The 282,556-nt window shown below is 43.0% G+C and overlaps 2 protein-coding genes across 2 annotated transcripts; both read left to right on the forward strand.

Annotated features, from left to right (window-relative positions):
* The first annotated feature begins 47,486 nt into the window (after window positions 1-47,486).
* CCDC60 (coiled-coil domain containing 60) lies at window positions 47,487-200,154 on the forward strand. The gene is made up of 14 exons (XM_072722964.1): window positions 47,487-48,027; window positions 112,045-112,124; window positions 147,814-147,984; window positions 156,959-157,066; window positions 164,888-164,995; window positions 173,708-173,798; window positions 178,399-178,627; window positions 185,930-186,014; window positions 189,301-189,372; window positions 191,888-191,944; window positions 192,619-192,741; window positions 194,652-194,783; window positions 196,713-196,902; window positions 198,713-200,154. Exons 1-14 carry the CDS (start codon window positions 47,947-47,949, stop codon window positions 198,791-198,793), a joined length of 1,608 nt encoding a protein of 535 aa, XP_072579065.1. The 5' UTR covers window positions 47,487-47,946; the 3' UTR covers window positions 198,794-200,154.
* A 45,001-nt stretch (window positions 200,155-245,155) lies between these two features.
* TMEM233 (transmembrane protein 233) lies at window positions 245,156-280,877 on the forward strand. Its single transcript, XM_026015895.2, has 3 exons — window positions 245,156-245,446; window positions 270,720-270,856; window positions 278,839-280,877. Exons 1-3 carry the CDS (start codon window positions 245,261-245,263, stop codon window positions 278,843-278,845), a joined length of 330 nt encoding a protein of 109 aa, XP_025871680.2. The 5' UTR covers window positions 245,156-245,260; the 3' UTR covers window positions 278,846-280,877.
* Window positions 280,878-282,556: the final 1,679 nt, after the last annotated feature.

A 282,556-nucleotide genomic window follows, 5' to 3' on the forward strand; every position in this document is an offset into this window, starting at 1 on the left:
TGCCAGACTACTACTATTGGGCACCTCTCCGTTCTCCAAGGATGGACAGAGAGAGAGACAGACAGACAGACCCAAGACACTCAAAGAGCTGATTCCACTGAAGGGCTTTTACTCAATCAGTCTGGACAAAAGCCTGCCCCATCATTCTTCCTTCCACCCTCTCACCTTTCCTTCCCACTTTCCAGAAAAACTTGATTAATCCATTAGGTTTAACCTCTCTTTAACTTCCTGATTAGTTACATTTATAAACTCCATTTGTTTTTGCTTTCTCATCAAGCCAAACCAACATCCCTAGAAAAAAAAATAGGCCAATTTTCAGTGCCACTGATTTACTGCAATTTCTGAAAATCAGACCGAACTGAGGAGAGACACGACTGGAATTTCAATTCCTTCTGTTCACATTGCAGGGATCTTTGCCGAATGCAAGGGAAGAAGAGTAACAAAAGAAAGCTCAGGAATGGCAGGATCCCTGATTTGACCAAGGCAGCAAAGTACCAAGCCTGTTCATAAAACAGATTAATAAATGATGTCATTTCCACCTGTGCCTGAGTGACAAACCCAAAAAGCACAATAACAGCAACAACAACTAAAGGTGAGTGATTCTATGTTTTTACTGGTAAAGTGAAAGACTCAAAGTGATGGTTCAAGGGTTGGTTTCTCTGCCTCTATTTCCCTCCCTGCAGCCAGTGGTCCCCACAGCAGCTGGAGGGGATATTTAAAAATCAAGTTGATTTTTATTTTAACAAAAATAATGCATGTGCATAAAGACCAATTTATAACAAAATTGATGACAAACTTCCAGAAGTCCCTTCTACTTCCTCACACACTTCTGCATTCTGCTCCACCAAGGCACCTACCTTCAATACTTTGGGCTGTCTTTTCGAGTACTTATCTCCATATTTTAAGTAACATACCAATACTGCTATTTATTGGGTTGTCAATTAGAAGCATTAGCTATTATATTTCTATTATGGAATATGAGAATTTAAGTATCTTATGTCATGACGACAGCCCCCACATCTCTCTCGATATATAATATTTATATATATATAATGCCTTTATATATATCACACTTTAAGGCACTGATGGATTTATTTCAGTCTTCCAATATTACTGTTAGCTAACCGATGCCATTCAGATTCTTGCATGTAACCTGTACTTTAATTTTTTTTTCCCTCTGGATGCTTTTATGATATTCCTTTTCTCCCTTCTGTTTTAAAACAGCACAGTGGTATGGCTTAATGTGGATATATTTTCCTCTTCCTGATGGAGATAATTCAAAAGACCCTCTTAATCTGGAATCTCATATCCTATGGCTCTGGGGCATTTTCTTGTACTGTTTATTTAATGATCTTACTTACTCAGTTTTTAAAATATTCTCTTTCTAGAACTCCTTTTATTCTCATTTTGAACCTCTTACACCAAATCCCTAATGTCCTTACTTCTTCCTTCCTAATTTTTAGGTCTCCATCTCTTGGCCCACCTTACAGTAGATTTTTTCAACTTTTCCTCATACACTCTGTATTGAAATTTTTTAGCAGTATTATTTATTTTATTCTACGTTTAATCTTTTTCAGTTGTAAAATACAATATACATACTGAAAAGTGCATAAAACGAAGATATACCCTCAGCGATTTATCATAAAACATCCATGTTCTTTTAAATTATTTAGTAACTCATTCTTAACTCTTACTGTCCCTTTTGGTAGTACCCTTTTCTTGTTTCATGGATGCAACAGCTTCTCTGATCTCAAAAAGGATATTATGTATTTCTTTTATTTTTGTTTTACTTTAGTTTTCTTTTCCTCTTCCATCTGTTTTCATCCAGTTTTTGATTTCTGTGTGTTAACTTTGTATATTCATGTTAGAGATTTTTCTTTTTTCTTTTTTTTTTTTTTTGGTCGGGTATATTTATTTTTTATTTATTTTTATTTTTTTAATTTAAATTCAATTTGCCAATGTATAGTTTAACACTCAGTGCTCATCCCATCAAGTGCCCTCCTCAGTGCTCGTCACCCAGCTACCCCATCCCCCCAACCCACCCCCTTCTGCAACCCTTTGTTTCCCAGAGTTAGGAGTCTCTCATGGTTTGTCTCTCTATATAATTTTTCCTACTCAGTTCCCTTCCTTTCCCTTATAATCCCTTTCACTTAAAATCACTTTCAGCCATCAGAAAAGACGAATACCCACCATTTGCTTTGATGTAGATGGAACTGGAGGGCATTATGCTGAGTGAAATAAGTCAATCAGAGAAGGACAATCATCATATGGTTTCAATCATACGTGGAATATAAGAAATAGTGATAGAGATTTTTCTTTTTTCTTTTTAAGATTTTATTTTATTTATTCATGAGAGATACAGAAAGAGAGAGGTAGAGACACAGGTAGAGGGAAAAGCAGGCTCCATGCAGGGAGCCCGATGTTGGACTCAGTCCCAGGACTCCAGGATCATGCCCTGGGCTGAAGGCAGGCACTAAACTGCTGAGCCACCCAGCGATCCCCGATAGAGATTTTTCTTAAAAATCATCAGGCCAATCATTGTATGTCCTGACATGTAATGCCATGTAACATATTTGTCAGTTAAAAAAACTAGATAGCCAATTGGAATTTTTTCTTGTTCACAGGATTTTTCAACCAGTGGACTTTATAAAAGGTGATCAGATAGGAATCTATCCCATTTTCTCAATGTGTGTGTGGTGCGGGAGTGGGAGTGTCACCCAATCAGCACCAAAGGGCCTGGTACATAGTTGATTCTCAACATTTACTTGTTGAGTGACTAATATTAATTCCTGTATGATTTATATTAGGGAAAATTGGAAATTTAAGGCCTCTTTTCTAACTTTTTATTATGGGAATTTCAAAGGTAAATTAAAAAAGAGTATCATGAATCCCATGTACTCATCATATTTTGGCCAATTTTTTTTCATCTATATTCCACTCTCCAGAGGGTTTCCAAGGAAACACCTGACATCAGATTATTTCATCTGGAAATAGGAAGCCCTTTTTGACACATTGCCTTTGCACATGGGTGGAATCTCTCTGGTTGGAACTCAGGATTGTGAGGATTGTCATTTTCCAGTTACCCCTGGTTTCAAAAGTAGCTCAGTCTTCCTCTATAATGTGGGACCAACCCTACAATGCCTTTGGGCTCAATCCAAGGAACAATCTTTACAACACTGGCCCTGAGGAAATAATAATTATTTTAGCATAACCAAGACCTGTCCTTACTGGGTCTTGTTCTTTGAGGAATGAAGACAAAGGAAATCTTGCTAGCAGAACTTTTGGAAGTTTTATTGTCCTTGAGAAAGCCTATGGTATTATGGCAGCAGCAATGAGATGTTTAAATCTAAATTCCACAAGGAAAGTTAAGCCAAGTTTTGTGAAGTTTAATCTGCAATGCCACCTTGCACAATCCCTTTTACCTCTCCTGTCACTATAGAAACTCATAATAAGTAGTAAAGACATCATCAAAATTGATAAAAGAAGCTAGCCTGGGATGCCTGGGTGGCTCAGTGGTTGAATGTCTAACTTCAGCTCAGGGCAAGGTCCTGGAGACCCAGGATTGTGTCCCATGTCGGGCTCCACTGGAGGAGACTACCTCTCCCTCTATGTCTCTGCCTTTCTCTGTGTGTCTCTCATGGATAAATAAATAATATCTTTAAAAAAAAAAAAAAGAAAGGAGCTTGCCTGAAAATCCAGACTTCATTTTCAATCATTCTCAATTCCTTGATGCTTTCTTCCTGTAGGTCTTTGGCATCTTGTGATCCACAATACCTACCTATCGGTGTCTGGAAACAGCTCCAGATGAGTTAGGATGCTCATAACATCTTGGCATCAGGCTCACTCAAACCCAAATTTCACAATATCTTACATCTATTAGTATTACATGAATCTAGGAGTTTCAACTCAGACTTTCCAACCTGGTAATGGAATAGTCAACCCATAAGGCACAGTTTCTAAACCAATGCTTCTCAAGTTATTGTGAAAGATTAATTCATTTTCCCAATCTTTCGTAAGTTAAGACTTGTGGTCTATATTCTGTTCAACAAGAGGCATCTACTTATCACACACTTGGATATTGTAAAAAATGTTAAATTGCTCTATAAGTTTCTTAACGCTTCGCCTTGATTTCTGTGTTTATCTTGTCATGGCAAATAACAAAGAGATCATGAACCAGTGTACCCTCTGTCAGTGTGTTCTACCTTTCATGGATGGAATGGGCATCTATCATGTGGCCATGCTGTCGGAGCATCCGTTTCTTCCTCCCACTTCTTTCCAACAGCTCTTAATTCTTATTTGGGGACCCATGTTTCTCTGGGGAAGATGACACCATTCCTGGCTATAGGCATGGGACAAGTGACCTAAGAGAGGCCAAGCAGGGAATTCCACCCCTCTGGCCTCAGAGATTGATTCCAGGGTTGATGTGTGACCCCAAATGGTCCAACTGGCCAAATGGAGTGAATCTCAAAACATTTCCTTGGAATGTTGGAGGAAAGACAATCCCTTCCTCCGGATTTGTGGTCTGTGGGTATGAGATCTGGGGCACCTTACTTTGCTGTAATAAGGCAAGCCTTCCTGAGCACAAGGACATAGAGGATGGCAGATCTGAGAAGATTATAGAGAAATGAAGTTAGAGTCTGGATTACACCTTGAACCTGTGGACCAAAACATGTCACAGCCCACCTTGTTTCTGGACACTTCTCTTTTTTTTAGTTTTTTTGGGGGTTTTTTTGTTGTTGTTGTTAAACCAGACTGAGGTGGATTTTCTGTCCTTAGTAACTGAAAGCTTCATTTTTGATTGCATGCATTTTTTTTTCTAATAGGCACCTATTAAGCATGTACTGTGTGCCAAGTACTATGTAAGGTCTAGAAAAAGTACTTCCCACAAAAAAGACTGTGAATGAGTCCAGTGAGGGGTGAGTGGCTAATAAAGCTAGAAGCATTCATGGATAGCATCTGCTCACTTCAAGAGTCCTATGCAATTTTAAGATAATATTTAAAGCACAGGTGTTTGCATTTTATTTGCAAATTATTAACTTCAAAATTAAAAACCAGAGCAATTTTAAGGTCATCCCTAGAAGGATAGCCTGACTTCCTTATATTACAATATCTGCTAATTTTATAATCTTTTCCATTTTTGCATACCATATATTCATTTTTATTTTAATATTTTTAAATTGATTCACTCACAGAACTTGAATAAATGTATTTGAACAGGAAATTTCTATAATCCTCTATAAATGGGAAACCAGTACCACTTTACATGAATAGAAGGTAAGCATAAGATGAATACAATGAAATTATAGAATGTTAATAAATTCTGAGTATTGGAATTTGACCAATGTCCTGACTCTGTGGACTCCTCTGTCTTTCATGAAAGGAAAAATTAGCAAGAGTTCAAAAGATGTTAAAGACATGTGAGCACTAAGGCTGAGACTTTTTCCTGGTTGTGTTTAGATGGATTGAAAGGAAATTGAAAAAAAGGGGATTAATTTCAAGCAATTCATTGTTATTTAACACTGCTTCTGCATATAACCACAAATTCTCTCCTCTGCATAAAATGTTTTATCCTTACCACTTTTCAGGAAACACCATTCTGGCCAAATCCCATTTTATAGATGTGCAAACTGAAGCCCAGAATGGCAACGGGACTCTCTCAATCTCTCAAGGCTTTCTGATTCCTAGGCTGCTCGTCTCACCAATATTCAATGATATTTGATGACTCTCATTCAATTCATATTGCGATTACCTTCTAATCATGACAAGTGAAACTGTTTTTTTTTTTTTTTTTAATTTATGGTCATGATATCACATTTCCACTTATAATAAGCTTTGGTTGCTGTTAAAGCTTCCCACAGTTGAGGCCAACTTGAAACAAGGCCCTTAATAATGCTGCCAGGTCTCTGTCCACCCCACCCCCACCATCATCATCACTCCCCCATGTGAGCAGACACAGGATTTTCACCATCCTCTACTGCCCCTTGCTGGCATCCCCAGAAATGCCCCATGATTTCAGTCCTCTCCCCAAGCCTGTGTGGAAAACTAGAAGCTGAGAGATGCAGAGGTTCCTCTAAAGCAGGGTCTCTCACTATTTACATTTGGGACTGGATAATCCTTTGTTACGGAGCCTGTCCTGTGCATTACAGGATGGTTAGCAGCATCCTTGGCCTCTACCCACTAGGTGCCAGCGGCACTTTCATCTGATTGTGCCACCAAAAATGTCCCCAGACATTGCCAAATGTCCCCTGGGAGCAAAATCATCCCTCCTCGAACCATGGGTTACTCTAGATGGATGAGTGACACATTCTTATCCAAGCCTTACAGATTTTCCCAATAAACTTGAAGTACAGAGCATCCCTTTGCCTTGAGCACTGGGGCAACTGAAGTCATATATTTTTTTAAGGCTGGGGTATTTTCTAAGGAAAAAAGGGGAAGTAATATCAACTACCCATAAAGTTCACTCCCTTTAGACAGTTCATCTGTGTCCTCCCAAGCAAAGGAAGCATAAGCAGTGACACCTCCAACAGGTGCTTATGCTACCTCCAGCTCCCCCTGGGGCCTCCTGGAGTGGGTATTTATTTCCTCGAACCATGTGCATCTTGACTTTCAAAATTTAAAACCAGGGACATTTCTGGGCCTCATCCTATCATTTGGGGTCTGTTCATGGCGATCCTGTTAATGAAAAAAATGCTGTATCTGAGAAAGTTCTAGAAGATCTTAGTGTCCCAGAGAGCTGTGTATTCTTCTTAGAGAATACAGCTTAGATGTTAAAATATAGGTACCATGGTAAAATATGATTGACTGACTGAATGCATGAACATACATGGATATTTTTCCATTCATTATAAAATAGCATTGTCTAATTTTGGGTTCCTCTAAAAAGACCCTGAGATGAGAATGTGGGTACAAGGAGCTCATTTGTGAGGGATCCCAGGAGATGCAATGAGCCAGAGAAGGGAAGACATCCAATACGGAGTACACTAATGAGCTGGTTCCCACTGTGGGCTGCTCAGTCCCACTGGGGACTTCTAGGAGGCAGGGGAGAACCTGCTCCACCACTGAGGGGCATGGTATTTGCCCATCTCTTCCTGTTCCTCACTGTTTGAGGGACACTCCTGAAATGTATCTTCTCTGGCTTTCCCTGCCTCCTCCGAGGGATACCCAACACATTGCCGTAGCCGGAGAACACCCTGAGTCTGAGAGATGTCAGAGCAAACAAAAACTGCACAGTCTGGGGGGTAGGCCTAGGCAATACAGGTGAATCCCAACAGCATCTGCCAGGAGAATGCACAAGAGGCTGCAAAGCTTGGAGGAGGCTCTTGCAGCTGGCCCACCACCGCCATCCAGGCCATGGTCTCTGGGATTATTTTAACAACCTCCTTATTCTCATGTCTCCATTTATACACTCTCCATCAGGCAACCAGTGTGATCTTCCTAAAACACATGTGTGGTTATTCACCCCTCCCCCTTAAAACTCCTCAGGGGCTTTAAGGAGAGCCTGGGGTGGCTCAGTGGGTTAAGTGTCCAAGCCTTGCATCAAACTCTGCACAGAGCCTGCTTAAGATTCTCTCTCTCCCTCTCCCTGCCCTTCCTCCTGTCTCATCTAAAAAAACACAAACAAACAAAAACCCTCAAAAGCTCTTCAGGGGCTTTAAGATGAAGCTCAAACCTTTCAACAATCCAATCTCACTTACCTCTGTGGACTACACCTTCTCAGCTGAACTCCTTGAAGTACCCAAACAGAATACCTATTAATCCTCAGAACTGAACCAAGCACTGGAGATGCAGGAGACAGTAAAGTCCACTCCGTGTCCTCAATGATATCATGAGGTCTATGGAACAGTCTAGCAAGGTGGTGGGAGCCAGGGAGACCAAGATGGAAACAAGGAATTCTAACATCGTGTATGCCCGAGGAAGCTACTCTAGCAAGATCGCATCACCTAGGTGTAATGCACAAGCAGGGGGTTCACTTATTTTAGGATTAACCCTTTCCCCTTCAGCGTTACCTAACAGAAAGTCAGAAGAGGGGGACACAGGACCGCTATGTTTGAAAAGAGAGTCTCTCCTGATGGGTGCAATAGGTGGCACATGAGCCCAGGAAGCAAAGGCATAGTGGCTGCACTGGACAGAACCAAGAGGGAGAAACAGTGGGTGTGGAGTTTTGCCTCTTTATTAGCAGTCTCCATGGCCCCAGGTGACAGCTCCTCCAAGTGAGTGTCTCTTAGGATCCCCAGAGCTCAGCAGCCCTGCGGACCTTCAACTGATTAGCCTCAGAGGTGGCTGGGCAGCTCCAGGAAGCTAGAAGCAGAGCAAATGGGGGAGTGTGGGAGGGTGGATGGGTCTAATTATGCAGGAACCATTTTCTGTTTACATAAAATATCTCAAGTAATCAGCAGTGATGAGCAAGAGGAGGAAAGAGCCTGCCTGAGAGTCTGAGGATGTTATGATCAATTAAATACCATCTTTGCAAGCATTTGCAGAGGGAAATTTTAAGGTGGAACCGACTTTAATTTGGCAAAGAAGATTTGAAGTGCTTTTCCTTGGGGCTTCGAAATACATGCATATCTGCCTAGCCTATGTTGCTAGTTTCATAAAGGCATATATGCCCTGTGTTGTTATCACTCCTACAGTTTTAGGATGAGTAAGAAAAAAATCTATAAATTCTGAGTGCCTACTCTGGGCCAGGTGTTTTGCAGGTTATTATTTCTGAACTCGTGAAAACCCCCATAGAGACGAGCATTAGGACTCCACCTTACAGGTCAAGAAACTGAGGCTTTAGGGGGTAAAGTAATGATTCTGTGGTGACCCAACCAAGTAGAGAAGTAAGGTCCATTTTTACAGTTATGCAAAGTTGGTATTACTACCACGTCGCCATTTCCAAAGTCAAAGACAGGGCTGGAGAGCTGCAAATGTACCCCTGTCCCAGAAGATAGAAGCTGGGCTCAGCATGAGGATACTAAGATCTCACACCACACTCTTCCTCTGACTTCACTGTACAACAAGGCTGGACTTGATGAGAACCAGGCCCTACCAAACTCTTAGAGCCTCTGCTTGTCAGTGGGTTTGGCCATGGCCTTGTTGCCAAGGAGATACAAGTATTCTGAGAAATAGAGCAAGGTGGAGTGCATTTTAGAGGCAGACAGGCTCCACTTGCAAGCTGGGTGATCTCGAAGAAGTTACTCAACCCCTCTGGGCTTCAAGTTTTATATACATGAGTGGGACATAAAATTTACTCTGAGTAATCAGTGCAAGATTCAATGTAATGATGTATACATTAAGTGCCTGGCACAGAGCAGGTGTTTGTTAAAGTCAGGCACCTTCCTGTCCCTTCTGCATCATCCTTCTAGGCCAGCCCCCTGCTTGAGGTCTTTATCCCCTCATGCAGTAATACCTGTGCTATGTTCAGAATGCGTCAGTTCTGTGAGCTTCACACATCCACACGCAGAGAGCTCATAGTAAGAGCACAATGATAAGAATTATTGTATCATAAGCACCTTTAATAATTATTGTTTACAAGTGTACCCCTATCATCCAAAGATAACCCCTATTCACATTTTCACATATACACTTGCAGATACATAGAGTGTAAAAGAGCACGCCACACATACTCTTAGTCCTGAATCGTCCACCTAACTTCTATATTGTCAACCTCTTTTCAAGTCTATAAATATCCATCTGCACGGTTACTTTAAAAAACTGTAGAGTATTCCAGTGTATTTATGAACCTAAACCCTTGCACAACAACCCTCGTTGTTGGACATTTAACTTTACATTCTTTTTGCTCTTAAAACCGCAGTAAACACCACTTTAGCTAAGCCATCATACACGTGCTTACTTCTATTCATCACAGTTTTAAAGCCCAGAATGCAGGCATGTCATAAATTATATGATCTATTCATTTATTTAAACCAATGTCCTACAGCTGGATATTACATGCAATTTTTCAGCTTCTATAGGTAATATTGATACAAATGTCTGCATTTCACATCTTCATATCTTATCTGATTATTTCCTTGGGATAAATGCTTAAGAAGGGGGAATGAATGATGCCAGAGGGAATTTGTATTTTTAAGGCATTGTAAACACTCAGCAAAACTGCCCTCAGAAAGGCTTCCAGGAGCATGTTCACCCACCATCTTACTCAAGGGCTTGCATTCATTCAACAAACATTTGCTTTGTTGGGAGGAGCTCCTAACCTATGCGTCCTTCTCAGTAATTCTCTGCTGCAACGGAGATCCAGCTAGATGTGCACTGGAGACTTGGCTCTGCCCCTCTCTTGGCCTGCGTGATACTAGACAGGTCGTTTCCCTTCCCTGAGCCCACCTCCCCACACGTCCACCATCTCACCAACCTGCAGGTTCATTGGGATGATCACGTGAGAAGCAGGTCTTTGAAAGAACTTTGGGGACTGAACAAATTGACTGGACGTATTGCTAACACAAAGGGACTTCCTTGTGCAGAATTCTCATTATTGTGTTTTTGCACAGAAACTTTGCCGGGAGACTCCTTATTAGGTTTTCTTAACTCTCCCCTGCTGTGGTTACCGAGACACAGATGGAATATAATTTCTGACGGAGAAAACAGGCCCAGAGAGACTCGTGGTTTTCTTGAGACCACATCAGCCTCAGGATTGCTACCCCAACTTATCGTCAGCCTGCTCTCTGAGCTGTATTTCCTTTTTCTAGATTAGCAGCATAAAAATGGCTATTACCCCCAGAAGATGCACTTGTATTCATAGTGAATCTGATGGTGCCAGCAATTTAAAATGGAAAGGCAATTTACCATTTAGTGCTTTGTAGCCAAATAAAGTGCAGTGACCCTTTCTTTCTTTTTCTAGAAGAGTTGGAATTGTGTCTGGGGGTTAGAAGGGAGGTGAAAGAGATTAGAAGACTGTGCAGGTTCCTTGAGCATTGAGTTTGCTACTTATTTCTGTGTTTACCATGGCATCTGAGCATGGCCCTAAACCCCCATCAGAGGTGTCTGTTGTGCCAAAGAATAAGCATTCGTCTCAATGCCTAAAACCTACAGTCTAAATGGCTTTGCCACTTACTAGCTAATCAATCAATCAACTGATATATCAGTTGCCTGCTTCTGTGTCAGAACTGCCCTTGGTGCTGTGTAGCTTTGAACAAGTTCATTCACTTCTCTGAAACTTTGTTTACATTTCTAGATACTGAAAATAATTTCTGCCCAATATGAGAATAAAAAGAAAAGATCTAGAGAAAGTCTTGATCACATGGTGGAGGTTCAATGACAAGCCTGAATAAGACTCTGAGAATGCTCAAATGACACAGTGGCTCTTCTTCGTGTAAATATGTAATTGCACCCAGGACGTACACACCCCAAAACTTTGACAAAGGGAAATGTTACTCCCTTCTAGGGTACACCTTCAAGGCGTATAAATGATGCAGGGTCAGTAATAACATGGTATACATAACTATTTTCTCCAGCCATTGCCCACAGCAGACATTACTAATCAAACACATTGATCTTCGCTGAGATCCTTCTCAAATAAGGGGTTCCAGCCAGGTACAACCAACAGAACAGAGTTGACTAGTGTAATGAAACCTAGCCAATCCCGGATTTAATTGATCAGAGCACAATTATCTTAAATGATCCCACTCGAAGGGTTTTCTTCTTGTGGTTGCTAAAACCCTTTAAAGAACATTTCCTCTGCACTGAACATCATCACAGTACCCCTTTCAAGAGGGTTCAGACCTCATAAGTGGACCACAACAGTAGCTTCTTATGAATGCGAGGAATGCCAGAGACCCCTCAAGCCAGAAGCCATCCAAGCTCAGGCTTATGAAAGACTGGGGTTTGGTGCCAGCTCTGAGCAGCTCCAAGCTCTGCCCTCCCGCTCCTTCTCCAGAAAATGTGCCCAGTCCAAAGACGCACTAGCCTTCCTACTAGATGTTTAGCCTTGGATAAGTTATGTGATCTCTTTGTCTCTCCATTTGCTCAACTGTAAGATGGGACAATTAACAGTATCTACCTCATAGATTTGATAAGAACATTAAATGAGATGATGCGTTTAAAGCCGTGGCATATGGTATATGCTCGGTAAGCTTTACTTATTATTAGCTATTATTATTAAGCACTTACCAAGTGCTAGGCATCATTGAGCATTATCTTAATTGCATCTTGAAAACAATCGTATAAGGCAGGTTTCATGTTGTTACATTTTTAAAAAAACTAATTGTTGATTGATTTGCACAAGCATATGGTGTTTGTTGATATAAAGCATTTAATGATGAGTGTGTTGAGTTTTATGCCCACACGTTCCTGGGAGTCCTCACCACTGCTGCAGGAACACCATGCAGGAGATAGGACTACCTGAATTTTACATGGCTTCAACCAAATGATGGCGCCATTATGTGATAGGGCTCAAGACTTGAACCCAGGTCATGTTGGTTCTGTGATGCCATGAGGCTCCTTCTGGTTCCCTACCACCCCTTTTTTCATATGCACTTTAACAGAAAACAAAGACACAAAAATAAACAACAACATCAGAAACTTAACATTTGTGCTCTTATTGGGTACCAGGTCATTTCCGACATGTTTATCCTTGCTGCTTTATGTCATTGTCACAAGAGCAACCCTTGAAAATAGTGTTCTTGCCTTTGGCCCCTCCCACCACTTACCTAGCTATGGGGAGCTTGGGTCAGTCCTGGATCCCCCATTTCTTAAGTCTTTTATTTTTTTTAAGATTTCATTTATTCATTCATGAGAGACATAGAGAGAGAGGCAGAGACACAGGCAGAGGGCAAAGCGGGCTCCATGCAAGGAGCCCGACAGAGGACTCCATCCCAGGTCTCCAGGATCACTCCCTGGGCTGAAGGCAGGAGCTAAACCACTGAGCCACCCAGGGATCTACTTCTTAGTCTTTTAGAGATGGGAGTAATTACCTCTACCCCAAAGACTGTCATTCATTTGTCTGCTAAACATGTATTGAGCATCTAATGTCAGGAATTGTGTTACATGCTTGGTACCTACTAAAGGAAACGAAATGGGCATCATCTCTGACCTCAGGGGGCTTCCTGTCCAGGATTAAATGAGATTATTTATATAAAACTCTTAGCACAGAGCCTGCCAAAGGAAACTTGCTCCACAAAAAGTTAATATCACTGTTACTATCGTGGTCCGGTCAGGATGTGAACATATTTTTGGCTCTAAAAACCTTTCTATAAAATAGGGTTTTGTAGGGTGACAGAAGGAGGCAAGAAGAGAAGGGAATGTGGGGATGTCCAGTGAAGACTTCAGATGGCAGATTTTTAACATGTACAATCACAGAGTGCATTCCTTACACCTTCCAGGCATTTTTTTAGGTATTCTCACTCTCTTTCTCATCATCCATCCCAGCCAGATGTATCCATCTTTACATTTCCATAAACACACCCCTCTCTGTGGGAATAAATGCATTTTCCCTTCAGTGTGGACCCCGTGTGTTTGATTTGCCTGGAAAGGTGTGGAAGCCACCCAGATACGGTGCTAATGGGATTTGACAGAACTCGCAGCTTCCCCGGGCCTGGAAGGAAGAATGTTGACGAAGGGGAGCTTAATGAGCTTCCACCCACATTTCAATTATCCTAACAAGCTGCCAAAGGAAGCCCTGTTTGCAGTACTGTGTTCTGGAAAGTTTTGACAAGCCCAGGAGGAATCTATCTGGGCCGAAGCTGAGTATGTCTAAGGAAGGAAACAGTCTTCCTCTGGGAGGAATGTATACAGATGACAAGGCCCAGCTGGCAGTCAGCTCTGTCACCTGGTACTTGGGAGGACACTTCTCAAACACAGCTCCCTTATTAGCTCGCTGTGGACACTGTATCTGCTATCTACTGCCACTGGAATGCCACATAACAACCACAAAACCTCAGTGGCATATATCCTAACAATTTCCAATCACATGTCAGTGGGTCAACTGGCCATTTCCGATCACCTGAGTTGAGTACCACGGAGTTCACACATATCCCTGTGGTCAGCTGGGTGGCTTTGCTGGTCTTGGTTGGGCTGTCTCACTTGTCGGGGACAACTGGGCTGACTCAGCATTTCTCCACACAATCTCTCATCTTACCCACAAGTTTGTTTGGCAGGGCAGTGGGAGGGTTCCAAGAGAAAAGCCAACAACACGTAGGGTCTCTTGATCCCAGGCATGGAAAAGGTATCATGTCTGCCATGTTTTGTTGGTCAAAGCCAAAACAAGCTTAGCTGAAATTCAAGGTTTGGGAAATAAGAGTCCATCCCTTGATGCGAGGAACTACAAAGTCACATGGCAGAGTGTAGATGCAGAAAGAACGTTGATTGTGTCCATCTGTGTAGTCAGCCTCCCACAACAACATAAAAAAATAACAGACACTATCATTGAACACCAACTGTTTCCCGTGTGAAAGAGGATATTAAATGGGACGTTTTGGGTCTTAGTTTCAGCTGAAGGCAAGAGTAAAATAAGGTGTTCAAAAACCTGACATTTCAGAGCAAGATGCTGGCCTTACAAACATTCCAGGTAAAAATAGTTTTGTACCCCTTGATCCAACACCACCTCCAGGGCCTCAAAAGGTTGAGTTGAAAACCAGGGAGAGGATTTTTGGAGGGAGTTGTCCAGTGTGCAGTGAATCTCCACCCCCACCCACCTCCCAGAGCCCCCAGTTGTTAAAAAGTAAATCTCAGATATCACATTATTTCATCCTTAGGAATTCAACACCAAACTCCACAAACATATTTACCATGACACCATTAACAAGAATCCCCTCATATCATCTACAAATTCAGTCAGTCTTCAAATTTCTCCAATGTGTCCAATTTCAGAAGTATCTATTTTACAGTTGGTTTGTGTGGGAAAAAGCTTTGACCCAGATTTTTAAACCATTACTTAAGAGTGGGCATTTTAATTACCGAGATGGAACTATTCTGTGAGTGGAAATGACTGCAAGGCATTTTATTATGCAGGAGGAACCAGTGAAGTAAGTGATGGAGGTTGCTCAAGATTTTACCCAGCGGCGGAGAAAGCTTAGCTCACCATGGCCTTGTCAATGCACAAGGTGGAAAAGAAGGCTACGTCTTTTTTGATACCCTATTGTGTACCACTTGCTCGTTGGGATGGTGACACATAGGTTATCTCAGATGCTCACTGGAGTCCCTCCAGCTGGGTGTTCTAACACACACTTTCACACATGAGAAAATATAGATGCAGGAGGATGAGCTTGCCTCAAGTCACACTGCTCTTAATTGATAGAGCCAGTGCCCCAAATCAAGTCTCTCTGACCTCCCCAGGGGACTCTGGGAGCAGATTATCACACTGTCATAGCTCCTAAGACATGGAAATGCTGTGAATGCCTTGTTACTTGACCATATCTCTTCCTCTTGAAAGCCTTTCTACCTGACCAACATTGGCAAGTACCAAACCATATCTGCTCTTCACTTTTGTTTCCTAGTACTCAGAACAGAACTGAGTATATCGTAGGTGCCTAATAAATGTAGCTCATATAAAGTCTGGCTGGCTTGTTCCAGTCCTGAAGCTACCGCAACACAGAACCCCATGCAAAGAAACCCTCGTTCTGACGACCAGACAGCCGGCCTGAGGAGTGATTTAATGCCACTGCCCCAGCCCTGTCAGCTTTATCTCCCTGACCATGGGGGCAGCTCATGGAAGGAGCCTCAGAGGGGGCAGTGAGATAGATTCATGCCCCCACTATAGAAATTTACCTAGAACATTCCATTTTCTTTGCTTTCTGGAAGCTAGGTGTTGGGAAGATTCTTGTAGAGGAGTTCCCAGCATTGTTTCTTTCCATGGGGCAGCTATGGCCAAGTGAATGAAAGTCTTCCATCCCATGAAGCTTTCTCGAAAGCTTGAGTCTGAAAACCAGCCACACATCCCACCCCCTCTCTTTGCCTAACAAATTGCAATTCCTTCAGGGTTCAGCATAAATCATATTTGCTCAAAGAAGCCTTCTCTGTCTTTCCAAATGAAGTGTCACCCCCTCTGGTGTACCCATCATGTACTAGTCTGTCTTTCCCTCAGAACTAGAAGCCTGATAAGGCAAAGACTGCATCTGTCATACCTGGAATATAGTACATACTCCGTAAGTATTTGTTGACTGATCGTTTCATTTTATTTTTTAAGTCTTTGTTATTTAAGTAATCTCCACACCCAACATGGGGCTCAAACTCACAATCCTGAGATCAAGAGTCTCCCTCTCTCTCCTGAGCCAGCCAGGCACCCCTCTTTTTACTTAAAAAGAAAAAACTCCACAGTTTGAATGATGCATTTACTGAAGTCTCTTAAAAAACACCACAGAGCCCAGATACATTTTCTCCAGAAAACAAGGCAAAACTTGAAATTTACTTTCTTCTCCCCATTGCTGTTCCCATAGTTCACTCCACAAAATTCTATTTTGTCAAGCCCCTAAACTCTCCAAACCAGCTGTTTGAGTTCTCTAGCCTTCTCTTTTGATGCTGCCTTTTCTCCTATAATTAACTTGGCCCTCTCTCTCTTTTAACCCTTTCACCCATTCATTCTCTAGATACCAGAAAGCAAAGAAGGCCCTGAAAGTGAAAATACTCTTACCTCCTTAGAAGGTGAAAGAGGATAATAAACTGTTAAAGACATGGGTTTTTGCCCATTTTATTACCTGCTTGAGCTGTCGGTGCTTGGGATCGTGCTTATCACATAGTTGGTGCTCAGTCAAAATGGATCGGTTGGGGGATATATTTTCTTTTAAAACTCATCACATCTTTCTGCTGTTGTTAAATGAACAGATGATAAATAACAGATGTTTCATGAAAGAAGAGAAGCAAGGGAAAGATGAACAACAACAAAACCAGCAATGTTCCCCACTCTATTTGGAGGACTAAGACGGGATGTTTGCCTGAAGAACCAAGTAGCCATAGCAAGTAGGACACAGCCCCTGGTCATTCTCAGACTCGAAGGGCCGTCTGCTGCTGAATCAGCAGGAAAACAGCACTGGGGACACAGGCTAGGTGCAGCTTGGCAATGTGGCAGCAATTTAGCTGACAATTTCCTTCTATGTTTCAGCATAATTGAATTAGCATCCATGGAGACTGTCTCCCAGACATCGGCAAATGCAATACTGTGGAGCAGGCGCCGCAATTCATCTGGCATTATGAGGCATTGAATTGCCATCCAATCCCGCACCTCTTCTCGTTGCTTTGTGTGTGCTCGTTAGAGGAAATTAGGTGGATGAGATGAGCCTGGGAACAATTAAAGTCTTCCCACTTAGGCGAGTCCCAGCAGTGGTACCCAACTCCTCTTGAAAAGCACTTGGGTTTGCTCAGCTAGCGTGCGTGCACGACTTTCTGGATGTGTTTTCTAATTTTGAGCAATGGATGATAATCCATTTTGCTCCTGCCAAGGTTATGGACTGGTAGGGCATGGAGAAAAGAGGATTTACAGAGATAGCCATGATATGAACCAACCAGAACAGCATCCATAATGGACAGTGCCATGGCCAGGAGTTGTGGGGCTCAGTCCAATACTGGGAAGAGTGTTGCTCAAGATGAGTCTAAGCAATGGGGCTTGATCCTGGACCACAGGCCAGAAAGACAGCACCCAGCACAGCATGTTAAGACTAGAAGTTGGGAGGATAAGAGTGGGATGAAATGGGGAGTGAAGTGTGGCTTTTGAGCACATGGTTCAGAACCAAGTTGTGGACATTAAGAGCATGCTAGATTGAATGGACTTTGAGGCTAAGGGTGGCCACTTAAAGGACCATGTTTTACTGGCTAGAGGGAATGGCTGACAGTGGCCGGGGAGCAGAGCGGTATAGAGAATGAACAAATTTTTGGAGAAATATGGATTTGAGACTGAATACCAGTCCTACCATGCTTGATGTTAAACCACTTCACCCCTAGGATCTTCTGCTTCTTCGATGGAGAAAAGAAAACTTCTATCTTGAAAGGCTTGGAGAGGCTCAGGGTTGTGCTAAGCGATACTGGAGGTGTCATGTGTAATAGGACTTTGTATTGTTTTGTTCCACCAGAAAGGGACCTTGAGATAAGGAACAGAAGGACTTGAGTGCAAGCAGTTTATTTGGGACATGATGGAAGGGAAGTGGGAGAATGAGGTGGGGAGAGAAAGAAGCCAAGTAAGGATTTATGATCATGCCAGCGACAATTGTGGGCACCAGAACTCATCCCATGGGCAACTCTGGGAAATCACACAGAACACAGGTCTCAGTATTGGCTTAGTGAGGGATCTGGGAATTGTATACACTGACTCCCATCAGTCATTTGCCGAGGGCTGCTCCTGGGGGCTGTTCACTGTCTAGCACTTCTGGTCTGCCTTGGGAGTGGCAGACTGCCTTCTCCATCTTCTGAGAAGGCCCCCAGGCACACAGATGCTGATACTAGCAGAGGGAAGTTGGCCTGATGTGGGCAGTCCCCAAGGGGTACTGACAACTTCTGCTGGTGGGTGACACATTGTCCCAGCTTGGCCTGGGTCCCCTAAGTCAACCAAGAACGAAACAGTACGTGTCAAGTGTTCTCACATTCCAAAGAGAGGCACAAGACCCTCAAGAGGATGGGCAAACTATTTCATGACCCTGGGCTTCTCATCAAATTCGAGGAGAGTAGGCAATTGGAAGGAGGATTTTTTTTTAGAGGGAGTGGGATAGAGCAACGTTGTTTTCTCCCCAACCCCACAGGGGAGAGAAGAGCTATGCTCCCCTTACCTGAAGCCTAGTGGAGGGAGCTCAGAGGGAACACACGAGAGCATGATTTGTGTCCTCAGAAGATTGGAGTCCCTGTGGCTGGAGTCTGACTTGTGCCTGAGAAATCTGAGAGATGCAAAGCAGGCTGAAGAGATGCAAAGGAGTCTGACAAGCAGCTGCTCTCCCACCAAAGTGTTTCCTTGGGGAAAGAGAGAGAGAGAGAGAGAGAGAGAGAGAGAGAGAGAGAGAAAGAAAGTGCTGATCCAGAGTATTTGAATGACGCTTCACCTAATAAGGCCCTCTGGAGGAATGATGAGCCCCCACTCCATGGACACGGACCATGAACAACCAAAGCCAGATGGAATGTCATTACTGGACAGTTAGAGCATTTCTAATGCGAGACAGCCACAGGTGAGAGATGTGTGTCCAGGGTCTCCCCACAGACAGATGTGCACTCCGTGCACTGAACAAGGTGCTAGCTCAAGAGGGTGTGTGTTGCAGAAATCCAGCCATGCTCTGCTCTCGGGGCGTGCACACCGATGTGGGCTTGCAAACACCTAGCGGAAGGGGAAGGCTTTTCCTAACTTGCAAAAGACAGCATCCATGAACCAAACTGAGCACCCACAAGGCTGTAAATGAAGGCAGGGCAGATTTTTTTTTCTAATTCCCACAAAGGTTTTGTTGTGTTTCAGAGCCAATGGAGACAGAGGTTCAAAGTTCACCCAAGCAGCCCAGGGGAGAGCAGTAGCCTGCAGAGCCCAGCCCATGGTAGTCCAGTCGGGGGTGGGGGGCTTCTTCTCTTATCTCCCTGCTGCACCCTCACCCATCTCAGAGAGGCAGGGCAGCCTGGCTGGGGTCAGAGTTGGAGGGCAGGATTACCTCTCACTTAAGGGAAACACAAAAAGCTGACTGGTCCCTTTTGCTCGGTAGCTTCTGTGTGCAGCAAGCCTGAGCAAATGAAACCAACGGGTTTGTCCCTTGCACCAGATTGGACACAGGAATCACTGAACAGCCAAAGGCATTTTTATAACCCACCAATAAGCAGATGAGCTAAAGGAGCAGTCCGACATTCATTCAGAGGCAGAGAGCATCAGTCCCATGATTGCACAACTGGGGGAACAACAGAAGTAGCTTGATGATTGTACCCCATAAGTCCTGCTCTTTCACTATACAGGTTATTTAGAGAAAGCATCCCACAGGTGTTACATATAGGAAGCATCTAAAGTTTATCAATAAACAGCAGCTCTTGTCATCATGAGCCAATTGTTCAGGTGAAGGTTAAACCAGCATTTTCGGACCATCAGAGCTAACTCCCAGCATGTTGGAACTTGCTGATCAGCCCTGGGCTGTGCGAGCTCCCAGCCCAGTGGGAGGAAATAAATGACAGAGAACATGGTCTGTGTCACCAAGCAGAACGTGAAGGTCCCCTGCACCCCACCACTGGTGTGGGGCACCAGGACCAGGAAGGCTATGTTTGCTGTGCTCATGGTGCTGGCCCCTAGGAGGGAATCTCCTTTGTTCCCACGTGACTGCAACTGTAGAAGGAGACTTGCTCATTATTCTTCCTGAAGCTAAACCTCAGGATGGGTTGAGGACAGCAGTGGTGGTGGCAGGCAGGACGGTGTGCTGCCTATAGCAGCATCAGAGCACAGCAAACTGCTCACCCCAAGCTCAGATCCCAGGCAGGTGCTGACAAAATCAGAACTGAGACAAAGGCATTTCTACACACATCCTGTGCACTCACTGCCTTCTTTTCATACTGGAAAGGGATGGATATGGGCTGCTTTCTATCTACACATGATTCATCGTTCAGCGCGGAACTCTAACTGAGCTAGCATTTTGTTCTGCAGGACAGGAGCTCCTTGAGGGCAGGGGCTGTGACTCAGTTCATTTTTGTGTCAGCCAAGAAGAGGCTGTGAAACAACCACAAGCACTTATTTGGGGCCCTTGGGATTGCAGCTCAGGAGTCAAAGTTGACAGATCTTGCAAGTGGGGAGTGAAGGATTATAAAAGCAAAAGCCATATAACTTGTTTTGAGAGAACTATGCTTGGTATTGACAGAGTTAAACTGACTTTCTACTACAGAATTGTCTATTTAGTCAACAGATGCTGTATTATCTCTATCGTAGTCGTCCCAAGTAGAAAGATGTGTTCTAGGAGGTGGTGGAGATGCAATCTGGAAGACGCAACTGACGAAAGGCAATTCAAAATCAAACTGTCCTGGTAGTCCAAGAGTTGAAACAGGAGAGTTCATAGGACCTGCTTCCTCCACATCCTCCACATCCTCCCAGGGGACTCTCCTAGCAAAGTTTATTTCACTTTAGAATCTGCTTTCACATATGAATCCCAGAGACCTGGCCCAGGCTAGCTATAAAAGGAGAGTGCGCTTTAAATTCACACAAATCATGGTTTGAATCCTAACTCTGCCATTTAGTAGCCCTGTGACCTCAGATAGGTCACTTCACCTCTCTGAAGGTCGGCTTCAACATCTGAAACATGAAAATAAAAATACCTACCTCCCAGTTTGGAGGAAACATAACCATATGTAATACACTGATTCTAGTGATGGGCCCCATCATTTCCTATGGACATCCTCTCATTTCCTCACAGTTGTGTCCAGACAATTCTGGTTCTCTTACAGAATTCAGTGAAGAAATGGCTGGATCATTCATCTACTCAAGACACTTCCCATTTTTGGTAAAAATCTATAGACACTGTCAGAGCTGAAAATACTTTCTCATTATCAGATAAGAAGATCCCTTCTGTAGTCGCCTCATGCTCTAATTTTGCCTCCAGTTGGTCCTGAGGGAAAGTAATCTTGCATGACACTTCAGCTTCAGAGCTAAAATCAAATTTAGCATCCCAGTTCCCAATGGGACAACCCCAACATTTTCACACACTTCTCACATGTCAAAGAGAATAGATGTATCTTTTGCTTCAAGCCACTGGCCTCCTAGTCAGTTTTCTACTTAGTAATTTATCTGAGCCTCTGCTGTTCCATCTGTGAAATGGAACCAGTGATATACCATCCTCTCTCATAGGGTTGCACTGAGGATGGATGAGTGACCAGAGAACTCAGGCTAGTCACATTGTTGCTTCCATAGACCCCTGCTGCATCAGTGGAGGCGATCTGTGTGGCTCTTGTCCATTATGGCTGTCAGCCAACATTATGTCCAGGCTGAATTGGATTCAATTTGCTCTGTTCAGCAAAATGGATCAACTAGGACACTTTTTGTGAATTCTGATCAAATATCTTCATCCAGTATGGCTGCCAGGGCCTGTTTGGTTTTTGCTGTTGTTAAACTTAAAAATCAAACTGTCAGTTAATTTACCAGCAAAAAAAGGGGGAGGGGGGTATTCAGGAATAGAAGAAAATTGCAATTGAGGACAAACAAGCTACAGCAAAACCACATGCAAGTACCCAGAGTAAAGGAGAGGAACTCTCCATTATAGAGGACAGGGGGGCAGTTGGGAGGCTGTTGTAAACAAAAAGCCCATTGGAAGAAACTGGGAGCTTGAAGTGTAGAGGCTTCTCATTGGCTGAGTTCTGGTTGTCTCTTATTGGCTGGGCTGTTGCCGGGGCAGGGAAGAACTTTTCTTCCTTCTGCTGGGGTAGTAGAGTAATATGTAGTATGACTTAACTTGCAAGGTGTGTCTCTTCCTATAGGGTCTGCAATTGACTGCAATTGACTGTAGGGCATGAGCGCTCCCCCTGTTGGTCTCTGACTACATTTTATTTATTTTTATTTATTTATTATCTAATTAATGAAGGTGGGTTTTTACATTTTTTTTTAATTTTTATTTATTTATGATAGTCACAGAGAGAGAGAGAGGCAGAGACACAGGCGGAGGGAGAAGCAGGCTCCATGCACCGGGAGCCTGATATGGGACTCGATCCCGGGTCTCCAGGATCGCGCCCTGGGCCAAAGACAGGCGCCAAACCGCTGCGCCACCCAGGGATCCCCATTTTTTTAAATTTAAATTCAATTTGCCAGCATATAACACCCAGTGCTCATCTCATCATGTGCCCTCCTTAATGCTCATCTGGACTCTATTTTTTTTTTTTAAGATTTTATTTCTTTATTCATGAGAGACCCAGAGAGAGAGAGAGAGAGGTAGAGACACAGGCAGAGAGAGAACCAGGCTCCATGCAGGGAGCCTGATAGGTGGGACTCGATCCGGGGACTCCAGGATCAGGCCCCCAGCAGAAAACAGACGCTCAACTGCTGAGCCACCCAGGCGTCCCTGGACTCCATCTTAAAGAGGTTTCCTTTTAGTACTTTTCATATTATTGAGCCATTTCAAGAACCTTAATGTATAGAAAGAACGTGGAAGGGAGGCAGAGTGCTTCAGGGGAGTGGACAGGCCAGGCCACAGGGTGTGTGGGCAGGAGTGCTTAGGGACAAAGCTAAAAGGAAACAGGACAGGACCTTGAAGGTGAAGCAGCTGGCTGCCAAGTGGAAGTGCCAGAATATTCTTCCCTAAGCATCAGAGAGTGATGAGAACAGAATAGAGTGAGCCTCTCTCATGCAACTCGACCAAGTGACCCCACGTGGAAAAGTGTGCATTTCTGGAGTGGGAATTCCCCCTGGAGGGCCAAAGGAGAGGTCAGAGGAAGTAACAATTGCAGCCACCCCTGACAGGTGGCTGTGCCTGCACCTAATATATGGCATACACGCACCCCTCCTGATAACCCAGTGAGGTGGGTATTATTGTCCTCATGACACCGAGGTGGTCATCAAGCTTGAAGTGATTTCTCAACATTTCCCACTCTTTCTATCTGCCAGGCCTTTCATGTTTCCATCTTTTATTCAATCTTCAACAATTATTTACTGAATGTCAGGCCCCATGTCAGGCACTAGACAGGTAAGGATCAGGAAAGCAGGGAAAAGAGAGGGTTTCAAATGAAGGGTTCTGGGTGAACAGAAGAAGCCCAAAGCCAGAACCAGGTTTTGTTTTTTCCAAAGCGCCTGGAACAGTGGTGCCAAGCAGCCCGTGCCCAGAGGCAATCAGAAACTAAAGTAGAGCCACAGCCCCTGGCAGGGAGGGGACGTTTCCTCATCTGATCATCCAAGAGACCTAACTGTCCTTGAATCAAAGGCTTCCTGGAAGCACTCAGAGTAACAACAATCCGTAACACTTATTGAGCAATTTGCTTTGTGCTGAGCATTTATAGGCTCACTTCACCGATACCAGCCCATTTTACCATCATGATGACCCAATGAGGCAAGCAGGATAATGGTCCCCATTTAACAGACGTGCTGAGACCCAGAGAGGTGAAATCACTTGCCCAAGGACACATAGATTGGAAGTAGGAGGAGTGGAGACTCAAATCCAGATCTCCCAGTTCTTTTTTTTTTAAGAGTTTATTTATTTATTCATTATATATATATATATATATATATATATATATATATATATAGAGAGAGAGAGAGAGAGAGAGAGAGGCAGAGACACAGGCAGAGGGAGAAGCAGGCTCCATGCAGGGAGCCTGATGTGGGACTCGATCCCTGGTCTCCAGGATCAGCCCTGGGCCAAAGGCAGGCACTGAACCCCTGAGCCACCCAGGGATCCCCAGATCTCCCAGTTCTAAAGGCTGTGTTCTGACGTTCCCCGTGACACCATCCCTCCCACAGCCCTGTGGCCATGGACTCAGCCCACTTCCCTGTGGACAAGGGCTGACCACTTCTAGGAGGGCTATAGTACGTGAGGCCTGAGGGGCCAGGGGCCACAGCACCATAGCTGTGCCACTTAGCTTTGTGACCTTGGGCAAGCACCTTCACCTCCTGCAGCCTCAGTCCGCTCATCTGTAGAATGGGAACTGTATCACAGAGGAACTGTGAGGACTTCACACAGGACCTCATCCCCAGGAAATGGGCACCCTGTCTGTGCTCCACCCATCTCATGGGGCTCCCGGCCCATCCTCACTGCCCCACAGGAAAAACGAAGATAGAAGTCCACAGAATGGCAAAGAAAAGGTGACAACTCTTCTGTTACCACTAGGCTGTGGCACCTAGGGGCCAGGGAGGGGTCTCATCTGTTTTTCCCATAGGGCTGGTCACATGACAGGGAGACAATGAATGTTTCTTCTAAACACACACACACACACACACACACACCCCACAGGAAGGAAATACATCAGCATGTTCTCCCCACTTATCTCTGAGTTATGGCACCTTATCTTGCTTTTTTGCTTATCTGCATTTTCTGACTTTCCTATAATAACAAATATTATTTGTGGCATTACCTAAGATCTTGAAAGACATACACCCAACTAGTACTATAGTTTACCTCTGGGAAATAGAGATGGGAAGGCCTAGTTAATTAGGAGGGCTTTTTTCTTTCCTTTTTTTTTTTACTTTATGTACATCCCTACTTTTTGCGTTACTTTTGTAATTTTTTTAGAGAAAAATATAAGCCATGTTGCACGTGATGGCAGAAATAGCAAGAACGTCAGTATGAGAAACACTTGTCTTTAAATGCTGGCTCATCGGTTACGAAGTAACCGCTCTGAATCTCAGTTTCTCCATCTGTAAAACAGGGGTAAAAATGCTGCTTTGTCAAGTTTGTTGTAAGGACTAAAAGATAATTTGTGCAAAAAAACAAAAAACAAAAAAAAACAAAAACAAAAAACCCACACCTCAGCATACAGTAAGTGATCAGTAATTGAAAGCAGTTATTAAGGGTTTATTTGGGGGTAATTTGGTCTGTGGGTTTATTCTGATGGGGGAACAGAGGAGTAGCTGAGGACAAAGCACAAGCCCAGGGCAGCACATTGACAAGCCCTTGAAACAGGCAGAGTGACATCGCTTTAGGAACTCAATTGCCTCGATGTTAATACTTTGCTAAGGGCAAAAGGCAATCTTAGTTCAACCCCCAGGATTCTGTATATCTACTTTAACATATAAAAATTCCTTGAATAGACAGAACATGAGAGACTCCTAACTCTGGGAAGAGAACAAGGGGTGGTGGAAAGAGAGGTGGGCGGGAGGGTGGGGGTGACTAGGTGATGGGCACTGAGGGGGGCACTTGATGGGATGAGCACTGGGTGTTATGCCATACGTTGGCAAATTGAACTCCAATAAAAAAATTTTAAAACAAAACAAAACAAACAAACAAAAAAATTCCTTGGAAACTTCCTTTATCTTTACCACCTCCCCCAGGATACAGGCTGGCAATCATCCCCCAAGCACATGGCCCATGGATACACATCTGAAGGGTCTCATGACTAAGGTTTTATTACACAGTACTAAGTGACCTTTTCCCAACAACAGCTAGCCCCCTCAAGGTCCTGGAAACCTTGCTTCCAAAATTCCTAAGAGAGTATGCTATCCTCAAACCCCTCCTGACTCCCAGGTATATAATTAGCCACCCCTCACGGGCCTGGGGCAGCAGCTCTTCCTGCCCACGGGTCCTGTCCCTGGGCTTTAATAAAACCACCATCTTCCACCAAAGACATCTCAAGAATTCTTTCCTGGCTCCAGACCTCACTCCACCAAACCTCACCTATATTCCAAAACTTCATCAATTCTACATAAACAGGTGCATCTCCAGGGACCAATATGGAAAAAAAAGAAACCCATACTAAGCACCCAATAAAACTCTACATTACAGGGGTAATGTGCTACAGGGGAAGCACATTAGAAAGTAAGGTGTGTTTGAAATAAAACATCGATGTACATTCTCCAGTATCAAATGTGACCCCTTTGGCTCCCCTAGATTAAGCAGTCAGTGACAGATCTTGGACTTCTCTAAGCTAGGCAGAAAAATCTGGAGTGTTTTGTTCAAATTTATTTGGTTCTTTTTTCTGTTCCATCACAAAGCCTTTCTCTGGCTGGAAAATTCACCAAGAAACCCTCCCCCACACCCAAAAGACCACCAGGAAGTGAGATTTACCCTGGACAAAATGCTGGGTTTGGGGGAAGGCAGAGCTAATCTTTTCTTTTGTCTTTGGGAATTCACTTGCCTGTTGACCCAGATGCCCTACACATGCTCACAAAAACCTTCTGCCAAACATCATTAGCCATTTAGGCTTCTGTGGTGTTATTCTGAGCCCCTTACTTTCTGGCATTAATTTAAAGCAACATTTTCTCACCTTCACTGGCATTCTTCCATGAGTTAAAGGCTTAAAAAATGAATTGAAATGGATTTTGTCACAAATTGCCTAAAATCAAAATGTTTGGTTTCATTTCCTATTTCATTTCCAAATGATAAGCAGTAGCTGCCTGTAGCACCTGTTAGTAGGACTCAGAGACCATTCCCAGGCAAGCAAAAGAACAAAACAACAACAACAACAAAACCAAAACCAAATAATCAACAACAACCAAAAGCCTAAAATCCAAAAATTAAAAAAATCCAAAAAATAAAATCCAAAAACCAAATTGCCTAAAATCAAAATGTTTGGTTTCATCTCCTATTTCATTTCCAAATGATTAGCAGTAGCTGCCTGTAGCACCTGTTAGTAGGACTCAGAGACCATTCCCAGGCAAGCAAAAGAACAAAACAACAACAACAAAAAAAAAAACAAAACCAAAACCAAATAATCAACAACAACCAAAAGCCACCTTATCAATTAATGTTTTTCATTAATAAGTTACTGATATCTGTCATGAACATGAGATCAAGGACTGGTGACAATATCTGACATTCCCCAATTATAACAAAGCATTTTTTTCTATTTCACTCCAAAGAAGCACACTGGTTAGGTGTGATAGTAAGAACAACCATTATTTATGGAGTGCCACTGTAAGCTAAGATTTTTTTCCGTTACATGATCCCTCTTATAACAACTCCTCAATTATCAGGACAGTCTTGGTAGCAAGTGTCAGACAACCAAGTCACACTAGCTGAAGCAAAAATGACATTGTTTGGATTCATGTAAACTAAGAGGAGAACTGAGCTCGTGCTTAGAATCACAGGAAGAGTTGCAGGAAACAGCCTCAACAACATGCTCCAGAAACTTCCTCTCTCATGTCCCATTTTTTACTTCTCTCTCTTTGTCTTTGCCTGTTGACCACATTTCCTCCTACTACAGACAGGCCTATTCTATCTGAAAGGGACCATGGCTGCCAAGTTCCCAAAGGTTATAAAATGCTACTTTCTCCCAATATGTGTATATTGATCCCAAGGAAAAACTTTGATTGGACTGCCTGGGTCACATGCCTATCCCTTGGACCAATCACTGTGTGTGGTCAGATGATTTGGCCAGAACTGGGTTATATTCTCATCCTTTTGCAGGTTGCATACTGTACAAGGCTGCCAGCAGAAGAAATAAAATCCTGCCTGTGCTCTGCCCAGCCAGCCACACACCCTGGCTCCAGGTAAATCTGCTAGAAGGATGCCTTTTTCTAATTTATGCAAAGATATCATAGCAGCTGCTTTAGATAAAAACATTTACTGCAGGCCACTGTGCATGCCAACATTTACTGCAGCTCTAGGAAGTAAATCATGATTACCTCATTTTTAAGATAAGAAAATGGAGGCCTACACAGGTAAAGTGACTCACCCTAGGCTACATAGCTGAAAACAGTAGATTCAGGATTTGAATCCAGGTCTCTGGCTCCAAAGCCCACACTTTCCGGGTGATGACTCACTCAGCCACCTGCGGGGGGGCGTGGGGCTCATCAGGCTCCTAATAGCATGAGGAAGAAGTGAGATAAATGGATTCTTTGTGTTTCTCTGAAAACCCAGCTATCCCCATGAGGATAATTTAAGCAAGAAAACCAAGCCAAGCCCAAGACAAGGCACTTCACAAAAACTGTTTGCAAACAGCTTGGAAGTCACGGTGTTTCCCTTCAAAAGGTAATTTCTTGCTTGGAACAGTGAGAAATTAGATGCAATCTGTTTTGATTTCTTCCCAATTTAGGACACGCTTTGGTGACCAATCTGAAGACATGCCAGCAGCCTGTCTCAAGGATATGTTAGCTTCGTTTATGTCCTGTTCATAAAGGACATCTAAATCATCCCACAGGAAAGGCGGCCCAGAATTGGTACAGCAGACATGGAGACAGACTGAGCTGCCTCTTTCTGGGCATTAATAATAATAATAATAATAATAATAATAATAATAATTTCCATTCACTGGACATTTACTGTGTGTCATGCCTGATGCTAAAGACATCCATCATGGTGCAGCCCTATTAGAAAGTCAAGGCAAGGTGAGGTTATTTTGGCTACTCAGCATCTGAGCACCCTTTCTGTTGGGGGAAAATCCTCCACTGGGTGATTCTCAGTGGAAGCTTGACCTGTTTCCTCCATGAAACAAGAAGAGATCAGAGCTCTGTGAGCTCCCCCAAATCCTTCCAGAACATTCCAATTTTGCTGAAATTAACCAATATCTGTTTCTGTTGTTTGCATCCAAGCACCCTGCTACATAAAAGTGTTCTTATCCCCATTTTACAGATAAGACTGAGACTCAGAGAGACTATGAGAATTATCAAAGAGTTAAAAGAAAAAAACCTATGGAAGGGCAGAGCATAGCTCCCTGAAGACATGAGGGAGGCATAATGTGGTCAACGTAAGCAGAGCTTTGTAGTCAGGTTGACTTGGAGATGAATGCCAGCTTCATCTTCTGGGGGACCCCCAGCAAGTTATTTGACCTCTCTCTGTGTCCCAATGTCTTTATCTAAAAAGTGCAGATGGTTGTGCCAATAGCATGGAATTCTTGGGAGCATTAAGAGAAACCATCAAAAGAAAAGAAAAAAATGACATGTATTGCTGTCAACATCATGTCTGGCACACAGAAAGTGCACAACACATGTTAGCTGTTGTATCTGTTATGATGATCTGTGCTCATTAACCCCTTTCGAACATGTCATAAGTGTGGCTTATCTGGCCATCCAGTAGGATTGTTTGCTTTATCTTGTCATCCCTTCCACCACCACCCCCAAGATATGTTTAAAGGAAAGTGGAGGGTGAGTAACAAGTCCACCAGGAATTATATTGTACCTCTTGGCATGGGGGTGACTTCTGAAACCAGATATTCACTCTAGTTTTCTCTGTGTCAGAACCCTGGCACGGGGGATCCCTGAGTGGCTCAGCGGTTTGGCCCCTGCCTTTGGCCCAGGGCACGATCCTGGAGTACCGGGATCGAGTCCCGCGTCGGGCTCCCGGCATGGAGCCTGCTTCTGTCTGTCTGTCTCTCTCTCTCTCTCTCTCATAAATAAATAAATAAATCTTTAAAAAGAAAGAAAGAAAGAAAGAAAGAAAGAAAGAAAGAAAGAAAGAAAGAAAAAACCCTGGCACAGCCCGGCAGAGACTCAGCCTGTGCTCATCGATCACACTAATGACGATGGATTTCCACCCCTTTGCCACTTGATCACCAGATGCCCAAGTTTTATCACCATTTCCCAGGGCAAAGCAGGCTACCCCCAACTCCGGCCCACAAGGGCCTTTTTTTCTTACTCTGTGTCACCCAGAACAGAGCCAATTAAAGAACTCACTCATGTCTCCACCCTCCACCCCTTTAATTACAAATAGCGCTGAGAGTTGAATAACACAGAACAAAAGACAGATTTATTTACCCCAGGATATAAACAAGATTATCAGAAACAAGCATTCAGAAGCCCTTAGCTCCTGGGAGAATTTTAATTTGCTGACCCCCTGCCTTACAGAAATCTCAGTTTTTTTCACATAATTATAAAACCCCAAGAGTTCCGCCCGCTTGAGTTATTTGTTGGCACACATTCACCACCCTGGCTCCTTGCTCTCATTGGCCGTCTAAGTATCTCCACTGGGGCTTTAAACCAGGCTCTTTTGAGACAACGCAGGAAGCCTGAAAGAAATTCTCTTTTCCTGGTGAAATGTTCCTATTGCAGGCTACCTGGAATGCCCAAGGTATACAAACAGGAGCAGGGAGGAGGCAACGTTACATTGGCTTTCGGTTACAAATCATTTAACCTCACATCGGAATGGCATGAGGCCCAAAAAGGGAATGTATTGGCTCCTGTAAGTGAAAAGTCAACCATAAAGCCACGTTCAGGCATAGCTCAGTTCAGGGGCTTTACGCATTGCACTGGGCTCAGGCTCCTCTACACCTCTCCCGTTTTTCTCTGTTCGTTTCTTTCTCATGGGAAAGAAGGTCCCCAGAACTCTCAAGCTTCCTAGAATTGAGTGGCATTGGATCAGCTTGGGTCATGTGCCCACACTTGAACCAATCCCTGTGACCAAAGAGAGAAATACACTGATTGGCTCAATCTGGGTCAGATGCCCAGTGCTATACCTGGAGGATGAGGCCAGTTCTGTTGGAATCCGGCAGACTGAGGATGACAGGTGGGTGAATCCCCAAAGAAAAATCTGGGTGTTCTATGCAGAAGAGGGGAGACGGATGCTGGGCAGGTGAAAACAGTGGACCTTCAGAGTATTCCCTGGGGTAGGGGCTGTAGAACACCCACAGTCTTTCCTGAGCAGCTTGGAAGTGGTCCTTCAACAACTGTTAGGGGTTAAATTGTGTTATCTTCCTCCTCCCCAGTTTATATGTTGACATCATCATAACCTCCGGTACCTCAGAATGTGACCTTATTTAGAAACACGGTCTTTACAGAGATAATCACCTCTGTAAAGGGCCTCATTAGGGTTTTAGAGATCATTAAGGTGGATCCTAATCCAATATGACAGGTATCCTAATACGATGGAGAAATTTGGACCCAGACACATATACAGGGAGGATGCCACGTGAACATGAGGATAATCATCTATAAGCCAAAGAGAGAAGCATGGAATGGATTCTCCCCATGACCCTCAGAAGAAACCAACCCTACAGACACCCTAACCTTGAATTTCTAGCTTCCAGAACTATGACACTTTAAGTTTCTGTTATTTAAGCCACTTAGCTATGGTAGGGTTTCTGTTTTTTGCAACAACCCTAGAAACTAATAGAGCATCCTTGGAGGAAGATGTCAAGCCAGGTGGTTGGCTCATGACTAACTTCAATCCCTAAGAGACTCCTAAACTCCACCCAGATTTTTGCACATTCCTGGGGCTTATGCCACCATGGTCACTCTTCATTTAGGGTATTTGTTTCCAGACGGGTTTCTCTGCTCAATACAGGATTGATGCTGATGTGAAACTCAGCCCATACTTGCCACACAGAAAAAGAATCCACTCACTCAAGACATGTCTGTACACTTTGCTAAAGTCCTGGGGTAAGGAGGAGGAGATTAAAATTGCAAATTCATACAAGCTTGAAGCAAGCTTCAAACCTGAACAGAAAGAATTCATGTTCTTTGTTCGTTCATCAAAAAAATTTTTGGAAGTCTATTTTGTGCCAGACTCTGAAGTATGAGAAGACGCAAGATAGACAAGACCCTGTACTCATGGAATTTATACTTTAGCTGGGAAAACATGACAAACAAATAAGCAAGAGACTTTCATTAGGAAATGTCGTGAAGAGAATAGCAGGGTTCGGTGAGCACTTTGGAGATGACATTTTTAGCAGAATGAAATCTTTTCTTTCTTTAAAGATTTTATTTATTTATTTATGTATTTATGTATTTATTTATTTAGCATGCACAGGAGCCATGGACAGAAGCAGAGGGAAAGGGAGAGAGTACCTCAAGTAGACTCGGTGCTCAGTGCAGAGCCCAACATAGGACTGGATCCCACAACCAAAGATCACAACCTGAGCCTGGAAACCAAGAGTCAGATGCTCAACCAACTGAGTCACCCAGATGCCCCTAGCAAGATGACATTTTTAGCATGATTTGGGGTGTCAGGAAATACCTCTCAGAGGAGATGAAAGTGGGAGGGGCTAACCCTAGACAGAAAGAGAAGAGATGAGCCATATGAAGGCCAAAGGCAGAGAGGAGGGGAGTGCGTTCCCAGTATTGAGACAATTGAGAGGGTTAGGGCAGGACCCCGGTGCCAGGGTGACATTAAGAAAGTGGCCCCAGATCTCTGGAGCTTCCTGACTCTTAGCAAATTCCCTCCCTTTCCTAGTTTTGTTATTCAGAGGCTTATTCATCTGTAAACTGGTGAATATGCCCCAAGATCTGCTCTGAGTACTTCTGGGCAGAGGGAAAGGGACAACAGGGTTGTCTGGTACAAATATAACACTATTCACATATGCATTTTTAGATTTTCTAGGAGCCATTTTTAAAAAAGGGGGAACTGGTGAAATTAATTTTAGTAAGATATGCTATTTCATTTAATATACAAAAATATTGTCTTTTAGCACATAAGCAATATGGAAATTGTTGAGATATTTTGGCATCCTATTTTTTAGTACTATCTTTGAAACATGTGTATGTTTCTTTTTTTTTTAAGATTTTATTTATTTATTCATGAGAGACACACAGAGAGAGGCAGAGACATATGCAGAGAGAGAAGCAGGCTCCACGCAGGGAGCCCAACATAGGACTCGATCCCGGGACTCCAGGATAAAACCCTGGGCCGAAGGCAAGAGCTAAACCACTGAGCCACTCACACCCAGGGATCACCCATGTATATGTTTCATACTGACAGCATGTCTTAATTTGGCTCACCACATTTCAGATGCTCAGTAGCCACATGAAGTTATGGCTACTACTGCCTTGGACAAATTCATCTCTAATCATACAACGGGGGGAGGAAAGTGAACCTTGGGGAAATTCCTTTCAAGAGTGTAGTATGGGGGCACCTGGGTGGCTCAGTGGTTGAGCATCTGCCTTTGGCTCAGGTCATGATTCCGGCGTCCAGGGATCAAGTCCCACATTGGGCTTCCCACAGGGAGCCTACTTCTCCCTCTGCCTGTGTCTCTGCCTCTCTCTGTGTGTCTCTCATGAATAAATAAATTAAATCTTAAAAAAAAAAAAAAAGAATATAGTCTGAGTGCAATTCTGCAGATGCACATGGGCTAGAGTGTGGGACTGTCATCCTGACTTCTCATTTCTCTTAACCTCAGTCTAGGAGAAAAAGGTATAATAACACTATTCAAAGTGTCCAGCAGAGAGCCCTAGGGCACATCACCTGCCTGGTTGTGGGGCCTGCTTAAAGGAGTGAAAATTTCCCCCGACAGACATCCTGGAACAAGGTCAGGTGATAAGGAGGCAGAAAGGCGGGTCTTAGGCTGGGCAGCAGGCAGTGTGAACTCCCAGGCAGGCAATGCCATGAGCACTGCAGGTGCTCACAGGGTAGGGGATGCTCTGTAAATGTCTCTGGGGTTGGATCCTGGGCTCCGAACATGTTACCTCCGGGAGGTATCTGGAACATTCAATCCTAGAACATCCAGTAGAGTCAGCATAAAATTTGCAGCCTGTTCTTCCTGCCACCATGGGCAGCAAGGTCTGTCCTGTGCTCAGGGGGAGGTGCACAGGGCAGAGCAGCAGCAGCTGGAGGCAGAATGAAGGGAGCTGAAGCAGAGAGAGCAGAGCCTCGTGGGAAATGTGAAGCAGTGGTCCAGAGAGTAGCGGCTGGCTGAAGTGACAAACAAGATGAATTTGTGAAACATGCACATGTCCCCCAGGAATGGAAGAGAAACCTGATTTTACAAAGGAAAATAAAAAGGAAAAAGGGGAAAAATAGAGAGGAAGAAAGAGAAACTGGAAAGGAGAGAAGCCTCTAGAAATGGAGTGGGATGAGAGCTTGAGCATCACAATAAAGGCCTTAAGAGAAAGAAGAGCACCACATACTGGTAAAATCTGGGTTCTGCTTGTGAATGAATGAATGAATAAATGAATGAATGAATGACAACTGTGTGTCCAGTTGCTGGTGTGAGCCCTTTCCATGGCTCATTTAATTACTCCTCACAACAGCAGTGAGGCCCGTATGATTAGCTCACTTTATGGATGAAGATACTGAGCCTTGAGAGGTTAAATAATTACTTAAGGTCACACAGCTAAAAACTCACACAGTCAAGAATTGAACTTGATTCTGCTCTTAATTGCTACACTCAAGCTTCTTAAGAGGCGTTCTGCAGAACACCATATGCACAGGTCTCTGTTAAAACACACACACACACACACACACACACACACACACACACACATATAACACAAAACAGGGGGAGAGGGAAGGAGGTTGGGAAGTTTGACCAAATAAAACTGGAAAATGTAGCATATTATCACCCACTTGGAAAGTCACAGTACACAAGCAGAAGTTTGTCACAGGCTGTTCCAATTATCTATGGCTGCATAACCAATAGCCAAAAATGATTGATTTTATGTGCCAACTTGGCTAGGCCACAGTATTCAGGTGTTTGGTCAAACACTAGTCTACATGTTGCCATGAAGGTGTTTTTTAGATGAGATTAACACTTAAATCAGTAGACTTTGAGTAAAGCAAATAAATCTTCCCTAACGTGGGTGGGCCTCACCCAATCAGTTGAAGGTCTTATGAGGGAAAAAAAAAAAGACCAACCTCCCAAAAGTAAGGGAATTTTGCCCACAGACTGCCTTGAGACTCAAGCCACAGCTTCAATCCTTTCATATGTCTCCAGTTCCCAGTCTATCAACCCACCCTGCAGATTTTGAACACCATATATATACCTTATTGGTTGTATTTACCTAAACCATCCAGACTAATACTATATCTATATATATAAGATATTCTTATATATATAGATATATATATATCTTATATAAAACTTACATCTTGTAATACTAATATTTTATATATGTAAAGGTATATAAAATGTGTATGTATATTTGTATGTATTTATATACAGCAGAGACCATTCATCTCTATTCCACTGTGGCTAGGATTTCAACTCTGATGCCTCCTCTAACAGCTGGAACTATTAAAGCCACAGCCAAAAGACATAACTCCCAGGTATCTTTGCACTCACCTGTCTGGCACCATGGTGGGATGATGCCCGGAGGATGTGCTCAGCTGGGGCTGCTGGCTGGAGAGTATACCTGTGTGCCTCAGAACAGGGAAGCCTGATATTCCAGGGTTGAAGTGGTGTGTCCTTTTAGGATCTACCCTCGAATGTCATATAGTGTCATTTCCACTGCACTCTGTAGGTCTCAGATTCCAGGGGAGGGGATGAAGACCCCACCTCTCAATAGGAGGGCTGTGAGAGATTTTGCAGCTAAGTTGTAAAAGCTTGTAAATGCTCTACAGAGGCCTCAAAGTAAAGACATCCATTTAATCTTGCTTAGCTCCACTTTTCTCAAGATGCCATTTATCAGTCGTCACAGGGGAAACTGTGTGTCCAAAATTCAGATGTTGGTCTTAACCCCCAATGTCTCAGAATGTGACCCCATTTGGAAATAGGGGCAGAGCAGATGCCATCAGTTAGGTTTAGATGAGGTCATACTCGAGTGCAGTGGGCCCCTAATCCAGTATGCCTGGGTCCCTATAAAAGGGGGAAACTTGGACCCAGACAGACATGCACTAGGGAGAAGGACACGAGAAGATGAAGGCAGAGGTCGGGTTTATGCATCAGGATTGTCCACCAGCCATCAGATGCCAGGAGAGAGGCATGGAGCAGGTTCTTACAGCCCTGAGAAGGAACCAATCCCTGTCAACACCCAGATGTTGCACTCTAGCCTCCAGAACCAGAACCGTGTGGGAATACATGTCTGTTGTTTAAGCCACCTAGTTCCTGCTACTTTGTTATAGCAGCCCGAGCTGACTAATGCAAGTGTAAACTCCATGGATGCATTTACTCACTCATTCGGTCATATTCAAGACCCTTCCCAGCATGGTCCCTGCTGACTGCCATTCTCAACTCCAGTTCCCCTCGCTCCAGTTCCCTGAAACTAAAACTTTTATGAAGATAAAATAAAATAATGTACTAAAATATCTAATAAATAGAAAGTGGGGCATAAACGGCATCCCCTTTCTGCATCCTGAGCCTCTCTTTCAGACTCCTAAGCTGACAATCTCTTAAAGAGACTGGAGCCTGGCTCCTACACAGGCTCCTTCTTCAGACTCCATGCAGAGGTCCAAGGCAGCCCCAAGGAATGGGTGGGGGGCTCACAAGGGCATGCAATGTGGGGGCAAGAGTTTTGGGACATCTCTAGGTTTCTGTGGAAAAGAGGGAGTGTTGCACGAGCAGGCCATATTGCTGAGTCTCAGCAGGAGATGGTGCTCAATCTGGGCTCTAATAAAAATTAGCTTTGTGACTTTGGGGAGATCTCTGAGCCTCTCTGGGACTTGGTTTCCCAGTTCATGCAAACCAGGTATCCTTAAGGATCCTCTTTCCTTTGTAATCTAGACAAGATTGATACAGCTATCTTTATACAAATTGTAGAAAATCTGATCTCCTTCCCAAGATTTCTGTGTACCCCCCAAGGATGCTTTTGTTTTGTTCTTAGTTCTATTTAAGGATAATCTGGATGTGCCACTCATGGGGTCCCTCTGACACTGGGGCAGGCAGATGAGTTCACCTCCTACCCCAATCCCCACCAAGCTGACTGCTCACATGAAGCATGTATATAGCATATTTGATCACCTCTGATTCTCCCATGAGAACCCAATTTTCTGGAAACCACTCTTCACCTACCTCAAACCAAATAAGTATGGATGTGAGGCTGTCTCTGGCTCTGAGGGTTAGCTTGTGATCCAGTCCTGGCCAATCAGAGCATCCCATTGCCATGGCCACAATGATTAAGACGGCCATATCATCAATCAAACATGGCCATATCATCCTAGTCAATCCAAAGAGAATTAGCCCTGGCTCTTTTTGTAAAAAAAAAAAACCTACTAGGAACCAATACCTGAAATGAACTATTGGCCTAAAAATTAAAACTGCTGGTTAATTTAGCATAAAACAAAACAAAACAAAACAAAAAACAAAAAACAAAAAAAGCGTTTATTGGGAAATAGAGGATTACAATACAAAACAAGCAACCTACTGCAAAACCAGAGGCAAGTCCTCAGAACTAAGGAGAGGAACCCTCTTTTATAGAAGACCGTGGGAATTGGGAATGCTGTAATAAGCAAAAAAAATCCATTGGAGTAAACTGGGAGTTTGAAGTAGAGTGGCTTCTCATTGGCTGACTTGGGACAGTCTCTCATTGGCTGGGCTGTTGCCAGGGCTGGAGGAAAGCCTTACTCCCTCTGCTAGGAAAATAAAGTAGTATCCACCTGCGAGGTCCCTCTCTCCCGTTGGGTCTGGTCTGCATGAGAGCTCCCCCTGCTGGCCTCCCAACGCCATCCTAAAGGAGGTTTCCTTTTCTTAATTTTCACCGATCCAAAAAAGAGAAGAAATACAAAGAGACACTAAGTATCAATAACGTTATGTAAGGCCCTGGACCCAGGGGGAGCCTGGTGTATTCAATTTCATAAGCAAATAAACTACTCCTGGCTTGTTTTTTCTTGATCCAATCTGATTTTTTATCTCCATCACTTGCTCCCAAAGACATCTGATAATAAACCTGACTGAAAACTTGAGAGGGTAGATGAATTTACGGCATAGCAATGCAAAGAATACAAATTCAATATCAGGTAGTCTTGTTCCTAGAAATTCTTTGTTTTGCTAACTAAGCGTCTGCCCACCTCTGCCACAGGGCTCACTGATTTCCATTCCAAATTCATGTTTATTCCCACCCTTCCCCTCTACAAACTGTTAAAGAAGTATTTCCTTAAACAAAGAAAATTCTCTCCCTGAGGGAAATTCCCGTACTAGCTACTGAGAAAATAAAATTTTCACTCCCCTGCCTATTCAGTGAAGCGGCCGGACATGACTTCCTTTTGATTCCATGCAACTTAAAAACTCTGTAGTTCAAAATACAATAAAGCCATTAAAATTATGGCCTAGGAGAATGTTTTTCAAAATGTAAGTCATAACCCATTAGTGGGTCTTGGAATCAATTTACTGGGTCATAACCAGCATTTTTTAAAAATGAAAAAGAATAAAATAGGAAAATAACCAGAGTACATCATACATAATAGAGGTGAGTAGTGGTTCATGAAACTTTTATTTCAATTAGAAATTGAGAGGTGCTGTACACACACTGAACTAGATCATAGTTTCAAATGTATTTCTCATCATGGTACAAAAGGTATGAAAGCTAATGGTGTAAATCAGTACTTGCTGACATGAAAGATATCAGTAAGTTAAAAAAAATTAGTATATGTAGTGTGATCTAATTTTGTCAAAGTAAACAACAGAAGAGACAAGATATGGATGTAGTTGTGGCTATATCTGGAAAATATAGAGAATTATGCATATCAAAAGATTAAATTATTATCCCTGGATGGCGGGGCAGATTATGGTGTTTTTCATTTTCCTGTGTATACTTTTTAAATCGTGTTTTTAAAAAGACGTGTTATGGGGAACCTGGGTGGCTCAGTCTGTAAACCTGTCTGACTTCAGCTCAGGTCATGATCAGCTCAGGTCAGAGTCCTGGGATTGAGACCTGTATTGGGCTCCCTGCTCAGTGAGGAGCTTGCTTCTCCCTCTCTCTCTGACCCTCCTCGTGTTCTCTCTCTCTTCCTTCCCTCTCTCTTTCTGTCAAATAAATAAATAAAATCTTTAAAAAAAATTAAAAAACATGTTAGTTCTATAGTAAATTTAAATTTAATTTGCTCCTACAGTAAATTTTAAAATTTAGAGCCTATTTTTATTTTGAAAGGTAAGTAGACTCTTAAAAACCTTCCAAGAAGACCATCTGGAAGAAAAATACACTCAAATATTAACAGAGCTTTTCTTTTCTTCTTCTTCTTCTTCTTCTTCTTCTTCTTCTTCTTCTTCTTCTTCTTCTTCTTCTTCTTGTTCTTCTTCTTGTTCTTCTTCTTGTTCTTCTTGTTCTTCTTGTTCTTCTTCTTCTTGTTCTTCTTGTTCTTGTTCTTCTTCTTCTTCTTCTTCTTCTTCTTCTTCTTCTTCTTCTTCTTCTTCTTTCTATTTGGTTAACTCTTTGTTTTAAATGTCCCTGGCACCGACAGGTGTTATTGGAAAAATAAGAGGGAAAGGATTTGTCTTAATTTCAGGATTCTTTAGTGGGAGAAAGAAGTTTACAGACAAAACTGGGAAAACCAGAACCTAGTAAAGGGGTAGGGTGGAGTGTATGTGTGGGGGGGGGGGAATATATGCAAATCCTTTGAATGGATTTTCCACATCAGTGAGCATCCTTTCTTCTTTTAGCTACTGTCTGATGAAGGTGTATATTCGAATGCCGCTATTATATATTCCAAATGTCATATTTCTCAGCACCTGTTTGAAAGAGCATATTTTATTGAGAAGGAACTGTCACTGAAGCTAAGAGAAAGAGAGACAGTTTCTACCCAAGTGCCAGAAGTCGGGGGCGGGGGGGGGGGAGCGGGGGGGACTGCCAGACAAGAAACAGGTGTGTACTTGTAAGGTTGTCCTTGACCAGAATGCAGCCGGCAGCAGAGGACAACCCCAAAGAGGGGAGGCAGAGAGAGTCTCTTCAAGGAAGGTATTGTCAGGAAATTGAAAAATTGGGCCACCCCATTCAGACTGTCTAAACAATGATGCCTGAAAGAAAGTAAGAGCGGGAAAATTGCCTCCCAAATGGTTAGTTGAATTGTGAGTTCAAAATTATAAGTTATAAAAGGAAATTACAGGAGAAAAAAATGGGAGGGAGGGAGGAGAGGAAGGAGGAAGAGGGTTAAAGGGAACAATAGTGGTAGTCGAAATTCTTACCTGTCACTTTTCAGGAGAAGGGGCGGGGGCGCGGGTGGGGGTGGGGATGCAGCCCAGGGAAGAGATGCATTTGGGGTCAGAGAAACACAGATATGGACGTTTCAGCCTTGTCTTGCTAACTGTCAGGCAGCAGCCTCATCTGGAATGCTCAGCACTCTGGGCTCCCGGGAAGACGCTGTTGTGCCCAAGCTCTGTGCCTGGAGTGGGAAGCCATTGGTTCTTCCCTCTTCTTTTCAGAGGATAATATTTTTCTCTTCTGTGTGCAAAACGGGGAAAGGAAGTGAGAGTTACTTTTATTTGTGTTTTTAAAGTGATGCATGCACGTGGCTTAGGGAAATTTCAAAGAGTACAAAAGGCCATCCAGTGTAAAGGAAGTTATGCTTTATGCATACATATTCTGCTTGGCCCTGCCACACCACCCTCAAGTGGAAGATTCACTTTCCACCTGTGTGATACCAACTGGCTCCTGTGCTCTCTGGCTGGTGGGTGGGTTGAGCCAATGGGAGCCACTGGCAGGAGATCTGAGGAAAGGATCAGGGGGTGTTTGGGGCATCCTCCCTGGGAATTTGCTTCAGACTGGCTGTGCCTCTCACCTACACATGGATCACCACTCCTCCCAAGGCCTCCTCTCCATTATCTCTGCCCTTCAAGGGCTGGTAATCATTCCCTCCCCTTGTCCCATACAGATGGCCACAGCTTCACAGATTGTAGCCTTCAGGAACGGCACATTGTCCTGTGTACCCCTACACCCCTACTCATGTAGGTGACCATGTGGTAGATAATCCTGCCTCATATCCCCTTGACTCTACCATCTGTGTCCTGCTGGGCCCTGACCTCTCTCTCTCCATCTCTCTCGCTCTTTCTCTCTCCTAAAAGCTAGCATATGATACACTTTGTTTTCCTCTCTTTTGTTTTTGAAACCTAACATATCTTGAAGATTGTGCTGGATGTTTTCTATTTGCACAACTTCTGCCTCAATGGGCTCCTTTGCCCTGTGGCATCAAATTGGGCCCTGCTGTTGGGGGGCCAATTATAGATCAGGAGTGTCTGCAAGAGGAGAGTGAGCTTTGGGTGTTTATGCCTCTGCACCCTCCCTGCCAAGTTGCTGTGGTTGGCTGTTTCCCTCTTCAGAAGGCCACAGCTCCTCCACCAGCACAGCATTCTTCTCTGAAAAAAATTATATAAATATTTTGAGGCTTTGAATAATGTCACTCTTCAGAGAGGGATAGTTTTGATTTCTAGCAGTTAGAAGAGGGAAGACCACCTAAATCTAGCCAGAGAGTTGATTTAAAGTTGATTTTTGGCCTTTGCAAAGGAAAGTCCTTTTCCTGTTTTACTGTCATTCTTTTTTTTTTAAGATTTATTTATTTATGATAGACAGACAGACAGAGAGAGAGAGAGAGAGAGAGAGAGGCAGAGAGACAGGAGGAGGGAGAAGCAGGCTCCACGCAGGAGCCCGAGGCAGGACTCGATCCCTGGTCTTCAGGATCTTGCTCCGAGTTGCAGGCAGCGCTAAACCACTGCGCCACTGGGGCTGCCCTTTATTGTCATTCTTATAGTATAGACCATCAGTGGATTCTAACTAGAAGGAAGAAAGGAGGGAAAGAGGGAGGGAGGGTGGAGGGAAAAAGAGAGGGAGAACAGAAGGAGGGAAGGAAGGAAGGAAAGATGGAAGAGAAGAAGGAAGGAAGGAAGGAAGGAAGGAAGGAAGGAAGGAAGAAGGGAGGGAGGGAGGGAGGAAGGAAGGAAATTAGTTCAGTTTTCCAGGACAAAGAGCTAATTATGTCAGCCAGAATTTATTTTGTGCCTATTATGTGTTATGTTTCTTAGCCAGCATATGTATTAACATATGTTTTGTATCTAATATATGTAGACGATAGGAAAATATAGGCAGAGAGATCGATAATTATGTCATTTAACCCGCTAAAGGCCCTCTAAGTTCAGTGATTTGGTTTTTATTCTTCATCATAAGGCAATGGAAGCTTATATAAGTTAAGAAACTTGCCCAGGGTCACACAGCCAACATACAGGATTAAAAATCCAGACTGAAACTCAGTTCTATTTAGCTTAAATGAATGTTTCTATCTTATGTAAAACAGCAGCTTACCAACAGGATGTGTGGCAGGGGTTCCTACCCCTACCTGTGTGTTAGAATCATCTGGGAACTTTATTTTTATTTAATTGAAAATTCAGCGATGCTTACTATTTAATTTTAAGTCACTAACTCTGCCGAGCTGTGCTGAGCCTCCTTCTTATTATCCTAAGCCGTTGGTGCAATCCTGCTATATCCAGGTCCTGCAAAGTCACATTTTGAGGCCATAAATAAATTGGGGTGAAGAGGGACGTGAAACCCAAGGAAGATTCGTGGTGTACTTGTTTCATGAGGCCTGCTGGAACAAATCATCACAAAATGAGTGTATTAAAACAACAGAAACTTATTCTCTTGTGGTTCTGGAGCTGGAAGTCCAGAATCCAGGTATTGGCAAGGATGGGTTTCCTCCAAAGGCTCTAGGGCAAGACCCTGCCTCGTCTCTCTCCTAGCTTCTGGTTGTTCCTGGCAATCCATGGTGTTCCTTGGCATGTAGAGGCATCACCACAGTTTCTGCCTTCATTGTCACAGGGCATTCGGCCTGCGTGTCTTCTGTCTCTACATTCAAATTTCTTCCCACTTATAAGGACACCAGTCATGGCATCCTAATATTTCACCACCCTAATCCAGTAGGACCTCATGGTACCTTGATTATACTTGCAAAGACTCTGATTCCAAATAAGGTTGCATTGACAGGTATCAAGATTTAGAACCTAAAACATCTTTTGAGAGGGACACAATGCCATCCACACAGGTAGGAGGCACATACTGAACAGGAAATTGTGGGCTACTTGAAAATCCATGGGAATACCGGGCAGGGGACTGTTTTCCTACCTGGGATGGGGGTGGGATTCTGTGGATGTGAAATAAAATAAGGCTTCCCCCCAAAAAGCTAGAGAGTTGGCAGAGTTTGCAGATATGACTGCAGGTTGTTCTGCTGAGATACACACACACACACACACACACACACACACACACACCCTTTAAATGAAAGAGCATCAAGACCATGTGACAGAGTGCTGAAGTCAATCATTGAATCCACAATCATAAAACCTGGGTTTGTCTCAGACAATCCGCACCACTAAGAAAGTGCGAAATCCCAAGTACTTCAATTTCTGCTTTTGTAAAATGGGATTAATTATCCCATACCTCCAACCTGTCCCCAGCCCAGGATGCTGGGAGATAAAGCATGTCCAAAAGGAGAGCATTATTCATGGAGGTAGCTTGGGCCACATCCTAGAATCCAGTGTGGGAAATTCACTAAGAATATTCCTGGAGACCACAACCACAACCCCGCAACCACACCTGGTATACCAAAGCAGAGGAGGAAAGAGGAGAGAGAAGATCATAAACACTGAATTTTCTTCTCCTCATTTACAAAGATCCACCCTTCTTAGAGTGCAGTTGGGAAGATAAGGTAGGAATGGGTTCTGACCCCCCCCCAAGGGTCAATGTAGCCGGCAGAAAGTCTTCTTCAATCTAATGAAATACGGAAGTCCTCGGAGGTGGTGCAAATACCCATTAGGCAGTGGTATTTCGTCCTGGCAGCAATTCATGGATAGATTGCCAGCTACCAGGTGTCAAGGGAGCCCCGAGTTTTACTTTTGCCTTGGGCCCCATAATTTGTAAATCCAGTGCTGGCATTTCAGTAAAAACACCCAGAAGGAGTTCTCTGGGTGCTAGCTGCAACACAGAAAAGTATATTAAAGATATTCAGAAAACGATGACTTCTCCAATAGGTTTTTAATGCCAAACATATGTACTCCTCGCCGAAATTCGAGTGTTTAGCAGATTCTGAGATTTCACTTCAACTACCCCAGCTGGCGTCCGACACATTCCACAATTTTTCTTCTGCTTGATACGTCTATTTTTAATCCCTTCAGATGCCTTTCTTTTTGGCAAATTGGGAGGAGAGAGTGCCTGTCGCCCCGCGTCTTTCAGTTCATATTTTGCATAAATCAACCAGGAATTAAGAATTAAACAATCACTTCATATCTTAGTTGTCAAATATTTCACTGTTGGGAGATGCATTTGCATATCTGGAAACATGCTGGCCTCTCGGTACATCAGGGATGTGGAGAATATAAAGAAACTCTTTGGGATACCCATAAGAACAACAGCAGGAAAGGGATTTGGAGCAAGGTCGTCAAAAAAGGTGGCAAGTCCACCTTCTAACTAGGTAAGGAGGAGGGCCCAACCTACGTCAGGTTGCCCAGAAGCAGACCCAGAACAAGAGTTTGGATAGAAGTGGTTTCCTTGGGGCCCATCCAAGCAGTACCTTCAAGGGAGTGGGGAAGTAAAATGGAAAAAGAAGAAGCCAATGCTGGGTCATTCATCCATGAACAGACAATTGCTATAGGCGAGTCAGTCCTGAATGAGACCTTTGGGGGAGTATAGGGCACATGCCAGAGATGTCTTACCCAAGGGGGAGTCATTACTTTCGGGCTACCCTTGTGGGTGTTAACTTCTTGCACATCCAGGCTGCTCAGTTCAAAAGGAAGACAAGCTTATGGCCCTGTGGTTCCCAAACTATGCACCAAGGCACCCTAGGGTGCCACAGAAAATTCACAGGAGTGAATAGGGATATTTTAAATATTTGAAGGAAACAAAGTGACATCTATCCAACACTGTATGAGCTATTGGCCTATTGATTTATGTCCCCTCTCCTGTCTCCCCCTCAATTTCATATATTGAAGTCTTAACCCCCAGTACTATAGAATGTGACCTTATTTTGTTGAATACCTTTCTTGCTGGGGAACTCATTCTTTCCCTATGGAATATACCACTTCTTAAACATAAAAGAGAAATAGCATGCTAAAGGCCTAGCTGGGTACCAGGCTCTATACATTCATTATTTTACTTAGTGCTTCCAACGGCCTCAAGTGGGCATAATCATCACTATTTACATATGTGGTGAAATTGGAACTGGGAGAGATAAAAATCCCTTGACCAGGAGCGCATTACCAATCAATGGCAGAGCCAAGATTTGAACACATGTCTTTTCAATTCCACACCTTTTCTACTTGCAATTATTACATGGCTCTGACGGCTGGGTATTAATCACAAAAGAAATAAGAGCTCGCATTTACTGAGCACTTCCTTTTTGCTAGGCATGGTGCTTCCCAGGGACTATCTGTTTGGTTTTCCTCAGAGTCCTTTAAGATTATCACTGAGGCAGCTCAGTGGCCAAGTCAGTCTGGTTCCAGAGCCTATGCCTTTTATTTCTTTATAAATATTTTTATTTATTTTAGAGAGAGAGAACGTGTGCATGAGTGAGCAAGGAGCGGGAGGGCAGAGGGAGAGAATCCAGAACAGACTCTGCACTGAGCACATGGAGCCCGACATGTGGCTCGATCCTATGACCTGAGCTGAAATCAACTGACTGAGCCACCCAGGTACCTGGAGTATGCCTTTTAAATGGTACTCTGTTGTGTATTTCTTTATGTTGAGCCCAAACCCTCTTCCTATTCTTTGGATGCGTAACAGGGCTAGCTGAGTCCTTCTTTATCAAGCCTGCCCTTTAAAGCTGTATGAAGATAGCCCTGTGTCTTCCTGTTCAGAGCTGAACACTTTCCACACCATCTCGCTTTCTCATCCTATCTCCTCCCGAACCCTATCTACTGAACACAGTTCAGTTTATCTGCAACTTTCTGGTTCCTTTGTGAAGCCCACAAAGGAAGCAGGAGGGCCAAAACTCCCTGTGAAAGGGAAGGTGAGACTCAGTCTTCAGGCAATGGTGAGAAACTGATGACTTCTGAGCATCAGCATCTGGAGCTGTGTGGTGGGGCATTTTGTACTTGGTGGAGGGTCATCTTGCAGCAGGTGCCTTCTGAAGAGAAACTGAGGAGGTCATCACATGGCCATGATGACATCATAATCCTCAGCAGCTCCAGGTTTAGAGATAAAACATGAATCAGATTGATTCCATGTGAAATAATGCCAAGGATAACACATGCAAATCAGAACATGTGCAATAAATCTTCTGCAAGCTGAGGACCGGCCCCATAGGGTTACTGGAAGAATTACATAAATTAATGTATGGAAAGTGCTTAGTAGAGCACCTGGCATGGAGTGAATGATCAATAAATAAATATTAGTATTAATGTCAGCTGTGAAATGAACACTGCATGTAAAAATGAGTAATTCTTTCTGAGGATGGGATGTCAGGAAATAATAATAGTTGCCACTAGGATTCCTCATGTGCTCAGCCTTTACATATATTATCTGTTTTAATCCCTGACAACCTGTGGAAAAGTTATTTTTCCTATTTTAAAGATAGGGAAGCCAAAGCCTAGCAAAATTAGGCACCTTATCCTGGGTCATGCAGCTAAGTGGTTAAGAACTTGGGTTTTAGATTCAAATAGGTCTGGCTTTTTTTTTTTTTTTAAGATTTATTTATTTATTTTGGAAAGAGAGCCTGAGCACAGAGGGGTGGGGCAGAGGCAGAGGGAGAGAGAATCTCAAGGAGACTCCCCACCCAGCAGTGAGCACATAGCCATGGGGCTCCATGTGGAACTCGATCCCACCACCCAGAGATTAGGACCTGGGCCATATCAAGAGTCAGATACTCAACTGACTGAGCCACCCAGGTGCCCCAAACAGATCTGGTTTTGAATCCCAGTTCAGGAGATTTCTGTGTGACCTGAAGCATATCATTCAATTTCTCTGTGCCTCGGTTTCCTAGTCTGTTAAATAGGGTAATAAGAAACTTTCCTTGAAGATGTGTTGCAGGGAGGGAGTCAATATATGTAAAATGCTCAGAGCAGTGTCTAGCACATTCTAAATACTCATTAGATGTATACATGTATATGTGTGTGTGTATATATATACACATACATATATATGGGGGCTTTGAAGTATGCATAGGAGTTTGTCGTGTGGAAAGAGAAGAAATATGCATCTCAAGTTAAAGTAATTGCACTACCAACCTAAGGCACAAGAAATCACTAGCAGGTTAGTAGCAGGACAGAGCAGAGTTTGGAAGGAAGGAGTTGCTTGTAGTTAGGTGGAGAGAAAAGGTCAAGGTCCTCAGGTGTAAGAGAAGAAACGGGAGTTTGGAGAATGTGGCTCCCTGGTGATTGCCAGCTCCTGGCCACCATCCCCGCTGCTCCGGGGACTTCGCGACCCCGCCCCCACCAATCCCAGCCAATGAGGAAGCCCTCCACAGCGTCTCGTTGCCAAGCAACTGTGTTGGCTCCTGTCTGGCAGTTAGCCAGCTTTCTCTCCCTAAGAGTAGGAAAACTTGAGCCTCATGTCCGGGACACCTTAGGGTAGGGGTCTGGCGGCCCCTCGGTGGGCCTTCTTCAGATTTTGTCGGTGGCGTTTTATTTTTTTAGTTCATGTTTTATTTTCGTTTATATTAGAGAAATTTAACACCTTCCAAAGAGGGGGGAAGCTCCTGAAAGTTTGTAGCTTTCTAAAAACCTGAGTAATTCCGGGCTTGCTTGATTCCACCCCTTCTGGACTTCCTTATCCTGTTTGTGGGAAACCCAGATGACTTGCTTTCTTTACTCCTGGGTCAGAGCCTCTTTGGAGTCTGTGTAATTGGCTTTGGGAATCAGGAAGAAATTGCTAGAGCCTTTTTCACCAGTGGCTGCTGAAGTAGAAGATTCTGGGGGAAAAACCCTCTTTGGGGGGGCCCAGGTTCTGCCTGAGAGATTTCCAAGATGACCAAGATACCACCCATCAAGATGCACAGTATACCCAACGGAGCGGCCCCCTTTTATGCCTCAGAACATCTAACACAGGTAGGCCTCCCCTATCTGCCGAAACCAATCATGTTTTCAAGACCAAGTGAAATAGAAATTAGCCTTCAGGCCAACAAGGGACAGGGGAAGAGAGGAGTCATGGTGTAATTAAATTGTCGAGACACATCCTTGTTGCTATCAATGGTTGGTTTCTCGTAAAGAATGAAAACGCCAGCCAGAACACTGAGCTGGGCCATCCTATTAGGCAGTAATTCCAAAATGATAGAATAAATCGGCAGTGACACTGTAGAACATCAGAAAAAAATTAAGATGAATTGTAGGTTTGCCATTGCAGAAATTATTTTCAGAGATCCACTGGGCTCGAGGTATGGCACATCCTCTTTCTATGGAAAGACTGCAGAGTCAAACTTTTGGTTTTGAAGTCTGACTTTGTTACTCGCCAACTATTGATATAAGACAAGATGCTGGGGATCCCTGGGTGGCACAGGCGTTTGGCACCTGCCTTTGGCCCAGGGCACGATCCTGGAGACCCGGGATCGAGTCCCACATTGGGCTCCTGGTGCACGGAGCCTGCTTCTCCCTCTGCCTGTGTCTCTGCCTCTCTCTCTCTCTCTCTCTCTCTCTCAACTATCACAAATAAATAAATTAAAAAAAAAAAAAAGACAAGATGCTGTGCATCCCTGAGCCCTTATTACCTCATGTCTGCAAAGTGAGAACAAGGACATCAACTAGGCAGAAACAATGTTAGGACTAAGGAAGCTGTGGAAATTGGTTAACACCATGCCAACACTTGATAGTGTTCTCATGTGACATAAAATTACATGTTGTTTATGTGATATATGACATGATATAAAGTTATATGTGATATAAAATATTGTTATTGATTTTTGAGATATAAAATATTGTTATTGTTACTGATTTTTTTTTAGAAAAATCATTAATATGTATTTAATGACCACAGTCAGGTGTTCCTGTGTTCAAATGATCATAACTGGGTAGGCTAGTTCTGTCTGTTATTGTATCTGCACACCTGTATATCACCACTGATTGGCCAAGGTAGGTGAAGAGTGGGAGAGAGGGTCACAGGTAACCCCGGCCCACTGTGGCATATCTTACAGCTCAGAGTTCTATCCCAGAAAGGAGGGCCTGGGGAGAAGTTGGTGCACAATGCAGAGCTTAAAACTCACCCATGCTTCTCTGGTAGTCCAAAGTGTTCCTAAGCTTCTACCTTCTAAGAATTAGCACATCTGTACTCACTCCTCATTGTTCAGCTCTCTTAGTGAGCTCACTCTGCAAGATGCAGTCTTCATGTATCTCCTTTCATCTCAAAATGCTGCACAGAAGTGAGTTCCATCTGGAGCAGTCCCCTCTGGGACTGAACTTCCTTAGCAGTAGCGGGAGAGGATGAGGAGCGAGGTGGGCTTTTTAGAAGCAGAGGGGAGTGTGAGAGCATGCACAGTGGACCTAAACAGCCTGGGTTTGAATCCTGGATCTGCCCCTTAGCAGCCCCGTGATCTTGGGCAATTTACAGAATGTCTCTGCTGCAGTGTTACCATCTGTCAAAGGGGGATCTCATTGTACCTTCTCTTGACACATAGCGAACACTCCCTAGAATTTAGTTACATGGTTATTTCCTCCATTTGGCAAACATTCATTGAACCCCTGTTACATGCTAAACATTTGCTCTTGTAAGAATGGGACTTGCCTTTAAAAATTTCATGATCTAGAGAGTCGAAGAAGGTAGAGGAAGGTACAGAGGGTGACCACATCTTTCTTGGGAAGAGGTTGGTGGAACTCAGGAAGGTCAAGAAAAGGAAAAGAGGTTTCCAGGGAACTTGGATAAACCAAGACTTCAGACACGAAAGCTTCATTGAAATCCCGCTGCCCCTGCCCCACTTTCTAGGAAATAATGAAGACTCTAGGGTGTCACTGGCTCACATCTGAATTATCATGCTTGTAGAAATTGCAACTTTTTAGAGTTGCTGTAAAGCATTGGTTAACCTAAACAAGGCTAACTAGAAAGTGACAAACCACAAGAAAATCCATACAGATTAGGATCACCTTCTGGTGTCAAACTGGTAACAATTACAGCACAGTTGTAGCAATGGGAATAGTTGGCATATCTTGAGTATTTACCACCTGCCAGATTTTGACCTAGAGCTTTCAGTGCCATCTACACTTCAGGATGAGCTGCTACCTCCTCACTAGATAGATGGAGGCCCAGGGAGAAGAGATCCCTTATCCAAGGGCACTGGCCAGCAGGGAATGGATTTGAACTTGGGTCTCTCTGTCTCCAGGGATCAAGCGCTCCTGCCTTCCCATGCTAAATCAGGCAGTGATAGAGAGATTAGCATGCACAACAGGGGGTTACAAAAAGAAGGTGTAAGTGCAGTCACTGGCTTCAGATAGCTGAAAGCTATTATTTGGGGGCAGGGTGTGCCACATAGAGAATAACAAATGCCAGGCAGCCAGGTAAGTGTCCACTGAAGAGTAACTGGATTCTCAGAGGAGGAAGTGAGGCCACACTGGGCTGCATGGTAATACCACCGAATTATAGATCCACTGTGCTCTAGTGTAATGACACCCCCAAAAGGGACCTGAATTTCTCCGAAGCTAGACATTTTCCTTCTCACAGGATGGAAGGTGCTACATCATAACGAATGTTGCAATGGCACCCTGCCTTGCACAATGCTTTCATGTAGTTTTTAAAAACATGAATAATATATGCAAATCCTCTGCTTGAATGTCTTTTGTTGAGGAAACCTTGTAGCTCGCCCTAATATTGGGCTCCCTAATCTTTTAGGGAGTTCCTTTTCCCTTTGTTTCCCAAGGAAGCCGAAAGAGAAAGCTAATGGGATTAGCCATGGGGAAGGGAGGAGGAGCGGGGAGGGTGCAGATTACCAGAGACTGTACATTTTCTTCCTTGAAAGGGGCTAAAAAAAGAGACACACTTAGCACACCACCCCCCTCCACGTTTCAGAATGGAAATGCAGGAATGGCATTTGGCCAAAACTATAAAGCTGTGGAATCCTTTAGACAGGCTCTGTCTCTTGGTGCCTGAAGTTTCCACTTCGCTGTCATTAAACACCCAGAGAGAAAAGACATGTCCCAAATTTGGGCAGATCCTGAGATCAACCAGGAATCACACTCAGCACTCTGCTCATATCCAGGCTTAGTGTTTTAAAGAGAAGATTCTGCAGCAAACCACGTGAGTTCAAACCCCAACTTTGCTACTTACCAGGCTGTAGGGCCTTAAGCACAAGAGTTACCTGAGCCTCAGTTTCCATGTCTGTGAAACGGGCATATCACATTTTATCTAATCTGTCTTCCATTTCAAGATGCATCATACTTTTTTTTTGTGCCACTGAGAAAAAAAAAATCTACTGATTAAACTATAACCTACTTTCAATGATAAGATGTGCCCCAGTTTCAGAGATGCTAAATGTGGAAAGGAAACGTGCATCTCAGAATAGATGAAACAGCTAAAAGTGCTCTCCTGTCATAGGGTGTTATGGGGATTAGATGAACTGATATGGGTAAAAAAGCTCTTAGAAAAGAGCCTGGCACAGAGTAAATACCATGCGCTGTTAGCCATTATGGCTTTGTTTAATCCTCTCTCAGATTGTTGTTATTAACTGCCTTTAGGACCTGGGTAGACTGAGGCTGGAAGAGCCCCAGGGTTTAGTTCTCTGCTAGGAAGGAAGAAGGGGGCAAAATAAACAGAATCCCAGGTATAGAGAAGACCTTGGCCTGAGCATCCTGCTCCCCCACCCCCTGTGATGAGAACAGAATTGCCTAGAGGAGGTCTCAGGAGTCCAGCCAGTGTTCACGGAGTCAGGCTGCCTTGAATCAGAAAAGGAGAAATAACGTATTTTAGAAAGAGACACCCCCCCAACAAGAGAAACCTGGACTCTTAGCATAAGACATTTCTAGCTGCAAACATAAAATGATTTTCCTCCTTATCCAGATAGCAGAAATTGTGGCCTGAAGAGGTAAGTGGTGAGTTACCACCCGTCTTTGTTGGAAGTGGGCTAAGCACTGGGTGATTTCTCCGGCCTCTAATCACAGACACCACGCCCCCTGCCCCGAATCACTGATTATGCTGGGGTGGGGGTGGAGGGGGCCAGGAAAGAATAAAAGCTCTCCTGACCACTTGAGATTCAATTCTGAAGAATCCTGCCAGCTGCACCTTCATTTTTATCCGACTCATGACTTAGGCCAGGGAAATAGCAGCCAGTCCTTTTCTTTCTCCAAGGGATTCTTCTGGCTCCATTGTTAACTGCATGAGACAATTGCAGAATTCAAGTTGCTTTGTTTTGTTGTTTTTCTTTCTGCCCTGATGCTTTGGACTGGTAATGCCTGCCTTGGTGAATCTTGCTGTGTCTAATTGCAGGTCCATGTGACAGCGAGCTCCCCTTCATGATAAATTGTGGGGAAGGTGCATGTTCATTACCTCCTGACACAGGAAGAGGGATAGGCACTTTCTTTATGCTGGACAAAATGAAGCCAGCTCTTTGTCTGGGCTGCAAACAGGCAGCTGCTCCGCATAGGGAGGTGGTGGGGGCGGTAGAAGAAACACATCAAAGAGTGTAGTTGATGTGATCTAAGCTTAGTGAGGAGGTAGGAGCTTTGCTTTTGAGGTTATACAAAGGTGCGCTCAAATCCCCTCTCTGACAGTCTTTGGTAGGAGGTTCTGTGAAATGGGTCAAATTATAATAGGGTCCACTGCATCCATGTTTTGGAAGGATTAAATAAAATAACACATGTGAAATACTGAGCACAGTCTCAGGACACACTTAGCATCCTCACCTCCAGCCCATTAAGTGATGGCAGTAATTATTACTGGTGTTCCTTGTTCTCCGACAAGACAAGAGTGTCACTGCCCACCACTTTGAGGACGTGTGAGCCCCGATATGAAATCTGGAAGAGGCTGAGTGTTAACTGCAAAGTCCCACAGTGGGGCTCATCATTAGGGAGGCCAAGTCCCAGCATAAGGGTATAAAGGAAGAAGTGGGTCAAGACTAGAAGTGCATGAAGGATGAGGTGCCTTGCAGGAGAAAGTTCATTCTGGTGGCAGAAATGCTTGATCCAGTTAAAAACCTTGTTGTAGAAAAGGGGGTGCCCCTATCATAATTTGAGTTTCTTGGATTTAACTCTCTGCCCAGTCCCATCAACTCATGTTTGAATCCCATGGAGAACCAGGAGGAAGTGAGAAAAAAGGAAAACTCTCTGTATCAATTAGGATCATTTTTTGGCTATAAGTAAGAGAAACACTGAAAAGCAGTGATATAGACAAACATGAATTTATATTCCTCATATAAGAAATCTGGAGGTGAATGCCTGCTGGTATCACTTCAGAACCTCGCTGATATACGAATGGGCAGGTCTTTTTCCCTTATGGTCATAGAATGGCCGCCCCAGCTCCAGGCATCACATCCATATCCCAGCACCAAGAGAAAGTGGAGAGTGTGAGCTATGTCTGTCCGTTTTATGAGGCAAACAAAGGTTTTCCAGGAACTTTTCCTATTTCCTCTTATGTTTCATTTTGCCAGAATAGTGTTGCCTGCCTTTTCTAACTACAAGACAGCCTGGGAAAGGGTGTATCTAGCATGAGTGTGGAAAACAAGGAAAAAGGAAAGATGAAAGTATGGGAGATAGGTACTGGATGGAGTAATCAGAAGTTAATGTGACTCACAAGTGATTTCTCCAAAACTCAGATACTGAGGGGTCCCAAGCAACCCAGTGACAGTGGGACTCTGGGGCCAGGGAAAGGGTGTAGGCCTTCAGTGGAAGCATTCATTCCTTCAATGAATAGTTGTATGTGCCAACCATGATGCTAGGTGTTGGGGGTACAGAGGTGAAAAAAGACATGTGGTTTTTTTTCCTCATGTGGTTACATGAGACACCTTTCTAGAAACTCTGAAAAAGTATATACTTAGAGGGATAATAGGACAAGAGAGAGAGCTGAGACAGTGGAATGTGCGCCATCTTTATTCCTATGACTCCCATCTGGTTCCACCGTTTGGGGGCAGGGAGCTTGAAGAAACTTGGTTAGTTAGACAAGCCCTTGCACAACTGTGGAAGGAGCCCTCTCCCCAACCCCCTTTCAGCATCTTCCTACCCTCCAAATACCCAGCTGTGAGCTGTGAAATTCAGAAGCTGCAGAATCCATGTGGGGTTCGGTGGCGAGTAAGCACCCACACAAAAATATGAGAGAAGCCAATTAAACCATTCTTGGACTGAGTAAACCAACACATTTTTCTCGGAGCTCTTTCTGACAGCTAAATGCAAAATCATAATTGTTGGTAATGGGATACCTTCTCTCATGAGATGGTGGCATTTTTCCCTTCTGAATTCCTGTGTTCAAACTCTGCTGAGAAAATTTCTTGTGAGGGTTCAATTTTGATCGAGTATATCTCTGCCTAAATTGGAATTTATGCAATTGGTAGTTTTATTTAATAACTCAAAAATTAGCCACGTCTGGCCACCAACTTGCAAGCCTGGAAGTGCCTCGGGGTTTCTGGATTTCACAAAGTGAGAAGAGTATACTGCTGGGATGGTTCCTGGGATGGGTTCAGCGTTGTTGGGGCTTCAAAGGGTCCATGGTGGGCTCTAGAACAGACAGAGAAATATGACAGAATGGACAGAAAAAAGACAGAGAATAATGTCCCATAGTAGTCTGGGACACGGGCAAGGTCACCTTCTGAGGTGTATATTTAACACCCACCATAACAGATTTTGCGGGTGAGGGGGGTCAGGCATCTTCTCTCAAGGCACCCACAATTCCATTGAATAACAAATTCAGAAATATCCATGAATCAAGACAGCAAATAAGAAGCACCAAAAAGAAAAGCAAAAAACATATAGAAGTTTGGAGGTAGAAATAAGTTCTGTCACGGGAAGAAATACACAGTGAAGCCATCTGGTCTGAATCCTCAGCATTGGCTAGGTGGAGATTGAGGTGATACAAGACATTGAACCAAAGCTAAAACTTATTTTCTAATACAGGAGGGAGGGGAGGCAGAGGACTACCAGGCTCCCCCAAGGAGCACGTTCTTTCCTGGAAAAATGACAAAATGCTGCCCCACAGAGCTCCAGTAGATAAACCATTCCATACTCTCCCGCTTCATACACAAAATTACCCAGGTTTCTATCCCAGGGGGTTGTCACATTAGAGAGGATTTTACCCCATGGGTTCTCAGAAAAGCTTTCAATAATCAGAAAGGTCCAGTGTGTTATTTCTTTCAAGGCTTTGCATTTCAGCAGAGCTGGGTTTCTCGATCTTGGCACTGTTGACATGTTGGGCCGATGAGCTGTCCTGTGCTTTGGAGAATGTTGAGCAGCATCTCTGACCTCTGTCCATTAGACATCAGTAGCACCCCCTTCCCCAACTTGTGACAATGAAACCCGTGTTCAGATCTTGCTGAATGTCCCCTAGGAGGCAAGATCATCCCTGGTAGAGAACCTGGCAGTGGAGGACTACCACAGTCCCAAATCCATTGCTCCAGTTGATGGTGAGGCATTCCCCTCACTTAAATACATGATGCTATCGTGTACCCAATTGTTCAAGCAGAAACCCAAACTTCCTCTTTGACCCTTCCCTCCCCATCAACACTTATGTACAACCAGCTGCCCAGGGCAGGTGTTTTACACAACACTGCCTCCTTCCCCGAGGTCACTATCTGGTAGCACTGTCTGTAGCCTGGACTATTCTACTGGCCCCAACTGCCTTCATTACCTTCAATTTGACCTTCCAACCCATTCTCTTTCAGTGCAAGTAGGATATTGTCATTACCCTGAATAGAACAATTAAATGGCCCTCCGATGCCCTCAAAAATGAAGATGAATGTTTTTAATGAGGTTTAAAAGGCTCTGCAGGATCAGGTCCCTGCCAACTTCCCCTGCCTCATCTGTCATTACTTGGCCCCTCCTCGGAAGCCAGACTGGTTTTTGAGTATGTCGTGCTCTCCATCTTCTTCCTCCTTCTAAAATATCCCCTGCCCCTTTTCCTCTGATTTTCCATGACAAGATGTTTCCAGAGCTCTGGACAGTTTCCAGAGTTCTGGACAGGGATGGCTGGCTTCCAATCCCAGCTCTCCCACTACCTAGTCAAATCATTTAACCTTTCTCGATTTCTTCATGTTCATCTGCAGAACCTAAGGAAATCTAAGTTCACAGTTTTGGGGTTCGTTCCTTGCCATGTGACTCTAGGGAGCAAATAATGGCTGTCATTTACTGAGCATCTGTTGTGCATGAGGTGCTTTGTGTACACTATTAAAATAACCCCTCATGACATGGGCAGGTGTTATCATTACCTCTATTTGCAGAGAGAAGGAAAGTGAGGTATGGAGAGATTTTGTAACTTCCCGAGAAACCCAGATAAGAAGGTGGTGGAGTTAGGATTTGAACCCAGGACTGATTAACTGGAGAGACCCAGTACCCTTAAGATAAGCCTGTTTACTGCAGTAACAGTGGGCAGTAAGTAGACAAATATCTCTCCAAATGGGGCATCTGTTGGTTCGATTTTTAAAGCATATATTCAGAAGTATCTGGCAGGAAAAAGGAAAGTGCCAATTTTAGCTGTAGGCAATGCAAACAAGAATGTGACTGTGCCCGTGACCACAGACAAGGACATTTGCATTTTCTTGAGGTCTTGCTAAAATATGCTAGTGAGCTTTTCTGGAAGAGAAACACAGCTAAGGATGGAGTGGGGGGAACCCTGGATGTGGCTTAGACTCATCTTTCTAAATAATGCTCACTTCAATGAAGATTTATAAGCCATTTCTAATTAAAGCCACATTTCTAAGAAAGGCATATTTTGATCCTGGGTCAATATGCTGCCAAGACCTGCTAGATAAAATGGAATGGAAGACAGGCCCAGCTAATGAGGAATGAGGTTCTGGGGTGTATGTGGCTGAGATGTTGATAATCATAAACAGCTTAATTAGGTTGAATAATTTGGGCAAATATCTAGTTAAATGGATTCAGTCTGAATCCAAGGTCTGACCCACTGAATTTTTTATTTTCTACCAAAAAAAAAAAAAATTCTGCATCATAACTGCCTGTTTATTTGTTCCACCCCACCATTTGGAGCTTTTTGAGGGAAAGGACCATGCCTTGCTCACAGTTCTATCTCCAGAGACTAGTGCAATGCCTGGCAATGGATAGAAGTTCAATATTCTTTTTTTTTAAGATTTTATTTATTTATTTATCCACTCATTCATTCATTCATTAGAGACAGAGAGAGAGAGGCAGAGGGAGAAGCAGGCTCCACGCAGGGAGCCTGATGTGGGCCTCGATCCCAGGTCTCCGGGATCACGCCCTGGACTGAAGATGGCGCTAAACCACTGAGCCACCGGGGCTGCCCAAAGTTCAATATTCCTTAGCATCTCTTCTAGGATCAAGGATAATTTCGGATACCAACTAAGGCAGCACATCACTCAGATAACTGTAAATCCATCTGGACAAGGGCTATAAGTATTTTGTTCACAGGTCCTCCCCAGCATATGCTGGGTGCTCCACAAACATGGATACCATTCTAGTACGTGCTATGTGTGTGACCTTGGACAAGTTATGCTCTGATGCCTCAATTTTCTTGTCCCACATATGGAAAATTATAACAGTCCCTGTTTTATAGGGTTATTGGGAGCATCAATGAGATGATGTTCAGAAAAGCCCCTGGCTATGAGTATTCCCTTTACTATATAGTAAGTGCTTATTAAATGCTATCTTTTCATATTCCCACTTAGAGATCAAAGCCACGGGCTCCCAAATATCAAGCATTAAAACATTTAAATACTGACATTTCCAAAGACGATGACTCTCATGCTGATCATTTTTATGCATGCAGGGAAAGGCAGCCAAAAGAGTAACGGGACGAAAATGTTGCATTTCCGAGAGCCCTTGAAGAAAATGCCCAAAAGGCAATTAGTACATGACTTGCCTGTGTTGTTATTGCTTATTAGCTGATCCCATCTTCTACTAATCAAATTGCTTCTTTGATATTTTTAGACCTTTTAAAAGAGGCCTTTCAAAACTCAGGAAGCCAAGCTTGTTGACAGGTACCAAGGAATTTGAGCTACGAATCTGGCATCCTTGTAAGGATGGAAATGGAATGGAAAAATGGCAGGCCTGGGGAACATTCTCTGCAGGGTCCATGGGAACTACCAAGGGAGCCCGGATGCCTTAACTAGCCATCCTCACCTGTCCCTCCCTACCTCAAATCAACAAATCACCTTCCTTGTCTTCCTTTCCTGCAGCTCCAGGGCTTGCAATTTAAATTATCTCAGTAAAAGGCAATTTCTGAGTTTCCTCGGCTGACCAGACAAACTCATGTCTTAGTGTGATTGTGTTAGGACGAGAGCCATGGAATCACCCAAGCTTTGAGTTCTGGTTCTGCTGCTGTTTGCCACCTGCTCTGTGACCTTAGGCTATCTGCTTCACCTCTCTGATGCTGCACTTTCTCAAATGTGATTAAATCTTGTGAAGATTCAAGATAATGTCCATAAAGACTGGATCCAGAATAATAACCGAGATTGATTTATGATTAATACCCTTTTACCTCTTCGTGTTTATGTACATCCCAACTGCCCCATGTTCTTTTGTGTGTAATGCCATTTTTTTTGTGTAATGCCAGTTTTTTTTTGTCATGAAAGATATCATATTGAGAAAGAAATCTATCTTCTCATGAATCATCATTCTTTCAAAGTTGTCCTGGGGATAGCAAAGTGAAGTATGCTTTTGTATCCACCATGGGATTCAAAATGACACTGATGTTTCAAAATTAAATAAGGTATTAGATGGTTGTGATGATGATACTAGCAATAACTGATATTATTGGTAGAGTACTTCCCATGTGCCATGCCAAGTTCTTATGTGAATTACCAAATTTCATCCACTTGACAATGCTAAGAGGTGGGCACTAGTTATCCCATTTTGCAGGTGAGCCAACTGAGGCTGAGAGATAACTTGACCAGAGTCCCACAGCTAGTTAGGGGCCCATCTGGCCTTCAAACCCAAGTTGGGTCAGACTGCAAAGTTCCCATCCTTAAACATTATGTATATATTACTTTGCAAAGTAAGCCTGACCAGTTCTGAGGGTGAGTGGGTAGAGGGCAAATATGTCTCTACTCTTGAAAGAAGAGCATGAGGAAGGAAAACCACCTACTAGAATAGGCTTTGGGAAAGTAGAAGAAATACTGACTACATCTCATAGATCATTCACTTCTAACTTGTCCTCACTGGCCAAGGTGAAAGTTCAGGGGGGTGTTTCAAGGATACTCCAGTCACCGCAGAAGTCCCTGAAGTCAGCAGCTGGCAATCATTGCACAGGACTCTCATTTCTCTCTAGCCCATTGCCAAAAATCGCATGAAACCTCCATCCCATCTTTTATAATACCAGCATTACAAAAGCAGCCTTTCTGTTGAATGAAGCCCAGGATCTAATCAAAACACAAATTAAAAAAAAAATTATGTATTTTTTTGCCTCCCCTGTTCCCTTCAATGATTTTCACTAGGGGAAGCTTTTCTTGCGCCCCCAGCATATGGATGAGGTGTCTGGGACTTTTCTGCTTGCCCTTGGGTGGTAGCCAGCCTCGCGGTTTCTCCAAGTCACAAGGCACAGTCACGATTCAGAAATTAAAAGCATTGATTCTGGGTATTAATATATTAAGCAACACTTCAACCTTCCTTCAGGGCAAACAGTGTGCTTCCTCTCCTACCTGTGGAGGACAGCTTAGGATGGCCTCCTGCAGGCCACCTGCCACTAGGGAGGGCGGTGTGGGGCATGCCCCTTCCTTTACCCACAGAGGTGCCCCTGCTCCCTTTAGCTTTCTGTGTTGGCTGGAAGGGACAATAGGGAGAACAGATAAGTTCTCAGCGGTATTGCCATAAGAGATCTGTATTCTTTTAGGGCCTCGCAGGTGTCTAAAGCTCGCTTTTTTTTTTTTGTGCCCAAGATTGCAAATCCGAGAAACCACCAAGGAGCCGACACCGATGCAAACACATGAGGGTTTATTTACAAGCTCGAGCTTGGGTCCAAGTATACCTGACACAGCAGAGCAGAGACTTGGACCCCGAGGTGGGTTTTAGCTTAGTTTTAAGGGCTGGTCTAGGGGACCTCCAGAAGGGGTGGAGGAATTCCTCAAGTTCTGTTTACATTTTGATATGGGGCCTTCAAGGGCATTGAGCTCTGTTCTTATTCTAATATAGGGCTTCCTGCCACTGGCTTGGGCTCTGTTCTCATTCTAATAGGGGGCTTTCTAGGATGTCAAGATGTAAGCTCATGTAACTGAAGGGATGTAAAGTTCAGCTCTTCTTCACAGGGGCCTGGGATGGCTGTACTTGTGCTAACGCTGAACTTAAAGTGGAATGGCCTTAATTTTTTCGGCCTCCACACTTTTCTCCAGTAGGCACTTCTGTTGGCCCTTTGGAAGTCCTCTCTGGCAGCCTTCCAAATGATTCCAGCTTTCTGCATGTTGTCAATCAGGTAAACCAGATTCTGGTTTACCAGTAGTCTGCTCCACCCAGACTCTTGACCTTAGAGTCTCCTGGGCTTCTGGTGGGAGCTACTGTGGGCAGAACCCCAGGGTGATATTCCCGCCTGTCGTGTCCCATCTAGTGCCCAACTTTTACATCTGCTTGACATGCCATCATTTGAAGACAGGCACCACTTCCTAACCCAGCCCTAGCCCCAGCCCTAGGAGCACTCCCTAGCCTGTCCTCTGTCTTCTGAATTTGCCAGGAGAGGGTCAGGGACCAGCTCAGCAGTCCCCCAGCCCCTCTTCAGCAGTGCCAACGAAGCCTTTCTGTCATTCCATTTGAAGTGAAGGACTCCTCCCTTTGGGGTCAGGATTCAAAGCCTCCCAGCAGGTGTCATCGAAGAAATCCCTCCAGAATTCCCTCTCTCCCTTTCCACTCTCTATTCTCAAAGTGACTAAGGATTGAGGGGTCCATTCTGCTACGGCTACCTCGAAGATTCCTTCAAGGTGTTCTTTCTCTCTTGTTTGGAGCATGATGCCTGGGTAGATTAGCTCCCCAATCTATACCATCCTACCTGTTAGCGCACCTTGCTATCCTGCCATGTCCTGAGGGCTCACGATGTGCCCAGTGATTTACAAACATTATCTTGAAGACTGTGAGGGAGGTGTTACCACCTCCATTTTATAGGTAAGAGAAATGAAGTTCAGACACAAAAGGTGACTTGGGTGATGGAGAAGCCAAGACTCAAACCCAGGCCAGTATGGCTCCAAGGTCCTGTTTTGTCCTCTCCGCTCCATGGCCAGAGCTATTAATATTCACTTAGGATGGGGACCTGGCTTCATCCTCAAGTCTCCAAATTCAGTTCCAGACAACGCTGCTGCTACAGCCAAATCCTTCTTGTCACCAAAGCCTTTCTGAGCTCATCAGAAGTTACAGGAGCATCCTGGGGGAGAATGTCACACTGTCCACAGAAGTCACATCAAATGCAGCTGTCTCATGGTTACTCACAAAACAGTGTCCTTTTTCTTCCTTTTGGTATTAGAACATGGTCCTACCACAAATTGACTTGAAAGGAAGCCAGACTCTATTGTTCCTTGTCTACCTGTGAGGGATGATCGCCACTTCTGGCACCTAAAGGACCTGAATTTAATGTAAGGGTAGGGCCCTTAATGAAGGGATGGAGATGTTGGCCAGAGGTCAGACACTCCCCTGAAGCAGCCAGGCCCGATTCAGGGAAAATAAAAAACCACCACTCCTCAGAAAGCAGCTTTTATTTCACTGCAGGTTTGGAAGCTGTGCATCTCTGTCTCTGTTTCTGTCTCTACCACCACTGCCCCACTTCTCTTGCCTTTGTATCATAATGCTTTAACAATATTTGTTAGCTGACAAATGCTACGCTTCCTTTTAGCTTCGTTAATTCTTGTAACATTTTCATGTGTTTAAAAAGAGAAAAAGAAAAGCCCCAGACAGCGTGGCTGTTTGGATGCCAGGGGAAGGCAGCATTTCAGACCAATTGCTAAACCATCCAATCCCACAGACCCACGGTTTCATTAATGTTCTTTCGTCTGCCCTGGATTGTAATGGAGCTCCTTCCGTAATTGTGTACTTTAGGTAAATAGATCGTTGGATAAGATTGATAACAGGGTGGCCCAGGTAATGTTTTACATCAAAGGCAGAAGAGTATGAGGGTGTCTCCAGCTGTAAATGACAGGACCACAATTCATGCTGTGTCGGTTAAGGGTGTGGAGGGCTCTCTCAGCATAAATCAACGTTTTCTGAAGCTTGGCTTTCCTGCTTTAACAAAGAAAAAGGAGCTTTCTTTCCACCTAGACCCAGAGCACAGGGCTTCAGGCAAATGGGGGGTTTGTTTTGATAATGAACTTGATAGCCAGTTACAACTCATTAATACAGACCATGCGATGTCATTGCAGCTAATTCCTTCATTTTACAAAGCCTGGATTGCAACAAAGCATATTATTGGCCCCAAGTGAATTTTTAAAAATGATTAGATGCCACAAAGGCCCAGCGGGTTCAAGGCAGAAATGGTACAGTCGTGTGGAAAGCGCAAATATACCAGTGTGCCTGTGCCGTTGCTGCTGATTCAATCAGGGTCACCAAGCATTCAGACATCCTCTTTTTTTTCACATAGAGATAGACTTCAGGCCAACAGAACCCAAGCCAAAGAATTCTTCCCAGAGGTTCAGGAGGCAGAACAATCCAGACCAACAGATTCCCCAGTTCTGAGAAATGCTGAAGATGAGGAGCCGTCACCCAGAACCCTAGAGTCCTAGAGGGCATCTATCCAGCTGTCTAGCCAAAGCAGAAGCATGTGATGATAATGTGGGTGGCTCTGGAGCCCACCTGGCAGAGGATGAACCCTGCGCTGCTATTTCCCAGCTGTAGAACCCTGACAAATCACCTCTTGCTCCAATCCTCAGTTCCCTTATCAGCAAAATAGGGATAAAGGTGGTTCCTACTTTTAGGATCCTTATAACTTAGGTAACCAGAGTATCTGGTCTCAAAGGGGGCTGACCAGAGGTGGGTGCAGTACTTAGATGTGATCTGATCTATATTTTCTTCCTGGGTTTTGATAAAAATGCTGACCTGGTCCAGAGAGGTATTCAGGGCTTATTGTAACAAGACAGAGTAGGAGCTTCTTTTCTTCAAGAAGCTTTCTCAGGCTCTCTCCTTTGTCTCCTCCCTCCCCAGCTCTGTAGGGTTCCATAGTCTAGGTCCCATCACACACCTGCTCATGGGTCTTGTGTCCCCACCAACAGAAAACGTCACTGAAGCAGGGACTTCCATTAATGCTCTTTGAATTCATCGATTCATTCAACAACTATTTGCAGTACATCTATTACGTGCCAGCCTCGGGGAAGACAATAAATATTTGTTGACTAAATTATTTCAAGATCTTCCTCAAAGAGTGGACCTATTATCTCCTTATACATTTGCTGGCTCTGAACAATAAAAATCCCATTTAAAATGTATTACTCTTGGGACATATTCTTTTAAGTTACCACTTCTCCTTGCCTTTAGGTTTTCTGGCAATATTCTAGAAGCCTGTTCACTTCTGGGAACATGCCCTCCTTGCCATCTTTGGTGAAATTTCTTTGACTATCTCAGGTCACTAGTGCTTTATAGAAGACTAGATTTCCTTAAATGCTGCTCCCGCCCCCCACCTTTGCTTTGTTATCAGAACTTTGCTCACTCAGTCTTTTCATGTCCTTCACATTCATTCATTCTCCATTTAATTCATTTCGTTCAAAATTTCATTTTCCAGAGTCCCTACCCATCCAGTACCATGTTTCTTTCTAGAGCCTTTGGCCATGAGTTCATATCAACCTTTCCACCAGATTTTTTTAGAACATCTCTCTCTCAAGTCTAGTCACAATACAATACCAAGCCCCAGATACATATGCTGTGGTCAGCTTGCCCAAAATTTCTCTCCTTTGTTGCTTCCCGATTCCTTTTTCACTTCATTCCTATTTCTGTCCAGAGATTAGATTCCTGGCAATGCAAATGAGAGATATATAAGATGCTTCACTTTGGGTTTGTAACAAAGACCTGAAGAATTGGCCTCTCATCATTGCAATATCTTGTGTCAGGACTGATTTTGGAGTTTCTAGCATTTCCTGTGTGTTCTGAAGTCTTTTCCCACTATTAGATTTTTCCCAAATCATTTTATTCTCACATGGATACTTAGAAAAAAAACAACAAAGAATACTTTTTTTATTGAAGCATAACATATACAGAGAAAAAGTATGCAAATATAAGTGTACAGTTTGATGAAATTTTACAGTGAAAAGAATCTATGCAACTTCTTCACCAAAGTCAAGGTATAGAGTTTTACCAGAGCCCAGAAACCCCATCAAACTAATCCCCGGACATAAGCCCTTCTTTCCAGTGGTAATCACCTTCCTGATTTTGATTACCATCAGTGTGGTTTACCTTTTTTTTTTTATATATAAGATTTTATTTATTTATCTGAGAGAACACAAGCAAGAGAGCACAAGAGGGGGAAGGGCAGAGAGAGAGGGTCAAGCCGACTCCTCTCTGAGCAAGGAGCCCAACATAGGGCCTGATTTCAGGACCTCCGGATCATGACCTGAACTAATGGCAGATGTTTGACTGACTGAGCCACCAAGGTGCCCCTGGGTCGCCTGTTTTTAAAATGTCATTGAAATGGAATCATAAGTATTTACTTTTTTGGATCTGGCTTCATTTGTATTATGTTTATAAGATTCATTTATGTTTTCATGTGTAATTATCAGATGTGCATTCTTATTGCTGTATATCTACTGTCTTAATTACCACAATTTATCCATTTACCTGGTGAAGGACTTTTGAGTTGTGTTGTTTTGGGGGGAGGAAAGAAGGGATGAGACTATTACAAAAATGCTGACATTTGTACGTGTCCTATAATGAAAAAAATGTGCAGACTTCTGTTAGGTATGTGCACATGGGTGGAATCGCTGGCCACAGGGTATGTATATATTTTCAGCTTTAGTAGAAACCACCAATGCAGCTATCCACAGTAGCTGTAGCCATTTACATCCACACCAGCAGTGTATTAGAGTTCTAGCTGTATCACATCCTCAATAATCTTGGTATCTTGAGTCTCTTTTTTTTTTCCAAGTAGGATTCATGCCAGCATGAAGCCCAACGTGGGGCTTGAACTCACATCCCTGAGATCAAGACCTGAGCTGAGATTAAGAGTCAGACATTTAACCGACTGAGCCACTCAAGCACCACCCCCCATTAATTGAAGTATGGGGTCATAATTAGTTTCAGGTGTACAACACAGTGATTTGACAATTCTATACATCACTCAGTGCTCATCACGAATGAGTGTTGTCACCATCTGTCTCCATATGATATCATTATCATTACAACATTGTTGACTATCTTCCCTATGCTGTACTTTTCATCCCCGTGACTTGTTATTTTATAACTGGATGTTAGTCCTTTTTAATTTTAGTTATCTGAGTGGGTGTTTAGTGGTATCACCTTGTGGTTTTAATTTGCATTTCCCTAATGCCAAATGAGGTTCACATCTTTTTGTAGGTTTATTGGCCATTTGGATACACTCTTCTGTGAAGTGTCTGTCCAACTCTCTTGCTCACTTTCTCATTGTCACATACATCTAAGATCCCCTGCCAAGTGTGGGGAAACTGGCACTTTCGAACAGTGCAGGTCGGAGGTGAAAATCTGTACATTTTTGGAACATGGTTTCAAATATATTAAGATTCTTTATCCAGTCATTTCACTTTTGTTATTGATTTACAATAATGTTTCTATAGTATTATGCTGAGTGAAATAAGACAATTAGAGAAAGACAATTTTCAATATGATTTCACTCATATGAGAAATATAAGAAACGGCACAGAGGATCATAGGGGAAGGGAGGGAAAAACAGAATGGGAAGAAATCAGAGAGAAAGACAAGCCATGAGAGACTCTAAACTATGGGGAAAAAACTTAGAGTTACTGACGGGGAGGTGGGTGGGGGGATGGAGTAACTGGGTGATGAGCATTAAGGAGGGCATGTGATGTGATGAGCACTGGGTGTTATATGCGACTGATGAATTACTGAACATCTGAAACTAATGATATTCTATATGTTGGCTAATCGAATCTAGATAAAAAAATAATGTTCCAATAATTACTGTTCTCAGAATATATGTGTATATATTCAAAATATACATATATTGTTGGATATATATATATATACACATATGTTCTTGAGTATACACACACGCACACAGAAGGATGCTTATCATAGTTAGCTTTTGTCAGAAATCTTTTAGTTGGCCAGTGACAAAACCCTCCTCAAACTCGCACAAGCAAATAAAAAGGTGAGGAAGTGTTAAGACTCACGTTACAGAAAACTCCAGGGGATATGGCTTCCATTATACCAGGATCCAGTTTACACAAAGTCATCAGGAATCTGCCTACCTATATTCACTGTCCTCACTTTCATCCCTGCTGATTTTATTCTAATGCAAAAACTCTCCATTGTGTCTCAAAATGACCATCAGTAGCTCCAGGCTCAAATTCTTCTGGTGTAATAACATTAGGGAAAAAAAGCATCTCTTTCCCAAATGAATCATCAAGAGTTCCATCCATTTGGATATTGCCCATCCCTGGGGTCGACAGACTGGGGTGGGGCGGGGGGTGGTGGTGGTGTCACCCACACCTGTATTGAGGGTGGGGGAAGGGTAAATTCTTGAGAAGAAAATTCAGATGCTTTGATCCAAAGAAGGCAACCCAAATGCTGTAAAGGCAAAAATAGAAAATATCTACTCCAACAGTATCAATATTATTTTTAAAACTGGAAACAACCTGAAATCTACATCAATAGGAGAGTCAAATACACACATACTACAGAATAGTTTGCAGCCTCTAAAATAAATAAAGGAGATCCATATGTATAGACATGAAAAGATGGCCATTATGTATATAGTTGGGGGGGGGTGATTGCTATATGTACATTATAATGAGTGTGACCATGTGATTTCTTGTCCAAACTGGACACTTAACAGGGTGAAGGATATAATTAATTACGCTGGGACAACATATATAATTGGAGATTGCCCTGGGAAAATACATATGAACAGTGGCCAAAATTATAATCCCATGTTTATTCGAATTTCTATATAGCTATGTCTGTAATCTATCTACCCATCTGTGTGTGTGTGTATATATATATATATATATATATATATATATATATATATATATACTTGTCTTTATTTAGTAAGACTTGAAAGTTGAGTGCCTGTCTGGCTCAGCTGGTAGAGAATGCAACTTTTGATCTCAGAGTCATGAGTTTAAGCCCCACATTAGGTCTGAAGCTTACTAAAAAAAAAAAGACCTGAAGATTGACTGTAGGAAGTATGAGAAGAGGGAAAAGGGGGTATATTTTACTTTATTTTATTTTATTTTGTTTTATTTTATTTTATTTTATTTATTTGTTGAGGCATAAGTACATGTAGTAAACTATTTAAATCTTAAGTTGCACCTCAATTAAATTTTACATATCTGTATACCTTGCAACCACCACTTCAATCAAGATAGGAAACATGCATGCTAATCGTCCCAGAAGATTCTCTCAAGTCTCTTCCTTATCAATACTGTCCTCACTCAGAAGTAATGGTTCTTCTAGCTTCTTTCACCAGAAATTGGTTTTTCTCATTCTTGGACTTCATATCATGAAATCGTAAAGCATGTTCTCTCTTATATCTGACTTCTTTTGCTACCATTACATCTATGCAACTTATCAGTGGTCCATCCTTTGTTATTGATGGGTAGTGTTGCATGGCTTGCATACTATGGTTTATTTATACACTGTTCCATCGATGGATATATAGGATGGTTCCAGTTTGGGAGTATTATGAACAAAGCTGCTTGGACATTCTTTTATGTCTTTTGTGTGAACATATATATGCACAATTGTTTTAAGAATTGTTGGGTCACAGAATAGGGGTATGCTTAGTTTTATCAGAAATCACCAACATTCCAAAGTGTCAGCCATGTTTGAGAGTTCCAGTTGCTCTTCATCCTCATCAAAACAGCCTTTTAAGCTTTAGCCATTCTGGTAGATGGGTAGGGAGAGCTGATTGTGACATTAATTTGCATTTTCCTAATGAGTAATGATGTTGAACATCTTTTCCAATGTTGATTGGTCATGTGGAGTCCTCTTTTGTGACGTATCTGAGTCTTCTCTTTTTTCATTTGGGTTATTTGTCTTTTTATTATTGATTTGTAGGAATTATTTATATATTCTAGATATGAGTCCTTTGCCACATGTATATATATATATATATTCATCCAGGCTCTTCTTTTTTTTATAATAAATTTATTTTTTATTGGTGTTCAATTTACCAACATACAGAATAACACCCAGTGCTCATCCCGTCAAGTGCCCCCCTCAGTGCCCGTCACCCATTCACACCCACCCCCTGCCCTCCTCCCCTTCCATCACCCCTAGTTCGTTTCCCAGAGTTAGGAGTCTTTATGTTCTGTCTCCCTTCCTGATATTTCCCAACATTTCTTTTCCCTTCCTTTATATTCCCTTTCACTATTATTCATATTCCCCAAATGAATGAGAACATACACTGTTTGTCCTTCTCCGATTGACTTATTTCACTCAGCATAATACCCTCCAGTTCCATCCACGTTGAAGCAAATGGTGGGTATTTGTCGTTTCTAATTGCTGAGTAATATTCCATTGTATACATAAACCACATCTTCTTTATCCATTCATCTTTCGATGGACACCGAGGCTCCTTCCACAGTTTGGCTCTTGTGGACATTGCTGCTACAAACATCGGGGTGCAGGTGTCCGGGCGTTTCATTACATCTGAATCTTTGGGGTAAATCCCCAACAGTGCAATTGCTGGGTCATAGGGCAGGTCTATTTTTAACTCTTTGAGGAACCTCCACACAGTTTTCCAGAGTGGCTGCACCAGTTCACATTCCCACCTACAGTGCAAGAGGGTTCCCCTTTTCTCCGCATCCTCTCCAACATTTGTTGTTTCCTGCCTTGTTAATTTTCCCCATTCTCACTGGTGTGAGGTGGTATCTCATTGTGGTTTTGATTTGTATTTCCCTGATGGCAAGTGATGCAGAGCATTTTCTCATGTGCATGTTGGCCATGTCCATGTCTTCCTCTGTGAGATTTCTCTTCATGTCTTTTGCCCATTTCATGATTGGATTGTTTGTTTCTTTGATGTTGAGTTTAATAAGTTCTTTATAGATCTTGGAAACTAGCCCTTTATCTGAGAGGTCATTTGCAAATATCTTCTCCCATTCTGTAGGTTGTCTTTTAGTTTTGTTGACTGTATCCTTTGCTGTGCAAAAGCTTCTTATCTTGATGAAGTCCCAATAGTTCATTTTTGTTTTTGTTTCTTTTGCCTTCGTGGATGTATCTTGCAAGAAGTTACTGTGGCCAAGTTCAAAAAGGGTGTTGCCTGTGTTCTCCTCTAGGATTTTGATGGAATCTTGTCTCACATTTAGATCTTTCATCCATTTTGAGTTTATCTTTGTGTATGGTGCAAGAGAGTGGTCCAGTTTCATTCTTCTGCATGTGGATGTCCAATTTTCCCAGCACCATTTATTGAAGAGACTGTCTTTCTTCCGATGGATAGTCTTTCCTCCTTTATCGAATATTAGTTGACCATAAAGTTCAGGGTCCACTTCTGGGTTCTCTATTCTGTTCCATTGATCTATGGGTCTGTTTTTGTGCCAGTACCACACTGTCTTGATGACCACAGCTTTGTAGTACAACCTGAAATCTGGCATTGTGATGCCCCAGATATGGCCCTCCTTTTTAAAATTCCCCAGGCTATTCGGGGTCCCCTCTGATTCCACACAAATCCCAAAATAATTTGTTCTAACTCTCCGAAGAAAGTCCATGGTATTTTGATAGGGATTTCATTAAATTGCCCTGGGTAACATTGACATTTTCACAATATTCTGCCAATCCATGAGCACGAAACATTCCTCCATCTCTTTGTGTCTTCCTCAATTTCTTTCAGAAGTGTTCTATAGTTTTTAGGGTATAGATCCTTTACCTCTTTGGTTAGGTTTATTCCTAGGTATCTTATGCTTTTGGGTGCAATTGTAAATGGGATTGACTCCTTAATCTCTCTTTCTTCAGTCTCATTGTTAGTGTATAGAAATGCCACTGATTTCTGGGTATTGATTTTGTATCCTGCCACGCTACCAAATTGCTGTATGAGTTCTAGCAATCTTGGGGTGGAGGCTTTTGGGTTTTCTATGTAGAGTATCATGTCATTGGTGAAGAGGGAGAGTTTGACTTCTTCTTTGCCAATTTGAATGCATCCAGGCTCTTCTTATTCCTTTAATGGTGCCCAACTGATGAGCCATAGTTGTTAATGAAGTTGAAGTCAGATTTGTCAATGCTTTTTTATTACAGTTAGTGGTTTTCTTCCTATGTTTATGTAAAGCCATAAGACATAGTTACTAGTATTGCTTTAAACAGTCAATTTTCTAACACTGTGAATGCACATTTACTCTTTCTGGTCTCTATTATTTCTCGTGGATCCCTATTTCCATTTGGGATCAACTTCTTCCAGCTAGGAGACTTGCTTTAGTTATTTCTTGTGATGTAGGATTGCTGGTGACAAATTCGCTCAGCTTTTGTGTGTCTGTAATGTCTTTATTTTGCTGTCATTTTTGAAGGATATTTTTATTGGCTACAGAACTAGAGGTGGGCAGGATTTTTGTTTTGCTTTTTAGTGCTTGGAGACATTATTCTATTGTCTGTTGGCTTTTATAATTTCTAGAAAGGACTTTTCCCTCTATGGAATTTTAGTCCATCTACTCTTATTTCCATGGCTTTTCAGTGTCTTTGAAAAATATTATTTTTGTCATTTATCTTTTTATCTTCTTGTGGCAATGAGAAAAGTGGTTTCCACTAACTGCCACATTAACTCAGAAACTGAAGTCAACCTCTGACTAGGGAGAATTCAAGCTTGCTGCCCCTTTTCCTTTACCTAATTTTTCATTTGTTTGTTCGTTCTCTCCTTTCTTTTTCCCCTTCTTTAATTGTGCTTTTATTTTGTTTTAATTTTTTAAAGATTATTTATTTATTTATTCATGAGAGACAGAGAGAGAGGAGCCTGATGTGGGACTCGATCCCTGGACTCCGGGATCATACCCTGGGCTGAAGGCAGGCGCTAAACCGCTGAGCCACCCAGGGATCCCCTCATTTGTTTATTTTTTAATCAACTTTTTGAAATATCATTTACATATAATAAAATGCAAACATTTTAAGTCTACAGATTAATGAGATTTGACAAATGTATGCACCCACATAACCACTCACCACCCTAATTAAAAAAGAGAATAGTTCCAGCATCTGAAAAAGTTCCCTCCTGCCCCTCTGGAGTCGATTCCTTCCTCCCACCCCAGCCCAAGGCAGCCACTGATACACTTTTGATCACTCTAGGTGAGTCTGGCCTGCTCTTAAATTTCCTATAAATTGAATCCTACAATACATTCTCTTCTGTCTCTTGCTTTTTTCCATTCAACATGTCTTTAAGACTCATCCCCGTTGTCAGATAATCCCAGTAGTTTGCCCCTTGTTATTGCTGAATTGTATTCCACTGTGAATGTATCAGAGTTTATCCATTCTCTTGTTATGGACATTTGAGTTGGTTCATTTTTCTTCCTTTTTAAAATCTGCAATGCTATAAGAAATTTGGTAGTGCATCTCATAATTGCTGCACATCCTAGTGAACCTGGCCCTTGTGTAAGTTTCAGTCTAGAGGTCAGATCCAGGTTGGATGAATAATCTCAAGCATGATGAGTGTTGCAGAAAGGCAAACACAGGTTGCCACAGAGCAAACAGCAAGAACACCTAATTTAGTCCAGGACTTAAGGAAAAGCTCCCTGGAGAAGCATTTGAGATGAAAATCAAGGATGACAGGGAGGGAACATGGCGAAGTTTGAGGCAGGGTCTGGGGTGTAAAAGAAAATTCAGTAGACGTGGAAGGCAGATGGGATTAGTGTATCATTGAACATCTGATACACAGTGACAGAGACACTATGACTGGCATTTTCAAAAAAATATTTCATCTAATCCTCAAAACATCTAAGCTCCATTTCACCAACAAGGAGGCTGAGATCCAGGGAAATGAGATAGCTTGTCAGGTAACACCATCAGTGGTAAACCAGGATTCGAACCCAGCTCTGTCTGGCTCCAATATCCATGCTTCCCTCCTGACCTAAGGCCAACCCTGGTTCAGTTGAGTGCAGGGGAGATGGAAAGATAGGAATGGATTGGAGAAAGATCAGTGGACACTAAAACAAAACAAAACAAAACCCCCGGAAACATATTTATTAAGTGAATAAATATCTAAGAAAAAACCCTTAGCATATTTCCTCATTTGTATTTACCTAATTGCTTAAAAACAAAAACAGGTATCACTGCCACATTTACCAAATCCTGTCCATTCTGCCCCACAATGTCATGTTATGTAAGTGTAGACTTTGGTGGCAGTGGTAGGGTGTGTATGTGTGTGTGTGTGTGCGTGTGTGCATGTATTATGTGATCAGAGGCAAAAACTAGAAGAAAGTGGGATCAGAAAAATACCAAGAGGTGTTTACAAACTAAAGAGCAGAGAGATCTATCTATCAGTTAGCCAAAGTGAGATAAATAGTACTGCCAATTAATTTATATTCTCAGAAGCAGTGAGCAGAGAACGCTGCCTGAACAATGAAAGCGTCGCTGGGAGTTTTCATATTTGGTGGCGTCTGCATGTAATTTGCCCCCTTTTCACATAGAAATGTGTGGTATTAACTGAGGGATGTGATTAGAATACCATCGGATGCTGACTTTGATGGGAAATACACAGGCGGGTGCCTAACAGCCGATGGAGATCAGAGACGGTTTCTCTCCAGTAAACTCACAAATTGCAGTCTGCTTAATAAGGGAAGGGCATTGGGGCCGAAATTGCAATACATAAAAGACTTGTGCCTCCCACCTGGCTTCCCGTCTTTCTAGTAATAGTAATCTGAGATGCACTGACTGCTTACCTGGTACATGCAGACTGCACTGAGGTGCTTTGCATGCACTTATTCATTTCATCTCCAATCATAGAAAGGAGATGATCTAATTAACCCCATTTTAGAGGGAAGAAAACTAAGGATGAAGCTGAGGGTATGGAACCAGCAGTCCCTTCTGCTTTCACCAAAGCCTTTCATTTTAAACCTTAGCTTTATGGGGCATGGGGTGACAGATGCTCCCTGCTAGAAGGCCTGAGCAAACCCCACTCCCATGGAGATAGAGAAATTATGCTGTGGGGATGGAAGGGGAAAGAAGATGCTCCATGAAGACACCCAGGCAGTCAGAAAGAATTGTAACATTACCAGAATGCATGTGCCCATCCTCCTAATTTGATGGATGGGAAGACAGGTCCAGAGCAAGGCCTTGTCATTGTTTCTCACAGGAAATACAGCCTTCAGGGACCTGCCCTTGTGTCCTGGTAGGATCAAGGTGAGCCACTCCAGACGGCGTCTCCTAGGTAAAAATAGAAGTAATAGCAAGCACTTTGATTATACGCCCTATGTGCCAGGCACTGTTCTAACTACTTTCACAAAGATTAACTCATTTAGTTTCCATATGACCCTAAAGGGTAGGCACTGTTATCATCCCCCTGTTTTATAGAAGAGGAAACTGAAGCACAGAGAGGTCAAGAGGCTTCTCTGAGGTTACTTGGGACCACATTCCCACCCTCTGGATTAATTCCACCCCCCACTTTCACACAATAGCCTTATACCTCTCCAGAAAGGGCCATGAAGGCTTCCCCTTGTTCCTCTGTGGCCACTCATGGCTTTCCTTCCCCACATGGTATTCTTGAATACTGTGTTCCCTGAGTTACCCCCAACTCTGCATCTGATGGAGAGGAGCATCATATCTTTCCTCAGTAACATGGAATGAGCACTCCGTGTTGGTGTTGCATGCAGGAGCTCAGGAGGCAGACCTGGACCTGAGTCCCAGGGTTGCCCTTCACTGTGACCTTCTCTAAGCTTATATGATGTACAGATAACACATGAGATCTGTCCAAATGTCCATCAGCCGATGGTGGATGAACAAGACAGGGCGTACCCATACAGTGGAATATTACCTGATCACAAACAAGGAACAAAGTACTGATATGTGCAACAACGTGGAGGAGCCTTGGAAACGTGATCTTGAGTGAGAGAAGCTGGATGCAAAAAGACTCAGAATATCACCCATTCATATGAAATTTCAGGAAAGGAAAACCGATAGAGACAGAAAATAGGTCTGGGGTTTCCAGGGGCTAGGGAGACTGGGGGGATAATGGAGTGATGATACCTAAAGAGTTTCTTTTGAGCTGATGAAAATGGTCTAAAATTGACTATCATGATGGTTGCACAGATGTGTGCGTATACTAATACCATGGAAATGTACACCGTAAATGGGTGAATTGGATGGTGTGTGAATTATATCTCAATAAAGCTGTTGAAGAAGAAGAAATGAGCAGGAAAAGGAGGAGGAAAGGAGGAAGAGGAAACTCTGGAGCAAGACTGATTGGGTTCAGATGCCACATCTGCCACTCTATAGCTGTGCAACCTCCTGCCAGTTGCCTGAGCCTCCCTTTTCTTGTCTAATAATAGCTGAGGATGATGGCAAATGATATGAAAATGTTTGGCAATCAGCATGCAAGGACTCTGGACGAGCTCTAAGCCCTTTGGCAACTGGATCATGAGGGGCTCCAGGGGGTGGTGCAGGAGATGGTCCAGGGTGGCCAGGGGGGCACAGAGCCAACCAGCAAAGAATTACACACTTCTGAGCTTAGAGTTTGTAACCACGAGAGAAACCACTGGAAATTCGGTTTGTCATTAGCAGCCACCAAAGCCCCGTGACTTGCAGGAATACATCAGGGTGTCTGGAGCACATCTCCTGCCCTTTAGGAGCACCGTCTTCCAGCGCAGAGATTTCCATATAATTAACGCAGGTTCATAAATGTGCCCAGCTTGGGTTTCCATGGAGACTCCCTGAGCTTAATTAACGTGGCCAGGGTTGCACCACTGCTCCTCCGTTCAGGCTAACCTCCGCTTACTCGCCATTTTATTTTTAATACCCCAAATTTAATAGGCTCTAATTATTTCTCCTCCTCCAGTGATGTCAACTTGATAACTTTGCAGTGCTTTTTCCTCTTTCTTCTTCTTTCTTGCTTTTCCTAATTAATATCTCTGGAGAAGGGAGAAAAGAGGGGAGGAAAAACAAAACCGGTTCTCTTGGGCGAGAGAGGAGGGACCCATGCAAAGGTAAATCTCACACTGGAGCACATGGTGACATCTTGGCTGATAGAACTCAGGGCTGTGGAACTAGGGACACGGGCATGAAAACCAGCAGGCAGGTTTGTACAAGGAGATGCAAACAACACAGGCGTGACCTTATATGGGGCTTTCCTCGCCTCTGCTGGGGGAACGGACAATGAATCCAGGCTGCTGAGGTCACTATATTTGGAGAGGAAGATGCTCGCAGTGTAGTTTTAAAATGATTTACAATGTACAATGCTCCCAGGCTTATCTCTGACCAGTCTTTCTTGAAGTCCAGAAAGGGGTGAAGATCGCAAAGCCAAGGCCTGACAAATGGCACTCCTCGGGGGAGGGAGAAGCTTTCTGGTTGCACTGGATTAAAAACAACAACAACACTTGCATCACATGGCCTTCCTCAAACGTGCAGATTGGGTGAGAGTCAGAGAGCAGCAGGAGTTTAAAGCCAGACAAATTATTGAAAGCTAATGTAAGGTCCCCAGAAATTATTCTTGCCTGAGAATCAGTAATGTGTTAAGAATATGGCTTTAGCAGCTGTGCAACCATCGTAAGTTACTTCACCTCTCTGAGCCTTAGCATCCCCATCTGTAAAATGAGGACAACAGTAATACTTACCCTGAGGGTTTGTTATGAGGATAAACGGGTCATGTGTTGAAGCAGCGTCTGGCAAATTAAGTAATCCTCACCGAGTGTTAATTACCATTGTCCGCTGCCCTGGCACCAGCACAGGGCCTGGCATAGAGTAGCTACCAGTTAACAATTGTCAAATGAATGAATGTGATTGAATGGGGGTCCAGAGGCCTGCCAAGGGAATCGGTAAGTGCCTCTGTTACCCACACTTTTGTTTCTTAATCCACTTCCTAAAAGCAAGGATTTCTCATTTAAATGCCCCCGCTGGCTAGGCAAGAAATAAAAATGAGCAACTAGGCTTGCAGATGAGGACACGTATCTCTTTTTCAAATACGGGGGAAGTCCTGGCCAGATCCAGCCTTGAGACCCGGTCAGAAACAGTGTTCCCTTGACCTATCCAAACCTGCCCAATGTCTGATTCAGTCCCAGCCCCATCCCCGCACTCAAGATGATTCCAAACAACACAATCCACTTTTAAAGTTCAGTTTCTCCAAACCACAGTATCCATAATGAATTAAGGAAAGCATATCAAACACAATCACGCATTGTTGCTAAATTCTTGGCAAAGTTGCCCATGTCAGGCAGTTGGCACATCCATTGTGCAGTCCATGTCTGGGACTGTGGCTTAAGTTGTCATAATAATGAATTGCCATGCTCACTTAGGCTTGGGAACTGATCCAAGACATCATGTTGGGTTGAGAAAAGAAGTACCTCGCAAAGGTGACACCTTGTACCTCATTTACAAGGCAACAATCCCAAGCATCACAGTTGGATGGATGAGAGAAGCTTCTTTTCAACACAGCTCCTTAAACGTGTACTTGAGGGTCTGAAATCTGTTTGAAGGGGTCTCACCGGTAGAGCATTCTGCTCCTCCCTGTCAATCTCAGCTTCATCTCTGCCATCCTCTCATTAGCCTAGGACTTAAAGGTGAAAATGCATATACTGGGTAATAACATGGGCCTGGAAGTGGTAGGGGCATTCGTCAAAAACCCTTGTGCTCCATCTGTTGGGTTGAAAATATGTGAGCAGGTTTGTAATCAGCTTGAGCCCTAGGACCTAGCCACCTCAGCTCTTGGGGGCTTTTGCTCTCCCTACCTGATTCTGTATCTTAAAACATCCTCGTATTTCTTCATTAAGCAACCATCACTGGGGAATTGATTCCTTCTATAAGAGATCGAGATCGTGAGATTGTGTCTACACCAGTAAATAGATAATTGAGATAATCAACAAAAAAAATGCAGGACCCCCAGGTGATATCTGCATCTAGTGGGGGCTGAAAGTAGGGGAGTTTAAATCCAGAAAATTTCAGGCGTTTGACTCCAGTGCCCCAATCTCAAACATTTCCAAGGCCTCGAAAGAGCAATGGCTTAATAAACAGTTGTGGAATGAACGATCAACCCAGTGGCCTGTGTGTCAGGAAATACAACTACCTTTATAGTCAGGACAGGGTTAGGGGGTGCCTGGGTGGATCAGTTGGTTTAGTGTCTGCCTCAGCTCAGGTCATGATCCTGGAGTCCTGGGATTGAAACCTGCACTGGGCTCCCTGCTCAGCGGGAGGAGTCTGCTTCTCCCTCTGCACCCCCCTCCTGCTCCTACTCTCTCTCTCTCAAATAAATAAAATCTTAAAAAAAAAAAAAAGAAGAAGAACTAGATTAGAATCCCAGATCTGCCACTTATATGCTGTAAAATCATGGTCAAGACACTACTCGTCTGAGCCTCATTTTTCCTACTGTCAGAATCTCAGAAGCTGCCCTAAAGCTGCCGTTTAGATTTTTTAAAGCAAAGCCCAGCATCCACCCATTTCTCCAAGCAGCTGTGGTTTCTTACCCTACAGGTTGTGTTCTTCCGTAGGCTCTCCTCCAGACCTCAAGAAAAACACTGCCTCAGAAAGCTCTTCTCCCTCCCGCAGAACCTGGCCAAGAACCCTGTCTCTCTCTCTCCGCTGGAGATACCAACAGCAGCAGCCTTCAATCCACTATTGATAGGATTGACTTCCTGTGGTGATGATCCCACCTAGTGACCCTCCTAAATCTGCTGGTCTCAGATGGGGGTGGACAAGTGCCAGCATGACAGCTGAGAGCATAATATTTAAGAGTCTGGGTTTGGGGCCTGGGCCTGGATGGTATAGTCGGTTGAGCATCCAACTCTTGATTTCGATTCAGATTGTGATCTTGGGGTCATAGTATCAAGCATCTCATCAGGCTCCAGGCCTCTCCCTCTGCCCACTCCCTCTCTAACATAGATAACTAAATCCTTGAAAAAAAAAAAAAGAGTCTGGGTTTTGAAGTTAGGCTGACCTGGGCTTGAAGCAGGGCTCCTCTGCTTGCTAGCTGTGCCACTTTGCCTCTGAGTCCTCATCTGGAAAGTGGGGGCATAATGGGAATCTTACAAGGGACTGTAAGCTTTAAGAGTTGATACATAAGAAACATGATAGCTGAGAGCCATCCTCCGAGCCACGAACCTTGGGGTCCCAGGGTAACAAAAATCAAGACCAAGACCGTCATCTGGCAAAACCTTAGAGGTCTGATGCACATGTGAGGAACACCCCACACCATGGAAGTCAGGCAGTGTCTTGCTCCTAACCTTCTTCTTGAAAGTGCTTCCCTGTTCAGCACCCACCAAAGAATCCCCACGCAGGAAACATCTTGGTGCTTGGGCAGGCCACCTTGTCAGCAGGCGTGACATAGATTTCACACAACACCCAGACCATGCTGCCCAGAGGTTGCTATACAAGCCACCAGTGGTAAGCAAGATGACTTTGTATGTTGCAGCCACTTTTAATCTTAATAATTGTGTGTTAATTTTGACGGTGCATCAGGAAAACTCTAATAAGCACTTGAAAAGCATAGCATCACGGATATTATTGCTGAGGAGAAAAGTAAAGTAGACACTTTGGGGTTTTGTTGTTGTTGTTTTTTAATGTTAAAGACGAATATGAATAGTAAAAGTGGTGCATGGACACCACAATGGATTATGATGACTCTAGGTGGGAATCTGGATGATGAAAACTGTGGGATCAGACTGAAGAGGGGGGAAATGACGAGTTTAATCTGCAGAACAGGTGGTGTTGTCTTTATTAAGTCCTGAAATGCAGGTCAGGTCCCAGCCCAAGGACAATGTTAACTCCCTGAGGCTAAAAAGGAGTGTTCCAATTCCTGTCCAGTCCTGAAATGCCTAGCACATAATACACACTCAGATAATCATGGTCCTCATCCTGGTGCTTAAGCAGAGGCACCAATCTCACCCCTCCCCACCAACGGCTTTGTGACCCTAAGCAAGGTGCCTAAGTCTTAGTTCCTTAACCCGCAAATGGTGATTTTTCACCAGATCAGCTCTGCTTGTTAGAGGTAAGGCACTTGCATGAGAAGTTTATTCCCACACTACATGCTTATTCATGTGGGCCTGTAGGCCTGGCACCGTGCCAGACCATTCCGTCCAACCCTGAACAGTGGAATGGGTTTGAAACCACACCAGTTAGACTCTCTAGCCCCACGCTGCCACCCAAACTCCATGTTACCTCAGGCAAGGAATTTCCCCTCTGAGGGCGTTCCTGCGTCTGTTAAATGGAGGAGGGTCCCCATTCATTCCTCCAAGTTCTCATTAAAAGAGAAGCTTGGCTTGGTCCCTTTTCCAGCCATCCAGATGTTTCTGAAGTATACCAGTTCTGACACTGCAAAGACCAAACATGTGGGTGATGGACTACATTTTTCACATTTCATTTGTCATCTCGACAGGCTTTAAGTACGTGGATAATGAACTCCGAATTCCAAATGAACTTAAACCAATTCCTTTCTCACTCTCTCTTTGGGGTGAGAAGGGTTTCTTTGAAGGGAATGAGAGCTTCATCCTTTTTTTTTTTCCTGCTCCTGGCAGATCGCCAGGGCTTGCCTGAGACTGTGTGGTGGGAAGCTGGCCTGCCCAAAGGAGAAGGCCTACACCACAGAGGGAGTTCAGTGCGATGGCTTAGACACACGACTTTGGGATCCCAAAAGCCCCAGGTTCCAATCCCATCTTTGCTTGTGAGACTTCCGTCCAGTTACTTGAAATCTTGAGGCCTTCCCCTTTCTCATGTGGATGATGATATCTATGCCACCAGATTATTGTAAAGACTAGATGTATTAAGATGTTAAACATATATGAGGCTCCTGTGGCTCAGGCCATTAAGCGTCTGACTCTTGAGTTCAGATCAGGCCTTGGTCTCAGCAGGGTCATGAGTTCAAGCCCTGTGTCAGGCTCCATGCTGGGCATGAAGCCTACTTTTAAAAAAATTACGGAGGCACAGAGAGGTTAACTAACTAGTCCAGCATCAGAGGTAGTGAGCAGTAGAACCAGGAAAGGAAACATCATGGAAATAGTAAACACAGAGACGATTACAATTGGGAAAGAGAGTTTGATAAGAAATGCTATTAAGGCATTAAGGTTTAGGGAAAAATGTCTCTCAGGAATGGGTCTTTACTGACAGAAATGTTTGCCCCACTGATGTTCTCTAGAAAAACAACAAACAAGCAACCCCTAGTTTGTAGTGTTTGCCAATTTCTGTCATGTAAATACCCCCACTGTGGCCGATTTTGCTCCACCAAGATGGCCGAGTTGGGAAGGAGACCCACACAGTCAGCTCACACCAAGTCACCTTCACAAACTAGCGCAGCATTTTTTTTTTTGTCCCCACCTGACTTCCAATAATTTCCTTGGAAAGGCTCCCTTGGCTGTCTTTTCTGGGCCACATCACAGAATGTGCTGGTGCAGATGAAATGTGTGCATAAGGCCCAGGATTAGCTCGCTGTGGGTAGCTCACCAAAGGTGGTGTTTGATTGGATCAGTCCATAATGGGGTGTGGGTTCGGGGAGTAGGGGAACAATGTCCTTCCTCACCCTCAATGGCTCCCTGCACACAACAATGACACCTTTCAGCAAAATGGACAGCATGGAGCTGTGGAGAGGGAAGTGGCTCTGTTGTCATTAAAATTTCATGTATTTCTGGTGCACGCAAAAATGTAATGTGGGAGGCTGCCCTGAAGGCCCTGGAGCCCGTTTCCAAAATGAATCAAGTCTGTGGCTCCTTCCTGCGATGGTCACCCCCTCCCTCCGGAGCTCTTAATGTAAAGCCTGACAAATGTAGAGCCGCCTAATTAACTTGACTATTGTCTCCTAAAAATACCTCTTCTCCTGGCTTTCCTTTGGCGAAAAGAGCAGACTGGTAATCAGACGGAAAGGTCACATTATACCAGGAAATGGGACTGTGTTGGAAAGGGGCCTGCACACCCACTCTCCCGTGCAGATTCGTGTGTTGGACACGTTTCCTCTCTGTACTTCATTAATAACTAAGAAAGCGTGGCCGCCCTCAGAGGAACCTACTTGCTGCCACCCCTAGTGAATCTGAGCTCTCTCCACCTGAGCAGCGATTCAGGAATCCCTCTCTGGGCCGATGATTGGGGTTTTGCAAACTGCCTTACACCATAAGACTCTTCCTCCACCACCATGCTTCCTCCTGTGCTGCCTTTCTGCAAATACACGCGGGTGTCCAATTAACCAGAAGGAAGAAGCTGACTCACTGTGGCCAGAGGAGCATAGACACTTGTGTAAGTTCAGGTCCTTTAGAAAACAAGTACCAAGACAAGAATTAGAAGAGCAAGAGGTAATGTTGGGGGAATGCATGTGATGGCTAAAGTGGAGAGGGAACAGGATTGAGCAGGGTAAAGCATTCAGACTGGAAGAAGAGAAGGTAGGAGAAGGGGTATTGAGTAGGAAGAGTGTCAGATTGCAGTGGAGCTTCTAGAGTCTTGGCCAAACCCATGGAGAGTTCCAGAACAAAGACTGCCTCTTGGAGAAGCCCCACATTGCACAGAAATGGCCAAGCCTTAGGACTCTCATGGTGCTCTGTTACTGGCTAAGGCTGTCCAGGCAATGAGTGTCCTCAGCTCCAAGCCTTTTCTTTTAAATGACTCAGCGGGTTGACCTGAGTGCAAGGCAGGATGTTGGCTTTGTTCTGTTTGTTCTCGATTCTCATATAGATTCCTATTCTTTAAGCCATTTGTCCTGTATATTCCCAACATTGGGGCCACGCTGAGATAATGGGGTATTGGTAACTGGGAGTGGGGGTCACTTCCCCATTTCAGAATATTGGTGGAGGGGAGTTGTTCTGTGTCTGCAAGGACTCTGGGCTGGACAAGAGAGGATTTGCAGGTTCCAAAGTCTTTCCATTTTTACCTCTACACATTTTCTCCCACAACCATGTATAACTACCTCTTGAACACAGGCTCTGTGAGCACAGGCTCTCAAATGCTTTGCCAAGAAGTAGGAAGAAGGGCTGACCACGTGCCAGGCACGGTGCTAGGTACCCCAATTAGTCTTTACGTCAATCCCATGAAGGCTGGTGTTATGGATCCTATTTTATTGACGCATAAACCGAGACTCAGAAAGGTTGTTACTGGTCATAGTGAGTGTCAGAGATGGGATCTGAACCCAGGTCTGTCCATGTTCTTGACAACTATGGCACCTACCTCCCAGGACACAACTGAAATTTGGTCTCCCTCCCTACAAGTGGCAAGTGCATTGCTGAAATTGCTTTCTTTTGCCAAATTCCTCAAGACACAACCCTAGATGACATCATGGGAAAAGCCCTGTGCCCAGGCCAGACCTGACCCAAGCTTGTCAACACCCCAGGCAGAGGGACTGTCGGATGTGTGCAGACACCAGACCCAATGACAGAATCCTCCCTCCATACATGATGGTGAGCCACTAATGCTAACAGTTGATACTCAGCCCAACATGTTCTGGCAATTCTGGGATTGTGGGGCACAGTCATTGGATGACCGGCTTTGTCTTGCCTTTCTTCACTTAACATGGAAACTCCCCAGCTTGGCCTGGTGAGGTCATACCAGACAGTGGCCAATTCTGACATTGAAGGGGGAGGAAGAAAAAAAAAACCATGACAGGGGGTTGTGCCAAATTTTTGTTAGGAAGCTAAAAATAGCCGTTGCTGCGGATGGCCACAGATCATGAAACACATATGCCAACATAATAGCCCTGTGTAAAATCGTCCCATGTGGGGTGTCCTCCAAGCCACTCACAATTAAGCTTAAGTGATGATATATAGAACATCATTTTCCAGGTGGAGGACACTCAAATGCTTTGTGGTCTGGGTATCCAGGAGGTATTGGGAGGGCCAGACTGAAGAATGGCCAGGGCTTGCATCTGGAGCTCTTGGCAGCCCTATTGCCATCAGTGAGTGTTGATGGGGGGGCCCATGAGGGCACCATTCTGGGCTTTGTTAGGGAACACGAATAAAGAGAAAGCATGGCATAGCGTGGTAGAGGTGGGTTAGCATATGATTTGATCTTTGCCACCCTTCTGTGAAATAGACTCATTTCATAATCACAAAATGCCTGGCACATAGTGCGCCCTCAGTGAAATGTTCATTTAGACCCAATCCTTCCTTGAAAGTATTTACAGTGAAATGTGCAAACAGATCGGGTGAAGATTTAATTGCAATAATAATGCACAATAATTCACCTGCATCTAAATTCTAGATGCAGACAGGAATTGGTATGTGGGAGATGCTAGCCCTTGAAAGGTGGCAGCTGGTGTGAAGTGACCTGGAGAAGCAACTGGAGGGGGTGATAACCCTCGTGTTGTGGTTTCACAGTTAAGCAGGCAGGCGTCTGAACACCTTGCTGGGATATAGGGAAAGCTATAGTTGAGCATCTACGGCAGGTGAAATGCAAATGTGAATTAAATACAGTTGTGAAGAAAGTAGACAAAGTCAAGCCCAGCTCTAGTGGTTACCAAATTATCTGTCTGGGGATGCATGAAACAAGGGTCTCGGTGTTCCTGAAATGGGCACAGATGGAATCTGACTGTGAAGTTGGGATTGCAAGAGTCTTCTAGCTCATTTCTCCACATGCTCATGCATTAGGAGATGGCCAAAGGTCTCAGTGGTATTTTGGATATTTCAAAGTACTGGATCTAAGTCTCTTCAATGCAGTTTTATTTTATATCCTTAAGAGGACAACCACAGTTGGGTGGTGACAGTCCTGTGCTAGCGCCAGCCCAGGCTGTTTCCCAAGAACCCACTGTTCTCGTGTCTCCCCAGTTCTGCCTTCACTGACACCATGTTGATATGATAACCTGAAGTCAGCCATGGTGGGAGTATTGACACCATTGGAATGGACAAACATTGTAAATCAGGGCTGGGTTGTTTTTGCTTTTTTTTTTTTTTTTTTTTTTTTTTGTCTCTGCTGGAGAGCAGGTTGTTCAACATTTATCAGAATTTACTGTGTGGGAAATTCATATCAAGAAAGTATATCCTGGGGTCATAAAATCTCCCGGAACGGATTTTAGATCCTTACCTAGTCTCAGGTTTGGCACTGGAATTCTCCTAGAGGTTTCCCTGACAAGGAGACAGGCACCACTAGCAGACAGCGAGATGATTTTTTTGGTGTTATACTGACGGTAACATGAAATCGCATCTTGGAAGAGGTAATCATTTTTCAATTCTCTCCTGTCCGTTTTTATTATGCAAAGGAGAAAGTCTCAGTTTGGTGCTAGTTCAGTCTTTAATGCCTCTCTAACACTTGTAACTCTCCCTGTTAACAAAGAGAGGTCCGGCCCCAGCTCAGAGCCTCTGTGCGGGCAACCCCACCTTGCTGTAACTGCAAACACTGTTTTGCTTTATCGTATTTGCATTTATAGTTACATGCCATTGCAATAATGGATTTCTATCTACAGTAGTGGCATCCAGTTTTCTTTTTACCGTGTTTTCAAGTGGGCCAATTTAAAGACAAATATGAAGCGATTGATAATACAGATGGTACCGAGAAATGATGAATTTCCTGAAGATGGTTTGCAAGTATGGGGAACACAGATGTATCCTGAGTCAGGAAGGCTTCCCTTGAATAGATCCAGCCACAGGGAAGTCACCTTCTCAAAGAATCCCTTCTGTTAACCATAATCAGTGAAATGTCAAATCAAAAAGGCTTGGGGTGCCTGGCATGGTAGAGCACAAGACTCTCAGGGTTCTGAGTTCAAGCCCCACACTGGGCATGGAGCCCACTAGAAGAAGAAGAGGAAGAGGAAGGAGAAGAAGATTAAAAACTACAAAAGGCTTACTTTGTCTTCCTCTCCACCAGACCACCACCATTTTCAAACTAAGTGTATTTTCTGTATTAGTCCCCTCTTGAACTAAAAACCCATAGTCCCCAAGCTTTCTAATTTCCTTTCTTGGTTTGTCCTTGGTTCAAAATCCCCATTCATTGTCATGGATTTTGGGGACTTTGTGGCAAACTAAGCCATAATGTTCCTGAAGATCTAGTTCTGCCTTTGGCTTGTCAACGCTTCTCCCATAGAAGCAGCTCTGCCTTTATAGGAGGAATCAAGCAAAAGTGGCAGGGTAATTTATTTTGAAGCATAATAGCTCTAGAATTACATCCACTGGCTCCCTCTCTATATCCTTTGACTAACCAGAGCCTCCATGTGATGTCCCAATGTTGAGACTCAATGGTAGCTGATGACTCCATATTGCAGCCTCTTGTGCACTGGATACCACGCTGAGAGCTCCACATGCAGTGTCTCATTGTCTCCCCTGCAGCTCACCATGGCTCTGCAATTCTCTCCTGTCACTACTCCATTCTACAGATAGGTAGCTGTAGCTCAGAGACATGAAGTCACTCACCCAAGGTCACCCAGCCAATGAGCAGCTGGGCCTGGACTCCTAGGCAGACCTGTAAGCCTCCAAAGTCAGTGCTCTTAGCTTATGACAAGGATTTCTGGCCTCAGACCTTCAAACCCGCCATGGGAAGCTAAAGCTGGTGACAAGGTGGAGATGTCCACGCTATGACCAGAGACCCTTTAAGGAAAGGTCTTGTTTTCTAAAGTCAGAAGAATGTGCAGTAAGAGAACACACAGCAGGCTGGCTCTCTGTAGGCATTTGTCACCTTACTGTGATCATCCCAATTTATCACGGTGACTGTAGGGTGGGAGAAGGAGAGAGAGAAGAGAGGTTCTACTTGACCCTCACCTGGGCAAATTCATATTTCTCTACCCCCCCCCCCCCCCCACTCCAGCAATTGAAGAGCCAATTTTCAGGTGCTTTAACCATCATTATTTTCCTTTTGCCAATAGTCATTAACACTTCTTTAAAAATTTGTGAATGGGCTCAATTGCAGTCTGTCACATTTGGCTATGAAGCAGGGATGTCTCTTCCAGCCTTTTTCAACACTTGCCCATTCAGCAGACATTACCTGGTGCCATAGTGTGTGCCAGGCACACTTTGGGTACAAGGGAAGTAGGGCGGGCATCACTTCTGCCCTCTGTGGACATCCTAACAAGCATGCCACTGTGATGGGTGTGGCAGAGGAGGGGACAGAGTGTACAGAGTGCTGTGGTGGCACTTAATGGTTCAGGGGCAGAGGGAAAAGTGTTCCTGGTAGGGGTCCAATGTCTGCTGCTGCTGTTTCTCCTTCTTTTTTCCGATTCTGCTTCTTAATAAAAGAAAGAAGCACAGCTCAGGCTGTATCCCTCACCATGGCTTTCCTACTAATAAAAGCAGCCAGGCAATGGGCTTCCGCACCCAGCGAGTCCCAGTTCATTTTACGCCCCTCTGTTGGCTGCAGTGTAAGACAGCTCGGGAAGAAATTAATACTCAGAGTTGGTGTCAGCCCCGCTGACAGCAGATCAAGGCTGAAAGACAAATTGCTCATTACAGTTCAGGGAGCTGGAGCCGGGAGGAGACAGCCAGGCCATCCCCTGCCAGCTCTGGGAGGTGACTGACTCCCATCGGTGACTGACTTCAGCGGGGGACCCGCCCTGGCTTCTACCTGCCTGTGGGGTTTGCAGGGGCTGCTGGGGGTGCTGGTTGTGGGTGAGCAATTTCTTTGGCCACCTCAGTGCCCCTCATCAGCCATGTTTGTATCATGTTACCAGTGGGACCAAACCTAAAGCTCTGAGAAAGGTGCTTGTGTGGGTCACTTGCCCATCCTGGAGTCATGGTGGTGGCCCTCAGTGGCAGCAGAGCTAATAGGAAGGCAGAGGGCCTTGGACCAATGAGGAATCAAACACGGCCAGTAGCCCCACTGTCTTCCTTTGCCTTGTATTCTCTACCACTGTCCTCTGATCTTTTTACGTAGCTATCTCGCTATCTACTTGACAGTTAAGGATATCATGTTTTGTGAGAGGAGCCCCACACAAGGGCCTAGACCCACAGGGCAAATGTAGGTTGATATCCAGCTGAGCTGCATTCACTAATCACTAATCACTCTGGTGCAGGGCTGCATATCTTTGGAGAGAGGGTGGCTTTTCCTAATTTGCATAAAGGTGCTGCTTGGATGAGTCAAAGTCCCGGCAACATTGTATTTGAGAGCCCTTGGCTTATTCATTGTCTGTCTCTGCCAAGTAAAATATAAGCTCCGTCAGGGCAGTGACTGTGCTGCCTCTCCAGGTCCCCTTGTCACCCTCCTCCTCCCTGCTCCATGCCTGGAGAGGATGACCTCCATGGCCTCTTCAGTGAGCTCCCTTCCTTTTAGGCTTCTGGTTGGATTCAGCTAATAGGAGGCACCACTAGAAAGATCAAAAGGTAGGAGGAGAGAGAGGTCAGAGTATTGCTCCTTTGTCCTTTCTGCCTTTTTGGTGTGGTGGGTCAAGACTCTACTGAGGGCCACAGCTTCTAGCCCGGGTCTCCATACAGCTACCCTGTTTGGCTCTGCTCCCCGGCTTTGCCCCTTCCCAGGCATAAGAGTGGGGATGGCTCCTTGCTGTTGCTAGCCCCGGAGAAGTACAACATCATCCCCTATAGGCTCCTCTATACCCTGCCCACACCTTTGTAAATAGTGTCTTGCTTCAACTGTCCTTGAATTTTTGGTTTGTGTGCACCATTTCTTTCCTAGTGGGAGCCCAGCTAGGATGCAGGAAGTTTGCCTGGTTCGTGACTCTATCCTCGGGGCCCAGAACCCAGAAGAGTGCCCGGCAAGGAACCACCACCAGAATTTGTTGAATGAATGAATTCTGATCCCCCAAAGTGAGGACAGGCCCTTGGCTTGTTGGTGCTTTGCCAAAAGCTGACCAATATCCTCTTTATTCAGCTGCAGCTCGGCTGCTGGAAATTGGTCACCAGAACTGTTCCTCCCACCACCTCCCATCTGTGTTCAGCAGACCCCCAAATCTCACCATTCTCAACCATGGACTTCAGATGACAGCTGGACCCTGTCTGGAAATTTTTGCTTTTCTGTCTCATTGAGGGAGACAAAAAAAAAAAAATCAGTATTACACTTAGAGAATTATCTTTTTTGATTTCCAGAAAAATATTTCTTCTGACATTCTTTTCTTTGCATCCATTTGCCAGACCTCTTCTCTTAAATTAGTGCTGGTGGGTGCTTCTTCACCAGGATAATTCTACTCTGAAAAAGGGTGGGGGTAACACCAGACACAACAGAGCCATTCAGTCTTGGGAGACACTGCCATCACAACAAAGGCATGAGTCTTTGGAGCAGCCATGCGAGGGCTCTTGGGCATAATGACCAGGTGGCGGCATTCTTGTCTTAGGGACTGCACAGTATTCTCCCTCCAGAAACAGCACTGTCAGAAAAAACAATGATTTAATGGCAGCATGACAGGAACCTTGAGACTAATGGTACCCAACCCAGAAATCAGAGCCAGGCAAATGTAGGAGACAACTGGAAGGCAATTATCACACAGTCCATGCCTACAACTCTGTCATTACCATCTGAGCATTGCAAGAAGCCCTTCCCCTCTGGGAGGTCAAATCCAGATGGTGCTAAGTAGTTGAAAGAAAAGAGCTGGTAACTGGGGGAAAACAGGGCAGATCTTTCAATGGAGAATTTTCCAGAATTATATACAGAGCACCTTATGAATCTGCTCTGTTTCTCTCTCTCTCTTCTCTCTCCTTTTCTCTGTCTCTCATACACACACACACACACACACACTTCAGTCCCCGTGATACAGCTCTTCTATTTTCCAAACCTAGTTCCCACAAAGCTGTGTTTATGCAGGCTAGGAAAAGTGACATTGCCTACTCAACAAGTAGCTTTTGATTAAAAACGCTGAACTCTGCCCAAGTAATTGTACTACATACAAGAAAAACATTTGAGGACCCAAAGAGAAGTTACCCTTTGTTCCTGAAAGAAGTTTCCCCCAGCCTGAAATAGTGGTTTATTTTATTTTATTTTATTTTAAGATTTTATTTATTTATTCCTGAGAGAGAGAGAGGCAGAGACAGGCAGAGGGAGAAGCAGGCTCCACACAGGGAGCCCAATGTGGGACTCGACCCCAGGACTCCAGGATCACGCCCTGAGCCGAAGGCGGCACTAAACCGCTGAGCTACCCAGGCTGCCCTGAAATAGTGGTTTAAAAAAAAAATCTCTGGCTTGTATTGTTTGAACAAAACTTGCATCTGTACATTCTGGAATTTACTCACTTTTTTTATAATGAGCACGCAGGATGTTTTCTATACATTATTTTTAATGGCAAAAGTCATAAATGAAATCCATTTTGGCTGCCAGGAAGGCAACTGCTGTACACACAAAAGTAGAGTCCTCTATAAGTATAAACATATGCATGTGAATCTTTACCCATATTTTACTTTTGAGGATAATTTTGTTTTTCATGAGTGGGGCTCTAACATATGTATTATTTCACAACTTTTAAAGAACTTAAGAATACTCTTGGGGATCTCTGCATGGTGGAATCGGTGCATAAAAACTTAACTTTTTGTTTGTAATTGATGGCTAGAATTTGGTAGTTTAATAAACAACTGAATAAACCATAGCTTATTTCACTAGGTCCCTACTGATGCATGTTCGGGTGATTCCTAGCATCTGGTTATGCTATGTAGTGCTACAATGAAATACTCGTATGTTGCCTCTTTGGACATATGAGCCCGTCTTTCTATATGGGAGAGACTATTATATCTATTATAATTATTATATTATATTATATTATATCAATATATATCAGTATAATATATCAATTATAATATCAATCAATATCAATATATATCAATATAATATATTATATCAATTAGGACACTTTTGGCTGCACGACTAAGCAACAACCTCTGCCTCCCTCCAGAGGTCACGTAACAGCTAGAGATGTTCTTGGTGACACTGCAGAAATATCTCCAGCTTTCCTTGGGCCTCTTAGCCTAGACTGAGCTGTCAGCAAACACCTAGACCTGTCCCTGACAAGGGCAATGCAACTACCCTGATTGGCATGATTCCTCCTCTGGATCTTGGAGGAAGATGGGGGAGAAAATGGATTTTTTTCATCAATCTGCCATCCAGAAAATATGTATCAATTTGCAGGCTACCAATAGCACTCAAGTACCAGTTTCTTCACATATTCACCTGTTCTTAATAAGATGTTCAAATTTTTGCTAAGATGGGCAAAGAAGGCATCTTGTTTTCTTGATTTTACTTGATTTCTAATGAGATGGATGATCATCTACATAGTTATTGTTCATTTGTATTTTCTCTTCTGAGAATTGCCTATTTGTATCATTCGCCTTATTTTCTATTGGGTAGTTGGCTGTGCTTTTTATTGATTTGTTTGAGTTCGATACATACATCCCAGACACACATAATCAAGAGATTTTAAAAGGTTGTAAAGAGTAAAGAACACTTAAATCATCCATCTTTGTCCTTCCTTGGATTCTCAAGGGTTTCTATAACGGTTCAGGAAACAAAGGAAGAAATTGCGTTTCGTGGAAAAGGTTACGGTGACATGCTTTCCAAACTGGGTGCTTCAGAACAAAAGTGCCTTGCCAGATGTTACAACACACTTTGGAAGTACCACATAAAATATCTGTCTTTTGGAGTCCTACAAGACACAAACAGCCAACGGGACCAGCGCTTTTTTTCATCATGACCACTCCCTAGCTGTGTGACCTCAGCCCCATCATTCCATTTCTCTGAGCCTTATTGGCTTCAATGTACCATAGACCTCACATGGCTTTTAAGGAGTTTAGTAAATGCACCCATCCTCTCTTGCTCTCCTGGTCCTTGGCTCTTTCTCTACTCTGCACATCCTCAACTCTCTGCCTGTGATCTGAGGCAGTCCAGAAGGGGCAGGAAGGTAATGCCCTCGGGAGCAGCCCTCCACCAATGGCAGACAAATGTTGGTGGATAAGAACCTGGACTGCACTGCCTTTAGGTGCAACAATCTGATGCACAGTCTGTATCAAGAGTGGACACACCAGAGCTCACCAGCTAAATCCAGCCACCATTTGCTACTATAAAGTTTTATTGGAAAAATAGCCATGCCCACTTGTTTATACATTGCACATACTATCTGTGGCTGCTTTCACACCACAAGGATAGTGCTACATACACAACAGGGCTGTATGCTCTGCAAAGCCTAAAATATTTACTCTCTGGCCCCTTCAACACAGGTTTGTTGACCATTGCTCTATACCATCCCTTGGGGTCCCAGTGGAATGAGCTCAGGTTGCCCACAGTAGGAACCTGCTGGCTCATTAGCACACTTTCCTTTCCTTATTTCACTCCCTTACTAGTGTTTTCTGGGATCACCTCCCAAATACATTCCTTGTGTTCATAAAGCCATAATGTCCTAGGCAGATTTGGAGAAGAATGGGCAGAATGGAAAAAGGAAGAGTGTTGCAGACAATGATGGGTCTGAGGTCCAGGGCCACAACATCTTGAGGGTTAGTATTTACCACCTTCACTTACACAAATACTACACACACACACACCCCACATGCATGCACGCATGTACAGCAAGCCTGCCATCTGTTTGTGGTCGTTGGCTCATGCTACTGTTCGTGGTTGGGGAGTTACAAGGTGATGGAAAATGCAAACAGGAAGATGAAGATGCATTTCTCTCCCTGAACCATGACTCCTTCTAGTGAGTGGCCATGTGAAGGACTTTCTCCACTGGAAACATCTGTTTTATCTGTAACTATGCATATGTGCATATATAAAATAAAAAGGTCGCCAAACATCTCTCCTGGAGGATGAGGAGAGGGCCTCCTAATGTCTCACCATTACATGCAGTGCTACAAAAATGTCACTGTCAAAATTCAGGGGACAAGCCTATACTCTTCAACTCACCCAGCCTCTTCCCACCTCCACACGTTTGTTCCAGCTGCTCCTGCTTCTAGAATACTCCCTTAATAAGTCCACTTGTGTCATTATTTGAGTCTTAGTTTAAACACCCATTTTCCTCAAAGAAGCCTTCCCTAGTCATCCCTCCAAATGTCACTAAGCAGTCCAGTTCCCCCTGTAACACTGTGTATGCTGTGCTTACCAGACCCTTGCACAGTGGACACACTATAATAACAAAATAGATGTTTGTTGAATGTCTTCTTCTCCCACCAGACTCTAAGCTTCATGAGAATATAAGTTTCTTTCAAGTAATTATCCAGAAATGGAATCGCAGGATCATTTGCTAATTCCAGTTTTAATTTTTTCAAGGAATGGTCATTCTGTTGTCCACAGTGGCTGTACCATTTTACATTCTATCTTCTTTAAATGCCATCTACATTGGATTGCCTTCAAGATTTATAGAAGATATTATGAGAACTTGGACACTAACCATTATATTATTGGGGTACCAGATAATGGCTCAATGTGTTAGGCATGGAAATAAATGCTAGAGCTTGGACTCTAATCTCATTGATTTGCACTGGAAGACCAGCTCTCACACTTCATTGCTGTGTGACTTGACTTTGGGAAGTTACTCAACCATTCTGAGCCTCAGTTTCCATCTCTGTACAGTGACAGTAATAATAATCCCTACTTGAAAGGGCTGTTGTGAACATAATATCGAATAGTGTATGTCAAGTGTGTGGTGCAGGATCTGGCACCTAGCGAGTATCAGTGAATGAGAGTGTGTTACTGTTGCTATGTTATTATGGTTAATACTCCCTGGAGAAAGCTAAGACAGTTTTTGATGTGTAGGCTGAAGAGACCTTTCTGCATTAGGATAAATGAAGGTCTGGTGTCTTCCTTCTGAACCCTGGAAAATTGCTTGGCCTCAAGATGCTACTTCTAGAAACCTCTGCAGCAGAGTCCTGCAGTGTGCCTGTGGATTGCTTGGCACCACTAAGTGTTCAAGACATCTACTTGCACACTCACCTGTTCTACTCCACTGCGGAGCACACTACTACAAAGTACAGAAGCCAGAAATCAGGGCAAGCCCTTGGAAGTACTCAGAGATTTGTTATTTCAAGATCAGCTCATCAATGCCCTCTTGGTCATAAAAACACAAACCCCTTCAGAGAAGTTTGATTAAAAAGGGAGAACTTGGGACACCTGGCTCAGCGGTTGAGCGGTTGCTGCCTTCCACTCAGGGTGTGAACCCGGGGTCTGGGGATCGAGTCCCACATCAGGCTCCCTGCGAGGAGCGTGCCTCTCCCTCTGCCTGTCTCTCTCTCTCTCTCTCTTTCTCTCTGTCTCTCATGAATAAATAAATAAAATATTTTTAAAAATGTGTGGGGGAGGAGAAGAAAATTTATCCTAAGGACAATGGATGTCCTGTGTAATTCAGTGGCAGAAGCTACAGTGGAGCCTCCCAAGAGGGGTCCCAGAACCTAGGACATCGTCATTCACCTCTTGTCCCTTCATCTCTCCCCACATCCACTCCCTGCAGAACAGCATATGTGGAAGAAGGTGGCTGCTCCTCTGAGAACTGCTTTCTGCTGGACTGTACCCAGCTTTGAACGTTACACCACAGTGGTGCCCTCTTCACCTCATCTGTGAACAGAGGTGGATACCTGACCCAAGCCGGGCCAATTAGATTCTTCCTTGGGAATCTGGAATTGAGACTGATTAGTCTTGTCTGGTTTTCTCCTGTGCAACAGAGTGATGATGATAGTAATATTTACCTTGTCAGATAGTGGTGAAATTAGTAAAAAGAATCCATGCCAAGTTCTTAGTGAGAACACTAAGGCACACAGGGCACACAGCAAGCACTCAGAAAAGTTTTGGCTGTTTTTTTTTTAAGACTTTATGTACTTATTTGAGAGAGAGCACAAGCAGAGGGAGCAGCAGAAGGAGAGAGAGAAGCAGACTCTCTGCTAAGCAGGGAGCCCAGTGTGGGGCTTGATCCCAGGACCTTGGAATCATGACCTGAGCCAAAGGCAGACATTTAACTGACTGAGCCACATAGGCACCCAAAGGTTTTCTGATATTATCATTGTTCTTCCAAATACCAAGCTCCCTAACTAGCACATAGTGGGTGCTCAATAAATATTTATTGGATGAATCAATCAATCAACCAGTCAACAAGAGCGTGCCAGAGGCTGCAGCCATGCTATTTGACAGTGCTCAGTTATAGCAACACACAGACTTCATGTTTGTGCAAAATGCTTCTTTCTTCCAAACACTGGACTTGGTCGCCTAAATAAACCCAAGTTGAACATCCCACAACCCTGGGGCCTCATGTTGTGAGGTACAGGTGCTATCTAAGAGTTCTGAGAGTTGCCAGGTGCTCATGATACATTTTACAGGTCGTTAAACCTCTAGTTAGACAAACTCAATCATGTGTATTCGTTAAAATGAGATTTGGGCCATTTCAGAGACGAGGCTCATAGTGCAGGAAATATGGTCTGAGTTTTCCTTTGACAAGGAGGTGGGGAGAAATGCATCCCACAATAGCATCATCAAGTTCCACAGCATATTTCTCATTTTATAGTTTCTGTGGTCATTCTCCCTCTCCCCGAATGGCTCCTGCTCTGTGTGTTCACTTCTAAACAGTATTTATTTGGTCTGAGTCTCCACCTACACCATAGGCTCAAAAATGCACATCCTGGAGATTTGTACCTGCCTTAAACAGGGAGAATGTTTATATGTTTAAAATGTAGCTGCAACAAACGACTTTTGAAATGTGCCTTGGACAAACACAAACATGATTCATCAACTTGTCTGCAGAGTGCAAGTCACAGGAAAAAGTTTTGTAAGAGGAATCTTCTCCCGGTGGTTTAGAAAACAGCCTTAGAAGTAATACCTGTCTCCACATTGGGGCAGGTTTCAAGAAGGGGAAAAGATCAGTCTGTAGCTTCCTGCGTCTGTGTGACATTTTCAGTGAAGAAATCCAGCAAGGAAATAAGGACTCATTTAATGGAACTCCCCCTCAGCGGTGTGGACAGGATGACAAAAGGTCAGATGACCTTTTCTGGTCCAGCTGGGCTCCAGTGGAGCCATCAGGCATTAACAAGCACCTTCAAAAATAGAAGGCTCACACACACCGTCTTTGGTCTAGCAGGAAGTGTTTAACAGCCTCACGCATCTTGAGCTTAAACATTTTTGAGTCCCAAGATCTGGAAACAATAACAAGCCTTCAGTGAGTCCCCAGAAAATATTTGTCAAATTAATAATATTCTTGCTAGACTGAAAAAAAAAAGACAGCTACCATTTACCAACAGCTGGCTACATGCCACTCTACATACCCTAGTTCTGCTGGTCACAAGCACCCTGCAAGGCAGGAATTATTATGAGCAACTCCCCCCCCCCCAATTTTAGGCATTAGAACACTGAGGCTCTGAGAGGATAAAGCACCTGTCCAAAGAGACCCCACCAGGAAGTAGAAGACAGAGGATTTGAAATCCATGTCTGACATTGAAGTCCGTGCTCTTGGCCTCTTGTGCTCTCCAACCCTCACCTTTAGCTTTCTAAGTGCATTTGATCTAGTTCTTTCTGCCTGCCATAAGGAAGCAGAGTATAAGGTCCCCATGCTTTGGCCACCTCACTACATGGTAGTCCATGCAGGGATCCTATCCCTTGATGCCTGCTGAGCCTCAAGAGCCTTCCTCCTGCTTCCAGGCATTCCCTTAAAAGCACAGTTGCACCTTCTAATTGCTCCCAGAGTGGGCAGGTGTCTGGCTCTACAGAAAACAGTCATTCTCACAGGTGACCAAGGCTTAGTATACAACAGAACATGGGCAACTGGCCTCCCCAAGACTGATTAGGAAAATTGATTATCCCAGTCCTCCGCATCCTTTTCAACCTTGCATATGTTCTGCTACCTTCCAGTTGTTGCATCTCCTATGAAATGACATCAGTCCCCTCCCTCTTTCATTACACATTCCACAGAGTCAGTTGGTCAACCCACAAACACTTATTGATCCCTTACAAAGACAAGATCATCTGATCTCAGGAGCAGGACAGATGCATCACACAAATAGCTCCAGTGCATGAGCTCAGTGTTCCAAGGAGAGAGGCTTGTCAAAACACAACAGGAACAGAGAAGCATGCCTAACTTGGCCTGTAGAGGGAGAATGGAAGAAGGGGGTGCTTGGGAAGGCTTCACAGAGGTGGTGATATTTAAATCGAGTCTCAGAGGATGAGTATAAGTTCTCAGAATGGGAGAGGAAAGAAAGAGCATTCCCTGTAGGAGACATAACGTGTTCCCAGGAGCATACATGTTTCAAAGACATTTAGAGAGATGAAGCAGAAGATAGGGTGCTGGGGGGGGGAGGTATAGCCAGCAGATGTAGGCGTGAAAGCCTCTGCAGAAAACAGCAAAGAACTGGGACTTTGCTTTGAGGCCAACAGGGAGCCATTGAAGGGCTTTCAGTAAAAGACTGATAGTAAGATTTGTTAGAGAGGAGATGGCATATTAGTGTCGTAGGATTACCCTAACTACCACTAACAGGGTGGCCTAAAACAACAGAAACTTATTCGCTCACAGTTCGGGAGGTCAGGAGGCCAAAATCAAGGTATCAGTAGGGTTGGTTCCTTCTGGAGAGACTCAGCTCTCTCCTGGCCCCCCGGGGGTTACTGGCAATCCTTGGTGTTCCTGTGTCTCCCCAGTCCCTGCCTCCTTCTTCACGTGGCCTCTCCTCTGTGTCCTCCTTTTCTTCTAAGGGCATCCATCATCAGATTTAGGGCCTGTCCTCATCCAGTATGACCTTATCTTAACTAATGACATCTGCAGAGACCCTATTTCCAAATAAGGCCCCATTCTGAAGTTCCAGGTGGACCATGGGTTTGGAAGAAGTACACTATGAGATCCACTACAGATTGTGAAGAGGCAAGAATGTCAGTGAGAACCTCACCCCACCCCCAAAAGAAGACATGAAGCCAACTACAGAGAAAGAATGGGGCCTGGAAGGGGAAGAGGGGCCCATCTCCATCCTGAGGACTTTCATGCGGGTCTTTTCCCAAGGTGGGGTGGGTAATGGCCTAGTGAGCTCTGCTGGAAAGGATTTTAGGAATCAAAGCATCTACTTTTTCTCTCCTTACTGATAAACGTGGTCACAGAGGCTATTAAGTGGTGGAACCAGTATTTTACAACCAGATAGCCTCTCTCGAGGATCGCTTTACATTTGTAAGATTGTTTTTAATGCATACTGGCTTTTTCTACTAAGGTTTAGCTTTGACAGGGCCTTCAGGAGCTGAGCTTATTGGCAGAGCTCATAATTGTCTTAATAGCCAACATTTATTAAGCACACACTAAATGCCAGGTGCTATGTGAGGTGCCTTGAATTCATTAGCTGTGATTCTCACATCGTGTCTGAAAAGAAAAGCCGCATTATGAATGTCCTCATTTGACAGGTGAGAACATTTGTGCTCAGTGAAGTTATAACTTGCCCAGGGTCACAGTCATAGGGTGATAAAGCTGAAGTAACACCCAGGGCCACGTGATGCTTAAGGTAATTTCTAAAATAAAAAGTATCATTTTTAAAAAAGATTTTTATTTATTCATTCATGTGAGACACAGAGAGAGAGAGGCAGAGACACCGGCAGAGGGAGAAACAGGCTCCATGCAGGAAGCCCGACGTGGGGCTCGATCCCGGGACCCCAGGGTCACGCCCTGGGTGGAAGGCGGGCACTAAACCACTGAGCCACCCAGGGATCCCAAGGATCATTTTTTTAAGCCCACTCTTGAAAAAGGGTTAGGGAAGTGGGGTATGAAAATCTGACCAAGTAGCCTCTATTTATCTCTGTCCAAATGAAAGAGGTGCCATGTCCCTTGCTTAGAATACACATTCTGGAAGCCTGGATGATGAACCAGGGTCACCCTCCCCACCCCAGTCTGTGGGGGCAGAAGGAGATGCATATAGGACCCAGAAGGGTATCCTCCTGTCAAGTGAGAGACTAGGGCTCCGACTTAATTAATCCCCTTCCTCCTGCCAGCATTTCCCTTGCCCTCCCATCTGTTCCAAAAGAAGACTTTTCCTCTCTGGGGATTAAGGGACCTTTTCAGCTCCAGCTTATTGAGAAAAGGGCTCCTTCAAACGAGTGGCCAACTTTTTTTTCCTTTGAGCCTGACATGTAGAGCCAGCTGTTGAATCAGGAAACTGCCAACAGAGCCTGTCGTGCCCAGATATCTGCTGTCTGCTTGTGTGTGTGTGTGTGTGTGTGTGTGTGTGTGTGTGTGTGTGTGTTTAATACATGTAGGGTTTTTCCTTTAAATTATTATTATTATTATTCAAAAGGAATCTGGAACTTACAGACGCAAAGATCAAGAGGAGCCACATTCCTCCCTAAACGCCCCAACGGGACTCTGAAAACAGGGGGGAAAGACAGGGCAGAGGTTAAAACCATCACCCTGACTGACCTCAGCCCTCCATCATCTATCCAAGCCCACCATAGCTTCCTGTGCTCATCTGCTTTTGCCTGTGATGGCTACCAGTGTGCATCCTGATCAGCCAACTGGTCCCCCTGGTGTGGCCAGAGTAGCAGGTTACCCATGGCATATAATCTGAAGATGGACCAGCATGGTCTCACCCTAAAACATACCCCAACACACTACACCTGGTGCATTCCTGAAATTATACCATTTTAAAGCACACTACTGGGTTAAGCATGGTCTACTCCCTGCACTCCATTTGCAGGGTGAAAATGTTACTAGGCTCAGGGATAACTTATGTCCCTCCCACCTTAGTATAAAGTAGTTTACAGATTGGTTTCCATAGGTCACAGTTGCATGAGGACATTTAGCACCCTGGGGTGGGGAGAAGTAACAGTTAGTGAGGAAGAGTAACTATTAGACATCACTAGAGAATGAAAGAGAAGGAAACTGGAAGTTACTAGACACCTACTGTGTGCCAGTCTTTTACATATATTTCTGTTTGCCTAACAACCTTCAAAATTAGTTGGCACTATCATCCACATTTTGTAGCTAACTCATCAACATCCATCCTAGCCAAATCGTCTAACCTGGAGGTTCTCAGACTGTAGCAGGCAGAGGAATCCCCAGAAGAGCCTGGTAGAGAAGATTCCTAGACCTCACCCCCAGAGGTCCTGATTCACTTGGTCTTGTATGTGGTCCAGGAATTTGCAGGTGTAATAAGCTCCCAAGTGATGCTGATGATACTGGCCCATGGACCCCAGTGTGAGCAGCATGGGTCTTGTCATGGCAATCGTCTTCACCTAGCCAATGATTAGTTCAAATGATGGACCAACGCAAGCCCATTTGGACTAACGAGACATGAAAGGTTTGCCAGGGCTTTGGGGAAGGAAGCCTTGACTCTGATTGCTACCAGTAGCCACTTTACAAACGTGAGGGGAAGGGATCCCTGGGTGGCGCAGTGGTTTGGCGCTTGCCTTTGGCCCAGGGCGCGATCCTGGAGACCCGGGATCGAATCCCACATCGGGCTCCCGGTGCATGGAGCCTGCTTCTCCCTCTGCCTATGTCTCTGCCTCTCTCTCTCTCTCTCTGTGACTATCATAAATAAAAAAAAAAAAAAACGTGAGGGGAAGGTGTCTAAGGATGAAGCTGATTCTGTGGACACCTGACCCTGTGCGCAGCACAGGGGCATAACAGAACCTCTAAGCCTACCCCAAACCTTACTAATCTGGTCTCCCTGTTAGGTGAAGTAAGATATTTCTCAGTTGTTTAAGGAAGGGTGGGTAGAGTTTCCTGTTGCCTTCAGCCCAAAGCATCCTAAGAGACATTACTATGATTCTCAGATGAAGAGAGAGAAAAATTTGATCCAAGGCCAAGGTCACACAGCTGGTAACCCAGTTCTGTGAGGTGCCAAATGTCTTTCCAACTTGTCACACTGCCCAAGTGGCTTTCTGTCCAATACCCAATGTGGCTCCACATTTACTTTGGCCATAGTTTTGGGGCCAGACTCACCTATTCTTTTATCATCAAAAGGTTAAGGATGACATCCATCCCATCTGTTCATCTTCCCTTCATCAAGCGTTCATCCCATGCTTGCTGCATGTCAAGCCCTGGGCTTCTGATCCACTGGAGGACAAGATTCAGTCTTAGCCCTGAAGGAGCTCAAATGAAAAGGAAGAGACAGTCTTACAGTCTCAGCATCTCCTTCTCCCTTCCCAAGACTTTAGCAATGCAGTCAGCCCACTGGTGCCCAGATGCCCAGTCTTGCTGAGTTCCTAAGCTGTTGGCAGATAATAAAGTCCCAATCTTTTATTCAACTCAGACCGATTTATACACCCTTTGGAAAATTGGAATTTTTTTTTAAACATCAGTAAAGCAATTCAAGATCCTCAGTAATGGGGATTATGTAAATATTCAACCATCACATTTCTCTGTTTATAGAGCATCAAAGTGCACAGCACATTATAAAACTTCTAATTAATCCTCGTAATGCTCTGGTGTCATGAGCAAAGGGCAGATAATAACCCTATTTTAGCAATGGGACCAACGGCCACTGTAATTCAGTGACTTGCCCGTGGTCATGTGGCAGACACCTGCGTTTTACACCTTCATTAACAGCATAGCTTATTAATTATAACAATTACATTAACAACTAGCATTTATTGAGAGACCCTATAAACCCAGCTCTGTCCTGAGAACTTGACACACATTAGCACATTAAATCTCCATCACAACCCTATGAAGTAGGCTCTGTGCACGAAAAAACTGAAGTGCAAAGAGCTGTTGTATTTGCCAAAGACTCTGGCTATGGCTAGTCTGTGTGGCTCCAAATCTCACAGCTGCCCTTTGATTTATTGTATCTGCTGGGTGGCATGTTAGGATAGAAGGCCCTGTATATTCTTGTCCTGAGTCTCTGCTGCTTTACTGTGTGGCCTTAGGAAAATTCTCAGCCTTTCTGGGTCTTGGATTGCTCATCTGTTTGTGGGACAGGGAGAGTACCTCTCTGGAACCAAGCTACGGCTTGAACCTCAACTCCACCTCTGTCCCTGGCTTGTCATGTAACTCTGTAAATTTACTCCATCTCTCTGAGAGTCCATTTTGTAATCTGTGAGATGAAGTTAAGAACAGTCCTATCAGGGATGCCTGGGTGGCTCAGCGGTTAAGCATCTGCCTTCAGCCCAGGGCATGATCCTGGAGTCCCAGGATTGAGTCCTGCATCAGGCTCCTGCTTCATCAGGAGCCTGCTTCCCTCTCTGCCTATGTCTCTGCCTCTCTTCTCTCTCTGGGTCTCTCATGAATAAATAAATAAAATATATATTTTTAAAAGAACAGTCCTATCCACCAAATGTGTTGCAAGAGTGAAATGAGTTACTACATGTAAAGTGCCCACCACAGCACATAACACTTAGTAAGCATTCAATAAATGGTGGCCATTTGTAGTATATCTGTCATGCGATGGAGGAGGCTGTGCTGAGTAATCTCTCAACTCTGATGATCTCTGATGACTTTAAAATCAGTGCTCTCCTGAGCAATGGGGTGGTTCAATTGGTTAAACATCTGACTTCAGCTCAGGCCATGATTTCAGGGTCCTGATATGGAGCCCCACGTCGGACTCCATACTCTGCAGGGAGTCTGCTCGTCCCTCTGCCCCTCCCCCTGCTCATACACTCACTCTCTCTTTCTCTATCAAATAAATAAAATGTTTTTAAAAAGCTGTATAAAATCAGTGTTCTCCCATGGGTTTTGGTTTAGACAGGAAATTAGTGTAACTCTCATAAGGTATAGTTTGGGGTCATCTTGACTAGTCACAATATGGCAACCATTTGCAATATGCTAACAAAATCGTGGTCAAGCCCTTGTGATTGCAAATGATAAAAAAACTCAATTCAAAGGGGCCTTAGTAAAAGAGAAATTGTCTCAAGCAAACAAAAAGCCCATAGGTAAGTCTAGCTTCAGGAATAGTTACATCCAGGTGTTCCAACAGAATCTTTATCTTATTTCTTCTTTCTCCTGTGTTGGCTTAATTCTCAAGTAGGCTTTACCAAAATGGTGATCAAGATGACCAACTAAGAACTCCAGGCTCATATTCTCCCAGTTTAGCAACCCCTGTAGAAAGAGATCTCTTTCCTAATAGCTACAGCAAATATCCATTAATATTTGAGACCCATTAATCTGCTGGGACTGAGATTCATAAAAGAAGCAAATCCTCACTGGAGGCAGGGAATTGCTGAGCATGTTTTCCCTGGCTAGGGCTGCATCATGTGCCCCTCCTTGGAGCCACATGGATTGAGGTTTGGAGAGGCAGCTCCCCTGGGAAGGTGATTGCTGGGTCTGTGTCCAGAAGGTTACCACAGCCCCAGCTGTCCAAAGATTTCCCCCTGGCTAGGGCTCTAAGAGCAGAACTTTGGGCTTTAATCAGCTCAAGCTGCAAATTGGTGCCCACCTCCAATACTAGGGGCCTTAGGAGTCACTTCCTTCATCCCTGCCCTGGCTGGGTAACATGCACCCACAGCCTCCCAGGCCCACTCCCAACCCTGCCTACATTCCATGGTATTACTTAATTGTCTGCCTACCCTCTACAAGACTGAGTGGGAGTTTTGGGAAGGATGTGTATATCCCACCACTGAGCTGGAACCCTAACAGGGACTCAGTAATTCTTTTTGGACAAAAGAATATCCAGTGTGTCCTGGGGATGACTCATTGACAAGTCCAAGGGGGCAGGAGAGCCAGGAGTAAAGCGCAGAGTGTGAGGGGAAAGTGAGAAGATCCTAGACAATTGTCAAGAGACCCCAATATTGATGGAGATAGGTAGGTCTACATGAGGTTAGGTAAATGGTGCACACTTGGATTCCAACTCTAGATAGAATTTTTAAAAAAGATTTTATTTATTCATGGGAGACACAGAGAGAGAGAGAGGCAGAGACACAGGCAGAGGGAGAAGTAGGCTCCATGCAGGGAGCCTGAGGTGGGACTCAATCCTGGGTCTCCAGGATCAGGCCCTGGGCTGTAGGCAGCACTAAACCACTGAGCCACTCGGGCCGCCCCTCTAGATAGAATTTTAACCCAGGCCAAATACCATGTCCCAGAAAGATCTAGAAGGTGTGCTGAGCAGGGTTCCTTTGGAACAAGGATCCTCACCACCTCCCTAAAAGGCACGTTCAGGTTGGTTTCAAAGAAATCTGTGTCCTTCACGCACAGACTTATGCTCTGAAAACAAAAACACTCTCCCACTCACTACTTCTGGGGTATTTGGTTCACCTCCCTCTAATTTACATGGCTAACTGGCTTCTCCCCTGGTGAGCACCAGCAAAGAATGGAGATGAACATCTGACACAATCAAGGGCATCCATGCTTTCACCTCTTTGGAGAAAGGCTCTCAGGGCAGGCTTTTGTCCTTTGAAAACAATAAGCAGGTGACCCACCCCAGGCTGCCAGCCATCATCCTCTCCTCCCTCTGCTCACCGTCCACCCAGGAACCATGTTTGCTGACTGTGAGAAGCAGATGTTTTGCTATTTCAAACAAGTCTGAACCCCAATTCCTTTCTCAGTAACTTGATACTCATTGGTGACGACCGTGGTTTCTCATCTAGCGTTGTTATTGATTTGGTCAGAAGTAATTAAGGAGATAATTCTTACTCAATTACATTTCCCCGAATTTCCTGAGGTTGCTAACTCTGCTCCCTGGCTGTATTTTCTTTTCTAAATTAATTTTGTCTTGACTCCGAAATGAGAATGGATATTAGGGGCTTGTTGTGCTTGTTGGTTTTCAAAGGAACAAAGTGGGGCTCTGTATTTTCACTCCTTCTAACTAGGGTTCTCAAACTATTTTAATTTAAAAAAAAAATAAAACATATGCTGGTTAAAAAAGAATACTAAAAAGTAGGAGTCCCTCTTCTGAGTGCACTTTTCATTTCTGAAGACATTTCCCAGGCGGTCACTTCTAACGCTTTCCTATTATTTCTTCCAATGATCTACATTTCCAAATTATTCAAGTTGTACTTTTATTTCCCAGCTTATATGTTTAAGACTTTAATGACTTCCTGCTATGAAAAACGATAATCTGGCTGCTTGGCATCCTTACACATTCCCCACCTCCAAGCCCCATCCTCCCCAAAATAGTATTACCTTTAGTTCTGTCACTGGTTAATTCTGCAACTTTAAAAAACGTGTTAATTAGGGCAGTGAAACTCTTCTGTATAATACTATCACGACAGGTACATGTCATTATACATTCATCCAAACCCACAGAATGTGCATCACCAAGAGTGAACCCTAATGCAAACCATGAACTTGATGTGTCAGTGTAGGTTCATTGATTGTAAGTCCATTCATCTGTGGGGGATGCTGATAATGCAAGAGACTCTGCATGTGTGGGGGCAGGGAATATATGGGAAATCTCTGTACTTCTGCTCAATTTTAAAATAAAATTAAATCAAAATAAAGTCTTTTTCTTAAAAAAAAAAAAAACCCTATGTTATACTTGCATTTCCGCCCCCATTCACCATATAGTGCATCTTTGACTCCTCACTTTGTCTGAGAAGGAGATTAGCTCATCCTTTTCCCTTGTGTCTTTTACTACTATGTTTCCATCATCAAGATTGAAAGCCCACATTCTGTTCCGGGCCCGTGGTTCAGTTTTCCAGGCTTTGTCTACGAGTTGAGTCTAAAAGTTGAAAATCTAGGAATGCTACAGCTTTATTTGCACTGGTTCATCCACCCACTCAGCAAACAACTGCCAAGGAGCCACTCTGGTTTGGCATTGTGCCAGAGACCAAAGAAGCAATGTGACAAGGTCACACTCCCTGCATGCACTGCAAAGCTAGAATTTAGAGAACAGAGGGAAAACACACCATTTACATAAGCATAACAGCTGCTTAAATCAGTGGTTTTTAACTTTACATTAAAAATAGGAAACCTGATAAAGAGGTAAGCTGAATATAGTAACAATTTTAAATAAGAACTGCTGGCTTTCCTTTTACTTTGGGAATATAAGAAGAGTCTTGGTGCTCAGACTATGGCCCACTTGCCTTCCCCACAGTGATCCTGAGGCTAAAGCCGGAACACTAGAAGATTTTACATATGGGGATTATATCCTTCCTCCAGGGAAGGAGAGGCAGTGAGAGGCATCATAGCTACAGTTTTGTTTTGTGTTTATAAAGCTCCTTCATCAGTAGGGAGCCTTTGCAGCATGGGATGCATTGGTCCAGAACACACTGGCTGGAAATATCATTCTGAGAGCAGCTGGGAACAAACATCTGCTCATCAGAGAGGTGCCAGACCAGTCACCATGATGCCCATGGGGCTGGTGCAGGACACCAAGAGGGCCTCTGGGGCCATGGAGGGAGTATTCTGAATGCCCTTGGCATGAACGTGCCATGCAGATGGTGCAACGGGCGATGTGTGTGTGCACACGAGTGCGTGCATTTGCTTATTAAAGTATAAAATCTCTCTGGAAGGATATACAAGAACTTGGTAGCACTAGTCATCTCTGGGGAGGAAAATGAATAGCTTGAAACACATAGATGGAAGTAATACTTTTTAACTACATACCCTTTTATTTGTTTTTAAACCATTTGAAAATGCTGCCTATTCAAAAGAAAAACTAAGATAAAAAGTGAAGTAAAACTCGAGGCTTCCTCTTCACTCTTTAGCTAGGGCCCTCCCTTATCTCAGAGCTTATTTGCTGAAGTAGCTTCTTGTGGCTTCTTAGCAGCATTGCCAGCTTTGGGTATGTTTTCTCCGGCTTGAGGACATCAGGAGAACCTTCATCGTCTCTTCCCCCCCCATCATACCTACATCCCAACTCCTCAAGGTCCCCCGCTGTCTGAAGCAGTTCTCTTTCTATTTTCTGTGTTCAGCTTAGTCAGAGCCTCAGTCAATAATGTCCCCTCACCAGCCTCAAGCTGGGATCAGTGCCTGCACTTCACCACATTATAGCTGAACTACCTGTTTGCTACCTGCCCCCCCCCCCCCACTGGACTGTGAGCTCCTTAAGGGCAGGAAGGCTGTCTTGTTCAGCATCATACCCATGGCCACTTTCTAACTCACAGTAGGTACGTAAGAAATATTTGAGTTACTCTTGCCCCTCCTTCAGTGTCCTACCGTGGTCCATGTAACTTGCCATTGGAGAGCCTCCTGTGGACAGCATTGCAGAAATCATAGGTAAGCAGTCATGGAGGTACATCAAGGCTCATCCCCAGGGGAACTGAAGCCCCCACCAGCAATTCTGCAACTTGGCTCTTCTCCCTTTCACCACTGGCTTAACCTCATCTCTGCTTCTGCTTCTCATGTGGAAAATGAGGTTAAATGAGCTTAACCAAGGGGAGGCTGGGTTTCTCTGGACCTTCAAGGGATTCACTGGGATTTTGCAGAGATGTTGACTTCATCTTCTTCCAGGGAAAGAGAAAAGAAACTGAAGACGTATGGGGGCTTAACCCCCCACACACACACTCCCAACTCAACCCTAACCCGCCCCTCACACACATAGGTAAAGCCAGGGAATGGCACCTCTGTGTTACACTCAGATGCTACTTTTCCTTCCAGGAGCTGTGGCAGACATAGCTAATCAATCACAGAAGTCTTCTGATGGGATGAGACCGCAGGGAGCTCCAGACCGCCACTGCTGCTAATGTAGATTGAAGCTGGCACTCAAGGGGGAGCCCATTTGCCATCTCTAGCCTAACACTTTTTCAGACACATGGGAGGTCCTGAAAATTTAGGCATAATTACTTAGGCATAAATTTAGGCATGATTATCAAACAGAAGTGCTGCTGGCAAGATGGTTGTTACATCCTAGGGCCTGTATCCAGAAGCTCCTCCAGGACTTTGAATGACAGCCCATCATGTGGATTCCCATTGGCTACTGCTGCTGTCCAACAGCTGGACTGCTGGCCCCTCCTATCTAGTCTTTCAAAAGAGCTTATGAGATTAACGTATTTGATTCATTTAATTCTTTTTTTTTTTTAAATTTCTTTACTGGATGAATATAGCGCATTGGCTGCTGGCATGCCAGCTCAATCCCAGGGCTGATGGGGGCTCATTGATGCTGGCAACCAATTCCCATTTCAATCAAGAGCGAGTGGAGGGTGGCAGAGAAAGAGATTGAAGGAAACCTGGACTTGACTGAAAGCTGTGGCATCTAGCGCCACCTACTGGTGTACCGCGGCACCGCTACCGCTGCTGGCTGGCTCGTGGGTGCTGAGAGCCTTAATCCGTCCTTCATGAGTGTGTCTGGGAGTATTTTCGCAATCTCAAATTATGCTTTTTATCTTTAACTTATGATTCAATTTTGTGAAAATCCCAGATGCTTATTATGTAGTGATAATGGCAGTACGATTCTTTGACACGTTTGGTTCACAAAGCCTACGTACCAAGCTGCCTCTTAGTACCCTCACAAGCCCTTAGATGAAGACTGGGCAGATGCCAGGTGGGAGCGCTCGCTGATGGACAGAGGCGGGTGACAGACCTGCGGGTCACACAGCTAGAGCTAGAGTGGCAAGGAGCTGGGACTCTGAATCCACATCCCATCCCCCCTCTGTATCCGTCACTCCACCTCTGCTCTCCCCTGCACACTCTGGAGCCTGGCTCACACACACCTTGTCCAGCCCCTCAAAGCTTATATTGATAGAATCAGTTCGAATTGCTTTATAAACATGAAAACACTATTATTTTATTAGATAATTAATACAGGTAAATTATTTTTAAAGAAGGGGGAAAAGATGACCCAAATAAAAAAATTACCCTTTACCCATAATTCAAACACCCTGAGATGATATCCCTATTAACACTTTGTTATATTTACTTCCAGTTGATTATGTCCTTGCATATATACCTTGCTGTATATCATTGCTTTAAAACATAATTTCTATTAGCATATATGCATTTTTAGAAATATCCATAGATTTCGATGAATATGAATCTTAAAACTCTCTATGATCTAAGTTCTTTATATTTTTATAACACACATTTTCACTTGAAATTATATTCCTTTCCATAGTAACAAATATACATCAATAGCAACATTAAACAGTAGCACCAAACTCAAATGCATCATTTGCCATCATCTGGATAGACCATGATTTATCCCCTCGATGCTTTTTGCTGGACATTTAGATGTTTTTCACTCTTATACATACAGCCATGATAGGCATCCTCGTGGATAAATCTTTTAATCCTTGCTGCAAAATTTCCTTGGATAAAAGTAGAATTGCTCGGAGTATGAGCATATGTGTTTTTAAGGTTACATATACACATGGCTAAACTGCCCTACAGAAAGCCGTAGAGATAGTGAATCCTGGATATCTTATACACTTTTAATTTTGCTAATATCAAATGGTGTTAATAAATGTCCTGAAAACCAGAACTCCCTCATTCGATGCCAATCATTACCGCTGGCTTATTATAATTGCTTAAACAATGGTCACAGTGAAAATGGTTTCCTGAGAAACCCTTGAAATGCCGACATAATTGCAGGGTTTGGGGCGAGGATCCTGTCCTGCTAAAGTTTTGTGTCAAGTCAAAGGGATATTTGGCTTTACTGCTATAAATTGGTCAGCACCAACCCTAGTCAATACAAATTCTCTTTTATAGACAACTATCCATAGACAAGATTGAATGAGGAGGGAAGGGGGGAATGTGTGAAATTTGGATAGTATCATATTTGCTTCCTGAAGGGGTGAAACTTGAGACATATAGGAAAGTGATGTGTACACAACTGACTTCAAGTAGGCTTTCAATTGTGTGTTTTCAAATTATCTGGCAGGGAAATTTGAGTGTGTTTGGTTTTTTTTTTCTTTGTTCATAAATATTTTTAGTTCATAATATCTTTTAAAGAAGTTACTTTGGTCCTGTAGCAAAGAGTTAATGAGGTGCTCAAAAAAAAAAAAAAAAAAAAGAGGGATTAGGAAGAGAGGTAACCTTGACTTCAAATGTTTCACATGGCCAATTTCATTGCTTTCACCTCAGTATGGACCAAGATGGATGTCATCTGATGTTGATCACCCAAGAGAGGAAGGGAAAGGAAGGGAAGAGAAAAGAGGATGAGTTAAAATAATTCTTGATCTATTGACTGCCTTGGCACACCCAAGGGAGGACATATTTCAGATAGAAATCTTATGGTTGCAGGTAACAGAAAATCCAATTCAAGGTGGTTTAAATAATAAAGGAGATGTTCATGAAAAGTCTAGTGGCACTTGATTCAGTTTAACGAGGCACCATGGAACAACTTTTTCTTTGACTCTTCCCCCCTACCTTCCCCCGCATCTTCTTCAACTGGAGGCTTGTGCCCCCATGGGCACAACGTGGCTGCCAGCAACTAACTCCCAGACATATCTGCTTCTCCAATTATAGTCAGTGAGGAAAGAGAACTTCTCTGCCTGTAGTTCCTCAGAAGATCTAGGAATCATGCTTTCTAGAAGCCCCTGGCAAATGTCTGCTTGCATATCATTTGCCCAAACTATATCACATGACCCATTTCTGAACCAGTCACTGTGATGGAGGATGGGCTGTGCGGTTTGGCTTCAGCCATTCAGGACCACTGACTATTTCGCAGGGTGCAAGTGCCCCACGGGGGAGGGGCAAATGGTCTAATGAGGGAACTTGTATCAAGAGGGTGGGTGAAGCAATGCTCAGGTGTGAAGAAAGCAAATGTCCATTATGTAGAAGTTTTAGGAAGTACTCAGGAGATCTTTACATACCTCTTTGGAGATCTGTCTCCTCTCCCACTTCACCCATCCTTCAAGATGAAAACTAACAGGTTTGCCATGAATTTTCAGCCAAGGGTTAAAATACCCAGGTATATTAAGATGTATTAACTATAATTCATTGCTAACAATAACTACAGAGATAAAGTTTATACATGACTTCACTGTTTCATATCTAGTTGAGTTTATTCAAGGCTATCCCAGATGCTTTTTTGTACCCTATATATTTTACTTAGTGGATGAGAGGAACTTTAGTGCCAAGTACTCTGGGGGATTGCCAGAGACTCTCCACTCCTTTTTTTCCACTCTTTTTTTTTTTTAAGATTTTATTTATTTATTTAGAGAGAGCATGCACAAGTGATGGGCAGAAGAGGCAGAGGGAGAGGGAGAGATAGAATCTCAAGCAGATTCCGTGCTGAGCACAGAGCCTGACATGGGGCTCAATTTCATAACCGAGATCATGACCTGAGCCAAAATCAAGAGCTAGATGCTTAACTGACTAAGCCCCCTAGGTGCCCTGAGACTCTCCATTCTTCATGGGAGCTGCCTTGCACAGGACATGTACTGGGTGACCCAGGAGAAAAAAGGTTGGGAATCAGGCAGACCAGTGACAGTCCCTTTCCCTGGCTCCAGACCCCACTGTCCACTCCCACCATACAGCCACAAACAGCATTCACCTTTGATGCAGCCACACTCCTTACCTTCCACGTTCCACATAAAAGGCCCAGAGCAGAGGGCATCACCGCACAATTTCATTTTCAGAGCAAGTGGGTGATGAGAGCTGCTGGAGAAACAGCACGCCTCCCCTCTGACACATCCATATTGTGACTTCTGTCAGTAAGCACACCACCCATCCTCACTCTGCCTTTGGGAAAACACTCTCAACACAGTACTACCAATCGGCCTTTGCCAAACTTCACTTGGTCACTTATTGTTTTTTGTAATCTTTTCTCCTTGTTTATCACAGACCTGAGTCATATTTATTGCAGAGCAACAGGAATTCCACATACGCTAAAGACAAGTCAAGTAAAACTTGCCGTATCCCACCCCCAGAGAGAATCTCTGCACTTGAGGGGGTATGGCTTTGTGTATCTTTCGTATCTTTGTGTACATAAGCATGGATCATTTCCGAAAAAACAAAAGCAGAATTGTGCGTTTCATATTGTAACATGTCTTCTCACTCAAAGAACTCAGGTATCTCTGTGTGTCAATAAATACACTTCCATCATCACATTGTCACCACATTTAATTGCTGCATACTATTCCATTGTTTAGATGCACCATAATTATTTAACCTGTCTTCCACTGTGAAGATGTATAGGTGGTTTCCAAGAGTTTGCTCTCTCAAGCAGCATCCCAGTGAACAATTTTGTTGATGGATCTCTGTGCCCATGCAGGGATATTCCCATAGGATGCCTGAAGCAGAAGAATCATTAGATCTGGAGGCAAGTGCACTTTTGCAGCATTTAGTATGCATTGACGAATTGCCCTTCAGAAAAGTCACTGCAATGTATTCTCCTACCAGCTTCATCTGAAAGCACCCATTTTCCCATAATTTCTTGAGATTTCCTCTGATTAAAAAAAAATGGTACTGCAGGAATTCATTTCAAGACAGGGTAATCCAGATAATGGTCTTATTATTGTTTCACTAAACTGGGGCCGAGAAAAGTGACTTTTACATTAGAATACAGTTAATTTAACTCTCTTCTTTACATTGACCTGGTATCAACCTCTGAGGAATTAATTTAAGTCTTGGGAGGTTTCCCTTATGGCCCAGCAAAACAAATGAATACTGGAAAGAGAAGGAAAAAAACATGAACAACCACCTGGATAAATCACTCATAAAACCCTGCTATGGGGACAGTGAGGGGAAAAAAAGGACCTTGGCATCTTTACATTGACAGGATTTAGCTCTCCAAATCAGCTACCTATGCCACCAACAATGATTATTAACCTTTAATTCTTTGCTTTACTTTGAGTATGATGCTAATAAGAGCCTCCATTTATCAAACGCTTGCTATGAGTCAGGAATTTGGCAATGACTTTAACTGTCACAACAAGATAAGAATTATTCTTCCACTCTGCAGAAAAAAACTGACGCTCAGAGAGGTTAAGTAATTTGTCTGAGATCACACATCCAGCTACCAGACAGAACCGTGGTCAGAGCTTAGGTCTGCCCGTCTCCAAAGCCTTTGCTATTTCCACTGTATATATGATCCCTCTTTGGTGTAGACAAGGTTGTTGCATCATCCAGGACCCCTCCAACCTGGTCGGAGATCTCAGATGAATGCATGAGCTTCCTGTAGTCTGGCTCCATTTGTAACAGTTGTTCTAACACTTTTATCTTTTCACTTCTTGCCTTCTCATCAGGTGCCAGACAAGCCAATGAGGAGCATCAAGTATATGGACAAGGAAATAATAAACCTCAAAAAAGACCTTACACGAAGCCGGTGAGTGAGCCCAGCAAGGAATAAACCATAGACAACCTGATAGGGATGAGCAGGCTGTGGGGCAGTACCTACAAGTTCTTGCCAAGTCCCCCAACCCTAAACATTAAGCAGAAGACTTACAGGAGGGTAGCCCTTGGTTGGACTTTTCAGGGAGTACCTGCACTGGACTTACCTCTCCACCCTTACTCATGCCAGTTCTTGCCTAGAATTACTTTTGCTTCCCTTCCTGGACCTGAATCCAACTCAAGAGAGTTCCCATGTACTCCAGAAAAATCTCTCCTTTTGACTCCAGGTGCACAGTATGGTAGCCCAGAGTCAGATAGACTCAGTCTCAAATACTGGCCCTGCCACCTGCCAGCTGGTAACACTGGAGAACTTATTTAGCCTCCCTGAGTCTCTGTGTTCTCACCTGTAAAATGAATATAATATGCAGTTGCTAGAAGGACTGGATGAAATAATGCATGCAAAGTGCGCCTTGCAAGGCCTTAAACACAACGCCGTCTGTATCCTTCCCCCCCCCCCCCCAACTCCTTCCTGTATGATGGTATGGGCAAACTGAGGTCCAGAATCACATCTTAGTCATCTCTGGGTGGTGAGCTGAGCTTTTTCTCCCTCTCACCCCTTGACTCTGTCCTAGGATCTGGAATGGTTCCAAGGTGGGATAATAAATGGGACTCTTGGCAAAGCAAGTCAAGGCAGAGTAAAGGATGGAGACTCTCTGAGCATGAAACACATAAGGATGTGCAAAGACAGGGTCATACAGGCATTGTGGAAGGCCTGTTTATTTCATATGTCTCCCACTCTGAGCCAGACCACAGACAACACGTTTCCTTCCTTCCTGTCCCTCTTCTGGAAGCCCCTCTGTCTCCACTGCCCACCTGCACCTCCACCCCTTCTCCATCCAGCAGCACAGCTGATGGGATGGGATAGCTGAGCCCAAGAGGAGGCTGGAAGGTGTGGGCCTGGAAGGTGGGGAGGAGGAATGGCATGAAGGGACTAAGGCAAGTACTGACACCCATGGTGCAGCAGAAACGTAATCCAAGCCATGCATGTAATTTTACATTTTTGAATACCCATGCTGCTTTTAAAAAGCAAAAAGAAACAGGTGAAAGAAATTCTACTTAACCTAATATATCCAAAGTGTTATCATTCATCATGTCGTCAATATAAAAAATATCAGTGGAATACTATATTTCATTCTTCATACACAATGAAAAGTGACAAAATGATACAAAATGAGGAGCGATGAATTTACACTTAGGGCACATGTCAGTTTGGACCAATCACTTTTCAACTGCTCAGTGGTTGTTATGGACTGAATTGTGTCTCCCCCACTTCGCCCCCCACAATTCATATGTCGCAGCCCTAACCTCTAATGGCTATATTTGGAGATATGACCACTAAAGAGGTAATTAAGGTTACGTGGGGTCCCAGAGATGGGCCCCTGATTCATCAGTACTGGTGTCCTTATCAGAAGAGAAGACACATCAGGAAGCTACTGTCTGCAAGCCAACAAGGGAACTGTCAGGAGAAACCAATCCTACTGATACCCTTGATCTTGAGCTCCTCCAAAACAGAGAAAATAAATGTCTGTTGCTTAAGCCATTCAGTCTATGGTATTCTGTGATGGCAGCCCAAGCAGACTAATTTAAGAGTCAGTCTTGAGATAATCCTGCAGAGAATATCCCCAGCTAGAGAGCTGATGGACCTCAGTCTCAGACTCTCCCATGGAGCTGAGCTCAAGGATGACATGTGAACTTGGGTCTGGGAATTGAGGGCTAAGATCCACAAGGACTCCTCTGTTAGTTGTGGACATATTGGCCTTACAGTGTTTGAATGCAGGCTAGAGGGCTTTTGAGGCTGATGCCTTGGGAACTTTGGGGCCTCTGGGAATGGTGAGAGGTAGCATCAGGAAGTCAAGAGTTACCGGAATGGGGGCAGCATCAGGGACAGGCAGCAGAGAAAGAGGATTGCACAGCAGAGAATGAGCACCTCAACAGGGGATCTGTCTTCTGATCCGTGGTCATGACTGGAGGATATTCGAGGCTTCAGAAGGAATAGTGCAGCTTGGAACTTGGATCAGAGGTGAGGTTCAAAACACAGAGCAACCATATGTCATGGGTATCAATCAATCAGAACAGTCACTGGCCATACAACCATTAGACCAAGTTGGTTCTTACCAGCTGAATACTATCAACCTTAAAGTAGGTGAGTCTGACCCAAAGCTCCAGGTGCAAATAACCAGAATCACTAGAGCCTGAAAAATGAGAGTTTACACAATAATCTGTATCCTGTAGACAAATAGTTGATAACTAAAGATACCAACAGATGGCTTGATCTATGTAGACTCCATCCAGCCCAAGAAGGGCAACGAGCAGTGCTGAGCCAGCTTGTAATGAAAATGGAGCACTAAGTTTTCAGGAAATTTGCAAGCCAATTATTAAACGCAGCTATGGTTAAAAATAAAATTATATAAACTTATAATTAAATACATCATACTAGGGATCCCTGGGTGGCGCAGCGGTTTGGCGCCTGCCTTTGGCCCAGGGCGCGATCCTGGAGACCCGGGATCGAATCCCACGTCGGGCTTCCGGTGCATGGAGCCTGCTTCTCCCTCTGCCTATGTCTCTGCTTCTTTCTCTCTCTGTGTGACTATCATAAATAAATAAGAATTTAAAAAATAAATAAATAAATAAATACATCATATTAAAATGAAGGTAATAAAGACTCAAAACCCATCACTTCCTAATGATTTTATACATTTTACTGTTATCCGTGCTCTTGATGATATTTCTGGTTATGGCATCTGTGGTGGGAACGCTGTATAACAGGGGCTGGTGCAAATGTCTTCTCGGCTCCATGTTTACTGACATCACATTGGTAGCTCGAAATCAGCCACAGTGGAAATATTTATGTCACAGAAATCCACAAATGCCACAAATCAGGGCTTATTTGTACCCCCGGAGAGACAGTTGTTAAGTGTTCCCAGGCACATCCCTGAGGACATGCCCCCCCCCCCCAAATGACTAAGGCTGAACTTACCACTAATCCAGCAGAATATAGGGCTTTAGTCGAAAGGTGATAAAGACAGTGGCTTTTCTGCCACCCTTGAGTTGGCAAGCTGAGACTGTCACTCCTGCCAGATGCATTTACCATGGCTCTGAAACTCACTAGAATTGAACATCCTCATTGGACAGGCTTAGCCTGTCCAAATACTGGACATGAAAGAGAATGTGGAAAAGGCCAGCAGAAAAGCCGCAAGCAAGAAAACAAGAAACAACAATAAAATGTTCCACCTGGCCACACTCCTGGATCCCACTGACATTTAAGGGAACAGCGCGTCCCCTCCAGAAGGAAACACCCTGCTTTGCAGGGGAAATCACCTCTCCGAGGGATGCAAACCCCATGTGCCCCTCTCCCAAGACTAAATGAAGCGAATTATTAGCAAAGAAGATGTTGTCTTTTCCACTTACTGTGTTTCAAACCCACTTCACCTCCTATTAGACTTCAGCCTAACACGAACCAAACACCTTGACTACCTCTTAGATTTTTATTTAATACTTCAGCCCTCTTATAATTCAATTGCACCATCCCCAGTTTCATGGCCAGTTTAACATGATGCTAAAAAGAATAAAAATCTAACTGCTTTCCTCTTCGCCTGCTCCACCAGATGTTTGGTGGAACTAGGCAGCAGGCTCTGCGCTTACTTGTCGAATTTCTTCTACTGGAAGTTGACAATTAGGGCATCTGCATGTGCCCAGTTCTGGGATGACTCGTGCAGCCAATGACATATCGTCCTCCAAAGTGGCTGGTGCTTTTTATTGCAAGTGTTTTAAGTAAAATAAACATCTCTAAAGCTAAGACAACTGCAATGTTGACCTGAATTCATGATTTGCCCGAAGTTTATTTAGGCAAAATCGCAAATAAACACTGATGAGTTACCCCACCTCCCCATATTCCCCAGCAGACCCCAGCAGGGTACAGATTACAAAAGTGTTCCCGAAGTCTGAGATTTTGCTTCCTAGCTGCATTTGGTAGACAGCTGACTCAAGGCAGTTAGAAATAACAAAAGTGGAATTTTGGCAAAGGAAGAAGCTGGGTTTTTTGTATGAGATTAGGCATTTTAGTTTTCTGTGTTCATTCATTTTCTTCAACAAATATTGAACATCAAGTACCGCCAGGTATACACCAGGCATCATTGCATATTTTGAAGACATGGCAGTGAACAAAACCGCCAAAATTCCTGTCCTCAATGAATAAAAAGCAATAATGTGCATTAAAATGGGGCAAGGACAACAAACAAGTTAGCAAGTGCTTAAACAGGATGGGAGGGGCAGTTGGGCTCAATACTATGAGAATATAAAACAAGGTGATGCATACAGCATGGCAATAGGAGAAAGCTGCTACTTGAGCTAGAGTGATCAGAGGAGGCTGTTCTGTAAAGGGGGCCCAGGGCCTGGCATCTTAATGGTGAGAAAGAACCATTCACATAAAGATACAGGAGGAAGCGAGGTAGAGGACGACAGGTAAACTCCAGAGGACAATAAAGGGGGATGAGTGACAAAGATGGAACAAGCTGGAAGTGTTAGAGAAGCAGAGAGAAGTCCAGTGTGGCTGGAGCTGAGTGAGAGAGAGTGAGAGAACCAGGAAATGAAATTAGAGAGATGGGCCTTGGGCCTCGTAGGTCATGGTGAGCATTTGGGTCTTAGCCTAAAATGTAATGAGAATCCATTGGAGGGCTCTGAACAAGAGAAGGCTATGATCTGATTTTTAAGAGAACATTCCATTCTGCTGTGTAGAGCCCAGTCGAAAGGTTGTAAGAGTTGACAATGGCCTGGCAGGCAAATAGCAGTGAACTGGAGACAAGTAGACGGATTCAGTATTTATTTGGAGCCAAGGGACTGGCTAATGGATTGGATATGAGGGACAGGGGAAAAGCAGAGCCCATGTGCTACAATAACTTGTTTTCATCTCTGCCTTCCTCACCAGGAAGTAAGATCTATCATAGCCTAGACTATATCACGTCCACTGTCGTGGTCCACAAGTAAGTGTTTGTTGATGGGATGAATTAATTATTTATGATTTGACAGTGTTTAATAAGGGACATTCGCTCTGAGATATGGTTTGTGTCTGAGCTGATAGGTAGAGTGAGTTTCTCCCAACTTTTTTTTTTTGAAACAAGAAGAGATTAGACTAATAATTTAATTAAGTTAGATCCAGGATGATAGATATGTGGCTCACGTTCCCCCACTTCTCTATCCTGTGCCCAAGGCAGACATCACTAGTGGACCACAGCACTCTTTCCACATGAGCCCAGATTTGGATTCAAGAATCCTCTCAACCCAGCACTCCAGATAGGCACCACTATGGACTAGAGTTGCTACCCAGGGCATAATTTAGTTGTCATCTCTAAACTAAAAGACTCTAAGGAGACTTTAGGTCTATAATGACACCTTGTTAACTCGATTTGAGGATTGGCACATAAAAGACCAGTAGAAGAAACAGACCTCACCCAAATCCCTTTATGAATGAGGCTGATTTTTAATCAGTGGACCTAAATAGTTGGAAAAATTATAGTTGACCTCAGATATTCACTGACGGCTCTCAGTAACTTTTGCATCTCACCATTCAACACCCAGGACCTCTGCATTCATAGCCTGGAACTCAGAACTTCTTCATTTAGAAGTTCAAGCCTGATTCTTCCCCCTTTGAAACCCTTACCTGCCCCCCCCCCCCAACTCCTGACTTGAGACTTGCCTCAAAGCCCCAGAATTGGTCAAGATCATGGATTTATATGCCAGTCAATGCCTTGGATGTAGGCAAAGTTAAGGCTTCTGAATTGCACCTCATGAATCATTCAAAGAAGACCTTAGCACCATCCCTCCTCCTCCGCCATGTCACATCATCCCCACGCCCTGCAGCCAGCGAGTGGACATTAATGAGTCCCTGACATGTTCCATAAAGGCAAGCACCTGGCCCTGGGTCCTCAGCCCAGAACTGATAAACACAGCCGCATGCCCAACGGGTAGGTCACTGCTGTGGGCTGAAGGAACCTGACTCAAGTTAATTGCATTTTTATCATCTTGAATGTGACCCAGAGGCCCTCCCCATTTTTTTTCTCTCTTACTGATGTCTTCGTGTGTCTTTGACACCTCTAGTTAACCATAGTTCTAGGGCAAGTTTTCTTCTCTGCTTTTCTTGTGCCGCTCTCCACTGAGGGTAAATATCTTTTTAATTCCTTTCCTTGTGGCTAGGGCTACCTCAGAGGATCCCACAAAAAAAAGAACTCAACCAAAAGACCATGTTGTCAAATTTAAGTACCAAAATATCTTGAACCCTTGAACCCTTGATTACATAAGGGTCTGCACAAAACCTTGTTTTCTGAAATTCTCTCCTAGATCACAGGCAAGGTACTCAGTTTTATAGTTAAGGCTTGGAGGGCTTACATAATACAATCAGAACAATTGGAGTCAGCGGTGGATTCAAATCCCAGCTCTACCAATTATTATCTAAGTGGCCATGAACAAATCAATTCATTTCTCTAGACCTCAGTTTCTTTATCTATGGTATGGGATACAGGGAAAACAAGATCTTCCCACTGTTGCTGGTATTTGTGAGAACAGATGTGGGTGAGGAATATATGGGTGAGTAATTATCAACAAATAAAAGGTAGTCTTGATTTTTCAGCTAGTTTTGTGAGATCATTGTAATACAAAAAAAGCATCAGTGTTGGAGACAAACAGTCCGAGCCCTGTCCTTACCAGTGGAGTGACCCTACTCTGGTCATTTTACCTTCCTGAACCTCAGCTTCTCAGCTGTAGGATGGAATCAGTGCTCCCTTCCAGGGATTTCTTTAGTGAGGACAAAAGGAGACAAAACCTTTTCTGCTTCGGTTCCTTCCCTTAGCTCTTCTAATGCTCTGAGAACAGACAAGACCAGGGAATTTAGTCACCACTTATAAGCCATGTTAGTGATGAACAAACTGCCTAATTTTTCTGAGCCCCAGCATGGAGATTGCATAAATACTTTCTCCCTCTCACAGGGCTCTTGCGAGTATTAAAAGAGTTAATATATGTGAAGCACTTAGAACAGTGCCTGACCTATGGTAGGTAAGTGCTTGATAAATCGTAGATGTGTATCTTACCTCATCCATGTACCCTGTGTGACTAACTGTAGCTATTTTACAATATGATCGTGAGCTCATGGATTCCTTCCTGTCCCCAGTTCAGGGGGCTCCAGGCAGACCTTGGCATGAGATGCGCAGAATGTCACACGTAATCCCAGGTTCTGAACCTTGGAGGGTCATGTTTTAGGGAGAGCTGGAGCAAATATGATTGGGCGGGGGGAATCAAGATGGATAGTTCATAAGTGGAGACTGCAAATCAGCGGTTAGTACTGGATTTCCATATTAATTTTAAATCTCTTCCTATGGGGATTGTTGAACAAGCCATTACTCTAATGGATGTAACCACAGGCTACACAATAAAGCACTAATCCACCACTTAGAGCAGATATTGCATGCATTAAGCCCTGTAACTTTTTTGGAAGTTTTTATTGAAATATAATATAATGCAGGAAAGCACACAAATCATTAAGCAAACAGCTCAATACTTTTTCACAAAGCGAACACGCCCAGGTAACCCACACCTACATCAAGAAAAGCAACATTACCAAAGTGCCCCAGAAAGCCTCCTCATGCCACAACCCCTAGTCACCACCCTATCCCCCCACCCCAAAAAAGCTATCTTGGCTTCTAAGACTGAGATCAGGTTATCCTGTTTTGAACTTTACATAAATGAAATTATATAGTTGGCATTCTTATAGTACCTGGTTGTTTCCACTCACTATGTTTCTGAGGTTTATCCACACTGTCTCAGCTGGATGGAGTCTGCTCTCTCTCTCTCTCAATGTCTACCTAGTTTCCATTCTGAAAAGATAGCATGACATATCTATTTCAGTATTGATGGACATTTGGACTGTCTTCATTTTGAAGGTATTATGAACAGAGCCGCCACAGAACAAACACTCTTACACATGAGTTTCACTGAACATATGTATTTCTGTTGAGAATATACCTAAAAGCGGTATTGTGGGCTCTTTGAATTTGCATATGGTCAGCTTTAGTAGACACTTCCTGTATCCCAAGCCCTATATTTTAAAGAACTTTAAAAAATACACAAATAAAACAATCTTAAAAAACTAGAAAATACAGATCAATAGATATAAATACATAGTAGAATCACACACAATTACATCACAGAAGAATGATTATTCATATTTTGGCATATCACCTTCCAATATTTTTCTATATGGACATGTAATTTTTATAAGTGCATAAACTGTTTGGTAACCTGATTTTTTTTACTTACCAATAGATTATGAACATCTTCCAAGTCAATACATGTCCATCTATAACTTCATTTTTTAAACTTAGTAAGAAAATGTTCAAATAGCCATTAAGACAGACAGAATAATATAATTACCCTCTATAGACCCATTGCTAAGATCAATGATTGTCAACTCATAGCCATTTTTTTTCATTTACACATCACCTTCCTTCATTATTTTGAAGCATTTATTATTTTATCTGTAAATATTTAAATGATTATCTAGAGAAGGACTCTTTTTTTAAACCACAACCACAATGACATTACCACATCTAAAAAATAGCAATAATTCTTCAATATCAAATATCCACTCAAGCATAGCAACCATCTTAATAGCTGTGTAATATTCCATTGTAAGAATGTAGCATAATATATATAACCCATTTCCTATCACTGGACTTCTTGGTTATTTTCAATTTCATCCCATTACATAAACAAGGATGGGCATCTTCAGAGTTAGATCATTATTACCTTAGTTCCTTAGGATAAATTCCTAAAGTGTGCCAGCTTTAAGGTTCCAAACCCTTCACTGAAGTCCTCTAGACTTACACTGTGTTTCAGTTGCTAAAAAGTAGCTAATTTGAAAATGTTTGAAAACAAAATATTCTTCTCTCTTAAGAGAGAGAAAAGCAAGAAATACAGGGTAAGAGGCTGAAAATACTTCAGACATGACTTTGCCCGTTTTCCCTTTAGCATCATCTTCAGCAGCAAATAAAAGCAGCTTATGGAAAGCAAAATGAAAACGTAAAGTATTCATGAAATAACCCCCCCTCCCTAAATTTACTGGCAACGTCCAGCTGAGCCACAGGCAGAGCCAGCCTGCATCAGTGAGATCATTTACCATCCCCAGGATTCTTCACGTAAAATATTTGTCCTAAGTACTTAGCACTTCCTGTAATCCCCCAGCCGCTCCAGAAGTGACTGTTGTCACCGGATGAGCCAGACTGTTTGCACCCAGATGTGCTACTGCCAGTGGCTACATCCCATTCACCTTCTGCAATGCAAATGAAAACTCCCATTTTTCTGAACAGACTATAGCCTTTGACCACATCTCTCTCTGCCTGGGGCTTTTCTATAGTGTTAACTGACATTTTGCAGTCTTGATTTCACTTATAAGTAAAAGGAAACAAAATTGCATTAAAAAGCCAGAAACCTCACAGGTTTGCCAAGCTCATCTCAGAACACCTGAATAAGTGCTCAGGAGCAACACTTGGGATGCTGGACCAAAACTCATCTGGCAGCCCACTGTGAGGAAAGTGACACTGTGTCATTTGTGCAACCCACAACCCACAGGAGCACAAAGCAATAACAATAATAAAAATAGCAGGCAACTTAAACCCTGTTATTCCAAAATTAATGCTTGTAAATATGTTTCAACAGGTATTAATTTCCTCATGACTCTATGCCAGAAGTGGCTAAGAACAAGAAACATCTTTAAAACCAGTTTCCCAGGCACCTGCACTTCACCTGACCTAATAATGTACTGACAGATAGTATAATGTGTCATGACTTTTGGAACCAGCATGAATCCTGGCTCTGCCCCCAATAAGGTGTTTAAAGTGGGCAAACGACCTATCTTAGAGTCTCATTGCCCTTATCTGTAAAATGAGGATAATAATTAAAACTTCTTCACAGGGCAGTTATAAAAATAAAATGAGTTAAGATGCATATATCATGTACTTGGATTGCTTAAGTGCTAAATACACAATACAACCAGAAGAGCCGATACTCCTGATGGCTGGTGTGTATACCTCCCCCAAGTGCTTGACCATGCTACTGGGGTTCTTCTGTCCCCTGTTTAGGTGAGATTTTCTTTTTTTTTTAAGATTTTATTTATTTATTCATAGACACAGAGAGAGAGAGAGTGAGGCAGAGACACAAGCAGAGGGAGAGGGAGAAGCAGGCTCCATGCAGGGAGCCCGACATGGGACTCAATCCCCGGCCTCCAGGATCACACCCCAGGCTGCAGGCGGTGCCAGCACCTGCTGCGCCACCGGGGCTGCCCTGGTGAGATTTTCTTATCACCTGTGAGGGGACCTGGAGATGTCTCATTCTTGTCTGATTGGAAAACCAGGTGCTGGAGAGCATGGAACTGTAAGAAGGTTAAAGATGCTATAGTTTGCTCTTTACCTGGAGAGACAAAGAGACTGATCATTATTAGGGATCATTATTAGGGATCTTCATATTACTATTACTTTTACTGGAAGTGGAGTAAGCAGCTTGAATCAGTGGAGAGAGAAAAGGATGGATGACAACTGAACCAACCTATCAACCTATGTCCTTCCTCCATACCCACAATCTCACCACCGAGAACAAAATAAACAACTACATCATCGAACCATGTATTTTGTAATATAAAAGAGGCTACAAATTGAAGTCAAACATCTTTTATTTTTCCAGTTAACCATCACATGAAATGTCTCAGGAAGTCAAGCGTCTCACTCTAGGAGCTTCACTTCTCCCTTTGGAGAGAAACAGAGTGTGTGCACACACACTCAGAGGAGAGAGCTAATGCTCACTGCGTGTCTGCTGCTATTGCTTCTCACTACCACAAGGTGTCTCTGTAGAGTATGGGTCCTCCAAGATCTCCCAGACCATACTGGCCATTCTTTGCTGATAACTCATTGATCATCATAGCTCTCAAAACCCATAGGATTTCAACAGATGTCTTCCCCCAGTCAGTTTACCTACACATGGGAGGTTACCTTTAGGGGCTCCAGGATGTTCAATGATCCCTGTTCAATCTGAGGGAAGCTGCCCAACTGTCTGACCAAAGGCATTTTCTGGCCCTTTTCTTGCAAAAAAAATATTTACACGGAGAGCACAATTTCTTTTTCTTTCCTTCTTTCTTTCTTTCTCTTTCCTTTTTTTTTTTTTGGTGAAGCCCAAATATGTTAGATAAATCATTTTAACAGATGGGCAATGACGTGAAGTGAAACATTTCCCCAAAATCAAACCCCACCACAGCCACACCTTGTCATATACCACCAGATCAGGTGGGCCCCTTAGAAACTTACCTGGACTTTATCTCCTCAAAATTTCCCACAAAAACAAGAGTAAAGTCAGCAAGAATGCTCACAGCAGCACTTTTCTTCCCTGAGCTGAAAAAAATGCAGGACAGCCAAATCGAAGAGCCTGAGAAGAGTCTAATGATGTTTCAGCAAGTTCTCTTGGGGTGTGTCTGAAGCAGACAAAGTTTGAGGGTCAGGAATTTCTGAATGTTTTGGGCTGCCCTGTCAGTCCCAGTGGTGCCGTTTAAAGAAAATGCATGGCCTGGCCCTTCAGCACATCTGACTGTGTGTTTAGCTTTAGGAATCATTCTCGGTCAGACTAGCTCCAGACAAGAGTTTCCTGGCAGCAGGTAGATGCAAAGTTTAAAAAAAATCAATTAGAATACTATTTTACAAGATAATCCTCCCCTTTTTTAGAGGGAGAGAGCACAAGAGGGGGAGGGGCAGAGAGAGAGAGAGAGAGAATATTAAGCAGGCTCAGGTTCAGTATGGAGCCTAAATGCAGCAGCTTGATCTCACGACCCTGAGATCTTGACCTGAGCCGAAATCAAGAGTCAGATGCTTAACCAACTGAGCCACCCAGGCACCCCTTGCAAGATAATCTTTAAATCAGAAGAGCTTTTCCAGGAATCTATTCAATAGAACAAGATCCAAACGACTACTTAAAGCAGGAATCTGAATCCCCCCATCCCTGCCCTGAGACAGCCCAAAGTGCACAGTAGCTGCAAAGCCACACTTTGATCCTGTGAACTTTTCCTGAAAGCTTCAGGGAAGCATAAAGACTTGCAGGGAGACAGTATATGTTCAGAGCGCATCTGCCCCTTGTACAATTCCAGGGGCACCATTCACAGTTTGTGCTCCAAGGGAATAGTGCCCCCAAAAGGCCATTTGTAGAATACAATGTTCATAACGCCCTTGGGTTGTACAATTGAGCAGCCCTTTATTGGTAGTCATAGAAAGATAAAAATAATAGCTTAAAGAGCTCTCAGGGCTTAGGGGAGGAAGTGTGTATATGGAGGAAGAGATGAAGAAGAAGAAGAAGAAGAAGAAGAAGAAGAAGAAGAAGAAGAAGAAGAAGAAGAAGAAGGAGGAGGAGGAGGAGGAGGAGGAGGAGGAGGAGGAGGAGAAAGAGAGAGAGAGAATGAATCACAGACCAGATTATTGGTAAGAGTGTCTCTGGTGGTTGGAAGACTACATACAGCCTCAAAAGGCATGTGTTCAGGCTCATGTACCTTTACCTGCAATATCCATCATAGGTCTTTGATTTTTGTACTTACTGGCAGTGGTTGGCCTGGAAAAGGGAATAGAAAAAGACCAGGTAAAACATATAGAGGGTGTAGGGGGACGTATCCCAGGCAGAGAAAATATTATGCACATGGTCACAGTCAGGACAGGACCTGGAAGGCTGGGTGACTATAGACATCTTTTACTAAGTTCTTGCTCTGTGTCAGGGACCAGGCTAGGACTTGATGTAAGGTCATCTCAAACATGAGAGGAAGATGAGAGATGACAGCTTAACCCCAGGGACCAAACAGTGACAGGAACAGCTTTCAGGCTGATGCGGCTCAGCGGACCCTGAGTGAATGGGAGACAGCTGGCCTGTGGTCCTGGGCAGAGGTTTCACACCTTTTGGGATACCTCTTAATGTACTATGACAAGGACAAGCAGCAGCAGACAACCATCCTATGATCAGGGGGCCACTAGGAGCTGCTTCTTATGGTGACAGGCAAGACCCAAGTTGTAAATCCAGAAGGGGAGCCTTTGACCACCACCCCAATGCACACACACGCCAATGGCACCAACCCCTCAGACCCCTCCCCTTGTCCTGATGCTTAGTGAAGTAGCCATTGCAAATTCCTGAGGAGTGTTCCCTGTCTCCAGTAAGTCATCTCGAAGAACAATCAGGCAGGAGAACACGGGTCCAAAGATCACAGGCTGGTAGTCTTGTGCCTTATTCCATTGTCTGTGATCTATCTCCAATTAGAAGCCAAGAGTGCTTTGGAGATTGCCGGTATGCTCTAGAAAAAAAGCCTCTCACCCTGCTAATGAATTTTTTATGTCCACCCTGGCAGGTCCATGAAAAACAATCCTTCCATTCCATTTAGTCATTAAGCACAATAGGTAATAATATGTATTGTATTGTAGGGTGGGGTTTGCATGCCTTTAAAAAAAATAGTCAACCAGTTTATCTCAGAGCTGAAAGCCGATCAAGCTTCTGTTTTGTCAGCACCTGTGTGCTGAGGAGCACAGCAGTTAAGACAGACCAGAGTGCAAATCCTGACACTGCCACTTTCTCATTGGGTGACTTTTAGGCTTCAATTTCTGTCAGCCTCACTTTCCCCATCTTTGAAATTATAGTGCCTGCCTCATGGGGCTAGTAGAGGGATTCAACGAGCTAACCCGGGGAGAGGCACGAGGGCCCAGCCCACCACACAGAAAGTGCTCTGGTAAATAATGGCTAACATTAGGATGATTTTCCAAGACTCAGTCCTCCCCAGGGTTTTGGACTTCATGGATATTTAGCATCTTCTGCCCTCCCCCTCTAAGTCATAATTTGCTTGTAAATATGAGGGGGCAAACAGACAAGAAGGAAGGTGGGGAGTTGAGGGGAGCAGGAGGAAGCACATTAGACTCTGGTACACGCACACTTGCTCATATTCTGTCCCCAGTGAGGTTCAGAACTCCTATAGCAGTTGCCTAGAAACCGAGCTGTGGTGGGCTTCTGCTCCCTTCCAGAAATCACCCTAATTGGGATGCATGTAGAACTGTTTGTTGACACTTGGCAGGTTTTTCTTCTTCTTCCAGAAGAGATGCAGTCTTCTCATACAAATGCTGACTCACATTCATTAAAGAGTAGCCCTCGGCCAAAGCACCTTTTAACCACATAGAAGCCAGTGAGGTTGGCAGCCTCCTTGGTCCACGTCCTCTGATGATATGGCCAGTTCAGGTCACCATCACCATGTTTGCATGTCAGGATGTTTACAAGGTCCGAGGCGACTTCTGGGGGGCAGGATGGTGTGTGCACAAGGGTTTGTGTATACATATGTGTGAACAGTGAGGTCACATACAACTTGCAAAGTCCAGGAAATTCAATCAAAGCACAACATGTACATACTGTGTAACCTGATATTAGATGCTGGAGGTGGCTTCCTTCGGGGGATTTAAACACCACTTGTAGTCATTTGGCATAGGTAGGTCAGAGACCACATTACAAGCTAAGGAAATAACTTTCCTGAGAGGCACATGGGGAGCCTGTTTCATTTGATCACTTAGAACACAGCTATATTCTAGCTCCCAGTTGGAAAAAAATATATATATTTCAAAGGCATCCATTTATCTCTTTCCTGTTTGGATGATTCAGCTTCTGCACAGACGGTTCTATATGCCTGCTCCATCCAAGGAGAATGTGAATGGACCACATCAAAATTGGGTGTTGGTGTTGTTATGTGCCAGAAAGTCGGCATGTATTTAATTAGGTTCTGAAATACAGGAATGTCAAATGATTTAGTTATTCATGCAATCAATATTTTACGAGGATTTCCTTTGTGCTGGTTCTAGGGAGAGAGAAAACATCTAGAAATCGGCCCCGCCTTTGGGGAGCTCAGTCTGGTGTTGGGGTGGGAGGAGGAAATCCATGGACAGACAAGTCAGTCAGCAAGCAGCTCGGGGGTGCCTAATACAGCTTGGGAAAAGCCAAGGTGACTTCTAGGGTGGGGTGGGGTTACCTGAGCAAGTTCTGAAGGACAAGTAAAAGGTAGGTAGGTGAAGAAGGAAAGAGCCTTCTAGGCAGAGGAGTATATGAGCAAAGGAACTGAGATGAGGAAGAGCATGGTCTTGCAGCTCAGTATTGCTAGAGTGTCACTTGACAAGGAAGAGACCAAGGAGATGGGACAAATCCAGCTCATGCAAAGCCTCAGGGGCTACCCTGGGAATTCTGGAAATAATAGGCAATATTGGAAAGAAGAGGAGAAGAGCTCCAAGGCAGAGATGTCAGTGAAGAGGGAGGAGCAGATACCCAGAGGAGACATGATGACAGCCCAATATTAGAGCATGGTGACCAGGACGGAAGACTTTGGGACTTAGCCCCACAGAGGGGTAGAGCCCTGAGACAAAGCAGTGAGGACAGAAGGGAGTCATTGGAGGACTTAACAGAGCAGAGCAGTAGGTACATTTTTCACAAGAAGTTCATCCTCATGCTGAGGAAGGTGGCTCTGTGCACCATGGAGGACCAAAATATCAGAGGAGCAGAGCTAAGAAGCAAAAACATTTGGGTCATGCCAAGATTTTCAAATATCAAACCCCCAGCTAAACACGTCATGCTTTTCAGCTCTTTGAGTGGTGCCTGAGGTGGCAGAGGGTTTAGACACAGCGCATTGGACTGGGAATCCAGAGACCCCATCATCATCTTGGCTCTGCCTCTGATTTTGGCATATAATTACCTCTCCTCTCCGCACCTGTTTCTTTATTTGAAAAAACGAGGGTTTAGAGCTCTCCCCAACAGACTTCTCACCTCCAAAAATACTCAGTCTAGCTTCTGACTCGGGGCAGGACAATTCCCAAGGCCAAGCTGTAGACACCAGACACCAACTAGAATGCAAATCCTTTGATTCTGGCCTCACATCGCACCCTTGTATACAGTTCATGTCCAATAAGGATGTCAGGAAGGAAGGAATCGAATGAATTGTATTCAAAAGTAGGCAGGATACATAAAAATGGGATCAGCAAGCAGTGAAGAGATTTAGACTAGGTAAATACTAACAGTCAATTTGGGAGTCAATGAGAAATGTTGCCTGAAAATGCTGGTCTCTAATTCTAGAGACAGATAAGAGAACTGACCTCCAACAGGGATCAAATAATCAACACAGCCCTTCTTCATCTTCTTCTTCTTCTTTTTTTAAATTCACTGAGTCAACTAGCCATTTTTAAAATTGGCAATCAAAAATGATATTTATATATATATTCTTATCGTGTGCCAAAGAATGGGAAGGGGTAAAAGAGATGTGGTGAAGTGTGATATGGTGAATACCTTCAAGCAATTTAATTTCTAGAGATGAGTTTAGCCCAAATTCTGAAACTGTTTTTAAATAGAGGCACAGCTTCTTTGCAGCTCAATTTCACTCCTCACCTCCTCCTCTGTGTGTGTGCATGCATACACTTGCGTGCCCTGTGCTGATGAGAGGGTTAGCTTCTCTGATTGTGGCCCTAGCAATTAGCAATACTGTGATTAGGTGGGAAGGATTGATCCTTCCTCTTCACAAAGCAGTTTTGAATCTCCGGTTTCCCACTGCAGTTGGCATTCGCATGACCTCTTCTTTAAATGCCTTCACATCTATTTCTTCATTTTTCGGCTTTCATAACAAGTTGGATAAGACACTATTATCTCAGAGAACAGGTGAGCAGGACAGGTGCAAGCCTCCACTCCGCCCCAGCTGGGTAACCTCACAAGAGGTCACTGAACCGCTCTGTACTTCGATTCCTTACTGTAAAATGCAGCTATTACTACTACCTGCCTTGTGGAATTGTTTAAAGAAGTTAAAGAGCCTAGGAGCTGTTGAGTCTATAGTTCCTGGCACATAGTAATTATTCATGTTCTAGCTGCGGTGATGATGGTTATGGTAGTGGTGATGGTTCTCCCTAGCTGATAGAACAGAGTGGTTCATTATTCTGCCTATGTCACACAGCCAGTTGCTGGTAGAGTGAGAATTAGAACCTAGCTTTTTTTTTTTTTTAAGATTTTTATCTATCTATCTATCTATCAATCATCTATCTATCTAATTATTTCAGAGAGAGAGAGAGAGTGTGTGTGTTTGTGATCAGATGAGAAGCTGCGGGGGTGGGAGAGAATCCCAAACAGACTCCCCGCTGAGTGTGGAGTCTGATGTGGGCCTTGATCTCACAACCCTAAGATCATGACCTGAGCCGAAGGAAGAGTCGGTCACTCAACCAGCTGAGCCACTCAGGCACCACAGAACCTAGCTTTTTAACTGACATTAAAGTACATCCCACTTTCACCTAAACCCATAGGTTTGATTTGAATTCACTGTTCAGCAGTCTCCCTCTGAAACATCCACCTGGGCTGTAATATGGGTTCCTTAGATGCTTCTTTCCATCTTCTTTCTCCCCCCTCCTCATCTCTCTCCTTTCCCCTTTGTCTTCCTTCTTTTTTTCTTTTACTGAAGATTTGAGATAGAGATTAAATAAAGGAAGAACCCAGAAAAGAAAACCACTTAAAATAATTAGAAGGCTTCTGCATGTAATTTCTTATTCAGCAGAGCAGAGGTTAATTCCCTGGCCCTTTAGCTTAATAAATTTCATTACTTACATGATAACCAAGTGTTTTTCCCACCACCACTATGGGCAACTGAAGCACGGACCTTTTTATGAATTACTGCATAATGCAATTTACCAAATCCCAAAATAATTGTGGTCTAATTACACTGTTCCTGCCACCACCCTCCAAGAATAGAACCTCCTAAGCTCACCTCTTGAACCAAGTGCCACTTCCCAGAAGCCTTGCAGGGCTTAGAGCCAAACCATCCCCCTGGCTGTGTGCACAGCCAGAGAGTTGTAACAGCAACCAGTCATGGCTTGGACGGTGATGATGAAAACCATGATTGCTACTATTTACTTAATATCTCTAAGGTGCCAAGCACCACACTGTCTCCCACGTGTGGTTTCAACAATGTCCTAGAATAGGTTTTCATTTATTCCAGTTCAACAGAAGAGAACAAGTACATCTGGAAGAGGGGATGGTGACTCATCCAAAGTCATAGACACCAAGAGATAAGGAAATGGTAGCCAGTTAAAACTAGAACAGATCATTTCCAAAACTGGTACATTTTCCTCATGCAACACTTTGGTTCAAACCACCTGGGTTTATTTCTTTTTTATTTTATTTATTTATGATAGTCACACACAGGGAGAGAGAGAGCAGCAGAGACATAGATGGAGGGAGAAGCAGGCTCCATGCACCGGAAGCCTGACGTGGGATTCGATCCCAGGTCTCCAGGATCACGCCCTGGGCCAAAGGCAGGTGCTAAACTGCTGTGCCACCCAGGGATCCCCCACCTGGGTTTAAATTCCATCTCTACCACTTACTAACCTATGGTTAGACCACTTGGCCCTCTGAGACTTAGTTTGCTCCTCAGCAAAATGAGGATAACTACCTACCTCCTGGGGAAGTTGTGAGGATTCAAGGAGATAATGCGTATTTGAGTCTCTAGCTCAGCACCTTGCTCAGGCACATCTTTTTTTTTTTTTTTTTTTTAGAAGGGATCTTCTTTTTTTTTTAAATTTTTATTTATTTATGATAGTCATACACACACAGAGAGAGAGAGAGAGAGGCAGAGACACAGGCAGAGGGAGAAGCAGGCTCCATGCACCGGGAGCCCGACGTGGGATTCGATCCCAGGTCTCCAGGATCGCGCCCTGGGCCAAAGGCAGGCGCTAAACCGCTGCGCCACCCAGGGATCCCTCAGGCACATCTTTTTACCTCCCCCAACAGGAATGGCTTCTCTTCAGCTACAGCCACTGCCCTGCCTGCCCTGCCTAGTCACAGCCTTCACTCCTACAGGCTCAGACTCTCCTGTATCTGTTTCTTCACTGCCCTGACACCCTCAGTGGAGACTCTCTGAGATCTACTTCTCTTGGCAGAATGCCATGCTTCTAAGTTTCCATACCTGTCTCCCACCATCCAAACTAACCTCCCCCAACCTCTTTCCCTAGTTCATGGCCAGTGATTTAGACAAGGATGATGGCATTTTAAAGGTGAGAATCATGGGGCACCTGGGTGGCTCAGTCAGTTAAGTGTCTGCCTTTGGCTTAGATCATGATCTCAGAGTTCTGGAATCAAGCCCCCTGTGGGGATCCCCACTCAGCGGGGTAGTCTGCTTCTCTCTCTCTCCCTCTGCCCGCCCCCCCACCCCCGCTCCACTCATGAGCACGTGCTCTCTCCCTCTCTCAAAGAAATAAATTAAATCTTCAAAATAAACAAAATAAATAAAATAAACATCTTTATATAAAAAAATTAAAGGTGAGAATCATGACAATTTAGTCAGGGGAAAAAAGGGACGGAGAGAGAAAGAGACTCAGCTGGGACTACATTCTGCTACATAATGACCAAAGCTGGAGGCTATCAAGACTTAATCAAGGTAAAGACTTACCCATCTCACATAAAAGAGGTTTACCTTGGGATCCCTGTGTGGCTCAGCGGTCTAGTGCCTGCCTTTGGCCGAGGGCATGATCCTGGAGTCCCGGGATCAAGTCCTGTGTTGGGCTCCCTGCATGGAGCCTGTTTCTCCCTCTGCCCTGTCTCTCATGAATAAATAAATTTTTTTTTTTTTAAAAAGAGGTTTACCTTCTGAAGGAAGTACAAATACAGTAGCTTCATGGTCACTTACGGCCTAGGGCCCAGGTTCCTTCTGCCTTTTAATCCACTATCCTAAATACTGGCTTCCATCTGCAGCATTTCCTCATGCTCACACAATAGCTGCTAGGGCTGCAGCCATTACAGCTAAGTCTCAGGAGGAAGGAAGAGGGAGGAAAAGGCCAAAGGGTATAGGCCCCCAGCTGTATTAACTCCCTTCAAAGAGTTTTCCCAGAAGTTCCTCCCAATGACTCCCATTTCCACTCACTGGCCTGTCCCATCTGCCAGGGGAACTGGAAAATACAGTTTTGTGTGGTGTTGCTTCATTTTGTTGACTTTTTTTTAATCTAGGCCTTTGGATGCCCAAGATAATGTGGTTTGTTACCAAGGAAGCTGGGGAAAAGAATATTTGGCAGGTAACCATCACTTTCTGCCCTTAGAAGAAGGAAAGGAGGCAGAGAAGGAAAACCAGCAAGTGTTGATCGCCTATGCTCTCTCTGCCAAGCACTGCCTTTAAGGAGCGCCACAGTCTAGTAGGAAAAGCAGACCAAAAAATAGGGCATTACCATATAGTGTGATAAATGCAATAATGGGGAGCAGATGAGCACAAGCAGCAGGATGGGGGGATCCCAGAGGAGGTACTTGAACTAATCTGGAGCTGGGGGAGTAGGGGAGTATGAGATTGAATGGTGGACCGTTGACAATTTTTCTCAAGCCTTGAAGGACAAACAGCAATCAGCCAAGTGAAGAAGCAGCAGTTACTGCAGGAAGAAGCAAAATCATGTGCAATTTTAAGGGGTAGAGAATCACAAAGAAATGGCTGGATAAGTGGTTATAGATTGCTAGGCAGGAAAACTTTCCCCTTCCTTCCTTCTAGGTTCTTTGGCTGGTCTAATAATTAAATTGACAAGAGACAGATTAACAGGAGCAAAGCCAAACCAAAACCAAACCACAATTTAAGTTTGTATATACAGGTATCCATAGAAATACGAGACCCAGAAGTACCCAAAGCAGACACTTTTGATACCTTCTGAACAAAGAAACAACACATTTGTGGAGAACTGACATGAGCAAGGGATTTGGGTCTGGGGTAGCAAATTAGTGGAGAAGCAACAAGGGTTGTTCACACAGCCTTCTCCACTAGAGAATTTCCTCTCTGGTGATAAGTGATGTGGAAAAGATGTTAGGTTTTGAAGCCAATGGCTAGAAAAGGATTTTTGAGATGTCTTTGGTATAAAAGGGTGGTTTTATTAAAGCACGGGGACAGGATCCATGGGCAGAAAGAGCTGCACCAGGGTCATGAGCAGTGGCCCATTATATACTTTTAAATTGGGAAGGGGTTAAGGATAGTGTAAGTCTCTAAAGAATCTGGAGGCAAAGTTTCCAGGACCTCGAGGGGCTAGCTATTGTTGGGAAAGGGTCATTTATTACTATCTAATAAAATCCGAGTCATGAGACCTTTCAGATATATATTGATAGGTCATATGCTTGAGGGTTGATCACCAATACGTATCTTGTGGGGAGGTGGTAGAGATATAGGAAGTTTCCAAGGAATTTTTATGTTAAAGTAGACATACAGAATCCTGAGGATTGGGCTAAGATTGCCTTTTGCCCTTAGCAAAGTATTAATATCGAGGCAGTTGAGTTTCTAAGAGGAATGTCACTCTGCCTGTTTTAAGAACTTATCCATGGGCTGTAGGTAGTAAGGAAATTTAGTAAGTTTTCTTCTGCCTTTCTTTCCCACATCAGTAAGGACACCTTTCTTTCTCCTGGTACAGGGAGGATACCTTTTACAAGGGAGATTTATTTCCTACTCTCAGGGGGACAAAGGAGGGTCAGAGTGTCCTCCTCGCACTGGCTGTATCTTTAAGTAATTTTAATTCAAAATAATCAATATGCCACAGAGGCATATTTAGGGATGGCATATTCTACTTCCAATCAAGATAAAGCCCATATCCTAGACAACCTTCCTGCCATGAAGAGTCTAGATTTTGTCCAAAAGACAGTGGAAAGCCATGGAAGGGCCTGGAGCACTCTGATGGGAATGATGAGGTTTGCATTTTAGAAAGAGCTCTATGGATCTTTTTAAAAGGTAGACACAGGTTGTGAAGTGGAAAGACCAGGAAGCTACTTGGAGTAACAGAGGCAACGAATGATGGTTTCTGACTCAGATGGCAGCAACAGGAAGGAAGACAGTCAGGTGATATTTAAGAAGTAGAGTTGGCATCACTTCATGATCAGTTGATGGACATGAAGAGGGAAAAGGGGACAAAAGTAATCTCTCCATTTTACAGGTGAAACACACTGCTTTTTGCCATCCTAGAGCTATCCTAAACAGCACACTTTCTTGTGGCCAAAGACAACTCTATGTTGTGCCTTCTTGGAACTCAAATGGTATGTGCTAGGCAACATGGCAGGATACAAATCAATGCACAGAAATCAGTTGCATGTCTATACACTAACAATGAGACTGAAGGAAGAGAAATTAAGGAATAAATCCCATTTACAACTACACCAAAAACCATAAGATACCTAGGAATAAATCCAACCAAGAGTTTTCTAAAAAGTACAGAACACTTATGAAAGAAATTGAGGAAGACACAAAAAGATGGGAAAACATTTCATGCTCATGGATTGGAAGAATAAATACTGTGAAAATGTCTATGCTACCCAGGGCAATTTACACATTCAGTGCAATCCCTATCAAAATACCATGGACTTTCTTCATGGAGTTGGAACAAATAATCCTAAGATTTGTATGGAACAAGAAAAGACCCTGAATAGCCAAAGGAATGTTGAAAAAGAAAACCAAAGCTGGGCGCATCACAATGCCTGACTTCAAACTGTATTACAAAGCTGTGATCATCCAGACAATATGGTACTGGCACAAAAACAGACACATAGATCAATGGAACTGAACAGAAAACCAGAAATGGACCCTCAACTCTACGGTCAACTTATCTTCAACAAAGCAGAAAAGAATATCCAATAGAAAAAAGACAGTCTTTTCATTTATATGGTATTAGGAAAATTGGACAGCCACATGCTCAAGAATGAAACTGGACCATTTTCTTATACCACACACAAAGATAAACTCAAAATGGATGAAAGATCTAAATTTAAGACAGGAATCCATAAAAATCCTAGAGGAGAACACAGGCAGCAACCTTTTTGACCTTGACCACAGCAACTTCTTGCAAGATACATCTATGAAGGCAAGGGAAACAAAAGCAATAATGAACTCTTGGGACTTCGTCGAGATAAATCGCTTCTGCACAGCAAAGGAAACAGTCAACAAAACTAAAAGGCAACCTACAGAATGGGAGAAGATATTTGCAAATGACATATCAGATAAAGGGCTAGTAACCAAGATATATAAAGAACTTACCAAACTCAACACCCAAAAATCAAATAATCCAGTCAAGAAATGGATAGAAGACATGAACTGACATTTCTCCAAAGAAGACATACACATGACCAACAAGCACATGAAAAAATATTCCGTATCACCTGTCATCAGAGAAATACAAATCAAAAACACAATGAGATACCACTTTATACCAGTTAGAATGGCTAAAATTAACAAGATGGGAAAACACAAATGTTGGCGAGGATGTGGCAAAAGGGGGAACCCTCTTGCACTGTTGGCGGGAATGCAAGCTGGTGCAGCCACTCTGAAAAACAGTGTGGAAGTTCCTCAAGAAGTTAAAAATAGAACTAGCTGGGACACTTGAGTGGATCAGTGGTTAAGCATCTTCCTTGGGCTCAGGCCTGATCCCGGATCCCCAGATCAAGTCCCACAGCAGGATCTCTGCAGGGAGCCTGCTTCTCCCTCTGCCTGTGTCTCTGTGTCTCAAATAAATAAATAAGTAAACAAACAAACAAACAAATAAATCTTTTTTAAAAATAGAGCTACCCTACAACCCAGCAATTGCTCTACCAGGTATTTACCCCAAAGATACAGATGTGAAACAATGGAACACCTGCACCCCAGTGTTCATAGCAGCAATGTCCACAATAGTCAAACTGTGGAAGGAACCACAGTGTTCTTCGACAGATGAATAGATAAGATGTGAGATATATATATATATATATATATATATATATATATATATATATACACACACACACACAATGGAATATTACTCAGCCATCAGAATATTACTACCATTTACATGGATGGAACTGGAGGGTATTATGCTGAGTGAAATAAGTCAGTCTGAGAAAGACAATTATCATATGGTTTCACTCATATGTGGAATATAAGAAATAGTGAAAGGGACCATAATGAAAGGGGTCACTGAGTGGGGAACAATTAGAGAGGAAGACAAACCATGAGAGACTCCTAACTGTGGGAAACAAAGGGTTGCAGAGGGGAAGTAGGTGGAAGCATAGGGTAACTGAGTGATGGGCATTAAGGAGGGCACATAATGTCATGAGCCTTGGGTGTTATATGTTTGCAAATTGAATTTAAATTTTAAAATTTTAAAATTAAAAAGTAAATTTTAAATGGTGTCTGCTAGGTGCACACATACTGTACCCACACCTCGGAAATGCCACATGACTTTTGCAAAGGAGCCAGAGAGAATAAAACTGAAGCAGATAAATAATGACGTCTCCTTTGAGGATCAAGTCCCAGCCATGTTTTTTTTTCCATCTGCTTTATGATCAAAAGGAACCCACAAAAGGGACTTCTTTGGGGGCTGAGTCATTCAGGAAGGAGAGAGATCCATCTGAAACTTTTGATCTGAGAGGTGAAATCCTGACTCGGCAAATCTCCCATTGTTGGACATTACAATTAGCAAATGACCCAGGGATGGTAAAGAGATGGTCGGATGTGATTTAATAAGAATGTGGTTGCAATAAGCACTCAGAATATGTTTGCCATCAATTTGCTGTATACACAATATGCTACCAGTGCAATCTTTTGTGTATGCAGTTGACCTTTATCTCTGGCAATCTTGTCCTATAAAGAAGAGTGAAATCCTCCATTGCAAATCATTAGCACTCAGGAAATGGCTTTAATTTGCATGCTGACAAAGATATTAACTTGGGTGGTGGTGGGGGGAATACTACAACACGTCCTTTTGTCTGAAAGGCAGTTCAAAATCTGTGTTGTGACTACAGTTGACTGAAGTTCAATTGCTGTAATAAATGTATTCCAAATTTCATCTCAATTGCATTTGCATTTTAATGAATGATTCTCACCTTCTTGTCAATTTGGCAGCCAGGCTAGATTTATTAAGTTATTGTATAAACAGGGCATTCTAATGCGGGAATTTAAATGCAAAATATTTGCTGGGTGCATTTGAACTGGGGCTGCGTTATTAATTTGCCTGTATGGGTTGCCTGAAAATTCAAGAATTTAAGGATGGCGTTTCAGATCCCTTCTTTCCATCAGGTTGGCTCTCTCCCCCTCTGAAATCAGTATGTCTGGATGGGCTGATAAAGCAAGGCTTGAGCCAGCCAGATGAAGAGGGCTCTCCAAGTCTTCAGCCTCCACAAACTGAAAAGAAACTGATTTATTTGCTATTATTTGAAAACAGTAAAATTTGTTAAGTGAAAATTTCCCGTGTAGGCAATTCCTGTCTTTGAGAGCAGGACATCCCTGAAATCAGATTGCCAGGAGTGTTTGTTCATTTTAATGTCATTCAGCCTTTCCCGTTGAAGCACTCCTGGCTTTATAGCCTCATATTTCTTGCAGGCAAAGACGGAAAATGTGAGTGAAAACCAGCTGGATGCAGAGCCATAATACCATTAAAAGTTAGGTTTGGTTTTTTTTTTAAGGTATATATGGGCTGTTGGTTTTTAGCAAGGTGATTTGCAGTGGTTAATCCCAGGCCCCCCATAATAGAAAGGGTGAACATGAGTTCCCTTTGCTACTCCCCCCAACTCTCCAGAACTCCGCAGCTTCTTGCAACGCCCCTGTAAAGGGAGGTGGGGCTGCTTTTGATGCTGTTCAGTCCTAGTTTCCTGTAGGGCCCTCAGGATGGAGGCAGATTCAGGTAATGGGAGACTCATTGCTAGCAGAGTGGCCTCAAAGGGTGACAATGTCTGCTACTGATGTGCTTAAAGAATTTTCCGAGATGAAGCGATTGCTAGCATGTGTCAAAGTTTTGTTTCAAACCTGTAGCAAGGGAAGTAGGCTTCTAATTGAGCCACTTCAAAGATTTCTTTCTGGAGAACTATTTTGTTGTTGTTATTGTTTTTAATAGGGGAAAGGGGACTGCTAGAGTAATGCATCTCGGGCTTCAATGTGTAATGAATCACCTGGGGGTGTTAAAATGCAGATTCTCCTTCAGGAGGTCTGAGTGGGACCCAAGATTCTAGCTTTCTAAGGAGCTCCTAGGTAATGCTGATGATGCTAGTACAAGGACCACCACACTTTGAGTAGCAAGGAACTAGACAGCATGACTCAAGGGAAGAATGGTTAGCTAAAGGTTAATAGACTTGTTATAAGTCTGATGGGCCAGCTGTGTGGGTAAATCTAACACCCATAGAAATCAGAAATTTGCACAAATATTTATCAAGTATGCTAGATACTCCTCAGCAATTTCTTAATATCATATTTTATCATATTGAAGAGGGACATTTTTCGTCCACATTTTAACATCTCTGAACTGGGGATGTAATGTACAATTATGTCTTAATTTAATTGGCAGGGGTTTTTCCTTCTTTGTGGCTCAAAAATAATAGTGCATCTTATAATAGATCATGTATTGATCAGCTATTTTCACCATAACACTATGCAACAAGCTGCCCTAAACTCAGCAAATTTCAATAAGTATTTCTCCATTGCTCAAGTGTCTGTAGGTTAATTGGGGTTTGGCCAATCTCAGCTGAGATTAAGTGGGTTCAGTTCTGTTCCTCATGCCTCTCTCATTCTTCTGGGTTTAGCAAAATAGTGGGTTTTGTTATTGTCATAGACCCAATTGAGCAAGCTTATTTCTAGCTTCTGTTCAAGTCATATCTGCTAACATCCATTGGCCAAGGAAGTCACATGAAAGCCGAAAGTCAGGGTGCTGGGAAGTACATTCCACACTTGAATACAGGGAACGGGGGAATGTGAATAATGACTTAATCTGCCATAGGTAGTATCTTGGATTGGGTAAAACATGGTCTAAAAGGGGAAAAGGTAAGCCACCAGTTTCTATTCTACATGCCTAGAGATGGAGTCTGCACACAGTATAGAGCCTGTGTGACACACAAAGTCAAAGCTTTGAAGCTTCCTGTTGAATGTGCTTGACCTTGGAGCATGCAGGTGGAAAGAGGAAAATTCTGGAACCAGCCCTCCTGGCTTCCAATTACTGCCTTGCCACTTTCCAGTTGTTTCAGATCCTCATCATTTACTTACCCCTTTCCCTGTTTTCTCCCCTATAAATCACACCAACCTCTCGGGACTGTTAGTGAGTTGGCAATAACAATTTTGGTTCCCAATTATTGAGTCCTAGGTCTTTGTGTCCACCATCTCATCTATCCTCCCAAAGGCCCTTTGAGGCAAGAGCTGAGATTTTTCCAGTTTGAAGACGAAGTGGCTGTATGTAGTTCAGCGAGATGGGTTGGGGTTTTTTTTTTTTTTAAGATTTTATTTATTTGAGAGAGAGAGAGAGAGAGCAAGGAGGAGGAAGGACTGGAGAGGGAGAAGGAGGCTCCCCACTGAGCAGAGAACCTAATGAGGGGCTCTATCCCAGGACTCTGAGATCATGACCTGAGCCGAAGGCAGACACTTAACCAAGGGAGCCACCAGGTGCCCAGGTAGTTCAGAGAAGTTTAAAACCTGACTAAGAGAGAGACAAAGGTACCATGCAGAGGCTGTGCCCTGCAAGCCTCACCATGTATTTACTGCTCCTCAAGTCTGAAGGTACTTGGGAGAAAAACCTGTGCTTCCCTACTTCTATGCCTTTGGTCTGTCTCAGCTAAGCCCTGCTGAGAATACTCCTGTTGCCAAAGTGAGCAATCTCCATTCATGGGATCACATGCAGACTCCCGTACAGAGAACATATGTCCCTTAAAAATAAAAACCCACCCCCATGCACTGGTTTAAGAATAAGTTGCACTGGGTAGATGAAACTTTCCATTTTATAATCAGCTTCTTCCTCTGCTTGCCTGATGCAGTTAATTATTTTACTCCCCATCGTTCCTCTTGCGATGTTAGCCAGGGGAGTTTTACAGCGTGGAAAGCAGTGAACAGGAGGCCCCGGGTGAGTGGATTTAAAGGCGAAAACTGCTCTTCCCTGCAAATAGCTCCCTTCACACAAATAGCCTGGTAATCAGCAATAATGATGGAGAAAATGTAGGGAACATACAAGGGAATTAAATGAGAATTTGCTAAAATATTAAGTATTTTTAAATGGGCCTCCACGGTACTGTGGGAGCACTTCACAGCTCACTGAATGAACATCTTGTAGCCTGAGGTTTCCAGAATAGACTGGTGTGTCTGACATGAGGGCCCAGACCCTACCCCCCAACTCTGCTCATCTTTCACCCAGGTCTTTCCAGAAGATCTAGCAGCTGGGAATCTGGCTGCTTTGGTTGAAAAGGGGTGGTAATTTCAACAGAACACTTGGTTGCTAGATTCCCCAAACTGGGTTCCCCTATCCCTTTCTGTAAGTTACAGAGGCATTCATCACTAGCAGTATTTGGGGTTTTGTTACAGACCTGGCTTTACACAGTGCCCTCCCTGTACAGATCCGTAAGATAAATCTCTTCTGTTTTTTTTTTTTTAAAGATTCTATTTGTTTATTCATGAGAGACAGAGAAAGAGAGAGGCAGAGACATAGGCAGAGAAAGAAGCAGGCTCCCCACAAGAAGCCTGATGCAGGACTTGATCCCAGCTCCTGGGATCACACCCTGAGCTGAAGGCAGATGCTCAACCACTGAGCCACCCAGGCATCTTGATAAATCTCTTCCTATCATCGAGAATAAGTAGACATCTCCTGAACAGTTTTTTAAAAATTTTATGACCATTAGGAATCACATGAGGGACTGTGTTTCCCTCTTTGCTTTAGACACGGGGAAGCTCAGGGCCAAATTAACGCACTAGGTCATGTGGTGCAGGTTTTGATATCCGTCTGACCTGATTTTTGCCTTCCTGTTTTGCCTGCCTTTGTCAGTTTTTAAAATTTTTTTGCCCCGATACTTTTTGGAATAAGAGCATAAATAAGTGAAATAAATCTCTCACCAACCTCTTAATTTCTATAAAAAGATGGATAACTAAGATGCAAAAGTAAAGACTATGAGTTCTTTGAGGATGTGTTCACCGTCATAATGTCAGTGCCTCAAACAAAACTCAACACAGACTATGTGCCTAACACAGAATCCAAAATATCACAGGTGTCCAACCTAAGGTGTGCCACATAATATTCGAGCCCTTTCTATTTGCTGTGGCATGGACCATCAGCCTGTCACTTTTTCTTTCTAAATTAGTTCAGTAAGGATGATGTTCACCATCACAGTCAAAGGCAATAAAAACAGTTATGGTGTTCCACTGTAATAGTATCACACCAATCACACTGCAATAGTTGGCTAGGGCTGTGGTAACAAAGCACTACAAACCAGGTGGCTCAGCAACAGAAATATACTGTCTCACACTTCTTAAGGCTAGATCAGTGTGTTGGAGGGGGTTGGTTCCTTTGGGGGCCTGTGAGGGAGACTCTTTCCATGCCTCCCTCTGGCTTCTCATGATTTGCAGGTCATCTTGGCCTGTGGAAGCATCACCCCACCTCTGCCTTCTTGCTTATATAGGATTCTCCCTGTGTGCATGCCTGAGACGCAAATTTCCTCTTTTTTATAAGGACACCAGTCATATTGGATGAGGGACCACCTGACCCCAACATGACCTCATCTTAACTAATTGCATCAGCAATGACCTTATTTCAAAATAAAGTCACATTCTGAGATACTAAAAGTTAAGGCTTCAACCTATGAATTGTAGAGGGGGAGGGGACAAAATTCAATCCATAATACATACCTTTCAGGATCTAGTTGGTTACAGGTTCTTCAGGGGAAGACAGAGGCTTTGAATTCAGACACTAAAATCTGAGCCAAAGCCCACCAAACTGGCCATGCCTGTTCCATGACCGTGGGACCCCTCCCACTGTCGTGCACAATTGTCCCACATGATGAGTCTTCTCCATGCCTGCCCCCACTCTCTGACTAAAATCTGAGCCCAAAGCCCACCAAACTGTCCTGGGACAGATGCCTTTCACTGACATCCTTCCACTTCCTAAGAGAACCTGGATGACACCAAGGGAGGTTTCACAGCTATAGGAGAGTTCTGACACCTGCCAGTCAATGACAACTCACTCAAGCTAGCCAAGGACCCAGTGGCCCATAGAATCTCTAAAGTCAATGAAAGGGATTTCCAGGGTAGACAGGTGAGACTTTGCAATGGAAATAGTCTGACATTTTATAAGCCAGCACTCTGAACAGCTGGACTCCACAGTTGAACCTACTACCTGGTTTCAGACCCACTGATAATGGCAGCACCTAAATATTTATTGTGAGGATAAATAAGTTAACCCATGTATCCAGAAGTGAGGGAGTTAGGAGGGTGGGGCCCAGAAACAGTGGAGGGCAGGGCTAAGTTCGACCACAGATATGAAATCACATAATTGTCTAGTTCTCTACAAAGGCCTCTTATCTGCATAGTTTATTGCATCCCAAGAGCATGCTGGAAGCATTAAGTCTTACATCCAACAGCAGAGAGGGGCCTCTACAACTCGGATACTGGGGTCCTGCACAAGAGGATATTAGATCAAGTTATTAGCAATGAGCTTCTTAATTAAAATGGTAAAATCTACTGCCTCTTGGAGTAGCACCCTGGAGCAAGTTTGTGTGGAAGCAGCAGGTCCCCGGACCAGGAGTGTCCCCTGGTATTTCCCTACATTTTCAAGTCTGGAGCACAGCACTTCCCTCCTTCCTTCCCTCCTTCATTTTCCCCTTCTTTCTGTTCTTCCTTCTTTCCTTTCTTCCTTTCTCCTTTCTTTGCTTTCTTCTTTTTTTTTTTTTAGAGCAAGACCTTTCTACCACAAGTAAATAAAATACCAATATCTAAATACAATATAGTAGTAGCAAATCCAATATATTAGTAGCACAAATGTATTGTACAATATTACATTTTATTCAATGAAAAGTAAACTTTCTTAATCTAAAATTACACTTGCCCAGGGCCTTTGCACACGCTGTTCCCTTTACTTGAAACACTCTTCCCCTATGACACTTTCTCAGCAAGAACTTTTGTTGATCATATATTTACTTTTTAAATTTAATTTAATTTACATTCAATTAACATATGGTATATTATTAGTTTCAGAAGTAGAGTTCAATGATTCATCAGTTGTATGTAACACCAGTGTTCATTATATCACATGCCCTCCTTCATGCCCACCATCCATCTTCCCACCCCATCTTCCCACCGTCCCACCCCTCCAACAACCCTCAGTTTGTTTCCTATAGTTAATATATGTGCTGCCAAAGTGAGCACTGTTTCCTATAGTTAAGAGTCTCTTTTGGTTTGTCTCCCTCTCTGATCTCTTCTTGTTTTGTTTTTTTCCTCCCTTCCTCTATGCTTCTCTCTTTTGCTTCTTAAATTTCACATATGAAGGAAATTATATGATAATTGCCTTTCTCTGATTGACTTATTTTGCTTAGCATAATACCCTCTGGTTTCATTCATATTATTGCAAATGGCAAGATTTCCTTTTTCGATGGCTGAATACTATTCCATTGTGTATATATATCACATCTTCTTTATCCAAAGTTGATCATCTGTTTAAAATTGCACACATACCCTCACCCCTGGCAGTCCTACTCTCCCCACATCCCTACTTTAGGTTCTACAGTTTACTTCTTTGTTTTTGTTTGTCTCCCCCTAAACTTATATGAGAGCAGGAATTTTGTGGCTGTTTTGTTTGCTGCTGTATCTTAGCCCCTAGAATAGTGCCTGTCACACAGTAAGCATTCAATAAATTTTTGTGGAATGGTTGATAATGATGCAGCTATTCAGGCAAACAGACAAATATCAAGATGGGCATGAATCAATGTAATAAAGAATCTAACTCTGTTTTTGATGTGTGACAGTTGACAGCTTTCAAGCTTCCCCCACTGTCTCCTCCCCTTCTGCCCACACCTGGGCAAGTTAACAAGAAAGTCCAACTGCTGCTGCTTTTGGTGCTGGAGGGAAGCTCAAGCCACAGACAAGAGACTGCTTACCCCAGCCCGACTCCCTGACCATAATAAAACTCGAAACCAGTCACCCCTCCCTGCTCTTGCAGGCTGATTTCAGACCTGCTTGGGAGACTTCCCTGCTCTGCCCAGAAAACCTCATTATGTGAGTATTAAGTTGCTTCACACATTTTTAGTTCATCTGTGGTGTCAGTTTCAACCTCTGAACCAAATTTTGAGCAAGGGGTCTCAATGAAGTAACACAACAAAGGTTGCTGTCACATCAGCCTCGGGCCCCAGGTTGGTTCTGCAATTGCTTTGTTTGTGCTACAGACATTACCACATTTGTGAAAATTAAGGGGTTTGTGAAATTAAGGGGTTGCCAATGGTAACTATTTTCTTTTTTATCAGGTTATCTTGTAACCTCAGGACACTCTTTTGATTAGTGAATTCAGAAACTTGAAAGCAAAATAGAAGCACACTGTTGTTTCAAACACCAATTCCACATCATATCAACCACTCGCATTCCTAAACCTGAAAATAAAAGCCAGGCAAAAGCTTCTAGAACTGACAATTAAGGGCCAAAGTTATCTCTAATATGATTTCACTGAGTTACCCTAGGTTACACATTCTTTTATTTCTGCACAATTTTGTCTGAGAGGAAACAGATTATTTTGCCATGACCAAAATATGAACTGAGCAGAAAATGATGGATCTTTCCCTACAACTGGTTGTCTGGGTTGAACATGTGACATACAGTGTAGACATTCAGAAAAGTTGACATGAGCTGAGAAGCAGTTTAGAAAAAGATCACTGATGACCTGGCCATGACATATTGATAAGAAACTCAAATACCATATTTGGTCTAAGCTGCCATTGAAGCTAAGACACATCACTTAAAACAAAATAAGATTAAAACACTGCCAATTAAGTTAAAACAATGCTATTCCATCCCTTAGAATTTTTTTTCATAAAAATATTGTCATGACTTTTAAAGCTTTTCTTCACTCTTAATTTCTTACATATCACTGTTTGCATAAAAGGAAAAATAAAAAAAAAGGAAAAATATAAGAGAAACACATTGCTAAGATGTTCTTCAAACTTCTTCATACTTAATGTCCAGCTCTTCTGAATCACGTTTCCATTAGAGTCAACAATGCTGGATGCAAGATTTCTTAAAAGGATGCTTTGCTATTTTCACCAAGATTTTCTTCCTAGCTGCTGATCCCCAGTCTACAAATTTTGATACTGGCCCGGTCTTGATTTTATAAGAATATGTCCCCCCCCCAAAAAAACAACTGTGTTTCAGACCCCAGATCATGATCCATTGGTTTTGTGATCTAAAACATCAGGGGAGGCTTTTGTGTGGTCTGGCTGTCTGGAACTACAACCAAGTTTGAGTGTGTAGATGATAATAAACACAAAACAACTGCCATCTGGGTAGCATCATCTCAAACATGTTAAAATGTGAAAAAATACACATTACAGAATTGGTCAATGCCATATAAATGGCAAAAAAAGCTTGTACAAAATGAATTGATCCGGTGTATGACAGGATGTTTTGTGGTTTTGTATTGTTATTAGCTAAAAAATATTGTTCATGAAAACTCAAATGTTTTTTAGATTCCTGAAGCATTTCTAGAAGTTCTATTTCTAGCAACTCCCAGATCATGGCTTGCTTCAATCCAGACCCCAAAGCCCTGTACCACCTGTTCCCTGCTAGTGTTGCTAGCTTTAGCTCTGGCCATTCTCCTACATTCCTTCTGTGCTCCAGCTTTTTAAAGATACTTGTAGTTTCCTAAATGGGCCATCTTCAGACTCACCTGTCCTAGTCAGTTCCAACTGCTATCATGAAGTACGGTAGACCACGTGGCTTGCAAACAATGGAAGTTTATTTCCCACAGTTCTGGAGACTGGAAGTCTAGATGAAGGTGCCAGCATGGTCAGGTTCTGATGAGAACCCTCTCCCAGGTTGTAGACTGCTAGCATCTTGTATCCTCACATGGTGGGCAGCAGAGAGAAGGAAGCTTTCCCATGACTCTTACAAGGGTACTAATCCCATTCATGAGGACGCCAACCTTAATATCTAATAATCTATAACCTTATAATCTAATCCTACTTACCTTCCCCAAAACTTACTTTCTGATACCATCACCTTGGGGTAGTGTTTCAACACATAAACTTTAAGGGGACACAAACATTTAGTCCATAATACACCTCTCTGCATTTATAACTGCTATTCCATCCATTTCCCATGTTTTCTTACCGGTAAATTCCTACTTACCCCCTAAATGTCACCTCATCCAGCAAGCCTTCTTAGATTTCTCTAGGTCCCTGTAGCTCTTTGTACATTGTGTTCAGAGTGTATGTTTGTGGGTGTGCTTCCTCTATGATACTATGAACTTTCTGGGGGCAGATTTGTTGTTTTACTGCTTTGTGTAACTTTGGTCTCCTCATAAGTACCTGGACTAGCGGGTTCTCAGGCAAAGCCTGCTATAGAAATAAATGAATGAAAAGTTATCATTGTGTAATGCAATTTGAAAAATCCTGGAAAAGCTCCACTTCCTACCTCCCAGCATTTTACCAGTAGACATTACAAGAATCCACTGCTGAAATGACAATGCCCTCAGTAATACCTTAATTCTTCCTAGAAAATGAACAAGGATTAATTAATCACATCAGAATCTAAGCATGAAAGTTTGCTGAGAATATTCCCATCCAAAACTAAGCACAAGAGAAAGAGAAGGAGACAGAAAGAAGCTACTCAGAAAAAAGAAGAGGTCTCACTTCATCGAGGAAGGTATCTCCATCCACCCGCTAGTCTGAATTAGGTGCCTCCACCTACAAAGCTCAGAGTCCTTCTCACTCTCATCATTCTGTATCATCACTGACTCTTAGAACAGCATCCTGTTCATCACTGTATCTCCAAGTGTCAGCACAGTCCCCAGAACATACTGGTTGCTCAAGAGGAATTTTAGGAATGAAAGTGGATCTCAGAACCAACATTCATGCCTGGGGAAACGTTGTGGTGGTTCAACACGGCGCCTGACAACTTCTCAGTCAGACAGGTGGACAGAGAGATGTGTTTACCCCTTCTCCACCAGAGTGCTGCCAAATTCCAACCCTGAGGGGACAGATGGCAAAGTGGGGGAGGTGTGTAGACCCTAAGGCACAGAATGTCTTGGCATCAAGCCAATATCAAGATGTCTGATTAGGAAACAGTGGTTGAGTCAGCAAAAAAAGAATCACGAAGTCTCAACTTATGTACTTGACACAGCAAGCACCTATACACTTTATTGACTCCACTTCCGCAGCCATTGTGAAGCATATGAAGCAAATATGAGCATTTAGGCAAATATGAGAGAAGGGAGCCTTGGCCAGGAGCCATATGGTACTGGGCCATACAGTACTGATCTGCTGCTGATTATCATGGATGAGCCCCCTTCCATGCATAAAGTTGTCTCCTCCTGTGGGGTGTGGATTATTATGTTCATTTCATAGCACCTAACAGAGAGCCTGGCACATAGTAGATGTTGAATAAATATTTGTTGGATAACAGAGCAAGGAAGGAACTAAAACCAGAGAGGTCAAGTCCATCAAGGTCAGGTCCATCTGACTCTGGAGTTCCAAAGGCAAGAAGGTTCATGGGTATGAGGATGCCCTTCAAAGATGATCAATCCCAGGATAGCATGGCCCTGTCCTAATGGTCAGCTCAACTTTGTTGTTCTCTCCCTCCCTCTCCCCCAACCCCCTACCTCCAGCATGTTGATTCAGTCAGTGAAGGCAGGCCGTGGATACTTTGACATGCTGCGAGAGGAGAGTGCCTTGAAAAAGAAGCAACAGCAACTTCAGAAACTCGAGGAGGAAGAAAGACATAAATTCCAGCCAGCCAAAAAGATGTCAGAAATCCATTATGGCGAACTTCTTTTAAAGTAAGTAGATGGGGCAGATGCAATGCGGAAGTCTGCGGAAGGGCCTGTAGAATGAACGCCACCTACAGACCAGTCCGTTATGAAATGTCCATTTACATAACCACAGCAATAGGTAACAACCACAGTAATTATAATGAGTGTCTGCTATATGCTTTATGCACATCTTTTCATCTAAATTTTAAAACATTCCTTAGATAGATAGTGTTATTACCCACCCCCTTTTTTAGAGATTAGGAATAAAGTTTAGAAATGCTCACATAATTCCTTTGTGACTAAGATCATAAGTTAGAAATCATCCCTGAGTCCCAATCTGAGTGACACAAAATTCCTAAACTGTGCCATTCTGCATGGACAGATTCCTAGGACACTTAGACTTGAATGAGGCACAAATCCAGAATGGAAAGGAGGTACTGAGGCAGGTGAAACGGAAAGAAACGGTGGAAATGGTCTGCCCTTGTAACCATTGTCCTATTGGAGCGGTGGTCTCAATCCTGGCTACACATTAGAATCACCCGGGAAGTTTTTAAAATGCCCAGGGGTAGATGGTGGAATAGGAGGATCCAAAGCTCACCTTGTCCCATGGATATGACTAGATAACACAAAATACCCATGTCCAGGGTGCTTCCCAGACCAATTACATGAGACTCTCTGGGGGTGTTGCCTGGACATAGTACATTTTAAGGTGTACGTTTTAAAGTTCCCATGATGATTCCAATATGGAGCCAAAGTTGACAGCCATTCTGCTAGGGCTTCAAGGACTCAAATTGCCAGGGTATCAGCTAAAGAGGAAAGGAACCCACAGCAGATTCCGCCTTTCCTCCACAGTATGTCCTAAATTCTGTTCTTCACAGTGTTAACTTAGAGAAGTATCAATATGTGGGATTTTAAAAGAAAGATTATTTATTTTACGGAGAGAGAGCAGGAGGGGCACAGGGAGAGGGAGAGAGAATCTCAGGCAGACTCCATGCTGAGTACAGAGCCTGACATGGGGCTTGATCCCAGGATCCTGACATCCAAGAGTCAGACACTTAACCAGCTGTGCCATCAGGCACCCCCTCATTATGGACTTCTTAAAAACAAGGGTCCTAGAAGTGAAATCCTACAGTGTGTGACCTTTCTGCATCTGGCCTCTTTCACTTACCAGAATTTTTTTGAGGTTTATCCCAGATAGAAAGCAGATTGGTGATTGCCAGGGTTCAAGGGAGTAGGAGAGTGGAGAGTGATTGCTTAACGGGTGGGAGGCTTCCCTTAGGGATGATGAAAATATTTTAGAATCACACTGAGGTGATGGTTGCACAACCATCACTCAAATGTCATTGAATTGCATCCCTTAAAACAGTTGATTTTATGTTATGTGACTTTCACCTTCATGAAAAAAGTTGGAGTGTTCTGGTCTGTGAGGTCAGAGGGTCAGGGGGCTGGACACTAATGGTCAGGGATCTCCTTAAAGCTCAGGGTTCCAGGTGATAGATTCAAATCCCGAGTGCAAGAACCATGAGGTGCTGATACATTTCTAGTTACTCCTCCCCAAAAGTGTGGCCCTTGGGAATCCCCACTTATTGTAAGAAGGGCCTTTCCTTGAAACCTCATGTGTGCAAACCCTGAGCTATAGTTTCTGCTCCCCTTGCCCTGTGTGCTAATTTAGAAGGAAAGTTAACTTTTTCTAGATTGGCAAATGTCCTTAAGATCAGGGCAGCACCATGCTAGCTCACCTCTGTGGTCTGGAGGTTCAGAAATATGGTTTCATTTTGGTCTGGAGATTTCCACTTTGTGTCAGCACTTTGCTTTTTTTATTTTAATTTTTTTCTATTTTGTTCAATGTTTTCTTTTATTAGTTTTACCCTAAGGGTTGATCTAATAAGCTGGGCTGTTATTTGTGCATCCATTTATTAATTCATTTATCCGTTCTAAGATGGGAGAAAATATTTATGATTTACCAACCCCACTCCATGCATTTTAAGGAGCGGGCATCCCAAGGAGAAGCCGATTTTGGAGAGCAGGGGCCATTCAGGGAAATATGTAGATACAGAGAAAGAGCAGAAGTGCTTCACCTAATAGGCAGAATGGAGACATCGAGGAGACTGGCCAAGAGTATGAGCAGAAGGGACCCTTTGGGGGAGAAAAGAAGAGAGAAAAGCACCCACCACTGGCAGAGAACAGAGATGTCTAATGGGGATTTTTATGAGGTTCTGCCTCATAGTGTTAAGACATAAATCCATTTCTCTGTTTCTTCACAAGATCTTCAGTGAAGTATCAATAGCCCCATAGTGTAATATGGTCTTGGACTTTCATCTTAGCCAGTTGCAAAGTAAGTTTGGGAGTGAGAAAGCTATATTGATAGTGTGCTTCTTCTCACTGCACAATCAACCATTATATGTTGAAGATGTACTATGTGCAAGCCCGCTGGGGCCACTGAGATATGAAAAGGATTAAGGTAGTCCCTACCACATCCAGTAGGAGCACAATAAACCAACCCAAGGATGCACACTGAAGTGCCCACAAGTGTGCCCATAAAGGAAAAACACTGCTGCCATATGTTTCTCATTTCCTCTGATGCCATGACCATACTCACAACACTTCTGACACTAGATGTGTGAGATTTTCTCCCACACCAAGCAATTCTCTGCAATATCAGTGGGGCATCATATCATCCAGCTCAATTCTGATGCTGTCTACCTGGAGGTAGCATCAGATCCCACAGGTGAAGGGCTCAGTCCCAAAGACTACCCCCCACATCAGATGCCAACCACAAGCCCCAGGTTGTCACCTGTACTTCTGACTGACTGGCTATGAATCAGGGTTCCCCACCCACTCCTTGGGTTTAATCGTTTTCTGGAGTGGTTCACAGAACACAGAGAAACACTAACTTACATTTACTAGTTTATTATATAATAGAGGATACAGATGAATGGCCAGATAAAGAGCTAAAGAGGGCGAGGTCAAGAGATTCTGTCCGCATGGAGCTGGGGAGTGCCACCTTCCTGTTACGTTGATGTATTCACCAAGCCAGGAGCTCTTGGAATCCCATACGTTTGGGATTTTTATGGTGGCTTTGCCACATAGGTATGATCTATGATTAATTCAATCATCAGCTCCTCTCCCCTTTTCTGCAGGATGGTGAGTGGAGCTGAAAAGCTCCGGGTTTCTAAAAATGCCGTGGTCTTTCTGGTGACCAGCACCCATCATGAAGCTATCCAGGAGTCCACCCAAGGGCTACTCCTTAGAGCAAAAGACATTTCTACCATGTAGGAAATTCCAAAGGATTTAGGAGTTCTGTGTCAAGAACCAGAGTCTAAGACCAAATATTAGAACAAAAGATGTTCCTAGTGCTATTACCACTTAGGAGATATCAAGGGTTTCAGGAGCTCTATGCCAGAAGCCAGGGGCAGTAGATACTGTTTCTGTTATTAGAAATGCTCATTACCAATGCCCATCCCCTCAAGGTTAGGGGGCAGAAAGAGAGTCTGCATAGAATCCCCAGAAGTGTGACTTTTGAGTGGGATCTTTAATGCCAAATAGAAAGAGATGTGATTAGACACATCAGTATCAGCCCAGCAGAAATTCCTATGGCCAGCATTTCTGGGTAGGAAGGCCAGAGTTGAAAGAGGAGGGCATTCATGGTGTCATCTTTTGGAATCATTATTTTCAGAGTAAAAAGAAAGCTGGCAAGTCATGACTTGAGCCACCTACATCCAGCCACTCAATGTGCCACCAATGTAGTCTGCTCATGAGATAGAGGCACATGATCAAGAGAAGGCCACTCAATGAGCAAGGCAGTTCTTACCCTCTCCATGAGTGGTCCAAGAGCTTAGTGCAAAATCTGCCTTCTCTGAGCCTGATGGTACTTAAAGCCTGGTACTCCTAGTGAAACCAGCCAGCTGGTAGGCTTTCCCTGACATAAAGAGAAGGAATGAACTCAGGGGTCTTTTTTGCAGGGGTTGCACTCAGATTAATGGGCGCATGAACAGATGCTGGGGAAGGGTCGGAGGCATCTGTTAAAGACTCTCCTGCAACTTTTTAAATAGTTCTGTTGCCACGTCTCCCATGTTTGGGTATGGTTTTAATCCATGGTCATAGAACACAAGTCTCTCTTCTCCCATCCATGTTTCAGTGTGTGAGACATGGTTTATGTAAAATTTAGTAAGTTTAAATATACATGAGACCATTCTTCTCGTAGGCATTGATCTCCTTGTGTCTTATCCGGTGGATTCTATGAGCTGCACAAGTCTGGCTATTAAAATAAAAGTGGAGGCCATTACTGCTATGCAGCCACCAAATGCAAGTGGGGAAGCAGGGTTACAAAATACCAATGGGAGATTCTCCATATCAGCACAGAGTAGTGGTTAAGAGCACAGGACTTGGTTTCCATGTCCTGACTTCCCTCATACATAATTGTTTAATTTTGGGCAAATCACTGTACCTCTCTGAGCCTCCTTCACCCATATGAATGGTACCAAACTCCCAGGTTTGTTATGAGGATCAAATGAAACAATGCTTAGAGCAGAGCCTGGCATAGGAGACACCAGAAGCCCTCAGTAACTATTAGCTATTATATGCAATAAGGTGAATTTGATCTCTCTAGGCCTCAATTACCTAAAATCCTCAGATTTATGGCTAAAAATCTTCATTTCCAGGCAGGCTGGAAGGCATCTCTCATCTAAGAGCCGTGTGCTATAAATATAATTCCAATCATAGGAGTATCAAAAAGACAAGTGTTCATTTAAAATACTTTTTTTTTTAACAAGATATTTGATCTTGTGCATTATAAAAGCAAGAGGGATTATTCCACCCTCCCGCCCCCACCCCCTGCTGGATCCAAGGCCATAGAATAAATTCAGACAAAAGTTTTAAGTCTGACAAAGTAGGCAAAGGAAAAAGAAAATCAAGCATGTCCCGAAAGATTTCTGCGTGCTAGCAGTCTTTCCCACTGTGCCCAGTGACCTCGTTTTTCATTGCAGATTTATCTGAAAAGGTGAAAAAAACAAGGGGTAGAATTTGTCTGGTTATCCTGGTTGAGAGAGGACAGAAAACCAGAGATTAAGGACTGAAACAGTTGGGTTAATGTCTATGTAATCTAAACCTCCAGGGGACAGGGTTGAGCCAGTAAAACTGGGCAAGCCCATGTATTTGCTTGTGGCTTCTTCAGCTCTAGGGGTTGAATAAAGAGCTCGTGGAAATGGAAATCAGCAGACCTAGATTCTGGTCCTATTTTTTAGTTAATTCTGTGACCCCAGAATTGTCCTTGAATTCTCAGGAGGAAGGTAAATTCCTAATGTGCATCCCCACTCCACCTCCTCTTCCTGCTTCCACCTCATTCCCTACATGAAACCAGAGTGATCTTTTCAAGACATAAGAACTGCTTTCAGCTTGGGGTGCCTGGGTAGCTCAGTGGTTGAGCGTCTGCCTTCGCTTGGGTTGTGAAAATGGGGTCCTGAGATTGAGTCCTGCATCGGGCTCCCTGCAAGGAGCCTGCTTCTCCCTCTGCCTATGTCTCTGGCTCTTTCTGTTTCTCATGAATAAATAAAATCTTAAAAATAAATTGCTTTCAGCTTAAAACCCTCCTAGGCTGCCATTCCACACAGGATAAAGACCAAAGCCTGAGCAGGGGTCACAAGACTCTGGATGGGTTAGTCCTCTCTTTTTCCCTCTGCCCCAGCCACACACCCTCCCCTACTTTTACTCATGATATGCACCCCCACTGGAAGGCTCTTCCCCCATCCCATTTACCTACTTAATTCCTGTTCAGTTTTCAGATTTTAGCTCAATGTTTATTCCAGTTACTGTTGCTGTGAACAATCACTCCAAAACTTTTTTTTTAAGATTTTATTTATTTATTCATGAGAGACACAGACAGATAGAGATAAAGAAGCAGAAACATAGATGGAGGGAAAAGCAGGCTCCGTATAGGAAGCCCAATGTGGAACTCGATCCTGAGACTCCAGGATCATGCCCTGAGCCAAAGGCAGATGTCCAACCACTGAGCCACCCAGGTGTCCCCACTCCAAAACTTAAGAACTCAAGACAACAAACATTTATTTCACTAACAAATCTGCAGCTTGAGCCAGGCAAGTAGGGAAGGACTGTCTCTAGCACTACTACTGGGGCAGCTCAAAGGGTCCATTTCCAACAAGGTGAATCCACGTGGGTGGAAACTTGAAGCTGGCTGTCAGCTTGTGAGGTCAGCCAAAGCTGAGTCCTAGCAGCCGTGATTCTTCTCCCTATGAGCTTCTTCATAAGCTGCCAGCTTCATCACAGCATAGCTATGGCTGGATGCTAACAGTGAGCACCCCAAGACATGAGAAGAAAAAGCTGCCAGTTCCTGGAGCCTGGGCCCAGAAAGGGGGCATCACACCAATTTCTTTTGACATGTTCTATTAGCTCAGCCACTCACAAAACCAAGATTCCAGGGGAAAGGTACATTTGGCCATCTCTCCCTGGGAAGAGAGTCAAAGAACTTGGGGCATGTGGTTCTGAATTGCCACAACTTCCTCCAAGAAGTATTCTCTGGCTCCCTTTCTGCCAAACTCCCTATTTTATGCTTTCAAAGAATCCTACACTCTTCCACTCAGCCTTATCACAACTGTGTTTGGTTACACCCATTTCTGCCCCTAGACTCTATCAGAAGGGAAAGGCTGGGTCTGTCTCATTCATGGCTGTGTCCACAGCCTCCAGCACAGATATGTTCAATAAATCCAGGTAGACATGAATGAACCAGGGAACCCGTCAATGATTCAATCAATGAAGGTACTTAGACTGAGGCTCAGAAATTAAAAAAGTCCTAAGGGAATGCACATGAAGCATGAAGTAATAAGGCTAATGAGGAGGGAGAAGCCAGGGGTGCATGAGTCTTGGGCAACCTGCTGAGAAGCCCACACCACATGTAAAGCAGGCAATGACCTTGCTCTTGGTCCCCGCCTGACTCTTATAGCCAGAACACGGGCCCAGACAGCTTTCAAGTTTGCAGAGCCAAAACTTTTCCATTTTTATGTTAAATCTCCCAAATTTAAAATACAGACAATTGATCCAATTACACACATGGTAGACATATTAAAATGTGTCTACATGGGGCACCAGGGTGGCTCAGTGGTTAAGCATCTGCCTTTGGCTCAGGTCGTGATCCCACATTGGACTCCCTAATGAAGCAGGGAACCTACTTCTCCCTCTGCCTATGTCTCTGCCTCTCTTTCTTTGTCTCTCATGAGTAATAAATAAATATATTTACAAATATATATAAATATATAAATAAGTAAATAAAATCTTTTAAAAAATGTGTCTATGGGCTAGATACAGTCATGGGCAAAAGAATATATACCCTATGACTCAGGTATGCTAGAAAGAAAAAAAATGCTATTTTCTATAACTGAAATGACTTACTCCATGATGGTGGAGAAAAAAAATTAATATGGTATTCAATGTAACTTGTTCTGTTTCATTTTGAAACAGTCTTATTTAGGTAAACATCCAGTGGTTTCAAGGATGAAGTACCTGTCTGGGTTATGTCTCTCTTCTCTAAGCAAGCCTCCTCTTCCCCTTGCCCAGATGGTGTCTCTACAGGGCAGAGCACTGGGCTCTGGTTTTCCATGGCAGCCTGCCTGGAGTCCATGGAGGTTATGACTAGTTTTGGCTGATCTTTGGGGGCACACCTGTGCCCGCTTCTACTAAAGTTTGAGATCCCCATATCTCATGGCTGATGTGACCAACCAATTAGACAGCAGTCTGTAGAATTGGATGGAACCTCTTTAAGGAAAGGACCAGAAATAGGAGCCACAAACTCCAGGCAGTTCTTTGGCTGTGTCTCATGCCTTCATTTCCACTTCTCATTGTCCCATGGCTAGGACCCCATGGCCAGGCTGGAGCCATCTTCCTCTCTCAAGCTAGGATTATTGCAATACCCTTAACTGGTCTCCTTGTCTCTGTCCTTGCCCTCCACCCTCATCATGATCATTTTCAAAACAGCAGCCAGAGGATCCTTTCTGAATACAAGTCAGACACATCTTCTCTCAGCTCAAAATCCTTTACTCTCATTTAGAGAAAAGGCCCAAATCCCCACAGTGGTCTGCAAGGCCCCTGTTCTCTCTCTACCCTCTCCCCCTCACTACCCTGCTATCTTTGAAACACAGGCCCACCTCAGGACATTTGTACCTGCTGTTCCCTCTATCCAGAATGCGCTGCCCAAAGATATCTGAATGACTCACTTCCTTATGCACTGCAGATTTTTTATCAAATGTCACCTTCTCAGTGACACCTCCCCTCATCACGCTATTTAAAATTGCAACTCCCAGCCTTCCCAGCCCTTCCACACACTCTCCCTGCTTTTCACTTCCCCAGAGCATGTCTCACTACTTACTATTGCAGAGAAGGGAAGGTTAGCACTCTAGCCCAGGGGCCACATCCAGCCCCTAGGCTGGTTTCATAAATAAGGGTTTTAAAAAATATTTTATCCATTTTTTTCATGAGAGACACAGATAGAGGCAGAGACATAGGCAGAGGGAGAAGGGAGGGAGCCTGATGTGAGACTTGATCCCAGGGCCCTGGGATCATGACCTGAGCCAAAGGCAGCTGCTCAACCTAGGTGCCCCTACAAATAATTTTATTGGAACACTGCTATTTGAGTATTGTTTCCATATGTCAATGGCGACACAGACTGCATGTCCGACAAAGTCATAAATATTTGCCTGGCCCTTTCAGAAAACATACCCCACCCCTAATATACATTAACATACCATGCCACTTCCCTGTTCATCTTGTTGATTTTCTTTGTCCTCCACTAGAATATGAGATCCATGAGAGCAAGGGTTTTTATATGAACCGTTCACTGGCTGCATCTAGAAGCCTCATCTCTTGAGCCAGAATTATTGCCTGGTACATAGTAGGTGCCCAATCATATCTGCCAAATAAACTCTGGCAAGAGAAGAGGTGTTTAAAACTGCTGCTCCTTGCTCACTCTGTCTCTCTCTTTCTGCTTCTTCTCCAGCACATACGATGATGAGAAGGTAAAGAAGATGGGCACTGGAAATGTACTCCGCCCATTCATCCCCGTGCACAGCTGCATCCTCTCACCCTCGCTACCTGAGGCTCGCGTGTAAGTACTCCCTCCTCTGGCTCGTCTGCTTGCTAGCTTATCCATCGAAACCAAGGTGAAATGCCTCAGGGAACTAACAATGCATTGGGAAATGTTGAGCTGCTCCTTTGTCCTCCTGAAAGGGACACAGAGCCTAGAGCTGGCAATGCTATTTGACGTGCAAAAATAACAGAAAGCAGACATGGTGCTTTAGAGCTAAGTGGCAAATCAGCTGGGACTGAGTCATTCTGTTCCTTACCAAGCCAGACACTCTAATGTCAAATAGTTTGCAAAGCCTGATAAAATCCGTCTGCAGTCTTCGCGGAGCGTGTGCGACAATGTCTCAGCCTGGGCTCAAGGGACATGTTTTTCCCCAAAACTCGAGCCATTTCCCAGAGAAGCACCTGTTGTCTCCTGACCCAAGGCATGAACTCATTGCATGGTGTAATAGGGGCTAATCAACTCTCCAAAGAACACTCTGGTTTCCTCAAACCTTGGCATCTTGTTTCCCTTGTGTCTCTTCCAAAGAATTCCAAACCCAGTGTTTTCTTTTTTGCTAGTTAGCACTTTTCAACTGGAAGATTTCAGACAAGAAGAGAGAGGCATTTGACTTTAGGGCAGGGTTTCTCAACCTTGACATTACTGACATTTGGGGATGAATAGTTTTTTTGTTGTGAAGGATTGTCCTGTGTATTTTAAGGGATTTGGAAGCATCCCTCCACCCTAGATGCCAGTAGCGCCCCCATCCCCAGCTGTGACAACCAAAAATGTTTCCAGACATTGACAAATGGCCCCTGGGGGCAAAATCATGCCCACCCTCTTCACCTCCCATGTTAAGACTCACTGCTTTAGGGCAATGAAAATGGTACAATGGATTGTCAATTTCTCTGTCTGCCTAATGAGTGTCAAATATTTATTAGGTCCCTATGGTGTATAGAGTAATAATGGCATTACTGACTGCTCTATAGGCATATCTCATTCAGTTCTCTCAGCAGCCCTACTGTATAGGTATGTTATTATCCCCTCTCTGCAGATGAGAAAGCAGCAATCAGAGAGGTGTGCTCCCTCGCCCAAGGTCACAGAGCTCAGCATGTTGCTGAGGGTTTTAAGCCAAGTCTATCTGATTGCACAGCCCAAATGCTCATCTCCACACACTACACAGAAAGTATATCCCAAAGCCTTGCCTTTGAGGAGCTCATGATATATTTGAAGAGCCACATCTCATGTACTTGGAAGAGTAAAACAATGCATCATCATCATCATAATCATCATCGTCATCAATATCCCTCCCTAATATGCCAGCTTTTGATGAGCCCACTCCCTACTTTCCTCCTACTCCCCTTTGATTGATATTACGATTGGATTTTTTTTTAATTTTTTTATTTATTTATGATAGTCACAGAGAGAGAGAGAGAGGCAGAGACACAGGCGGAGGGAGAAGCAGGCTCCATGCACCGGGAGCCCGATGTGGGACTCGATCCCGGGTCTCCAGGATCGCGCCCTGGGCCAAAGGCAGGCGCCAAACCGCTGCGCCACCCAGGGATCCCACGATTGGATTTTTGATAGACTTATTTGTTCAGGGGCATTCAGACTGACAACTTAAACTTGATGTTCTTAAAACATCTCCTCCTTGCAAAATAGGCTTTGCAATTTCTCAACACGTCCCTTGGAAACACTTGCACTTCTGCCTGTCTCTCCCGTGGACAAACCTTTTGAAACCAAACCGTGTAGATCAGTGGTTCTTAAGCTTTCACTTGTATATGAATCCTCCAGGGATGGAGGTGGGGATGATGCCTGAAAAATGTGTATTCCTGGGCCCCACCCCTCAGTTCATTTGGTCTGAACAAATTGAGGTTTAAATCAGCCTTGGAAGTAATTGGAGATTTTTCTTATCTTCCTTCAATGCCAGATAAGGAAACTGAAGCCCAGAGAGGGGCAGAACCTGCCAAAATTCTTACAACAGGAATTCTCAACTCCTCACTCCTAAATCAGATCTTTATACAGGTTTGTTAGGTAGGCCAGGATGATGACGATGACGATGACGATGATGATGATGATGATGATCACAGTGATTATTGTTGGTGTCTATTATACCCTAGACCAAGGGTCAAAAAAACTTTTTCCTAAAGGGACAGCCAGCAAATATTTTGACTTTGCAGGCCAGATGGTCTGTCTTCCTGTCTTCCAACAAACTTAACTTTGCCATTGCAGCATAAAAGCTGCAACAAATGGATATGGCAGTGTTCCAATAAAGTTTTATTTGCAAATAGATGGTAGCTCCCACTGGCTATAGTTTGCTAATGCTGCCCTTTATTCTTGGCTGTTAAAAGGCTCTTGCTGCATTTGGTGACTGTATCAGTAATTTATTGCTGTATTACTGAATACCTCACAATGGAGTTGCTTCAAACAATAACCATTTTTTTTTTGTTGCTCCCAAGTCTACAGGTCAGCTGGGTGGTTGTACTGGTCTGGATTGGCTTGGCTAATCCGGGCTGGGTTTGTGCATGTGTGTGTGCCCAGATGATGGGTGAGTGCAAGGCTGGCCATCTATCATGGCCTCACTCACAGGTCTGTTGGTTGGCTGGTTGCTCGGGTGACAAGAGTAACTGGGCCACATGTTTCCCATCATGCAACAGGCTAACCAGGGCAGTTGGGAAGGGGTCCAAGAACAGGAGCCTGAGCACCAAAGTCTCTTGAGGCGTAGGCTCAGAATGGACACAAAGACACTTCCACCACATTCTATTGGCCCAGGCATCAAGCCATCCCAGATATAAGGAATGGAGAAAAGATTCTACCTCTTGATGGTGAAAATGAAAAGTCACATTGCAAAGTGGGTGGATGCAGGGAAGGATGTTTTTGTAATTAGTCTACCCAAAGGCATCAGGGCAGAGCATGCCCGATCAGTTCTCAAATCCTGAGTTGTCACATTAGCCAATATAGATCAGAGCCTGGTCAATCCCTTTAATCCAAGGTAACTGATCCCCAAACTGGCTGAATATTCTGATTTGACCATATGGAGATCAATTCAGTCATGTCAAGGGAGATTTCATCTTTATCTGCAAAAAGGTGAGGGGGATGGTCTCTAGAAATGAGAAACAGCTCCTCCTCCCCTCTCTGAGATGATAGGCTGCCCTCACAGCCCTCCATAAGCAACAGGAGCAGTGCCTGCAACCTGTCCAAGGCTGTCCTTGGCAGTAGGCATGGTGTGCCTGAAATGGCTTTGTAGGCATTTTCTGATTTCTCTTAGTAAAAGCACAAAATGTTTTCTTCTCCGGTATGTTTTCGCCCACTATTATGCGGGCTGGTATGGCAGTTTCAATAGAGTGAGCTACTCAGGTGTGCTCACCTCAAGTTCCAAACGTGAGGATTTCAGAAGCAGGCTTTGCACACACACCCCTGTTCAGTGTTTTCTTCTATCATGCCACATCCTTAAGAAAATAAACGTCCACTCTTTTAATTCAGTAAAATCCAAAATACTGTGCTATGATCTGACATACAATCATGAGAAAGTACTGATTTCTATTGAGCATGTTTCTGGATACTTTTTTTCTTTTTTCCCCCCCGGCCCTGGTTTATTTTACCATACATTAGATGAACAGGTTCGAGGCACTTTTTTTTCATTAAGACTAGTATTTTTTTAGAGCATTCTTCGGCTCAGAACAAAAGTGTGTAGAAGATACAGAGATTCCCTGCCCCATCTGTGCGCAGTCTCCCTCATGATTCAGCAACCCCCACCAAACGGTGCGGTTGTTACAACCAATAAACCTATGTTGACAACATCATGAAAGTCCATAGTTTACATGAGGGCCTCACTTGGAGTTGTGTGTTCTCTTTGGACAGATGTATAATGACATATATTCACCATCGTAGTGCATCCAGAATATTCTCACTGCCCTAAAGCCCTCTGTGCTCCACCTGTTCATCCCTCCCTCCCCACATGACCCTTAGCAACCACTGACCTTTTTACCGTCTCTATAGTTTTGTCTTTTCAAGAATTTGTACAGTTGGAATCACAAACTATGTAGCCTTTTTAGATTGGCTTCTTTCACTTGGCGATGTGCATTTAAAGTTCCTCCATGTCTTTTCATGGCTTCATAGCTCATTTCTTTTTAGCACTGAATATTCTATTGTTCTAGGTGTATGTACCACAGATTATTTATCCCTCCACCTACTAAAGGACATCTTGGTTATTTCTACATTTTGGCAATTATGAATAAAGCTGCTATCTATAAATATCTTGTACAGGTGTTTGTGAGGCACTTTTTATAAATAGAGAATAAAGCCCAGACCCATTGGATGAAACTCTATTCTAGTGAAAAGGAGGGCTCTCCCTGGTAATAAGAAACAACACTAATACCAGAGATAAAGCACAGATTCAGAAACCAGGCTGCCTGGGCTAAGATTCAAGCTCTGCCTATTTGCTGGCTTTTTAAGATTTTGGACAAGTTACAGGGCCTCGGTTTTCTTATCTGCAAAGTGGGAAAACCAATAGTACTTTCCTCACAGGGATGACCTTAGTCAACATGTAGAACACTTAACACAGAGTCTGCTGTCACAGTGTAAATGCTCTGTGGGAAAATTTTACTATTTTGCTGTTATCACTCCTCTTCATTATCTCAGTGGTTCTGCAAATGAGAATTTTGCCCAAGTAATCATCTCCAGAAAATGTCAGATCTGATCCAGTTCCCTACCACCACCTTCGATTCAGAAGCTAGTAATATACTGAGCCTACTCTGTGCCCAGCAGTAACCTGCAGTGGACAAGATTCTGTAGCTTGTAGGCTCCTGGACTAGAGACAAGTAAACAGGTAGCTACAATAGAGTGAGAACTGGGAATGTAGGGGCAAAGAGATATACTATCAAGATGGAATGCTTTAGAATGCTTTGAAGAGAGCCTAACCCAGACCTGGAGAAATCAAGGAAGGCTTCCTGGTGGAGCTGACATCTGAGCTGGGAGGCAGAGAAGGAGGAGGAAGAGGAATATATATCAGAGCAGAGAACAGTCCCAACCACCTCTTGTCACCCTCACTAACAATTCCTGCCATTTTATAGATGAGGAAAGTGAGGCTCTGGGAAGTTAAGTAATTTGGCCAAGAACACATAGCTAGTAGGTGGCAAAGCTAGGATTTTAACTCAGGCAGTGCAAAGTTGAGAGGAAGGTGAGCCTGAGCAATGGAGTAGAACTTCCCCAGGCTACAGATGACAGAAGAGGGGCCATGGGGAGACTTGAGGCTGGTGAGGTGGATAGAAGTCTCATAGGTCTCAGTGTGTTAGTTTGCTATAACAAAATTCTTCATCAGCAGAAATTCACTTTTTCATCATTCCAGAGGCTGGATGGATGTCCAAGATCAAGATGTCAACAGGGTTGGTTTCTTCTGAGGCCTCCTTCTCCCTGTGTCTCACATGGTCTTTCCTTCTAGCATGTGCACCACTAATGTCTCTCTGTGTATCCAAATTTCCTCTTCTTATAGGAGGAACACCAGTCAGACCGGATTAGGGCCTACCCTAGTTAGGGGGCCTCATTTTAACATAATCACCACTTCAAAGGCCTTATCTCCAAATATGGTCTCATTCTGAGGTCCCCAGGGGTTTAGAACTTTCACATATGAATTTTCAGGGGGACACAATTTAGCCCCAACCAGATGGTGTAGTTTGAAGATTTTGAGCAAGAGAGGGATCAAGTCAGGGTTATGCCTGTGTTTGTCACCTGCAGAAATGAATCTGATGCTCGGATGCCCCACATCCCCATCATCATGACCAAGCAGACCCCACCTCACCATTTAACTCCCTTTGCTGATCCCTTACTCCCAGTCTCCACCCTACACAACCCAAAGACCAGGCTGGTAGGGGCTGTCTACAGTGAAGAGAAGAGGATACATCTCCCTGGGCCTTTTGCAATATCCTGGGTTATGGTGAGACTAACATGAGAAGCCAGGCACATGAAACAGCTAGCTGTTGCTCTTGGAGAATTGTTGGACATGGCCCAGTGCGCAGAGCTGCTGAAATGCACCTATGAGGACCACGATGGTGCTAAGTGGGAAGAGAGATGAGAATTGGAAGGGCTATGGGCTTGCAGGACCTTTATATTAGAAATGAAGGAATAGAAGGTGTTAGAAAAAAATGTATGGGAAGAAAGGAGGAAGGAAGGGTTCCAGTGAAGAAGAGAGAGCAGCTTACCCTGGTTTTCCTAAGACCTGGTGGGCATAGCCACCTTGGAGGAAGTGAGGGGTGGGGTAGTAGGGGAAGTGCCCCTTCAAGCTGAGAGTAAGGGACATTTCTCAAGCGATTCACCGGGACACCCCTGGGTCAGCAACATCCTTGGGCCCCACCTTCTGAAGTGGCACCTTCCTGGAAGCAGAGAGGGAGGATCCCTTCCTGCCCCTCTGCACATCAGGCTCAGGAATCCTGGGGATTATTGATCAAGATCAACTTCAGAGAAGAGCAATTATACAGGTTCATAATGGAGGCATTTCACCCATTAGTGTAAGAGGAGAGATCATGCAGGGAGGGGGTGGCTGGCACTCCACCTTGCTTCCAGGAAAAACGCAGGCAGCAGGTTAACCCTCTCCTGACCTCACACCCTGGGCGACCACTGCATTGGTTTTGTCAGCACCTCGGACAGAGCCAGGGCCCGGAAAAGCACAACCTCTGGAGTTAGAGAGAAATGTGTGGGAAATATCAGAAAGGGAGACAGAACATAAAGACTCCTAACTCTGGGAAACGAACTAGGGGTGGTGGAAGGGGAGGAGGGCGGGGGGTGGGGGTGAGTGGGTGACGGGCACTGAGGGGGGCACTTGACAGGATGAGACTGGGTGTTATTCTGTATGTTGGTAAATTGAACACCAATAAAAAATAAATTTATTTTAAAAAGAGAGAGAGAGAGAGGGCTTCAGATCACCAGTCCTAGGAGTGTGACCTTGAGCAACTGCCTTTACCTGAGTGCCTCACCTGCAAAGAGGACATACTAACAGTACCCTCCCTATAGGGTTGTTGGGAGCCCTGAATGAGATATTCAGATCCCACTTCTGTCACCAACAAGCTGTGTGACCTATAGCAAAGTGACTATAGTTCTCTGAGCCTCTTTAGACAATGATTCATACCTCCGCAGGTTGTTGGGAGAATGAAATAAAGTGTATAAGGTGCCCTAGTCAATGCCTGGCTTGCTGTAATATGAGATGCCACCCCAAATCAGAAAATACAGGTTAGATATGCTTTTATACAGTGCTTTAGTTACATTTTCAAATAATATGTTCAATGTGGTTTTCTTCAACATCCAGCTGCATTTTCTGGCAAATGACCTATAAATTTAAAACAATGGGTCCAACTGTTAGTCTGGGGGGAGGAGGAAGATTACAATAAATCCAGTTTGCTGGTGTTTCCAGCATTCTTTGACATTCTTAGTACATTTATTGTACTTTTATCAGATGAACAAATAGATACTTGTAAAAAACGAATGTTCTTCAACCCACTCATTTACCTGAGTCAAGACCTCTAGCTGTGAGACCCCTCCATTGTTTCTCCCTTCCTACATGGAAACCGGCATATGGTCATGTTGTGTCAAATCGTGGCTCTGCCACCTGCTAGGTCAGCAACCTGGCACAAGTTCCTTCACTCCTCTGAGCCTCAGATTCCTCATCTGTAACATGGATCCATGAACAGCTCATGAGCCCACTGCAAAGGCTCGATGAGATGAGGAATGGGAAATACCATGCCTGAAGCATGGCAATAGCTCACTAACTGGAAACCAGTACAACTGTCTCTGTGGCCATTATTGTGAAGGACGTAGTTCCACAGGATCTCACTGTGCTTCCCCCTGCCCCCCGCTGCCCCTCTGTCTTTGCAGGGAGCCCCTCTTCCGCCAGCTCTGTGCCCTCCACTGGCTTCTGGAGGCCCTGACTATCGACCGCACCCGCCACACCATGAAGCCTGTGATCACCTGCTGGGATCCAAAGTAGGTCTCAGCCCTTCAACCCACCATAACAAGCAGCAGACTGTGTCATAGGGGAGGGCCTTCTATATGCTTTCCCCCTCCTTTTGCTATTTTTGGAGGGTGGGTTGCTTTAGGAGTTCTCTGATCCAGACAGGGGTGAGCTTGAAGCCAGGGTATACAGCTCATATAGGCTCAGGAGAGCCAACAGTGTGCATCTCCTCCCAGCAGCTCTCCCCAGATCCACATTCAGTGACCTCACACTAGATGTTTGGAATCAACCAGCTATGCTGGGAGTATTGACACCACAGGAACTGGTCAGCTAGACCAGTATGCCACTGTGTGCCCAGCGAGGTTACTCCCTAGGTCCCTTCTTGGACCTTGTCTCCTCAACACTATTCTTTATTTGCTCCTCTTCAGTTTTCTCCTCTCATTTCCTTGTCCTCTTCCTTCTCACTTTGTTCTTGCTTTTCTTCTTTCTCTCAAGGTTTGTTTGTTTGTTTGAACATATATTGGTGGCTGTTTCTCTACTTGGACCCAATACTCAGTGCTCAGGTCCCTGGAATGGCACATTTTGCTCCAGGCCAAGAAAAATTTTAGGTGTGTCTTCATCAGAGGGGAAGGCTCATGCAAAAGCCCCGAGGCCACTGTTGCAGGAACCACATTGCACACACAAGGTGGAAGGAGGAACAAGCAGGTACATAAGACATTGGTTCCTTATGGAGAGTCATTTTTCTTCCAAGAATGGGGCTAAAAGGAAGGGACCCTGACCTAAGGAACTGGATTTGCTCTGTGAAAATCCCATGCTGAGTGAAGTAAAATCATTCCCCTTCCCTCAGGTGGGAACCTCCCACCCCCACCCTAATAAACTGATATGGCCTCTTTCTACAGCCCTGCCCAGCCCCCAACTGAATTCAGTCTTCCTTCTCTTCCTGAATCATAATTAATTCCTTCCTCCTGAAAGTGTTTACCACCCTACCCGCTGCCCTAATTCATCCCTTGCACTGGAGCCCAGATAAACTAACATCAACCAGAAACTCCTGCATCTATTGACAGGCTGGTAACTCCAACTGATTCCATGGTTTGAGTTGGGATGGATTGAAAACTGTAGCTTCCCTTGGTGCTCTGGTTTATAATTTTATTTTTTAAGCAGCAGAAATCTTTTATTTTTAATGGAAACCCCAATAATGTAAAACAAATTTGTCAAAATGGAGCTTCTACACAAAGCAGGAGGTTGGGAGGCCTGGGGGACCTGGGGCTCCTCCAACTCTCTCCTATCCCCATCAAGGCACCCCAGTTATTTCCAAATATCTCTGTGGTTCACAGAATTTGCTTGAAAACCAAAGCCTTAACACATTTCCCACATATTATTTATTTTTCCTAGAGGAATCCCTTTTAAGTCTGAGGTATGTCCTTCTTCCTTCCAGACCTTTCTATTGCCTTCCCCTTATGAATATATATAGATAAAACCCATCTTTTTTTTATCAGAAATGTGATCACACTCTGAATATTGTATATTTTTCTACTTTTTCCCCTTTAAAATATCTTATAGGGCGCCTGGGTAGCTCAGTCAGTTAAGTGTCCAACTCTTGATTTCAGTTCAGATCATGATCTCGGGGTCATGAGATGGAGCCCTGCATCGGGTTCCACACTCAGCAAGGAGTCTGCTTAAGATTTTCTCTCTCTCTCCTTCTGCCTCTCTTCCCATTTGTGCTCTCTTTATCTTTATAAAATCAATAAATAAATCTTTAAAATAAAAGAAAATATGGACATCTTTCCATAATGGTATGTGCAAAGTTTCTACATTCTTTTGACAGTTTCCACCATCCTTTACCAGAATACCATCCCTCATAAAGAAGTGGTTATCAATGGTTTATAGTATGGGTGCACCAAAATTTAGATAACCATTTCTCCACTGAGGGACACTAAGGTTGTTCTCAAGTATTTGCCATTTCAAACAGTAGTGCATGGAACATCCTTGCACATACGCACATACTTTTGTACCCAGTTGAAATATTTCTGTTGGCTAGATTCTGAGAAGTGTAATTTCTGGGTCAAGGCAACATATAATTTTTTTCACAGTTGATTGCTTAGATTAAAAAAAAAAAGTCCTTCAGCCAGTGGATTTCTAATAGCATTTCATCTCCCCAAGATACCAGCAGCCACTTTTGTCTCCAACATTTGAGCATCCATTATCCCAAACTGAGGCAAGACTATAATGTAGGATTTGGATTGAGAAGATAAAAAGAAGCATCTTTATTTCTTTTGCTTGGTTTTAGAAATGTGCCCAGACAATGTGACCAAAAATTGTTACCTGTGGTAAAAAAAAAAAAAAAAAGACATAGTGTTCACATTGGGAGTAGTGGAGGTTCTACCCATGACTTGCTAGGCAGAGTTCCGTCAGGAATCCATAGATATCCAGCTCTATCAGAGGAGAATATAGACCAGAACTTCAACCTGACAGAAAAATGCATCCAGAAATATTCCCATGGGAAGTCAGAGTATTTGTTGGGGCTTGTTTTTTCTAGCGAACCATTTGCTCCTGGTGGTGATTTTAGTTTGGTGGTATGCTGATAATGTTTAATAAACATTTCATAAACAGAACAGTTCTCCAAGAAGGAAAAGCCATGATATATAACAATGCCAATTTCCATGGTGGACATAGTCCAGCCATGGCTCATTTCAGGCTTATCAACATGATGTCATCGGACCTGGGGCTAGGAACAGATGTACATGTTCAGTTCTTGTGAGCCAGCATAAGCCAACTCCAGCACACCATTTTGATTTTTTTAAAATATATAAATCTAGGGGTGGGGGCTGGGCAGAGGCTTAGGTTTCCTAGAAAGTGACAAAAAGCATCTTTTTAGTTAGCATGAAAGGAGAAGGATGTCTTGTCTTTAATGTCTAATATTTATGATGTTTCATTCTGATACCATAATTCAAATTTCTCTAAATCTTCAAATGCATTTTTTAAAGCCCAGAGGAATTGAGAGTGAGTAAGAGCAAGGGCTTTAGCATCAGATGGACTGGATGAGTCCAGGCTCTGCCACTTAATAGCTATGTGACCTTGGTCACTTAACAACTCTGGGCTTTGGTTTCTTCATCCATCATATAGGCTCCTGCCTCAGAAGAGTTATTGTGAGCATCAAGAAGATAAAGAACATAGAGCACTTAGCCCAGTGACTGAGAGCACTGTGAGGGTTCCTGAACGGTAGTTATTCAAGATTAAAATCCCCATTTCAAAGAGCAGTTGGCTCTATGATTATCAATGCCATTGGGACTTAAGGCAGGGAAAGAAAGAAATTTCTGAGCAGAATTTTACCAACAGATGAGATCCATGTTCACTGGGAAAAACGAACAGATAGGAAAAAAGCTAAGCAAGGTCAACCAAAATTTGGTTGCAAAGATAAACAATCCAAGGAATGACTCTAAAAGAGAATTCTCAAATCTTCAGTTCTCCTGACGGTGCTCTCTTTTCTGAGTTTCCATCATCAAGCAGCCAGCATCTCCTGCTACTCAAGCATCTGAAACACAAACCCTGAGCTCCGACAACTATGCATTTTCCAAAAGGAAACATCCATCATCGGGGATCTGTAGATCCCAGAGTTTTTTCTTCTACTAGGCATAATGATGGCTGCAGATCCAACCCGCCCCGTTATGGATTTTATAACAAGAAAGTAGAGGTGGTTCAATATCTCAACATGGGCTTCCTACAGGCAGCAAAATTTTACTAACTGCCAGCTAGCATACTGCAAGCAGAAGACGATCTTTGTTAATTGCAGGAAGATCCCATATTTGGCTAGAACAGGTGGATGGTTGGGTGAATGGACAGATGACAGATTTTAGGGTGTCATTAGGAGATGCCTCTGAGTCTGTGCTTTACTTGGGGTGGGGAGGGAGGCCTTCCCAATTTCATCATGTGGCAATTCAAACACATTATCATTTCCCAGGATCCTCATGAATCCCACAGCTAGCAAGGAGAGTTTATTTCAATTGACAAGATAATCGGGTCCATGAGAGAGCAGAAACTGAGCTTTCAATAACAAGTGTCCTAATTATCCTTTTCTGAAAGATGCAAGCCTCTGTTTCAGCAAAGTAAGACTTATTTTATATATAAAGGCACCCAAGTCTTTATCCAAACCTTTGGGACTAGTTAGGTTTCAGAATTGCTTTCTTTTTTTCTTTTCTTGGCATTTTAGAAAGGAAATATGGGGCATACACCATAGAAAACGACCCCCAGAGAGGACGGGGCAGGAGACTATCATCCAACACAGTATTCCCGCAGAAAAAGAAAAAGAAGGAATATTTACACTAAGTGCACCATAAAGATAAATAACAGTCATCCATAGCCCCCCATCAGTTCAGGTCATGTTTTGCCGTCAAATAAGTTATTAAAATTTTTTCTGGTTTTCAATACCCTTTGGATTTTGGAATTTGATAAGGGGTTATGAACTTGTATTGGTATTTTTTTAAGAGATTAACTTTCCAAGGAGTGACCAGAAATGAATGGGCCTTTATAAGAGAAGCAGACAAGATGACGTGTGAGCAAGCACTACAAACCTTTGTGCCACTTCTCATCCCTAATTCCACTCACCCCCAGCCCCTGCTGCTATCTTCCCTAGTTCCCATGAGAAAGAATGGGACAGACCACTGGGCAGCCAGGAGAGGAAAGAATTCCTGCAGTTGAGCCTCATTCTAACAAAAGAATAAACTGAGGCACAGAAAACTTAAGTAACTTGCTCAGAATTGCATAGCCAGTAAAAGCTAAATCAGAATTGGAATTCAGGTAGCCCAGCTGCAAAGCACGTGTGCTTAACCACTAGATGACGGTTGCCTCTGTTCCTAGCGAAAGTCCAAAAGTCTTCAATTAATTTAGGGTACAATCTGGTGTCGGAAAAACAAAAAGAAAAACTCATCACAAAGTAATATTTGCCAGGGGACCCCAGGATACAAAAAGAAACTGTAACTTACCAAGATAATATGATATGTACATATAGAATTTCCTTTTAAAAAGCAATAGAAGAGGCCATTGTATACTTACGGCGTTCATATTTAACTTAATATATGGGAACCAAATCTCCATATCAAAACCTCTTTCAATGGCTGTGGAGTTTATTGTCATATTTAACCAATTCCTGTAGGAACTTTAATTTGCCAGATTTCAGTCTTGGGGTGGGGGGAATGCAGCATCATTTCAAACAACACGCAAAATAGCAGTCATTATATTTAAGCTGGGTTTTGCCCCTGTCATGTGCACCCCTCACCCTGGAAACTCTCATTTTCCTTAAACCTGTTTTTTTTTCAGGCATTACTGGGGACACAGCAGTGAAGGGAACAGACACCATCCTTGTTCTCTGGAGCTTTGGGTTCCGGGGGATGTGGGGGGAGCGGCAGATAGTAGACATGCAGTCATCAAGATGCTTTGAGATAGCACCAAGCACTGTGAAGCAATTGAGGGGGTGATGCAACAGTGGCAGGTGTGGGGTGACTTTTATGTCAGACCGTCTGGGAAAGATGCAAGAGGTGACATGTGAGTGAAATCTCTGAATCTACCCACTCTCTCTGCATTGATTTAATTGCATCATGCCTCCATGTCTTTACTCAAAAGACATCGCTGCAGGAGTGAGGGATCCTGGCAGGATGATCCCAGCACCTGTCAGGAGGGAGGCGATTGGCCAGGACTCCTGGGAGCTCTGCTCTCCGTCCCCTCCCTGGTGCACCATCAGGGGCTACCTCTGTCCTCCACACTCAGTCACGGACACATGAACGCATTCCAAACCAGCCGACAGACTTTCCACTCTCGAGAACAGGTGTTTTGCCCCAAATAAGGATTTGCCAAGAAAGAGGGAAGTATTGGAGAAGATGACTCTGAGTGCTACTGGGCACAGACTATTTCAAGCAATTCACCAGGAACAAAATGTGCTTGGCAGGTACAGTTCAATGAGATGCAACGGTGCTCTGCTTTCGTCCCTTGACTTCTAGCAACTAGGATCCTCCTCCCCGCCCCTGCCCCAAAGTTTCAGCAGGGGAAAAAATGGTCTGAGAGTCACTTCCCCACGGTTCTGCCCTTGTTCCTTGTCCCCCACCATTAACCCCTCCTCCAAGCCACACTAAGCTCTCTGTGTTCAGTTCTCTGTACAAGGCACCCTGTCAAGCCCTTAACAGGCCCGGCTGCATCCTCACACCAAGCCTCTGACATAACTAATATTATTCCCGCCATTTTACGGATGTGGGCACCGAGGCTCCAAGAGCCTAAGTAACTTACACAAACACACACCTAGAAAGCAGCAGTGCAGGCAGGGGACTCCAACATCCAGTCCACTCAATTCTCTCAGCCACCTGTGGACCAAGAAACTCAGGTGGTTTATTTCTCTTCCTGCCCCTATCTGAGTTTCCTTTTTGGCTTATTTGCTAGTGAGAATGAAACATCAGAGAAGGGTCTAACCAGGCCCTTTCTTTATCAGTGGCTTTGCATGGGCAAGGGTGCAGGGTTTTTTTTTTTTTTTTTTTTTTTTTTTAGATCTCTGGGAGCTTTGCTGTATTTTTAGCTCATTTACCTGCTGCCTCATGTCGCAATAGATTTCAGGTCATCTTGGAAGTCAGTGTTAACAGAAAACCTCCATCTCTCCAATCGGGCTTGAATATTTAAGATTTTGAAAGCTTGGTTGGGACCAGATTTAATTTTAAAAGGGGAAGGGGGTTGCTTTTGAACTTCAAGAAGAAGGCTGCAGGCACAGCAGGAGCTGAGTTAGCAAAGGGAAGAAGCCGAAAAACCCTGTGGTCTTGAAAGAAATGCTCCAAAGCAGAACCTCTAAAGCTTCCAGTTGGCGAGCCTTAAATCAGACTTCAAAAGCGCCGCTAGTTTAAATATTGTTTATAGGACTGGTGTGTTGCTATTCCTTCCTCTGGCTGGATTTTAAATATTCCCTAATTTGATTACTCGGGGGAGAAGCAGGCAGAACCAACGTTAAATGAGCTTCACTGTTAATTATTCAGAGGGCTTTTTATTGTGTAATCAAACATAAAGTCTTACAAAAAGCTTGGAGGCGGAGTCTCACCCCGCCCTCCCCAGCCCGACTTCCACCCTGGCACCTCTATGTGTTGCTTGCATTGTGGCTGTGGGCTGGTAGATGCTCAGCAAAGTCCTGCCATCAAAGAGTGCACGCCCTCCTCCAGGTCTCGGCTGGTAAAAGCCTCTGATTCTGCTACCTAGAGCCCTGTGCCATGAGAAGCCAGTCTTAGGCAAGTTAGAGCTTGACCACCTTTTACCACCTGCTGAGTATCTCCCACTCCTCCACCAGCAGCCCCTGATAAGTCTAGACCTCTGTCAATGCCTCCCCTCACCAACCTGATCTGGCCATCTCATTCCCTCAAGTCCCTGCTCTGTGCCAAACGATTTTAAGAGTCCCAACCATCCAAAATCCTTTCTGCAGAGAAAAAGGAGATAAAGAAAGGGATAGATGGATGGGTCAATCGATTGACAGATAGGTAGGTAGAGGGAGTTGAAAGAGCACACATTGAGTCTTTTTCTGCTTGCTTATCAGCAAGATCCACTGCCCTGTAGCCCCAAGTTCAAAATCCAAAAGGCTCTGAAAATTCAATTTTTCTATAACTCATTTAGCAGCAAAACTTGACATATGAATCAAACCAATTTGGTGGCAAAATTTGACCTGAAGCTAATTACGGTCTTTATACCACCTGGTGTAAATATTCATATATATCAGTACAGGAATATTAATGTGTTTGGTTACAGGGTGCTGGCCCTGAATCCACTGGAGGGATTATGTTAACATATGGTATATGCAGCATATATCCTTCCCCAAATCCCTACATGGCAACACATCTGGTCCCACGGGTTTAGATGAGGGATGATAGGCATGTCACCCACAAAATCTGCTGGAGGTTCAGTCTCATAGCGAGAAGGTTCCCAACCCAAGAAGGGAGGGATCTAGGTTTTAGGGTATTTGAAGTTTAACTAATTGGGGGAGGGAAGCACTTTAAGAAAAAGAATATAAAATTACGACAGAAAATCAGGTACAGGGTTCCCAGAAGAACCCATTCAAGTGAGGGTCATTAGTTTCACTGTAAATCTGCATCTGGGTGAGTGACTTGAGCTTTCCCCTCCCCACCTCCCCCAGTTTGTTTTCTCATCTGTAAAGGGATGACAATATCACATGATTTTTGTGGAGATGATTCAGTGAGAATGCACGAAAGCATCTTGCATGTAAGCATCTTATAGACTTTTGCTCCACACACTCCAAACCAGTGATTTTTTTTATTGTGCAACCTACCCCACAAACTCTCCCCAGTCCCACCCAGTAATCCTCTCTGTGTTACTTGGGGTGGGATTGTTAGGCAGCAGAGCAGGCAAAGATTCACAAACGAACACGCTTTTCAGTTTACTCCCAGAAGTAACTGCCCTGGAGTAGACTTGCCCTGGAGACTAAGAGAGGACCCAATCCAAAAGGCAAATAGACGCAGAACACACACAAATACATTCCACCTCCCTCACCCCCACCTTGTAAGCAGTGGTCTCTCCTAACCTCAATTTTCACTGACAAGACCCAGCTACAGAAAACTGTCCCTCTCACTTTTTCACACATACAGGGGGTGGGAAAAAAAAACCATAACAGAGAACAGCCACCATCCATCATCTATTTATTGCATTTCCTAAAAGAACTTGTAGTAAAACGAGGCTCTGGGAATGGAAAACTCATTAAGCTGTTTTTCACTCAGGGACCCGGGTGGAAGCAAGAATACAATAAAGAAAATCAATAAGGACAAGTCCATAGAACAGAAGTGGGAGCACTTCGTCACAGCGCCTAAGGTAACTGTCGGCACGTGCACGACGCTACTGCCCAACTACTGGCCCCAACATGTGTCAGAGGCGTTTTTTTGCTGGTCTCTTCTCTGATGGGATTTTTTTTCCAGTTGGTTCTCTGAGTGAAGGGAAGTCAGAACCACATGCTGTTGGATGGTTTTTGTGAATTTTAATTAAAATAGTTATCTGGGGATTATAGGAGAAATGACATTTGGCTGGACAACACTTCACGGGGAAGGGGAGGGATGGCTGCAGAGCTGCTCAATAAGATGTCACCAGAAGAAGATGGACTTACCTCACTCCACGGTTTTAATCAATAATAGTCATTTCTCTCTCTCTCTCTCTCTCTCTCTCTCTCTCTCTCTCTCTTAAACTCAACCAGAAAATAAGAAGTGGGTGATTCAACAGATAGGGTGTTCTATGAACTAGAATGCACATTCCGTACAAAAAGAACATCAAGAGATCTATTCTTTTCACTCAGAACTATTTCCAGCACCAGACTTCCTGGATTCATCTACCCAACAAGCACCATAAAATAATAATGACAAGAGGTCATGTTTAGGGGCACCTGGGTGGCTCAGTTGGTTAAGCGCCTGCCTTCCACTCAGGTCATGATCCCAGGGTCCTGAGATCGAGCCTTGAGTAGGGCTCTCTGCCTAACGGGAGTCTGCTTCTCCTCCTTCTGCTTCCCCCCTCCCTCTGTGCTCTCTTTCTCTCTCTCTCTCTCTCAAATATATTTTTAAAATGAGGTCATGTTTAGATAGGCAAAAGTAGTTGAAAGAGCAGTTTGCTGTACCTGTGCTCTTACCCACAACAGGAGTATAATGCTCGTCCCTGCTGACCTCACAACATTAGTAAAGAACCTCAAGAAACAACACTTTGAAGATGTTAAAATGCTGAGCATTATTGTGGTTACACAATTTTTAGAAGCCACTTTTTAACATAATTGTAATGGGCCAGGTTCTATGCTAAGGAAGTGCTTTGGATCTATTAGCCAGCTCTGCCTTTCTACTAACCCCAGGAGGCACTATCCTAATCACCAGTTGGGAGAGGAGGAAGTTGGGGCTCAGAGAGGTTAAGTGATTTGTATAAGGTTGCACAGCTGGGTAATGGCAGAGCCAATAGTTAAATCCTGGGTCTGCTCATTAAACACTGAGCTTGTCGAATACATGTTCTCCATGGTGTCCCAATTATAATTGCCCTCACGAAGAGTTTCACCATTTTCTTGCTCTTTCATCAGGGTGTGCCTAGATCTGAGAAATGCCTCTTTTTTGTCACAGAAAGTTGCTATGGAGATATTGTGTGCATCTGTCTCCAGAGATGCATAGAAAAAAGCAGCAGGAGCCACAAACCTTTAAAAAAAAAGTCCTTCAGGAATATTCATAACAAAAATCGAAAGAGGGGACAGTGAATCACCACACTGGAACTCACATAAAATTGAATTCTCTAGGAAGCTTGCAGATCAAACTCTGGGCTGAAGTGTGGTACACTCTGATGAAGGGGGAGCACTAGATGAGAGTCAGGAGACCTAGCTTAGCCACCATGACCCAGTTCACTATGTGGCTTCAGACAAGTCATCTTCTCTCTCCCAACTTCAGTTTCTGAACCTGCAAAATGAGCACTTTGAGAGGCTCCAATCAACTCCCCACAGCAACTGGTATTCTTCTGTACGTTTAGGGCTTGTCAATGCCAAGACAGTGTTCATAAGAGCCAGGCCAACCGAGTAAATTAAAAAAAAATCAATTTGGGTCTAATGCAGCAGGGAGTGGTGAGGTCTGTGGCAAGTGGGGGAACGACTGCTCAGCCGAAGGGAAGAACCGCTGCCCAGCTCTTGCCATTTTGCCATGCGAGTATGGGAGTCCAGGGCTTATCATTCGCAAGAGAGACCAATAACTGAGGTTGTTATATATAAATCTCCCCAATTTGTAAAATTCTGGGCAGTTAATCATGTCTCCCCCATGGGCCACCAGTTTGAAACCATTGCTTCTAAAAAAGTGTAAGGAATCATTCAGGGAAATCTTTTCCTTTGTTGCCAAAAAAGCAGTCCCTACTCAGGTGGAACACAGCAGCTGGTTGACACTGCTCCTGAGTGAAATATAAAAAATAGAGAATAAGCATTTGGGGGTTTAAGTCAATTCAGACAGAGTCAGTTCAATAAAGGGCAAGCAAGATGCTAAAACTGCCTGTCACATTGTCCCCCCCACACACATTTTATTTTTCTGCCACTCTCAATTAATCAGAAGTGTCAGTCCTCCACTTTGGATTTCCTGGCTGAGGTTGTTAATTGAATTTTAATTAATGGCAACTTTAGGAACACAAAATGATATCCTAGCACAAGGAAGACCCACACAGAGCTCTGGGTATAGAAAGCTCTCCTGAGACCATCCCAGTCCATCCTCTTTGTTCTATTGATCAGGAAACTGAAGCAAGATGGTGACTTGCTCAAGGCCCCTCTGAGGAACCCTGGCTCCAAGTCCAGTTCTTATTACAAGACTCCTGAGTGTGCTCCTGGGACACAATGTGTCCAGCATTCAAAAATGACATGTATCTGAAGAGTCTGGTTTCCAGAGTCAGGAATTCATATAGTGCCAGAGGAGACCATATGAGGCAACTTCTACATGTATTGTCCCTAGCTGCAATGTTGGGACAAGGGGAACACTGTATTGAGCTCCTGATTTATTGGAGAGAACATGCCAACTTTGGGCATTTGGTTTTTCTTTATCACAGTCATTCTGTAGCCCACATGCCCACATGGGGATCTGGGTAAACACACCCTCTCCTTCCCCTGTGCAACCAGGAAACCCCTCTCCAATTCCAGGGGACCGAAGTTCTACCTACAGTTACAGCCCCACAAGATAACCAATCAAAAAACTACTTGTAGGGGTGCCTGGGTAGCTCAGTTCGTTAAGCATCTGACTTTGGCTCAGATCATGATCTCAGGGTCCCGAGATGGAGCCCTAGTTTGAGCTCATTGGAGAGTCTGCTCTCTCTCCCTCTGCCCCTCCCCCTGCTTGTGCTCACTCTCTCTCTCAAATAAAATAAAAAATATTTTAAAACAAACAAACAAAAAACCCCACTCTGACCACATTCAGTGGATTCCATGATATGAATCCTGCTGGAGACAACTCTCTGCACCCTGATAGTTATTTATTAAATGTTGGTGTGGGGCAGCCCCAGTGGCTCAGTGGTTTAGTGCTGCCTTCGGCCCAGGGTGTGGTCCTGGAGACCCGGGATCGAGTCCCACATCGGGCTCCCTGCATGGAGCCTGCTTCTCTCTCTCTCTCTCTCTCTCTCTCTCTCTCTCTCTCTCTCTCTCTCTCTTTCTCTGTATCTTTAATAAATAAAAATTCTTTAAAAAAATAAATGTTGGTGTGGCCTCTGGTCCTGTCTCTTCTCCCTACCTGCTTTCTGAGGGTATCAAATACTATGAGTTTGATTGAAAGGTGACATCAGTCTGCCTTGCAAGAGCTTTCCTTTTAAATGTTCTCAAATAAAATTGTTTCCATTAATTGAATGTAAACTATAGCCCAAGGCACAATTGAGCTCTTACTCTGGAGCAGCTGAGGACCTACTCTGCCCCACTGCAAACCTGGTATTTTAAAAGTTATAAAGAATCATCAGCATGGGATCAAGGGCATTTTCAATGTGCAAAGTAGAAACCCTCTGGAAGATCAGGATCATGAGTTAAATGAAGACATGACTGCACAGTACATTCTGAAGTGATACCAATCATGGGAGAGGGTGGTATACACACACACACACACACACACACACACACACACACACACATCCTCTCTGACTCCTTTCCTCCCAAAAGTCCACATTCTCCTTACAGGACTTTATCTACCCCTTTATCTTTATCTGCCACAACCATCACAACCATGGCTCCTCTTCCCCCCAAAGACTGCTGCCCCATCAGACAAATCTTCTTCCCCCATATTCCATCACCTGAATGTCAGGTCTAGAATTTTCTCCATCTTGTACTCTTCAGAAGACCCCAATTAACACAAATTGTCATGCTTTGAAGGCCTGGTGTCAACCTGGTGAACAAGAAGCTGATCTATACAGTTTGGGGTCAAACCAAGAGGTAGGGAAAGAAATGAGACCTATCCTCTCACATTTTAAAAATCAACTTCAATTATTATTACAAAAGAATAGTCAAAAACGCTTCTGGTCCCTGGTAACATCATTGAAATACAGTTTGGCCTCCTGTGGTGATGACTTAGGCAACCACAGAGCTCACTGAATAGAGTAAGTCCTGTCACGTTTGCTTCAAATAGTAAGGAGTTTAAATTATATCAATCTGTGACAGAAGGTCACCCCAGACCCAGAACATGTGTCATGTTTTTTAGGAAGAGCCAAAAGAAATTCACATTCAGAGCCAGGTTTTTTTTTTCTATTTATTTTCCTTCCCTCCCTCCCTCCCTCCCTCCCTCCCTCCCTCCTCTCCTTCCTTGTCTCCTTTCTTCCCTCTTTCCTTTAGTCATCTCTCTCTCTTCCTCCCTCTCTCCCTTCTATCCACCCTCCTTCCTCCTCTCCTTCCTTTCATCATTCTGTCCTCCCTCCCTTCTTTCTGAAATCTCTCTTTCTTCTCTCTTTCCTTCAGACCAAGAAACCTCCTGTACTACGTGTCACCAGCGGCAAACCAAGCTGGCGCGGTTGCACACTCAGTCTGTCTCGGACCAGTGGGGGATCATCCCCCCAGAGCAGCATGGTCTCCATGAACCCTGGCTCAGATGAACCCCTGAGTGTGATCACCCAGGTAACAGGCAGCAAGGACATTGAGGACAATGATTCCTTTTCAACCAAGCCTGATGAAGAACTTCTCCATATCAGTAAGTCCTACCTGAGATCTGACCAATCTGCCTTGACTCTTTGCTTCAAAGCCAGACATCAAGAACCCCTCCTGCTCCATCTTCAGCCTTACTCAGTTAAAGGAGACACAGGGGTCCCCTAGCCCTGTTCAATTTCCTTGGTCTCATTTGCTTTCCCCCAGTGAAGATCAGAAATATACTTTATAACTTAGATTACTCTGAGCAATTTCTCTTGGAGAGACAGCCCATGGTCATCGATTGCTCTTTTTAAAATGTTAATAATATATTTTATTCAGCCCAACCTACATAAAATATTGCCATTTCAGCATGTAATCAATATAAAATTATTAATGAGATATTTAATATCTTTTTTCACACTAAGTTTTTGAAATTTGGTATTGACTTTTTAAAACAACTTTATGGAGGTATAATTTGCATACCATAAAATTCATTCTTTTTAAGTGTATAATTCAAAAACTGTTAAGTGAGTTTACAGAGTTGTGTAATTATCACCACAATCTAATTTTAGAACATTTCAATCGAACCAAAAGAAAACCTTTATCCATTGGTAGTCTCTCTCCTTTGCCACCCCTGGCCCCAGGCAACTGTAAATCTACTTTCTGTCTCTAAGGATTTGTCTTTTCCTAGTATTTTCTATATGGAAGTTGTATCACCCTGTGACACCACCACCCCTGCCCCTGCTCTGGAACAAGCCTTTTCAGTGGTTCCCAATGTGTGGGACACAGGTTCTTCAGAAAATCTCTTGAAAGCTATGGGTCCTCCCCACAGAAGAAAATTTATACACAGTTTTTCATAAGTGTCCCCTCAGTGGTGCCCAAGCTGAGGTCTGCCTTCTTAGCCAGGGCTCTTTCACATACCTAGAATGCCAAGGCTGGGTTGAGCTCAGTTGAGAAGGATTGAATGTGATACAGATTCAAGGAGGTCAAACAAGAGGTCAAGACCAGAAAGCCTGATTGAGGCCTGAATCACTGAAACTAAAAATGAGTGAAAGGGCAAAATTCCAGCTAAGTGGTCAGGACTCAGAGCATTATCTACCAATGAGAAAAAAAATCCCACTCTTGTCAACAAGGAGCCATGAAAGGCTCTGCACCCTGAAACACTTTTTTTTTTAAAGATTTTGTTTATTCATTCATAGAGACACACAGAGAGGCAGAGACACAGGCAGAGGGAGAAGCAGGCTCCATGCAGGGAGCCCCACGTGGGACTCTATCTCGGGTCTCCAGGATCATGCCCTGGGCTGCAGGTGGCACTAAACTGCTGCGTCACCAGGGCTGCCCCTGAAACACTTTTTGCTGAACATATTATCTAAGATAGAGAGGAACTAAGATCAACCATCAGTAGACATGTGACTCTTAAAGATATCTTGAACTTTCATTCAATATGTATCTATTGATCAGCTACTGAAGACCCTGAGAATTACAGTTCCTCCCCTCCCCAAGCTTACATTTTAAAAGGAAGAAGCAGACCATAAACAAGAAAGCTGCAGATAACAAGGCAGTTGTGTATAATATGTGATCAGAAGATAATAAACGAAGACATGGGCCAGAGAGAGACTGTTGGTGGAAATAGGGCTAGTTTAGCCAGAGTGGTCAAGGAAAGGCTCTCTCAGCTCTAATGTTTAGTCTGAGCCCTGAGGATATGAAGTCGAGGAGGGAGGCAGGAGTCAAAGCAGGCATAGCCTTTGTGTAGGGCAAGGTAAGGACTTCACAATGATTCCAAGTACAACAGGAAGTCTCTGGAAGGTTCTCAATAAAGAAGTAAACAGGGTCTGATTTTCTTTTCAAAGGTGTCTATGTGGTTATTAGTATCACATCCATGCTGTGTCTTTTAACCCCGAAAGCTCTACTCTTAAGAAGAAAAGTGTCCCCAGCTTCAAGAATGGCCTCAGTCCAGAAGCGGCATATTGCCCTCCCAGTGGCAGCAGGAATGCTGAAGGAAGGAGGGGGCAGAGGGGAAAGGAGACTGTGATGAGTGGAGGGGTGAATGATGCCATATTACCAGGCACCGGAGACACTACAGACTTGTCCCCAAGGACTACCTCCCTAACCAGTTAACCACTCCCATCAATCCTATCTCCCAAAACTCTTAAATCTTCTCTCTTCATTTCCATTTCTTAGTCTTAGTGTAGAGATAGAAAACTAGGGCATGTAGGCTAGTTCCTGACATTTATGTTTTGTTTAATACACAAGGCTTCATTTAAAAAAGTAGGGGGATATTTTACGATTTGATTTTACATTAAAAAAAATTAATTAAAAAAAACCACACAGCACTGGTATAAGAGTGGACCCACAACCCTGCACAACATTCAACTGGAGCTGCTCCTTTTAGGTAGGGCATGTGCTGGCTAGTTTTCCCCAGTCCCTGCCACTCCCTATTACATTCAAGCATTGTTCTCAATGGGCCAAGTGCATGGTCATTTATCATTTCATTTGCCCTACTGTTTTCTCCAGAATAAGGATGATAATGGTCATGATGATGAAAGTACAATAATTAATGCTTAAGAAGACTTTTACGTACCAGGCACTATTCTAGCCTCTAGCATATACAAACTAATTGTGTGTATACATATACATATATACACAATTATTTTGCATATAAATTTAATGAATCCTCATAACACTTTTTATGCCTATTTTGTATATGAGAAAATTGGGGCACAGGGAGGTTAAATTATTTGCTCAAAGTCACACATCTAGTAAGTGATGAGGTCAGAATTTGAACCCAGGCAATCTGGCCCTTATGTCACACTTAATCTCTATGTTTTAAACAAGTCTCTAGAAAAAGTGGGAAATTAAAGACCAAGAAAGAAACTTGATTTTTCTTAACACTAGCTCATGTCACCCATCTGGTACCTAACCCTCTGGGTACCTGAGTTTGGAGCACTCCCCTTGCCCCAGTCCACATTCTCATTACCTCTCACCCATATGACAGCAACAGTCTCCTAGTCTCTCTTCTTCCTGCCTTGCCCTCACTTGCCCATGTTTCCATGTTTAGCCAGAAGGAAATTTCTGAATTAAAAATCTGAGATAGGGGCACCAGGGTGCCTCAGTCAGTTGAGTGTCCAACTTCTGATTTCAGCTCAGGTCATGATCTCAGGGTCATGAGATCAAGTCCCATGTTGGGCTCCATGCTAAGTCCAAAATCTGCTTGGGATTCTCGATCTCTCTCTCCTTCTGTCCCTCCCCCTGCCCACACACTCTCCCTAAGTAAGTAAATAAATAAAATTTTAATTTTTTAAATTATTTTTTAAATATTTTATTTATTTATTCATGATAGATATATATATACAGAGAGAGAGAGAGAGAGGCAGAGACACAAGCAGAAGGAGAAGCAGTCTCCATGCTGGGAGCCTGACGTGGGACTCGATCCCGGGATTCCAGGATCGTGCCCTGGACCAACGGCAGGCACCAAACCGCTGAGCCACCCAGGGATCCCCTAAATAAAATTTTAAAAAAATACGATATAGTGCTCCCCAGCTTAACATCTTTCAAGACTCTCCATTGCCTCTAAGACATTGCATTTGATCTTGTCCCAGGCTGTTATAATAGGCTCAGATCTTACCACTTCACACCTTCTACCAGGCACTCCAACCTCACCAAAATGCTTTCTTCTTAAATAATGCAAATTCTTTCATGTCATCCTCTTTCTGTAGTGCCTTTTCACCTTTGGCCCTTTAGTCTGGTGGAATGCTACAAGGTTGCTTACTCAACCTTCAAGGCCCCGCTTAAATATTCCCTCCACTGTGAAGTCTTCCCTGATGCTCCTGGGTTCCCTCCCCTCAATTCTCTCAGTACTTTATATTTGCTTTTATTGAGCACTTTCTTTTAATTTGCAACTGTATATTATTGTATCAGGTAGGAATTCCTTTTGGCTGGATACAAAGATCTGAAAAGTAGTAGCTTAAAACAGATAAAAGTTTATTTTTCTTACAGATTAAAAAAGACCAGTCCACGGCTGGTATGGCTCCCAAAGGTCATCAGGAACTCTACTTCCTTCTGTCTTTCTTCGCCACCACACTCAGCAACATTTTATGATCAAAATGGCTGGAATGCCAGTCATCACAGCCACATGCTAGGCTGGAAGCAGAAGGAAGTAGGTGAAGTGGAAAAGTACTCACTCCCAGCTGAATGGAAGCAGTCTTCTCAGAAGCTCCATAAACATTTCTACTAAACTCTCATCGCCCAGAGTTTTATCCAAGGGGCACACTTAGCTCCAAAGATGTTGGACAACGGTCTAGTTAATGCTTACCTTCACACGCACACAAAAGTACAAACACACAGACAAATGCACACACACATACATGCACATATTTCCATTACTAAGGAAAATAGAGGAAAGGAACATGAACTTGCTACTAGTGTGGAACAATAATGTCTTATTCACCCTCAGCCCAGCACACAGTGGGTGCACAACAATGACTAAGAGATACATTTTTACCAGAGACCTATGTCCCAGAGAGAAAGTAGAAAGGCTTTTCTACTTCCACCTCCTCATCTTTCCCCTCTATTTATCCCTTAACCTCCATCCCATTTGTCATAGCCTTGACAAAAGTAGATTAATTTCCCAGACTTTCACTGCCTTCTAAAACCTCCTCAAATTTATTCTGAATTCATGAATCCTATTCTGAGAGACATACCATTTGACCAAGGTCTAATTTCCAGGATAGCTGCATAATGAAGTCTTTGTGGAGGCAAATCACTGGGGACAGCAGGTTATGGCCTCTCCGTAGACTGATTCCCTCCCCAAATCAATGGCAAGGGGATTCACAAGAAACCAAAGCCCAGGCCATTTCTCCTGCCAGTCTTGAAGTTCCCAGTCTTGAAACTGTTATAGGAGAAACTCATTTCAACAGCAACTCAAAAAGATGGTGGCTAATGTTCCCCCACAACCCAACCCTATACAACAAAAAGACCTCTTTTTCCCCAAAACAGAAGAAATGAGTTTAGTCACTAAGGAGTGAGATTTGTAGACAAGCTGTGGATAGGAAATGGAGGAAGTAAGTCAGAACTTTCTTCTTCAGTGTATGATTTGGCATTTGAAAACACAGTATGCCATTGTCTGTAAACAATGGATAATGTCATCCCCATAGCTCTGAGAACTCAGGACCAAGCAGGTTCCTCTGAGTGTGGACCTCTATCACAGTGCCCTATTCCTAGAAAAATCCTATTTTGTATATCTGCACCCCTTGCAAACAAGTGTCTGCTCCCAGATAGCCTTGAGTAGATGTGGACCTCCTGAGTCCCCAGGCTTCATCCTAGTTCATGTATATCCAACCTCAGCTATGTGATGGATGGAGCTTGATATTGGTGAGCACCATACCTGACCACAGGCATTATTGGCAAATAAAAAAAAAATCTTTGGTGCATTAGGTGAGTGTGGAGCCTTCTTCATGATTCTCTAGGAAAGCTGCCCAATATGCCAGGTCACCAGAGTCCTAGTGGATGGATACCACCACTTGCTGGTATCCACCCACCTCTAGGCTGGCTTGCATATGGGGGAGAGCAGGAATAGGGGAGGAGTCAGATTTTGCTCCTTGGTTCCCAGGAGATGGGAAGAAAGCAGAGGAACCAGCCCCAGCTCCCCTTACTAATAGGCTTCTAGACACTACACAAGGATTCTGGGAGGTGGGCATCATAAGAGAACAATGAAGATCAGATTTGGGTCAAATGGAATCACGCCCACAAATTAGTAGGAAGATACATTACTTTGGAATGAGGAAGACAGAGTGGGAAAATGGCTGAATGTTGGTGTTCATCACAGCCTAGATGGCTCCAAGATCATTAAGGGACAGTGCCCTTGTCCTAGTACCCAGTGACTGAATTCATAAACAAGGCTGGATACAAATGGCTGTAGAAAGCACTGGGCTTCACTCCTGCAGGTATAGCTTTTGAGACTAGCACTTGCATTGACTACAGGTACCTGCTGAAAAGTGGAAAGTGTCCCCACTGGTACTGTCCTCCTTCACTGATGCCCCAAATCCAGCTCAAATTCTCCCAAATACTTCCTCCCAATTTTTTTTTTTTTTTTTTTTTTTTTGCTCCTTAGCCATGCCATTCACTTATTTATTCAGCAAATGTTGATTGGGACTGCTCTATGACAATCATGGTGCCAGGTACTTGCAAATCTGTATCCATATAAGACATGTAGGACTTCCATTGTCCTACTTTTCTCAAAGAATATAGCTGATTCTCAGTAGATTTCATTTTCCAAATTGAGTCAGTGTATTAGTTTCCTGGGGCTGCCGTAATGAAGTACCATGAACTAGACAGCTGAAAACAATGGACTGTATTGCCTCACACAGTTCTAGAGGCTGGAATCCAAAATCAAGGTGTTGCAGGGCTGCACTTCCTCTGGAGCTTGTAGCGGGGAATCCTTCTTCACCTCTTCTAGCTTCTGGTCATAGCTGGGCAACCCTGGGCACTTGACTCTAGACGCACGATCAATCCATCTGCCTCCATTATCACAGGTCATCTTCTCCCTGAATGTCTCTACTTGGATTAAGGCCCCACTTCACTCCATGAGGACCTCATCTTAACTTAAATAACCGTACCTGTGACATCTCTATTTCCAAACAAGAATGTGAATAATTCACAATATGAGGTACTGGGGGATTAGGACATCAACACATCTTTTGAGAAGACACACTTCAATTCGTAATAGGTACACAGACGTATTTCTATACCATGTAAAAAGCAACAACGTTAAGTATGCAGGTAAAAGATGCAATGAGGAGTGGCGAGAGCAATGCGGGGAGGTGGAGCATGTGTGCCTGCCCAAAGGCCACTGTCTGCAAGCAGCAAGAATGAGCCCCATCCCAGAGCCTCGTCCAGGAAAGCAGGAGGTCTGAATTTTTACACAAAACCTTCTAGTTGTAAAAGGTTAGCATCTACGTCAAATCAAACAAAATCTGTGTGAGCTAGATTCAGCTTGTGGTTCACCAGTTTGGAACTTCAGGTCCATGGGATCAGGGAGGGTTTCTTGAACAAGATGATTGCTTCTCAGAATTGGAAACTAAACTTTGGCTACACCAGAGTTTAAGGTCGGGGAAGGAAGTGAGATGAGACAGGAGAGAAAAGGAGAAGCTAGATCCTGCAAAGTCTTAGAGGCCACATGGAGGAATATAGATGCTGTCCAAAGGGAAAATAATGAGTCATCAGTTTTAAGCAGGGAGATGTGCAACCTGCCAAACACTATGGGCTGCCTACACCCTCATCTATCCCTCTCCAGCTCCCTACACACAGAAGCAGAGGGGATGTCAGCCCCGCCTGCCCTCTGGACAATGACCTCTCATGTTCCCCTCAGATTTGCAGAAGCTCCTGGAGATGGTTCGGGAAGATGCCCAGAGGACAGTCACATTGGAAAATAGGATGCAAAAGAAAGCATCCAGGTACCTTCTCTTGACCCCTGGGGCAAATAAAGGAATTCAGAATACTAGTTATAACATTAGCCAAGGCAGTTCCAAATTATTGAGCATTTTCTCTGTGACAAACACTTGTTCACATGTTTCATCACCTCCCTGGGTTCTTACAACAACCCTTTGAGGAAGGTACTAGTATCTTTATTTTACAAAGGAGAAAATGAGGCTCAGAGAGGCTAAGTAACTTGTTCAAGGTCACCTAGCTAATGAATGGGAAGGGCACAACTTGAATGCAGACCCTTCTAATTCCAAAAAGCATCCTCTTAACTATTATGTTGCATTGCTTCCTAGGAATTACAAGGTTATTTGTCCACTCTTTTACTGAATACTTATGAATATGAATGGATTAGGTACTAATTATTGCAAGAAGCATTAAAAGAGGAAAGCTCAGACCTAAGAGGGTGAATAATAGGAGAATCTGATCTAGTATGGGATGGCAGTGGGTGAGGTGGGGTGGAGGGGGATCAGAGAAGTTTCCTCCAAGGAAGAGACTGTAAGAGATTGTGGATGAGGCAAGAAAGAGCCACCCAGCCAAAGTTGAGGGCAGGTGAACATTTCAGGCAGCAAATGTGCAAACACGTTCAGAAGGGACCATGGCACCTTCAAGAAACTGAAATGAAACCAGAATGGGATGGAGAGAGGCATAAGTCTGTCTGGGGACCTTGAAGACCACCTCAAGGATTCTGGTTTCCTTCTTAAGAACAACAAAGATCCTGGGATCCCTGGGTGGCGCAGCGGTTTGGCGCCTGCCTTTGGCCCAGGGCGCGATCCTGGAGACCCGGGATCGAATCCCACGTCGGGTTCCCGGTGCATGGAGCCTGCTTCTCCCTCTGCCTGTGTCTCTGCCTCTCTCTCTCTCTCTGTGACTATCATAAATAAATAAAAAATTTAAAAAAAAAAAAAAAAAAAAAAAAAAAAAAAAAAGAACAACAAAGATCCTCAGAAGTGTCAAGCCATCAACCAAGATGATCAGCTCATAGCGTTAGACTTGAACCTGAAGTATCTTCCCTCTGGTGGGAAGCCTGGTCCACAGGACTTCTGACCTCGAAAAAGCTCAGAGACCATGCAGGCTAGAGCTGGAGTTTCTTTCCCAAGTATGGATCCCTCTGAGTAAGCAAATTACTTTTTGAAAATAAATGATGCACTGGAAGAGGTTCTTCATTGCTTTCAGCCTACTGGGATGCTGGCTATGACTTATTGGTTATTGTTATTACCATAATTACAGTTCACCAAGCACTTGCACATGCATCACACCCACCACTGCTTGCTAATGATGAGTTTGTTCTGTTGCTGCCTCAACTTGCATCAGGGTTCAGAGGGTGGCCCTTGGAGGCATCCAGAGATAATGTTGGCCTTCAAGGCTCTGGCTGCTGTTTCTGATTTACCAGCATCAGAGACAGATGCTAATAATGAAGCATCAGCTCTATGAGTCTCCCTCCTTGGTAAGAACTCACAGCATGAACACTGGTGTTGAAGTCAGACTGGCACACATTCAAAACCTAGAAGAATCTGACTTAGCCTTTCTCTGAGCCTCAGTTTTCACATCTATAATATGAGATTGTGTGCACTGCCCTTGGAATCAAGTAGGCTAGGGCCGATCTCCATCCCCATCATTTAATTGCCTTGTGATATTGATTGAGCAAGTTGCTTCACTGCTCTGAGTCTGATTCCCATTGTGTAAAATGAGGCTTATTAACAACCTATCCCAAAGGGTTGTAGTGAGAATTAAATAATATTAGTTTTGTAAAGTATTATTATTGTTGTAGAAATATCTATTTCAATAAGTCATTTTAAGAATTTAGGTGAAATAATGCATTTAACATATTAGCATGTGCCAGGCATATTACAAGCACTCAATACATGGCAGCCATGGTTGTGGTGGTGGTGATACTTTTATTTCACACATAGCATCCCACGGAATCCTCACAGCACATTTTTGAAGCAGGTTTATTAACAACTACTCATTACCAACACCTCACGAACATGAATGGAGAAGGAGGATGAGTGACTTGCATATGGTCCTCAAAAGACAAAACCACATGAGAACACAAAACTCATCACATGGCCTTTGCATTCACTTCAGTGATTACAATAACCATGGTGACAGAGCAAGAACCTGTTGAAATTTCCCATGCTCCTCAATTCTTCTGGGAGAAAAATCTCCCTAATCTCTTCCAGAGGCAGCAGATAACAGAGGCTTCTCTGTAGAGCTGCAAAGAGACAGTGAAGAAAAGCTGCACATTTTCTTCTGCCAACTTCATTTTAGAATCTGGATTCCTCTTTCAGTGCAGGCCCCAAATCTGTTCCCATCAGGGCTGACATAGAAATCTTAGGCTTTTCATAACCCTTAAAAGTCAACTGGACCAGCTCCAGCCTCAAGGCCAGACTGCTCTCTAGTCATCTTAGTCTGTTTGGGCTGCTGTAACAAAAATACCATGGAATATGTGGCTTACAAACAACAGATGCTTATTTCTCACAGTTTTGGAGGTTGAGGAATCCAAAATCAAGGTTCCAGCAGATTCGGTGTCCAGTGAGGGCCTTCCCCATAGATGATTGTCTTCTCACTGTAACCTTGCAAAGTGGAAGGGAACTCCCTGGACTTTCTTTTATAAGAGACTAATCCCAATCATGAGAGTTCTGACCTCATGAGCTAATCACCTCCCAAAGCCTTCAGCTCCTAATACCTTCACCTTGGGGATTAGGGTTTCAACATGTGAATTTGGAGGGATGCAAACACTCAAACCATAACATCACCCAGAAAGATGATCTTTTCTTAAAATCTTCTAACAGTATTTTCTAAATGTCTCTGAGGAGCAGAATTAGCTGAGATGCTTGTTAAAAATACAAATTTTTAGTCTTCATCCCAGACCCACTGAATCAGGATCTCCAGAAGAAACTGTATTTTTAAACAAGCATTTCAAGCTGAGAAATTCTAAGGTTTCAAAATGTGCTCTCTGCACACCTGTATTAGAAGTGTGTGTGTGTGTGTGTGTGTGTGTGTGTGTGTGTGTCTATGTGTGTGTGTGATTGTAAATGCAGCTTCCAGGGCCTCACTCAGGGTCTGATGTATCCAAATCCCTGAGGTTATGGTCCAGGAATTTGTATAGGTAGCAATCTCTCCAGGTGATTCCCATGCCCAGTAAAATGTCAGGATCCTTGCTGTAGAAAGAGAATTCTCCATCCTTCCACAGATACTTTCTGGCTTAGGGGCACCATATATTCTGTGCCTTATTAAGACACTCATCTTGCTTTGCAGTATCTTGCCAATGATCAGACAAAACAAGAGTGACTCCACCAATAAAGACATACAGACCACCCACAAATCAAGGTAGGTGGGCACCTCACAGTTACAGGGACCGTTAAAGAGATGTCCCTTACCAGACCATGGAAAGTGGGGCAGGGAGTGGGATACTTTTTCCTTCTTGACTAGAAATAAGTTCCTTAATTTCTGGGGCTGAGGGTGAGTATCCAGGTGTCTTTCCCCTAACTCAAACTGTATAAAGTTAAAATCTTCCAGTCATGGAGAGCTATGAAGCAGAGAGGGTTATATTACAAGACCATCCTTTCTCTCTTTATTTGGATGACTTTTAATGAGGGAGGGGAGGTCCACCCCATTTCATTTACTTATCCTGAGTATACTTATCAGTCCCTCCATGTGCCAGGATCTGTGCTAGGTTTGGAGGAATTCAACAGCAAAGAGGCCATACACAGTCTGCCCTCAGGGATCTCACAATCTGGACTGGGGTCACAACATTTTTTGTGTTACAGATCCTTCCATAAAAATGCTTTTAAATGCTTACTGTAAATTATAAAGGTTTGCAAAGAAATCTATTGTACTGTAGATTATGATATTACAACCAAATTTGGGATATAGTCATCTATGAGCTTCTTTAGCAATGAATTATATAACAAGACTTAGCAGCAGATCTAATAACTACTGTAATTTTAGATTAGTGTTGAGTGTAAATGATCTTTCAAAGTAGCTTCCATGATTGTAATCACCCAGGAATTTGTATTGTACAAATACATGGGATTTCCATTTCTGCTACAGGCTAGTTGAAATATGTAGGCTAGTTGAAAGATGTAACCTTTCTTCTATCTGCTTTCATGGACTCCTTGAACCCTGCCCATGGTTAAGAATTACTGGCCTAATGAGAGAGCCATGCATTTATTAAATAATCCCACAAAGTTAGCCAAATAATCATGACCATGGGAAGTGTTCTGAGGGAAAAGTAAGGAGGACTGGGTAAATGTTGAGCACCAGAGACTTAAGACTGAGTTTGAGCTAACATCCTGAAGAAAAGAAGACTTAGCTAGCCTATGGTGCAGATAGGTGGGGATAGGTGGGAATAGTGTTCCAAGCCAAAGGAATAGCATGTGCAAAGGGCCTGAGATAGGAGGAAGCTTAGGCATTGAGCAGAAATAAGTATGGCTGAAATTCTAGGAGAGCCCAGGAAAAGTGAGACAAAGACAGGGAAAGTGTCTTTGTTGTTTATTTCTTATTTGTTCTTTTATCACATCTCCTCCCTGAGTCACACTGTCAGTGCTAGACGACAGTCATCTACAGGAGGAAGGTCAAAGCCAATATACTCACCCAAAGAATTCATCTGCAGGGGTTGGGGCAGTTGGTTGGAATCCAAATTCAAGGACCTCTGGGTACTATTCCTGGCCTGCATCCCAGAGAGATGGGATAACGGCTCAATCCATCAACTACCAGAGCAAAGACTTCTAGATCCAGTCCTCTGAACCCCTGGAGAAAGCAGCAAAGGTCAGGACCTTTCCTATGGAAAGGAGTCTGGGAAGTGGCCAGCCTACCTAAAGAAATTCTAGGTGCTACAGAGCCAGAAGGGAAGGGTCAGCTGCACATCACAGAGATAAGAAAAACAGACTTATCCTTTCTAGAACCACACAGAGAAGGCAGTCAAGTAAGTTTTCCAAGCATTTGGCAAAAAGAAAGGGAGATGGCAAGAGAGAAGGTGCGAGACACTGGTGCTGAAGAACCTGGGAGAAGGTACAGGGGAGGGATGGGCATGAGCAAAGGAGCTTCACCCCCTTCTAGGATCTCTGACCAGGCAGAGCCACAGGAGGGAGTGGCCACTCAAGGAAGTCAATCAGTCCACACCTAGAAAGGGCTCAATGTCATGAAGAGTTGACTGATCACAGATGAGGGCATTAATGATCCAGAGCCGAGGTGCTTGCCCAGAGACTGGGAGGTGGTGGTGCCAGGTTTGGGCTCTGGAGTCAGCTCTGTCTGCCTCCAAAGTAAAGCGAAGTGAGTTGTCAGCTCAGGGTCCAGTTTAGAGAAGGGAATCCTTGAATGAAGAAGTAGTCCGGGGTTGGGAACATCAACACCATGATCAGAAGGACTTGACCATCCCTTCACCATATCTGCACTCAGCCTCAGGGTTGCATGCTAATTGGTATAGAGAGGAAAATGGAAGGGCCCCCAAGTGAACTTGCCCTCTAGAGGGAAAGATCGATTGTGTACAAATGAAACTGGGATCCAGCAAATATGTCATCCTGACAATATACAGAGACAGAAGGTCAAAGTCAGACTAGAAGAGTCAGAGCTGGCAGAAATTGCTATAGACCATAAGGTGGTTGGATTTGAGCAGGTGGAAAAGAAACAAGAAAGACCCTCCAGGCAGGGGATATGGGTAAGAAGCAAGGGCCAAGAAGTGGGGAAAATATGCACTCAGTTCTATGACAGGTCCCTTGATTGAGCCACCTCCCTTCTCTGAATCCTGGAGGCTAACTGGTGTCCTGGGAGCCCCCAAAGAACCCTCTTTATGAAAAGTAGGCTACAGGCAACCTGAAATCATCCCTTCATGTTTCATTGACAGATCCAGCAGTACAAGTGGAGAAAGCCACACTCAAATCATCCAGAAGAAGTCTAAAAGGTAGGCCAGATGGGCAAGAGAACAAGCTTGGCAAAGGCACTGTGGCAACCACATCATCTGTCTTCCCAGAGGTGTGGAAAGAACCCAAAGCAGACTAGACCCCCTGAAGCCATACACAATGCTTAAAGACAAGGGATACCCAGGGCAAGGAGCTCACAGGCAAGATGCCAATGCAGACAATGGCAACAAATTCCTCTCTGTGCCAGGCACTGGGTGAAGGATTTCATATTCATTATCTTGCTTATTCCCCAAAACCAATTCTATGAAGTAGGAGCATTATCCCATTATATGGAGGAGCAAAGTGAGACCTGGCCAGGTGAGCTGTCTTGCCCGAGGCCACACAGCTAAGAAATGGTGGTACAGGAGTTTGAACCTGAGTTTCCCAGCTCCTGATTGCATTTGATCTCACTCTCCTTAACATTTGCTGGGCTCAAGTGACGAGATGTCTCCCTGTGGGCTTGTTTAATAAAGCCTGAACCACTAGCCTGAATTGTTGGGAAGACCTATCCTTCCTACATCCAGGGAAATGCTGAGAGAAAATCCAGGTGGGAGTAGGGAACCCAGGGTGGTGCAGAGAATCTCCATGGCAGAGCACCTTGGGGCCCAAGGAATCCAGCCTCACGGGTCTGATCCTGGGGCTTTGTCCCCTAAACTCTTCATATCTGTGTCTACAGCTGCACCAACCATGATATCATCCAGTGCAAGAGTGGCGTATGCAGCACCATGAGGGCCAAGTTTTATGGTGTGGCCCAGGAGGCTGGCTTCTGTCTTCAAGATAAGATGGAAATCCTCATGAAGTAAGGGCACACAAACATCCATTCACCCAAAGGACATTCATCTAGTACCCACCATGAGCCCACTGATGCCAGGTGCTGGGGCTTAGCAGGGAATAGGGACACATTTCCTGCTCTTGGAGAGATTACAGTTTCCTGGGAAATATGGGCAGAAACAAATAGCTAAATTGATACAAATGTAGATTGCCATACAGGAAGATAACAGGGTGCCATGAGAGAAATCATGAGGACCTAATTTAGGCTGGGTAATCCAGGGGGACTTCTCTAAGGAGGTGACTTTAGACTGAGCTTTGACAGGTGAGGAATTGTTGGTGATCTAAGACAGTGGAAGGACATTTCAGGCAGCAGGAAAAGTACATACAAAGCCCCAAGGCAGGAACGGACATGAAAATTTGAAGATAAGGCAGAAGGAGGTGGTGAGGGTAGTAGTATACACAGCCATGAATACCCCACTTCAGACTTGGAACTTGATTTTAAGAGCATTGGTGGGCTACTGGAAGATTTTCTTTCCTACTCTGATACCCAATAAGTGTTTCCCTTCCCAGCCTGCCCCTTGACTGTGGTGACCATTCACCCCAGTGAAATTCATCTATTCCACTCAACGAAGGTTATACTGTGACACTTTGGTCTCTCACTCTGGGAGCATGGAGGGGTTAGCTGCTCTGACTGCTCACTGGGAGATGACTTGCCCTCACCTTCTGGGAGCCCCCATCTGATGAGTGAGACAGACAAATAAACAGGCAGTTACCACACAGATGATGAGAATCAACATGGGAATGAGCCTGGGGCTAAGGGAACACATGAAAATGATGTCTTACCTAGCCTGAGACAGCAATCAGAAAGGTCTTCCTGGAGGAAACAACATTTTCAGTTCAATAAAAAATCGGTGAGATTTTTACTATATACAAGCCAGGGCTCTGACCATGTGTAAGAGCTTTGTATTTATCATTTAGCCCTCACAAAAATCCTGTGAAGCAGATGCTGTTATTATACCCATCTTATAGATAAGAAAAGTGGGCTCAGAGATGTCTCTTGTCAAAGGTCACCCAGTGGTTAAGTAGTAAAGGTGGAATTTGAACCTGGAGAGTTGCATAAGAAGAGGCAAGGAGGGACAGGAGTTCCAGGGGAAAACAACAGCAAAGTCTTAGAGGCCAGAAGGGGTACAGGGCACCAGGAACTGCCAGTAGTCAGGTGTGGTTGGGGCTTATGCTGCTTTCATGGAAATTAGAGAGACAGAGACAAGATCATAAAAGGTCTTGCTAGCCCAGCTGTGGAGGTTGAACTTTACCTCAGAACTTTGTTCAGAGCCAAAGTATAAAATGCAAAGCTGGAAAATGCTGTAGAGGCTAAATAATCCAGAGCCTTGGAGAGCAGGTTACTCAAGGAACTTTATTCCAAATAAAATGGAAAGCCATTGAAAGTTGTATACAGGTGAGTGACACGGTTATGTTTATAGTTTAAAGACTCCTTAAGAGAGCTAGGACATATGCTCAAAATGATAAGGGGAGTGGGGAAAAGAGGAACCAACTTGAGTTAAACACCTACTGTGCATCTGGCATTAAGCCCCGTACTTTGCACACATTGTATCATTTAATCCTCACCCCCAAGCACCAGAACCATTACTACCCTCTATTTTCCAGTTAGAAAACTGTGTAAATACAATCAAAAGTAGTAGGTAGAGAAAGAAGGCTGATAAAAAGAGACTGGATTTAGCAAGAAGGGAGCATTTCAGGACCTTGGAGAGAGTTGTCACCCTGTGGCCTGAGCCACATTGTAAATTGAAGAGTGTCTGAGAAGGCTGAGGATTTCATGAAGAAAAGGGTATTTAAGTCAGATCTCAAAGGGCAACCCGGATGGGTAAAGAAGATGGGGGTCTGATCTCTTTCCTCTTTTTCATACAATGTGTGATGTAGGCGCCAAGAAGAGAGAGTTCTCCAGAAGTTCCATTCTTTCAACATTGTCTCGAATTTTGAAAAGGATATAGCAAAAATGAGACATCAAGCCTCCATGATAAAAGGGGATGCAGAAGAAATTGCAGACCACTGGTAAAGATCCTGAGAGCCAGATAAGATGGTCCTCGACATGGGTGGAGGGGGAACGGGCTATTATTAAAAAAAAAATCACATTTGATCGCATTATCCTTTAAGACTGTTAATGGCACCAGCAGCAACCACCCCCCCACAAAAGGCAGTCAGGCAAGAACCCCTCAGTTCCTGATTTACAGAAAATCCAACAACTGTATGCTCCATATTTATCTTCTGTTTGATTCAGACTTGCAAATAAGGACTAATTTGTCAGCCCTTTGGGAGAGGCAGATGAGGCAAACCACCTAAACATTTCTACAAATTGTGAGGTCTCTGGGTCAATCCCTATATTCCCCCCAAATAATCTGACCCCTTAGGATATAAAACCAGGCAAGCATGTCCTAGGAACACTGTGCCCTGGTATGGGGGTGATAGTATAGGTACAACAAAAAGCAACATGAATTGAGTGATTCCTGGGTGGCAGACACTACCTTAAGAAATTTTCCTGGGGCAGCCAGGGTGGCTCAGCAGTTTAGCACCACCTTCAGCCCAGGGCCTGATCCTGGAGACCCAGGATCGAGTCCCACATCAAGCTCCCTGCGTGGAGCCTGCTTCTCCTTCTGCCTGTGTCTCTGCCTCTCTCTCTGTGTGTCTCTCACGAATAAATAAAATTTTAGAAAAAAAAGAAATTTTCCTAAATTATCTATTTTATTTCCCACAAAAATCCTGAAAGTTACATAGTAATTTCTGCTTTGTAAATAAGGAAACCTCAAGATTTAAACCCAGATTTAAACCCTTGTCTAACCCCAGTTGCTATGCTCATCTGCAATATAGAATTTGGAGTCTGCCATGAACCCCATCATGGCAGGGTGAGTAAATCAAGATCTAAGAGTAAGATGAGAAAGCCTAAAAATGTACCCAGAATCCCTTCATGATTTTAATAATGTGGAATGGGAGCTTACAAGAGACACAAATAAATATACACCACAAAATATAAAATACAAAGCTGTGCACATAGCCCAAAATTAGATGGTCAATTTTTTTTTAAGATTTATTTATTCATGAGAGACAGAGAGAGAGAGAGAGAGGCAGAGACATAGATGGAGAGAGAAGCAGGCTCCTTGCAAGGAGCCTAATGCAGGACTCGATCCTAGGACCCAGGATCACACCCTGAGCCAAAGGCAGATGCTCAATCACTGAGCCATTCAGACATCCCTAAATGATCAATTTCTTCTTCATATTTCTCTACAATTGATTCATCTACATCAGGGGGAGAATCCTTTTTTCTTTTTTAAAGCGATGCCATCCTCTGCCTTACACCCTGGTCACCTGAACCACCTCCAGGTTAGAATCTACCTTCTTGCTACCATCTCAAGAATGGATCACCAAACTACCCTCACACTCTGTTGCAGCATTCAGAAAGGTTCTCAAAACTCACTGAAACATACAAAGCTGTGATCCAAGCTTACTCACTCTCAGGGGGGAAAAATACACACTTCCCCTTCCTTGTCCTCCTCCTTCATCTTGGGCATGAGAGCCCCTTGCATCCTGGTAGGGATTCCACAGATATGTCAGTGTCCTCCCTGGTCTGATTAACTCTCAAAAAAGAAGCTTCAAAATCTCGGTGCCCCTTCCTTTCTTGTGGCTTTCCACATTGTCTGCTAGATAGAAAAACCAGAAATGCTTTAAAGCATGCCCTAAATTTGTTTTTTAATGAGATGCAGATCACGCTCCAGCTTTTTACTACCCCTAAAAAACAAAAGACGTGCCTGACCTGTGAGCCCTTTATACTCAGGATGGAGGCTGCTCTCCCAAATAAAGATGATGCTGCCCTGGAGACATCACATGAGTGGTAGAAAGAGAAAGTGGGGATGTAGGACCTAAGATACTCAGACTCACGCCCTAGCAGCTTCCTAACTGGCCCTCTCTTCTTGGGATTGGGAATTGAAGGTACTTTGATCTACTGTCCAAACTCCCTGAAGATCTGAAGAATTTCCGACCTGCTAAAAAGATCCTGGCAAAACTGCAGAAGTTTGGAGAAAACCTGGACCTCAGGATTCGGCCCCGTGTCTTCCTGAAGGTGCTACAGGACCTGAGAATCTGGGAGCTGTGCTCTCCAGATATTGCTGTGGCTATCGAGGTAACTACCATGTTCTGTCTGCTTCGCACTATGCCTCTGGTGCCCTTTTTCAGTCAGTCATCTCTCAACATCTAGGCACTGTTTAAAAGCTGCAGACACAATTAAAAAGACATAAGGTCTCTGCCTCCACAGAGCTCATCATCTCGAACAGGCAAGGAATTACTACATGACCTTGGTGGTTCAACTCCAGGGGACATTATATTCTGTGTAAACGGTGCCCCCTGGGGAAATTTGGATGCTTTGGAGAGACATAAATAAATAGGCAAGAAAATAAAATAAATAACTGGCAATCATAATAAGGAGCATTCTAAATCTCGCCTGTGGAGCATAGACCTCACCTGGGTGCTTTTTAGAAATGCAGAATCTGAGGCTTCAAACCATATCTACCAACTCACAGTCTACATTTAAACGAGGTCCCTGGTGATTTGTATGCACAATAAAGTTTAAGGAGAACTGATTTAAGGTAAATGTAGAGGGGACCTATCTTGACTAGGGCGATTAGGGAAGGTGACTTTTAAGCTGAAACAGAACTTGACTTGTGGGAGGGACTCACTGGCAGTCAATGGGTTGAGAAGGAAGCAACCATGGAGGTGCAAGGTGGCAAGGAGATTGAAGAGGTCAGTCTGTACAGAACTTTGAAATCAAGTCAAGGATTTAGGTCTTTAACTTGAGGCTGCAGGAAAGCCACTGAATGGCTTTTAATGGTAGTTTATCATCACCACCCACTCTAGATGGTCCTAAGGCACCAAATGGTATCAGCAGATGGGGGAGAGTCATTTCCTTAATTCATCAGATGGCATACATACATTTCTTTTTAAGTTGGCTCCATGCCCAACCTGAAGCCCAATACAAGCATGAGATCGAGACCCAAGCTGAGATCAAGAGTCAGACACTTAATCAACTAAGCTACTCAGGTCCCCCAAATGGGCTTTCAATGTCTCAAGATAAAGATAGGAATCAAATGGTGGAATTCTCAGTCCTCTGGGTATTTTCATGCCAGGCTGGCACTCCCACAAGTTGACCTGGGTGTATATATGTGGGTGCAAGGTCAGGAGTAGGAGAAGACAGATGACCCTGTGGAAAAATTCATAGGTCCAGACTGCACTCCCAAAATCCCATGAGGCTCCTTCAGAAAAGAATGATAGGCTAGTCTAAAACTAACTCAAGAGCAACTGTCCACTCCCTACTTGCCATTTATGGGGTCCACCTTCCACCTGCCATCTATGGGGGTATAGAAGAGGCAATCTCCAAGTGAGTAAGAGGAAGGGATTATGGAGGCCCTGATGTGAGTTCATCACCCTGGCTAGTAAAATTTAGCATGCTCCTCTCCCAGTAAGAACATCACAGAATGTTCAATAGCCTGGATGTGGAGGTGTCTTAATCTAGAACCTGAATGAAACTACATTTTGTGTCTTAAAGCCTTTTCTGGAAGCAAGCTCATAGTTAGCATCAGTGCTCAAAAAGGTCTACAAACAAAAAAAAAATGACTTCTTAAAAAGATATTAAGGATTAGGACAAAAAGAAAAATGCAGATAGCTGGGTTTTTCCTCTCTCCAGAAATTTCTCTGGGTCAACAGTAACAAAAAAGGGGCTTAATATTAGTCTTCTGAGCCAGGAAGCTGGAAAGGGGTTCTTTTCTTCAGAGAACCATTCTCGTCATGATGCTCTAGGCATTATGAATGCCTGAACAGTTAGAGGCATCCTGTGGCCACCAGCCTTAGTCACATATCTTCTAGGATTTTGGAGGTGGGACAGAAAAGAGTCTAGTTTTTAGATCACATCTGAAGTTGCCACTGCATCTGTCCCACAGTTTGTACGTGAACACATCATCCATATGTCTCAAGAGGATTATATCAACTGGCTGCAGAACCGGATCAATAGCCCTATCTGATCCCAAAGTCTCCGGGCATAGTCTAGACCTGGGTCAACCAGCTGTCCCAGTGGAGGAGAACTAGACTACACTGTATTCCTGCTTCCTGCTTATTGTCGTGGATACTCACTAGGATATATGAGGGTCTGACTTCTGGCAACATTCGAGAGGTAGATACTCCCAGGTGGAAACCCCTCAACCTTACACCACAGCCTCAAATCCCCACTTTTTGTTCCTCATTAGTCCAGCCTGACTCTACCTACTCCTTCTCCAGATGCCTTCACCTTACTACTCCTCCTCAAATTCTGGTTAATATAATGGAGCTGAGTGTTTGATGTCTGGCTGGGAAAGAGAACTGCTGAATTTGGGTATGGTATTCAGATCCTAATAATAACCATGGTTACTATTTATTGGGTTTTTGTTATACAGTAGGCCCAGTGCTGGGTGAAATCATATGGCTTGATTATATCATTTAATCTCACAATAACTTGGCTTATTAAGTAGGGAATGATGATACTGCCCCCAATTCACACCATTGGAGCTACAGCTTATTTCTAAATATTACATATAGGCTATGGATGGATAGCTGGGTAGGTGGGTAGATGAATGGATGGGTGGGTGAGTAGGTGAATGGATGGATGGATGGATGGATGGATGGATGGATGACACATTCCCCAACAAGGCAAATGGTGTACAAGAAAACCTCAGTCTTATCAGTCCTCATATATTTTCTGGTGGTCTTGGTTGCACAAGGAAGCTTAACTTCCTGTCAACTCAAAATGTGTATGGACTCACTGCCTTTTACCTCTTTTCTCATTTTAGTTTTATGCTTACCCACATTCTCTCTAAGTTGTAGAACAGATAGTCATTTTAACTCTCACTGAGGGACAGCTGAATTAATGATGAAACAACTGGACTCCATTTGCTCCAATTCCCAGATTATCAGAGTACTCATATAGGCTGGCCTCCACATCTCTTCATGATAATCCAGAAGGGAGGGAGGAGAGGTAAACTCGCACTACTTGTCAGTCTAAGCAACAGCTTACTCTTCCATTCACCTAGTCAAGTCATTTACTCATGCATTCAATGACTGTTTATTGAGAGCCCAGTATGCATCAACCAAGTTCTAGGTTATGAAGATATAGCAATGACTAAAGCAGACAAGGTCCCTGGGCAGAGGGATGGCACAGCATCACACGTCTCTTCACACTAACATCCTTTGTTTAGCATTGTACCTCAACAAGCCATCGAGGTGCAAAGGGGAGCTACTGCCTATAAGAAGTCTGCAAAGTTAAGAGACCCCATACCTCTTCGTATTAAATAGGAATTTGGGTGAGGGGGAGGTGAGCAGAAAGGAGGAGGTCCAAGAGAGAAAAAAAAAAGAGGAAGAAAGAAAGAGGGCTGAATAACAGAGTGAGAAGGAAACTTGGGGAAAAATCAAACAGTAGTTCCCAAGGTGGGGGGCTGGCTACAGGATCTCCTAGAACTACAAGCCAAATCAACCCCTCCACTACATCGCCTTAGATTGTCAGTAATTTCTGTCATATACTCAAGTGTCCTCTGTGAGTGATGTTTTGAGGAAACAGGAAAAGAAGCTATGTTCTACATCCATCTGGGGGCAAAGAAAGGGCTTAAGGGACTCAGCATTGAACACAATAAAGAATTGGAGCAGGAAGTCCAGTCCGAGACAGACTACTCTTCCACAAGCTCTCTAGATTTATAGAAATCTTGAATGCACATTTGGCTTCCCACTAGAAAGGGGATGGGACTCTGCCAAATTGATAGATATCTCATACATCTCTCAAATGTCAGGTGACATTTAATTACACTACAGCATCAGCGCAGTGGTGTCAAAGCAGGTACAAGAACATCCCAGGGGACATCGGGCTAGAGGTGACAGGAGGGGGTGGGTCTCAACTCAGATTTGAGGTGTCAGGAAAGGTTTTCTAGGGAGGGTGATGACAGCTGTAAGAGGAGTAGGAGCCAGGGAAAGGTAAGCCAGACAAGGAGGAAGGGAAGAATGCTCCAGGTACAGAGAAGAGCATGTACAATGGCCTAGAGGCAAAAAGAAACTTGATGTCATTCGAGGAACTAAAATAACAAAGTCTGGCTAAACTATAAGACCAGGTTAGCAGAACAGGGAAATGGAGGAGAGAGGTAGAGACACTTTCTAAGGCCATGTTATAAGGTTAGGACCAACTTACTGGCAATAGGGAGCCATGGATGGATTCTGAGCAGGGGAATAATTAGACTTGTGTCCCAGAAAAAAGAAAAGGCTGTTGTATAAATTCAAGGCAGGAGGCAGGGAGCTAAGATAAGACTGCTGTGGTGATTGTAGGAAGAGCAATGGCAATGGAAAAATCTCTTGAAAAGAATCAAAAGGGGATGGCTGTGTGGCTCAGCAGTTGAGTGTCTGCCTTTGGCTCAGGTCATGATCTCAGGCTCCCCACAAGGAGCCTCCTCCTCCCTCTGCCTATGTCTCTCAATCTCTCTCTCTCTCTCTCTCTCTCTCTCTCTCTCTCATGAATCTTTTTCTTTTTTAAGATTTATTTATTCATGAGAGACACACACACAGAGAGAGAGAGAGAGAGAGAGAGGCAGAGACACTGGCAGAGGGAGAAACAGGCTCCATGCAGGGAGCCCGATGTGGGACTCGATCCCAGGTCTCCAGGATCACGCCCTGGGCTGAAGGCAGTGCTAAACCGCTGAGCCACCCAGGCTGCCCATGAATCTTTTGAAAAAAAGAATCAACAGAACTTTGTGTGGTGGGTTACAAGTGGGCAGAAGGCAGAATGTCAGGAACCATGTCTAGTTTTCCAGCTTGACTCTCTGGGTGGAGAATGGCGTCTTTAATGTACCAGGAGAAAAGGAAGAAAAGAAAGTTCAGGACATTCTGTTTTGAGCATATGGAGTGGGACCATCGAGTGGAAGAATCCAAAACTCAGGAGGGAGGGCCAAGGTAGAGATAGAAATAGGACATTAGCATTGCATGGACCATGATGGTTAACATAGGAAGAAGGAGGAGAGGTGAGGGGAGAGGGGAGGAGAGGAGAGAGGCCTTGAGGACAGAATGACAAAAGCATCATCAGCCCACTCACAATCTAACTCTGAGGGACTGCTTTGTTCCAGACTCTGTAGAAAATGCTTGACACAGATTATCTCATTTCATCTTCAGGATCCTACAAGGCTGGGCTCGCCTGCTTTACAGACGATGAAACAGAGCCTCCCAAAAGTGCCCTGCATTCATTTCCAACTCCCTCTCTTCCTCCATAGGTGCCCTCTCTGACCCCTGTCCTCATTGTATGAGACGAGGAGGTCATGAAAGTTATCTTTCTTTTGTAATCATACCCCAGGAACAGCTCTAATGGTGGGGATCCCTGACATTGTATTTACTTTTACTTACATTTGCACAGTTTGCAAATAAGATAATACTCCCATAATAGCTTATTGGATGCTTGCAGCATCCCTCTTAGGTGGGCACTGTTCTAATCCACATTTTACAAGCAAAGACTTAGGTCATTTGCCAACAGTCACACAGCCAGTAAGTGGCAGAGCCAAGTCCAGAATGTGTCCATCTTGGGCAGGGGAGATGCTAAAATCACAAGACACTGGGCCCTCCTGCTGGCCCCTTTCTGAGCCTAGTTCTCAGAGCTGTATCTCCATCTAGTGGTCAATATTAGCATTGCGCTCCCATCATGCTCATCAGCAAAATTGGACCTTTTGCCAAAAAGGAAGAAGGCAAGCATTACCAGCTGCAAGAAGACCTACTCTGCTTAGACAAGGAGTATTTACTCAAACAAGGGAAGATATTTTACTGCTAAGATAGACTGGGGAGTCAGAGGAAAGAATACATCATCTCTCAGCTCTCAGGCTCAAAGAAGAGCCACATGTGGAGAAATAGTTGTGCTGTAAGCATCTTCCTCAGAATCATAATCAAACACCTACTGGTGTGCCAAGCTTGTGCCAGATGACCAGGATCCACTGTCCTGCTTCTCTGACCAAGCTGCCTGCATAGCTCTCATGAGGGCTTTTTAAACTGCATGTACCCTATAGAAGCTTTCTCTGTAAAGGAGCAGAGAATAAGTATATGTTGCTTATTCTTTTTATATATGTAGCCCTTTAAAAATGTAAAGGGCATTCTTATACTGGAAGCTATATAAAACAGACTGCACCCAGATTTGGGTCATAGGCTATAATTTACTGACCCCTGCAAAAGCGTCAAAATGAAGGAAGAAAGATAAGTTCCTTCCCCAAAACCTGAGACAGGGAGGACTGGTGAAAATAATAATACAGTAAATATGTAGACAAAGAGGTTTATATTTTTTGCACCATTCATGATAGTTAGGGAATATTACATCTCCTTTAGGAAATGGAGAAAAGGAATGTATGTACATGTTAAAAATTGTCACACTGCAAAAGGACATTCACTAAATAGTATTTCTTTCCCCTCCAAACCTCAGACCCCACTCTCATCTAGACAGGTAATGCCACTGTGCTTAGTAACTTGTGTATCTTCCAAAGTTACCCTGTGCATATACAAGCCAAAAACAAACAAATTAAAATGAGCATTTACTGTGTGCTTATTGTATGCCAGATAAATGCCTTGTGTGTTCATCTCGGTTTATCCTGAGAGCAGCTCTATGAAGCCAGTATGACTCTGATATCAATAGTAGAGGAAACTGGGCACGTGGGTGGCTCTGATTGAGCATCTGCCTTTGGCCCAGGGCATGAACCTGGGGTCCTGGGATCAAGTCACACATCGGGTTCCTCTCAGGGAGCCTGCTTGTCCCTCTGCCTATATCTCTGCCTCTCTCTGTATGTCTCATGAATAAATTAATAAAATATTTTAAAAAAATAGTAGAGGAAACTGGGGTGCAGAAAAGCCTAGGAACTTGCTCAAGGCTACATAGTTTGGGTGGATATCCGTTTCTAACAGAAACAGTGAGCCTGGTATACAAACTCGTGCATGTTCACGTATGTTGGTGGTAATTTCACTTGCTATCTTCCTACTTTATATAAAGGAGGAAAGTGGCTGGAGTTTCACACTATGAAAACCAACAGCTGCACTGACATCACCATCCTGTCCTGACATTTCTTGTCATGGATCCCAGATCAGGAAGGACCTTGACCAAAAGCTATGACCAACTGTAAAGAGTAATATTGGAATAAAAGCCCAAGCTTACTTTAAAACCACTCTTGCAACACTTCCCACTTTAACCAAACCACTCATTTCAGCCCCTGAGCCTCACACTGCATGGCTGAGGCTGAGTGTCCCTTCCGGTTTGGGGTCCCAGAGGTAGCCAGGGGAAACCACATACAGATAAGGTACAATAAAAATTTAATAGAAGTGATAATTTTCTGAGTAACTGAGGCCAGGCACCATGTCATTAATTCAAATGAATTTGCTGGCTGAATCCTTGTAATCACCCTAGGAGGTTGGCATTATTGTGTTTATTCTCATTTTCCAGATGAAAAAAAGCTGAGGTTTAAGGGCAACTGGGTGGCTCAGTCAGTTAAGTGTCTGCCTTCGGCTCAGGTTATGATCCCAGAATCCTGAGATGGACCCCCACATCAGGCTCCCTGCTCAGCGGAGAGTCTGCTTCTCCCTCTGCATCTGATCCTCCCTCAATTCATGCTTGCACTTTCTCTTGCTCACTCCCTCAAATAAATAATTAAATAATCTTTTAAAAAAAGAATCAATCTAAACAGCCACACATGACTAGTGGCTACTACACTGAACGGTGCAGCTCTATAACATGGTATTTGGGGTTATCTGGACCTTCTCCTTTCATAGTAGCCACAGTTCTTCGAGAGTCACGGATTAATACACAAGAAGACAAAGATCCATCTGACTCAGTATCCAGGATCAGTGAATGGATGTCATAATGCTCTATGTCCACAGGAGCTACACTCTAGTAGATGTTTCAAGTAGAGGTCACAGGTTGGTGATCTATAGGCTAAATTGAACCTGGAGGTATGTTTCACTCACAAAATAGTTTCTGGGGCACCTGGGTGTCTCAGTAGGTTAAGCATCTACCTTCGGCTCAGGTCATGATCTCAGAGTCCTGGGAATCAAGCCCTGCATCAGGCTTCCTGCTCAGCTGAGAGTCTGCTTCTCCCTCTGTCTCTCCCCGCTGCTCATTCTCTCTCCCACTCACTCTCTCTCTCAAATAAATAAAACCTTTTAAAAAAAAAAAGAAAAGAGAAAAGCTGAGGTTCAACAAGGTAAAATAGTTTACCCAAGTCACATACCTTCAAGCAATGGATCCAGAGTTCAATTTCTGATTGTCTTTAAATTTTGCAATATTGCTTTAACTATATTATACTGTCTTTCTACTTACATAGAGGTTTTTGTGTTGGGATTCAAATTAGCCATCTTTTGACGGGGATCAGAGCCACAGCTTTAATGATAATAAATTTTAAGAACTGTCAAAGGACGTTTGTTCACATCCATTAATACTATATGATCTTCAAAGCAATCCTCTGAGATGTGTAAAGCATACCTTACATTTCAATGACAAGACACACCCAGTAACTTGAAATTTAGACCTGCCTCTCTTACCCTCAAGCTTTCTCTACCTTACTGTCCTGAGAGACTGAGCACAGGAACCACATTGGCTCACACTGGGGGGACAAAGTTCTTTCAATTCTAGTCTCAAAATAGCTCCCAAAATGTTTGTTTATTTGTTTATTGTCTGTCTCTCCAATTAAATTTAGGTCTGTGAAGACAAGAATTGAATCTGCTTTATTCATCAATATATTCCAAGCACATATCATAGGACTCCTGACATCAAATGGATAGATGGATGGATAGATGGATGGTTGGATGGATGGATGGTTGGGTGGACAGATCGATGGTTAGATGGATGGGTGAGTAGATATATAGGTAGATAAATAGTTGGGTGGATGAAGGAAGAAAGGAAGAATGAGTAGACAGATGGATGGAGGGATGGATAGATGGATGAATGACCAAGAGAGGAACCATCATCAAGGTCAGCTTCATCAGAGTTCTTCAGATATCTGCTGCCTTCTGCGAAATATGGATGTCCACAAGGAGGCAGATATGCAAGACTATCCATCCTGACAAAGCTGGGGACTAATGGTATATAGAAATAAACATGCAGTTTAGTATAATGAGTGAGGCAAAACCAGCACAAACACTTCTACTACCATGACCCACCAGGTTGATGAGACTAGAACTGAGGCATTCCATTTACCTCAGATTTTTTTAAAGTGACAAAAATATACTTTCAGATCTTGGGAGATTACTATTAAACAGCAGCAGATTTAGGCTCTCCCATGACTAATCCTAAATCAGCAAATACCCTCCAACCATTCTTTTCCCAATACATTTTCCCTGTTGCTGTGAAAAGTCTTTCCCACTTGCCCTTCAAGACTATATCCATTAATATTAATGCTACCTAACAGCCAGTTTCCATTCTTCCTTTGCTAAATAAAAAAGTCCTGATTTTCTACAGGTATCTACTCATCCTCTGCATGTGAACCAGGGTAATCCCTGATTGGTCAAAATCCATACTGGTAATCCCATACCCCATGACAGGATTGAATTATAAATGATCATGTGACCAATGAGTTTTACCAATGAAATGCAAAAGGAAGCTTCTGAAAAAGGCTTCTTTCTCCTTAAAGGTAGACATAGGGCAGCCTAGGTGGCTCAGCGGTTTAGCATCACCTTCAGCTCAGGGCATGATCCTGGGACCTGGGATTGAGTTCTGCATCGGGCTCCCTGCATGGAGCCTGCTTCTCCCTCTGCATGTGTCTCTGCCTCTCTCTGTGTTTCTCATGAATAAATCTTTTTTTTTTAAAGGCAGACATAGAGGAAAACAGTCTTTTGTCCCCTGGAGGTTATCACAAAGGTCCAGAATTGTTCAGGCATCTTGTTGCCATTGGGGGGCAGAGCCAAGAGAATTACATTGGTTTGGACTTTTTGCAATGTGAGAAGATACAGCCTCTCATTTTTCTAGGTAGTTGAGTCCCGATTTTCTGTTACTTACAGTTGAAAGCACTCCCTTAGAAGAACTAAGCATATTAGCATTATCATTCTTCTCATCTAACCAACATCTGCTCTCTTAGTGGCCATTTGAATGACAATGCCCTCCTTCACAAATTTCAGAGAAAGTCTTTGGCTCTTTTAAGCAACATGTCATCATGCCAGAGAGAATCCAGATTTGCTATCTGGGGCTCCACAAAAAGGCAACATGTCTTCCAAATACAGAAGTTAACTAAGCCAGAACCTTTTCTGAAGATTTAAACTCTTGTCAAAAATGTGAAATTCTTCTCACCAAAGAACTGGAGTTTGGAGGACATGATAGGTCACTTAATGAGTACCTTCATTCCCAAAGTCCCCAAAAACCTAGGAATAGAGGGGGGGAAAGAAAAACTGGAAATTAGGGCAAATTTTCAACTTTACATTGATTTGAAGAGGGTGTTCCTAGGAGCAGATATGCGAAGGTAGAGAATGATTCAAATTAATTGAAAAACAAGTCCTGGAGATTGCAATATGGAAGAAAGGAGCTCAGGGAAGGAAAGCAGTGATTTGGTGGGTGGGAAGTCACTGGGCAGCTCAGTGATGTTCAAGAAGTGTTTGAACCAGGTGAGATCTTGTCATCTACTTGGGCTCAAGTATTGATTGAACACCTACCTATCTGTGCCAGGCATGTGAGAGATGCCAGAGGTATAAAAATAGAGACACCTAGACCCTATCCTCCAGGGTTAGATGCAGAAAGCTTAAATGCAGAAGGGTTAAATGATGGTCCTATAGCGTGGTTGTCGGATGGTTAAAAGAGAAGATCTTGGTGTCAGACTGAGAAAGTTCAGATCCAAATTGTGCTCTCACTAGCTGCATGACTTCCAGAGGTATCTTTACTTCTATGTATGTCATCTGTAAAATGGCTATACCACTAAGGAATCAATAAGACAACACGTGTAAAGCCTCCAGCTCATGGTAAGAACTCAATACATATTAGCTATGAGAACATTGGTGGTGGTGACAGAGAAAGTGGTGCAAATGGAGCACACAGAAGCTGCCTCTTCAATAGGGCAAGTCAAGGAAGGTATACCAAGGTCAAGAAAGGTGTATCAGTCACTGTCTTTAGACATAAGCAATAAAATCTGATTCTGTCTAATTTAACCCTGAGTCTTTACAATGCTACCTCCAAGAACTTATGTTCTGATTGCCAAAAGCCTCACTCATATGATCATAACCAAGCTGCCAGAAAGGCTGAGAAAGCAAGTTTGGACTTTTCATCTTTTATAATAGGAGGAAGATTCATCTTATAAAGTGCAAGATTCTCAAAAAGAAAGATGCTAGCCACAGAAAAAGTAAAAGTGTCTTCTAGAGAAAGCTTCCTGGAATAAGTACCATCTCAGCTGAGCTGAAACCAATCCACAATTCATGTTTTATCAATGATGAAAATGAGGCACAGAGGGGTGGACTTTTACAAGGCCAAAGCTTTGGGAGGAAGAAAGATGAGTAGTAGAAATAGAGAGAAGCAGGGTTCAGGGGGAGATACCAGAAGAGACTTCTCATAGGGCTATGGGAGGAAAATGCTGTTAAGTCCTAGATGGAAGTGGATATTGAGTACACAAGTGGTGGCATCAGAAGAGAACAGTAGACTGGTCAAGCCTGGGAAGAAGTTGAGACCCAGCATAGTAGAATGTTGTATAATTATTTGTTCTTTATCTCCAGTTCCCTGGAGGGAGCCTCTAAACCCTTGAAAGTTCCCAGATGACAGGAGTATCTTGTTTACTCACAGTAAGCTCCTTGGACCATACCTGAGTTTATGCAAATGAAGTGCCCCCACGGTGGGCCCCTAAATAGTTTTTTTTAGACTTGGTGCTGGCCATATCAGAGAGACCAACCATGTGATCAGAGGATTGGAGCTTTGAGACATATGATATCAGTCTGTTGTCCGGATGCTCAGGGGCTGGAGATCCAGTTCAGCCACAGGACCAATGATTCAATCATTAACTCAATCATTAATAAACCCTAATAAAAACTCTGAGTGCCTGGAGCTCCAGGGAGCTTCCCTTATTGGTAATCATACACTGACGTGCTGAAAGGGTGATGCTTCTTGAGGACATGGATGCTTCACAATTGGGACCCTCCCAGACCTCATCCTATGAAAGTCCTAATTTAGAAGGTCTTGATTTGTACCTCTTCTAATAAAACCGTGAACATAATTATCACACTTTTCTGAATTCTAGGAGTTGTTCTAGTAAATTGCTGCACCTGAGGGGCTGTGGGAACCCCCAAATTGTAGCCTGTTATTCGGAAATGTAGGTGACTTCTGGGGACCCCTGAACTTGTGGATGATACCTTGAAGGCATTCTTGTTGGGAATCGTGTCCTTAGCCTGTGAGATTTGACTCAATTCTGAGTAATTAGTATCACAATTACACTGCAAGGAGAAATCTATAATCCAGGCAAAGGACCATATTGTTCCAACACTGTGGTTGAGCCTCTGTCAAGGAAAGTCATTCAAAAATGTGGAAGACGTGCATAGTTTGTGCCTGCGCATGCTATTTTCTTTAGATAGCAGCCCCTTCTCCTTGATTCTTATGCAGAGCTTCAACCCTGATGCCAACTATACTCATGTGACCAAGACCTGACCAATCCAAGTATTATATTTACCCAATCACAGCAAATGATTCAAGCATGGTCACCCAAGGTAATCCAATAAAAGTCAAACCCTGAATTTCCTCCAGAATCGGTGAGAACAAAGCATTTTCTTCTGGAATTGTGGACTATAAGGATAAAAATAAGCCTAGAGCTTCTTGGAGCCACTCCATACAGAGACACTGCCAGCAAAGAGAGAAAAATCAAGCTGAGAGTAAGAGGGAGGTTAAATCTTGGTAACTTCATTAGAGCATCTGTTTATAGCCAGACCTTTGAAATGTTTAGCTGTGGAGGCCAACCAATTCTCTTTTCTGCATAAGCTAGATTCAGTCTGGTTTCCTTCACTTGCAACAAAAAGATTCAATGAATGTCAAAGGAGACAGAAAGGAGATTTTTGGGCAAGCCTAGACACCCCTAAGGAAAGGTCCCTCCTCTCAAGGGCTGGCAGGATAGTAGGGGAAAAGACTAACATCAGATGTATCATGCAGGTAAAGCTAAGAGAAAATCTCCAGTTAAACTCACAACATCAATCAAAAGAAAAGGGAAAGACTAGGAACACAGATGTTTTATCACTCAGCTTTGCAGCAGGTGTGAAAGTGCCAATTTGGATTTAAAAGAGCATGAAACAAATGTAAGGTGGGGACTGTTATCAGAGTCAACTCTCATGTATCTACCACTGTGAAAAGAGGTGCTGGGTAAGTGGATTTCCTTGCTCAGTGGTCTCCCAAACGGGATAGGTGGGGAGGGTGATAGTAAACAAGACCAGGGAGCAGAAGACAATACTGGAACTTATATTTATAGTTATTTTAGCCAAATTGTATTTTAAGCAATATTAGTAATTTAGATGTGGATTAGCCCTGGAACCTTCACTCCATCTATACCAAGAATGGCACCACACATCTGGGATCAATCAAGCCAAGAAATCCAAGAGATAATGAGAGTTCCACAGTCAGAAGAGATTAATCATGGCTTCACTGGCTTCTCACCCATGGCCTTATTTCCAATAAACTACAATGCCTCTTATTTTTCTTCCCCAGTTTTAATTATTTTTTCAATTGAGATATAATTGACATACAACATTGTATTAGTTTTAGGTGTACAACATAATATATGCAACATATACACATATATATGTACATACCATACATATTTACAATTCTTTTCTTGTGATAAGAACTTTCAAGATCTACTCTTTTAGCAACTTGCAAATGCTCACTACAGTATTGTTAACTATAGTCGCCATGTTGTACATTACATCCTCAGGACTTACTTATCTTACAACCAGAAGTGTGTACCATTTGACCATCTTTGCCCAATTCTCTCACCCTACCCACACCCTTAGCGACCACTCATCTGTTCCCTGTATCTGTGAGTTCGGATTTTACAATGTCTCTTCTTTAATGCCTGCCATATTATTTCTAGAACACCAAGTATGCCAGTGAAATGGGTACTTCTCTCTCTACACAACAGCAATTGTTCTCAGGTTCTGGGCGATTTGCTATTTGAACTTGTACTATCTGACAACTGCTTTCCCAATTAACTCCTCCTCTGTCTCCTCCTTGGCTCTCTGGCTTCTCTCCCAGTGAAACTGAGGTTGCCAAGAGAAACAGTGGATTCAATCTGTTCAATGAGGAAGTTTAACTTTATATAGAGTTGTTTTTTTCTCCCTAAGTCCCAGTTTAATGGTCTTATCTCCTATGGCTGAGACTACTAGGAAGTCAGATGGTCAAGAAGCTGAATTATAGAGCATGAAACAACACTCTACAATGTCTTCCAGTTACCCCTGCAAAGTGGCTCTTTGGAGCACATTCTAATTATCTCTCTCAACCATGATTAACAAAGAGGTTTGATGCTTCAGAGGATCAAAGAAGCAGATAATCTACCCCAAGCCATTTTTTTATTTGGGATAGCACAGAGACACTATCATCCACTTTGCTAAAACAGCATCAGGAACTCACCTGTGAGCAGTCCCATTTGGAGAGGGAGGAGATAAAGATGTACAAAAATGATAAATTTGATACTCTTTCCTCTTTGTACCAGAACCCATAAGAGCATTCCATTACACATCCAGGAACTCTAGGGCATCTGAAATGTGGTCCCATTTACAAACATTTTATTTATACTTTATTATTTCATGAACCACTGATTACACAAAGTGGGTTCACTTTCCTCCTCTTCTTCAAGCTAATATAGTTTTACATTTCCAGAAAACTCACCAAATAAGAATAGGATAGCTGAGTGGGTCTAGCCAAGACATGGGCCAGATAGCAACAGATTTAGTGTTTTTCTGGGACCTCAGTTTCTGCATCTGTAAAACAAGACAGCTAGATCATAAGGGCCCCAAACCTACATTTCTACAAACCAGGCAAGTAATAAAAATGAACAGAGGAGATTGGGTAAAATATAATGTGTTCCCTACTTGATAAGCATGTAGTAAGAAAGGTACTGGGAGCAGACAGATGGATAAGCTGTGATCCCTTCCCTGGTGATGCACTTGGTCATGTGAGGGAAGCAAATACATGAACAGTGACCAATAAATACGATTTTTTAAAAAAGCTATGTTCAAAGCACCATACGAACTCAAAAGAGGGTTGGACTAACTCTTCCTAAAGAATCTTGGAAGGTTTTAAAAGGGACAGGCATTGAGTTGGGTCTGAGAGAGAAGAGAAGAGAAGAGAAGAGAAGAGAAGAGAAGACAAGACAAGACAAGACAAGACAAGAGAAAGAAGAGAAGAGAAGAGAAAGAGGAGAAGAAGAGAAGAAGTAGCATCCCATGTCAAGAAACCATCCTTGCAAAGGAACAGAGACCTGGAAAACAAGGGTGTATTTGGCAGGGAAAGAAGGATGTTTGTTAAGGCTGGAGTCTTCATGCATGAAGAGAATATGAGCAAACAGTCTGGAAAAGTTAGTTAGAACCTAATCAGGAAGGGCTTTGTGGACTTTATCTTGAGAGTAATGGGGAGCCAGAGATGTGTTTTAAAACCTTGAGAGGGGGATCTCTGGGTGGCTCAGCGGTTTGGCGCCTGCCTTTGGCCCAGGGCATGATCCTGGAGTCCCAGGATCAAGTCCCACGTCGGGCTCCTTGCATGGAGCCTGCTTCTTCCCTCTACCTGTGTCTCTGCCTCTCTCTCTCTCTCTCTCTCTCTCTCTGTTTCTCTCATGAATAAATGAATAAAATCTTTTTAAAATATTTAAAAATAAATAAAACCTTGAGAAAAGGGAGCCTGGGTGGCTCAGTTGGTTAAGCATCTGCCTTCAGCTCAGGTCATGATCTTGGGGTCCTAGGATCAAGTCCCACATTGGGTTCTCTGCTTAGCAGGGAGTCTGCTTCTCCCCCTCTCTCTCCCTCTGTGCCCCCCTCAATAAATACATAAATAAAATCTTTTAAAAATTAAAAAAATAAAGCCTTGAGAAAAATGGTGACATTTACATTTCAGGAAGTTCATGCTACCTGCAGGGTAGAGAACAGGTTAGAGCCTTGCTGTCCAATATGACTTTCAAACACATGACATACTCCTGGTCCAAAGTGAGATATGCTGTGACTGTAAAATACACAGAGAACTTGGAACACTTAGTGTGACAAAAAGGAATCTAGAATATCACCTTAGTATGTTTTAATGATTATATGTCACAAGGATAATATTTGGGGAATATTGGGTTAAATAAAATAGTGTGCCAAGATTAATTAATTTTAATTAATCTGCAGATTAATTTCACCTGCTTCTTTTTGCTTTTTACTACGACCCATAGAAAACTTAAAATCACATTGTGGCACACATTATAATTCTATTGGACAAATCTGAATTAGATGCCTGATCCCAAAGGCCAGAAGACCAATAAGGAGACTTTGAAAATGCCCAAGAGAGATCACAAGAGGGTGAGTCATCCCCAGGCATTGGGACTGGGACGGAGAAGAAGAGGGCAGATGCGTAGGCATCTGTTGTACGCTATGGTATTATGTGTGGTTGTAGTGTTGTATGATTAAGAGCATGGACATAGACCAGAGACCCTGGTTCCAAACCTGGCTCTGACATGTACCAGCTGTGTGAACTTGGACAAGTCACTTAACATGTCTGTTATGCCTCAGTTTCCTCAGCTGTACAATATGGGTAGTTACAGCACCTGCTTCATAGGATTCAGATGAGTGTATATAATGAATGAGTTCATTCACTGATTCTCATACTTCTCTGCACATTCAACCTACCTGGGGAGTTTTATAATTCCCAATGCCCTGAGATTCTGATTTCATTGGCACAGGGTGTGGCCTGAACATCAGCACTTTAAAAAATTGCCCAGGTAATTCTGATGTGCAGCACAGTTTGTGAATCATTGAGTTGGTAGATGTGGAGTGCTTAAAACAGTGTCTGGGACAGCATAACCATGATTTAAGTGTTTGTTGTTACTATACTTTTTAATGTCGTGAATAATTCATAATCTATTTAAAATAACAATTGAGGGATCCCTGGGTGGCACAGCGGTTTAGTGCCTGCCTTTGGCCCAGGGCACGATCCTGGAGACCCAGGATCGAATGCCACGTCGGGCTCCCAGTGCATGGAGCCTGCTTCTCCCTCTGCCTATGTCTCTGCCTCTCTCTCTCTCTCTCTCTCTCTCTCTCTGTGACTATCATAAATAAATTTTTTTAAAAATATTTTTAAAAAAATAAAATAAAATAACAATTGAGAGCCTATTGTGTGCCATTGCATGTCACTGCAGGAGCAGGATATCTCCCAAATTAATTCTCAGAGCTCACAAGGAATATTTCAACGTGTCCTCCCTGGTGAGCACAGGTGGGCCAATTGGAGACCAATGTCCATTCTAGTAGCTCCTTCAGCTGTCTCAACTTTTCAAAGCCTCAGTCAGTGAAATAACAGCCCATTTCCCAAAACACTTAAATCCAAAAACAAGGTTTTAGTGTTTGGCAACATACAAGTAAAATGCAATTAAGCTTTGGAGCTGTGCACTGAGAGTCGACCAGCTAGAGCCAAATGGGAATGGAGCAAGGTGAGGCTCCATTTGGAGTATGGATTCAGCCCATCTGTGCCTTGGGCACCCATCATGGGAAACACCTCAGTGAGAACTGGCTGAAAGTAATAACAGGCCTTCAGAACTCAGGTCATCGATCGAGAAGGAGCCATGGCTGGCAGAGAGGCACTGACTCTTCTCTCTTGGACAGAGTCGAAAGAAGAATCAAAGCCATCTCTTTACTTATCCAGGAATCTTGTGCTCCCACACGGTCTCCAGGCACCACGGGTGCTGATTCAAATAGTGATCAATGGTAACTTTTACTGGGCACTTATTTTGTGCTCGACACTATCCTAAGCACTTTATATGCATCATGTTTTTCAATAGTCATAACAATTCTACAAGGGAAGGGTCACAAGCATCACTTTAGAATGAAAAACTGGGCTCAGAGAGGTGCAGTGATTTGGTTTCAAGTGACAGAACCCCAACTCAGACCAATTTAGACTAGAATCGGTTGGGAATTGGTTGCCTTAAGAAATACAATGAAGAGTTGAAGTTATGGGATAGACAAAGATACATCTGAATCATTCATGCAACTGGTATAAGGACCTCTTTCTGCCTCTCTTCTGTGCATCAGCCATATCCTATCGCACTGCATACCAGCTTCTTACACAAATGGCAATACGGTTTCTTGTCTCCTGTAGGCTCCCCTTCCATGTCTCAGTTTCAAAAATCCCAGGGAAAAGCACTCATGTGCTCAAGTGGTCCACCTTTGACCAATCAGCAGCAACCAAGATAGCAAAATCATGTAAGAATGGGACAGGTCACTCAAAGCACACAGGTTAGACTCAGTAAGGGAAAAGGAAAACAATTTCCCAGAAGAAGGGGGGTATATATTCCCAGAAAGAAGGGAAAAAATATCTATCATAGTCCACTACTTCCAAGAATGAAAGCCAATGAGGATTTTAAGTAAGGAGGAAGGTGGCTCGTCCTTAAAGTTACATCACTCTGAAATTTCTCTGGGAATTTGGGGTTCAGACCACCTATGACATTTCAATTCAGTATAACATTAATTGAACTTTTCCAGAATGCTGGCATTATGTTCCAAGCTGGCACATAGTATGAGCTAATAAATATTTGTTGAATGAACAATGTATAGATGAATATGGTATGGTCCCACTGCCCAAAGAACTCACAGCCTAGTAGGAGTTTAAGGCAAGGAAACAGTCCAAAAGAACCATATAAAGTACTCTAAAAGCTCAAACAAATTAAAGATCTCATTGATTTATAAAAGATGTCGGGACAATAAGTTACGAAAGTCATCAAGAAAGGAGGTGCCTTTCTTTATTTGGGATGGGCCTTAAAAATAGAGTGGGATTTTGACTAACAGAGCTCTAAGAAAAGTTCAGGAAGAAGAACAAATGTTGTGAGCTAAGACATGAAGTCAGGAATGGACAAGCCATTGAGTTTTGTGTATGTGCATGAGTGTGTGTGTGTGTGTGTGTGTGTGTGTGTGGTGTAAAAATATACATAGCATAGGGACACCTGGGTGACTCAGCAGTTGAGCATCTGCCTTCGGCTCAGATTGTGATCCTGGGGTCCTGGGATTGAGTCCCTCATTGGGTTCCCCATGGGGAGCTTGCTTCTCCCTCTGCCTATGTCTCTGCCTCTCTCTCTGTGTATCTCATGAATGAGTAAATAAATAACTTTTAAAAATATACATAGCATAAAATTTGCCACCTTAACCATTTTTAGGTGTATGATTCATTGGCACTAATTATGTCCACACTGTTGTGCAACCATCACCACTACAGAAACTTTTTCATCACTCTAAACAGAAACTCTGTACCCATTAGGCAATTACTCTGCATTTTCTGGAACGTGGTGATCTACTTTCTTGTCTCTACAAATTTCATATAAATGGAATTATACAATATTGATCCTTTTGTGTCTGGTTTATATACTTATTGTAATGTCTTCAAGATCCATTATGTGTTGTAGCACAGTCCAGAGCTTCATTCCTTTGTATAGCTAAATAGTATTCCATTGTATGAATATATCACATTTTGTTTATTTAGCTGTTGAAGGACACTTGGGTTGTTTCCACTTTGGCCATTGTGAATAATGTTACCATGAACACTGACATACAAACATCTGTTCAAGTCTGTTTTCAATTCTTTTGAATATGTAGCTAGAAGCAGAATTACTAGGTCTTCTAATTCTTTGAGGAACTACCAAACTGTTCTCCACAAAGACTGCCCTATTTTATGTTTCCACCAGCAATGTACAAGGGTTCCAATTTCAACACTTGTTATGTTCTATTTTATATAGATATACAGATATATCTCTAATCCATATATTAAGCTTTGGAGTTTATACTGGAGATATATATATATATATATATTAGAGAGAGAAGATATATATATTTGGAGATATTATATAGGACATATCTATATCTATCTATCTATATATATCTCCATCCTAGTAAGTTGAAATGGCATCTCATTGTGGTTCTTTTCTTTTTTTTTTTTTTTCTCATTCTGGTTCTGATTTGCATTTCCCTAGTGACTAAGGATGTTGAACATTTTTTCATGTATTTTTTCAAGCCATCAGGTTTTTTTTTTTTTTAAAGCCATCAGGTTTTACTGGTGCACAACCCAGGAGTTATAAAACTAAGGTGTTTAAGTTTTTTTGTCCAGCCAATAGGGAGCCAATGATAGTTTGGAAGCAGAAGAGTGAGACGATCAGAAATACAAAATCTAAGTAGATGAGTGTAAAATCAAGACACAGGACTAGTTGGGAGGCTATTTCAACTGTCTAAGTGAAGGACGATGCAAACTTGAGTCAGGAAGGTGGCAGTAATGATAAAGACAAACTCCAGAGGAATAATCCCTTCAGCACACTGGAAGCAACCTATGTACAATCATAAGGAACTGATTAAAAAACTATGGTAGAGGGGCCATAATCTCAAGGGTTATGAGATGGAGCCCTACATCCGGCTCCTCCCTGGACATGGAGCCTGCCTGAGTTCTTTCTCTCTCCTTCTCTCTCTGCCCCTCCCCTGCTTGGGCTCACTCTCTCTTTAAAAAAAATTAAATTAAAAAAGTATGGTACAGCCATCATGATAAATTGCTCTGCATCCATAAAAATGAAGATGCAGCTGAATGAATAATGGAACAAAAAGATGTTCACAATATATTAAGTGAAAAAAATAAGGTTACAATACAGAATGTACATCATGATCCCATTTTTAGATAGATGGTACACAATTAGATCAGAAGGGAAAAAGAAGGACAGATACTGAGGGGAAAAAAGACCTTGAAAGACACACACATGAAAATGTGAAAAATGACCATCTCATGCTAAACTAACCTCCCACCAGTTTACTCTCTGTGCTCTATTTTATTTTCTTCACTGCCTTTATCACTTTCTGAAAATACCTTATTCATTTGCTCATCTGTTTATAAAGTTCAGGAAGGAGGGAGTCTGCTTCATTCTTTCTGTATTCTCAGAACTGGAACATAGCCATAGAAGAAGCCCCGTAGATGTTTTTTGGCAAAAGTGCTCAGTGATGTGACCCAACTTGGTTTTTCTCACCTGTTTTTTTAATTGTATAAATGAACTTATGACTTACAACATAAGAAAAATGCAAAGAAGAGAGACAAAACCAAGCATCTTTCTTGTCACCTCCAATACCACCACCACCACCACTTTTGCCAATGCCACCAGATCCTTGGTCTTGGCTGTTGTCCCCAGAAGGACTTTGCAGCCAGAGATGAACACCAGACACCACCTAGTACAACATCAAAGTGCTTTGCTCAGCCCATGGACCCACCCAATATTTCATTTGCTTTCTTCCAGCTTCCTGGGTATCCATTTTGTCCATCTATGCCCACTTAGCACAGGTGAAGTTATTAACACCATCACATCCCCACAGACTCAGAAGCCCAGAATAACCTGACACCGGTAGGGCATACACTTGGAAAAATGTTTCCAGGAAGGGGAGATCACTAGTCTACATCCACACTTGTCCTATCCTCACCCCTTCACCTCCTTTGCCCCCAGTCCTAGGGACTACATAGATCATTATTAAACACCAGAGTTAGCTAAAGTTAGAGGACCTCAGGCTATAGGCATAGAAAAGTAAGAGTGAGACAAGTAGCCCACTCAGAGACCTTACAACTTTGGACATTAGCACCTTCTCTCAGGTCCAAAAGTTCTGAACCAGAGATTAATTACCCCAGGTCAGAAGCCCCATGAGGATGAGTCATAGTCATGGGCCACTAACATAAAGGACCCAAATTATTTGTTATTTATAGTAATGTAGTATATGATTTATTACATCTAGTAAATAGATTTTGCTCTGTGTGTGCTATCTAGAGAAAAGTACATTTACACAGTACTATATACTACATACATTATATATGCTGTATAAAATATATAGATTCTATTTTACCATATACATATACATCTACATAGAGAAAGAGTACATTCAATCATTTATTCATTTGTGCTGTGAAACTGGACTCTGCTACTGTATATCATCTTGCAAGCTTAAAGTAAAAGACAAACACCTATTTTGAAGCCAAAGCATGTTTTCATTTGCTTTTCAGATGGAGGTTGAGTTCATCACAGCAAGAAGAGGAGGGTAGACTTCTGCTTTGTTCCAAGAGAATCACTCTTGGAGGCCTCTGAACCAAACAAAAAGGGAAGGAAAGGCTTATTCTGTAGAGGTCTCTATTGAGGGCAGAGACATGACACATCTCTCTGAAGATATTTCAAAGGGCAGGAAGGCTTCTCCTATCTCTAGAACAAACTGAGAGCTGGGTGTTCAACCCTGGTCTTGGGGGACTGATGGTGACAGGCACTGCTGACCAACAATGTAGGAGTAGGAGACGAGTTGGAGTGCCGATGAGGACAGTGATAAGCTTTAGGACGAGTGAAGTCCAAGTTATTCTTTCTATGATAGAGAGTGGCATTACAGCTACTCTTCCAAGAAATAAGCATGACTATCTTCCTAAGAACATTCTCCATGAAAGACAATTATCATATGGTTTTACTCATATGTGAAACATAAGAAATAGTGAAAGGGACTATAAGGGAATGGAGGATTAGAGAGGAAAACAAACCATGAGAAACTCCTAACTCTGGGAAACAAAGGGCTGCAAGAAGGGGAGGAGGGTGAGGGGATGGGGTGATGGGGTGACGGGCACTAAGGAGGGTATTTGATGGGATGAGCATTGAGTATTATACTATATGTTGGCAAATTGAATTTAAATAAAATATCTTTTTAAAAGAACATCCTCCATTACATGCATCTCTTTTTAAAGAAACAGGTGCCCTAACCCCCTCCTTTCTTTTTTTTTTAAGATTTTATTTATTTATTCATGAGACACACACACAGAGAGAGAGAGAGGCAGAGACACAGGCAGAAGGAGAAGCAGGCTCCTCACAGGGAGCCCGATGTGGGACTTGGTCCCAGGACCCCAGGATCATGCCCTGAGCCAAAGGCAGACACGAAGCTGCTGAGCCACCCAGGCATCCTTAATCCCCTCCTTTCAAACTCACCAAATGCCAAACGAGATGGGAGCCATTGAGCCCAACTCTGCTGCTTAAGAAAAGAAAAGCTGAGTCTTAGAGGGGGCTACAGCAAATGCATCCATACAGTAGCCATCCTGCCCTCTCTCCTGGCTCCATCTTCCACACCTCTTCCCCGCCCCCCCCCCCCCCCCCCGTCCCGCCCCACCCAGTGACCATCCAACTTCTGCTCACCAACTGACAAATGGTATCACAGGAAACCAGGGACCTGGATCACCAGAGCATCCTGCCCAACACGAACATTTGGCTAAGGGAGACTTTGTATGGGAGGAGATAAATTTAACAGGCATCTGGGCAGAAAGTACTGCCCTGTTTATTGATGGGAAACTGTTTGCCAGAGTAAGAGCTCTTTGGGGACCTTTGAAGATGTTTGGCAAGCCCCAATCCCAAAAGCTGCTGTGCACTGAGAAAGGGCCCGTGAGCCTCAGAAAATTCAGCAGCCAGAAGGTTACCTCCCCAGAAGCTTACTAAGGGAGCAGTGTGAAAAGGTCCCCATCAAAGGAGGATGCATGGAGTAAATAACTATGTCTTGAAGAGATGCCCCCTCCTCCAGAATTTGTCAAGCTCTCCCCCACCCCACCTCCTATAATTTCTCCTGTAGAACAATTTGCAGAATTGAAATTAGTTATTTGTATACATTTAATGCCCACAAGCTTCAACTATGCTCACTGTACAAGGCACACATGAAAACTTATTGACCACAATGAGATACCACTTCACATCCATAGGATGGCTACTACCAAAAGAAACAAAATAGTAAGTATTGTTGAGCACATGAAGAAATTGGAACCCTTGTGCATGGTTGTTGGTAAAATAATGCAGCCACTGTGCAAAACAGTATGGCAATTCCTTGAAAAGTTAAAAATAGAATTACCATCTGATCCAGCAATTCCACTTCTGGATATATATCTAAGAGAATTGACAGCAGGGTCTCAAAGAGATATTTGTATACCCATGTTCACAGTAGCACTATTTATAACAGCCATAAGGTAGAAGCAACCTAAAGTGTCCATCGATGGCTGAAAGGGTAAATAAAATGAGATTTATACATACAATGGAATATTATTCAGCCTTCAACAGGAAGGATATTCTGATGCATGCTACAATATGCATGAACCGTGAAGATGTTATGTTTAAGTGAAATAAGTCAGGCATGAAAAGAAAAGTTGAGCATCTGCTTTTGGCTCAGGGCATGATCCCGGGTTCCTGGGATCAAGTCCCGCATTGGGCTCCCTATGGTCAGCCTGCTTCTTCCTCTGCCTATGTCTCTGCCACTCTCTCTGTGTCTCTCATGAATAAATAAATAAACTCTAAAAAAAATAGGTTTAAAATGTTTAGGGTGGTCAAACTCCCACAAACAGAAAGTAGGATGTCTGTTGACAGGGGCTGGGAGGAAGGGGAAATGGGAAGTTTTTGTTTAATTGGTATAAAGTTTCAGTTTTGCAAGATGAACAAGTTATGGAGATCAGAGGGACAACAATGTGAATACATTTAACACTACTAAACTGTACACTTAGAAATGTTTCAGATGGTCAATTTTATATTGTGTGGTTTTTACCACACTTTTTAAAAGTAACTTTTAGAAAACCTTCTTGAATAAATGAAGGAACACAGCTGGGGAGACTTTTAGGTATGTGGGGGGAAAAAACACAATCCAAGCCCACTAAGGAAAAGGGAAATTTTATTGCCTTCATGACCAAACAAATGCTAAGACAGAGTTTTAGACATAGCAGGATCTAGGTGTTCAAATGATACCATCTAAAATCTGTCTCTATCCCAGCCCTGCTTTCCCCAAGTCATGGGGAAGAATGGCACACAGAGCCATGGAAGATGAGTTTGTTGTTCATCAATATTAGTTTTGCTCTGAATTGGATACTAAGTGGATACCACTTTAAAATCCCCTCAGGCTCACCTGAACACCAGCAACTACTGTTGTAACCATTTCTATGGAGGTGCTAACCAATTATACACAGTTGCAACCAGACATTTTAAAAAAAGGAAAGGAAAGGAAATCTTGCCATTTGGGATTTTGAAAAACATGAAATAAATCTCAAGGGCATTATGCTAAGTGAAATAAGTCAGAGAAAGTAAAATACTGTATGATTGTACTATTATGTGAAATCTTTAAAAGCCAAGCTCAGAGAGTAGTTCTATAGTTAGCAGGTGCTAAGGGATGGTGGAAATGAGGGGATGTTGGTCAAAGGATACAAACTTCCAGGTATAAGAGGAATAACTTCTGTAGATCTAAAGTTGGTAACTATAGTTAACAGCATTGCATTAAATACTTGAAAGTTGCTAAGAGAGAAGTTCTTAAATGTTCTCACCGTAACAAGAGTGGCAACAAAATAATAACTATGAGACTGAAGGATATGTTAACTTACCTTATTGTGACAATAATTTTTACAATATATTCGTGTTTCAAATGACTACATTGTACATCTTAAATTTACATAATGCTGTATGTCAGTTATAACTCAATAAACCTGGAAAAATATTAATAATGTGGATTAAACTCACAAGTAGTCATCACATTATGAATAACAACAAAGAAGAAATATTATTCCAGTATTTGAGATAATTATCCAATTCAGCAAAAAAGTCTTTATGTCATTGACAAGTGATATTCCCATATATTCAACATTTCACTTTTATCTTTCTCGTTAACCTTAAAAAATCAACTAACATTCTTGTCAAAACTATACTCATTCATCAATGCAATCATAGGTTGGCTAAGAATACAAGAGTTTGGTGGAAATCAACAAAAGAATTCTCTAAGAATTGATTTGATATTTGGAATTTACATTAAAGAATATTGCATTTTTAATTATTTGTAATTTTAATGTTATGAATCCTTTATATCATGAAATTTATAATAAGCATACACATAAGTTATAATATATGTCTATAGAGACATAGCAATATCCAGCACAATCACTACAAAAAGCTATACAAAGAGATACGTCTAAAACACTAGAAGGGGCACCTGGCTGGTTCAGCCAGGGGAGTGTGCAACTCTTGATCTCAAGTCATGAGTTCAAGCCCCACACTGAGGCAGGGAAGAGTTTACTTGAATAAATAAATAAATATACAGCCTTAAAAACACTAGAAATAAATCAAGATGGAATCTTAAAAGGTATTCAAATAACCTACAGGAAGGAAGAAAAGAGAAACAGGGGAAGGAGACAGGAAACAACCAATAAAATGGCAGACTTAAGTTCTAAGATATCAATAATTGCCTTAAATGTAAGTGGTCTAAATAGACCAATTAAAAGGCAGAGATAGGCAGATTAGCAAAATGGATAACAAAGTAAGTTCCAACTACATGTTGCTTACAAGAATTCACTTCAAACTCGATGATATCAGTAGGTCAAATTAAAAGAATGAAAAAAAAAACATACCATGCAAACACTAATCTTTTAAAAGGCAGAAGTGGCTATGTTGATATCATAAAAAGTAGACTTCAGAACAAAGACAATTACTAAAGACAAGGAAGGACATTACGGAATGTCAAAAGGATCATTCTTCAGGAAGACATAACAATCCTACGTGTGCACCAAACAGCAGAGTCTGAAAATACACAAAACGTGAAACAGAAAAACCCCATTATAGCTAGAATTTCAATATGTCCCTTCTAGCAACAGATAGAACTACTAGAAAATTGGCAAGGATATATAAAATGAACTACACAACCAACTTACAGGATCTAATAGAACACCACACCCAACAATAGTAGAATACACAGTTCTTTTTCTACTGCCCATGGAATATTCACCAAGACAGATCATATTCTGGGCCATAAAACAATCCCCCTCCCTGTAATTTTTATAAATGGTCAAGGACATAAAAGTTGGGGACAAAATGAGGAACTATTCCAGACTGAAGGAGACATGATAACAAAATGCAATGCATTTTCCCAGGTGGGACCATGATGCCCATCTGTTGGGACATGTAGCAATATCTGAACAAAGTGTATAGATTAGATAGCAGGGTTGTATCAAGACTGATTTCCTTATTAGAAGGGCTTTATGGTGGTTATTTAGAAGAGTGCTTTTGTTTGGAGGAAATACACAGAGAATTATTTAAAGGTGATAAGGCAACATGTATGTAGCTTATGTTCAAATGGTTTAGAAAAATGCTAATGAGTTTGCACAAACAAGTAGACATATATAGGAAGAAAGGAAAAGAGGATGATGAATCAATGCAGTGAAATGGTAGAACGTTGGGAATCTGAGTAAAGGATATATGGATGTTGCTTCTGCTGCTCTTCCAAATTATGTATGTAAGTTTGAAATTATTTAGAAATAAATTGAAAATTATGAAAGTTAAATATTAGCAAAAGCTGAAGGAATTCACCCACTAGCAGATATACAAAGGTGGCATTTACTCAAAGGATACAAAAATACTAATTAAAGGGATACATGCACCACGATGTTTATAGCAGCATTATCAACATTAGTCAAATTATATAAAGAGCCCAAATGCCCACCAACTGATGACTGGATAAAGAAGATGTGATATATACGTACAATGGAATATTACTCAACCATAAAAAAGAATGAAATCTTGCCACTTGCAATGACACAGATAGACCTAGAGCGTATTATGCTAAGTGAAATATGTCAGGTGGAGACAAATACCATATGATTTTACTCATATGTGGAATTTAAAGAAACAAAACAGATGCACAAAGTTAAAAAGAAGACACACCAAGAAACAGACTCAACTATAGAGAACTGATGGTGACCAGAGGAGAGATGGATAGGGGGGATGGGTGAAATAGGTGGTAGGATTAAGGTTCCTTAATGCACTTGTGATGAGCACCTGCTGTTGTATGTAAATGGTGAATCACTAAATTGCACACCTGAAACTAATATTACACTGTATGTTAACTAAGCAGAATTTTTTTTAATTTACTCATAGAGACAGAGAGAGAGAGAGAGAGAGAGAGAGAGAGAGGCAGAGGCACAGGCAGAGGGAGAAGCAGGCACCATAGAGAGAGCCTGACGTGGGACTCTATCCGGGGTCTCCAGGATCACGCCCTGGGCTGCAGGCGGCGCTAAACCGCTGCGCCACCGGGGCTGCCCTAACTAAGCAGAATTTAATTTTTTTTTTTTATGATAGTCACACACAGAGAGAGAGAGAGGCAGAGACACAGGCAGAGGGAGAAGCAGGCTACATGCACTGGGAGCCAGACGTGGGATTCGATCCCCGGTCTTCAGGATCGCGCCCTGGGCCAAAGGCAGGCGCCAAACCGCTACGCCACCCAGGGATCCCACTAAGCAGAATTTAAACAAACACTTGGGGGAAAAAGATACACAGAGGAGGTTCTATGGCAGAAGACTACTGTGTATGTACAGAAATTAAGACAGTGTAGGTACTTCTACTGAAGGTAGCTAGAAGGGACCTGGGAGGGATGGGGTAACTGGGTGATGGGCATTAAGGAGGGTGCTTGAAGTAATGAGCACTGGGTGTTATATACAACTGATGAATCAATAAATTCTACCTCTGAAACTAATAATACAGTACATGTTAAATTGAATTTAAATTAGAAAAAAAAATTAAGACAGTGTGGGTACTTCTACAAGGAGAAACAAAGAAGCCAACCAATGGATTGCCCCACATGTATTTGGACATTTGACTGATGACAAATTATTAATGGTACTATATTTAATTAGACATCCATGTGGAAAAAGGATCTTGACCCCTAACTCATCCCATCACATTAAAAGGTCCTGTTTTCACAAAGGACACTATAAAACTTGGATTCACAATCAAGGGACAGAACGCATCCTCCTCCCTTTTTCACTGATCAAAGGTTACTACTATGGCATTTCAACTGTTAGTAGGATTAAGAAATCAGGGTTGGCAAGGAAATCAGGGCTTCAGAGTAGTGTCCAGAAGCAATGACATATCCTCTGAGGTACCAAAGCTAATGCGTCCAAACAGAGAAGACTCGACACAGTGACTGCAGCTGACAGATCTGTCTGTGAGCATTTGTGCCATGGTGACATACCATCAAGGTCTGCCACATGGGAATGAAAGATCCTTTGGAGGGAGCTAGAGATTCTGGGTAAGCAGGTGGAGACAAGGGCTACCCAGCTATTACTGTTTAAGTGACTCCCATTGAACTCAATGGGAGGTCACAAGCATATGAGCTCCCCAACAGTCTGAATTAGGTCTTATCTAATTCTGTATCCTCAATGTCTGACATAGGGTAAGTGTATTAGTTTGCTCAGGCTGCCACAATAAAGTACCATAGGCTGAGTAGTTTAATTAAACACAGAAATTTATATTCTCATCATTCCCAAAGCTGGAAGTCCAAGATCAAGATCTGCTTGACAGGGCTGCTTTCTTCTGACTTGTAGATGACCATCATCTCCTTGGGTGCTAACATGGTCTTCCCTCTGTGTGTGTCTGTGTCCAAATTTTCTCTTCCTATGAGGACCCTAATGACCTTGCTTTAACTTACCTCTACAAAGACCGTCTCCAAATACAGTCACAGTCTGACATACAGGGGAGTTAGGACTTCAACATATGAATTGGGGTGGGGGGAGCACAATTCATTCCCTAACAGTAGCTAGCCCCTTGATGACTCTATGCTAAGTAAAGAATGAGTGAATAAATGGATATAGAAGCCTCCAATACAACATCTCTTTTGCGGGAGAAGGCTTCAATCCCTCAATGCCTGAGCTGAAAATGTTTGGGCATTTGTGATTGTTCTGGACCCCTCCCATTCAGCCAGTGAAACCAAGTGGAGTGCAGCTATCACCAGTGTGATTTGGGGAGCCAAGCTAAGTGCTAATACAATCTACTTGTTATGGCTACTGCTTTGCTATCTTCAATTTCCCAGCACTAAACATTGAGGCCCAAGGAGACACTCCAAATCAAATTCAGTCACTTTTTGGATTAACCTTTACTATACCCAAATGCTGGGGGGAAAAAAGCATTTAGGCACACACAACCACCACCCTGACTCTCATTGTCAGGATATGTGACAGGAGGATAATCTAGCTGCTCCTAGACCTTTGGTCACTTATTTCCAATTTTTCAGGACAACACAACCAATGTGGCCAGAGTCCTAATTTCAAACATGTAGCTCCCTTGTCTTCATGTGTATCTTTACATTCAATGGAACACATGCCCAAATTTTGGTAACTGAGTAAATGGTGATAAAAAGCCTAGATACCAGTACACTAAACCTGGCTCTAATCTCTAAAGATATCATCCACCTGTAAAAATGAATACTTTGAAGTTAATCATCTTGGTGATCCCTTTAAGTCTTAAGATTGCTTGTCTACAGATACCCTGGTTTCTTTATAAACAATTATGGCTTTGACATCCATGTATCATTTTATTCATTCGTTCATTCTCCTGATCAATATTCACTGTTCTAAGGCCTGGGATACAACAATGAAAGAAGGTTTCTGCTTCCTTGAAGCTTACATATTAGTAGAGGAGATAGAGACTAGTTATAGAGTAAGTTATTATAGCAATGATAAGAACAACTGAAAAAGGATAATTAAAAACCATATGAAGACCAGAAGTATAGTATTCCAGCTGGATGGAACAGCATATGCAAAGCCTGAGGAAGAAGAATAGAGTAACAGGAAAAAAGTCTAGTGTGGCTCCCAGTATCTAAAATTCAATAAGGGGTGCCTGGTGGTTCAGTTGGTTAAGCATCTGCCTTCAGGTCAGGTCATGATCCGAAGTTCCTGGAATCAAACCCCTCATCGGGCTCCCTACTCAGCAGAGTCTGCTTCCCCCTCTTCCTCTCCACACCCCCTATTCCTCACTCGTGCTGTCTCTCTCAAATAAATAAATTAATTAAAAAATAAATAAATAAATAAATCTTTAAAAAAAAAAAAAAGTTCAGTAAGTATCCAGAATGATGTTCTATCACTCAGTTTAAGCTAAATTCTCCTGAGCATTTGGAAAGTAGGAAAGGCCATCCATTGCTGTGAATAAATAATACCTCCATTATCCCTTTCCTGAGTTTAGATTTGGATCACAACTACTCTCAAGCTTCTGTTTCTAATGTGAAGAATCTCAGTGGGTTAGCCTAGCTCATGTCACCTCAGGTCCTCTTGATAAAAATAACTTTGTTGAGCCCCTAACAGTTAACACTTACTGAGCACTTATGTGTCAAGGATCTTGTTAAGCACCTCACATACCTTATCTCTTTAATCCCCACAATATCCCACTAAGGGTTGGCACCATATTATAGGCAAGAAAACTGAGGCTCAGAGAGACTGGATGACTTATCCAAGCAAGAAGTGGGGGAACAAGGATTTGACTTGTCTAGGCATGTGTCATGCCATTTTGTGCTACACAATATTGGCTACCATTATGCCCCACATGGTGCACTTGACCCTTGACCTAAATCAGTTCCTAAAATCATGGAGGATCTCAGAGAGTCCTCAAGCACTTCAAAGGGACCTTTTAGTTCTGCTAATTTACTGATTCTAAATGTCATTTGGGACCAGAGCCAAGTTGGCTCCATCCGAGACTTTTGAGAGGAAATTTTTAAAAATAGAGATGTCAGGATTTGAACCCAAGGCTAAAAATACATCTGCTTCTTTTGGAAAGCTCCCCCAGGTGATTCTGGTGAGCAGCCAGGAAGAAGACTGGCTCCTCCAGCCTAACCTTCCTGACATAATGCAGACTCTGCCGGGAAACTTTCAGAAACAGTGTGCATCACATACTGGTTTGATTAGTCCTAATATTTGGAACTTTCTTTCATCATTGCCTGAAGTCTACTCTTCCCAAATTGTGGTTACCTAAAGAAATGGGAGTCAATGCCATATGGTTGAAAATGCGTATAGCTGATAAACAATTTCACATCCCATTTCCTGGAACTATGCTGCTATTGTTCTAGTTTTGCAAGGAAAACAAAAGCAGAGCATCTCAGAGTACAAATCATAAAACAAAAGAGTAACACGAGTGCTTCATCATATCCACTTTGTAAAAAGATCAAAGGAATAGAAAGAAGAAAAAGAGGCAGCAGGGGGCTGGGAGAGGAGACAGTTGGTGGGGTTAGAAAGAGAAAGAAGAAAGAGAAGGAGTCAAATATGGGCTCTACCAACAGTGGTTCTAAATTTTAAAAATCCACTTTCACTCTTACTCAGAAGAACAATACAGAGATAATTTTTCCCTTTACCAAGAGCTGTTGTACCTTCATTGGACAAAAGGATCCAGGAAAAGTTTCAGTCCTTAATGCACAAAAATTCCCCAGGAGCCCAAGAAGAGCTTTTTTGCTGGATTGTGATAGAAAGCCCACTCCTTCATGTATAATTGAAGATACTTAGGACAGCATTACAACCCTTCCTGCTTAGACACGGAACTGCCTCCAAATCCTCACTAATGTGCAGCTCTCTCAGGAAGCTCTCTTAAGCAATTAAAAAAATAATTCTGCCACCTAGCAAGAGCCTGAGCCCACCCCCGCCTTTGTGTGCACTGCAACTGCACATTTAGTGGTTTGCACTGCAAATGTAAGCACTCTACAAACTTTTGTTAAACTGTGCTTGCTAAATACGTAGGTGAGGCTCATTAACTTAAAAGAATAACACAAAGAAATGATCATTTTTGATAAGGCTTTACTTTAATTTATCCAGTTGGTTTCTAATTTGCCGAGAGTAGAAAGTAAAACTATATTATGTGTGTTCCCTTACCCCCTCAAGAACAATTTGCTTCTGAAAACTTAATGCTGGAATCCCCAACTTCCACATAGGAGATCTAATTTAATTCATAGCAAATAGTGTAGTGAATGGAGTTCTATTTTGCATTAATTACAATTGTCATATACAGTCTTCAAAAATATAAGGAAAAAACTAGCTACTTTATTAGGCTATGTAGTTTACAGCAATGTTATTCAATGTGTGGTCCACAGACTAGCAGCACCAGTATCTGAGATCTTGTGGAAACAAAAAAAACCACTGCTTTAGGGGCACCTGGGAGGCTCAGTTGGTGAACCATCTGCCTTTGGCTCAGGTCATAGTCCCAGGGTCCTAGGATCAAGCCCCAGGTAGGGCTCCCTGCTAAGCGGGGAGTCTGCTTCTCCCTCTCCTTCCACCCCTCCCCCACTCACTTGCACGAGCTCTCTCTCTCGCTCTCTCTCTCTCAAATAAGTAAATAAAATCTTTTAAAAACAACAACAAAACCCCCACTGCTTTAGAGCAGTGATGGTCAACTGAGGTGATTTTGCACCCCCTCCCCCACAAGACACTGGGTAACGTCTGGAGACATTTTTGATTGCCACGACTGGGGCTGAGAGTGTTACTGGCATCTAGTGGGTGAAGATCAGGGATGCCTCTACTCATCCTACAATGAACAGTAGAGCCCCCCAACAAAGAACTCTCCTGCCCCAGATGTCAACAGTGCCACTCTTTAGAAACTCTGATTAGAAGAAAATGAATTGTAAACAGCACGGTTAATGTAGGGAGAGTAAAAAGAAAATGTTTCAAGCTGATAACTAATAGAAGTAAAAGAAGAAAACTATGGCATGAAGGCCTTGGGACTTGGGCTGTGATCATGGGAATTGTGTACCCTTAGCAAAGTCACCCTCCTTCGATGTCATTTTACACATCTGTGAAATGATGGAAGAAAAGGTCGAACCAAAAGAATGGGAATATTATCCTTGGGGTTCTTTTTGGAATTGATACATTATAATTTAGGCAGTATTTCCCAAGCCTTGAGCAATCCATAGATCACCGTCACTACATTTGCCATATCTGAGTGACATCTTTGCTATTTCAGTTTTTACTTTAATGAACATATTTCATATGTTTGTGGTATATTTTTAAAGGAAGTTTTTTTAAAATGATTTATTTATTTATTCATAGAGACACACACAGAGAGAGAAAGGCAGAGACACAGGCAGAGAGAGAAGCAGGCTCCATGCAGGGAGCCCAACGTGGGACTCCATCCCGGGTCTCCGGGATCACGCCCTGGACTGAAGGCGGCACTAAACTGCTGAGCCACCTGGGCTGCCCTAAAGGAAGTTTTATGTCACTATCATTAGTTTAAAGCCACTCCTACTTGCCACAGCTGGAATAAATGCCATTAACAGAAAATAATGGTATTAAAGTCTGGCTGGGGATCCCTGGGTGGCGCAGCGGTTTGAGCCGGCCTTTGGCCCAGGGCGCGATCCTGAAGACCCGGGATCGAATCCCACGTCGGGCTCCCAGTGCATGGAGCCTGCTTCTCCCTCTGCCTATGTCTCTGCCTCTCTCTCTCTCTCTCTCTCTCTCTGTGTGTGTGACTATCATAAATAAAATAAAATTAAATAAATAAATAAATAAATAAATAAATAAATAAATAAATAAAGTCTGACTGGATACCCTTGTCTTCCCAAGACTTTGAGCTGGAGGCCAGCTCTTTCTTGGTTAAACAGGAGATTAATGAGGGTTAAAGGGGTTAAAGGCATGTTAACACCAATCCAAGACTGTATCACCTTAAGTGATTTTACATTCCAAAGTGACATATCTACATTTTGGAAGATGGTAGCATAAAGAGGGCAAACTTTGAAAGTAGTTCCATATGGGTTCCAGACTTAACTCTGTGATTTACTGGCTGTGGAATGTTGAGCAAGTGACTTAACCTTGATAAGCCCCAGTCCCTCACTGGGAGTTAGTAACAGGACCTAGGGTATTATGGAACCCTTTGAGATGGCACCCAGTGATCTCTACCTTCAGGCATTTATGCCCTTGTATAACCCCATCCTTGCAGAATCCCCTTGAGGGTGTGCTGGATCTAGTGCTTATAACCAGTAGCAAAGAGTAATAATAAAGGGATGTCACTTCTTTTGTTTTTTTTTTTAAGAGTTTATTTATTTATTTATTTATTTGAGAGAGAGAGCACAGAGGGAGAATGAGAGGAAGAAGCAGACTCCCCACTGAGCAGAGAGTCCAGTGCGAGGCTCCATCCCAGGACCCCAGGATCATGACCTGAGCCCAAGGCAAATGCTTAACTGACTGAGCCACCCAAGCGCCCCAAGATGGGATGTCACTTCTGAGATTGAGCTGCAAAAAGGCTGTCTTCTCATCTCACCCTCTCTCTCACTTCCCATCTCTCTCCTCCCCTTCCTCCCACTCTCTCTTCTTTCCTAGAGAAACAAGCTGTGATGTCAAGAGCCAGCAAGGATATGAGGCCAACCAGAAGCGCTGTGAATGGCCTTGAAAGTGAATCTCCCCCACGTCAAGCCTTGAGATGACTGTGGCCCCAGCTTAGGAGATACTCTAAGTCAGAGGGAGCTATTGAAACTACACCCAGATTCCTGATCGACAGAAACCATGAGACAATACATACTTGTGGGATAATACTTATTGTTCTAAATTGCTAAATTTGGAGATAATTTTTTATGCAGCAATAGAAAACTAACACAGTTATACTATGAGGGTTATACAAGATAATGGCCTTTCATTCAGGGGAGAAGTCCTGCTGGAAACAGTCTCACACAAGGTGGAAGAAATCCACAATAGCTTTTAGCATTAGTCAACCAATTTCATTATAAATATAAATGGATAACCATAGGTCCCCAGACATTTGAGAACTGAGATGAACAAACAGCACAACTGACTTATAGTCAAAAGAGGAAAAGTATTTTTAAAATCTCTAAAATTATAATTAGTATCTTCATAGAGATTCAAGAAGATATTCATTTTTAAATAATATTGTTAATAATGATAATTGTAGGCGCTAATTATACTGAAGTTTTCCGTAAATAGGAAGGCACTCTCAGAAATTAAAACTTTATTGCTTAAAATTTTTGATTTAGTGGACATCCTGGAAAAAAATCTGAGAAAATCTTCCAGAATATAAAGAGAAAAAAAGAGATGCAGAATATGTTATGAAAGCTAAAAGACATAAAAGTATAACCCAGGACATTCAAAGTTCGTAGAATAAAAGATACCAGACACAAGAACAGAAAATGGAAATGAGAAAATGATTTTTAAAAATAGAATTATCATTTTGATAATACAAGAAAGGCATTCAATAAAGTCCAACATCTATTAATGACTTAAAAATTAAAACACTAATGAAAACTTTCTTAAACAAATAAAAGATATCTATTAAAGAAACCTTAGAACAACTGATTATAAGACATCACTTTGAATTACCTAGTTTTATTGAATTCTATTCCATCCAAACCTGAATGATATGCATATATAAGTAAACTTCAGAGTTCTAATAAAACATAACTTTCATAAAAAAGAGAATTGATTAACCTTTTCTTTAAAAATCCGCCACAGGGCAGCCCCGGTGGCACAGTGGTTTGGCGCCGCCTGCAGCCCAGGGTGTGATCCTGGGGACTAAGGATCGGGTCCACGTTGGGCTCCCTGCACGGAGCCTGCTTCTCCCTCTGCCTGTTCCTCTGCCTGTCTCTCTGCCTGTCTCTCTCTCTGAATGAATAAATAAATAAATCTTTTAAATAAATAAATAAATAAATAAATAAATAAATAAATATCTGCCACAAACAGGTTTATTGGTAAAACCTTTAGTAGCATTCCCATTAATGTAAGGAATAAAAATATAATACTTGCTAGTTATTGCCAAAATTATAATTGAGATGTTAGCCACTCCAACAAGACAAGAAAAATAAATAATGTTTAAGAATAAAAGAAGAAAGGTCGGGTAGCCCCGGTGGCCCAGTGGTTTAGTGCCACCTTCGGCCCAGGGCGTGATCCTGCAGTCCTGGGATCGAGTCCCATGTCAGGCTCCCTGCATGGAGCCTGCTTCTCCCTCTGCCTGTGTCTCTGCCTCTGTCTCTCTCTTTGTGTCTCTCATGAATAAATAAATCAAATCTTTAAAAAAAAGAAGAAAGGTCTATAACCAATATGATTGGCTGAAGAGAAAATATAAGATAATTTATAGGTAAACTATTAGAACCAATAGGAAAGCTCAAGTTCATTGCATATAACAACATACAAATACAATTTATATATTTCAAGAACTACCAGTTAGAAAATGTAATAGGAAGCTATATATCTTATTCAAATAGCAACAAAAATTACAATATACCTAGGAATAGAAGATCTTTATGAAAAAAAAAAAAAAAGAAGATCTTTATGAAGAAAATTATAAAACACTGAAATACCTACAAGAAGTCCTAAATAAATATATATAAATTTGGAAATACTTTAAAATGTTACAAATTGTGTCCCTATCCATGAAATATATTATGTGTGTGTTTCGGGAAAGTTACTTAAAAGTGAATGTGAATTGGCTAAGCCAATTTTACAAATAAAAACAATGAGGAAGTTTCACCCTACCAAATTTTATCACATCTTATGCAGTCATAGCAATAAAAACCATGAAATACTGGTATAGGAACTGGCTTCCAGAAAAATGCATAATCATAAATGATTTGGTGAAACTAGCTCATTATTTGGACAAAAATGAAGCCAGATCCCTAACTCAGACCTTTACAAAGGTGAACATCAAATTCCTTGAGGACCTAAATGTCAAACGCGAAACCAAAAAAATCTAACATAAGAAATTGTCAGAGAATTTGTGATCTCTAAATGGAGAGGGACTTATTAAATAAAATCCAAAATCGTATATGATAAGTGGAAAACTGGTAGTTCTGAATACATCAAAATTAAGGATTCCTGTTTAAAAAAACAAATCACATAGATGGTAGCCTGAGAAAAGTTGCTTATAAAACATAAAACTGATGAGGGATTAACATCTAGAAAATAAAAGAGACTCAACAAGAAAATATGTAAACTCCAATAGAAAAAATTCAGAAAATGATGTTGACAATTTGCAGATGAGAAACCCAAATGGCTGACAAGTAAATAACATGTCCAATTTCACTAGTAATCAAAGAAACACAAATTAAAATGGTAAGATACCACTTTACTCCTGTCAGACTGCGCAAAACTGGAAAGTAAGGTAATAACTAGAATCTCCACGCATTCCTGATGGGTTCTATCATTCTAGAAAACAACCCGGCAGTATTTTGTGAAAATAAATTAATGTATGCCCTAGGACCTGGCATATCCCTCTCCTGAATGTATGTACTTCATAGAAACTCACACAGAAAACCACACAGGGACATGTATGAGGATGTGTATTGCAAAACTGTCTGTATAGCAGGGAGCTAAAGATCATTAGATGTCCATCACTGGCAGAAATGTAATAGAAACTTGTATCAGATGTGCACTTTGAAATACTGTGCAACAGTTCAAAGGAATCAACTAGATATACACATAGCTCATAATACATCTAAAAATCATGATATTGCCTTTAAGAATTAAGATCAATTATATCTGTTGCATGATATTGTTTGCATCACTTGAATATATATATATCGTTTTACAATGTTATACAGGTATCTGGGCACATATATCAAACACATTTGAGTAGGTGCCTTGGCAGGGGCAGGCGGGAAAGATATGGAATATGAATATAAGGATGTAGAAAAAGAATACAAAAATGAAGTCATCAAAAAATAAAACAAAATGAGGGCAGAACGTTGAATGGGCTGACAATAACACATTAAATGAACTAAGGAGTATGATTAACTTAGCTCTCTGCACTTGAGATCAAAAAACACATTTCACAAGGAAGAACAAAGGGCCAAGAAGAACCAAGAGAATTTTGAAGAAGGGAAGCAAGATAGTTGGATATGCCCTATCAAATATCAAGACTTTTTATAAAAGTATAACAATTGAGGCAGGAGTACAATAAAAAGAAATGTTTAGCTGTGTAGTAGGCATGAAAACCAATGATCCGAAGTAGAACAGGAAGGCAGCTCCAAAAACAAATAGATAAATCATCTAATATTTTGACATAGAATCTAGTTGAACTTGATGGAATCGGATGGCAAATAATAAAAATGACAATAGCAATATGGTTATAATATGTTGTATCCTTTTCCCTTTCCACTATCCCTCCTCTCAAGTTTTATTAATTATATCTCTCTTACAGGACACAACTGTAATGACACCTAAGTCCAGTAAGTCCAAATACACAAATTCATTCTTCAGTAAATCATATTTATGTAACTGAAACTGTCAGTTAATGGTTTCAATTACAACCTTTGGACAAAGCCCAAAAGAATTAATTTTTCTATGTGACAGAACAAAAGGTAAATGTTGTAAACCTTGAAGATGTACAAATAATGACAAAAGGCAGTTAGGAGGTAAAGGGATTTGGGTCTTGCTCTTAAGAAGAGCAGATGACAATTACACAACTTTTGGGAGGAAAGTTGGTGCTTTAAGGAAAGTGTCCATCATCATTCCAACCAGTGGAATACGATACAGGAGATCAGAGGTAAAAAGACAGGAGGGAAGAGAAGAGAGGCTTCAGAGAACCAAAAAACAAAAGCAATCAGAAACAATGAAAAAGCATGCTGAAGTTACAAGGTAGCAAAGATCCAGCCCCAAAAGTTTCCTAGAATTCATGTGACCCCAAGTTTGGGTGCTTTTTTTTCAAAGTATTTCAGAAACCACAAGAATGAATGTGGGAAGGAAAAAAAAGGTTCTTCCTTTTTCAAACTTTGAAGCACTTAAAGTCAGTTATGAATGGTCCCATTTTCAGGATTGCTGAGATTTGGTAATTTCACAATTCACAAGGCAACTCAAAAAGTACTTTACAGTTAGTCCACTTGAAGCTCTGAAGTAGAGATTGTCACAGCCATTCAACATGTTTGTTGAATTACATTCCTTTGGACAGGGTATTGTCCAGTTCACATCAATGCCCCCTTTCTATAAGATGTGTGTGTGTGTGTGTGTGTGTGCATATATGTGCATATGTGTATTTTCTCCTTTCAGAGCCTCTGTTCATGCTATTCCTTCTACTTAGTGGGCTTATACTCTGCTCCTCACATGGCTTCTCCTTCTCATGCTACTCATTTTAACTTAAATGTCAACTTCTTAGAGAGGCCTTCCTTGACTCTCCTATCTAAGTAAGTTCCTTGCTATTATCTACTCGTATATCCACTAATATTTATTAAACACCTCTTTTGTGCCAGGCTCTGTTCATTCTCTGGTCATAGAACTGTGACCAGATTAAGGTCCCATCCACAAGGAACATTTTATTTTATTTTTTATTTTTATTTTTTCACAAGGAACATTTTGAAATAACTTTTTTTTTTCCTATAAGGAAGGGCTCTCTTCCCTTGAAATAAAGTTTCCATGGACAGGTCTGCTAAGCTCATTATATTATATGCACCCCTGGCACCTAGGACAGCACAAAGCATACATCTGGCATCGTATTTGTGAATGAATCAAAGAATTGATGCTTCCTCGCTTCACCACAGCTGCCATCAATTACCTGGAGCCCAAGGGACATCCCAAAGCCTGAGTTAAGTCAGATTCTCTCTCGCAAGAGTTTGGAATATGATCCATAGACATAGATGGATTGGGAGCCAGATGAGAAGATACTAACTCCTATGGTAAGGTCCCCAGATCTACCCCCTAAGTCTTGCCTGCCCCATGGCCAAGTTACCTAACTCTTCTTGGAGCTCCTGAAATAAATCTTCCTTTCAGTAAATTTCCCAAAGTCAATTTTAGTCACTCTCTGCATCTGGTAACACACTAACACAACTAATTAGCATAAAAGAACATTAATTGGCTCACAAAAATCTGGTTTAAAATGCTTCAGTGGTTTCCCATTGCTCTTAGAATAAAACCCAGACTCCTTACCAGAGGTGAAAAGGTCCTGCACATCTGGCCTGCTCACCTCTCCTAACCTTATCCCCCACCCTCATAGACCTTCTTTCTATTTTTCTTAAGCATCCTGAATTATTTTCCACATCAGAGCCTTTCCACACACCATCCCCATTGCCTGGAAGGTTTTTTTCTCAGTTCTTCCAATGTCTGGCTTCTCTTTAGCCATCAGATCTCCACTCAAATGTTACCTTCCCAAGGAGACCTTCTAAATCAGTCATGGACCCAGCAGGACTCTACTGGCACATTCCCACTAGAATTTACGACTAGTTACCAAGGTGTAGGGAGTTACAAGGGATAACACAGGACCCCAAGAGCCACAGAGGGGCCACTGTCATTCCTAGGCCTAAAGAAAAGAGGGTAAGGGGCTCTCTGGAGCTCAAAATGAGATTTCCTTGGAGAGGCTGCCCTGGAGGAGCTATGAACTTCAACCCAGTTATTCATCAGCTCAAGGCACCTCAACAAAGAGGAAACCCAGGGGGGAATATAATGACACCACTCTCTTCCCTCCTTCTGATCTCCTGAAAGGATTCCCTGTTGGTTAAACCCATCTGAAACCAGAAGGCAAAGAAGCCTATTGAAACAGAAAAAGGCTTGGCAAATATTTTCTGTAAAGGACCAGATGGTAAATATTTTCAGCTTTCTGGGCCATACAATCTCTGTCACAATGACTCAACTCTGACATGATAGCATGAGAAAAGCCATAGGCAATACATAAATGGATGAGTGTGGCTGTGTTCCAATAAAACTGTATTTATAAAAAGCAGGCAGTGGGCCACAGTGTGTTAAGCCTGGATGTAAAACATTCAAGATAGTCTGTTGGGTCAGAAGATGAGGTGGAGAAAGGTGGAGAGTAGATTTAAGGCTCAATAGGATTTATCTGGCATACTTTCTCCAGCCACCCCATCTAAGTACCCCACTCCCCCAAGTCACTGTCACATTACTCTGTTTTTGTCCTTCACCACAGATCATAAGCAACTTATTTGTCCATATGAGTAGAGATCATGGCTTTCTTGCTTGCTACTCTATTTCTAGCACCCAAAATAGTGGCTGACACCTGGTAGCTTCTCAAATAAATATTTCTGAAAGAACAGGAAGACTTAACTAATACAGTGTGACACAGGTTGACAAGGCCAAAACATCTGGTCTTTTTAACTCAGGTGCACTAAATGATACCCTCCAAAACATAGGAAATCCAGCTCTCCTCTCCAGTCCAAATGTAAGTGCAATTCTTATCTATTCTGTTTCAGTCTTTCTAACTCCCTCTCCAGACCCTTCTCACCTATCACCCCAGTACCTCCACCACCCATGACTCCAGGTTGCAATTCCACACATCAGTGTTCAACCTTTCAGACCCTAAGTGGTTTGCTCCCACATCCTTTGGAAATTATTCTGTTTCAGGAGACCTCTCCCCCACCTCTGGCACAGTAGGCTGTTTTGAATCTCTATTTCACTCTACTTTCCAGGGTAGAGCAGTGAGAGGAGGAAGGAATGAAGGAAGGAAGAGTTTGGAGCATCTCTAAAAAATTTCCCTTCTTCCTTATTCTTAATACAAAAGATGACAGAGCTCCAAAATTACCTAATAAGAGGAAAAAACAACTAAATTATCATAAAATTATTAAAGTCATCAAAGATGATTCAGCAGAGGATCACAATGTGGGAAGGGTTTAGCATAGGGCATTAAGTTAAAAAAAAAATCAAGATACAAAATGGTGCATACACTTTCACTGCAAGTTTGGAAAAATACCTGGATATACACAAGGACTGGAAGGTTACATGGGAAACATCAACGGCTAGGATATTGAGGTAGGGGTGACTTCTTTCTGATTTCTAACATCACTGTTATAACATTTGCTTATTTGGTTCATCTAGGATTGTATGATAGAGTCCAAAACACAGCATTATCATTACTATATATTATCAATTATTTTGTATATACAATAATGGTGTGTATATACACACACCATTCAATCGGCAAGAAAAAAATGATAGGATGGATATTGTTCTCTGGTACAATAGAGGACTGATGAATTGGAAAAAGGTTGCATTTTAAGTTTGAGAGAGTTTGTGTTTTGTGCCCCGCTATCTGGAAATGGTTTCATTAAAAGGCATGGTTTAAAAAAATTAACAGTACAGAATCTGTTTCCCCCTCATACTCCTTCTCTCCAGTCTCGCTCCACTCTCCCCGCCCACCACTTGTAATCCTTGTGAGAAGATCAGAACTGTTGGAAACTGGAAAGGTAAATGGTTTTCTAATAATATTAGCCAAAAAGACACTGTTCTTCTGTAGCAAACCCCTGAGACCATAAGTTACTTTATGACTGCCAAAGGCTGGTACTTGAGACTAATGCAAAATTTGGCAGCAGATGCATTCAACTTTTTACCATTCCTAAAGATCTGGAACCCTTACTCTTGTATTTTCACAGTTCAGCAGAATCTCTCTCTCTCTCTCTCATCACCCTCCCTCTCCTTTCTCTCTTTCCCTCCTCTGTCTTCTTTCTCTCTCTCACTCTCTCATCACCGTCCCTCTCCTTTCTCTCTTTCCCTCCTCTCTCTCCTCTCTCTCTCTCCCTCTTTCTCTCTCCCCCTCCCTTTCTTCTCTCTGTCTCCTTTCTCTCTTCTGTCTCCCTCCATCTCTCCCTCTCTCCTTTCCTCCCTCCCTCCTTCTATCTTGGAATCCTAGGCATAGCTAAGATCAAAAAGTGTAAATTCAAAATCACGCCATTAAATATCATAGATCTGGGGATCCATTTGGCATTGAGAAGCTATTCTTTGAATCCATCTCATTTCATCTTGTTTGAATCACTTCATTTCTGTAGTCCATTGAATATGTGATTGTTCCCTTGGCCTACATTTTAATTTTACATTTGGTACATATCTTATGATACAATTTCTCAACCAGCCAATCTGAGTTTTTTTCTGCCCTTTCAAAGACAGACATCTCCCCTGTAAGGTCATGAGTCACAAAGGAATGATCACAAATGTTGATAATTGGGCACAAAATCACAGTATTTTTCATATTTTGTTTAACAATGAATACCCACCAAAAATAACCTAAATACCTAATAATTGAGAAATGGTTACATAAATAATAATCCATTGAATCAATGGGAAATTAGGCAGACCATAAAAATATCTGCAAGGGATGTTAATGATAATATAACAGTGAGTGCGAAAAACACAAAACAAAACTGTATATAATCCCAGGTTATTGAAGAAAAATATACACATGTAGAAAGGGAACAAGAAGGAAATGTTCTCTTATTTTTGTGGTGGTTACCACTGGATGGTGGGATATAGGTGAGCCCTCTTCCTATTTATGCTTTCCTTCATTTTCCAACTTTTCCAGAATGAACATACATTATTTTTACACTTGGAAATAAACTTTTTTCAAATGCCAAAAAATGTAGATTGCTACCTCAGGATCCAGAAAGCCCCAGTAAATCTTTGCCCTCTTCTAGTTGGGCTATTCCTTCTCATTTTAAAAGAGGGAAGATATTGCCACACTATTAAGCAATCAGCCAGCAGACTTCATTCAAGAGCAATATACTGACCTCTCAAGAGAAAATTAGTGACGCTTAGGAAATTAGAGCTGCTAACCTCTGAGTGGTCTAATGCATCCCTCAAGAATTAGCACCATATACATTACACTTTCTGGTGTGGGCACTTTCTTTTCAATTTAACTGTAAATATTTCAAGTGATTGCAATTTCAACTGCTATGTTTTAGACAAGTCAACAGCTATTAATCCATCTTTGAACAGAATATAATAACTCCAGCAAACTTCTGAGATGTCCATTTAATTCTCTGGCCTGAACCCGCTAGCTCAACAAGTATCTTAGACCTGGTTCAAATCCTGGCACCTCTACTTAGCTCTAAGACCTTACACAAGTCTCTTTACCTATCTGGTCATAGGTTCCCTCATTTGCAAAAGGGAAACCTATCTATATATCTCACAAGTGGTGCTGTAGGAATTATTTTTTTTAGAGATTTTATTTATTAATTTGAGAGAGAAAATGAGCCAGAGAGAACATGAGCAGGGGGAGGAGCAGAAAGAGAGGGAGAAGCAGACTGCCCATTGAGCAGGAAGCCTGACATGGGGCTCCATCCCAGGACCCCAGGATCATGAACTGAGCCAAAGGCAGATGCTTAACCAACTGAGCCACCCAGGCACCCCAATGTGCTATAGGAACTAAATGAGATGATGCACCTAGGGAATGCAGACAGTAGGTACTCAGGAAATGTTTGGTGATTCTGGAGTGTTGGACCGGGGTTGAATAGTTGTTTCCCTGGCAGAGGAGATGGGCCATGCTGAGTCAACAACCCCTTCTTTTGCATTTCCCTGGATAGCACAAGTGGGTTGGCATGAACAGCACAGTTCATGACCTTGAGTCAGCAAAATTTCATTTGGAACCCAAACCTTGGGCTTAGCCACACCAACTAAATTCACCAGCCCCAAACCACAAATATGGCTCAGACAGTACCCACTGAGCCTTGCACTATTGATAAGAGCTACAATCATAACACTAGCCTTGGAGAAGGGAAAAAGAGATCATGTTTGCCATGGAAGCAGTAATGTTTGATGAATCCTTGATGTAGAGGCTGAAGAAAAGAGTTCCCAACTTGATAACTAAATGCACAGTTTATTTATCCAATGAATAACTACAGAGCACCTACTAGACCAGGAACCATTCTAAGTGCAGAAGACACTGCAGTGAACGGGGGGGGGGGGGGGGGGGGGGGGGGGGGGAATCTCTGCTCTTATGAGTTTGCCTTCTAGTGGGGAAGACAGGCAACAGATAAACAAACCAGAGTTTCTGGTTGTGATAATTGTGATGGAGAAAATAAACAGGGTAATGGGATGGAGAATAAGAGGACCATACTTACGATGGTCAGGGAAGGACTCTCTCAAGAAGTAACAGAAAAATGAGAAAGACCCACCAGGTGGAGAAGAGGGAAGCGTTCCAGGAAAAAGGAAGAGCAGGTGCAAGAATCTGAGGTGGGAAAAGGCTAGGTGTGTTTGAGAACAGAAGGGAAAAACACCTTTGTAACTGAAGCATAGTGAGAAGAGAGAATTGGTAGGTTAGAAGGTTGGAGGAGTGGACAGGATTAGCTAAGGACCAAGACTTGAGAAACAGGTTCTTGGAGGAAGATGTTTTACTTTTGGCATGCTGAGTTTGAAGGACCAGAGAGGATCTCCAAACTAAAGGTCCAGGACTTAGTCCTAAGAACTAGAGACAATGATGAGATTTAAAAAAAAAGTCCAGTTGTATCAAAATCATTGGAGAATGTTCTAAAAATACAGATGTCTCAGGCATTAAAAATACAGATTTCTGGGATATCACCCTGGGAAATTCTAATTCAAGTAGGTCTTGGTTAAGATCTGGAAATCATTTTTGTGCTACTAGCAGGTAATTCTGATTCATTCATCCAAGAAATATTTTTTGTGTTCCTACTATGTGCCAGGAAAATTCTAAGTGCTAGAGATACAGCTCTGAACAGGTTACAAAGCTCTAGGTGTAGAGAAAGAACTGATGGTGAACACATAAACAAAAATCACAATAATGACACATGTCATTTTAAAAAGCTGGTGAGTGGGGAATCCCTGGGTGGCGCAGCAGTTTGGCGCCTGCCTTTGGCCCAGCGCGCGATCCTGGAGACCCAGGATCAAATCCCACGTCAGGCTCCTGGTGCATGGAGCCTGCTTCTCCCTCTGCCTGTGTCTCTGCCTCTCTCTCTCTCTCTCTCTGTGTGTGTGTGACTATCATAAATAAATAAATTTAATTTAAAAATTTTTAAAAAGCTGGTGAGATATAGAGTAACAATTACCATGGGGACTACATTAAATAAATCTAAAGAGAAGATATCTCTCTGAGGAAGTAATTTTGAGTTGATTGCTGAGAAATAAGAAGGAACAGCCATGTGGTAGTCCAGGGGAACAGCATCCCAGGTAGAGGGAACAGCCAAAGGAATGGCTTGGTTGAGAATTCAGTAGCTCTAGTTCTTTGGTTTATTCTCACTTGGTTAACCAACCAAAATGGGAGAGAAGGCACTATTTCATCTTTATGTATTTAGATACTAACCAAAGACTTTGTACCTGGCACTGTGCCAGGTGCTGATACAAAGATGAGCAGGAATGGTCCTCTTTCTCAGAGTCTGCAGTCCAATGAGGGAGACAGATAACAGGATCAGTATGGCTCCATGAGAAGTGAGAGCATCCCAGATAATGAGTTCATATTCTGAGAAAGTCAAGCAGATGATTAATACTTTTGCTGCATTATGACGTGAGCAACTATTCTTGAAACTATGCATAATAAAAAAAAAAAGAAACTATGCATAATAAAATTACTTGTATTTCTCTGTGGCCCTGCCTGCTTAGAATATCTGCATTTTGGGTGACATATTTGCACAGCAGGATATTGGGTCTGAGGTACTGCATAATGACTCTTTTTGGGGAAATAGCTTCCTAATAAAAACTAACATGTATAGCACACTTAGATTCACCTGGTTTGACTTGCAATTTTATAGTGTTCACAACGTCCCTAATGGGACTCCTATTATCCACTTTTTTCAGATGAAGGAACTGGAGTTCAGTGAGGTAAAAGGACTTTCCTGAGGTCCTTCAACTCAAATGTTACAATTTCCCATCTCTGTCTGAATTTGGAGTCTCATTTCTCGTCGGTACCTCTCCCTTGAATTGCTTAGTGATGCAATTGCTATCCTCATCCTAGTTGCCAGAGTAGACCCCTCTCTCTCTTCTTCCCCATCTCAAATATCCACTTGGGTTGTCTAAACCAGCCAGATCTACCTGCTTCTCCCTCCAGGGCCCCTGCAGTTGGAAAAGTGGAAAAGAGAGGGTTTCTTGTTTGCACACTTGGGGAAAAGGGGATGGGATAGCATCCAGACTGGCCCTTACTGGGCTGTCCCCACTGGCTGTCTATACTCAGGTCCAGTCTCCAGCGGACCCCTGCGCAGTGCCTGAAGGGTGGGGCCCAAAGCTTAGCACCTTGTTCCCTGCCCACCTGTTGGGGAAGAGAAATTATTGGGCCTCAGTGTCCAAAGTCTGCTTACAATTAGGGATTGGACCAGGAAAAGCAAATTGTTAGGCGAAAGGCAGTAGTAAGTCTGTAGCCACCTGCATAGAGTTGGGTTGCCTTCTTACACTTAACGTTTTCAAACTCAGCGGCTTGAAAAGATGAGCTGGTCGTGTCCGGAGCGCAGGCTAGCCCGTTTGCAACTTAAAGGGCTTTCGCTCTCCCCAGCCCCGGGCCTCCTTTTATTTCGGACTTAGAGTGGGTCTGTGCGTGCGCCCGTCTGATGGTCTCTGGGTGTGTCCTTCAAAGAGCGCCTTTCCCTTGTTTCTGGGGCCGGCTGGCACCCTCTCCTCCCCGCCGCCTCCCCTCATTCCCTTGTTCCCTCCCTCCCTCCTGTGCGGAGGCTCTTGGCCCAGGTCCCTCGGCCCGGGCGGGTGCAAGCGGAGGACGCAGGAGAAGTGAGGTCACGTCTCCCTTGAGCCCCGCGCCGCCGGCTTTTCAGCGCCTCGCGGCGAGCGGGCTGCCAGAGCTCCGGCCCGCGCCGACCGTGCGCTCCTCCGCCTGCCTGCGCCGCCGGCCTCGCCCATGTCTCAGTACGAGCCCAGCTCGGACTTCAAGAGGGCTTTGGACAGCAGTCCGGAGGCCAACACCGAGGATGACAAGACCGAGGAAGACGTGCCCATGCCCAAGAACTACTTGTGGCTCGCCATCGTCTCGTGTTTTTGCCCCGCGTACCCCATCAACATCGTGGCTTTTGTCTTCTCCATCATGGTGAGTGAATTAGGGCCTAGAGTAGCCAGGGAGGGAAGACCTGGGAGGCGTTGCCGGCGCTGGGCATGGGCACCCAGCGCGCTTTCCGCTGCTCCCTTACGCACTGCCCCGCGCACCCCGGGTTCTCGGTGCTTTCGCCTCCTCCTCACTTTTCTCGAGCTCTGAGAACTCTGCGGCTAACCACCAGCGCCGCCTCCGCGCTGCCTGCGGCGCTCAGAGCCCTGATCCAGCCTCCCCCCGGCCGGCTTTCCACCTCCTTCCAGCACCCAAGGTGCGCAATGTTCAACACGAGCAGTTCTTCCGTGGACTCCCCAGCTTCTTTCCCCGCCTGCCTCCTCTGACATTTGTGGGCACTGGTCCGGTTCTTCTCCACCTGTTTTTCTAGAACCTCAAAGTGCGCCGCCTTTGGAGGCAAAAGCACGCCCCATTCTCTGAGTTCTACGGCCCCTTTCCTGCGGCGCGCGGGGCGTCCCCTCTCCGGCGCGTGGCACTTTTACCATACAGTCTTTGCTGAGCCTGGGCGCCGCCCCGGCCACTTTCTGGGGGTCCCCAAGCGACTCCCGAAACCCTCTCCTTGACTCTGGTCCTGTGGTTTCTTAAGCATCCCCTCTCCAGGGCAACAGCTTCTTTCTACGCCAGCTCGCTCGCCACGGCACGCTCCAGCACCCCTTTGGCCCCCTCTTTCCAGTGCGCTGGCTCGCTCTCCAGGCCTTTCTTGGGCGTCCCCTGTGCCCCTCTCACCAGCAATGAGTGCCCTTGCCTCTCTTTTACTCTTTTCTGCCCCAGCATGTCGTAGTTCTTCCCTGATTTGTGCGCGCGGACCCTATCTCCGCCGCTCTCGGCGATCCCCAAGGGCTCCCCAAGGCTCAGCTCCGCCGCTCCGTCCCGCGCCCAGGGCGCTCTCGGTGGTGCACTGGGGACACCGCGCGCCCTTTGCGCGTCCGCCTCCAGAACCGTGGCCTCTCTGGAGTAGAGGTTGCCGATGTTCCGGTCTCCCCTCCCGGAGCTTGGCTCTGCGGCCCCCTTCTGTCCCGGTAGGAACTCCCGGGCGAACCCCACCAGGAGGGCGGCGAGCGCTCGCAGGCCTTCGCCTTATTGACTGGAGCAGCTGGCCCGTGGGGGGGTGGGGGCGGGGGGCGGCCGGGTGAGGTTCCGACCCGCACTGTCCCGGGACAACCCTTGCAGTGATCTCCCTCCCCGCGGGCCCACCCCGGGCAGCTAGGTGACCAAACTCCCCAGTCACAGCCAGAGAAAGCCTGATTCAGGTCAGGGAAGATCCAGTGTCTCCGCCCCCTTGCCCCATTCAAGTCCGCCCACACTGGCCCACGGATGGCATCATATTCGCTTCCTGGGTACACACAAAGACCTCAATTGCACATGCAACCCTGTTTGTCTGCTCTCAGCACCAACATTCAAGCGTGCCGCTGCTTACGTTCCCAGTGCTTGGGTTCAAACCCTAGTTCTGACCACAGATCAGCTGTATGATCTCTGGAAATCACTGCATAGCTCTGAACTTCAGCCTTTTTGTCTGTAAAATGGAAATAATCCTAGCCATAATTTCTTGAGGTTGTTGTATTAATGAGATGTTTGTAAAATGCTTGAAACTGTGTTCAGCATGATGTTATTATTAGATCTTTACTCAAATGTCACTTCCTGAGGCCTTCTGTGATCACTCTTCAAAATCAAAATCCCCACAAGCTCTATGCCCCCTTTCCTTGCTGTTTTCTGTCCAGAGCACTCCTCTCCATCTGATACATTGTTTCATTTATTATTATGCTTACCGTCTGTGTCCCCTCTTTAGGGCATAAGCCCTATGAGGGTAGGAGTTTTTGTCTGTATTCTTTGTTGCTGTTATCTTCAGCACCTAGGAGAGAATCTGGCAGGTGGTAGATGCTCCACAAACACATGAAATGAACGCATGTATGAATGAATGAATGAATGAATGAATGGTATCAATGGATCATGATATCTGCTTCACTCCTGCTGCCATTTCCCCCCATCCTGGAGCCAGGAAAACTGTGGTATCAGGTTCCTTAGGACCAGCCAGCCAGTTTCCTCTCTTCCTTCCTCACCAGAGATATCCGGTATTGGGTTTTCTGCAGCGAAACCGGGAAGGATGCTGCAGCCAAATTCTCCAGGCAGCAGCAGACATTCTGGCTGGAATTGGTGCCCACACTCTATCCTGATTTATTAATGAATCAGCAGCCAGTTCACCCCTTTCCCAGTGCCAATTATAAAACTGCCTGCAAAGGCTTTTTCCTTCATTGATCTGAGATGAGCTAACACTCCAGCTGGTGGTGACAGGTTGGATACTAATGATGCCACTTGGTGTGTCCTGGGGGATAAGACTGGTACATGCTTTGAATGGAAACCTTTTTTTCTGACCCTCTCGTCCCCATTTCCTCCTTGAAGACTTTTCCAATAGTTTTCAGCAAGACACCACTCTCACGTCAGAACACAGACACTGGACTTGGAGAGGTGACTATGTGCAAGTTTCATATCTTCTTAAAGCCTTGGTTTCTTCATCTAGAAAATGGGAATGTGAAAATTGTTTTAGGTGGAGCAAATCTGTTATAAGGATGGAACAGGATAAAGCATGTCCAGCTCCCAGTATTGTGCTAGGTATGTATAATAATTGTTGAGCAGATGGATAGGTTTGGAGCCTGGAAACAACATATGTCACATATGAAAACCAATAGAACATCAAATGAGTGAAATCCAAATTCTAAAGTTTCCCACACCCTCCTCATCACATAGCTTCTAAAGTGCTTTCCCATTGAAACCATGCAGATCTGGGCTTGACAAATTTCATGATAAAGACTCCAAAATCCAAAGAATAAAGAAGAGGAATGGTGTGTAGCAAAAAGGAGGTGGATCAACTCTGCTAGCTGTGTTCTTTGCCTACGGTGTCTTGTGGGGTCTGTTTTTTTTTTTTTTTTAAGTCTGACTTACCTATAATTTGTGGTAAAGTGAGGATTGGTACATGGCTTGTCGTATTGGAACTTCAGTGGATCAAGCATTGCCAGTGGCAGAAACATGGAAATCTTTGCTTCTCTGTGTATTGAAAGTGCACTTAACCTGTACTCAACTTTAGGGATACATATCTCAAGAACTTCTCCCCAGACTGGGCCTCTTCTAGCCCATATCACATATTCATGGGAATCTGAAAATGGCACCCCTTCTCCATGCACATGCAGCCCTACACCAGGGCACATGGCTTAGAAAGTAGAGCCTAGGCTGGCTTTCAAGCCTCATTCCCCCATGCTCCCATCCATCCTTGGTTATCTCTGTTTATTTCACCTGAAAGGAACTCCATAATTTCCATACACCTTTCACTCCAGAGAAAGAATGTTCATTCAACAAATATTTAATGAGCACCTATTATGTGCCAGGCTCTATCCCAGACATTTAGATACTCCTTTACCTCTAACAAGGGGTAAATAAGATCAACAAGATTTCTGTGTTCTTAGATTTAGAAGAAAAGTTCTAGGCAAATTACAGGAATATTGGCAATTTTAGGTTGGGTTCACCATCTATTGGTTGTGTAGCTGGAATTTTCTACCTGACTCAAGAGACCGAAGGTCAGTCCATGCTGAGCCCCCATTCTTGATGAGGTCATGATACAATTATTTGCACAGCTGAACCAATTTGGTCATTCTAAGTGCAGATACGAAATAGCCAATGACTTTGGATTGGGTGATTTATAAGCCTTCTTTCATCAGAATTTCTTCACCTTCACACTTATAGAACCTGTCTAGACACCAACCACTGAGGTTCAAATCCTTTTCTGCCATTTGCTATGTTTGTAATTTCATGCCACTGACTCAGTCTTTCTGAGACTTGGTTTTTCAACCCTGTAAAATGGGGGTTGTGATAGTACCTACTCAAGTGCTGCTGTGAAGATTAGATAATAAAAGTTAAATGTTTTTATCTCATTGCCTAGGACTAGCTAGAACTCAGTAAGTATTGATGGTGATGATGGTGATGGTGATGATGATGATGATGATGTGTATATTTTAGGGATACAAGTGATTGCCTTTTCCAGTGGCAGTTTGTCTCTTTTGATTAAGACCAGAAAATTCAATTAAGAACAAAAGCAATGACGAGAAAATATGTCACTGGAATAAATAATTGTTGTAGCCTAAAAGTAAATATTAATGCTAAATTGGGATGCATACAAATAAACAAGAAAGACTTTTGGTTCAGCATGTAATATTGAATAAGACTTTTTCTCTACTCTTCCGAAACCACTGAAAATGACATTAAGTGAAACTAAAAAAGTACAAACACCCAAGGACAAATTAGGAGAACAGGTAAAGAGATGAGAGAGGCGACAAAATCTTGGAACATGGAAAGCAGCTAGTTGAGCATTGACCAACTTTACACAGTAGATAGTACTGAAAACTGAATCCTGCAGAAGGAGCCAACAAGAATAAAATCTATTTACCCTGAGCAACTCTAGAAAGGCTTAGAAATTAGAGGTACCAACTGAAGATATCACTTTTGAAGGTAGAAGCAAAGAGTAGGGCTGAAGAGTGGAGGAATCTTTGACAGTCCATTTAGGAAATCATAAAGAGGGATCCCTGGGTGGCTCAGAGGTTTAGTGCCTGCCTTTGGCCCAGGGTGTGATCCTGGAGACCCCGGATCGAGTCCCACATCAGGCTACCTGCATGGAGCCTGCTTCTCCCTCTGGCTGTGTCTCTGCCTCTCTCTCTCCCTATCATGAATGAATAAATAAAATCTTAAAAAAAAAAAAAGAAATCATAAAGATCATCCACCAGCCCAGGCAGTAGGTACCTGACAGAAAATGGAAGATCTGCTCTCTGGTTAGATTAAACAGAATGGCTCTAGACACAAGGCACGGCTGAGGGTAAAGTTAAGGCATCACTGAATGAGAAAGTCTCTAGCCCCTGTCCCTACTTTGTACCTCTACCCTGGCATCCAAGCAAGAGATTGGAGAATTTTCTCACCAAAAGAAAAAAACCTACAAACATGTAGAAGTTTTCCAGAGAAATGATGAAAGCCCTACCTAATCATAAGTGGCTGCCCATCTGTTGACATGCCCCATCCTCATACGCAAAACTTCCAAGAAGTTTTTCAGTGTCTCACTTTCAATATGAACAAGCAGACATTGGAGCAATTCTTCTGAATTAAGAGACCTGTGATTTACAGAAGAAATGAAGTGTATGGAAATAAATAATGCAAAATCAGAAGAAAATTTAAGGATAGATGATGAACATCCTGAGGGAAATATGAAACTATGTGGTGTCCACAAAACAAGAACAAATTGGGGAAAAAAAATAATTAGACAAGCAAAACAGAGGACTTGGGAATTAAAATATGAGAGTAGATTAAAAAAACAGTGGAAGGGCTAGAAGTCAAAGTTGAAGGAATCTCAAGGAAGTAATACAAAAATAAAAAAGATGGAAAATGTGGAAGCAACTCAAATATCCATCAACACATAAATAGATAAATAAAATATGGCATATACATACAATGGAATATTATTCAGCCTTTGAAAGAAAGGAAATTCTGATGCATGCTACAACATACCCTTGAAGACATTATGCTAAGTTAAAGAAGCCAGCCACAAAAGGACAAATATTGTAAGATTCCACTTATATGAAGTACCTGGAGTAGTCACATCCATAGAAAAAGGAGATAGTGTTTGTTAGCAGCTGGAGACAGAGGGGAATGTGGAGTTGTTTAATGGGTATAAAGTCTCAATTTGGGAAGATGGGAAAGTTCTGGAGATAGATGGTGGTGATAGTTGTGCAACAATGTGAATGTACTTACTGTCACCAAACTGTATCCTTAAAAAATAGTTAATTTTACGTTACATATATTTTATCACAATACAAAAATGAGGAAGGAAATTCCCCCCCCCAAAAAATGAAAGTCATCAAGAAAATATAAGAAAATTTGATAATCATTCCCAGAAATCCAATATTTAATCAGAAAGTTAAAAAAAAGACAAAATTCAAGAGAGGAAATTATCAATAAATAATACAGGAATAAAATGTCTAGAACTGAGTATCTGAGTTTCCAGATTGCAAGCATCCCTTGATACCCAATAAAATGAATGAAATTATATGGGTACCAAAGTACATCATGGTGAAATTTCAGGTATTTAAGGGTAAAATTTCTCTCCAATCCTACAAACTTGTAAGAAAAAAAAAAACATGCCACGTATGCATTCATAATGGCTTTGGAATTCTTAGTAATGCTGAAAGTCAAACAGTGGAACAATGACTTCAAAATCCAAAAGGAAAATTATTTCCAACCTCGATTTAGACCCATCCAAACAACCAGTCAAAGAAGAGAAAAGAATAAAGACATTTTCAGACATTCAAGAAAATCCCTCCCCCAAAAACTCCAAACAACAACCCAACACACAATTACCTGCCATACATCTTTTCTCGGAAAGCTATGGGATGATGTGCTCCCCCAAAACAAAGCAGTAAACCAAGAAAGAGAAAGACTTAGGATCCAGCAAAAAGAGATCCAAACAGAAAAGAGACAAAGAGAAATCCTCAAAACAAGGCAATGGGTCTCAAAAACCCACAGAGGATGGAGTTGATAATGGATGGGTAGTCTAAAAGCCATTGTTAAAATCCCATTATCCAGTCATGGGTTGGCACAGTAAGCTATAGCCCTGCCCTGCACCTGACCACACCTGCTCCAGAAGACAAAGGCTGTGGTCAAAAAGAAAGTAAATACCCACAGGATGAAAGACAAACCAAACTGATTGTTCTTTCCATCTGATCCAGGCTCCACCAGGGACTGCTCATCCATCAAAGCTATGTTTCAAGTGGCCTTCAATTAAGTTTAGAGGGGGAGTTTTTTGGGTTTTTGGGGATTTTGCTTGTGTGTGTGTGTGTGTGTGTGTGTGTGTGTGTGTGTGACCAAGGCAGAACTTGGAAATAATAGGTCTCAGTCCAGGCAGCTGACCCAGGAGATATAACACTGCTCACAAGTTGGAGCTCTAAATATTTGTAACTCACTGGGTCTCTCAATGTGACTTCTCTCAACCCTCTCTAGTTTTTTCCACATGATTTTCAGCTGAGAAAGGGGGTATTAATATTCTGGACCCTTGTGATTTCTTTTGAATTCCTGCACATGAAGCTCTGAAGAGCATTAAAATGGTTCCAGATGATAAAGACCTTACCTGAAGTGTGTCACTGTTAGGAATTTCTGTTCTACATACCCACAGCTTTTCTAAATATGCGTGTCATCCAAACAGTCCCAGCTTTGTTGGCTAATATGTGGCAGAGGGTGGCCACTGACATCTGTTACTTGTGAATCTAGAATTTAAACTGCTGTCGGGGCACCTGGGTGGCTCAGTCAGTTAGGTATTTACCTTCAGCTTAGGTCATGATCCCAGGGTCCTGGGATCAAGACCCTTGTCGGGCTCCCTGCTTGCTGGGGAGCCTATTTCTCCCTCTTCCTTTACTGCCACTCCCTCTGCTTGTGATCTCTCTCTCCTTCTCTCAAATGAATAAATGAAATAAAATTAAAAGATAAACTGCTGTTGGAGTCCTTTTAGTCCTACGTATGGACTACATCTACCTCAAGATGTTAATCTGTGTGTTCCTATAAAAGGAAGTTTCAGGTTTCTATTTAAATTCCAGTTAGTTAAGGCACAGGTGTAGAATTTAGTGATTCAACACTTCCATACAACACCTGGGGCTCATCACAAGTGCCCTCCTTAATCCCCATCACCTATTTCACCCATCCCCCCAACCTCCCTCCTGGTAACTGCCAGTTTGTTCTCTATTGGTTTGCCTCTCTGAAAGAATATACATTTTATTTTATTTATTTTTTTATTTTCTAAGAGAGAGAAAGAGAGAAAGCAAGTGTGCACAAGCATGGGGTGAGGGGAAAAGGAAGAGGGAGAAAGAATCTTAAGCAGGCTCCATGCTCAGTGCCTGAGCACAGACAGAGCCCAAAACGGGCTGGATCTCATGACCGTGGGATCATAACCTGAGCCGAAATTGAGGTTCAGAAGCTTAACGGACAGAGCCAGCCAGGTACCCCAGAAAATACATTTTAAATACTATTTTAGGGGCACCAAGGTGGCTCAGTGGTTGAGCATCTGCCTTTGGCTCAGGTCATGGGTCCTGGAGTCCTGGGACTGAGTCCTGCATTGGGCTCCCCTCGGGGAGCCTGCTCTCCTTCTGCCTATGTCTCTACCTCTCTCTGTGTCTCTCACGAATAAATAAATAAAATCTTTAAGAAAAATACCATTTTAACTTACTGATAAAATGATATAATGGCTGTGTCATAATATGGGAAATAAAGATAAAACAAGATTGGCTGCTAATAGTGAAGCTGGGCTATGGGAACATGTGGATTCATCATATAATTTTGTTGATTTTTTCATGTTTAAAAAATTCCATTACAGTTTAAAAAAAAAGTCCAGCCAGAACCTGTCTCTCAAAGTCATCAAACACTGCCCAGATAACAACAGCAGCTATTTAATGAGTTGGCAAAATGGGGCCATGGTTGAGGAGCAGTTTGCCATTAATTAATAAGCAAATTATTTCTCACTTATAATGTATGAATTTTAATGATGACTTTGGAGGAAACCTGCAAATAATCACCAAGGGGAGACCAGGTAGGAGGACTCACTTCCTAGAACAGTTCTTCACAAACTTTAACCACTTGAGGATCTTTTTAAATGCCAATTTCACACCTCTTTCAAAATTCAGCTGGAAAATCAGTGAGGCCTTTCTTGATTGCCCTCTCTTCCTCACCCTGGCTTGTGCCCATTATACGCTGAACAGATTTCCCTCACAGCACTTTTACTTCTTCACATCAAGTTGTGTGAACCACTTGATACGGCATTGTTGGCACCAACACCTAGTGCAATGCTGAGCACATGATCCATAAGTAACATATGTTTGATGAATGAATGAATAGCCACAGAGGCCCAGGTTTGTTCCTACCTTTATCTCTGAGGATTCCCCTCCCCTTCTCACCTGAGTTCTGGATTTCTGCCAAAACTCTTTTGAAAAATATCCAGGAGACCCAAGCTAATGCCATGGGTCTCTGAGAGATTGGTCAAGGCTTGGTTCCTGATAATGACTTTCCTGGCTGCTCTGGAGCTCACCAACATCCTCACACCCCAACCCAATGGGTCCATGTTTGGAAATTGGTCTCTCTTCTCAACACACTAGTCCATGGGATGACACTCTTCACTTCAGAGCCACTCATCCAAAAATGTGATGCCTTCAGAGTGTGAACCTGAACATACATGAAAACCTAAGCCAGAGTTTCCAAAATGATGCTTCTCAGACAACTGGTTGCCCTATGTTAAAAAGTTTTGCCAGAAAAGGGATGAGGAGGGGGTGATGAAATTAAGAGGTCAAATGCTGGGATCCCTGGGTGCCTCATCAGTTTAGCGCCTGCCTTTGGCCCAGGGCATGATTCTGGAGTCCTGGTATCAAGTCCTACATCGGGCTCCCTGCATGGAGCCTGCTTCTCCCTCTGCCTGTGTCTCTACCTCTCTCTCTCTCTCTGTCTCTCATGAATAAATAAATAAAATCTTTAAAAAAAAAAAGAAGAAGTCAAATGCTAAGTAAGGTAAGCAAAAGTAAACTGTTTCCTTTCCTTTGGGGTTTCTCAGAACCTTTGGCCAAACACTGTGCCTTATGGCTCTTCAGTGGAACAATAACACAGAGAGCATTTACTAAGCATGTTCAGCCTTTGATCCTAAGGCTAATACACCACAAAGCACACTCTGGTTAATACTGTTCATAACGATCATGGTCCTCACTCTTAATGGATTGAGCCATGGTTGACATGGAAGTAAGGCCAGGTGCTCCATCCCTAACATTCTTGCCTTATAGACCAACCTCTCCCCACTTTTTTTCCAACAGAAGTATTTTTAATGGGTCTCCCTGGCCAAACTTTTGCTGCTGTTCTGCCTCCTTCATTCTCTTTTTCTATAGGTGAAATTCAGAAATTCATCTTTCTGTTTACTTTTTATAGTATATGTTCTATTCTGCCAAACTGAAGGAGACTTTTTATATTTAACTCCCTCTTCTGATAACTCCATTTGTTCTTTGTTCTGGACAATTCGGATAGTGTGGTATTACCATTATCAACATTGTCACCATCATCATCATCTTCTTCTCAAAGCATTTTCATATGGACACAATTTCACTTTTTCCTCGCAAAACCCCCAGCAAGGTATTCAGGAAAGTTGTTTGCCCCATTTATCCATGAGGAAGCGAGGCTCGGAAAGGTGACACTGAGCAATGTATAAAATTGTTGAATCACTATATTGTACACCTGAAACTAATATAACACTTTTTATTAATTATACTAGAATTTTTTTTAAAAAATATAAGAAAGGTGACACTTGTGGACAAAATCAAACACGATAGTGCTTGCCCCCATGGAGTTTACAGTCTAGCCTCCTGTAGGGTTATGATCAAGTGGCTATCCCTCACCCTTTAATAGGAATACAGCTTCGATGTCCTGAAAGCTTTCTCTTTTAATAGACGTGCCCCAACAATAGAAGAAGCATCATGTAATACTCTCAATCAAGCCTTACAGAAGTCCTCTCTAGCTTTCTGGTTTTAATGATAGACTGGCAAAAGGACAATTTTCACTTGTCCTTGAAGATATTTATGGAGAGAAATGACCCAGATGTATAAGGAGATAGATATGAATGAATGAATGAATGAATGAATGAATGAATAGCAATAGCACAGAAACATGCCTTGTGATCTGCAAGCCCCATCTCTAAATTCCCAGAACTACATTTAGGAAGAGCAAGGATCTTAGGATCAAGCAAAACCTAAATGAAAAATCCCAAAGTCATCTGAAAACCCAGATACTACTTCCTAAGTGCCCACATATATCAAGCTATTTTGATGGTGCCTTGCTATCGAGGAGTTGGGGATCTAAGACAATGCTGATCTATATAAAAAGAGTTCTTACACCTGAACAAAAGTATCTAAGGCTATGTTCAGGCATCAGCGCAAGTCTAGATATATATGTGAGCCTGTGTGTGAGAGAAAGAGACAGAGAGATCAAGACAGAAACAGAGAGGCAGAGAGAGATAACACATGTAGAGAGAGACAGAGAGAGAGAGAGATAACCTCACTTCCCACTGACCAAATATATCCTAGAGATAGGGATGATGAAGAGGAGGATGGCTTTGAAAGAGAGAAGAGTGTTTTGTGTTTGTTTGTTTTTTTAAAGAGAGAGCATGAATAGGGAGCAGGGGCAAAGAAAGAGGGAGAAGCAGACTTCCCACTGAGCAGGGAGCCTGACGTGGGGCTCGAGCCCAGGACCCTGAGATCATGACCTAAGCCAAAGGCAGACGCTTAACTGACTGAGCCACCCAGGTGCCTCAAGAGAAGAGGTGTCTTAAGGAAAAGGCAACAGGTTCTAGAATTAGGATTTCAGGGGATCCCTGGGTGGCTCAGCGGTTTGGCACCTGCCTTTGGCCCAGGGCGTGATCCTGGAGTCCCGGGATCGAGTCCCATGTTGGGCTCCTGGCATGGAGCCTGCTTCTCCCTCCTCCTGTGTCTCTGCCTCTCTCTCTCTCTCTCTCTCTCTCTCTCTCTGTAATTGTAACTCAGTACATCAAACAATAGCAAACAAAAACTCAAAATACCATACTGTTTTCCATAGCAAAGCCTGCTTTTTTGTTCTCTCAACCACACTGAGAGCACCTGATCCTCCTGAGGTACGTTCATCATGCTTTTGAAGGACATGTGGCTCATAATATCTCCTTAAGCAACACTATCTCCTAGGTTATCTACCAACAAAAAGAAATGGACTCTGAAGAAAATGTTCCAATATTTCAACATCCCATGAGCCCCTAAATAAGTCCCTTCGACACTGGTGCTTGATTGTGACCAAGTCCAAAACCCATTTTCAACCAGAAGGAAAACAGAAGAGGCAGGAGGTGGGCATGGCAAATAGACATCTGTATGGCCAAAGACAGAGAAAGCCTGGGTCACCAGCCTTTTCTTCCAATTATGGCACCCGTGGCCTCTACTACCATGGTAGGAAGCTAGTTGGGGGGCACTTAGCTCTGAGCTTCAAAGAGAAGGGCTGAGAAAAGGAATTCAGATAAGGGAAGAAAGTGTTAAGCCAACACAAAAAAACATCACTTGAGTATGCCTGGTTCTCTCAAAGAAGATGCCACAGCACTTGGGAAACCATTGGCCACTTTTCAAGGGTAGGAAGTAAGGAGGGGGGTTCTCACATTCATTCACTCATTCAACAATTTTTGAACACTTACTATGTGTCAGACAATATGGTGACCCTTTATATCGCTGACATTTGGGGCATTTGTGAGCTGGCTGGTTCTCTAACTAGAAGAGGCCTACATGTTGGATCAGTGAATTAACCTCTCTTCTTCCCCTCAAGATTTCTGAACTAGTTAAGAAATAAGACACAGGGGGGCAGCCCTGGTGGCTCAGTGGTTTAGCGCCACCTTCAGCCCAGGGCATGATCCTGGAGATCCAGGATCGAGTCCCACATCAGGCTCCCTGCATGGAGCCTGCTTCTCCCTCTGCCTGTGTCTCTGCCTCTCTCTCTCTCTCTCTGTGTGTCTCTCATGAATAAATAAATAAAATCCTTGAAAGAAAGAAAGAAAGAAAGAAAGAAAGAAAGAAAGAAAGAAAGAGAAAGAAAGAAGACAGAAGACACAGGAAACAAACAGATCACCTGTTTGTTTCCACAGCCAAAGGGATCCACTCTGCCCCCAAACTAGGTGGACTAACCCAATGCTTCGTGGGCAGCACAGGACAACCACAGCCTTCCCCTGCTTGTTGAATGAGACAGTCAAGGTTTTGGCTCTCTAGAAACTTGTCTTAGTGGGAGAAGACAGACCATCCACAGATTAGCACATAAACAAGATCATTTCAAAGAGTGGTAGGTGCTGTGAAGAAAATAAACAGGGGAAGTATGAGAAAGAAGGACTACTGGGGGCAGGTGGTAGAGAAGAGATTCTACTTTAGAAAGGATGGTTGGCAAAGGCTGAAGGATGAAAACAAGCCAGTCATGGGAAGATCTGGCCAGAGCCAGGAAATGCAAAGCCCCTGGGGTAGAATAAGTGTAGTGTAATACAGGGACACATAGGATGCTATCTATGTCATCTACTTAAAATGGACCTAACTCCCCCAGGAAGGAATCCCAGAATAGGCCACAAAATAGAGAGCTAGGGCTTCTGTTATCCAGTGGGGTATCACACAAGAGCTCTTCACAGATCATTACTTTGTCCTGGCCCCAAGCCAAACAGTTCCCACATTTAGGACCAATTCTTGTTTTACTTTTACTTTAACCTTCATTCCAACTAGAACAATCACTCAGAACTGATTTGGTCACTGAAGAAGCAATATCCATTTTTGCCTGGGTCCCAGTTTCTCTCCCTCTCTCTCTCTCTCTCTCTCTCTCTCTCTCTCTCTCTATATATATATATATATATATATATATATATATATATATATATATATAAAACCTGTGAGTGCAAATACAACTGACATTAATAAATAGTAGCCCAGGCTTCACTGGTTCTTGGCCCTCCCTGCTAAGTCAACTCCTGTAAAATTCCTCTCTATATTTCAAGATGTGTTTCCCATGCACTAATACAGAGCCATAATGCACTATTAACACCCGCAGGGCCTGGCTGTTGCTTCTAGTGGACACTGGGGTAACCATCAAATATCCCCGGGGTTGCTTCTAAGCCCTGGCATCATCTCTTGCCTGAGACTGTCAACTTCTCTGGCCTCGGCCATTGATCTACTGGAGTCCTCAAGGTGCGTCACCAGGCCTTGCTTCTTTAAAAAAAAAAAAAAAGTATACAACTCAAGTGATTGTTAGTATACTCACAAGGTTGTGCCATCATTACCAGTATTTAATTTCCATCACCCTAGAAAGAAATTCCATACCCATTAGTAATCATTTGCCATGCCTCTTTTCCCCAGCCCCTGGCAATCACTTATCTACTTTCCATATCTATGGATTTGCCTATTCTAGACATTTCATATAAATGGAATCATACATTATATGATCTTTTTATGTCTGGCTTCTTTCACTTAGCATAATGTTTTCAAGGTTCATCCATGTTCACGCATGGGTCAGTACCTCTTTTTTTAAAGCTAAATAATACTCCATCATATGAAAAGACCACATTTTATTTTTCCATTCACTTGTTGAGCATTTGGATTGATTCCATTTTTTGGCTGTCATCAGTAATGCTCTATGAACGTTCAGAGACAAGTTCTTGTGTGTTTATATTTTCGCTTTTCTTGGGTATATGCTTAGGAGTGGAATTGCTGAGTCACACTGTAACTCTGTGTTAACTTTTTTAGTAACTGCCAGACTGTTTCCAAAGCAGGTATACTGTTTTACAGTTTTATGCAGGGTTCCTGTGTTTCCACCTCCTCAATGAAACTTGTCTTTTTTTTTTAAATATTCTTTAAAGATTCTTTTAAAGATTCTTATTTTGGAAAGAAAAAGTGTGTGCAAGCAGGGGAGAGGGGCAAGCAGACTTCCCACTGAGTGCAGAGCTTGATGGAGGGCTCACCCCAGGACCCTGAGATCATGACTTGAGCCAAAATCGAGAGTCCTATGCTTAACCAACTAAGCCCCCCAGGCATCCCTTATCTGTCTTTTTTATTCTAGCCATCTTAGTGGGGATCTTGTGGGTTTTGTTTTGTTTTGTTGTTGTTGTTTTTTTTGATCTTGTGGTTTAAATTTGCAACTCCTTAATGACTAATGATATTGAGCATCTTCTCATGTGCTTATTGGCCACTTGTATATCTTGTTTGGAGAAATGTGTATTCAGATCCTTTGTCATTTATATTGAGTTGTTTGTCTTTTTGTTGTTGAGTTGTAAGATATCTATATATTCTAGATATAAGTCCCTTATATGATATGTAATCAGCAAATACTGTATCCTCTGTAGTAGGCTTTCTGGCCCTTGTTTCTTTCACTTGCTTTGTGACCCTTGTTGAGGGGTCTATGTGTTGCAGAGTTTCCAATGAAACAACTCTTTTTTTTTTTTTTTTTTTTTTTTTTTTGCTTGTAGCCTCTCTTCCTTCAGCCCCCAATAAGAACTGGCAACAGAGTCAAAGGCAGATACTAATGGTTCAGACTCTGCACTCAACTCAAGTTTGAATCCCAGCCCCACCCCTTCACCTAACTTCTCCGAGACTTGGTTTTCCCACCTATACAATGGGAACTTTAATGCAGATCTCTCTGCGTTGTTTTCAAGATTAAGTGAGGTAATGCTGGGCCCTTCATGTGCATTACCTCATTTAAGGTTCACAAAGTGCCTGTGCTATAGACATTATTACCCTCATTTCACAAATGAGGAAAACAGACTCAGAGCCATCCCTACAAGGCCACATTTTTCTTTGAGGCCAGCTACTATCATATTAAAGATCCAAATGTCTATTGCATAATACTGTCTGTAATAAAATGAGTCATTGCACAATTCCCATACACATAGACAAGTATTGGGGTGGTGGGTTCCATTTAAGTGAAAAACTGTTGGTGACTCTGGCTTATGAAGTTAAAGTGGCTGAAATTCCTTCCTGAGCTCTTGACCTCAAGCCAAAAATTCCTTATTCTGGTCATCCACATGGCAAACCCGTGTCTGCCATTCTAAGGCAAAAGCCCATCCTTCAGAACTCTGACAAAGAAGTTAGATGACTAGGTTTACTCTTTGTTCTGCCAGTACAAAAAGGACTGGTCACCTTGGTAGGAAAACTAAGTTGGCCAACTGCTTCATTTCAGTGTTTATTTGCATTGCTTGTGTTATTGGTTTGCTTTTCCATCAATTCAACGTCATCTAAAGGAACTAAAGGGAGACTAAGTAAATCAGACCCTCCATCAGGCCCTGGAAAGAGGGTAATGAGTAAAAAGAGACATGGCGCCCACCTTCATGGAGTCACAGTCAGGTCATGGAGTCAAACACTCAGTGAGTCAGTAAGCAACAGAATAAAATAACTGAGTTGCATCAAGAGGATGCCATGAAGGAAACAGCCCAAGACTGAGTCAGCACATAGGTCAGGGGATTGACTGAAGATGGGGTGACCTGAGAAAGTAGACATGAAAGCTGAGACCGGAAGAATGACCAGGCACTGGTCACATAAGACATCAAGAGAGGAAGGCTCCCAGCAAAGGAAATGACCAAGACAAAGACCAGGGGGCCAAAAAGAGGGAGGCAGGGAGCTGGAAAGAAGGCTCCAAATGAGGCTGGAGAGGCAGGCAGAGGTCAGACTCTGCAGGGCTTGAAAGGCCACAATTAAGAACATGGGTCTCTTTCTAAGGGCAATGGGGAGCCAAGGACAGGTTTCCAGTCAAGGCCACTCAGGGCTCCCATTCCATCCCCTCCCCTCATACAAGTGACTTATGCTTTCTGATGGCAATATCAGACATCACGAGCTTTCCAGAAAAGCTTGACATTGTGGTGTCACTGGCTGCTAAGGCTTTACTGCTTACCTGTCCTAGGTAACAGAAATGTGCCTTCTGCGCCCTACACAGCAGGAAGAGGACTTTTAGTTCTTACCCAGGTCTTTTTTTTTCTTAACAATAGATGTAATCCTAAGGAAGGGCAACTGAGCAAGGGCAATGTGGAGCATACCAAAATATATTTAATAGCTCATTTGTTTTCATATTCATCAATCAGCATATGGCATAATAATAATATTGATGTAATAGCTACTGGCGCTATTTTGCAAACGCTGCTCAAAGCACTTTACGCGTATTAACTCATTTAATCTATAATGACCAGGAAACCAAAATATAAAACAACAACAGCAACAACAACTGACAATGTCTTCCATTGTTATTATTTTGTGTTTAGGGGCTAATTTTGTTTGAGGGTGAATGTGGGATTTCTGAGCACGTTTGGTGGCAGACAAGAACAAAGAAAATGCACAACTTTCCGACAGGAAGATCAATAGCGCAGATTAGAGACATGTTTGCCCTATTTTTAATATCAGTGGCCAAGTATTTATGAAGCTGGGTTATCAACACTGTATTAAAGCTAGCTCTTAGGTTCTTGTGGACATAATGATGGAGTTATTGCTAAGAGCTTTGTCAATCAACTTATTATCATTTGCTAACGTTTGTAGCCCCCTTAAAAAGTTGCCTTTGAAAGCAGACATATTATTTGCTTCCCTGTACCTGAGTCTCGGGTTTTCTCACTGGATACAATTTTATACCACATGATAGTCATGGTAAAGATTCAGTTATATGATGGTGTGAATGGTTATTCCAGGATCTGGCATAGAATAGGTACCTCATGAATATTAACTATTATTTTGCCATAATTCATTATAATTATAACTAACATAGCTCCTGCTTTACCTCCAGCCTCTTCTCATCTCTCTCTCTCTCTCTCTCTCTCCTCTCTTCCTTCTTCACTCCTACATTTCCTCCTCAGTTTTAAGTACCTTCAATAAGAAAATTATTTCCTATCCCCAGACCTTTACACATGCTGTTTTTCCCTCCAGCCTTCCTCTTCCTCCCCTCCCCCACTCTTTGCAGGTCTGGTGCCTTCTCCTCACGTGTCAGTCTACCTGCCCCCATCTCAGTGAGAGTTCTCTCCCTGTATCCCATTTTTCTTGCCTTAATAATTTTTTCTGTAATCATCTTGTTTATTAGCATGTTTTTTTTTATTTTCAGTCTTCACCAGAATGTAAGCTCCATGATGTTGGGGAGCATTGTCTGGTGCATAGTTGGTGCTCAACAAATAATTTTTGGATGGATGGATGGATGGATGGATGGATGGATGGATGTCCATCTAGGACAATAGCTCTTGCCTCTTCTTAAAATAAACTACAAAGCTTCCAAAGTGTACTAATGCTGGAATCCCAGCGCCAGAGATCTTGATTTGACTGCTCTTGGAGGGGGCTTGGGTATAGGAATTTGTAAAGTCCCTCCAGCTAATTTAAGGTCAGCTGGGGCTGGGAACCACCAACATAGGGGAACATAAAAAGTATAACTTGGAAGAGTTGCATCTCAGGCCTGAACCTGGTAGCCACTCCTCAGGTGATGCTGTCTTATCTGGTATCATGTGGGATGTGACAAGAGTTCTGCTCTAAGACCAGAATGAAAGGACAAAGTACTTGCCATATTTTTCTGGCTTAGGAAAGTGGTGCAGCTTTACCATTTGATGTACAGTGTCACAAATTTCTAGAACATTGGATCCCCTGGTATTCAACTCCAGTTAGCAACATTTATGGAATTATACTGAGTCTCTCCTTCTTGGAAATGTGGATGCTGGGAGATTTCTGCACCTCTGACATGAAGCAAGGAGTCCTGGCTGCATAGCCTCATGACACACAGTCGTGCTGCTCCCTGCTGCAGGTTGGGCTTAACTTTTTTTTTTTTGAGGTTCAGCATAGAAACAGTCACCCTCATTTCTGGTTCCTGACCAACTTTCCTTCTGCGGGTATTTGAGTATCATATGTCCATCCAGGGAGGAGATGTATAAATAAGCTTGAAATAACTTGATGCAGTGACCATGACATCATTAGTATTCACTACAGGAGAAAAGAACTTGCTCCATTTCTGTCAAACTGTGACCTTTGCTGGCTCAAAACCAGGTGACCAAGACCTGGATGCTCTCCTTAGGTTTTGTAATGACTCTAACATTTTGCTGGCTTAAGCCCAAGCTTGGAGAAAAGAGAAAAGGCACTCCTAGGGACTTGTTTGAGGGCCTTACAAAATGTGTGATAAGGCCTCATTTGTGCTACATATTGAGAAAGGTTCATTTGCCTCACAGAGGAAAAGAAAAACTAGAAGGAAATTAAAGGTCCTTCTTTTTATCACACTTTGTATAGTGCATATCACACTTAGCACCTTAAAATAAGGATCATTGGGTTGGGAAGAGGAATACAGCTCAGAAAGGAACTCCAGGCAATATCCAAGCACCACGTATATGATGAGTTAGAAGACAGTAAACACAGACACAGGGGAAGGATGTAACACAGGAGGATTTCTGTGTGTGTGGACACTCCAATCTACATGAGACAAAATTTCATAGAACTATACATATACCAAAAAAAGAAAAAGAGTATATGTAAAAACTGGTGAAATCAGAATAAGATCTATACCCAAGTTAATAGTGTCTTACCAATGACACTATTTCCTAGTTTTGACAAAGTACTATGGTTATGTAAAAGATCATCGGGGAACACACTTTGTGAAGTGTTCATGAGAACTTTTGGTACTATCTATAGTTTGAAACTTCTCATGAACCTCAATCTGTATCAAAATAGAAGTTATACTTGGGGCAAAAAATAGATGGGGAGAAACTAGGAGAAAATTTTGTAATATATGTAACAGATTAAGGTATATTATCTACTATGCTATTCAGTAGTTGCCACTAGCTATATGTGGCTATAGAGTATTTGAAATGTGGGTAGTACCACAGGTTTTAATATTATTTTGGACACATTGGGTTAAATCAAATTTATATTATTAATTTCCTCTATTTATTTTTATTTTTTTAATGGGCTAATGGAAAATTTAAAATTATATATGTGGCTTCTGTTATATTTCTCTTGCAACAGTGGTGATCTATAATACATTAAAAGTTCTCACAAATTAATAAGAAAAAGGACAAACTGATAGAAAACTGGACAAAGAATATAAATACAAAATTCATCAAGAAGAAATATAGTTAACAAATAAACATTTATCCATATAACAAATATTTATTGATCTCCTATGTTTCAGGCACTATATAGGTCATCAGAGAGAGTTTTAAATTCACTCTTCTTAGAAAGTTTCTCTAAGAAGGTGGACATCTGAGCAGAGGGCCAAAGAACATAAATATAGCTCAATCTCACCATTGAATCAAAGAAATGTCATTCTGAGATTCTTTGACACCTATCAGAATGGCAAAAAAAAAAAAGATTGATAATACACAGTTTTGGCAAGGATATGGGGAAAACAGCACTAAAATACTTTTAGCAGCAGTGTAAATCTGTCTAGCTTTTTCGCAGGGCAATTTGTCTCTCTAAATGTAACCACATCTACCTTTCAATTATTTGATTGAGCAGTTCCACTCCTAGGAATCCATCCTAAGGAGAGGCTTAACCATGTACAAAAATATATGAATAAGGATGTCTACTGAAGCATATTATGTAATTGCAACAAACTTTAAATGACTGAAATGTCTACTGGTGAGGTGCAGCCATGGATGTGACTACTACTAAGCCACTAAAAAGAATAAGACAACTATGCTCACAACTTTTCTGTAAGTTTGAAGCTATATGAAAACAAAAAGTTACCTAAAAAACAAAAACAAGCATCATGACAATCTAAGATTTCCCCCCAAGGATGCAAAGATAATGCAACATTAGGAACTCTATATTTTAAATAACTCATTATTTTAAATCCTGCCTGGAGGGAAAAAAACAAGAATGAGACAGACCTAGAAACACTAGCTTGAAAAGATGCAAACCCTGTATTAGTGGAAAAATGCAAGTTGCAGAATAGGTATAATACTATCCATATTTTTTAAATAAAAGAAAACAAACGAAAATCTCTAAGTGTGTATATGCATGTGTATATAAACACATACACTTTACATATTTACATATAGTATTAAAATTAATTTCACCTATTTTTTTATTTTTTTAATGTGGCAACTAGAAAATTTAAAATCACATACATGCCTCCCATTATATTTCTATTGCACAATGCTGATCTATAATATACAAAAAGTTCCCACAAATCAATATGAAAAAGACAAGCTAATAGAAAACTGGACAAAGGAAATAAGTATATCAAGAACTACACTTAACCAATAAACATCACGTGTATACATACGTACCTTACAAAACTAGCTATGTGACTCTGAGCACTTTAACTTCTCTGTGCTTCAATATTCCCAGCAAGAAAATGGAAACAATAAAGCATCTATCTCATGGGCTTGTTATAAGGGCTAATAAGGTAATCCTTGAAACGTATCTAACACTGTGCCTGGCACACATAAAAACTCAATAAATGTTACCTGCTATCATTATTAATTTTTCAAAGAAAAACTCAGAGACCAATACATTTAGAAAAAAAAATTTTCACTTGGAAAGAAATGCAAGGAAGTCCAACTTCAAAAGGACCAGCTAGCCAAATAAAAAGCACAACACAAGTATTTAAAGGAAACAAATGCAAAATTGCCAAAGTTACCAAGTTTAACAGTAGTTTGTTCATGATTTTAAAAAAATTAACAAAGCAAAACAGTATCTTTCTCAAGGGATTACAATATCCACGAAGGAAGTGACCTGTGTTTGGGTACCAACATCGCATAAGCCGAGATGAAGTTGTCATTGCCAAGATTTATGGGAAATACTCAAGGTTTTAATATTAGAAGGATGTGGGCTCAACAGACTGACTCTGAATTCTTGGTTTATCTCAAGGTGCAAATTGCTGTTTCTTTATCTTGACTGAGATACATAATGTGCTTAGCCATAACAGAAGAAAGAGAAAGTATCAGTTTTCCTTTCATAGTATTCATGGGGGAGGGGAGGATCTAGAAGCAAGTGCACTAAACTGTGAACAATGGTTATCTCTGGGAAATAGGATGGGGAGAAGAGCTTAGTATTTACTGGATGTTTCTGTAGCATTCGAATGCTTTACATGTTCACAAGTTACATTTGTAATCTGTAAAAGAACTAAATAAGATCATGTAAATGTTAAATATCTAAGCCATCTCATGTTTCTTTCTAGTTCTTCCACAGCAGATGGGATAGTTTGCTTTCTAAGCTCTTCAGGAAAAGATTTATAAACCATGCATTTTCTCTACAACCCATTTCCACCACTTCAGTCTGTAGCATTTGCCAGGAGAGCCTTAGTATGCAGTTCCAATCGGGAAGGGAAAAGAATGGCAGGCAATGAATGGGGAAGGGAAGATTAATTCCTTCTCTCTTCATTATTAGATCTCCACCCTAAACCCTGAGACTCCCAATCAGGGAAGTCCTTCAGAGTAAAATCTGGGAGTTCTAAAGTCTTTCATCTTCATCTTTCCATATCCTTATATTTACCCAGCAGATTTGCCCATGGGCAGCCCCTTCTTCAAGCACCAGAAGAGGAAATGGATTCATAAAAGAACTCATGGGAGGGAGGAGAGTCCACAGTAAATACTGCAAGAAGCTTTCATCTGTTTTTCAAGCGAATCATGACCTCATTCCTAAACGACTCCACGTTTCCCTTATGAGCCCCAGCAAGATGGTGGTTTGCAGAGAAGAGGTTCACATACAAGATGCCAGACTGGCAGCAAGTGATAAAGGTTGAGCAAGACTCACTCATGGCTTGCACCCAAATCCCCCTCAGCCAGGTCACCAGCATGGTTCTGCTGATCTGTAGCAAACAAGTGGCTTAAGAAGCCTCCATCTCACCTGTGCTCATGGGCACAGATAGAGATGTACCCCTCAGTATGCACAGACTCACTGTTCTTCCCACTTGAGAACATGAAACTGGCTTTTCATCCAAACAACCAGGAGTTAACAATATTTGGGAAGGGGAGGGACCTCATCATTTCTCCTCTGGTTACAGCAACACAAGTGCATTGCCTTGACAAAGTGCATCTCGTAACTGCGTTTTCCAAAGTAGCACAATAGGATAATGATCACCTTAGGAGCATCTGAATAGACATAATTTTAAACTGGATTGCGAAAAATATAAAAATGTAAAAAAATAGTAAACTAGATTGTGAGCTCAGAATTTGAGGGTCTAAGATTCTACGCAGAGACTTAGATCATGAAGACTCTAAAACAAGGTTTCTCAAACTTGGGTCCTCAAAGATGCTGCTCCAGCAAGGGGCAGAGCCTGATCATCTATAATTCTGATAAGGAGCCCAGGTGATTCTACTGCACCCCAAAGACCTCAGTGTTGGAGGAAGAACAAGACAAACAGTGCCAATTCACAAGAAAAGCAAACATTTATTGAGCATACGCTATGGGCTGGGGCAATGCTAACCACTCTGTAAGCCTTAACTCGTTGGCTCCTCCATTGTGAAGGAGGTGCTATTCCCATTGCCCTCAATTTACAGATGAGGACACCAAGGCTTAGAAAGCTTATAACTTGTTCTAATTCTCTTGATGGCTAACACATGGAGTTTGAACTCCGCTCTCTCTTTCAGCTTAGAGCCCATGCTCTGTTGCACACTTCCTCACAATAAATCTTAAGGTGATGGGCACCTTGACTTTGCAGGGCATTAAATATAGCTGTCTAGACCAAAGGTTTTCAATCCTAAGAAGCTTTAAAAAATACTTTGGCAACAACCCAAGTGTCCCTGGACAGATGAATGGATAAACAAAATGTGACATTATACACACAGTAGAATGTTATCTAGCCTTAAAAAGGAAAGAGATTCTGACCCATGCTACAACAGGGATGAACCCTGAGGACACCGCAAAATGAAAAAAGCCAGACACAAAGGGACAAATATTGCATGACTCTACTTACATGAGGTACCTAAAAATGGTCCAGTCCATAAAGAGCTAGGGTTTAATGCGGACTGAGTTTCACTTTGGGATGACAGATGGTGGGGATGGGTATGCAACAATGTGAATGTCACTTAATGCCACTGAACTATACACATAAAAATAGTTTTAAAAAGGTAAATTTTATGTATATTTTACCACTGTTTTTTTTTTAAGGAAGTTAGTGTCTGGTCCCCACACCAGTATCTCTCCAGGACAACTATCTGTATTTAAAACAAACAAACAAAACACTAGCCAGGTGTTTCTAATAAATACTCAGGGTTGAGAACTCCAGAATTCAGGACTCAGAATTCTGGGACTGATCCTGCCAGAAGCTCTGGATGTCCTTGCAGATTCCTACCTTCCCATTCACACCAGATGCCTGCACACAAGCCCCCTTCACTGCCTAGGTCCACATCTTGTTGCAAAGGTGGCCAGAATCCAAGAATTCATGGAAGATTATGGAAGTGGAAAGTTCAGTGGTATATTGGGTGTTTCCATGGTTTGTAATTGTTTGCAGTGCCTAATCCCCCTTAATAACCTGGGAAGAGGAGGACTCTTACTGACATTCTGTGATTTCAGGATCAAGAATAGAGTTTCCCCACTGAAATCTTAGATTCACCTGCACTGATCAACCTCTGTCCGTAACTCACAAATGCATATTTCCAGTCTTCTTTCAGCAGCAGCAGAACTTTTGGGGGATCCTCATCAGTGGGAATTATGATAAAGAGGGCTTATTATAAGATTTTTCAGCTGCCCTGGCCATCAGCTCAGCAGCAAATATTCTCTGAGCACCTCCATTTTGCCCCCAAACAAACTCACATCCTGTAAGGAGGATCACCTACTCAGCCAATACTTACCTCTTGAGCTCCTACAATGTACCAGACACTGCTCAACGTACAAGCAACAAAGGCAATATTTAAAATATTCAACAAGTATTCAAATATTCAATAAAGTATTCCATCAGAGAGGATGTTCTGCTGGGCCAAGTGGTAACTCTTAAGTTGCTGGATCATGGGGAAGTCTGTGGGTATTCAGAAGTTGGGGGGCAGGATGGCTGGGATATTGGGGAGGTGTTGCTGCTCTTTACCTGCCAATACAGAAGTAGTTCAGGATTTTAGCAGCTGGCAAAGTCACAAGAGTAGATACCAGTTGAATGACAGCTTGGCTTGGGGACAGAGGTGAACAGTTCAGCCAAGGTCCCTAATCTCGTGGATTGAACTTCTAGTGCAGGAGAGGTGAACTTTTTCTGTTAATGGACCAAAAAGTAAATATATCAGGCCTTAAGGACCATATGGTCTCCAATCCAGCTACACAACTTTGTTGTAGCATAAAAGTAGCCACAGACTATAGTAAATAGAGGAGTGTGGCTGTGTTCCAAACAAAGTTCATTTATAAAAATAACAGGCTGGATTTGGCTGATGGGCCAGAGTTTGCAAACCCCATTCTGCTGGATGAGACATGCATACCTGTTCATTATACAAATATTTATCAAGCATCTTCTACATGACAAATATGACCCTAGGCACTGGTATACTGTACAGAAAAAAAGACAAATGGCCCCACATAGAACTTATTCTCTAATGGGAGAGGCCAAAACAATCCTTTTAATGTGCTATGGTAAATACTAAGATGAAGGTAATCGGGAAATCCAGAAGGGGAAGTAAGTCAGCCCAGGAGTCCAAGGAAGGCTTCCTGGAGAAGGTGATAACCATGTTTGCCTGCTCAGATCAGCTTAAGAAGCACGTGTCTTTCCCTAGGGGGTGCCTGTCATCACCAGCTCTTCCCTTGTATCCCCCCAGTCTCTGAACAGCTACAACGATGGTGACATTGAAGGATCCAAGCGACTTGGGAGGAATGCCAAGTGGGTGGCCATCGCCTCCATCATTATTGGCCTTCTCATCATCGGTATTTCTTGTGCAGTTCACTTCACAAGGAAGTAAGTAGGCTTCTTGAATCCCTCCCCATGTAAAATGCCTTCTCCTGAATGCCTGTTGGGATCTGTGAGGACAGTTTAGGTTATGTTCTAGTAGTAAACAATCCCAAACAAAAGAGTTTTCATTTTCATTTTCATTTCCACAAGCCATGGAGCTTTGTGGAGCCTCTCTCCTCCACCCAATCACTCAGGGTCCAGGCTATCTGAAGCCCCGCTGTCCTGTAGCTGCTCTGTCTAGAACAGGGGTCAACAGACTCTTTCCACTAAGGGCCAAATGGTAACTATGATAGGCCTCTATTACCATCTCTGCTGTGACTACTTAACCTCTGCCATTTTAGCATACAGGCAGCCATATACAACATGCAAATGAGTGAGTATGGCTGTGTTCAATAAAACTTTATTTACAAAAATAAATAGGTCAAGGGACCATAGTTTTCCAATCTCTGAGAGAGGAAAGAGGAAGACCAGAGATTCCCACATAGATTTTTACTGCCTCGGCCCTGAAGTGACAAATGTCACTTAGGCTCACAATTTATTAGCCAAAGCCAGTCACACAGTGCCACCTCGTTGTAAGTGGGAAATGTGGGGGAATAAATGGGTATTAGGATCATTACTTGCTCTGCCTTACCATCCGATCTGCTCAATGATTTCATGATTTTGACTCAACTGGGCCTACCTGTTCTTAGTGTAAGGGCAGAAGGGTGACCACATATTTTTGGTATTGCCAACAGGCTCTCATCTCATTAAAGAGATGAATGCTGTTGCTATTTCTCTCTGGATTTGGACAAATTTATCCTGATTTCTCGAACCAGCTGAAATGCGCTGAATCTGCTAGAATCTCTGACATTGCCCATCGGAGGCTTGGCAGAGGGCAAGGTCATGTGACGGATGACTGAGACCCGGAAATGACAAGCCCAGATCCATCTCTGTCTCACTAACTCCTGGCAGGGCAGATAAGAATTCTGAGAAATCCTTTAGCTCTTCTGCCAGAGCAGCGCAGTTAGCCCTACACCATTTCCCTCAAGCTGAGAAGGTCAGCCCCTCTGGCTTGGTTTCAGGAAAGTCTCACCTGGTGGGTGGGGGAGGAAGGGGACACCCTTGAGCCTGCCAGATGGGCCAATGCAACCTTGGCAGCCAAGAGGGGTAGTACATGTCACAGGAGATCAACTTCCTATCAGACAAGCCAGACCCAGGAGCAATCAGGGCAGCTGGACAGAGGAGATGTGAAGACAGGAAGTGGCACAAAGGGAAAAAAAAAAATAGGTGGTTTCGACCAATGAAAGGAGAAAAGGACACTAAAACATCCTAGGAAGCTCAAGGTTTCTTGTCTACAAGATGGAAAATGAATGATGTTGGCCTATAAAGAAGATGGTCGGAGAACATATATAAACGCAGACCCAACTTTATTCCTTAAGGAAGACATAGAGTGCTTGTGTGTAAGCATGGGGCTGTGGAGTGTGGAGTTAATGGTGCAGGTTTGGTACCAGATTTCTTGGGTGCAGCTTTTCCCCTCTGCCACTTACTGCCTGTGAGACTCTCAGCCAAGTGCTTTGCCTCAGTTTCTTCTTCTGTAAAAATGGGAATTATAGTTGCACCCATCGAATAAAGCTATAGTGAAGGTTAATTAGATGACCTGCATGCATATAACATGGTGTCTGTTCCTTAGTTGGTACTGAAAAAAATGCAAACCATTTACTAATCTTAGTATTACTACTGTTGCCAATTATCAACATGACTGGGAGAAGGACCTCAGAATTTAAGATGCTACCAAACACAGTTCAAGCCTTTGTACTCATGAGCTAAATTCAAAGGACTGTGTTCCAGGGAAACGAGGCTAAGTCTTGGCCTAACTCTTGGAGACTTGTGAAAATACATACTGCCCAGATCAGTGTTGAACTGGGTTATAATAATAGTAGCTGACACTGACAGAGAACTTAGCATAGGCCAGCTCCTGTCTAAGCTCTTACATGAATGAATCCCCACGGCAACCCCATGATGTAGGTATTATCATCCCCACTTTGCAAAAAAGGAAATGAGACTTGGAGAAGAGAAATAACTTGTCTGATGCCTCACAGCTAATTAGTGATAAAGTCAGGGTTTAACCTGAGATCATCTGGCATTGAAAGCTGTGTTCCTAACCACAATGCCACACTGCCTCTAAGCCAGTAACTAGTATACTCCATAACAAAAACCAGTAGATAGCACTCGCCTTGTGTCTACCTCTAGAACTGATTTATATGGGGGTGGTATGGTGGGGTTTCAACGTTAAAAAAGGGGGGGGATGCCTGGATGGCTCAGGGATTAAGCATCTGCTTTCGGCTCAGGGGGTGATCCTGGGTCCAGGTCCAGGGATCAAGTCTTATATTGGGCTCCCTGCGGGGAGCCTGCTTCCCCTTCTAGGTCTCTGCCTTTCTCTCTCTCTCTCTCTCATAAATAAATAAAAATCTTAAAAAAAAAAAAGTGATGAGACAGCACCAGGATAACAAAATCAAAACACTGCAGAAGGTAAGCAAGGAACATGAATGAAGCAGCCTGGCTGTGGAACAATAGGGGGTGGTGGGGACTGTGATGTTTAAGATCATAGTCCAGTTGATGGGGACCACTTAGAATGCAGACCTCATGGAGCCTTTTTCAAAAGACATTGGAAAGCTAGGTTTTCATATCAAATCTCCTTTAGATGTTGGCAACTCTTTTAGATGTTGGCAACTAATTCACAGTTTTTAAGCACATAGTGAGAGCCAGAACCAAAATGAAAACAAACAAACAAAAACCACATCTCCAGCATGGACATTATCTACTTTGTAGTCTCTGGTGGACATTCAGCTTTCAAAAGTCATCAGTTTGCCCATTAGACACCATCCAAGAAGTTTTACAAGGGACCCACAAGTCTTCATATGTGAGGACTTTCTCCATTTTTAATATCAATGTTTCTATCTGGAGATGAAGCATCGATGTGGATATGCTTGTGATTAAGGTTTTGTTAGCAGTGATAAAAGATATGACAGGGAGTCACCCCTTCACCCCTTCTTCCTAAGGAGCAGTGTTTCACAGTGGTGAGAGCCTGGACTCCAGCACTGGCTTTCCAGGATTCAAATCCTAGCTCTACAACACAGATCACCCTGACAAGTTACTAAATTCTCTCAGCCATCAGTTTGCCTATCCATAAAATAAGAAGAGAACTACTTCCCCACCTGCCTGGCCAGGTTCCTTTTAGATACCCTTCCCACCAGGTTATCAAAGAAAGCAAGAATAATGTTTTTCAGTGTTAGAATCCCATGGAGAAACTCAAATGTAAAGGCTTTGTCTGTGTTTTGTGTGTGTGTGTATATAAAGACAGAGCAAGAAACTAGCCCTCGGAAAATGAAATCAATTCTATCTTCCATTAAGACTAATAACAGGCCAATTTCTCAGTAATCCTTGGAAATAAAATTTCCCAGTCCTGGGAGGAATTGAATAGCAATATGGAATTACTAAGGCAGAGGTTCCCTAACTTGGAGCTGCATGCAAGTTACCTGGAAGGTTTAAAATAAGTTGACATCGGAGCCCCATCTCAAAAGATTCCAAGTCGTAAAATCAAAAGTGGGGCCCAAGATTCTGCATTTCCCAGCTCCCCGTTCCCGCCCTGGGGTTTAGATGCAGGTGGCTATGACAATACTCTTTGCCAAACGTCCTCCCTCCCAAACCCACAAAGAAGAATGCACTCAACGAAGCTAGGCTTTAACAGAGTGACCAGTTTTCATTCCCACTAGCAAACTCATCAACCTAACTGTGTTAGGGCTCACTCAATGCCAAGGAGGGGAGTCAGGTTACCACCAAGGAGACAGACCCATTCACAGGGGAGGATCTTTTGTAACAATCCTCAAGGCAGCCAGGGCTTCCATAGGGGGTGCGGGGTGGGGGCTGGGAGATGGGGAAGTCTGACTTTAGAGGAGCCCAAGTCTGGACATGAGACAAAAATCCTTGAATATGTGACTTCTCTGAATTTCAATCAAAAAACCGTCTGAAGTAAACAACTGCCTTTTAAAAACTCATGAGGTCCTGCCTTTTTAAAGAAAAGTATTCTTTATCTTTATCAACAACACTGTAACGAATCCTGAAGTCCCTGCCTTTAAAAAAAATTACTCTGTATCCTTATCAAGAGAACTGTAACCAATCTCTTCTCCCTCAGATGATGGAAATCCCAGGTGGACAGACTGGGGTCATGAGAGTATCCCAAGTCAGAAAAAATGTCTCATTCGTCCTAATTTTGCAGGATATCTCTGTAAGCCATGTGGTGGTTGGAGCAAAGAGTTTTATGACATCAAATCTACAAGGACTGGGAATCACTAACAATGAAACATTCAACAGCTTGGTACAGAATGTAGGGCTCCCAGAAGAGAAGGATTGTGGTGCAGATGGAATCAGAAACTCACAGGCTCTCCAGGCCAGAAAATTTTCTGCCCTCCAAGAGCTCAAACATTTAAATATTGCTTCAGTCTATTTATTGATAGAAACATTCAAGTCCTCAGCCTAAATCAAACTATCTGAAGGCTTTTACTTTCTGCTGGTGCCTTGAGGATTCGAATAAAGTGAGGTTATTCCCATCGTGTTTCTCAAAGTCTTGGAGACACCTATGACAGTTTCAGCTGGGATGTTTGTAAAAATGCAGATTCCTGGCCTCGAATCAAGAACCCAAGTGACCCTGAAATATGCATTATCACAAGCAACACCCACCCAAGAAAGTTCTAGGTATTCTGAAATTATAGAACCACTGTTCTAGGGCTTTGCATTTGATGGGGAACATTCTTGCATGCGTGAACATATGCCACAAAATAGGTCTTTTTTACATCCTAAGATACCAGGTATAAGTTTCAGCTACTGCTGTTTCTTCCCTACTCCCTAGAAACTTGACATGCCTTCCAAATTTGTTCTTCCCTCTCGTCTCATGATCAAGCTCATGGTAACATATCTGATGCCTTGAAGAATTCAGGGGGAGTTCCTTAGCAGCAAAAACAGTTGACAAAGCTTGGATGTAAGACAGATGAGAGTTGTCAACCACAAATATGACAAATGACATTCAATGCACTTTCATCTTACACGGGGGTGAGGTTCTAATGTCAGGACATCATGTGAACTTTGAGGGTAATCAAAATTCATCTTGGAAGCATCCATAGGTGGATGCCCTATTAGAGATGCACAGCCAGTATCCTGGTCAGCTGAAGAGAGCCAGTGTTCCCACCAGTTTTGGAAGAGATGATGTTCCTTGGGTTGAGTAGAAGCTGAAATAGACGCTGGAACCATGCTCCAAGTTCATACAGAAGGAATAGGAATCATATGCCCATCCATGCTCATGAGCATGGAGCGTGGCGATGGCCAGAATCTCCAGCTCCATTTAAATGGTTGCTTTTCCTCTTGTTGAGAAACACCAATGTTTCATTCATCATAAGTTAAATGCACATGCAATGTAACTCCATTGAACTGACATCTCTGGATGGCCTTGTAGGCATCTAAGTAGCCAGGCACACCCCTCCCATGTATTAAAAATGTTGTTTGTCATTCTTGCAATAAAAGTCTCATGCTCTGAAGTTTCCATCAAGGAAGAACTTGACCTCCTAACTGGATTAAGGATCCCACGGTAGTCTACCACGAGCAGACACAAAGTTAGCAGATATTAACCCATTATGCAATGGTAAGGCTTATGTCTTACAACAACCTGGCATGAATCCTGTCGTGGCCTCAAAATATCCTTCAGTTGCATTAGGATTAGAAGTGAGCATATGTATCATGGAGGGCAAGAAGCAAGAAACTGGCCTCTGCAGAAACGTACAAGCAAATCCATCTTCTTCCCTACAAAATTTTGTTAGAGTAAAACTTCCTGGGGATTGTTCTGCATAGATATGTCTTCAGAGAATTCTTGTGATTCCATGATGAAAAATGGGGAACGTTACCTACTTCCAGAAGGTCAGAGGGCCTTTCTTTGTTGGTTCTGATAAGCTGGAGTCAAGACAAGTCACACCTAAGTCATCAGTAACAATGGAAAGATTTCAGCTTTGTAAAGGATATAAACTGGCAGACTTTGACAAAGAAATCAAAATAACCGAAAAAGATGTTCAACCTTACCAGTAACTAGGCCAACACAAATTAAAGCAACAATGATATGTTTGGGTTTTTTTGTCTGCCAGATTGAAACAATTAAAAAGATGGATAGTATCAAGGTTGGTGAGAGTGTGAAGAATTAGTTAGATACAACACTGTTAGTAGGAGTAAATTGGGACAGTCTGTGGGAGGTCAATTTGGAAACATCTATTAAACTTTAAAATCCATGTGTCCACCCACTCAGCAATTCTACCTCAGAGTATCCTCCCTAGATACAGGTGCACAAAAAGGATATAAAATGGTGCTCTTCCCTAGCTACACATTAGAATCACCTGGGGAATTAAAAAAAAAAAAATGCCCAGGGCCCACCTTGGATCAGTTAAATTAGAATCTCCAGTGATAGGGCCAGGCATTGGTAGATTTTAAGGCTCTCCAGAGGATTCTAATGAAGCCAGGGTGAAGAACCAAGGATGTGCAGTGATTTTCATTGCAGCTCTGTCTGAAATAGGGGAAACTGAAACAACCTAAATGGCCATCAGCTGGAAAATGATTATGCAGTTGTTTATTCATAGGATGGAATGCCACACTGCAGTTTAAACACAGGTAATTTCCCATACTATGGCTTTACAAGGTCCCACATGATGTGGTTGCTGCCTTTTTGTCTTCATCTCCCAGTGCACATCTCCCCTCACTCCTCCACTTTAGCTACACTGAATTCCTCTCTCTTCTTTGATCAATACAAGTATGCTCCTGCCACAGGGCCTTTGCACTTGCTGGTCCCTCTACCTAGAGTTTTCTTCCTCCTAATATCCACATGGCTTCTTCTCATCTCTCCTTTAAATGCTTGCTTCTATGTTAACAGAGAGGCTACCCCTGAGCAACTTCTCTAAAATAGCACCCCACCTTCCTTCCCTTGGTCCCCTTATCCCAACTTTATGTTTCTTCCTAATATTTGCCACTCCCTAAGAAACTATATATATATTTATATATAACTTACATAATATATTGATTCATAATTATACATTTTATATATTAATGTACATATAATTATGTATATTTTTATGGTCTATCTCCTCCTACTGGGATGAAAACTCCAAAAACATTTTCATTTCTGTCATTGCCCATACTAACAGAGCACAACACCTAAGGGAGCACCCTTAGCTTCACTTTGAAGCTAAAACTGGTAGGGTTTAAATGCAGGTTCTACCTCTAAGTAGCTTGTGTGCTCTTGGGCATGTCTTTTAACCAGTCTGTACCTTAGTCTTCCCATCTGTAAAATGAGAATAAAATAGTACCTAACCCATAGGACTGTGAAGATTAAATTGTATAAAGCACAGTGTCTGACGCATGGTACTTACCATGTAGCTGTGGGGCACTGTGTCATTATCAGCATCTAGAGCACTGCCTGGCATGTAAATATTTATTGAATAAATGAATGAATATATATATATATGTCATATATATGTTATATATATATATGATATATGCACACCATACATAAGTATATCATTATCTCATTTATATAAACACACACAAGATGAATTTCTAAGTGCATAGTTACGGATTTAACTACAGAGATAAACAACTGGAGGATGCACACACCAAATCCTAATGGTGCTGCTAGCTTTTGAGGAGAACAAGGTTCAGAAATGCTCACAAAGCATTTTGCTGCATCTGTATCATTTGTGGGTTGTTGGTTTTTTTTGTATGCACCAAGTGTAAAATCAAATGTTTCCAGATAAACTTTTCTCAAAAGGAAACCCACACTTAGTCTCAAAAGTATGCAGATGTGCTGGTCCAGATCCGGGCTTGTTTAATCAGAGTGATCCTATAGAGAATGGAAGCCCTTGGGCCAAGAAGGCTCAGGCCTGCTCTCTCTCTCTTTCTTACTGTCTGTTTGTCCCACACAGCGCCTGAGCGGGCCAGCAGTCAGCCGCAAGCACGGAGGATGGACCTCATCCACACACAGGAGTTTCTGAGGAATGGGCCTTTGACTTCAGACTGTGAGATCTCTTCCTTCAGGACTCTCCAGAGGCAGGTCCCTGGCAAATGAACTTAAAAAAAAAAAGAAAGAAAGAAAGAAAGAAAGAAAGACAGACTAAAAAAAAGGAAAGAAAAGGGAAAAAATTCAAAATTAAGGAAAACCAAGCAGCAGAGCCAGATCAGCCAGTCGTTGACTTAAAAAAGAAAAGAAAAACTCAAATCTCGCTGTCTGAGTTTAGGGAAAGCCTCTGTGTCCATTCCTCTTCTGCTGAGATGAGCCTCAGGAAATCTTATTTCTTCTAAGGGGGGGGGGGGGAATCCTAGGAAGAGCAATGGATGCTGTTGTCTGCAAAGCTGGGCACAAACATTTGCAACATGTTTAAAGTTGTCCGACAGAGTGTAATTTGCGCAGGGTTTTTTTTTTCCCCCATGTATTTTACATGTTGTAGCTAGTGAGTCCTCCTCCATCCCTGCCACAACCCCCAAAATTCCATCAGTCACTAAAGAAACAAATGAAGGGGCTTTCTGGCCTTTTGTCTTCCGATGATCCCCTCCCTTGCTTGCATCCACCAATGGTCACTTCACTCCCCACTTAAAGACTCTGAGAATGTACTTAATGGCCAATTCTAGATACAGAAGCACCTTCCCCATCCCAGTTTTGGAAATAAACTGGCTCTGTTTATGGAATGTGCTTTATTCCAAACTCTCCCTCTCTCTTTTTAGTAAGTCTCAGGCATGATCTTTGATCTTCCTGGATGCCAACCTAGAAGATGCTACCCACTGTATTTCTTTTCTGGCAAATGCAGCCCCTTCAGGTGTGATTGTACTGGTTTAATGATGCTATAATTCTGCCCACCAGAACACGCCAACCCAGTGTTTCACAGAATGCAAGGTGTGTACCACTGTGGTACACAAGGAAATTTTTAAGTCCTTTATAGGCACAACATTAAGTCACGCCAGTCACAAAATATGTTTCCCCTTTTCTAGTCTTTTCCAATGCTGTTTACAGCAAAGAGAAAGTCTCTGGTTAGTGCTCATGGGTCCTTAACACACTTGTGTTACTTTAGCTCTTTTCCCATCTTCTTAAAGAAAGAGTAGGCCTCAGGTTCAAAGTCTTCTGTCTAGATAGAACTTTAGTAGCACAGTCCTGTTTTTGTTGTATTTCTTATATTAATTACCTTCCATTTACAGTTTCCCCTTAGGCATGTGATATATTGCTTCTATTCAAATAAATTTACTCAAGAAAAATAAGTGGACTCAAAGAAAATATCCAGGGATTAACACATCAGAGGATATGTATATATGGCAAAAATAACTTCAAGAACTCATTAGAAACACAGTGATAATGAACTTTCCTAAGCAAGAGAAAAGGCAGCTTATTCTAAGTGAATAAACATGAGGCTGAGAAACAAAATACCTGAGTCCCAATGCCTCTTTTGCCACTAACTAGCTATGCAAGCTGATTTTAGGCAAGTTTCTTAGCCTCTGAGTGCCTCGGATTTCTTCATCTAGAAAATGGACATAAGAACACCTACCTGCTACATACCTCAGAGCGTTGTTATGAGAATTAATCGCCGTAATAGATGGGAATGCCCCTGGAGGGAGATTCTAAGTGCTATACAAAGACAAAGCATTGTTCTTAGATTACTATGAATCTCAGGAGGTTGTTAAAACCTGGACCCTAGCAAAAAAATAAACGTTGAGATGAACGTCAGATTCCACCTGTCATTTCACTTGGATGCCTGCCATGAGCCAGCACTTGTCCCAGGAGAAAACTGAAACAGGGCCATGAATTCTCAGCACGCAGAGATCCTAGCGTCATTCCAGTGTATTAGGTCCTGATTTCTGTTTCAGACATCTCGTTTCTTCTTTGTTTGTGTTTGGGTCCCCAATCTTTTTCCTAAATCAAATGAGAAGTGTTGCTGAGAGGCAGAATAAAAATGGTTTTAAGTAAGCCTGTTTATCATGGTGTGCAAGTTGTGTTTTCTTGGGGCTCCTAAATTTCTCCTAGAGACTCTTATAACCAGAGTGGGCTCCTGGATCCCAGCCTAAGCCTATAGGGAAGAACAAAGAGAAGCTGGAGGTGGGGCTAGAGAGGTGTCAACTCAGAACCCATGGCCTGAGTTGCCCTCCCAAGAGGCACTGAAAATGTTCTTCCCACTGAAGTCACTAAATGAGATCCCTGGGATCCAGAGCAGGTCTGATTCTTACTGGGTCCTCAGGACCTGGCAGAGAACTTTCATAATGATAAAGTGGGGTTATGGGCTACTCCAGGGCTTCCTGCAAGTCTGAGATCATCCTTGCTCTACTCCAAAAAGCAGTTAGAAAAAGGATTGACCAAGGGCATCAGCCAGGGGATACTTTCAGCAGCCAGTGACAAAAATTTTTTTTTAATGTTTTTAAAGGCTAGAACAAAACATAAGAGTTTACTGGTTCCTCTAACTGAAAAGTTCCAGAGATTGTTTCAGGTGTGGCTGCATCTTGGTGCTCAGCATTAAGAACTTCTTCCTATCTATTTCTCAGCTTCAACTTCCTGAGTTCATTTTGGTTTCATGATGACATGCTGGCTGCCAGCAGCTTCCAGCTTCTCCCACCAGCTTAGCAATGCCAAGCAGAAATGAAGTGTCGTCTCTAACAGCTATGGGAGCTGGCAAGGAGAGAGGGTTGATTTGAAATAATGCAAAATTGATTCAGAACCAGGACTAATCTATCAGCATGGATAGCAGCAGGTGTGGCTTCCCTTCTAACACAAATTGAATCTGTGGCCAGGGGTGTGTGGCACCCTCATTGGCCAGGCCTGGCTCACGATTCAGCCAGTGGAACTGAGGGGGAGGTCAGCTCCACCCAAACATTATGGATTGAGGGAGTGGAAAGGATGGTTTCCCAAAGGAAAACCAAAGTGCTTTTACCAGAAGAGGGAGAGACAGAAGCTAAACAGAAGAAATAACCATCATCTGCATTAGGCATGCTGCTTCTTACTATGCCTGCCACAAGCAGGGCAAAAGTAATGTAAAAGCTTTTCAAACAATTTCCCCAGCCTGTTGTCACTCTCATCCACTCCCTCATTCAATCGTTCTTTACAGAGCACCTATTCAACCATGGGGTAGGCTTTGGAAATTCCAATATGATAAAGAGAGACCCTGGGAAGAGTTCACAGTGAGGAACAGGCACATACACAACAATTACAAGAAAACGTGAGGATACTAAGACAGTCATGAACAGCGTTACACAGTCACGTTGCAGGAGGCACCACTGGCTGTATCCAAGGGGGTAGACTCAGGGAGCAAACGTCCCTGTCCCACCGCTCTGTGAATTGCTAAGGCTGATAGGGCTATAGTCCTTGAAGTTGCCCTATCTTTACCCAAGAGTTATGGGCAGAAGCAGATGCAGACATAAATTCGCTGGCCTCAGCTCCTGGATCAGCAAATTATCTTTGGCCTACACCAGGACAGCTGCATTCAGCAAAACAGCATTATGCATGTATCTTGATATGTAATCCTAGATCCAGGTTTCTAAATATAAGAGACAGTTTTGGGCCACTGATTAAAAAAAAAAATTCTAAGACAGCATCCAGATTCTTTGGCTACTACTAATCCTTAAAAAATACTCGTGGATATTGAATATTTGAGCTTGAGGAGTGCCCTA

Source organism: Vulpes vulpes, chromosome 10 (assembly GCF_048418805.1).
Source record: "Vulpes vulpes isolate BD-2025 chromosome 10, VulVul3, whole genome shotgun sequence".
NCBI classification, from domain to species: Eukaryota; Metazoa; Chordata; class Mammalia; order Carnivora; family Canidae; genus Vulpes; species Vulpes vulpes.

Excerpts from the sequence above, each read along its gene's own strand:
- TMEM233 (XM_026015895.2), top strand. The coding sequence starts at position 245,261 with ATGTCTCAGTACGAGCCCAGCTCGGACTTCAAGAGGGCTTTGGACAGC. Across the intron at positions 245,447-270,719 it reads CTTTTGTCTTCTCCATCATG|TCTCTGAACAGCTACAACGA; the intron begins GTGAGTGAATTA and ends GTATCCCCCCAG.
- CCDC60 (XM_072722964.1), top strand. The coding sequence starts at position 47,947 with ATGACCAAGATACCACCCATCAAGATGCACAGTATACCCAACGGAGCG. Across the intron at positions 178,628-185,929 it reads TGAAGAACTTCTCCATATCA|ATTTGCAGAAGCTCCTGGAG; the intron begins GTAAGTCCTACC and ends TGTTCCCCTCAG. Across the intron at positions 194,784-196,712 it reads GAAGAAATTGCAGACCACTG|GTACTTTGATCTACTGTCCA; the intron begins GTAAAGATCCTG and ends TGGGAATTGAAG.